The following is a 288,358-nucleotide window of genomic DNA, read 5'->3' as shown; positions in this document are numbered from 1 at the left end:
TTTTCCTCAAACTAGTAAAATTCAACTCCCTCAACAAAGAAAGAATGATGGTCGGGATGAACAGGATAAATATTATGCTTCTTAAAATACAAAAACTTTCTTTGAATAGATTCCAACGCTGAAATGTATTTATTGTGATATGGATTCCACACCACACTACAGTATTCAAGCTTGCCACCCACTAAGCAGAAATACACTGATTTGATATCTCTAAAATTTGAGAATTCCCTGCAGTTGCGCAATAGAAAACCCAAAGACTTATTGGCACCACAAATGATATTTTCGATATGAGGACTGAATGACAGCTTGCGAAGAACAAGACGTCCAAGTCTCTAGTTTCAACAACCCTTTTCAAAGTTTTACCCTCAATTGTATAGCCGAACTCAATAGGTGAGAGTTTTCTGGAGTAACTCATTACTTTACATTTCTCTATATTTAAGGGTAATTGATGATGAACACCATTCAGACAAGCGCCACAATCAGCTTTGTCGAAAATATCGACAAAATCATGGACATCGAGTCCTGCTTCAATTTCTCAAGAGCTTAAGAGTGCTCAATAAACCGTTCGGAGCACTATTTGCATAATTCTGGTCCCAAGAAGATGCTAGATGTAGGGGTAACACACGAGTTAACGCAAAAAACCCATGTACCGAATTTCCGCTGCGAATCTCTGCTGAATCGCAACAAAATCGCCTCATTTTTGAAATACTTTGTGACTGGTGATGAGAAGTGGATCACATACGACAACGTCAAGCAAAAACAGTCGTGGACGAAACGCGGTGAGCCATCGGAAACGGCCAGGAATATTTTGCTGTGTGTTTAGTGGGATTGGCAGGGAATCATCTACGAAGAGCTGCTCCCCTAAGGCACAACTGTTAACTGTAGTTATCGAACAAAACAGTGCATATTTGACCTAAATTGGATCATTCTAACTATGGTAATTGAAGCCTTGTTCTTCATGAAAAATAATATATTTCTTTTTACTACACCTTCATCAAAGTAGGCTTATCAAACCTTTATGTTGTACCTATAGGTACCAACTATCATCTGAATAGTTTCCGTAGAAAAGTTTTGGACGGCGGACGAACATATATTTTTTTCGTCCAAAGCGTGAGCTGTAAAAATTAGATTTTTTCATTCGAAAAATGTTTAAGGTTTATTATTCACAATAATATACTTGGATAATAATTGATTTATATGATGGAAATTCTCATAAGGCGTTGGCCGCTATTTCTCCGTTGAAGAAGGCTTGATGAAGAAGGTGATTGGAGAAGAAGAGGAAGTGTGTGAACTTAGATGACTCGTAATACAGTTGATTTCAAATAGTTCCATATATTTCGATAGGAAAATTTAAAATCGCTGTCATTACTAGTTTATCTGGATCATCTTTTGACTATTACCGACCTCTTGATGTGAAAGATGAAGATATTTGTCCTAATCTCGATTCTGTAAATATTTTTAACTGTATTATTCAATAATATGTAAAATATTTACTGAATCAAGAACAAGGTCAGTAAAACTACCACCTTTTTGTGTTTTTGATGTATTTGTTTCTATTTTATTTTTCACATGTGATAGCATATAAGATTTTTTATATACATACTAGCAAGTTAGCTATATAAATATTATTATTATTATTATTATTATTAACTGAGAGCATTCGGAGAACTATGAAAATTGAAAGATTTCCAAAAACTATAGTTTTATGAAATCCCAAAAAGTAGATCATATTGGTTTTATTCGACCGTTTTTGGAAATTACAGTTGCTCTTGGTATATCTGTTTAGTTTTATTAAATGGGATACCCTATATTTTTTCACTCACGTATTTTTTCAGCCACATAATCATTAAACATCGTCACCAGTTTTACGAGAATGAAATCTGTTTCGAAGTTATGAAGTTTTTCGACCTCATTCTAGAAATGGGATACCTTATATTATTAAACGAGGTGATCTGTACCTACATTAAATTTAAGCACAATACATTCATCTCATAAAATGTAACACAATTTTTCAGATTCGAGGTAAAGTTTTTTGTAGCCTTGATATGATAATTCAGAGTAATACACAAATGAATTTCAGTATGAAGTATTTTCCGACTAAGACATATTCTTCAATTATAATTAAATATCTCAAAAAATGGAAAATAAAAAAGTGTTTCATTAGTTCATAATGTTCAATTTAAAAGTCTACATTCTGTATAAATAGTTTTCATTTATTTCCAGATATAATTCATTCTGTGCCAAATAATAGTAATTTTTCAATATAGGAAATAATACAGGGTGTCCCATAAGTGGCACGTCACAGTGACACCGGAGGTAGGTCAGCTAAAGAGGGACCTAACCAGCCTAACATGACCCCAGTAAAAGTTGCATGGTTTTCGAGTTATTACCAAATTACGTTTTTTAGTGAATTTTCATTTTCAACCCCGCTATCAGGTAATTTTGCCGCTTGCTATGACATTACATTTGATACCGGGCTTTGTTATTATTTGTTAAAGTCACAATAGGGAAAAAGATGGATTAGGGGATGCTCAATACCTAGATATATGAGTTTCTTTAGGCGGAGAGTATGCCAGCCATCTCATAAACAGAACAGTGTAAGACCTAAGTATTTTTTAGCTATTGTAGGGTTATTTGACTGATAAACTATTTTTTCGCAATTTATAAATATTTTTGGAGGATAAAATAATTTTGGTCATTGTTCAAATTGTTTCCAGTTAATTCCAAAACTACATATTCGATCGGGTTGAAAATTTGCATTTGAAATTAAAATTACAATTTCAAGCCGCGTGTAACAAAAATATCGAGAAAAAAATCACCCAAAATTTTCATGGGAATGAAACCGATGAATTTGATTGAGCTTTTCCGTGCTGAATCAATCAACAGAAAAGAACTAATGATTCTGAACAATTTAAAATTTGAAAAAAATTCATGGACAATAATATTCAGTATTGTGGACTACAATACAACGAATAGTGAGTCGATTAACTGAATAATATAATCCATGAATTCTTCTTAAATTTTTCTCAGTATTCAAATGTGAGCACTGATTTCGATAACACAATTCAACTATTTCCTAATGTTGTTGAAGCGTGTACCTTTCCATATTTAAATGCAGGCAAAAATTCAGGTTGTGGAGCAGGGCCCTTAGATGTACCTAATGTGAACGAAAATTTCAATATTTATAGCTTTTTCAATTATCCATAAGATGGACTAAATATCATCTTTGGCCGCTCATTCGAAAAACATGAAAATCACGAATATCTCTTCGGCCGGCATGAAATTCTTCAATTCCATCCTGAAATTGATCTCTAGATGTAGCCTATGTAAACGAAAAATTACTACTCGCTAGATCTTTCATTTCTCCATAATATGAACCTAATTTTATTACATTCACGCATCTACAAATTAAATCAAAATATCGAAAATGACGAAAGTGTGTTTGACCGTGGTGGAATGAATGGTTCCCGTGGAGCTGGCCGGCCGAGAGCTAACCTTACCGGCGTCAAATTTCCGAGATCCATCCTCCTAAATTTCTCTCAGTATTCACAAAAGAGCACTGGTTCTTATAAAATAATTGAACAATTTTTAAACGTTGTTAAAGCGTGGACCTTTCCATAACTAAATAACATAACCCACTGAACTGCACCCAAATGACATAAGAAATGTAAAAAAAAAAAATAAACAATATTGCCATTATAACCGTTTTCAATTGTATCATTCCTATATTGGTAAATTTTTTATATATGCGATACTTAGGGTTTATACAGAATAAAAACATATTTCATCACTATTTTCAGGTCGAAATCGAGTAAATTCTTGAATTCTACAAAAATAGCTGTCCCTTCTTCCTTAACAAGTTCTTCTCATCATGTTGGACAGATAATATACGTTTACTCGATGTGAAATCTGCTCAACATGAGGAGAAGCACTTGACTGGCTTCACGGCACTTTGGATAATGCCCCACCAAGTAGAACTGTTGGCTTTCATGGATGCAACAAAAATGTCAACATAACGTGAAAGAAAAATATAATATGATAAATAGCGCGAAAATGAAGTTAACCGATAACGTAAGTATCTCTTTCAAATTATCAAAATTAAAATGACCCAATACAAATTTATTCAAATACGTTACTTTTGTTAGCTATTGGTTCTGCATCAATGGTAATATTTTGGCTTTTTCTTACTTGGCAATTTTTGCGTTCTATTTGTTATTTAATACTGGATAAATGGACACGAAGATAAATAAATAAATTTTTGATTAACGTTTTTCTTTATTGTTTTTACTATATCTATAGATAAATATTTTCAGTTGGTGGTCAATATTATAAAAGTGAAAAACAAATGAAGTTTATGAATTCTAAAATGCTGACTTGTCATGAAGGAGATATATCGGTTGAGAAGCACAAAAAACCCAGGATCCTATGTTAGGAATATTTGTAAGATTGCTGGGATACTCGATTTCTATATAAGGTTTCTTTAGTGATAGAATATCCCAGCCATCCATATAGACGTAAGTATTTTTGGTTAGTGTAAGGTTATTTGGTTTTCCACCTTTTTTCTTGTTTTTATTGAATTTCTCGTTGTATAAAATAATTTTCGTCATAGTTCAAACTGTCTCCTGTTAATTTCAAAACTGCATATTCCATCGAAATGAAACTTTACATTTGAAATTAAAATGATAATTTCAAGTCTCGTGCAAAATTTTATGTTAATCGAGTTACAATTAACATCGAGAATTCTACGATATCGCGAATAAATTGCATCAATGTTCGTGACCACATAAGCGACGAAGTTGATTTAGATTTTCCGATCCGAATTTTAAGATGATCACAGCATCAGAAACATGAGCAAATCCAAACCGGAGATATATTTAAAAAAAACCTAATAATATGAGAGAAATTTGAAAAAAACTCATGCACGACATTATTCGACTAATCGAATCAGCCTACAAGATAATATAATAACAATACAAAGTACTGAATCGTCCTTGGTATCACTATCAATTTTGTCTACATACGACGAATAGTGAGTCGATTAACTGAATAGGTAATATAATCCATGAATTCTTCTTAAATTACTCTCAGTATTCAAAAGTGAGCACTGATTTCGATAACACAATTCAACTATTTCCTAATGTTGTTGAAGCCTGCACCTTTCCATAATGAAATGACATTACCTACTGAACAGAAGCCAAATGACATAAGAAATATCAAAAAATTTATAAACAATGTTGCCATCATAACCGTTCTTCAAATTTTCGTGATCCATTCCTCCTAAATTTCTCTCAGTATTCACAAATGAGGACTGGTTTTTATAAAATAATTCAAAAATTTCTAAACGTTGTTGAAGCGTGGACCTTTCTACATAACACAATGAACTGAACCCAAATGACATAAGAAATTTAATAAAAAAATAAACAATGTTGCTATACAGGGTGTTTCCTAAACATGCGGCAAAAATTCAGGGGGTTGTTCCTTGGACTATTCTAAGAATATTTTGTCCTTTGATGATTTTTGAAAAACCTATTTGTTTCGAAGATATAGGGGAAACAAAATTTCAGATAATAACATTTTATTATGAAAAATTACATGAAAATTCAACTCAACCTACAAAAACTGTTGAAAATGACCACCTCTAGCCAGCATACAAGCATCCAATCAATTCATAATAGTCAAAGATAAAATGTTAATTGCTAATACATCACAAAACGAATTCAAATGAAAACCGTGTTTAATCTGTATTCCTTTACCATCTGCACTTATCAATTTTTAGTCAAAAAACTGGCCGTTTTTAGTAATTGGAATGTTGTTAAACAAATTTAAAAATAAATTGTACCTACTTAGTAAACACAGTGCGGAACGCATTTTTATTTAAACTATTATTAATTTTAAAAATATGAAAAATGTTGTTCGCCCTGTATCTTCGAAACAAAGAGGTTTTTCAAAAATCATCCAAGGACAAAACATGCTTAAAATAGTCCAAGGAACAACCCCCTGAGTTTTTGCCGCATGTTTAGGAAACACCCTGTATAAACGTTTTCAATTGTATCATTCCCATATTGCTAATTTTTTAATATATTCGATAGTTAGAATTGATACAGAATAAAAACATATTTCATCACTCTTTTTGGGTCGCACTTGAGAAAATTCTAGTATTCGGCATGGATAGCTGTCCCTTCTTCCCTTAACAAGATCTTTCCATCATGTTGGACATAAATTATACGTTTACTTGATATGTTTGTGCCCAACATGAAAAGAAGCTCTTGTTACTGGATATAAATTGACTGGCTTCACCTTCACGGCACTTTGGATAGAGCCCCACCCAGAAGAACACTTGGTTTTCATAGAAGCAACAAAAATGTCAAGTTAACGTAAAAGGAAATATCATACATTTTTCTTGTACGTTAAATTGACATTTTTGTGAGCTTAACTAGAATGAAAAATATATGATAAACAACGCGAAGATAAAAGCAACCGACAACGTAAGTATCTCTTTCGAATTATTAAAATTAAAATAACATAGGTAATACAAATTTGTGAAATTGCGTTACCTTTGTTAGCTATTTATTCTGCATAAAATATAATATTTTGGCTATTTCCTACTAGATAATTGTAACGTTCTTTTGTTATTTGATGCTGCATAAATGGATGCGAAGGAAAATAAATGAATTTTTGATTTAGGTTTTTCCATATTGTATTTACTATTTCTATGGCCAAATATTTTCAGTTCGTATTCAATGTGATGAAAATGATGAACCAAATGAGGCTGATGAATTTTAAAATGCGACTTGTCAAAAAAGGACAACTGGTAACCTTTTTATATATGCGATAGTTAGGGTTTATTCAGAATAAAAACATATTTCATCACTCTTTTTGGGTCGCACTTGAGGAAATTCTAGTATTCGGCATGGATAGCTGTCCCTTCTTTCCTTAACAAGATCTTTCCATCATGTTGGACATAAATTATACGTTTACTTGATATCTTTGTGCCCAACATGAAGAGGAAGCTCTTGTTACTGGATATAAATTGACTGGCTTCACCTTCACGGCACTTTGGATAGAACCCCACCCAGAAGAACACTTGGTTTTCATAGAAGCAACAGAAATGTCAAGTTAACGTGAAAAGAAAATATATATTTTTCTTGAACGTTTAATTGACATTTTTGTCAGCTTAACTTGAATGAAAAATATATGATTAACAACGCAATGATAAAAGCAACCGACAACGTAAGTATCTCTTTGGAATTATTAAAATTAAAATAACATAGGTAATACAAATTTGTGAAATTGCGTTATCTTGGTTAACTATTTATTCTGCCTAAAATATAATATTTTGCCTATTTCCTACTTGATAATTGTAACGTTCTTTTGTTATTTGATGCTGCATAAATGGATGCGAAGAAAAATAAATGAATTTTTGATTTATGTTTTTCCATATTGTATTTACTATTTCTATAGCCAAATATTTTCAGTTGGTGTTCAATGTGATGAAAATGATGAACCAAATGAGGCTGATGAATTCTAAAATGCCACTTGTCAAAAAAGGACAACTGGTAAACTTTTTATATACGATAGTCAGGGTTTATACAAAATAAAAACATATTTCATCACTATTTTCAGGTCGAAATCGAGTAAATTCTTGAATTCTGCAAAAATTGCTGTCCCTTCTTCCTAAACAAGTTCTTCTCATCATGTTGGATAGATAATATACGTTTACTTGACGTGATATCTGCTCAATATGAGGAGAAGCACTTGTTACTGGATATTAATTGACTGGCTTCACGGCACTTTCGACAACGCCTCACCAAGAAGAACACTTGGCTTTCATGGAGGCAACAAAAATGTCAACATAACGTGAAAGAAGAATATAATATGATAAATAGCGCAAAAATGAAGTTAACCGACAACGTAAGTATCTTTTTCGAATTATCAAAATTAAAATGACACTATACAAATTAATGCTAATACGTTACTTTTGTTAGCTATTGGTTCTGCATGAATGGAAATATTTTGGCTTTCTCTTACTTGATAATTTTCACGTTCTATTAGTTATTTTATACTGCATAAATGGACACGAAGATAAATAAATAAATTTTTGATCAACATTTTTTCTTTTTGTTTCTACTATCTCTATAGATAAATGTTTTCAGTTGGTGTTCAATGTTATGAAAGTGAGAACCAAATAAGGTTGGAAAATTCTAGAATGCTGACAAGAAAGGATAGATATATTGGATGAGAGTCACAAAAAACCCAGAACCCGATGCTAGGAATGTTTGTGAGATTACTGGGATACTCTATACCTATATAAGGTTTCTTTAGGGATAGAATATCCCAGCCATCAACAATAGACGTAAGTATTTTGTAGTTAGTATAAGGTTATTTGGCTCTTTAGCTATTTTCTTGTATTTTGTAATTTTTTGTTTTGTGTTATATGATAATTTTTGTCATTCAAACCGTTTCATGATAATTTTAAAACTGCATAGTCTATCGGAATGAAATAATAATAATAATCCAATTTTGCATTTGGAATTAAAATGACAATTTCGAGCCTCGTGCTAAAATTGGTTATAATCGTGTTTCAATAAACATCAGATTTTCAAGGACATTGAAAATAAATTACCCAAATTTTCGTGACTACAAAACAAACAAAGTTGATCAAGATTTTTCAATCTGAATTCCAAGCTGAACACATCATCAGGAACACGAGAAAATTCAAATCGAATATAATCAAAAAAACCTAATAGTTCGCAGAGGAATTTGGGGAGAACTCATGGACGATATTATTCGACTTATCGAAGAATCATTTTACACGATTCAATAGTATCAGTACCAAGTACCGAAACGTACTTGATACCACTAGCAAATTTGTCTACAAAATGACGAATAGTGAGTCGATTTATTGAATAATATCCTCCATAAATTCTTCTTAAATTTCTTTCAGAATTCACGAATGAGCACTAATTCTGATAAAACAATTCAACAATATTTAAACCTCTTTGCAACGTGTACCTTTCCATAATTAAATGAAATAACCTACTGAACTGATCCCAAATGACAAGAAATGAAAAAAAAAATAAAAAACCGTTTAGCCATTATAAACGTTTTCAATTGTATCATTCCTGTATTGGTAAACTTTTTATAAGAGTATTCAATAGTTAGGGTTTATACAGAATAAAAACATATTTCATCACTCTTTTCAGGTCGAAATTGAATTCTTGAATTCTGCAAAAATAGCCGTCACTTCTTCCCTGAACAAGTTCTTCTCACCGTGTTGGACAGAACATACACGTTTAATTTACTTGACGTTTGAACTGCCCAACACGGAGAGAAGCACTTGATGTTACTGAATATAAGTTGACTGACTTCACGGCACTTTGATTAGAGCCCCAGCCAGAAGAACACTTGGCTCTTGGCTTTCATAGACGCTAGGAAAATGTCAACTTAACTTGAATGAAAAATATATGATAAATAACGCAAAGGTGGATACAAGCGACAATGTGAGTATCTCTTTCGAATTATTTTTGAAATCAGTATGTAGGTACGAATCTGTGGGTAATCTGAAATGGAAATTTCACCTTTATTTTACTTCGGGATTATCACTCAAAAATTTTGCCTGAAATTCCGAGTTAAGTATATCTCAGAATTTTGAAATTGCGAATTATATATCGGTAATTTGTTCCAAAATTTTGGGCATCTCTAAAATATCTGTAGAAAACACATAACAACATTTCAAATCTTACGTGCAGATGTAAAGGCTGTTTTTTAGAGCTATAGAACTTTGAATTGCAATAAAACAACGATGGATTATTCGATTTACATGAATTTCATTTATCCGCAAGATAATCTTGTGGCATTACATTTTAAATATGATTTCTGGCATATGACCGCCACGGCTGGCTCGGATGTAGTCCAATCTGGACGTCCAATTTTCGATGACTTTTTCCAACATTTGTGGCCGTATATCGACAATAACACGGCGAATGTTGTCTTCCAAATGGTCAAGGGTTTGTGGCTTATCCACATAGACCAATGACTCTACATAGCCCCACAGAAAGTAGTCTAGCGGTGTTAAATCACAAGATCTTGAAGGCCAATTCACAGGTTCAAAACGTGAAATTAGGCGGTCACCAAACGTGTCTTTCAATAAATCGATTGTGGCACGAGCTGTGTGACATGTTGCGCCGTCTTGTTGGAACCACAGCTCCTCGATATCATGGTTGTTCAATTCAGGAATGAAAAAGTTAGTAATCATGGCTCTATTCCGATCACCATTGATTGTAACGTTCTGGCCATCATCGTTTTCGAAAAAGTACGGACCAATGATTCCACCAGTCCATAAAGCGCACCAAACAGACAGTTTTTCTGGATGTAACGGTGTTTCGACATACACTTGAGGATTAGCTTCACTCCAAATGCGGCAGTTTTGTTTGTTGAAGTAGCCATTCAACCAGAATTGCGCTCCATCGCTAAACAAAATTCGCTTATGAAAATCGGGAACAACGGCAATCTCATTTTGGGCCCATTCGACGAATCTACGCCTTACTTGATGATCGTTTGGCTTCAATTCTTGCACGAGTTGGATTTTGTAAGAACGCAAACCAAGATCCTTCCGCAAAATCTTCCATAAAGTGGATGGACACAGATCCAATTCCTGTGCTCGATGGCGGATAGACTCATTCGGGTCTTCCTCAATGCTACGCTCTACAGCAGCAATAGCTTCTTCTGTACGGCGTCTCTGGGGATGCGAGTTATCAATAAGAGTAAACGTGGTGCGAAAACGTTCCATGGTTAATCGAATTAACTGCTCTGATGGACGATTGTGTCGACGATGAAATGGACGTAGTGCGCGATACGTATTCCGCACAGAACCATTATTTTCTAAATAAAATTGCACTATTTGCAAGCGTTGTTCAGGCGTGAGTCTATTGCCAAACTAAACTGAGAATAAATTACTTGACAGCTGTTGAATCGGTCGCCATCTTGAACAGTAATGCCAACTTAAAGTTATATACCTCGAAAAAAAACACCCTTTATAATAACATTTTTAGCTTCTTAAAAAATTTCATATTTATCGCTTAACTCAGAACCTTAAAGATATATATAAAATATCGAAAAAAACTCATATTTATTTTTGGATTTTGTAATTTCTAATCTTTTTTAGTTAGATTACTATGACTATATGAAATCTTATTTTCAGGAAGCTAATGAGCTTCCTGGCGTACGTACTCCATAAATTCATGAAATATGCCAATCGATTTATCGAATTAATATTGTTATTTCCACTATTTTCCAAAACAAAAGAATCTGTCAAAGGTAACCGGTCATACTTTGTTGTGAATCTTTGTTCAACGATATCTACTTTTGTCTCATCTACTCAATAGACTTTTTCTCGTACAATGATGAAATGTTCCGTCTCTGATACCCCTACCAAGTAGAGACAGAAGAATTTATCTTTGAACCACGGGATTTTCTGCTGCTGCCACGATAGGTTCTTCTGTTCTGCCTCAACTTGATTGAACTCTTTTTGTCCAACGAGTACTTCTGTTGCTGTCTCTGCTAAATACATATTTGCTTCTTCATCGACATGATCTTCTGCTGCTGTCTTTGCTTGATGAACCTCTACTGAGAACCAGGACGAAAGACAGGTCGAAATGCAGGTACAAGGATATGTGCTTACAGTTCCACTAGAAGAGATTTAAGGTCATGAATAGATTGAAAAGAACCTTCAAGACCAGTACCTAACAGGTGGAAATTTGGGTTCCTATTAGGCCAATTGAAAAGTCCCCGGTCTGATGCACAGATGGCGGTGCTACTATATGATTTTTGGTTAGTACCAACCTTCAAACGATACGTGGCAACATTCGACAGCAGTCCGACCATTAGTTTGTGAGATATTGCAATGAGTTACTTTTGTAATTCGAAAATAGATGGAAAAAATAGAATTTCGTGTGCTGATAAAATATTGCTTCTTGAATGGGAAAATACAGTTAAAGCAAAATCTTGGCTTGATGAAGAGTTTCCGGGGTCTGCACCAGGAAAATCAACCATCATTGATTGGTATGCTAAGTTTAAACGTGGTGAAATGAGCACCAAAGACAGCGAACGAAAAAATCAAAAAAGTTATAAAATAATTTTGAATGACGGTAAAGTGAAGTTGATTGAGATAGCAGACATTGTGAATATATCATCTGAACATGTACAGGGTGGGCAAATTTCGATGTTCAGCACTACAACTTTTAAACCAGAGGAGATAGACAAAATCTAATACCCCATTCTCGATCTCTTTTTCTGAGGAACTAACAAGGGTAGTATTCATTTTTGGCCACCTTCTTTTGTTTTCGAGTTATAAGCGAAAATTGGAAAAATGGCGATATCGAAAAATTTTATATCTCCGCTAATACTGATGATAGAGCTCTGAAATTAAAACATTTTTCAGGCACTTTTTTACGTAGAATCCAGTGGCGTGCTCGTCTTTCCAAAATGGTTCTTAATTACGAAGCTATGACCCAAAGTAATGTTTTTTCAAATAGGAACACTAGATTTCTGTGCCATTTTTTGAAAGCTTAATTTTTCCTGATTTCAAAAATATATAATCTTTTTGAACAAAGAGGGATTCACCAAGTAGGGGGTAGCAGCAGAAGAACTTCTCGTTGCATCGGGTGTCCCAAATTAGTTGTCTAGTGAGGGGATATCTCTCTCAGAACCCCTTTGAACTAGAAAAAAATGAATGGCACATTTTCGAGTTCGATTTTTAAAACAATTATTCTGGTAAAAACCGCAACCTCATAAATTCAACTGTTTTCAAGCTATAAGATAAAACTGGAAAACGACGTGAATTGAAAAGTTCTTATAACTTCTTTATTATTGGTGCTATTAACATGAAAACTAAAACATGCTACAGGCAATTTTTTCAGTAGAATCCATTGGTGTGAAAATTAATTTTTTTTTGGCATCAATTTTGAAGTTATAATTATACCTGTGTATTTTCAAATTTAAACCATTACAATTTCTATAACAAATGAAATCGCTTAGTGTTTCCCTTTTCAAAAATATATTACATGATATATAAATTTCTTCAAACTATAAAAATCATCAAAAGTTTCAGTTTCGCACGGCAAATCAACCAAGTGCCTATCTATAATAATCTGCGAACTCCAGATAATCAAAATATTCGGTGGCCGCCAAGGTCTCCGCATTTAACATCGTTTGATTTTTTCTTTGGTCACATTTAAATAACAAAATTCATCAATTCGAAAATGTTGAAAAATCTAACGGTGATGAATCCGGAGACCTTGGTGGCTATCGAATATGTTAATCATCTGAAACTCACAGATTATTTAAGATGGGCACTTGGTTGATTTGTAGTGTGAAATTGAAACTTTTTAAGATTTTTATTGTTCGATAAGAAATTCATTTATCTTGTTATTATATTCTTGAATAGGGAAAAATTAAGCGATTTTATTTGTCATGAAAATTGTTATGTTACTTATAAAAAACACAATTCTGTATTACAACTTCAAAACTAATGGCAATTATAAATAAATCATTACACCAATAGATTTTATTTAAAAAAGTGGCTGTAGGACGATTTTTTTCATGTTAGTAGCACCAATAATAAAGAAGTTATGAGAACTTTTCATTTCACGCCATTTTATAATTGTCTCTTCTACCTTGAAAACAGTTGAAATTATGAAGTTGCGGTTTTCATCACATTAATTCTCTCAAAATCGAGCCCGAAAATGTGCCATTCATTTTTTTCCAGCTCAAAGGGGTTCTGAGATCCCCTCACTAAACAAATAGTTTGGGACACCCAATACAAGAAGAGTCCAATAAGTTCAGATTAGTACGCAGGTTTCCAGAGGTGGCATAGCTCATTACGAATTATTTGCGAGAGACAGTGGAAACTCTCGCTGAACAAATTCTTTTGTTTTAAAAACTTATACTTTCGTACAAACAGTTGTGTTTATTTTAAAAACAAAATTGATTGGCAGTAGAAAAACAAATTAGATTATTTTTCCCTTATTTAGTCTATAGAGTGGTGTTAATGTTATGGTATCTCTGTTATAAGAGGAACGGTCAAATTTTGTCAAATCCCAAAGTTTCTCCGTTCCCCAATAAAAGAGATACTGGTGTCAGCTTTGAACCCGTTCCTGACCCAGGTGGCTAGATATAGTGCCAGCAGCTTAGCCCTGAACGAAATTATGACAGAGCTGTAGACGTTAGGAAGATCTCTTGGCGCTTTTTCCATGCACGCTCCCCTGCGTAGAAAAAAAGGGCACAGATTAGCTACATAAGCACTTGAATATTTGAGAGAAGACAGAGAAAAGGTGAAGCGGAACAGACAAAACAGCGTTTCACTCAGTAGTATAGAGTGTGAAGCCGACGAATCTATGGTGTTCAACTTTGATTCCGCCTTTTTGCAATAGATGGCTGTAGCGGTAAGTGGTAGTCAAAATAAATAGATTGTAGATGTCATACAATAAGTTCAGGAATTTTTAAATATAACGCCATCGAAATATTAGTCGATTAAACATGTCAGATTAACAGCCAAATTCTCGTCATTTGCGGGAGGTTTCGATTTTCTGATTCAAGATGAAGTAATCTGCGGCTGAGACTCATCGAATGCTCTCAAATACCTATGTCCGCTATCAGTGAAAGAACATGCCGAGAGTAGTTTCAACGCTTCAAGAACGGTGATTTTGACGTCGAAGACCAGCATGGTGGAAGAGAGAAGGTTTTCAAAGATGCTAAATTGGAGGCATTGCTTGATCAAGACTCGTGTCAACGAATATTCATTTTGTCTCTACTTGATAGAAGCAGTAGAAGCAAGTTTAGGCTGAAGAATGTATCGTTGAACGAGAAGATATCTTTTATTAAGTACCTAGAGACAGAAGAAGAACTCCTGGCACAAGTTGTCTTATTTTCATAACTACTTTTTTGTACAAACAGTTGTATTTGTGTAAATACAAAATTGATTGGCAGTAAAGAAACATAATAAGATTATTTTTTCATTATTTCTTCACTTTCTGAAGTTACTCTGAATTAGTACTTTTCACCACTATTTTCAGGTCGAACTCGAGGAAATTCTTGTATAATGCATGAATCTCAGCACTTGTTTGGGGAGAAGTGATACTTATCATGCATGGATAGGTAGCATCTTTTCAAAACAAGTGCTCAGAGCTCTTCTCACCATGCTGAACAGAAAATTCGTTAGTCAAATAATTTGCATAATGTTGACTTTGCTGGTATGGTCTACTATCACAAGGGCAATATTATCGAAAATTATTTGACTGGCTTCACAGCACTTTGGATAAAACCACACCTTAAGGAACACTTGCCTTTCATAGATGACTATAATATATCAAGTTAATTTGAAAGGAAAATACATGAAAAATAACGCAACGATGAAGACAAATATCTTGAATTATTCTTGTTTGACAAGAAGAGTTCTACCAAATTGAGGCAGTAAAACCCATTTTGGCAGCAGCAGAAAAGCTAGCCGTTCAACGAAAATTTCTTCTATCTCAGCTTGAAGCAGTAGAGGCAAGTTTAGGCAGAAGAATGTATCGTTGAACGAGAAAATTTCTATTGAGTAGAGATAGAAGAAGAACTCGTTGAACAAGTTGTCTTATTTTCATAACATCTATTTTTCGTACAAACTGTTGTATTTTTGTAAAAACTATATTGATAGGCAGTAGAGAGACATAATTAGATTATTTTTCCATTATTTCTTCACTTTCTGAAGTTACTATGAATGAGTAAATTTTTCGTTTAGTACCATGATACTATTTACAAATATATTGGTTTTCTTTTAGTTTTGTTTGTTAGTGAGATGGAATACCTAAATATTTTATTTTTGAGGTGAGAGATCTTTCGGGGACCAGACACCAAATGTGACACCAGTCTATGGACTGGTGTCTAGAGTATATTATCTCTTTTATGGGAGGGAACGGTAAAACATTGGGACATATAGCGAAGATATATCTAACGTTTCCCCATAAAAGAAATGCAGGTATCATCTTTGAACCCGTTCCTAACCCACGTGGCTAGATATAGTACCAGCAGTCTATCCTATAATATTATTATATTATTATTAAAAATTATTATTATAAATATTGATTTTGGAAACATGGTCTGCTACTCAATATTATGTGAAATTTTTTGACTGGCTTCACGGCACATTGAATAGAGCCCCTCCAAGGAGAACAATTGGCTTTTATGGATGAAAATAAAATATTGCAAGTTGATCTGAAAGAAAAGTACATGGTAAATAACACAACGATGAAGACAACTCTTTTGAATGAACAAAAAAAGTTTTACCAAATAAAGGCAGAACAACCTCGTCCGACGAAAAGTTCTTTTGTCTCTTCTTGGAAACAGTAAAGCTAAGAGCGGACAAAAGAATTAATCGTTGAACGACAAGAAGTCTATTATTGAATACCTAGAGACAGAAGAAGATATCATTGAACAAAGAGGGATTCGCCAAACAGTGGTAGCAACAGAAGAATTTCTCGTTGAACAAGTTGAACTTCTATATTTGTAGTTCGTATTTGTATTATAAAGGTATTGATTCGCAGTAAAAAGCCAAAATTACATTATTTTTCTCTCAATTCATCAATTTCTGAAGTTACACTGAATTAGTTCTTTTTTGTTTGCTAACATGGTGCTATTTACAAACGTATTGGTTCCTTTCACAGTTTTGTGTGCTAGCGAAATAGATTATTATATTTTATTTTTGAGGTGCGAGACTTTTCGGAGACCAAATACCAATTGCGATAACAGTCTATAAACTGGTGTCTATAATATGGTATCTCTTTTATTAGAGGACCAAAAACAGATACCGGTGTCAGCTTTGAACCCGTTCCTGACCGGGTGGATGGATATAGTACCAGCAGTCTATCCTTGAAAGAAATTATCTTGGTTATAACAGCTTCTAATTGTATGATTCCTATATTGGAAAACTTTTTATATATTCGATAGTTAGAGTTTATACAGAACCTTCTCACATGAAAACACTTTTCACCACACTTTTCAGGTCAAACTCGAGGAAATTCTTGTGTAATGCATGGATCTCTGAGCACTCTTTCGGGAAGAAGTGATACGTATAAGTAACTTCTTTTCAAAACAAGTGCTCAGAGCTCTTCTCACCATGTTGAACTGAAAATTCGTTCGTCAAGTAATTTTTATAATATAGATTTTGGAAACATGATCTACTGTTGCATACTCAATATTATGTGAAATTATTTGACTGGCTTCACGGCACTTTGAATAGAGCCCCTCCAAGAAGAACAATTGGCTTTTATGGATGAAAATAAAATATTTCAAGTTGATCTGAAAGAAAAGTACATGGTAAATAACACAACGATGAAGACAACTCTTTTGAATGAACAAGAAAAGTTTTACCAAATTAAGGCAGAACAACCTCGTCCGACGAAAAGTTCTTTTGTCTCTTCTTGGAAACAGTAAAGCTAAGAGCGGACAAAAGAATTAATCGTTGAACGACAAGAAGTCTATTATTGAATACCTAGAGACAGAAGAAGATATCATTGAACAAAGAGGGATTCACCAAACAGTGGTAGCAACAGAAGAATTTCTCGTTGAACCAGTTGAACTTCTATATTTGTAGTTCGTATTTGTGTTATAAAGGTATTGATTCGCAGTAAAAAGCCAAATTTACATTATTTTTTTCTTATTTCATCAATTTCTGAAGTTACTCTGAATTAGTTCTTTTTTTGTTTGCTAACATGGTGCTATTTACAAACGTATTGGTTTCTTTCAAAGATTTTTGTGCTAGCGAAATAGATTATATATTTTATTGTTTAGGTGCGAGACTCTTCGGAGACCAAATACCAATTGCGATAACAGTCTATAGACTGGTGTCTATAATATGGTACATCTTTTATTAGAGGACCAAAAACAGATACCGGTGTCAGCTTTGAACCCGTTTCTGACCGGGTGGCTGGATATAGTACCAGCAGTCTATCCTTGAAAGAAATTATCTTGGTTATAACTGCTTCTAATTGTATGATTCCTATATTGGAAAACTTTTTATATATTCGAAAGTAAGAGTTTGTACAGAACCTTCTCACATGAAAACACTTTTCACCACACTTTTCAGGTCAAACTCGAGGAAATTCTTGTGTAATGCATGGATCTCTGAGCACTCTTTCGGGAAGAAGTGATACGTAACTTCTTTTCAAAACAAGTGCTCAGAGCTCTTCTCACCATGTTGAACTGAAAATTCGTTCGTCAAGTAATTTTTATAATATTGATTTTGGAAACATGGTCTACTGTTCCATACTCAATATTATGTGAAATTATTTGACTGGCTTCACGGCACTTTGAATAGAGCCCCTCCAAGAAGAACAATTGGCTTTTATGGATGAAAATAAAATATTTCAAATTGATCTTAAAGAGAAATACATGGTAAATAACGATGAAGACAACTCTTTTGAATGATTCTTGTTTGACAAGAAAGAAAAGTTTTACCAAATGAAGGCAGAACAACCTCGTCCGACGAAAAGTTTTTTTCTCTCTTCTTAGAAACAGTAAAGCTAAGATTGGAGAAAAAAACTAATCGTTGAACGACAAGAAGTCTATTATTGAATACCTAGAGACAGAAGAAGATATCATTGAACAAAGAGGGATTCGCCAAACAGTGGTAGCAACAGAAGAATTTCTCGTTGAACAAGTTGAACTTCTATATTTGTAGTTCGTATTTGTGTTATAAAGGTATTGATTTGCAGTAAAAAGCCAAACTTACATTATTTTTTTCTTATTTCATCAATTTCTGAAGTTACTCTGAATTAGTTCTTTTTTTGTTTGCTAACATGGTGCTATTTACAAACGTATTGGTTCCTTTCACAGTTTTGTGTGCTAGCGAAATAGATTATTATATTTTATTTTTGAGGTGCGAGACCTTTCGGAGACCAAATACCAATTGCGATAACAGTCTATAATATGGTATCTCTTTTATTAGAGGACCAAAAACAGATACCGGTGTCAGCTTTGAACCCGTTCCTGACCGGGTGGCTGGATATAGTACCAGCAGTCTATCCTTGAAAGAAATTATCCTGGTTATAACAGCTTCTAATTGTATGATTCCTATATTGGAAAACATTTTATATATTCGATAGTTAGAGTTTATACAGAACCTTCTCACATGTAAACACTTTTCACCACACTTTTCATGTCAAACTCGAGGAAATTCTTGTATAATGCATGGATCTCTGAGCACTCTTTCTGGAAGAAGTGATACGTATCATGCATGGATAAGTAACTTCTTTTCAAAACTAGTGCTCAGAGCTCTTCTCGCCATGTTGAACGGAAAATTCGTTCGTCAAGTAATTTTTATAATATAGATTTTGGAAACATGATCTACTGTTGCATACTCAATATTATGTGAAATTATTTGACTGGCTTCACGGCACTTTGAATAGAGCCCCTCCAAGAAGAACAATTGGCTTTTATGGATGAAAATAAAATATTGCAAGTTGATCTGAAAGAAAAGTACATGGTAAATAACACAACGATGAAGACAACTCTTTTGAATGAACAAAAAAAGTTTTACCAAATTAAGGCAGAACAACCTCGTCTGACGAAAAGTTCTTTTGTCTCTTCTTGGAAACAGTAAAGCTAAGAGCGGACAAAAGAATTAATCGTTGAACGACAAGAAGTCTATTATTGAATACCTAGAGACAGAAGAAGATATCATTTTACAAAGAGGGATTCGCCAAACAGTGGTAGCAACAGAAGAATTTCTCGTTGAACAAGTTGAACTTCTATATTTGTAGTTCGTATTTGTGTTATAAAGGTATTGATTTGCAGTAAAAAGCCAAAATTACATTATTTTTCTCTCAATTCATCAATTTCTGAAGTTACAATGAATTAGTTCTTTTTTTGTTTGCTAACATGGTGCTATTTACAAACGTATTGGTTCCTTTCACAGTTTTGTGTGCTAGCGAAATAGATTATTATATTTTATTTTTGAGGTGCGAGACCTTTCGGAGACCAAATACCAATTGCGATAACAGTCTATAAACTGGTGTCTATAATATGATATCTCTTTTATTAGAGGACCAAAAACAGATACCGGTGTCAGCTTTGAACCCGTTCCTGACCGGGTGGCTGGATATAGTACCAGCAGTCTATCCTTGAAAGAAATTATCTTGGTTATAACAGCTTCTAATTGTATGATTCCTATATTGGAAAACTTTTTATATATTCGATAGTTAGAGTTTATACAGAACCTTCTCACATGAAAACACTTTTCACCACACTTTTCAGGTCAAACTCGAGGAAATTCTTGTGTAATGCATGGATCTCTGAGCACTCTTTCGGGAAGAAGTGATACGTATAAGTAACTTCTTTTCAAAACAAGTGCTCAGAGCTCTTCTCACCATGTTGAACTGAAAATTCGTTCGTCAAGTAATTTTTATAATATAGATTTTGGAAACATGATCTACTGTTGCATACTCAATATTATGTGAAATTATTTGACTGGCTTCACGGCACTTTGAATAGAGCCCCTCCAAGAAGAACAATTGGCTTTTATGGATGAAAATAAAATATTTCAAGTTGATCTGAAAGAAAAGTTCATGGTAAATAACACAACGATAAAGACAACTCTTTTGAATGAACATGAAAAGTTTTACCAAATTAAGGCAGAACAACCTCGTTCAACGAAAAGTTCTTTCGTCCCTTCTTGGAAACAGTAAAGCTAAGTTTGGACAAAAGAATTAATCGTTGAACGACAAGAAGTCTATTATTGAATACCTAGAGACAGAAGAAGATATCATTGAACAAAGAGGGATTCACCAAACAGTGGTAGCAACAGAAGAATTTCTCGTTGAACAAGTTGAACTTCTATATTTGTAGTTCGTATTTGTATTATAAAGGTATTGATTCGCAGTAAAAAGCCAAAATTACATTATTTTTCTCTCAATTCATCAATTTCTGAAGTTACACTGAATTAGTTCTTTTTTTGTTTGCTAACATGGTGCTATTTACAAACATATTGGTTTCTTTCAGAGATTTGTGTGCTAGCGAAATAAATTATATATTTTATTTTTGAGGTGCGAGACCTTTCGGAGACCAAATACCAATTGCGATAACAGTCTATAGACTGGCGTCTATGATATGGTATATCTTTTACGAGAGGAACGGTCAAATTTTAAGATATCGCAAAGTTTCGCTGTTCCCTCATAAAAGAGATACCGGTGTCGACTTTGAACCAGTTCCTGACCCAGATGGCCAGAAATAGTGCTAGCCTTGAACGAAATTATACAGACGTTAGGAAGATCTTTTAGAGCTCCCCCCATACACGCTTCCCTGAGCAGAAAAAAACAGTGATGCTCAAGATTGGCTACATCGGCACAGAGAAAAACTGAAGCAGCATACAAAAGAGCGTATCGCTCAGTAGGATGCAGTCTAAAGCAGAAGAATTGGTTTGGTATGGAAAAACGTGAAATACATATAGGAGTACAGTTCGGCTTCTTGGACCAGAGAAACTAGTTTCTGTAAGACACCGTGTTAATAGGTCTTTTGTGCACATTCATTGGATGAAGCCAATTTACAAAATGGCTTCAACAAAGTGAAAGCCAAAAAGGAAGCGAACATAACTCGGAAAGTGCCTCTTTAAAAATACGTCTCGACTCCACCAATAATAACTATAGGGGATCTAGCTTTCTAGTTGACACTATAGTTGCTACCATTGCTACCCAACTGGCACTCCCCATAATTGGCTGAGAGTAGAGAAGGAAAAGAGAAAGTATATTCTTCAGGAAGAAAAAAAAAATAAATGCAAAAACTACACCAATGGGTTTCGGCATGCTATGGTTTATCTCCAGTTTGTGATTCCTGAAATGTTATGCTACTACCGTCCACCAAAACAGCTGTAAAGATTCTCAGTGATATTACAGAATAATTTGGAATTCCATGTTAAAATCAGGCACTCTTCCAGGGATGTTCAACTCTTAAAGCCAAACTGTTGGAAGATAATAAGTATAATGATTTTCATGGACATCACGTCTCAGTGAGTCTCAAATCAACTAATTTTCAGAAGAAAATGTTTCAAATGAGGAAGGCACGATGAAGATTTCGAATGATGCTACGTTGAAACAGAATCTGAAGAAAGCATTGCTTAGTAAGATACTTCGAGATGATTTCGTTACAGCTATTATATCTTTATATTTCGAAAGAGTTTCTACTATTATAGAGTGATATCTTATTATGAAATGCTTTCTTTATCATGACCAGTGACGGCTCGTCAGGGTCGGCAGGGTCGGCCGGGCCGACCCAAAAATTATCAGGAAATAGAAAATAGTTCTAGATATTCAATTCATTCAAACTCAATCGGAGTTATCGATTTCGATATCCAAATTCCCTCGGTAATGAATATTTCCACTCAGAACAGGAAAATATAACTTATACCGGCCAATATTTTCTTTCGGACCCACCTAATATTCGATTTCCAAAGCATCCAGCGTTGTTATTCCCTTTCATAAATTGTAACAAACCACAATCGTAAATGGTTACTTTTCGTAACATCACCCCAAACAAGTTATTCCAGAATTGTACGTAACACCGTAACATTAGGTCTGAAATGTAACACAAATGTTACAATTATACAATTGCAACTCCTGGAATATCACTGAAAGCATCTCATCACGTTAGGTCGGCCGAGAGCCGATGGCGGAACCAGCGCTACCGAGAGCGCTACGTAAAGGAAAAGATACTACGACATACGCCCAGAATACGACCACTCAGTAGAACGGCACAACAACTCGATGTAAGGTCGCTTCCCAATACACAGGGTCGGCTGGCCGGTTATCCTATTGCAGAGCGTCAAGCAGCAACTTTTTACAGTTTATTTCAAATATTTGATAATTAAATGAATGGTTAATTATGAGACATTATGTCCTAATCAGAAAAGAACTTATTTATGCCGTTCGATAGTAGCTATTGATTTTCAGATCATGAAAATATAATAAATATATTCAAATGAATGGTTGATTATGGGATATAACGTCTTAATCAGAAAAAAACTTATTTATGCCGTTCGATAGTAGTTAGGTATTGATTTTCTGATCATGTACTGGGACAATGCTATCTTCGGCAATTCAAATATGCTGAATGGTATTACGGAATTCATTTTCTCAAATAATATTGTTTCCGATGTTCCTGAATTATATAAGTTATTTTGTATGATTTTGTCCCTGCCACCAACATCAGTAGAAAGAAGTTTTTCAGCGCTCAAAAGAATAAAATCTTTCAGTAGGAACATGATGTCTCAAGACCGTTTAAATAACCTGGCACTGATATCAATCGAAAGAGGTTTAGTTAAAGAACTAGCCAGAAGAAACATTTTTTTCGAGAAAATAATTGATGACTTCGCGACAAAGAAAGATCGTCGAATTGATTTGATCTATAAAAATGAATAAAGGGTAAGCAAGCTCATACATTTTCGACCAGAATACATGCGGTCATTTCCACAATATTTTTTGTGGTCTTTATAAGATTTTTTTATATTTTATACATTTATTTATATGTTTTCGTGAGAGGTTTTCTCTATGTTTATTCAAATATATATTTTATGTTGATAATTGAATATTTTATTATTTCTGTTTTTTCAAGAGTTTCATTTTATTTCAGTTTTCATTGATTTGAGAACTACATTTTCATATTGGGTTATAATAGGGCTATTCTAGGTGAGGTTTCCCATTAAAAACAAAAAACCAACCCGTCCTCTTGGGTGACGTGGAAATCTATTTGTTTATATATATTTATTTATATAGTTATAAGTATGATAAGGGGTGTGGAAAAATTTATATATATTTATATATATATATATATATATATATATATATATATATATATATATATATATATATATATAACCACGCTAGTGTGAATTAAAAAAAAAATATATATATATATATATATATATGTGTGTGTGTGGCCGACCCACATCTCGAGGGCACGAGCCGTCACTGATCATGACCTTGATAAATTAATAGATTTTTTAATTGCTTCGACACGAAATCAAGTTTCTTTCATTTTTTGAGCTCTCGTTCCCCGAACACCATGTCTATATTTTGATCCACGTATTTTCAGTAGAAAATGATACAAAATAAGCACCAAATCAGGACTCTATCCCGATTACAACATGGAGGTGAGAGCGTTAAATGAATACGAATTCGTAGAATGTACAGTGCATCCCATTTTGGGTGAGACAGCCAGGTTTCTCGCTTGTTATTTAAGATAGAGCCTTGCGGTTTTCACGTTCCTGTCCTACTTTTTCGTGAAACTCAAGTTGGTCTAATCAGATTATGCATAACTGTTTCCGTTCGAAAGATACAGGGTGATTTTGGAAATTGATACTTTTCGAACCCCTCCTTTATCTCCGAAATTATTAGAAATAATGCTGAGCTGAAAACTACGTCTGAATCAGAATTCTGCGCAGAATCCAGTGGCGTACTCAATATTTTTTTTCGGGGTATGGTTTTGAAGATTCAACACAAACCTATATTTTTTTAATGGAACACCCTATATATCATTACTTCATTGAATTCGTTATTTTTTTCCTTCAAAATGATATATGATACTATGTAGGTAGGATGTTCAGAAATGTTAAAAAAAACACTAAAACGTCAAATAATGATGATTTTTTGTAAATGGGCCATGAATTTTCTATGTTTCAATAAGAGGATTATTACTTTCGATTTTTAAAAGTAGTAGGTCATTGATGACACAAACATCCTTGTTGTTATTATGGCTACTATGCATTTGGGAGCATTGTTTTATCAAGTAGGCATTGGAAGGAAAAAACCAATCTGATCTAGCTGTCATCGCTATAAATTATTGTTATCATTATTGATTCTTCTTTTCTATTGGAAATCCATTGCCCATTAACAAAAAATCATCATTATTTGATGTTTTAGTGTTTTTTTAACATTTCTGAACATCCTACCTACATAGTGTCATATATCATTTTGAAGGGAAAAAAATAACGAATTCAATGAAGTAATGATACACATGGTGTTCCATTAAAAAAAAAACATAAGTTAGTGTTGAATCTTCAAAACCATACCCCGAAAAAAATATTGAGTACGCCACTGGATTCTACGCAGAATTCTGATTCAGACGTAGTTTTTACCTCAGCATTATTTCTAATAACTTCGGAGATAAAGAAGGAGTCCGAAAAGTATCAATTTCCAAAATCACCCTGTATCTTTCGAACGGAAACAGTTATGAACAATCTGATTAGACCAACTTTAATTTCACAAAAAAGTAGGACAGGAACGTGAAAACCGCAAGGCTCTATCTTAAATAACAAGCGAGAAACCTGGCTGTCTCACCCAAAATGGGATGCACTGTACACAAGACACTCGAATTCATTGGAGAATTGATTGCGAAGGCCCTCATGGACCACCTGATATTCGACTTGGTACTGTGGCAGACCGTGTTCAAGTGGTTGGTGCAAGAAGAATATAAACTGTGCCTCAACGACTTGAAACATGTCGATTTGTCTACTTGTTGTGAATGATTTTTAGCAATTTGTAGTACTTACTCAATTGGTAAAAATAATTCAAAGCAAGTAAAACGCTACGGAAATTTCGAAGGATCCTACGTTGAAACAGAATCTGAAGAAAGCATAACATAACAATAATCTTAATTTCCAATTTTTACTAACAACTGTTTTACCTTTGATTTGAATTGTCTGACATTATCTATGATCTTAATTTCATTTTGTAAATGATTGAAAACTCTAATACAATTGTAAGGTGGATGTTTCTCACTTAATGTCAACCTGTGAATAGGATAATTAATATTCAAAGTTCTTGTATCATGCCTATAATTAATATTATTTTTCATAAATTTTTCTTCATTTTTATATAGAAACATTAGGCACTGAAATAAAGACCATATACTGTAAATACAGGGTGTCCCATAAGTGGCACGTCACAGTGACACCGGAGGTAGGTCAGCTAAAGAGGGACCTAACCAGCCTAACATGACCCCAGTAAAAGTTGCATGGTTTTCGAGTTATTACCAAATTACGTTTTTTGGTGAATTTTCACCTTTTTTAACATTGTCAGGGTCAGAATTCTGCTGGAAAGCTCTCGAAGCTTATTTTTTTTGTTGTAATGGAATCTTAAATAGTTATTCAAGATGACATGAGTATGCTTCTGTCAAAAAGTTATGTGGATTTCCGTAAATTAATGGATAAATCTTGATTTCAATTGCTAGCAAAACGAGAACTTCGACTTTGGACACCTGCTGTGAAAAAAAATCCTTGAAACAAAACGAGCAAGTAACATCAAAAAATTGGGCATTTTAGACAGATTTAGAAATGGTACAATACACGAATCTTATGCCCATAAAACTAGGTATTTTCATCATTTTACCGATGCCCTACTTAACTAAGTTGAAACTAGGAACCCCGCTATCAGGTAATTTTGCCGCTTGCTATGACATTACATTTGATACCGGGCTTTGTTATTATTTGTTGAAGTCACAATAGGGAAAAAGATGGATTAGGGGAAGCGAAAAAGGAATATTATTGAAAAAAAGGTAAATTAATTAAAAGCAGACTTAACTTTCGATTATTTATTTAATTCTTAAATCTAACTTACAGTAAATGTTCAAACTGTTTCCCTCGGACTCTAATGCATAAATGACACCGTTTTATAAAATTACGATTCAATTTTCTTAAACTAATTTCCGATATGGTCCGGGCTGCGTCGAATACGCGTTCCAATTACCAATAAGAAGCGAGGAAGAATTGCGTGAACGCGTATTCGACGCAGCCCGGACCATATCGGAAATTAGTTTAAGAAAATTGAATCGTAATTTTATAAAACGGTGTCATTTATGCATTAGAGTCCGAGGGAAACAGTTTGAACATTTACTGTAAGTTAGATTTAAGAATTAAATAAATAATCGAAAGTTAAGTCTGTTTTTGATTAATTTACCTTTTTTTTCAATAATATTCCTTTTTCGCTTTCCCTAATCCATCTTTTTCCCTATTGTGACTTTAACAAATAATAACAAAGCCCGGTATCAAATGTAATGTCATAGCAAGCGGCAAAATTACCTGATAGCGGGGTTCCTAGTTTCAACTTAGTTAAGTAGGGCATCGGTAAAATGATGAAAATACCTAGTTTTATGGGCATAAGATTCGTGTATTGTACCATTTCTAAATCTGTCTAAAATGCCCAATTTTTTGATGTTACTTGCTCGTTTTGTTTCAAGGATTTTTTTTTCACAGCAGGTGTCCAAAGTCGAAGTTCTCGTTTTGCTAGCAATTGAAATCAAGATTTATCCATTAATTTACGGAAATCCACATAACTTTTTGACAGAATCATACTCATGTCATCTTGAATAACTATTTAAGATTCCATTACAACAAAAAAAATAAGCTTCGAGAGCTTTCCAGCAGAATTCTGACCCTGACAATGTTAAAAAAGATGAAAATTCACTAAAAAACGTAATTTGGTAATAACTCGAAAACCATGCAACTTTTACTGGGGTCATGTTAGGCTGGTTAGGTCCCTCTTTAGCTGACCTACCTCCGGTGTCACTGTGACGTGACACCCTGTATATTGTTCTGCCTAAATAATTTCTACAAGATTCTCTATATTTCATTTTGAAAATTACCCTACATATTCTTTTCTGAATTGGAAACATTTTTCCTGAATTTGGTGGGGTGCCCCAAAAAATTATTTCATATCTTAATAGTGCTTCGAAATTTGCATTGCATAATATTCTAATTGACTTCATGTTCAGGTATTTTATATCTTATAGCAAAACTTACTTTGTTCACTTTCTGACTGAGATATTCAATGTGCTTTCAGAAATTTAAAAAGGAATTCAGAAAAAACCCTGTGACAGATGCACTCATCAGCCTTGACGACGTTCGCTTTGCTAAACGTTGCCGAATTTTATTGCTTATTTCGGGCGGCTTCTGGATTATTTTTCTTTTCAATTCTCAGAATGTTGATTCCTCAGAATAGAATGCAAAATAGACGGGAAATGATTCCATTTCACCATTTCCAACTTTTCAGATTTGCCTTTGGATTTAAGGACTTGAAATTAGGTTGAAGAAGGTATTAAACTCTATAGTGTTTTATTTTTCATTCATTCTTCTGCACTGCAAATACCGTTTTGAGCGTCGGACATCGAATAATGAAATAGACGATTTACAAAAATTAATTTTTCAAATTTTCCCTTTAATGATGAATGAAAGTACAAAAATTGACGTAGTGTATTATAACGCTTTAATTAACGATGGCATTCAATTGAACATTTCAGAAAGAATATTCGTCAGACACTCAAACAATAAAAAGTTCTTGTGTAATAAAGTTTCAGTATTTTGTATTATGTTAAGATTTATTTTTTATATAATTTCACTTCTTTCATTTCATATTGTTAAAGTTTATTAATTATTTGTTTTTAGTATTTCAAATATACCAAACAAATGTATGAAAGTGTTTTGAAATCAATAAATAATTCATTCATTGATTTGGATCATTTCTCCCAGAAAAATAAGCAAAAACCAATTATTTTTTGGAATGGTTTTGATATATTGAAAATATTAAGTATTCTGTAATATCATTCAAAATGCCTACAGAGAAACGATTGAAACTTGTACACAGGGCCCCCGCAACAGCGCGTGTAACGCGTGCACGAAGCGCAACTCTAAATGGGCGCTAAAACCTGTTATAGACCGCATGAAGAACCGAAGGACGAAAGGTTTTTGAAAAAGATTATTTAAAATTTTTTCAACAATTTTTTTTTTAAACTTCTTTTTCGCAATTTATGCAAGTTTCCGAACGTCGCAATCGGTATGAAATAGCCAGATTGCTATTTGAAATTCTTTACGAGTAAATAAATCATATAGATAATAATTATCCTTCGTCGGCAAGAGATTTCTTTATGGGCACCCGATACCATTTAGTGGTGAACTAAATTTCAGCGAGATTAATTCACTTTATAACATTGCAGGTTATACAGGGTGGCCACTTTTTCAATGGGATTGTATTGGTAACTTCCAAACCATAAGAGTTAGAAGGTCGGTCAAATGAAGAAAAATTTGCATGCATAGAAGCATTATCAAGCAGTTCAAACAAATCGAGATTATCAGGGCCGGTTATTGAGATATCATAAAAAAAGTAAATTTTGTCATTTTGATTTTTCTTTTTTTTCCACTTTATTTCAAATATTATCAAAATGTGTTACAGGAATTTTTTATTCGACAGTAAATTTGACGTAATCAGATTTCGTATCCAACGTTTCGTGCTCTCTGGGCCACCCTCAACCTCATTTTTTTCAATACGGACCTGTATATTTTATGACACTTTTCGAAATAACTTTTAACGCTGAATTCAACGATATATCATACAATGTCATTCAAAGATGTTTATGCAAATTTTTGTTAAAACCATGTTTTTGGGAGATTAAAAGTAATTATTTTATTCAAATATTAGAAATAGCAGAAAATGATACTTTTAACATAGAAACTAGACATAAAGCAAGTTCTCTTTTATTAAATATTCGATCTTTTAAATTTATTTGTAGTATAATAATTTGGTATGATCTTTCATTCCAGATTAATATTGTAAGCAAAATGATGCAGAGTGTAGCGATTGACATTAAAGTGTGCCAAAACTATTTGAAGAATTTAGTTGATCATTTCAAAAATTATAGAGATGATAATGTTTTCGAGGAAAAACTTGCTGAAGCTGGAAAACTGGCGGCTGCTCTTGAGATAGAGCAAGGTTTTTCTCCATTATACATCTATACTGTAAGACGAAAGTATAAACCAAAATTGTTCGATTATGAACACACGGATGAGGCACCTCAAGATCCAAAAATCGCTTTCATAATAAATTTCTTTTTGAAAATAATTGATCAAACACTAAGTTCTTTAAATAGTAGGTTCGAAATGATATCTGATTACGATAACGTTTTTTGTTTTATTTGTATTCTTGTATTGTATTGTATTCTTAAATTAAATGACGAAGATCTATTAAAATGCTCTCATGCTCTTCAACAAGAGCTAACTGATAAGGAAAACAAGAGGCTGACGTGAAAGAACATGATTTTTTCAATGAGATAAAAGCTCTAAGATTATTTTCATTACCGGAAGCGTCAAATCCTCTTGAAATTATGCAATATATTTTTGAAAATAATTTAACTTCTTCTCTACCGAATCTTAGTATTGCCTTAAGAATCCTTCTCCCTTTACCTCTGTGTCTGTTGCTTCTGATGAGAGATCATTCACTTAATTAATAATAATTAAAAACTATTTGAGGTCAACTATGTCACAAGAAAGGTTTTCTGATGGTTTGGCAATCTTAGCTATAGAGCAGGAGATACTCGATAAAATTGATTGATTGATAATATTATAAAAGAATTTGCAGCAGCCAAATCTAGAAAAACATACATTTAATTCCTGGATTGATCCTAATTAAGTTTCATTACAAAATTAAAATAAAATGGTCTTTTAGTCGAATGCTTAAATAAAATAATGAAAAATTAAAAAAAATTATTATGTAACAAATGACAGCATAAAGTTCTTAAGGCAATGGAGGTTGCTGACAGATTTTCAACCATTCCATTCTACACTAAATTCTTAACAAAACCTAAAAAAATTTTTGCCGATTATCCAGCAGCGCTTTTCTCCCCCTCCCCCTTTGAGGGGCGCCAAAATATGTTCGGCACGAGGGCGTTGATGACCCTTTTGCGGGGGCCCTATGCTTGTACAGCATACGTAGATATTGACCTATTAACATGATGGAAAGATATTTCATTCAAGAACAATAAACGCCTTTTGCACTGAATTACCAGAATATGGCACTTTTAAACTTCGTGAAATACTTAACTCCAAACTTCGCTTTTCAACTAAATGCATTCTATTTTATATTATGATCACGTAGAATAGGCATCTAAAAATAAGAATGCAGCGCCAAGGTGAGCAGACGTAGAACTATAAATGTTGACATTGGAGTGTTTTGTTGTATTAGTTGTGCGTGTATTTGCGTTATTAAAATTCGATTTTACAATAAATATAAAAACTTTTCAGACTTCTATAGTGAACAAGTGTATTACTGTGTATATAATATTTTCATTTTAGGTAAAGGCGGTTGATATCATCATTTGTTTCAGTTCAATCTAGTGATATTGAAAGTTATGTAAGGATGGAAGACTTCGAAAAATGACGAATAACAATCGTGTGCATATAATATGTGAACGGTTCATTCAACATTATTATACTACAGGATTCTAATAGTACCTTTTTTAGGTCCAAATGGCAAGACTGAGTTTAGTAGAATACTTGGGGTATCTTAAAGGCACAAACACTTCTAGAAGTGTTTATGAAGGTGAAGAAGTTTTAAATGCTGGTCACATAACAAAATGTTACATGTTATTTGCATGACTAATAAACTTTAGTTGAAAGGTTTTTTTACTTATCCGAATTGATCATTTCACATTACCCTTCAATTATACAATCCCAACAAAATATTACAAATGCTATTATTGATTTTTTTTAGGAATACTACAAAAAGTAGCATATCCATTTTTATTTATTTATTAAGAGATAACTCAATTTACATGTTTCGGGGTAAATAACCCAATAATAATCTAACGTAAAACGAGAGTTGGACATCAACATCGCAAGAGGCTGGATGAACAGAAGATGACAAGACATGGTCTTATGAATAAGGAAGAAGAAGAAAAATATTAGAGGTTATGAAGAGTTATAGTTTAAGCGGCAAATAATTCGTCTATTTTGAGTGATTAGTTTGTTCTGGTACAGTTAATTCAATGAAAGGTTTAACCTCAGAGTACTCTATGGGTTTAATAAGTAATCTTAAATTACACTCTTCGATGCGCACAGCTATATGCTTAGATTATTCTATGTTCTAAGGCCGTATGAGTATATTCTGTGCTCGCTGACTTTGACCTTTATATTATTCTATGATCGTGAGTTCAATCGAAAAAAACATTATGCTGAATATTATATTATTATGTGATAATTATTAATTACCGCGAACGTGTGATGTATTCATCCAAATCTCTCGGGATACGATAACGATATTAATTTGGGGAACAGTCTTCACTCAAATTCTGAGAAAGGTAGAACAATAAATCCAATCATTTATTGGTATCATTTACTCTGGAATGGTAAAATAACTTTTTTTTTTATAATTGTTAGATATAACCAAGATGGGTAAGTATTCCAGCGATTCAGATACAGAAAAGTACAGCAGTAAAAGTAAACATAGGCACAGGTAAGACGGGTCATCATTCTATATGATGCAAATGAGTATTTGGTACTAGACTCTAAACATTGTCTAAAAATTTTTGTAGTATAAGTTCGGTATTTTTTTCATCCTAATTTGTAACAACTCCAGTATTAACATGGACATGTTTAGAAGGAGTTATCAAACTCTCAAATAATTATTGAAAAGAAATTGTTTGATGTTTATCAATATTTTCCTCCAGATCGTCATCTAGTTCGGAGGATTCAAGGAGTAGAAGAAAGAAAGATAAAAAAGTAAATAAACATAAGACCAGAAGTCGAAGTCGGGATAGAAGTACAAAATTCTCGTGAGTAATCCCATCATAATTGAACCATTCTTTCAAAATATACAACAAATTTTATTTGATTAAATTTTTTTAGATCTTATAAGTCCCACAAATCTAGTTCAAGGAGATCACCTTCTAGTGAGAGATCTATTTCTAAAAGACGACATTCTCATTCAAGGGATCGTAAAAGATCAACATCTAGAGATAGAAGGAGGTCCCGTTCAAAAGATTTCAGTAATTCAGTCTCTAGAGACAGAAAAAGATCATCATCTAGAGGAAAAGACAGATATAGAAGGTCTAGATCTAAAGATTCTTATAAATCTAGAAGATCTCGGTCTAAATCTTTCATTCGTGAATATGCAAGTAAACCAAAGAGAAAATCATCATCCAGTTCCTCTGAAAGTTCACAGCCAGCTAAAAAGTCCATGAAACTGAAAGAATCTGTCAAATCGGCATCTAAAGATAGGGAGTCTTCCCTTAAAAAACAAATTGGATCAGAAAAAATTAACATGCCCATCAATAGTGCAGTTTTGGACGAATTGAATAGTGACAATTTTATTCAAAAACAATTTAATTCCAGTATGAATAAAAAAATGGATAACATAGTTATAGATCTCCAAAAGCAAACTATTAAAGTACCTGAAGTAGAACCGGTAGAACCTGACAGCATTTTTAATAGCAATGTAGGTTTTGTTTATTTCATATTATGATATATATATATATATATGAACTTTGTGTGTTCCGGATTGGACCGCGTCTAACATTTTGTCGTGTTTGACGTTTCGGCTCCGATTTTGGAGCCATTCTCAAGAACCGTTGACTTTACGCCATGGTCTCAATCTGCCTACTCCCCAGGTATCATCAACAAGAGTATTCTCGTAGGTGTGGTTATCTTCCGTCCTTCGAGGCAACAATCCGGAACACACAAAGTTCAAATATTTCCTACCGCGGAAACCTATCAGAACATATATATTATGAAAATGAGTTTCATAATTTATTCTATTACAGCTATTTATGAATGAAGAAACAAGAATGGAAAAATGGGTAAAAGAGCTTTATTCTTATAGACAGAAAGCTTTACAACAAGGATTAAAAAATTAAATGTTTCTCACAATGGCATTCAAACTTTATCCAGCCCTCGGCTGTTTATTAGCCATCATCATATATGTTATTTCAATGTTCAAACATCCCCTGATCCAAAAGTGTGAAGTTGATAAATGCCCACTTTGCTATGGAACCAATATGTGTGATAGCATGAATAACTCTGAAATAAAACTAGATTTTTCTTCATTTGAACGAGTATTTAACAATTTATTCAGTGTAAAAAATGTATTTTATGGTAAATTCAAAGACTCTGAAGTGGTGTTGAAGAAGTTGGGACAAGATGAAGAATTAGTGAAAGTGTTGACAATGGTTAAAACGTTAAGTGCACGCAAATATAGAGCCTTTTTAGTGAACAGTATTCTAGAGACATTTTATAAAAAGGACAATATAAACATTAAGGACTTTCATGTGTGCAATTTAGAAACAGCTGAGTATTTCTTGGAATATCTTTACCAGAAAGGATTCACCCTGGAACAAATTTGGACGATCAAACAGGTTAATGTGGAGCCACTTTTACTCAAGGTGTTTGAGTACAAAAAAGGGTGGCCTGTGCCAAAATATTATGGAGCTTGTGGCCGAATGATCGTACAAAGTTATTGTGGTGTGAATTTGAACTATTTTGAAATACATCCTTGGATTGATAGAGCTACAATTGCTGTTGGTATTCTAAATGCAGCAGAAGATTTCACTACTGCACATCAAACATTCAGTCTGTACTTGACTGATGTTTCCCCTGATAATATTGTTGTTGATCGTAATTTAAATGTTTATTTCATAGACTTGGAGAATGCTATCATTCAGATGAGAAATCAAAGTAAGTTGTACGATTCTCCCCAACATTTTCAATTGGCATTTATATGTTTCTTTTTTCTCGATTGAGAAACAACTGTTTATGCAAATTTTTGTTAAAACCATGTTTTTGGGAGATTAAAAGTAATTCTTTTTTTATTTCAATATCTCAGAATCTATCTGTCACGTATCACTAAAATGAATTATACAAAATTTTAGGTCTCTAGCCTTTGTGTGGAAAAAATAATCAAGTTTTCCTAATCTGATAATACCTAAACCGAAGAATATCCATCGGAAAGCAGATTTATTCGTTTGCAGTTTTTTCTGTTACTTGCTGACAGAATTGATTATAAAAAAATCTGACTGACATTGCGTTAATGCTTTTTTTGTTTTATGAATTTATATTTTTTTTAGCAAACCTAAATATTTTTGAATTCCTTCATTTTTTCATTCTTTTCAGGTATTGAAAAATTTAATATTAAAAACAACCATAAAAGTAGAAACTTTGAAGATGAACCTTATGCTTTCTCTACTGATGACATATGTTCATATCCACTGAGTGATCATAATATTTATAGTGTTTGTAAAGTATGTATTTTAATTACTTTACGTTATAGAATTATATACGAGCTGTTCTTTTTCAGCTTCTACTCTCCTCAAAAGCTCCTTGGCCAATGATGAAAGGAGGATTATTACATTCTCCTCCCAAATCAATCAAAGGTCATGATTTGTTTAAGTATATCGAATTGTGTGTGGAGGCTGATAATAAAATTAATAGGTTCTCTCTAATGAAAGTCATTGTATATATTCTAAGGGAACTTATAAATACAAGTCATAAATAATTTATGTTTAACACAGTCATTTCAATAACAGGAGCCATGAAAAATTTGTAACCAATGTAAAAACATCTATAACAATAAAAGTATAACTTTCAATGTTTAAGGCACTCTTCGTTGATTACTTGAATAATACTGCTGAATATTCTACATCGTTGTCATAGACCTAATATAATAATATGGATATTAGGTCTATGATTGTTGTTAATACTTCAGAAATCCCATGGCTTCCCGTTTTCTACCATTTTTGTCTACTGAGCAAGCTTTTTTAGAATTTTTTGGTGAAATTACAAACATTAGTAATCTGTGATAGAACTTTAGGTTATTCACTCGTATTTAAGAACTTTTGTATCTAGATCTAGGAATATCAGCTGATTTTCATAATTTTTCCAGCCTAGTGTCAAAGATGACTGAAAATCTATTTACCTTACATTTTATGGGATATAATCTACATGGCCAGAATAAACATGTAGAATAAGCAAAAAACAATAGTAGAGATGATGAAATATTTGTTATTTAATTTTATATTCTGTCATCAAATATTCCTTTCTATGTAGTCTTACCAATCCTAGATATTTGACCTTAACTGTAAAAAATATTGTATATTAGATTGAGTTATTACCATTTTCGAGAAGGGGTTTCAGATCTGAACTAGTTTGGTTTCACCAAGTAAAATAAATTATGGTATTTGGTATATTTATTCGGCTACTCATGTCAGGAATTGTATATTTTAAGGTATTGGTAACACGGGTTCTATGGTTGAATCACAGATTGTCAAAGTGGTCTGTGATTAAATAATACTTTATTGATCACTTCACAAAGTAAACAAGTTTTTGATTTCCTGAACAAATTATTTGTCACGATGACTATACTAATAACACCTTTTAGTAAAAAAGGAGATAAACTTGTTGTGCCATTGGTTAGTGCTGATCAATTAGCCAAAACCACTGAGGTAAGACGCCCACCATTTCATGATATGTTCTGAATTGTCAGTGTGGAAAGATGAAAGAAATGCAATATGCATAATTTATGCATTTTCTCTCTATATGTTTATTGCTATATCATCCCATTATTTATTTAATTACGAAGTATAAAGTTTGAAAAATCGGATATAATCTTATCTGTCTGTTGTCTAGAGAAATAGAAATTGCTTTGAATTTATGCATCTATTGCATTCTAGAAACTATTTGACAATAAACTTATCGAGAATTTTAAAAATATATTTAGGCTTCTGGTATTATAACAGTTAGAGAATATATTTTTTGTTTTGATATCTTATTGAATGTAATTTACTTAGACATGCGTAATTGATCAGGCAATGACAATTTCACACATTTTAAATAAGATTATGTTGAGATGTGCTTCCTATAATATTTCTATTCAATTTTTTTTCTGAGCAGGCGGCTCAAAAAGATGCAGAAGCTCAGAATGGCAACATCGTTTATTTCAATACCAGAGCTCGTCGAGTTTCAAACTCAACAATATTTGGCTTGCTCTTCGCTGCTTTGCTTATTGTAAGCATTGGTATTATTAGCGGATTTTACCTCCAACAACAGTACCTTCAACTACCTAGATTCAAAAGCAAAGTTAGAATCAGCGCTCAAGGGTAAGTTACACACCAACCTAATTTGAACATTGATATTAGTTTTACATAAAATAGAGGAAACTATTATACATATCATGCAATCTCTTTCTCTTTAGGAAACGGAAATAACTCGATGATATATAAATAATATATTGGATCCCCAGTTTAGTTCGTTAATGGTCATAATCAGACTAGGGGTTTCGTAAATATGGCCTTTCGAAATTTTGTTTTCCTGACAGTTTCAATTTCAAAAGTATTCATTTGATAGAAATTAAATTTTGCATTCAGATGTGAAAGAACAATTTCATGCTCCATACAAAATATTATTTCGATCGCGTCATCAGAACCTATTAAAATTTAAAGATAATATGAATAATAATTACCTAATATTCCCTGACCACAAAACCGACGTAGTTTTGAGGTTTCAGATATAAAATGATAATTTCACGCTTGTAGAAAACTCAAGCAGAATACTGAAAAAAAATTAAGAGGAAAACACTGACGTGAAACCTGAAGCATTCATGTGTTCCAGAAAAAATACCACCCTGCAGATTTGCATTCAAAATTAGCATTACATGATGATAATTTAAGTTATATCTCTCGTGGAGGCAAGGTGCTATGAGAAAAAAATTGAAGAAAAATTAAACTATAACATCCTGTATCTCGAAAACAAAGCGTTTGCCCATGTTATAGATTTTTTTCCTTAAAATGATCCAAGGAATCGCTCATTTTTCATTGTACCTCCAATTTAGGAACACCTGTATATCTAATAATTGAGGAGGTTGAGTATGTAGTTATAATATAGGCTTGCAACTTTACCAGCGCTTTTAGTTGATTATAAACTACTTCAAGAGATTAACTCACCCCAATACAATTAGGGAATGAAAAATGTTCTCGAAAAACAAACTGTACATACATTTTAGGAGATATGAAGATCTGAAATTCCACCAAAATGAAATATTCAATAAGTGGTACGTCGATTTCTTGGAGCAGTAGGTAATAGTGTTTGGAAAGGAAAAAATTAGGGGAGATTTTTTTTTCAAAGTGTAATGATAATTCAGAAAATTTTTTTCTCTCTTATCTAAATACAAAAAAAAAATTTGAATGAAAAAGTATAAGGGTTTGTCAATTTGCACCCCAGAGAAATGCTGAATTGGTTGAAAAGTAGGAATTAGTTTGCATCTTTGAGGGGCTGTAACTTTTAAAGGGAGGCAAATTAGAAAATAATTTATAGGAACAACAGACCCTAATTTCAATTACATATGCTTACAGAACACTCTTTATGTCAGACTTGTCTCCATTATTTTTTTTTATTATATTTTTTTATTTCTCACATTAAATATACAAATCAACTAATAAGTTGCATTATCGAATGAAGTTTATAGTTACTACCATTATTTTCAGTTTACACATCTCAGATTCTCTCTACGAGCGTACTTCCAACGATGAACTACAAGAAGCCCTTGAGATTGACCTGGTCAACAAAATCGAAAAGATCGACGTGCCAGACTTCAGCGATGGTCGGAACGGACGTTTCATCCACGATTTCAACACCAACACAACAGGAATCATCGATACCTCTGCTCGGAGATGCTTCGTGATGCCCTTGAACAGGGTCAACGTACTACCACCGAAATCGTTTTTCGATCTGATGAATAAAATGTGGGATGGATACTACAAAGTCGATACTCAGGTTGTGAAAGAGACCATGCATGTAGTCTTGCCCCCCATCAAAGATACCCAAAGCATTGGAAACTACATCACAAAGGAATGTGAAGATATGCCGATCTATAAATTGGAGAAATCGGTTGGAAGAGGTAAGTTGAAATTGTATGTTGTTGGAATAATTCAACTCTGCTCTTAACGATTTTAGTTTATCATTTCCAACGATAAACATACAGAATAAGCCCATGCAGGGTGTTCATAAATTGAACGTACAAACGAAAATGACAGATTCCTAGAATTATTTTACGAAAAAAAGTCTAATAAATATGGACCCGCAAAAGCTTGGTTTTAAAGTTTGTTTTTTTTTTTTTTCTCATAGCACCTTCCCTTCACAAGATATTTAACTTACATTTGACATAGAAATTCCAATTTAAAGTTAAAGCTTCTTTCCTCCAGAACTTTTTTTAGTGGACCACTGGTAGAAAAATGTGAAAAGAAATCCAGTTCTAAACTTTTTGGTTCCTTGTAGTTTTGTCGTATCTACTACCGATTTGAGAATAGTTATTTATAATACAAGTGCAGAAGGTATTGATATTCTTCCACGAGTTCAAAATTCAAAAACAAGCCATGAAGTGGCGAGTTTTTGAATGAACGAGTGGTAGAATGAGCCTTCTGTACGAGTATTATACATTATTTTCTGTAATTCATTGCATTTTTATTGAAATTAATGAAATATTCCCATGAATATTATTTAGTGATTTTTGCATTGAAAAATGTTGGTTGGCAGAACTGATTTCTTCAAGGCAAATTGATGAATTGACAGATAAAGCCGTGACGGAAAGTTCGGAGTACCAACATATAAAAATAAAATATAACCATGAAAACTGTGCGTTCTTGATATATTCTCGCACGATTTTGTTCTACAAGATATGGAAGAATGAACGGAATAACCACAGAATTAGAGAAAAAAATTTCAAACAATTCTTTAGTAATCCTCAGGAAGATCCATATTATTATAAAAATCCAGCTAGTAAGCTGTAACGAAGAAATTAATTATAAGTTTTGATACTTATTTTCTCTAATTCTGTGGTTATTCCGTTCATTCTTCCACATCTTGTAGAACAAAATCGTGCGAGAATATATCAGAAACGCACAGTTTTCATGGTTATATTTTATTATTCTATGTTGGCACTCCGAACTTTCCGCCACGGCTTTATCTGTCAATTCATCAATTTGCCTTAAAGAAATCAGTTCTGCCAACCAACATTTTTCAATGCAAAAATCACTAAATGATATTTATGGAAATATTTCATTAATTTCAACGAAAATGCAATAAATTAGAGAAAATAATGTATAATACTCGTACAGAAGGCTCATTCTACCACTCGTTCATTCCAAAACTCGCCACTTCGTGGCTCGTTTTTGAATTTTGAACTCGTGGAAGAATATCAATGCCTTCTGCACTTGTATTATAAATAACTATACCCAATCTGTTTCGAAGATTAAAAAATTCAATGAACTAGTATAATCATCACAAAAAAAGTAGGTCTACAAGAAACACCCTGTATCTTGAATACAAAGCGTTTGCATACCCATGTTTATAGGACCTTTTTTCCTTAAAATTATCGAAGAAATCTATCATTTTCCTTTGTACCTCCAATTTAGGTGCTTATTGAAAAATATTGTACTATAATATACAATTTCATTGGATATTCAAAAAAGTTCTAAAAAGGCGAATATTTCATGCCTTTTATTACTTGATAAGATACTAACTGGATTCATAGACTTATTATCCTAATCCTGATACGTCTATGACTGGATTGGACGAACTTATGATGACGTCAATCTTCTGTATTAAACACGTGTGTTATTTGTATGTTCGTTCGTTTGCTTTTAGTTTTCGGCATTTTCTACAATAGAAAAAAGCCAGTTGTTCGGAAAGACTGAACAGATTAATTTCCCCTATAGAAAGGTAATTGAGAACATAGGGCAACTACATTGAATTCCAACCTCAAACATTACTATTAGGCAATCCAGAGACCTGTCAATAGTAAAATTCAATATGACGGCGGTTGGCATGTTGTTATTTGTCATAAAAGTACATAGTGGTATTATTGTTTGTGTTTTTCCTCTGTCAATTTGAGTTTTTCTGATACGCGCATCGTTCAATCTTCAGAAATTGAGGTAGTTGTCACGTTTCAAAGATGACAGCTGCCCAGATAGCGGGTAAGATGTCTAAAACCATGGTGTGTGCACTCCTCAAATTTTGAATGCAATGACATTCGACCAAATTGAAAATATTAGTTTTAAATAAAATAAAACGAAGTAATTTCCACTATGTTATTTAATTGTTAGTCAAAATTACTTTCAATTTAATGAAACCATTTATAAGTCTGATGAAGGTTTGATTATGGGTAACCCTTTAAGTCCAATCCTAGCAGAAATATTCATGAATAATTTAGAAAACAAAATTCACTCTAACAATAACACAAAATATTTCCTTTATTGGTTTAGATATGTAGACGATATTATATGTTGCTTCAAAGGTACAAATAGACAACTTTCTTTGTTCACAGAATTTATCAATAACATTCACCCAAGTATCAAATTCACTTCTGAAATTGAACATAACAATTCTCTCAACTTTCTTGATTTAACAATTACCAGAAATAATAACTATCATAGTTTCAGTATTTTTAGAAAACCTACACATACTGATACTACCATCCATGCTACTTCTAACCACCCGTTAAACCAAAAAATGGCTGCATACAATTGTATGATCCATAGATTAATCAATATACCTATGAATCATGCTAATTTTTGTAAAGAATTAAATTTAATTAAACAAATAGCTGTGAATAACTGTTACAGTCCACATGTTATTGATCAAATTTTGAGGAATAAACAAAGAAAGCAAGCTTTGAGTCTAACATACCCTAAGGTAAATTATGGTATTGATACTAAATTTTTTTCGTTAACTTATGTTAATAATATTTCTGAAAAGATTGCTAAATACTTGAAAACAAAATTCAATTACACAATATCCTTCAAAACAAGTAACAACTTAGAGATGTTCATTAAAAACAATAAAGACAAAACAGATAAAGAAACTAAATCCGGTGTCTACAAGTTAACCTGTAATGATTGCCCTATGGTTTATATTGGACAAACAGGAAGATCGTTCAATAAAAGGATAAAGGAACACCAAAAGAGTTATACATCTGATAGTTCGTTTTCAACCTACGCGAATCACTTAAAAGAATGGGACCATACCTTCAATAATAACTTTAAAATTCTTCATTTAGAAAACAAGAGCTTAAGACTAACACTCTTAGAATCCCTGGAAATAAACAGGTATAATACCCAAAATATTCTGTTGAACGAACAAACGGATGTAAACTCATCCCCTTTATTGAATTTCTTCCGATAGTTTGGAAATCCCAGGCTGTAAATGGTCCAATATAACTTTGTAATTTATACCCTTTCGAATATTTTTGTGTCAATTTTGTTCCTATATAAGATTCCGAAAACCTTTGTACTCTTATCAGTTCAGAAATGTAGCCTGATGAAGCCACAGTGTGGCGAAACAATTGTTGCTAACAATTAAATAACATAGTGGAAATTACTTCGTTTTATTTTATTTATAATGAATTTCCGCCAAGTAAGGACCGAATCCATTAAATATATATTAGTTTTAGTTCGTGGCGGCGCCGCAATGTCATATTTGTCATTTCGATCTTTTTCCGTTGATTTTGATTGGATACATTAATTAAAACCCGATACTGACCAATCAAAAGCGATGTGTAACCGAGTATGATCGTGCAAAGTCGTGAAACGAATCACGAAACGTTTACTGGAATGAATTCAAATATTTGAAATAGAGAGAGAGTTTATTGGTATTTCAATTACAAGAATTGCTTCCATAGATCATAACTATAATGAAAGATATACATATATAGGTACAAAACTCATAAATAATAAATAACAAGAATCTTAATTTGTTGATAGCGCTACCTACAGTTGACATAACGAAGCTTAACTAATATTCTCAAAATTGGCAAAACAAAAGCTAATCAGTTCATACACCTGGTGTTTAGACATCTTAATAGCGGGCTATTCACAATGAAATGTCATATTGGAAAACTCTTCACTTGAAAGTGACGTCATTGAGGCCACGTTGTGTAAAATTGCATTTTGACGGCCTATTTTCATTTTAAAAAGAATCATTTCATGTTTTGGGATGCATCAAATAAAAAACAATATATCTGAAAAAGCACTCAAATTGAAAATACAGGGAAATAATAGACTACTGAATTGTGTACTGCATTTACTTGGAGAACATAATATAACATTGTCATTTTATTTTTTCAGTGGTAAAGAGATCAGCTGAATTGAATGCAGAAGCCAAATTTGCCCAGTTCTCTGGCAACGGAATCACAGAAATTGACATTATCAATTTCAGTGATGTCGAAAATTATGAAAAAAATTTACATTAATTTAAACCGGTAGATTTTACTCATAGATATGTTGTTCCTAGATACATATCATGGAATTATGAATAAATGTTTGACTAATTTCAATAATCATCAGTAGTTTGTATTATAGGAACAGTATGGTTATTGTACAAAATATTGAACTATATATTCTTGCATGTGATTTCGAATTTTAAACTATGAAATTGGATATTATTCTTTTAGTATCACAGGATAGCATACAATCGACCTGTTATTGTTACAAAGGGGTATGGTTCTTCAATCTACTTGGTTAGTAACGAAGGTATATGCCAATTCCGAAAAAAATCATTACCTAACCTAACTTTTTCCTGAAACTTCAGTGAATTATCTGTTAACAGAACAGTCATACCAACTGACATTTCTAATTTTGGTTTGATTGGTTTTTCATGCCAAATTTGACGATTGGTAGTCGTAAATGTTTTGAACGGGATATTATAAAGTATCCGTCCAAGGATATTTTTGGAATATTTAATGGATTCGGAAATTTATTATAGATAAAATAATGAAACAAAGTTAGATTAGTGGAAATTACCTTGTTTTATATAATTTTGGAGAAATACAGCTTTAAAGAAAATACGTGATAAAATTATTTTTTTAAATTTTTATTTATGTTGATAAATAACGCGATACTGCTTTTATCTTTATGATTCATTAACATCAAGTTCCAGACAGGTTGCTTGAAATATTGAAAGCCTCTTTAAAATTTTGGGCTTTAACCAGACCGTACCCTCAAATTATAAAAACAGGAGAGGCTACACCTTTGAAGATAAAAATTCACACACTTGCTAACAAATTGAATATTCATGTCTAAATTATTGTTAACAGATCTTTTAAAGATGGTTCTCTCTTATCCCGTCACATTGTGTAGTAAATTTCTAGATATGACCATCATTTACATTATTTCTTATTATAAATGGGTGCTTTGATATAATTAAATATTTGAATTATTGAAGGTAATTATGTATTGTGTAATAACTTCATTAAAAAAATTCTCATATAACATGTTTGTTTTTTCACCTCTAAATAATGCAGTGTAGGTATGTTAATCATCTTATAATGTAACACATTTTATACTTTGTTTTATTATTATTCATTCTTAGTTCTGAGATAAATAATTTTCTTCATCCAAATTTATGGATTGAAAACTTTTTTGGTAAGAATCAATGTCTTATTTGGAATATGTCAATATTGGACGATGTTGTAACCACTTGAATAACAAAAAAAAAAATATGTTCAAATTCCATCGGTCGATTTTTTCGAAGAACCAAGACCTTGAATAAATTTCGAGAAAAGAATTTTTAGGAAAATTCGACCCTGCCGAATAAAAATCTGCAATCAGTTTGCTTACGAAATTATCAAGGTTTGATTGGAGAATATTTTAATTGATGAACTTTAATCCTTATGATCTAGAGAAATTAAATTATAAAATGAATAGGTGTAGGTATGCTCGAATTATATCTGTTTTTTGGAAAAAAAATCTAAAATTTAAGTCAGTAGGGATTAAAGTGACCCATTACGTATTAGGGAATACAGTGGTGACATGAGTGGCCTCGTTTTTAATTGGCTGAGCCTAAATATGGCGGCTTTTTGTTTACATTCTCCGTGTACCTGATTTTTGGGAGTTATTCAAAATTCAAGGCACATTTTATTAAGTCACTGTAGTATTCTTCAGTTGAATACATTTGTTTTATATACAATCAAATACTATCAGGCCCAATAAATTTAATTTTAACAAAGTGTCAGTTCAGTCAATTTTTTCTTATGTTCTACGTTAAAGCTAAATGGTTCGCCATTTTTAGGCTCAATTTGAACGAATAGTTTTATTGGGTCTAGTCTCTACTTTGATAATAGAAGGAATAGTTTCTATAATTTTCAATAATAGAATATATAACTTTCATAAATGCAATTTAGAAACATCGAGAAAGCTAATTTTCTACCCTCTAGTCAATGCTTTTCTCAATTTTTTGTGTTTGATGTTATTCTCTGCACTAGCATTCTGTGTAGGTTTTGTTACTGTGTCCTCACGCCCCTCAACCTAAAATTTCTTCCTTATATATCGCGTACAGGTTCTTACCTCTGCGATCAATGTTTAAGAAACTATTATTAGTATTCGAACAATTCAATTTCCTTGGTCACAGGCAGACGATTTTTTTCTTTTTAAAAATTTATTCGGAAATTCAAATATTTACATTGCTTCACAGTGCAAACAAATTGACACTACAGTGTCAATCCAAGTATTAAAATTTAGGATTTATAAATCCTTGATTGAGTATTATTCATTATAAATGTATATCACAGAATATAATTTTTTTTTACAGTATTTAAGGTTGATAAAGTTTTAACTTTTAAATAAGAATTTGAGATACACAGGCAGAAGCTTCAAATCGTCACTACATAATGAATGTTGCCTTGTGGCTGAAAAACTGCAACTCTTTGATAACACCCAAAACAGGAAATTGCCCCAAATTACAAATTCACTAAATTTCTGCTTCGTTCATACAAATTATCTTTCTTTATTGTTGATGTGAATCTGTTCAAAGGCTTTTTTGGGAAATCTCTTAATATCTAATATCTCTTATAAGTGAGATTGGACCATTAAACTTAATGAGATACTCTCCGAGGGATTGTTTGCATATATTTAATGTTATTAGGCTAAATTCGTTTGATATTTGAAGTAGAGATCTTCAATGTAGTTAATTGCTTTTTTTTTTTCTCCATTTAGGAAAAAGGGTGAATAACACTTTAAAAATATATTTAGTGCAATAATTATTGAAAATGTTAAATCAAAGATGGATTTGTACAAAAAATGAACTACATAAATAAATTTGATTCGCTACAGAATATTAAAATCTGATTAATACAACTACTTTGGTGGAATGTGGAATTATAAAGGCTTAAGATAAAATTAATAACTATAACTAGTAACTACCATTCAATATAAAGTTGATAAACAAATACTCTATATTACATCAAAAAAATGTTCATATAAGACTAGCTGAAATTCTGAAGAAATTATTTGACGCATCAGATAAAAAAAAATAAAATCTAGCACTTAAAATATTCAAAGCAATTATTATCACAATTTCAATAAATTAATCGTTAACATAAGTATTATATATATATAAAAACATTAAGGCCTTCAATTGAAACTCATTGAATATGTATAAAATTTGTGTTTCAAATTTGAAATTTTCATAGATCAAATCATTTCAATACATAATTAAATGGAGAATAATGATAATTCAGCAAATAAATTAAGCCAATTGTTCAGTTTTCTTTTTACATGATAAATAAATTCGTGATGTTTTACATAACTGATATAAATGAAAGAAATGCTATTTGGAAAAATGATGTAAAACACTCAAATACATGTGACAATTCAGTCTAAGGACGGTCGTACACGGATTGCTTCAAGCAGTTAGAGACCGACTGCTTGAAGCCGCGACCGCACAGTGAAGCATAGTCATTCATTCGCTGCCCTACACACGACTGCTTGAGCAGTTGCGACCACTTCCATAGTTCACGAAGCAAGCGGTTGCGGCTTCAAGCAGTCAGTCTCGACTGCTTGAAGCAATCCGTGTACGGCGGCACTTAATCCTAAGTCAAAATTGAGAATATTCAGCAATAAATTCGAAAAACAAATATACAAAAACTAAACTTTTTTCCCTTAGATATTGGACTTCCGCTGCTCATGAGTATGTTTGCAAATTTTCAACTAATTCAAATAAAAGGAACATGAATCAATGAGAAAACAAATTTTTCCCTACATACTTTTTCATTGAAAAAACTTATTGAATTACACTTGATAGCATATTCGACTGGCTGCACCAGTGCTAATTAATTCGAGCTAATTATGTCATTTAGCTCTACAAAAATTCAAATTAATTCGAACTGGTGCAGCCAGTCGAATACGCCCAAACTAGCACTGCCACATAGAATTAAATCACCACTAATCTAAAGGACTCAAATCCTTTTCCAACTCACCCTCATTTAATAATTGTACTAATAGTTCATGGACTGGCCTGAAGGCTTTACGACATCCCGAATTCGTGAGTAATAAATAATCATACATATCATGATGACTAATTGAACCATCAGGTAAAACAAAACCACTGTCGATTTTTATGAACTCTATCTTTGGTTTGCACACTAGTTTTTCACCTAACAAATCGTTAACTTTGCTTAATTTGTCTCTTATTAGGTTGGGATATTGCCCTCTGGGGAGAAGAGTCTGCAAAAGTTCATCAAAATAATGAAATTGAATATAAACCATTCAATAATATATTTCTTTTCAATGATCAACTACTTACTGGGATAACTACATAAACCTCTGGCAATTTCTCTCTTATTATATCTATTAATTCTAAAATGCCATCACATATTTCTTCTGGTGTGTTGCGGTGATTGTTCGTCCCGACATGTAATACAACCACCTAAAATATCAGAGTAGGTTTACGTCAGAGTGTAATATTGAATTATTTTCAGTACCTTTGGTTGTATATGGTCTAATTCTCCATTTTTTAACCGCCATAAAACATTTTCGATTTTATCCCTATGTATCGCAAAATTCAAGCAATGCAAGGGGGCGAATAGTTCGTTCCAAGCTTCACAGTGCTGCAAAGCCTGTATTACCGAATCGCCTATAAATACAACATCTGCATCCTTCTCTCGTGTTTCAGAAAGGAAGCGATTGTGCTGTGAAATTCAGAAATTTAGATTTTGACGATATAACCAAAGATTTACTGACAATACTTATCCATCTGTTGTCGCCTTCTTTATCTTCAACAGCAGTAGGTATTTTACAAGGATTCATTTTCGAAATGTTTGAAACGAAACTCCAAAAATTTATTAATTGAGTTGATATCTTACGAAATTCAATAATGTAAAGAACTCAAAGTTGTAGGATGAATGCCGGGAAGTATCGGGCATTTTATTAATCGCCCGATTGTTCCCGATGGATTTGCGATATCAAATCAGGAAATTGCAAATCTATTTTTTTAACAAACCATAGAAAGAACAGAACAGAGACTGCTCTATGGTATTATCATTACAAGAAAACAACTTTCATCTTAATTATTGGTGTATTTTATTTGAACTCAGCTGACTTAAGTATTCAAAGTTGAAGAGAATATTTAGCGGTGAAATGTAGATAAGAGAGTAAATTGATCTGGCTTCTTTATATTTCGTTGAAGGATAAACACTATTCTATGGTTTCAATACTGTGATGACGCCAACTTGACAGATGTCCGTCCATGTTAAGGTGGCCCGATGATGATGCAATCCAACGATCTTTTCAACAAGTACGCAGTACGCACACACATAGAAACGATATAAAAATTATTATTAAAGTAGATAAAGTTGGCTCATGTGTTTTATTTACATAAATAAATAACTAGCTAGTATTAAGAATTATAAAACTAATTTCTAAAGTGGTGGAGTCGCCGAGGCACGTGTACGGTAGAAGACAGGTGAACATTTCAAAATAATTATAAAGGAAAACCGGTGTGAAATGTAAGTACGATATCAGTCAAGTAAGGCCTATAATATTGCATGCTCAAAGTTGATTCCATTGAGTGTATTAATTAAGAAGGAAAGTTGCTAAAGTAGCTAAAGGAGATTAAGGGAGTTGAATCATATAGTTTAAAGATAAAAAAAAAGGGGCAGAATAAACCTGCTGCTAAAATTAAGTCGATAGGAATAAATCTATTGACTAAGAAAAACTAAGTAAGTAGAAAGAAGTTAAAGGAGCAAAAATAAATTATTGATAGTAAAAAACAGTTCATTCAAGAATGAATCTAAAAATATAAATAAATAGTTTTGAAGAATCGGAATAAAGTAGTTTAAAGTTGAAAGTATTAACTCAATGGTACAAAGGTGAACATATATTTGTAGTAAAGAATATAAGTGGATATAGAGAAAAATTATGTAGGATATAAGTTGCAAGTAATCAAGAAAGAATAATTATAAAATAGAAAGTCTTTAAAGTAGATTAAAGTTGAAAAATAATAATAAAGGAAATAATATTTCAGAAAATGGACGCTGAAAATACAAATGTTAAACAAGAGATGGAAAAACTACAATTACAAATTAAAGAACTTAAAGAAGCGATAAACATGAAATCAGCACCTAAAGTAGCAGGAAATCCACCGTTCATACTAGACAAAGATACACCGTTTAATGTATGGAAAACGGTGGTGAATAATGAATTTAAATCATTTGGATATGAGTATCTCTTAGACAATGAGATACCAAAACCTCCATTGTCTGAGGATGAGAATGCCAAAAGGACAGGATTTGCCATATCATACCTGTTGAGCAGATTAGATGATAATTATAGGAAAGTAGTGTGTCAATTGAAAACTCCTGTTGAAATACTAAATAAAATAGAAAACATAAAAAATCCAACAATGTCCTCGTCAAAATTCGCTACAAAAAGAACATGGAACTCTGCTAACTTTGACAAGAACCATGAAAATGCTGTTGATTTTATTATACGATTTGACGATCTCAAAACAAAAGTAGAAGCATTCGGGGAGCCTCTTGCTGAGAGAGAAGTTGTTGAAAACTTTCTCATGGCCATAGATAATAGCTACCCCGAACTTATCAGAAAATATGATGCATCTGGTGAAAAATTGTCTCTGGAAGAGTTAAAATCTCTCCTAATAAATGAAGAAGGAAGAGAAAAAGAAACCCTAGAAAGAGCTAATGAAGGTCAAGCTCTGAATACAGATGTCAAGAAAAAGAAAGTAGAGTCAAGTTCAAGAAACAAAAATATAGTTTGCTACAAGTGTGGCAAACCAAATCATTTTAGCAAAGAGTGTAAAAACTCTAAACAGATTTGCTATAACTGTCGAGAATTGACAGATGATCATGATGCAGCTACGTGTCCGAAACCAGCATACCGAGGTAGAAATAAAGTAGGCTACCGAGGAGGTAGAGGAAGAGCTGCATACATGAGAGGACAAAGAGGTGCATTCAGAGGAGTTAACAAAATAAGAGGCAGAGGAATCCTCAAACCAAGAGTTCGTGGAGGAGCTCGAGGTTATTTTAAGGAAAGAAGTGATACAATGTATCAGAAAATGAAAATGACTGATCCTCAAGGAAAAGAAATAAGCGTCTTCATGGCAGTAGATGCAGATGAAACAACGCATGGGGAAGCTAACTATGTACACGAAGAGGACACTCAGAATACAGGTGAGTCTTACATAAAATTTATAGCAGACACTGGGGCTACAGAACATATGGTAAATCAGTTAGACATACTGTCAAATGTTTGTAAAATAAGTAATGGTGGAATTATAAAAAGTGCTAATAGTAAAGCAGATTTGAAAGTAGAATATAAGGGGACCATTATAGCTAAAGGGAATAATGGTAAAATAATTAAACTTAATAATGTTTTGTATTCCAAAAATTTATCTAAGAATTTGTTTTCAATTAGGAAGCTTATTGATAAAGGTGTTTTGATAAACATAAATAAAAATGAAATTAAATTGAAGAATGAAAATACAGGAAATGTCATAAAAACAGGTAATTATGATGGTAAATTTTGGTGGTTAAAGTTTGAACTTGTAAATCCAAAAATTATTAATGTAGGCAAAAATAGAATAGAAAGTTTCTATCAAAACGTAGAAAATGTAAAGGTTATGGAGAACGAAGGGAGTGATAAAAGTATCGAAAGTCCTAAAATAAATAAAGACAAGGAAAATTTGGTTGAAAATGAAATAGAATATGAAGAAATAGAATCTGATAATGAAGTTGAAAATGAAATAACATATGAAGAAATAAATGATGAAGATACTTTACAAAAGTATTTAGAGACTGTTAGTGAAATGGAATTAGATGACATTCAACAACTAAATAATAGAAAAGTAGAAAGTTTGAAAAATGACATTGGTCTGTTATGGCACTACAGATTAGGGCATGTGTCTAAAAGCTATCTAGAGAAGGCAGCCAAGCTAATCCCAGAATTAAAGAATGTTAAATTCACTAAAGCAATAACTGACTGTGAAGTATGTGCCAGAGCAAAAATAACTAGACAACCTTGCAATACCAAAAGGTATCAATACAATGAACCTTTAAAACTCATTCATACAGATGTGATGGGACCCATATCCCCATGCACATATAAATATGGAGCAAGGTATATAATCACTTTCATAGATGATTATACCCGATATGCATGGGCATATCCAATGGCAGATAAAAAGGGAGTGCATATTGCTCTTAGCAAAATGATGGAAAATGCTAAAATATTGAAGGGCGAAAATGCAAAAATAACATTCTTAAGGTTAGACAATGGTACAGAATACTGTACTGAAAACATGAAGAAATTGATTGAGAAAGAAAGAATTACTTTGGAACATACTCCACCTTACACTCCAAATCTTAATGGCACTGCGGAAAGATTTAATCGAGAATTACAAGAGAAAATAAGGAGTGTAATTCTGGATTCTGGCTTTCCACAGCAGTTGTGGGCTTATGCTCTACAGTTTATACTAAGCATATACAACAAAACACCAAAGAGTAGAATCGATTTCAAAATACCGTTTGAAATGATTACAGGAAAGAAATGTACAATAAGGTATTTCAGAAGATTTGGAAGTGTGGGATTTGCCTTAGATCCAATGATAAAGGGAAAATTCTCAGAGAAAGGAAAACGAGCTTTTCTGATAGCATGTGGGGACACATATTATACTCTTATTGAACCAGAAAGTGGAAAGTTTATAAAAAGCAAAGATGTTAGATTCATTGAATCTAAAACATATGGAAATTACTTCAATAAAGACAATAGACAGAATGTAATTTATGACCAACAAGTAGAGAAAAATGAAACAGGATCAGAATTCTTCACAGAAGATTTGAATCCAAAAAGAATTACAGAGCAAAGTAATGTAAATGATATTAGAGAAAAATTTACTGCTCTAATAGGTGATAGAAAAGAAAATATAAGTAGTGATGACTTTAATGATGAGGAACCAGAAAACTATGTTCAGGCTATTGGCAGTAATGAAAGAAAGAAATGGCTGGAAGCAATAGAATCTGAATATAACTCGCATAAGAAAAATGAAACATGGTCATTGATTGAACGAAATCGTGTTCCTAAGAGTCAGTCTATAATGAGTACCAGGTGGTTATTCAAAAGAAAAGAAGAATCCAATAATGAGATAAGGTACAAAGCTCGACTCGTAATAAGAGGCTATGCTGATACAAACAATTATGACATCGGAGAAGTTTATGCTCCTGTAGCTAGACTATCAGATGTTAGATTTCTGTTGATAATAGCCAATAAGTATGACTTAGAATTACACCAGCTGGATGTGAAAACAGCCTTTTTGAATGGTGTGCTAGAAAAGGAAGTGTTCATGGAAATTCCTGAGGGATATGAAGGAGGAGATGAACTAAGACAAAATTATGTCTGTAAATTGAAAAAGGCTTTATATGGACTAAAGGTAAGCCCAAAAAGATGGTATGAAAGGTTCCAACTGACAATGAGCAGTTTAGGCTTGGAAAAATATCCCCTGCAATCATGTATGTTTATATGGAGGAAAAATGGAAAATTTGTTATATTACTATTATATGTAGATGATATTTTGATTGCTAGCAATTGTAAAAGTAAGTTGAATCAAATTAGGAATGATCTACAAAAGGAATTTGAAATGACTTATTTGGGTTGTCCTGAAAAATTCTTAGGAATAGAAATAAAAAGAGATCGAAATAACAGAACAATATACATTCATCAGAGAAAATTTATCATAAAAATGTTGCAAAAATTCAAAATGCTTGATTGTAAACCAGTCAGCACCCCAATGGTGACAAGAGAGACAGAAAGGAAGGGAGAAATAGAGTGTGAACGTCCTTCTCGAAAGGTATTTCCTTTCAGAGAGGCAATAGGAAGTTTACTATATCTCTCAAGTGGAACAAGGCCTGATATTACATACGCTGTAAATATGTTAAGTAGAAAACAAAATAATTATAGCATGGAAGATTGTATGAAAGTTAAAAGAATATTCAGGTACTTGAAAGGAACGGTAAACTTAGGTCTTAAATACAAAGGTATAGGAAATAATTTGGAATGCTATGTTGATGCATCTTTGGGGACTGGTGATCTGAATGGAAGATCAACAAGTGGAATTTTGATTAAGTTGTTTGATGATGTAATTTTCTGGCGAACTAAGAAACAAACTCATGTTGCTCTGTCATCTGCAGAGGCAGAATATATTGCAATGTCTCTAGGGTGTAAAGAAGTAGTTAGCATTAGAGAAATGTGCAAACGTTTCATTCAGGTCAATATCATTCCTATAATGTATGAAGACAATAAGGCAGCAATCAATATTGCAAAGTCTGAGGATTCTCAAACATTAAAACATATAGTGAAATTATGTTTTCATTATATTAGGTTTGAGATATCAAAAAGAAACATAATAATTAAGTGGGTCAGTACTAAAAATCAATTAGCAGATGCTTTAACGAAGCCTTTAGGGAGTCTTAAATTCAATGAATTCAAAAATTTAGTACTAAATGAAATTAATACTGAATAATTTGTTGCAGGAAATGAAGATATTTTTGAATGAACAAGGAACTGGAAAGTGGAAGTTCATAAGGAGGCAATATTTATTTTTATTATGTAATACAAAGAAGTTAATGTTGATAAAGTAGTTAATGTGTTGAAAATCACTCAAATTTTTTATTGATATCTAGGAAGATAAAGAGGTTTAAGTTGTTTATTATGTTGATAAAGTAGAATAACTATTTAAGAAGGTAATGCAGATAATGTATTATATTGAATAAAACAGTTTATGTTGATTAAAGAAGTTAATGTTTGTTTTATTTAAAAAATAATAATGAAAGGTAGTTATCAGAGGTATAAAAGGATTTCAGGAAGCGTAATGTGTTCCTGTAGATAGAAAGTTTTTTTTTAACAGGTTAGTTAGATCCGAAGAAGCATCAAAATGAATGGAATCGTCAGCAATATTTGAAGCAGAGGTTCAAACATCACCGACGAGAAGGGAGCGTTGAAGGATAAACACTATTCTATGGTTTCAATACTGTGATGACGCCAACTTGACAGATGTCCGTCCATGTTAAGGTGGCCCGATGATGATGCAATCCAACGATCTTTTCAACAAGTACGCAGTACGCACACACATAGAAACGATATAAAAATTATTATTAAAGTAGATAAAGTTGGCTCATGTGTTTTATTTACATAAATAAATAACTAGCTAGTATTAAGAATTATAAAACTAATTTCTAAAGTATTTCATTTTAGCAGAGACTTCCTAAATAACAAATGAATGAAACCTTTTGTGTTGTGAACAATAAAGCGCTAGTATAAGAAAGCATGAGCAACTCGTATCATTTTCATTTATAAATATTATTAACAAACTTTTAGGTTAACAGTAAACTACCAAAATGACCAAAATTGTAAATTATCTATGGTGCAACCATAGACTAATGTAATTTAATGTTATGTCTGCGAGTACGACAAATATTCAAAATTCATGTTGATCCACAATTTCAGCTCTGGAGATTTAAATAAATCAGTGTCATGTCTGCATATTACTGTAGATTATGTTTCATGCATTGCATTCCGGAGAAGGCCCTTCTGTTCTCCAATCATATTACTCAAATGATACAATATTGTATTCCTGAAGTGGTAAATCCGTTATATTGATTCATATTATCCCGCATTGATGAAGTTATATTTTCAGGATATTAAACTGGTGAATAATCCTATATTATGTCCAGAATGTAACGATAAATTGGAAGAGATTCTAAAATTCAAGAAAAAATGTTTAGAGGTTCAAGAAAACATGAAACGAATTTTAACGAATGGTGGAGTATGTGAAGGAATGGAGATTAGTGAATCGAATATTACCCCCAAATCTGAGAATTTATCAACATCTTTCGAGGAAAGTACTCAACAAACCTGTGAAACTGTATCTATCTTACAAGAAAATGGAGATGGAGGACTCACATCTCCAGTAACAGTGCCTAATTCAAATATAAGTGATGTGTCCTCTGTTGTTTCAGAAGAATCATTTAAAATCGGATCTTACACAAGTCTTGTTCATAATGGTAGTACTTCCTTCAAGCATAAATCTTCACGAAAATTGAAGAACATACAAAATGTATTAGATGTTAAATTCATCAAGAAAAATTGCAATACTTGTGGACTCTGTTTTAGTACTTTAAATGAACTTATTCACCATATATATTCTGAGCATCATAAGAGTGAAGAATTATTTTCATGTTTACTTTGTAGATATAAGTCCAAAAATTTATCACTGTTAATGAGGCATTTTCTTCATTTTCATCCAAATTGTGAGGACCTCAATGCTTCGTGTTTTTTTTGTTTTACTGATAAGAAAAATTTTGAAGAATTATTCACTCATATGATTGAAGAACATAAAAAAGTTTGCAAATGGACTAAATATCATTGTAATTCTTGTGATTTTGTCTCAAAAAGTTATATAAATTTTAGGAAACACTATTTTCAGAGTCATGACCTTATTTGTAATTATTGTTTAAGAAACTGTGATAACGTATCTATGTTGAACAGACATTTAAGGAAACATTACGCCACATCAATAAGACACCTTTCTATAGATTCCAATGAGTGATCTGAAAAATATCAGGTTTTGATTATTATCAAATGCACGCTATTAAATATTTATTGGTTTGAAATTTAGTTTATAGTTGTATTTTCGCATTCATCATGAAATGTTTATAAAAACTATTCTATACTTTTTTTTACTGGATATTGTGAAACAAAGGTTTTTTGAATTTTTCATTGAATATTTCAATAAAAATTTTTTATCAATATTTAAACTTTTCAATTTATTAAATATTTCAGATTTAAAAAACTGATGGAAATCAGTCCTAGTTATACAATGATCAATTTTACATAAGAATTGTAAATTACTTTTTTTGGCAAATAAATGAATATTATACATTTCCAACAAGATAGTTTTAGTGGCTCCACACTCTAAATACATAATAACAATCTTTCTTTTGAATATTTGCAAAGGTTTAGTATTGAAAAAAAAGGTTTAAGACAAAATTACATTAATTTGAAAGTAAAACATGGAATTACCAATACTATACAACCAAATTTGCACATCTAATTACTTACACAATATTATATATGTATTTCTAACAATATTTCAAAATTATACTCTAAAAACAGATGGTTTCAAAAAGCGGGTAGCCCAAAAAGCTCTGGTTTAAATTCTTCAAGAGATTTGAGAACCATTGTAGCCTCTTTTGTCATCTCTTTGTCCAGGTTCGGATCAGGTACCATCACTGTTTGCATACCTGCTGCATTTGCCCCCTGTATTCCGTTTGGAGAATCTTCAAACACCAAACAGTCTTCCGGTTTTGGCTTGTTTGGGAAACGGGAGGCACAAACAAGGAAGATATCTGGAGCAGGTTTTCCCTTTTTTACTTCTGGATCAGAGCTTCCTAGAACGATATGATCGAACAGTTTGAAGAACTCCTTGTGGTCTTTTGTTTTCAGGTCAAAACTCTGTTGACCGGATGAAGTTGCCACGGCTATGGGGATTTTCTGCTTGTGTAGATGTTCTACCAGTTTTTGAGCTCCTGAAAAACCATTTAATTATTTATTTTCTTTCCACTGTGCTGGATTGGGTTGGAAATGATTTTCATCCCTAAGGGTTGGTATGTATGTTGAAAAAATTAATTAGCTTCGTAATTTTAGCCTTCTAGAAAATAAGGGATTCACATATATTCAAATTAATTTGAATAACGTATGTGTACTGTAGTGCAGTACTCAGTGTAAAGACAAAATCATACAGAAGACTGTTGTTTTCGAGTCTACCGAATTGAATGAGCAAAGAAGAAAATAGGAAAAAAAGCCTCAAAAGTAAAAACGAAGGTTCTCCAAAAAATAAAACGAAATACGAACTATTCCCATTTTACACTAAACCTACTGTGGTAGCTCGAGAGATGGTGCCGCACGCTGCGAAATATTCGCAGAAATGGCAACGCTTGGGCTTGGTAGATGAATCCAACCGTTCTACGGCACAGTCCACAGTCACCACATTCCGCTATGAAGCCTAATGCCCGCCACTCACGAGGCATTTTCTCGACATCTGGAAGCCAGGCACCCAAGAGATTCCAGTCGGGCAGTCAAGTTCATTCTCTGATTTACAGTTTTGCGGCCGTGTCCAGAGCTGCCCGACTGTAAAATGATCCGAACGCTCGAGCATGGGTGCCTCGTGAGTGGCCGCCTTAAGGTGTATATGGCAGGGATCACTGAGTCACCATATATTATTATAAATTAAAACATTTAACTTGAAACTGAAATATCGTTTGATATCAAAAATACCTTAAACATGATGAATAAAATGCTACATCTTCAGATTTGAAGGAGTGCTTCTATAATACCTGGCATTTTTTGGTTCTTGCTCAAGAGTACATTCAGCTCTTTATCTTTGATTTCTTGAAATTTGACGGCATTAACAGGAAGTTTGAATGTGGTTATGAATTTCTCGTTGACTTGATCCGTATTGAGACCCATTATTTCGGACTTGAAATCTGTTGGCATTTTAACATTGAAGTCTCTTTGTAAAATGTTTTCGTAAGCCTTGGTGTATAGAATTTCAGTGTCTAAAAGCATAACCTCTCTTTTATAATTGATGTTTGCTCTATTAAAAAGAGCTAATACAGATAAAATATTCATAACTAAGAAAGTAAGGTTGTATTTGCCGGGGTAGAATTCGTAATAAAAATTATTTTTGTAAAATTTTGAAATCAATTTTTGTTCGAATTTTGATTTGCTGTTCAAAACTCAGCAAGTATATGCTTTGGTGATACAGGGGGAGGCAGAATACAGTCCCTAAGTTACCAAAAATCAGTTAGACATATTAGTTTTCAGTAGTCGCCATACAGTGGTAAATTTAGGACCTTATTAACTTCTACAATTCTAATCCGATTTGATGGAATTTGATATCATCTTGGGTGGTAGATGGGCCGTTACGACTTTCAGCTTTTCCAGATTATATGGTGCGCGTAAAGCATGCGCAAACTTGAAATTACAGGAATCTTCATGTCTGATGTGTTCAATTGGTAGGACTTTGTTGAAACGTTGAATGTTGGTCTGGATATTCGGCCACAGCCATTGGTAGAGTATGGCACCTTCAAATAAGGGACTGCATTCTACCCAATTTGTAATACTATTTTCTTTCTACAATATAAAGCTGTGATACCACAAATAATTGGCGTATAGTGTTGAGGATTTCCATTATCTTTTAAAAATGTACATTGCAACCACTTACCAAGGAGGGTACCATCCATATCAAAAATTATTGTTGTGACATTTTTTAGTTTGGGTTTGTGTTTTGTACAAGATTGCGAGCAAGGCATTATAAATTTATATTAATTGGAGAAAAATGTAGGTTTTTTGTGCTGACAAATAATTTTCATTCATAAGAGGTTACAAGAACATAGAAAATAATTGTGACACTTAATTTTTCGCGAACATTTTGTGATGTTCTAGAGAAGAAGAACCTAATGAATTTTTATGTTACATTTGCGTAAATTTCATTTAAATTTCCGTACCGAATTGGATTTATATCGCCTTTATCTTATGCTAATACCTTATCATTCTCAATGTATTATATGCTCAATGACTGTAAAACTTCTTCAAGATACCAAGTAGAATGTTAATAAATTGTAGAGATATTGACCTGGTAAAAAATCGACATTGTGCATTCTGCTGTAGGATAATTTCACAAATAGACTTCTAAATTGCTCAACACCCAGTGGCAAATTCATTTCTTTTATAGCTATCTTGCAAGTCTCTGTCTGAGGCGTTCCTATAACTTTGTTCATTACCTTAGGTGTGTAGACCTTACCAAAGGACATGGCAATTTCGTTAATCGCCCTTTTATAAAAAATTTCTGTATCTGAAAAAAAAACAAATAATGTTAATACCTGGCATCACGCTGCAATGCTGAGAAAGTCTATCCATTTCCGCATCTTTTTGAGACTGGAACTCTTCGTGAGTACAAGGTAATCCTAGATGGTCCACAAAGTATTTGGAGATTGTATCTCCATCGCAACCGAGAATTTTCAATTGATATTCCTTGCGAAATGTCATATCATAACGTTTCATTATATTTTCGAATGCCTTCTCGTAGTGAATTTCTGTATCTAAAAATAAAAACCATTTCAAAAGACTGATGCAATAATAAGAAAATTTTGTAATTTTGAAGTGAAATATAATTCATTCAAAATATCTTTTCGAATTGAAGAAAGATTATGTTACATCCACAAACATATTATATTTATTTCAATCAAAGTGTTCCAATCACAAGAGACGCCACTGGAAATGAGGCACAGCCATAGACCTAATATCATAGTAATGTCTGTTGTTACAGCAAAATAAAGCTATTCTGTGGTCGAATGTCATATTGACATTAAATTAATTAGGACTTCATTTAATATAAATCCATGGTGATGTGATTGAGAAAGATTTGCCATTTTTTATGGAACTTACCCAAAAGAAGTCCATCCATATCGAAAATAACGTTTGTAATACATTTTAACGGTTTGCTTCTCATAGACATGTCGACAATCGGCTGAACCCCTAGGTTTTTTCACCGACTGCTCGACGCTTGACGAACTTATATATATGTTGTTGTTGTTTTTTGAAATTTTTAATTGGTTTGAAGAAAGTAGTAATGACCCAAAGTAATTATATTAAAAAATGGATGTGATAAGGTTGGTTGTGGAAGGCCACGTATTGTTCAAGATAACAGTTTACTGGACTCTCATCTCATTAGACTTTATGCAATCGGTATTCAGTGTAGGTAGGCTACACAAATAACATATCAATGTTATAATTGTTACCTAGCTTCAAGGGTTAATAAATGAAAATTGGGTTTATTATTTCAAAAATTAAACATTTCCCATTCTTCAACCTTTGCGGAGATCTCTACGGTATGAGATAATGAAATCTTTTGAAATAAAATAAAAAAAACTGCCTGTCTCTTTGGCATGGTTGGTAATAACATTTATTCACATATAGAGTTAAGCTCTGAAATTTTCGGATGTTTTTTTGACACAGTATCATTAGGTTCCATTAGAGCTACATTTCTAAATTGTTTGTAAATAATCAGAGTGTACCAAAAATGTGTAAAAGGCCTAATAATTTTTCCCCTATGGAACACCATGTTTTTTTATTGAAAAAACGCTCCATATAATTAATTTTCACATTTGATAGAGAATTTTTCGAAGATAAAAATATGGCACCAAATAAAATACAGGGTGTACCATTTGTCTCATTTTGAGCACCTAGAAGAGTTCTCAATGATTATCAAAAAAAGTCAGTACTTACCTCCGTTATTTCTAGTATTCACTTACAAAATTTCAATCAATTTTAGAATGTAGCTATAATGATACTATGTCGGAAAAAAAATACGAAAATTTCAGCTCTTAACCGTAATAGAGCGTCGCATCAATGGTGAAACAACCTGTACATGCTACCAGCACTTTAACCGGATCGGTTCTGTAATCATGGAATTAACACTAACTTACTAGTAAAACACATTTTTCTTGAAAAATCGATTTTATTCATCTACAAGAATGATACATGTACTCTAACGCTCCTCTTATATTTCAATTCAATACCTTTTCTGTAGAAACATTAGTCTTTGTTTTCGAAATAGGCTTCAACCTCAACAATCACTTCTTCATTAGAACCTAATTTCTTTCCTTGGAGAACTTTTTAACCATTGCTTGCTGTCGATGGAGCAGATCCTGAGTAGAACTTAAGAAGTCTTTGGTATTCTAACTGCGATAGCGCAGTATTTTTTCCCATAAAAAACAGTGTTTCATCTATACACGAAACTCTTTTCCATCCATTTTTCAAATAGCAACAAAAGTAGCGCCACTTAAACTTCAATATCTCGCTCCAGGCACTACCTTTTGCACTAGGTTCTTCAGTGCAGATTGATTTTGATTCTGTGCGGAAATCACTTGATCGATTCTTTCAATTTCAATCAAGAAACCTTCGAATGCATCCTTTGAACAATTGAATTGATACCTCGGAGAATTGAGTCAGCGAATAGAATTGCGCTTTTATGTTATCCTGGGGAAGATTTTCGATGCTTCAGTTTCAGATATGAAACTAGGAATGGCTGTTGCAAAATGGCGAAGGCACTTACCTTCCCTTGAACATAATTATACCATAGTATAAAGAATCTTTATACTAATAGCGTATTCGACTGGCTGCGCCAGTGCGCATTATTTCATCAATAGCTCGATAAATATTAAAATTAATTAGCACTGGTGCAGCCAGTCGAATACGCTTCAAGATTATAAATAGAATATTTTGAATAGAATGGACTAGTTTTCATTTTTTTGCTAAGGATTAATTCTAAAAATTTAAGTAAAATGAAACAAAAATGTGGAAGAATCATTGAAATATCTCTAGAAATGAAAAAGTTATGAGACTTTGAAGTTGCGCTTGAAAGAATAATTTCATAGTACGTGTAAGTGTCGTGACGTCACACACTAGACGACTGGTATTCGCAGAGTGCTTACGAATTCATTGGTGTACAATCACTTGTGCCGTTCGTGTCGTGTTTTGTTCGTTACACGATGGCTGAAATAACTTACTATATACATACATATAAATTACTTTTTTCTCTTTTTACTTTTTACTCCTCACATAAATATGTTTTGCCATTGATAGACTTCAACAACCAGTACTCAACTACAAACTGTTTATGAAACGTTTTTTAAATAAATCATCGTTATAAGTTGAACCATGATGTAGCAAACTCAAAAGTAGATACTTACTTGAAAAGTTTAACTCCTTTTATTTCTGCACTGACATAAGATGGATTTGAAGAAAAAATCTCCATTACTGCGAATATATCTATTTTAGGCAAATTGTCACTTTGTCCTTTCAGGAAGCCTTCTTCCATTATGGTGTCATAAAAACAAAACTCGAGTTAAAACTACACTGTACAACTACAAACGGCGCGAGAGCCTTGGCGCGGCTAAGTATTTAAACGTAATATATGGTGTAGCGATCACAGGTAAGAGCCGTGACGTCACAGACCAAAGACGTTCCGCGCTAAAATACGTAAATTTAAATAATCTATTTCTCAGTCATTTATTGATGGATTTTCAAAATATTTTCACTGATTTATGAGTTTTGCTCTATATTTTAATTCTATCGTGTCAAATATAGTATTATCAACATCACTAAACTAGTCAATTGCATCATTTCCTTCTTCACGGATATCAACGAACTAAGGAGCAGTTGGTTAGGTATGATCTGGCAATATTATATTGTAAGTATTTTATTCTTTTAAATGAGATTATTCTCTAATTATGTGAAATCTTTTGTGCTCTTGGTCATATTCGAGTCTCCAATTTACGTGTCTAAAGAATATACTCCTTAAGAATTCATGTACAAAATCATATAATCTGGCTTGATGAAAAACAAAAAAAGCATATTTTGATATAATTTGACAATTTCGAATAGCCTCAATTTGATCGGACAGGATTTATCGAGATTCGGGTATAAATGTTGATCTGATTTCTTCACTATATTATTAGAGGAAATAGTGAAGTTAAGAAGCACCTTTCAATAATAATACGTGCGAAAATTTGTGTACACTAGCTAATGTATAAATTAGGTGTTGCTAGCGTCTTCAAAACCATAGTAGGATAACGGATATAAAAAACGCTCCTGAGTTTTTGAGATCTCGTCATTGATGCGCCAATTGCACTCTTGGATCTCCTGACTTGACGTCAGTGCTTTTCTCACTTTTGTGGTACATACTTATCCCTGTAAAATTGCAAACATCTTATCAGTATAGTTCTAGTTGTATTACCTTTATTTTAAGAAAAAAAACAGTTACAAAAATTTGAACTATTTATACAATTTGAGATTCCTCAGTGACTTCATATTGTGCTATAAACTTGAATGACATTCCTTACCGGTAAATTTCGAATCAATGCTGCATCTACTTGTTTTGAAATTCTTAGAAAATAAGCAATAGGTAGGTATACTACATAACAATAACAATAACAATAATATTTATTAATCTCAAAAATTATTCGCAACATCAAACTCAATGCAAACGAATAAAATAGAGAAAAGTCATAAAAGAGCTTATTTTCTACAAAATGAAATAAACTCATCAACTGAATAAGGTTCACAATCCAAAATAAAATTACAAATGCGCCTTCTAAACAAGGTTATATCTTCAACAACCTGTAATTGCTTAGGAAGCAAATTAAATAAACGCATGGCCATATAAAGTGGTCCCCTTTCAAACCTAGTAGCACTGTGAATAGAAAGAAGGAAAGGATAAACTTGACGAGTATTATTTTTATTGACATATGGCAAAAAACAGTTTTTCCGTAACTTAAGGAAGATAAATAGGCGATAAATGTAAAGACCAAAGACGGTTTGGATTCCATTGGATCTGAAAACTTCGCGACAGGACTCACGTAAGCCCAACCTATTCATTATTCTCATCACTCTTTTCTGGATGAGAAAAATTTCATCGGCACCAGACGAACTGCCCCAAAAAATAATTCCATATGCCAGCACAGACTGGAAACTAGCAAAGTAGAGAGCTCTCACCACAGCACTCTCCAACTTGTCCCTGATCATGAAAATCAAGTACGCCGAAGAGTTGAGAGACTTTCCCAACTTAGACACCTGATGATCCCACCGCAGGTGTTTATCTAGAGCAAGTCCCAGAAAATTTACAGAATCCTCCAATTTAATTTGACCTTTACTATGACACAGAAAAGGAGGATAGTTCTTCACCGACTGGCTGCCATAAAAGAAAATACCCTGAGTCTTGCCATGATTTAGAATAATACCACTTTCATTACACCATCTATCAACAGACAAAACCGCATCCATTCCAGCCCTGCTACAGGACTCGACATCACCTGATATAATCAAAAAATTGCTGTCATCAGCATAAAGAATCGACTTACAATTAGCAGAGGTCTTAATATAACAAAGGGAATTCACAAAAACAATAAAAAGCAAAGGGCCCAGTACACTTCCCTGAGGAACGCCCCTAGTAAGAGATCGTTCCCCAGAGAAGTGGACTGCACCATCTAGAGCGAGGGCAACCCTCTGACGTCGATTGCTTAGGTAGCTCTCAACAAATTTCAAAGAGATATCCCTAATACCACATAACTCCAGTCTAGCCAATAAGGTTCTATGCTCGATGGAATCAAAGGCCTTGATCAAATCGAACATCAAAGCCAATGGAACTTCATCAGTCTCAAGCGCCAAAAGAACAGAATTTAGCAACTCAAATAAAGCAGTCTCGGTACCTCTATCTTTCGTGAAACAGTTCTGACTATCAGCAAGAACATTAAATTTTCGAAAAAACTGAGTCTGACGGCAAAAACCTTCTCAAATACCTTAGAAAAACTAGATAAAATACTAATAGGTCGATAGCTACTGAGCTCACAGGTATTTCCCTTCTTGAAGAGTGGTTTGACCAGAGCAATCTTCAGCTCGTCAGGAAAACAACCCTCTCGGAAAGCGCAGTTAATAAGATGAGCAATAATAATATTATTTATTTATATAGGATATTGAATAGGTACGGTATCGTAATCAGAGAGTCGGCTTAAAATTCGAAAATAATAGAGTGATCTGTTCATGGACGATGCCTGAAAAAAGCTATGTATTGAGAATGAAATTTAATGAAGGTAAATTTCAAATTAGTAATTAAATTTGCATCCATGAGTGTTGTTCCTTTATGAAATAAAAGTATTTTCGAATTGAAATTACATGAATTGAAATTACATGAATTGAAGAAAACAAAAAAGCATTGATATATTTTAGCCCCATAATAATCATCCATAATGAGTTGAACCTTAAAATATAGATAGATATAGATATTATTAATGTTCTAAGAGTTGAACAATCACATTCTTCTGTGTCAACTTAAGAATCACAACACTGTAATGTGTGTTGCCTGACTGAAATTAACTCAGGAGACGTGAAGAAGAAACCTTACGAATTATTAAACTGTGATCAAAACTCAATTATGATTAAGTAATAATAATATATAATAAATACCGCCGACTACTTTTTTTAATTCCAAACTATTCAAGTTGGTGAGGAAATATCATCATTATAAATATTGATTTCCCCTTTTTTTTTCTCTCCGTTTAGAGGCGGTTGACAAGAATTCCTCTTTTATAACAGAATAAAAGTAAAAGTTTATTACCCAGCACCTGTATGTACAGTCCCTTACCGCAATTTTTCCGCTCCTCAAATTTGAACCTGTGAACGAAAGGGCTCAGAAGGTAGGGGACGCACGCATCCTGCTTACTCTCTTCGAATTCTTTCGAATTTTTCGTATCCGATCATTTGGTTCGCGCATGCTCCATCGCCGCACGAGCTTCGAAATTTACTGAATCGCCTCCAAACTTCATTGACCGTCGAACCGGCTTGAACTGTGTGAGAGATCCTGTAATCCGGTGCAAGTTCTCGATACGTGAACGTAATGTGAGAAAATCTGTGGACGGGTCGAGTTCGGTGGCATAGAAGTGCCTTTTTGAGTCATAGAAGTAATGAGTATTAGTGAATGAAACTATAGAGATTCAGTATTAGATACGTGTGCAGATATTTTCCCTCGTAATTAGTAATTATGGCTGTGATCTTCGGAACAAAATCGGTTAAACGTCAAATGCAGGGTATTATTTTGTTTTGGGTGCTATTCGGAGTTGAATTCGCGAATTCCAACCCGGCGGGATGCGATAAGGTGGCTAAGGAATTGGAACAGAGAGGATTATTTACAGGATCTGCACCTAGACCTGAAACAGGTGATTTTTTTGGTTCATAGAATATTGTTGATTCTTCTTATCTTTTTTTTTTTTTACTGTAAACATGTCTAGTCGGTGCATGTCAGTTTTGATTCGTTTTTCATTCAAACATTTTTTTATGAATGAAGAGTTCTGAAATTAAATGTTTTGCTACTTATTTATATCATTAGTTGTTTATTGTTCAACTTAAATTTGATAATCATTCAGGGGTTTCGTGATCAATAATTCTGTATTGTTTCGAATGAAGAAAAAACGTTTTCCGCATCTATAAATGTATCTTATTCTATATTGAACTGACTCTTTTTTTGCAATAAAAATCAAATATTTACTAGGTACACAACTCCAAACAGAACACTACTTAGATTTAGTAGGTAATTCACTTGATAATTCAATAAAATAGCTTTCCATTAAGACGCTCTATCGATTTACATATTAAAGCAATAGTTTTTGGTTTCACAGACGTATGTTGAGACCTCGGTTGAGACAGACAAGGAAATTTGTCAATCATTCATATATTATGTCGTAGGTAATAAGTATCCCAACTGGAAGTTTCTTGTTATTCATCATATTCATAGAAAATTGAAGAATTGCGAAGAAGTATTTTTCTACAAACAAAATTCTTTTGACCTTATAGCAATCTATTAATTTTTTTAATGATATAGTCAACAGTATCTTAACTATGTATATAAATGAATTCCTAAAAACCAGGTTATTCCAAAACAATTTACTACCTAAACTTTATTTTCGTCCTTGAAAAGAGGTAATAGGTTTTCCAATAGTGATGAACCTATTTAAAAATGAAAAAACATGAATTGTTCCGTGAGACAGTTTATTTTTTATTTGAAAAGGTTACATTATTCCATTATGTATGGAAAATAACATCATTCAAGACTTTTTCGTATGTACTGCATTCTGGCAACTCAATCTCTTTTTCACATAAATTTGTCAGTATTTCATCAATAGTAGGTATGTTCAATTTGGATTTTAATTGCTCAGTTATTGTTGGATTATCAAAATAAACTTGGGACTTAACATATCCCGGAAGAAAAGAATCACAAGGTGTTAAATCACACTATCTGGGAGGATAATGTATTGAACCATTTCTTGAGATAATTTCACCTAAATTTGTTTTAATGAAAGGATTGTTAAGGAAGCAGTGTGACAGGTGGCACCGTCTTGTAGAAACTACTTTTCCTCCAGATTATTCTTAACAACAGCAGGAAACAAAAACCATTCGAATCAAAGCGCTGAGGGTATTACAGCAATAAATAATTTTCAGAAAATATATAACAGCGGAGTATTGTTTACATCAGTTTGGCCATTGAGCAATATTCTCATTTTATGATGTTTGTTAATTTCTTGGGATTCTTAGGCACGTAAGGGCATTATTTTTATTTTCGATATGTACCCAAAATTTCAAAATCGTGGTTAAAATTATGTCATTGTTCTAATGTATGATTGGAATGAGTAGAATTTTTCTTGTTGTTTAATTCATTCTTAAAACGATCTTCTTGTTTGTCCTAACACTGGATATTCCTAAATTAGAGTTATAAAGGGAAACGAAAAATTTTTTGGGTAATTTTAGGAAATGAAGTCCTATAAACATGGGCCGCAAAAGCTTTGTTTTTGAGATACAGGGTGTTTCTTGTAGTCCTATTTTTTTGATGACCGAGTTGATGACTATACCAGTTTATCGATTTTTTTTTAATCTTCGCTATAAATTGTGTAAATAAGTTCCAACACTTCTAATTAATTTATTCATCATATCAGCTGGATCTTTACTAAATTTGGATTTTCCTGAGGATTATTAAAGAATTGTTTGAAATTTTTTTTTTGAAATGGTTACAGATACGACAAAACTACAACAAACTAAAAAGGGTAGTACACTTGACCAAAGCCTTTTTTTTTCATTTTTCGTGTTTTGGAGGAAAGGAGTGGGCACTGTTCCAGAAAAAATGTAACCCCGTAGATTCGCATTAAAAATTAGCATTTCACGAAATATTTAAATTGGAATATCTATGCCAAATTTTGAGTTGAATATAATATCTTATGAACGGAAGGTGCTATGAGAAAAAATCAAAAACAAAGCCTTTGCGGGCCCATGTTTTTACAAAAACCCGAGGGAAAATCCTTTTGGCAATGACAACTTGACTGCTGGTTTATCATCTTTTTTCCTAATGTCTTTATTAATTTTTATTGAATTCACTGGTGTTTGAATTGGTATTAAAAGAGGTTCTCAAATCGTATTTTTTTTAAGATATGTGGCAATTTTTTCAGAAATATCTTTTGTGTGATTTATTGAAATGTATACATTCCAAACAGCTACTGCATATTAACATAACAAATGAGTGGAAATAACAATAACTCAAAGTATTTAATATCGGGAATAACAGCTTTATATCTTATATGCAGTACAAAAAAAAGTTAGACAAATTCTAATTAATTTGAGATGGATATCTTTAAAACTACGACGTGCAGCGTGTTCACAAAAAAGCGTTACACACGCAGACATACACCTGTCAATTTTTTTTATACAGATCTGAATTTACGTCTTCTGAAACGGATTTCTGATTTTTTTTCGAATCGAAATTTGTTTAATCCTGTGGGATCGCTTATAACCAATCAACCATCACCAAAATGTCCGCGTCAGACTCAAAACCGATAACTTGGAAAAACCCCAAGCCAAAATTGACTCATTACCATAAGAATGCGCCTTTTTAACGAGATCCCATAAATTTAGAGCGGACACACCAGCGCGGACCTGCCGCAAAAGGTAGTCAGCCGGCAAGCCTGGCGCCTAGACCGATTTATCGAAAATTTCACACTGTTTCGCATCGGAAAATAGGTGGTCTCGACTGGCCCCCCTTGTCCCAAACACACAATTCTATCGTTCTTTTCACGTCGGTGTTAAGTTTCCGAGTTATACCCCCCTGGCGCACTCCTTAAGGCGTCCATTCATGACGTTATTTATAGGTGTCGGAGGTACGGCCGTGGGTACCATTCTTTAAACGTGGGTTTAATAATTGTGGATTTGGGTTTTTTGTTTGGGTCCACTTGGGAATTTGGTGGATATGTGCTGGAGTTAGGGGTGTTTTTGTGAGATCATTCTGAAAATTTTAACATAGGTATAGAATAAAGTGAAGGATTTTATTTCAGTATCGTAATGAGCTCATTACAATACTAAAAACAGTGCCGTAAAGAACCCATTTTAGCATTGTTTTTAGTTATCTGTCAATTTTCGGAAAAGTCACACCAACTGCCAAGATACAATATAAAAGTCACTAGGATATATGATCTGAATTTTTCATTGAATTTCTTCAATATTTCACAAAACTTGTTGCAGAAGGCAATACCAACACTCATATGTTCGAATGTCTCATTCGTGTTGGAATAGGAGCCCATTCTGCAACTTGTTTTAGAATATACTAACGAGCGTTCATTAAAATTCGTAGTCAAGAGTGCTATGAAGAAATTTGAGTTTATTTTCTGTGATTACAAGAAGGGCTTAGCTTGTACCATATTCTTTCCAGACTCGAAGTATGTAAACAAATGTTAGTGATATGGAACAAGCTAAGCGCTACTCGCTGGTTTCTCTACAAAGAACACACATAATATGTCCCATAATGAATCAAAGTTTCATATCGACTCAAATATATGAGATAAATACCTCAATATATCAGTAATTCAGAAAACAAACTTCAAGCTTGTATTTCAGCAGGTAGATATACTTACTTCTTTTTTTTAATTCAACAATCGGTTACAATATCCTATTTCAAAAATTTAATCGGGAATCTCTCAAATAAATATATTTCATTCAATATAATATAAATTCATAATAATATAGTAAAATTGTGAATTTTAAAAATATATCACAAACGGAGATGTCGTATATGCATGTTGAAGATTCCTAAAAACTGTAACTCCCTTTATCTACGTTTATTTCTTTATGGTTGACACCGTGTTTTCAATGTATCTTGTTTGGACTGTTCCAGTTATCATAAAGTTCAATATGACATTAATTCATTTAATCTGTGATCAATCACAGATCAAGAAACTGTCATAGACAATCGAGAACTGTCGATACTCTTATTGAATCTATAAGAATGAGTCGTTAATGAAAACCCAGTGCTTATGTGAAGTGGCTTTGAGTGTTGAGTCATAACCGCCCTCCGTGAAAATCATCAGCGTTGAATCTAACGCCCGGCTTGATTTTATTCAATGGTGAATAATCAATTATCCTCTCAGAGCCTCCCTTGATGAATGAGGGTGTGAAGTGACACGTACATCTGCCGGAGGTTTATTTTTGAAGATCCGGACGTGGGGTTGCTAGATAATAGCGGACAACGCCCTAATATTATGGCAAAATTTCGGTAGGTACACATTTAGCGTCGTTCTTTGGCCGGCGATTTCCTGTAATGCAAACTGTTGCAAACATTTTGGAAACTTGGATGTCTTTCTGTGATCGTTGGGTGGGCGGGCCTTGACATAAGGATTTACCTGTCATTGTGATCCGTCAACAATTTGTCCTAAAATAGCACCTCAACAATTCTCTGGATTATTACTGTTTCTGTATGAGGATTATTGCCACAAGAGTCATATTATGAACAGTGGGTAATATTCATTATGAGATATAATCGTGTTGATATCAATAATAAGCTATTAACACTTCAACATAAGGCTTAAATACGGGGTGTTTCTAAATTAGAGGTACAAACGTAATTTAGAGATATCTTGGGTAATTTTAAGAAGTCCTGTAATTATTGGCCCGCAAACGTTTTGTTTTCGAAATACAGGGTTTGGTGTTTAATTCTATTCATTTTTGACACTTCTATAGATTTAAAACCGGTTGTTAGATAAAAAATCTTCAAGGACCACCGATTCCTTTTTTCAAAATAATAAGATATCACAGCGCAGATCATAGATATCTCGATTCGTTTTCGAGTTTATGAGAAATGAGCGTTTCAAATATTTCGCTAAATCTTTTATGGTTCATATGATACTCATAACGGATCATAAATATAGCGAAATATTCGAAAGTCATTTTTCAAGAAACGCTCTGTAACTCGAGAACAAATCAATATATCTATAACATGCTCCTGATATCTAATTATTTCGTAAAAAGAGATTGGGCTCTTTGAAGATTTTTTCTCTTATAGTTTTCGAAATGCTCTCAGTGAGCATCGAATTTGAGACACCCTAAACAATGTCTTTTATTGTACCTACAATGACAAAATAACAATAAGTAAACGCCAATGCGTCACTTACCGTTACTCTGTAAGAAATTATCATTGTATACAACTTTTGTTATAACAGACGCCTCCCATAATATACATATACAGAGTGATTCACCGGGATGGCCGTTAGACATTTATGGAAAACTAATCATAATTTTGAGCTGAAAATTTGCATATTGGGGTTTGAGACAATGATTTTTCTCTCTATAATATTTTCGAATCTCTACAACATCCGGTTATACCGGAAACAGACTACTAGTTCCCCATTTCAAATGGCACACCCAGTATATTATTGCTTCATTAGATAGCCTTTTTGACGATAATTTCGGCAATATGCCATACCTTGGGTAAAAACTCAACGGTTCATTAGTTTACGGGATTCTTATAAAAAAAAGGTGGCGATGAGAACTCACATTTTTTAGAATTTTTCGGAAGAAAAAGCAATATTTGTCGCGAAAAAATCATTCTTTTAAAAATATTTTCTCACAAGAAATTTTACTTTAAAGAAATGCTCTATTCCAACTTTGACATCCTGTATTTTGAAAACTAGTCATATTATTGAGTTGGACCCAAAGACTTGTTCAGGAGGTCATATTCTACAAAATCTACAAAATTGTCTTCAATAAGACAAATAGTGAGTCGATAAACTGAATAATTCACAAATGAGCACTAATCTTGATAAAACCATCCAAAATTTTCTAAACGTTGTTGAAACGTGTATCATTCCATGATTGAATGGCATAACCTACTGAACACAAATGACAAAACAAATATCAAAAATTGAAACAAAGCGTTTTTTAAATTGTATCATTGTTGTATACAAATTGGACACAACCAAACTCAAAATGGTCTATCATGCTTTAGTAAGTTCACGATTAAACTATGGTATCATAGGGTGGGGTGGAGCAATGAACACACACCTCAAAAAAATTAGTATAATACAAAAAAAAATCTTGAAAATAATCTTAAGAAAACCTCTTACCTACCCGACAGATATTCTCTACACAGAAGCGAAAATCTTCGACATAAAGCAGTCGTTTTATCGTTCCATTGTGGTATATCAATTCAAAAATAAATCAAGTCTACAATCTCTGACACATCAATATGACACGAGGAACCATGGCACTTGCTACAAAACTCCATTTTCAGCTAAAACAGTTGGCCAACGCAGTTTTGCTTATTTGGCACCGAGAATGTATCAGATTCTACCCAAAAGTCTAAGAGAACTTCATAATCTACGCCTCTTCAAGAAAAAATTGAATGAATTTATTGCAAAGTACCCGAGAAATGAACTCGTCAAAATAATAGACATGAGAAAATAAACATTTGTGACACTGTATTATGTTGGTACTTCTTATATCTTGCGTTTTATATTGTAGATATATATGCCTTCATTAGTGCACATTTGATCTATACCATTTTATCTGTGCACGCTTTGTAGGTGTGCAATGTTTTGTTTGTACATTTTATTTATATAAGTATTATACATTTTTATCTACATTGTATCTGTTCCTTGTCTACATTTTGTTTATACACATTTTTTAAAATAGAATTAGTATTAGTATAGCAGCCAACATCTTAAATCCTGACAACTCACGCACAGGCAATCTGCCTTAGTGAGTTTTTTGCGGTTTATTGAAACAATATTTCAAATGTTATCGATTTTTTATACAAATTGTACTTTTTCAATAAACTATATATTATTATTATTATTATTATATTATTATTATTGTTACATATAATAAGTTTTTTTGACTAATTCTCGGCATGCTTTGAACGTAGTGGTAGGTATATTCATTGCCGCACAACCTTTTTTTTTATGCAGCGAAATTCAATAAGGGATTCATGCTGAGAGGCATTTCCCCAATAATTGATTAAACACAATTGAATAAAATCAATTCATTGAATAGCGGCCCTCCAGAACAGCTTCTATTCATTGTAACCTCGATTGTAACTGTTATCAAATGAGACCATTGAAGTGCTTTACACCCTTTTCCGCTTCTTTTTTCTTCACAATTTTGATTCCATTCATCGTGGTGCATTCACGAATTCAATCGCGTTATCGTATTCTTTCAGCTGAAAATGTTTGCAGAAGGGAACTGTTCATTTAAGGTATTAAGACTGGAAATTTCAGTGGTTCAGTGCAGTATTTTCGATGAGGAAATACTCGTATAACATTTGTGGTCTGGAGGGTCCAAGAATTGCTAAGTTCACGATGAAACTGTAATTCAGCTCTGCTTTTGTGAATAGTTCCACAATTCTGAAAACCACAGAAATTATCACGTACATGATCTAACTGACAGTAGGTAGTTGTAGTTCTAGATGCAATGATAGGTTATGGGACTTTGACAATCGGCGTCAAGTATGACAGCCTGTCAATCATAGAGCGGAGCCATTCAAAATACTGTGAAATCGTAATTTTTATATAAGGTGTGTGAATAAGTCTTTTCCGTTTTTTTTCAAATTTTGAGCCTTTATTGTGAAAAAATGGTTACAAATGAATTATTGAAAGTATTGGCCATCGCTAGCTACAACTTTTCCCCATCTTTCTGGCAACATACGAATCCCGTTGCGAAAAAATTCGACCGGTTTGGCCTCTATCCAGTCATCCACCCATTTTTTGGCTTCCTCGTAGGAATGGAAGTGCTGGTCAGCCAGGCCATGCGTCATCGATCTGAAGAGATGGTAATCAGACGGAGCAATGTCTGGACTATACGGCGGGTGGGGTAGGACTTCCCATTTGAGCGTTTCTAAGTATGTTTTCACCGGCTGTACAACATGTGGGCGAGCATTGTCATGTTGCAAAATAACTTTGTCGTGCCTGTCGGAGTATTGTGGCCGTTTTTCTCGCAGTGCGCGGCTCAAACGCATCAATTGTCGTCGATAGACCTTGCCTGTGATCCTTTCATTCGGTTTCAGAAGCTCATAGTAAACCACACCTAGCTGGTCCCACCATATACAGAGCATGAGCTTGGCGCCATGAATATTTGGCTTGGCCGTCGATGATGATGCATGGCCGGGTAGTCCCCATGATTTTCTTCGCTTCTGATTATCGTAACGGATCCACTTTTCATCGCCAGTCACGATACGATGCAGAAAACCATTTCTTTTATGTCGCTGAAGCAGCTGTTCGCAAGTGAAAAAACGCCGTTCGACGTCTCTCAGCTTCAGTTCGTACGGCACCCAATTTCCTTGCTTTTGGATCATTCCCATGGCTTTCAAACGCTTGGAAATGGTTGTTCGGTCAACTTCCAATGCTTCAGCAAGTTCTTCTTGCGTTTGACACGAATCTTCATCAAGCAAAGTCGCCAATTCTTGATCTTCAAAGATTTGCGGCCGCCCGGAACGCTCCTTGTCTTCCACGTCGAAATCGCCACTTTTGAAGCGTCGAAACCATCCGCGAACACTTGAATCATCGACACAACCTTCTCCATAAGCTTCCTGAAGCAACCGATGCGCCTCGGCAGCAGCAGATTTCTTCAAATTGAACCAATAAAGTGAAACTTCCCGCAAATGACGTCGACTCGGCTCAAATTTCGACATTTTCACGATTTCAAAAATTTATGATGCGAAAAAATTTCAACTAATGTGTTAGTGTGGAATTGTTGACAGATGAATAAGCATTGATTATGACATATGTAACCATTGAATACTCGCACAGTATTGGTGGCGCCATCTCTTACAAAAAACGGGAAAGACTTATTCACACACCTTATATTAAATTAAGCGTTTTATAACTTACCGAGTAACTTACCAATTAAATCTTCAAATTAATTTAAATGAGTTATGATTGCTTCCAACCAATTGCAGAAACAATTTCTCTTCATACACTTCCGTGCAAAGGTATATACATTTTTTAATGAAAACAGCGATATAGTGTTGTCATCGAATACGGTTGTAGAAAATTAAATTTTTCACAGATAACAAGCCATCTCATCTTCTTCTGATGACAAAGACGAATAAAGTTCCTGGAAAAAATTATTAAAATTTCGTTCAAAGAGATGAGTGTCACCTTGAAGAGGATGTTGTTACCGACCCTTCTTAATTTTTTCAGGAGCGCCAATTTTCCGGGGCTCAAACGAATTGAGTTAGAAGAGGGAACTGGGTTCCTTTGAGGTGCTTTTAATGAACAAGTTCAGTGTAGGAAATGACGGATTAGAATCAAAGGACCAATTCGACGGCGACATCTAAAAAGGTCGTTTGAGGACAGATAAATGAAGACTGGATCTTTCCTTGGAGTTATTAACACTCCTCTGACATTCGTTTATGTTGTTTTTGGGATCTTGCAGATTTATTTCTTGATGATGAATGAATATTCTATACAGGGCGTAGAAATAAGGGGGTACTGAAAGTACTTAACCTCCCAAGAATTGCTTAATTTAAAATTTCAGAATTCTCGCACAGACGAAGAATGAATTTTTTTTTCATGCAATGAATAAATGATCATTTTACTTTTCTTCAAAATCGACACTGCAGTAAAATTTTTTTTTTACGGTTTAGTGTTCATATAGTTTTCAAGATGATTACTTTTATTGAAAACGAGCACGGCTATATCCGAGGTTTATTATTTTCCTTTATCTACCATTCTCTCCGCTTTGTCGGTGTCGACCCTTGTTTTGCCAATTGTGATTTTCAGTATACACTTACCTGTTGTTTTCGGTTTTTTATTTTATTCTTGTAAAAAAATTTCAATATTTCAGTTTTCAGAGATCTTAACTGAGTTATTCGCAACGCAAAATTCAATTGGTTTCATTCAAATTGCAGTTTATTTGTGAAGTTTTTAATTGATTATACAGGTTGTTCCGAAATTGGAGGTACAAACGAAAATGACAGATTCTTCGGAGCATTTCAAAAGATAAAGTCCTATAACATGGGCACGCAAACGCTTTGTGTTGAAGTGGGATTTTTTCCATTTTTTTTCTCATAGCACCTTCCTTTCACAAGATATTTAAATCAAATTTGGTATAGATATTCAAATTCAAAGTTTTCATTATGTGACATGCTAATCTACAGGGTGATATTTTTTCTGGAAGAGTGCCCGCTTCTTTCCTCCAGATTTTTTTTTTTTGGTGAACCATTGGTATTTTAGAAAAATGTGGAAAGGAACTCTGGTCCAGAACTATACTTTTCAGTTCTGTAGTTTTGTCGTATCTGCTATCAATTTCGAGAAAAAAAAATTCAAACAGCTCTCTTGTAATTCTCAGGAAAATCTAATTTATTATCCAGATCCAGTTAGTAAGCTGTGATGAATGAATTGATTGTAAGTTTTGGTACTTATTTACTCGATCTGTATCGAAAATTAATAAAAATTCGATAAACTGATCTAAGCCTTACAAAAAAAAATGACTACAAGGAACGCCCTTTATATCGAAAACAAAGAAAACCCAAGAAAAAAAGATCTATGCCCTTGATTCGAATATTTTAGCATACATGTTCATTATGATTGTTGTTGATACCGTCCTTGGTCAAACAAGTCTCTTCAAATCACATGAAAAGCGAAATAAATAATTTTGTCCATTTAATGTAATTTGGATAGTGAAATGATTTGCAACATTATTCGCAATATCTCTTAATTTTGGTGGTGTTAAATCGATTTGGTCAGAAATAAATCACGAATTTAATGCTTATTTATAAATTATTTAAAAATTCTCACTTACGATTCAAATTCAAATTTTCGTAACAGTCACACCAACTGCCAAAATACAATAGAAAAGTCACTAGGATGTATTATCTGAATTTTTCATTGAATTTCGACGATATTTCAAAAAACTTGACTGAAATAGAGAAAACATCGTCTAATACCCGTTGCAGAAGGCAATTCCAACACTCATGCGCACTTATTTCGCATTCTTGTTGGAATAGGAGCCCATTCTGCAACTTGTTTTAGAATATACTATTTATTGAGCATCTTGTTGAAGTAACCAACGAAAAATTCTATTTGTCATATAAACTGGTATTTTCTCTAGTCGGCCTGCTCTCAATTCAAATGAAAAAAAATTCATGCAAAATCTTGTAATTTCTAAACTAAAACGTATCGGACTTATGAGCATAGGAATAAATATTCAGAATGAGCACAATATCCACTGCGATATTTTTCTTGGATGTTCTCTAGTTTTGGCAATAAGATGAACATGAAATTTTGTATAAAGGTTAAAATTATCGTTCTACATCTACAGGGTGAGTCTTTGACTTGTACATATATTTTAACCGAAGATTCTTGAGGTCAAAAGAAACACTTTCTTCATTTACCATTTTTTCCGATTCGGCCCTGTTAAAAAGATATAGCCATTTTAAATTTTCAAAATGAGCTAATTCACCCCTGAAAACCGGAACACTGAAGTTTTCTCAAACATAAGATATACCTTTTGAACCTTGGAAATAAGCTACTAAATTAGAATCTGGACTTTTCAAAAAGAATGTTGATTTTAGTGAAGTATCTTCTTATTATCAGAGCTGTGCCAAAGCTCAGTAATTTGTAATCAAATCGAGGAGTTGAGGTGAGCTTATTCAAATAACTTCATTTTCAAACTAAGTTGGCTATTACTTCAATTCTAAAATCTGAGACATGACATCATAGTAAATATTTATTTCTGTGTTTTTTTTTTCCACAACAGAACAGAGTTGCATTCAGCCAAAGTACCCAATTTTTTGAATTTCACAGATAATTTTTTTTTTAAGATTAAGTTATTCGAAAACGGCGCTTTGTACGAGAAAATATGAGGAATACTTTTATTTTTCAAATTAGCCAAATATTCTTCAATGAACGTTCAAATTACCTCTAAGAGTTGGTTTCTTCGAATTTCTGGTATTTTTATGGGATGTAATGTTCATAATAAAGAAACAGAAGAATGTGTATGGAATCTTGTGTTCGGAGAAGATGTATCACATCAAAAAAAAGCTTTATTTCAAAAATCATTTCCTTCGATAGAACCCTTTACGAGATATAGCAGAAAATCACATTTTTTTAACGATTTTCAACAGCCTGTATCTTTTTAACCGGGCCGAATCGGAAAAAATGGTAAAGGCAAAAAGTGTTTCTTTTGACCTCAGGAATCTTCGGTTAAAATATATGTACAAGTCAAAGACTCACCCTGTATATGCAGAATTTCATTTCAATCGCAGGCTTTAAATTATGAGGAATACAACATTTACAGCCATAATTACAGAAGCCTTGTAGGACTTTGTTCATTAACAAACTCAACCGCGGCATTAGAGATCGAACATAACCCGAAAATTTCGAGTTCTTAAGTCTTCCTTAAATAATCGAATTGGAAAATTCGTCATCAACGAGTTGAGTTGAGACCATTTCTGACTCAAAATACAAACATAAAAAAAATAATTATGCCAGTATAGAGGATCTAAAAACTTCAACTGGGCCGCCACTGCCGAGCTTGCTCGAATATTTGAACCGCTTATTAAAGAGAGTCTTATTCAAAAAGAAGATTATACCGCATTGAAAAGAAGATAATACCATAATGAAATTTATTCGCGTTTTCGTTTTACTAACGCTATTCGTTTGCCTCAATAGAAAATTCTTCCCACAACATAAGGGTTGCCCAACGGACAAAAGGCTATCTTGTCTATAAATTCTCATTTCCTGTCTGCCCAGAGGGTGGAACCAGTAATTCAATCAAGAGATATTGTTGGTTAAATTCAATATTCCCGTCTTTCATTTGAAATAAGGCTCACACAGAGACAGAGAGACTCATCTGCCATGTGTTGGAACACAATTTAGGTGCTGCGCCAGCATCAAATGAGGATGCTGTGGATTTTCATTGAATTATTCTGACAGCTTCAATATAAATGTCATGATCTATTGTTTATAATTAACTTTCTTGTAACCATAACTCATTAGGGTGAATTGAAGATAATAGGTCTGTTTCAGTTTGAATTTTCGGTGATGAACATCGTATGAGTTTTAATTTCGAGTTAATGAAGAATTCCAGATCTGCACCGACAGTAAAAGTCGAATAAATTTTACTGGTTAGATTGGAGAATACCAAAACCTTGTAGGATACTCAATAAACGTAGTCAGTGTATTTTTCAATTATTTTGTGTTTCAATGCATTTATGTGCAAGATGAATTGAAACTGCTTCAAATATATGCTTCTATGAAAAAATATTTTTACCAATTTTGATTTGTACAGGGCGGGCAAATAAGCGAGATAAGCGGCTATATGTCAGGATCCACTCATCGTAGAGACTTGCGGTAATAGTATATTATTCAACGAGCGGTAATGTAGGTCATAACTCACGCAGATGATGTTTGCAGCACGAGCCGCAGGCGAGTGCTGTAATTCATCAAGTGAGTTATGACCATTACCGCAAGTTGAATACTATACTTTATCTACGACTATATCAATAAATACTAAGAAAAAAATACAGACTTAGAATATAGACAGAAGGAACGGGAAATAAACATATGTGCTCGATCCCGTACAAGAGAGATGGAAACTTAGCGCCACCAATCACAATCGAACAAGCTTCGGCTAGCTCGAATCCAGTAATGAGTACAGACATAGAACTTCATTGAAAAACCGAAATAGTTGCCTATAAAAATGAATTAAAATATACCAAAAAATATTCCCTGTAAACGATGACTTAATGATCTTACTGCTACACCAATCTTGAAAATTTTTTCAAAAATTGTTACCACTAAAGTGTACAAGAAAACACAATGGAAATTGTTTTGAAGTTCATACCCCTACCGCTAGGGGGCGTAATAGCTATCGTCGAGTAGAAAAATGAATTTTATTCGAAAATGTTCCATATCAAGGTGATGGAAAAATATCATCATTGTAATTCTTGGAAAATTCTTTATGTTTCCGAATTATCAGTTTTGATTTCACGACATCTTATAAGGGTGGGTGAAAGGGAGAAATCTAACTTCAGTTTGGCTCAACATTTTTGAGCAACTGAAAATGTTGCATAATTTGAAGAAAAGATTAGATTTGTTCATAGAAAATCTTGGAGTTCGAGCTCAGAGTAATAAACATAGATAGAGGGAGAATATGTTGTTTTCAGTAAGCTAATTTTGTACCCAACATGAACTTCAAATTTGACATAAGGTGCGCGGAAATGAAATCATATCAGTGATACGATATTTCACTCAATTCGCGAGTTTCTCCAAAAAGAACATACTTCTTATGTCCCATATTGAATCTACGTTTCATATTATCTCAAAATATATTGAAATGAAGACTTAAATATATCAGAAATTCAGAAAATAAACTTCAAGCGCGCTATACGACGTGAAACAACCGATGACACTAAGATCGCAAAATTTGCCTAACCTTGGATTTCAGAAGGTAGATACAGAAAATAATAAATATTATAAATTCGACAATTAGGAAAAATATCGGATTACAAATATTCAAATTTGCATATTTATTCGGGAATCATTGGGGAAATGTAAAAATTGCGTATACTCCCTCTATCTATGTTTATTACTCTATGATACCTACCTACTTTTATTTTATAAATTCCCTACAACTAATTTTTTGACATAGAATTTCAGCGGAAAGCGTCACATAAATTTTGAAATATCCATTTTTTCCATATTTTCGAAAGGTTACTTTAATGTAGCGAAAAAATAAATTCTAGTGATCAATCGACAATTTATCAATAGATAAAAGACTCCTTTCAACTCCATTATAGAATCCGCAAATTCGTCCCCAATTCCGAGAAAGAATGTGCGATGGCCATTTTGAATAACAAGTTTTTTTCTACATCCCATCGGGTTCTTAGAAACAGCAAGGCGCTGTTGAAAGTAGCTTATTATTGCGTCGTTTCTCAGATTGGCTGTCAACAAACCACGAAGTGAAGTTGTATCCTTTTTGCTCGGTTCGAATATGGTTATGTTTTAATTGGTGTTTATAAAATAATGTCATTTAGAAATACGGTCTCAGATAAGGAAGACGCTCGTTCTGGATTTGACCTCGATTTTTTTTTTTGAGTTGATGCGTCGCAATGTGCAGAGCTTAAGTAGTTGAAGAGCTGAGATAAATCCGGATTTGACAGTTGTTGATGCGAATCGAATATGCGCTCGTTTAATAACACAAGCTATCAGGCATTTTGATGTACACCATTTTTCTGGATTTCTGGATAATTTTTGGGTTCAGAATGTATAATAGCCCTCAGACTTTGTCTATTATATTTTTTCAAGATATACTACATCTAGCATTTTTTATTTTCTACTTGTGTACATATTTCAAGTTATAGCTATTGCTATTGCCAGTTTAGAAAAATACATAGATTTAAGTATTAATTACAAAATTTCCGTACAGTCACATACATAGATAGAGGGAGTATACGCAATTTTTACATGACCCCAACATGGTTAGATTACGTTGTCGGATTGTGATATATTTTCAAATCCACAATTTTACTATATCGTTATGAATGTATGTACAGGGCCGGCGTTAGGGGTGAAACAGAGAAGCAACCTTTTCAGGCACCTCTATTTGGGGTGCTTGATTCTTGAAAACAACATAAGATTGTTCCGCTCCGCTGCGTTTGTCCACATTCTCCGCAATAAAAATCTCCAAGCCGCCTTTACTAAAACCCTCATTGAAAGAGGATTAAAATCATAATGTATTTCACAAGAAAAAAAACAGCACTACCTTCGCTTTGAAATTTTTTGTAGCCGATGTTTAGACATTTAACATATGGAAAATTCCTACAATTTTGCATTCGAAATTAGTTAGTGTTAAATGTCAAATGTTTTCAGCAGGAAACATGTTTGTAATCCCAATTAGTTTTCGAAGCTTTGCATGCCTTACCGCCCTTTGTATCTTGTGGTGTGATAGGTAGGAAATCGAAATTACTCGCGCCGGCGTTGTGAATGTATATTATATTGAATTATATACAGGGTGGCCATTTGAAAACGAAACAGACGAGATTACAGACGAAATAAAGTTTTTCGATAGAAATGCTCGGACAGGTCGATTTCTGTTTCGAGGGGGACAACTTAAGATGTAGGTTACGGACGCATAGCGCTTCAACACTTGCTGCTACAACCCCCACCCCCAATTTTTGAATAGGGAAGATGGGGTGAGTGATACCTCAATTTAAAGGTATTTTTATACTGATTTCAGCACAGTAATTGTTTTTTCATTTTATGCATTAGTTCTCGAAATATTCATGCGTTAGTTAGTTAGGAAGGAAGCCACAGTCATGATTATTTTGAAGCTCAAAATGTCGATTGTTCACAAAACACTACAAGTGCCATGAAAACACCACTTCATTTTCAAATACTTAGTTAAGAATATTTCGAGAACTAATGCATAAAATGAAAAAACAATTACTGTGCTGAAATCAGTATAAAAATACCTTTCAAATGAGGTATCACTCACCCCATCTTCCCTATTCAAAATTTGGGGGTGAGGGTTGTAGTAGCAAGGGTTGAAGCGCTATGCGTCCGTAACCTACATCTTAAGTTGTCCCCCTCGAAACAGAAATCGACCTGTCCGAGCATTTCTATCGAAAAACTTTATTTCGTCTGTAATCTGTTTCTGAATTTCTGATATATTTAGGTAGGTATCTACTTCAATATATTTTGAGTTAATATGAAACGTTGATTCACTATGAGACATAGGAAGTACATTCTTTGTGGAGAAACTCTCGAATTGAGTGAAATATCGTATCACTGATATGTTTTCATTTCTGCACGCTTCATGTCAAATTTGATAGTTCATGTTGGGGGCAAAATTTGCTTATTGAAAATAACATATGCTCCCTCTATCCATGTTTATTACTCTGAGGGGTAACCAAAAAATCCATAATGTAGAATTCCCCGAAAAATAGATCTGAGGGCTATTACAGGTTCTGCACCCAAAAATAACCAGAAACAGTAGTTAAATCGTGGGCACCAAAATATCTGTTGACCTGTGTCATTAATAAACGAATACAGGTGCGTTATCGAGTTGTCAAAACCAACTTGCCATTATCCAATTTCATTGTCTATTGTTCATTTTCTCCGGCTTCCAACCAGGCCACGGTTTGTTTCGGTTTCCGTCATTTACATATCTCAATATTGTCGGCTCATTTCAGAGCAACTTGTACCAACCATATTGTTCCGGCGTTTTGAAGAATGATGTTATAAATTTGACGTACGACGTCGTTTCGGCCTAATGCTTCTATTGTTTCACGATTTTTCTTCTTCTTTTGATTAATGGCCCGTTCTAATGGAAACAGTTTAATCAGAGGCAGGTGGGTATCAAATATCGTTTTGAATTGACGGGCATTTGCATCGAATGGCTGCTTTAGGAAGGCTGGTTCATTAGGTCTCTTAATTGACGTTTGAGAATGATATTATTAATAATTGGCCGTTCATTTCAGGGATAGTAGACAACCGGGTTCAAAATCAGTGCTTATGTGTTCTAATAAACATTAAAAATATCAGAAAAATCTATATAAACCTTTGAATTATTATACAGGGTGTTCCTTAATTGGAGGTGCAAACGAAAATGAAAATTTCCTTGGATAATTTCGAGAAAATAATCCTATAAATAAGAGCCCTCGAACGCTCTGTTTTAGAGATATTGGGTGTTACTTGTAATCCTACTCTTTTATGGTGATTATACAACATTATCGAATCATTATTAATCATTGCTAGTTGCTACTGATCGGGAAAATAAATGCAAAACCTAATAATTAATTTATTCTCCACAGCTTTTAATTGGATTTTTATATGATAATTTGAATTTTCCTGGGGATTTCGAGATATATGTTTGAATTTTTTTTTAATCCGTAGCAGATACGACAAAACTATAAAAAGCTAAGAATTTCAATACTAGATCAAAGAATCCTTTCACATTTTTTCAATGTTCCAGAAAAAATATCATCATGTAGATTGCAATCGAAATTCGCATATCACGTGATGTAAACTTCAAATTGGAATGCATGTGCCAAATTTCAGTTGAATATCTCGTGGAGTGCAAAAGCTATGAGATAAAAAACCAAATTTTAACATGCTGTATCTCGAAAACAAAGAATTTGCGACCCAAGTATCAAAGGACTTTTTTTTTATATTATCCGAGGAATCTTCAAATTTCGCTTATACCTCCAATTTAGGAACGTCTATATATTTCTTATGGGATGATTCAAAAGTCTAGGCATATCTTTCTGAAATGCTAGTTTTAGTCAAAAAAAAAGAAGTCCTTTCAAGTAAAATTATTTTCTATCTCGTATTCCTTCGGAAATACAGGCTGTAGAACTCAATTTTTTTCTTCATTAATTTTTGTGAATTCCGTATGATTAGGAATAATAAGCGTTTGAATTTTTCGAGTATATTGTATTCAGATGATTTCCAATATTTTCATGTTTTTGTTGAGTCCCTACAACGCAATAGTGGTGTAGTTTTCACTCATAACCTCTACACCAATGAGGATAGGGAGTATTTATATTCATTTCTTGATTTTCTCGACTTTTCTCCACAAAAAACTCCCTAAAAGCAGCCTGGACTTACCATTTTCGAGAAAAACTATTCTCTATCTCAACTCTTAACCGGAAACCAATTAACCTACGAATTTGGGACACTCTGTACACTCCATAGGTGAATCAGCTTTCTTTTGTCATTTACTAGTTTGGTATGATATATATGCTGTTATAACGGATAATTTTCCTTCTTAATCCTTTGTATTATTCAGCTTTACTTTCAATTCTTTCTCGGTGCCTTTGTAAGGTCTTCATGGCCGTATGTGTGATGTATGATCCTTTTATCATTCCTCCTCATGTTAAAACCGATAGATTTGTTTAATGGAACCAATAACGGTATAGAAAATAGTTTCACACGGTCACTACTGACGTATTTTAAAAACACTCTTCTAGATGTCTCTTTCGGTTGTCCTGTAGATTCCAGCTTAGGAGATAATCTCTTTGTGGTTTTTTGAAAGTCCCTAAACAGCTACGTTTTTATTCTCATCTTGTATCTTGTTTCGAACCAGTCCATTCATAGAAATTAACAATGACGTCTTTACAATGGCCAAGTTGCATAGATATGCAACTGTTGAAGGATGCGATATTTTCTGAGAGTATTCCTAAACAATGAATTGAAGATGATGGGGCTTGAATTGCATGCTAAAAATATTCTAAGGTTGAAGTGAGAAATCTGCTCGATTCATCATTATTTATGATTATGAAAAATTGAGTTGCTATCGATTCACTATACAATGATTCCAAATTAGAAGTGCCGCGTTTGAAGTAGATCAGAAAGTTGGCATATGCTTAAGGAGCACTGGAGTAGTTGAAAAAAAACCAATTGCTCTATCAATTTGTTTCAATATTTGTATTTCAGCCTTCCAATTGAAAACTGATTAGATACTTAGCTTGCTAGGTGGTTCTTAAAATTTGAAACTCTGTGGTGCTCAGAATAAGAAAGATAGGCCAAACATATGTTATATATTCGAAATCAGGGAAAAAAGAGCTACTCAAATATAGAAAGATATACAGGGTGTTCCATTTGAAAAAATCGAGTTGCTATCAATATGTTGCCCACTCTGTATATATTTCGTTTTGTGAAATCATTTTAAAAAACACTAGTCAAATTCGTGAAACTTTTGTTGAAAAATATTTTTTGCACCTCTCTTCTAGTAACAAAGTTAAAGGGGGAGTTAAATTATGATGAAAAACCCGGTACCTCCAATTTTGGAACACCCTGTACAGATTATCAGTAATAATTCATAAAAAAATTTCTGCTTCCGATTGGTTCATTGGCTAGTTTGGCAGCTGTAACTTCTCACCATCGTCCTACGCCGACGAGAACCTTGGTGCACCTTCTTCAGCATAAAAATTAGGGTATAAAACCATTTAAAACATCGTAACTTCGTAAATAGCCTTCTGACATCGACAAGGTGCACCACCGTTTATTTTTTACGGCCGGATCAACACACATTAACCTGAAATGGAACAAGGGTGGGTTCATAACGTGCACGTGCTTCTTTCAACTTCCGTTTCTAAAATTAAGCTGGCATATGTTTCCTCATTTTGGGATTGGATTACCTACATATTTTTCCATTCGTTCCTTACTTGGAATTTTGCGCTCTTGTTCCAGAGAATTTTTGTTATTAATTGTAAGGTTTTTTTTTGGTTTTTTTTCTCGTTGATTTGACAAGGGGAATCGATTCTTAGATTTTGGGAATTAGGCATTCCACAAACTATATTATACCGTATTTTGCATAATAGTATTTTGTGCAACAAGTGAGGAAAGTCCAACTTTTCTCGCGAGTGTGGAAATCGCAAACACACGAGCGAATTTTTGTTATTAATTATAAGGTTTTTTTCTTGTTTTTTTTTCTCGTTGACTTGAAAAGGGGAATCAATTCTTCGATTTTGGGAATTAGGCATTCCACAAACTATATTTTACCGTATTTTGCATAATAGTATTTTGTGCAATAAGTGGGGAAAGTCCAACTTTTCTCGCGAGTGTGGAAGTCGCAAACACACGAGCGAGAAAAGGACTTTCTCCACCTCCGAGGAGATGCGGGGAGATCCGGAGGAGATCCGGGGAGCTCCGAGGAAATCGCGAGGAGATCCTGAGGGGAGGCAATCTTTCGCCACAAAAAAATGTTCAGTGTTTACTCCCTCGGTTGAGACCATAGAACTACATATTTGTTAATTCTTATTCTATATGAGCTGGCCTCAACCATGTATCGAAAATTGGAATATAATTCGAATGAATAACCTCAAACACCAATGCTCCACAATTGTTTCAAGATGGAATTCGTGATGTTATCGAAGACATACAGCCGCAAATGTTCGAATGAGCCATGGAAAATTTTATGAAAAGGATATGATGTTGTAACCGTAGTTTTGACGGCCATTTAGTTGACACCGTCAATGGCATACCTTCCTTTTTACAATGAAATAATAGTATATTCTAAAACAAGTTGCAGAATGGGCTCCTATTCCAACACGAATGAGTGTTGGAATTGCCTTCTGCAACGAGTATTAGACGATATTTTCTCTATTTCAGTCATGTTTTGTGAAATATTTTCGAAATTTAGTGAAAAATTCAGATTATATATCCTAGTGACTTTTGTATTGTTTCTTGGCAGTTGGTGTGACTGTTACGAAAATTGACAGACTATGGAATTTGAATATGAATCGTACGTTTCGGATTTTGAAATAACTTACAATTATACGCATTAAATTCGTGAATTATGTCTGACGAAATCGATTTAACACCACCAGAATTAAGAGAAATTGCCAATAATGTTGCAAATCATTTCACTAAAGCCAAAAAAAGTTTGTTGAAATTTGATAGGATTGGAAGTCAGTATAGACAACTACAAAAAGAAAAATATAACTGAAAACGATGCTGTAATGAGTTATTTACAGCACTGTTTTTAGAACTGTAATGAACAGATTACTATACTGGAATAGAGAAACGTTCATTATTCCTCTTATTGGAATACCCTAAATGAACTTTGCACACGCAAAAGAAAGACATGTTTTTTTTCTATGAGCTATGCGGCGTTTTCACCGCATCAAAGTATCGATACTCGTTCAATTGAAAAGGGCGTAAGTTTCGAACAAAACCGATAAAACAACATTCGAACAATATCCTTACTCCTCTCGAGGTAGGTACTCAATTGTTTCACGCTTTACTCTCTACCAATCCACTGTTGGTGGAAACACGAAACTCCCAATCAACGAACACGGCAGAACATCGAAGAATCCAAGCAATCCAATGATTATAGATTACATCCGAGGCATCCACGAACACGGCAATTTTACACTTGACGGTAGATCCAGCAGATTAATTTTACGAACCATTGTTATCACGGCATGTCAATTCTCTATAGGAACTTAATAAAATCGAAGGACTTACCGACGTAATGTCATTCGTTTTTTCATTGAAGAACAATGTTCGTGAAGGGGTTTCCAATAGGAATTTAGGATGGTTATAACGGCAACACTGTATTATCTTTGACATTTCTTATGTCATCTGTGTTCAGAATAGGTTATACCCATAGAGTAATAAACATAGATAGGGGGAGTGAACGAGTTTTTACATGTCCCCAACATAGTTTGATTACGTTGTGGGATTGTGATATATTTTCAAATCCACAATTTTACCATATTATTATGAATGAAATATACTTATATGAGTGACTCCTGATTGAATATGCAAATTTGAATATTTGGAATTTCGATTTTCCCTAGTTGTCGAATTTATAGTGAGCAGAATATTCATTATTTTCTGTATCTACAATCTGTAATCCAAGGTTTGGCAACTTTTGCTCTCTTTGTGTTATCGGTTGTTTCACGTTGTTTGGAACGCTTGAAGTTCGTTTTCTGAATTTTGATATATTTAGTTATTTATTTCAATGTATTTTGAGTTAATATGAAACGTTGATTCACTTTGGGACATAAGAAGTGCATTTTTTGTGGAGAAACTCGCGAATTGAGTGGAATATCGTATCACTGATATGTTTTCATTTCCGCGCGCTCCATGTCAAATTTGATAGTTCATGTTAGGAACAATATTTGCTTACTGAAAATGATACATGCTCCCTCTTTCTTTGTTTATTACTTTGAGGTTATACTATTCCAGTGTTGAATCCGGAGATTGACCGATACCATCCGTAGATTATCACTATCTCTCAAAATCAAAACGAATTTTTGACCGAATACAGAATTATGGTACAGAATAAAGATTATTATGGTTATAACTCTGGAACCATACAACCGATTTTCCCAAATAATGTGCTTGACCAAGATATTAGCTTTATATTCTCTTATCCGGTATCTCGTAGAGCTGAAATTCGAAGCCCCTGTACATCAATATCGGTGCAGGTAAATTCCTGTTATAAAATAAACTATAAACTCTGAGTCGATGTCGATTTTAATGACTTCTGTGCTTACGCTACCGTGTTTAAGGGTTGTATACCGTACAATGGTTAGTCAAGGCGTTTTTTCATCAAGTAATGCATTCCAACTTCGAGAACTTTATGGTCGAAACATGTTCCAAGCAGAGATTTGCTGCTTATCGTATGACATTTTCTACACGGTTCATTGTTTCCAGAAGTGTACGCGACGTTTATTGAAATGACTGTACGCTTCAAAGCTCATACATGGTGAGGTTTTGTGTTCGGTTTGGGATCGATAGCTGTCAAACTCAATTGGAATGTTAATCAGTTAGAGGATTATTTTATGTTGTAGCGCACAAATTCAATAAAATTTTTTAAGTTATTCAAGAATTCAACACGATTTGTTGATTTATTGATAAATCACAACGCATATTATACAATGTTAGCAAGTCGGTATCACAAGATGTATCGGGTGTCCCAAATTTGTTGTCTAACCCTTTAAGGAAAGAAGAAAGAATGCCACATTTTCGGTCTCGATTTTCGAGAGAATTAGTTTGGTGAAAACCGCAAACGCATGAATTCGACTGTTTTCAAGGTATTAGAGAAAATTGGAAAATGGCGTGAAATGGAAAGTTCTCATAACTTCTTTATTACTTTTTTTCAGTAGAATCCATTCGTGTAATAATTTATTTTTATTGCAAGTAGTTTTGAAGTTATAATTTAACTTGTATTTTTCAAATGCGAATCATAAAACTTTCTATCACAAATAAAATCTCTTGATTTCCTTTTTCAAGAATATATAACGTGTTACATAAATTCCTCCTGTCAACCTATTTTGAAAAATATGAGAGCCAATTGAACGATTGTTGTAGACACCGCAAACATTTATCGAGAATCTAACTTGGGAATTTTTTTGAATTAAGGATCTTGGATTGTCCTGATCCTATAAGTGTAAATAACAGGAATTATTGATTCCATCTCCATCTCTTTTAAATTGCGAACAGCAAAATTCGAAATAATTCTACCGATACGTAGATTTATTGGACTATGAACTTTTATTCATAATTGATCACCCTGTATGACGGTGCCCGAGATTTTGAATTTTTATTATGAATTACTTCTCAAATGAAATCGATAAAAGAAAAATTTTAGAATTTTTCTATTATATTATTATTCTAATTTGTTCGATATCAGAAATATTGAAGGGAGCCGATAGTAAAGGTTGACTAGACTTCAAAGTTTGAAATTATTCGTTCGATTAGTTAAAGAGTTATTGAACTGAGGAAATTTTGAAGTCATCAGATGTTTATTGCTTCGGAAACCTTTTCGACCTTCCAACCTTATTTTATTTATATGCATTATTGCATATTTTTCATGACAACAATTACAGCATCCGTCAGTAACTTCGTCGGCTTTAGGAAGTTTTTTGTAGGATCTCTTCAACCCTGATATTTGATACAAAGAAATAACAATATTTCTTCGTGTCATGTAGTTCAACTACTGAACTAATACCTGGTGGAAAAATTCGAATTTTATTGTTATCTCCGAGAAGCAACCCCCAAGAAATTATTTCCATATTTTTGTTGTTGATCGATGCAATAAATGATGCTGGGTTATAAATAATAAACGAAAATCCATTAGAGACATTATGGTCTTTCCATTGACAAACTTTCTCTGAATTGTTGGTATTTTTGGCTGCAGCCCAAATTCAAAAAGAATACCAAAATAAAAAAAGAATAGAGGACTAACTGACTGAGTCAAGTCAGGAGCCTTTTTCCGTCAGCTCTCTCCGTGACATTATCCATAAAAGTATCATTTCAACGATGTTGCCTGCTTCATACAACGATTTCAAAGCGGCACCGAAATGGATACAAAATCAACCATCCGCTAAGCAAACTCGGCAAGTCAAAAAGCACCAACCGACAAAAAAAAAACCGTCATCGCGAGATGTTTGCCGCGAGCAAATCCATCTTGTACACACATCCATCTATCTTCCATAATTTAAACGTTGTAGATCTTAATAGGCCGCTGCAGCGCAAAGACCGAAATCAACACCATAATTTCCTTTTTTGGACTTTAATCTCTGCCGCGGCAGGTCCAAATTACCATTTACAGCTACTAAATTACCGATTACTCATTTGATGCAGCCTCTACGATTCTTTGTAGAGAGATTATATCACTGCCAACGTCATGAATCTCGGAGCTTTCGGATTAACAAAAGCACACAAGGCAGGCGTCTAAAATGAAATTTGTTCACCGACCCAGGAAGACCGGTAAACATACGCCTTTATCTTTATTCTATTGGTATCTACCTCAAATATTTGAGCGTAGACAACGATAAGTAGCAGATCGGTTGTGCGTTATTGATAGTTGAAATGCAACAGTTAAACCAGTAATCCAATTCGTCGTACGTGCCGAGATAAATTCTTTTTTTATCTGTTTTGAATTTAGCTTCAATATTTATTTTCTTTCTGTACTCTGCCAATATATTTGATTTGTTCCTAAGAATGCAGCATCTTACAGGATGTGCGGACACACATGCCCACAGACAGACGATCGATGGTTTGAATTCCGTTTTGCATAGAATAGTATATTCTAAAACAAGTTGCAGAATGGGCTTCCATTCCAACACGAATGCGAAATTCGAAAACGGGCGACGAAGCAGCGAATTGCAGTTACGGGCTATAGCAGCAATATTTTCAGTTGTTTTTGAGAGACGCACACGGTATCGATTCGTCTAATCCCTAAATGGTCCCAACAGCTCAAAATTTTCCACCAGCTTCACCATTGCCGGCCAAGAAGGTGCTTCATGACGACCCAAATGTGCTAAAGTTTTGCAAATTTCCACCTATTTGTAGCGAATTTTAACAATTTCAGTACGTTGTTGAAGTGTGTATCGTTTCATTCTTAGTAATGGCATAGTTTTTACTTAACAAATGTCAAAAAAAGACAGCTTCAAAGGTGACAGTTGCCGAGATAGCGAGATATTCAAAATGAAATCTCTTATTGGAAAACCCTTTATTGAAGAGATAAGATTTTATCGAGATGTTGGACTCCATTAAGAAGTATCTGAATTTATTAAATCCATGGAATTGAGCGTCCAGGGGTTACACGAACAGCCAAAGTTTTCAAATCCCATTCCCAAATGGAAATCCAATTTCCCTCGAAACTTCCTTCTATAGTAACCAAACTTTTCTCTCCAATCGTCAGCCATGGTCTGTAAAAAGTATCATCGTAGTGTTCAACTACTCCTATTACAACACGAATGCGAAATTCGAAAACGAGCAACGAAGCAGCGAGTTTTCGAACACATGAGTGTTGGAATTGACTTCTGCAACGAGTATTAAACGATATTTTCTTTATTTCAGTCAAGTTTTGTGAAATATTATCGAAATTCAATGAAAAATTCAGATTATACATCCTAGTGACTTTTGTATTGTATTTTGGCAGTTGGTGTGACTGTTACGAAAATTGACAGATTACGGAATATGAATTTGAATCGTACGTTTCGAATTTTGAAATATTTTATAATTACGCATTGAATTCGTGAATTGTTTCTGCCGAAATCGATTTAACACCAACAGAATTGAGAAAAATTGCGAATAATGTCGCAAATTATTTCAATTGATCCAAATTATATCATATTGACAATGGTCTAGTTTTCATTTTTTTGTTAAGGATTCATTCTTAAAATTTAAGTAAAATGAAACAAAAATGTGGAAGAATCATTGAAATATCTCTAGAAATGAAAAAGTTATGGGACTTTGAAGTTGCGCTTGGAAGAATAATTTCATAGTACGTGTAAGTGGCATGACGTCACACACTAGACGACTGGTATTCGCAGAGTGCTTACGAATTCATTGGTGTACAATCACTTGTGCCATTCGTGTCGTGTTTTGTTCGTTACACGATGGCTGAAATAACTTACTATATACCGAGCTATATACATACATATAAATTACTTTTTTCCCTTTTTACTTTTTACTCCTCACATAAAAATGTTTTGCCATTGATAGACTTCAACAACCAGTACTCAACTACAAACTGTTTATGAAACGTTTTTTAAATAAATCATCGTTATAAGTTGAATCATGATAAAGCAAACTCAAAAGTAGATACTTACTTGAAAAGTTTAACTCCTTTTATTTCAGCACTGACATAAGATGGATTTGAAGAAAAAAACTCCATCACTGCAAATATATCTATTTAGGGAAATTGTCTCTTTGTTCTTTCGCGAAGCCTTCTTCCATTATGGTGACATAAAAACAAAACTCGAGTTAAAACTACACTGTACAACTACAAACGGCGCGAGAGCCTTGGCGCGGCTAATTTATGGTGTAGCGATCTCAGGCAAGTGGCGTGACGTCACAGACGAGTCGGAGACCAAAGACGTTCCGCGCTAAAATAAGTAAATTTAAATCATCTATTTCTCAGTCATTTATTGATGGATTTTCAAAATTTTTTCACTGATTTATCAGTTTTGCTCTATATTTTAATTCTATCGTGTTAAATATTAATTATCAACATCACTAAACTAGTCCATTACGCATTGAATTCGTGAATTATTTCTGCCGAAATCGATTTAACACCAACAGAACTAAGACAAATTGCGAATAATGTCGCAAATTATTTAACTTGATCCAAATTATATCATATTGACAATTGATATGTGTTGAATTTTGACAGGATTGGAAGTCTGCGTAGACAACCACAAAACAAAAAATATATCATAACTGAAAACAATGCTGTAATAAGTTCATTACAGCACTGTTTTTAGAACTGTAATGAACTCATTACGATACTGAAATAGAGAAATAATTATATGTGATTATAAGCGAAATTTTTTTAGAGACGTAATGGTCTTTCTATTGACAAACTTTCTCTCACAGATGAAGTACGTTTCAATAAGCAACTTGCAAACTTGGAAATGTAAAACCGGTAATCGGGTAATAGGTATTTATGTGAGGGGGTAGATTCTGAGTAAATGTGACGAAAGAATGTGTATTGAGATTAAGTTTGTTCAAATCAAAACCAAACAAATAGGTATTACTTCGTTATTACTTAATTCTACTATTAAATTCAAAATTTTGAATTTTTGGTATCCTAGGGGGGCTGGGTCCTCAAAGCCCACCCCAGTTACACGAACAGCCAAAGTTTTCAAATCCCATTCCCAAATGGAAATCCAATTTCCCTCGAAACTTCCTTCTATAGTAACCAAACTTCTTTCCAGACCGTCAGCCAGGTCTTTCTCCAATACACGTGCTCTTCTACAACGTCGAACTTCTATTCTCTTTGTTTATTCTTCGAGCGGCTCTCGATCTCTATTTTCGTTTCGAACTAATTAACATATTTTCCACCTAGTTCGTCCTCCGATATTTCTCGTAAATATTTATGCCTCAGGTTCGTTGATTCCATAAGTTCAACCGTGGGAGAGTTCTCTCGTTGTAGTTAATTTTCTGGAAGGAAAACAAACGAAAGACGAAAGGCCGACTGACTTGTGGTTTCTTCAACCTTTAGCTCGGCGGGATTGGGAGAAGTTTTCGCGAAGTTCCTGATGGAAGAATTGATTTCGACTTGCTTGGATTGTTTGTTGAGGCTCGTATTGCCTTGTCGTATCGTGTGTGTTTGACTTTAGAATCTTGATTTTACTTCGTGTTAATTGTTGGGTTGTTGTTTTGTCTTACTGTATTGATGATTGGGATACTGTCGCATTAGCGCAACTCTTGGGGGGGGGGGAGTGGAGTTGGATTTGAAGGCTGCAACACCCTTCCCCCTCAAGGATACCAACAATTCGAAATTTTGATTTGAATAGTAGAATTGAGTAAAAACGAGTAGGGTAAATGCACTGGTTCTCGACCAGTTAACAGAAACATCGATTTCGAGCACGATTTTTTCACACATAAACTTATCAAATTTTAATGGTGTTGGTGTTCATCGATTCTTTGGCGAGTTTTAAATGATTTGTCATATAATTTGAAGCGTTCTTTCCGCATTTAACCTTTGAAATGGGAAAACATATAGAAAATCTCAATAACCTTCGGTTCTCGACCACGCCGCAGAGTTCTCGACCATTTTTGTGTTAGTTTTCGACCACTAATAATAGTGGCCGCTCCACTTGAAAATTTTATAACAAACTTTAGAGCGAGATGAGTGATTAGTACTTACTTTCGTACCGTACCATCGACATCACTACCTATCACTCAGATGAGTTTTAGATGAGGTAATCAAGTAAGAAACACTCGGAACGTAAAAAAAAATTATTTTGCAAAAGTTTCCACTTTCTATAAATATTCCAAAATAGCAACTCATACATCATTATTTGGTTATTTTGCTCGTAATATCTATTTAGAAACTAATGAGTAAATAAAATATAAAACACCGACCACCAGTGGTCGAGAATTAAGTACAATCAAATTGGTTCTCGACCGCGAATAAATAAAAGGTAGAAATAAGTGTTTCAACGTTAATTCGGTGGTCGCAAACTGATATTCAGAAAGTAGATATATGAATGAATCAGGGTATCGAAAAAAAACGAAAATGATCGAACAGAAATATATCGGTTGAAATAAACAATTATTGAAGTAACATATTGGTTCTCGACCACTTTGGTCGAGAAATAAAAGATACAAATTTTCCAATACCAGTTCGCGATCGCCGAATATTGAACAAAAAAAATATACATTTATTTGCTTCTTGATTGAAATACACTCAAAAATATATCTTATAGTTGATATGGAACAAAATATACACACATAATTCATTTAAAATAAGAAATATATTTTCTGGTCATATATCACAAAGCTCTTTTCTAAGAGAGGACGAGAAAGAACCCTTTTCTATGATAGACGATTATAAACTAATTTTTAGAGCGAAAACTTTGACCTATACCACTACTATGCAAACTATCTTGGAAGGGTAGAATGGTCGAGAACACGTACCGCGAAAATATTTTGCACTACATGATATATTTTTATTATTATTTTATCTGAAATCACGGAATGGTCGAGAACCAGTGCCGGTCGGCTAACCAGTGCATTTACCCTATTACTTATTAGTTTGGTGTTGAACAAACTCAATCAATACACATTCATTTCTCATATTTACTCAGAATTCACCCCCTGACATAAATATAGATTAGACTATTTACATTTTCAAGTTTGCAACTTGTCTATTGAAAACGTGCTTCATTTTGGAGAGAAAGTTTGTCAATGGATATACGATAACGTCTTAGGGAGTGACTCGTTTTTGAATGAATGAGTGTTACAACGAGCCTTCTCCATGAATATTATACATTATTTTCTCTAACTCACTGAATTTTTATTGATAATAATGGAATATTTCCATAAATATCGTTAAGTCATTTTTTGCATTGAGGAATTTTGGTTGTCAGAATGTTTTCAGTATTAAATTTGTGACAATAGAGTTCATACTAACATATGCTAATGAAATATAACCATGAAATCAGTATAAATTTGAGATATTCTTGCCCGATTTTGTTCCATAAAGTATGGCAGAAGTAACGGATTTGTCACAGATATGGAGTTTCTGTTGATATAATTGTTTATATTATGCAGTTTTATTTTTTCATTTATATTTTTGTATCAGTCTGTTGTTCGCTTGTTCAACACTCTATATATAATTATTATTTCCAAAATCTTGTACTTTCATATGAATACCGTTTATGATCGAAAAAAGAACCAAATTTTTCTAATTTTTATATTTTTTTTTCAGGTAAGATTCCATCACGCTAGGATTCGTAAATATCATGTAGCGAGTGAGTACTGAGTAAACCTGTATCACAATGTTCTGAAATCTCGTTTCCGATTGCAGTACCTTCAATAATTCAAGAATCAATGATTTCGATAGATAATTAGGATTTCGCAGTAAATTTTTCCAACGTAGCAACATATGATATTCTGAAATAATTCTAGAATGACTTGTTTTCTTCATCGTCCTATTCTAGAACTATAGTATAGGATCAATGCTCTATAGCAATTCATTCTTGTGCCAAATAGGCCTTACGGTTTCTGAAAGAAAATCTTGGCGTTGGATGGACATTTTTTTGTAATTCTATTTTGGATTATACAGTGTATTTCACCATTGACGTGACGCTTTTTTTTACACTTGAGCGCTGATATTTTAAAATTTTTGACACACTGTTATTAGGCTCCATTGGAGCTACATTCTCAAATTGTTTGGAGGAAATACATAGGGTGTACCAAAAAAGTGTAAATGACCAAACTTACACAAATGAACCAAGGTTTGTTTGAAGTTTCATACCTATGCTTGAAAGTTACCGTTTTCGAGATATTCCGATTTTTCATAAATCGAAGGGACTTTGGAAAAACCTGTTTACTTCTAAATGAATGAATTCATTTGAATGAGATTATGAAAGTGGAATACTGGAACAACGGAGGTAAGTACTCACTTTTTGATAATTGTTGAGAACTTTTCTGGGTGTTCAAAATGGGATGATTTATTGAATATTATACGACTTATTCGAACGTTTATATTATGCGTTTTACAGAAACGGTACATCCTATATTTCATTATCTCCTTCGGTAGAAAATTCTTCGAAGATAATACAATTTGCTGAAATGAAAATAAAATGTAGGGTATTCCATTTGGAATAAGCACGATATTAACGTTCGAATGAATCATCAATGAATTGTTTTATTTGGAACACCCATTAGAGCTCTCAATGATTATCAAAAAGTTTGTACTTACCTCCGTTCTTCTAGTATTCACTTTAAAATTCTCATTCAAATAAGTTCATTCTTATCGAAGTTATTAGGTTCTACCAATTTCAATTAATGAAAAATTGAAATATCTCGAAAACGGTCGATTTTAAGCATATAAAACTTCGAACAAACTTTTATTATTATTTATTTCATGCAATCTGAAAATTCAATAAAAACAGGGTTTCATTAGGGGTCATTTAAATATGGATCCTATGTAGTATTTCCAAATAATTTGAGAATTTACCTCCAATAAAGCCTAATGATATTGCGCCGAAACAAAAATAAAAAACGGTAATAAAGCGTCGCGTATACATTTCCGAATGTAAACTACGAAAATTTCAGGACAGGATTGAAATTTTTTCTGGAGTGATTCCAAGGGTTTTCTATTGAAAATAATAAATCGAAAACTTAAAATTCTCGAAAGAGAACGAACCTTTTCACCGCAATAAGATAATCGTTGACTATCCGCATTGCACGAAGTCACAAAGGCTGCTTCCAAGGGATCGATAACACAAACGGAATAAATTACTTACAGTTAGCTAGTTTTCCGATTGTTAAAATGTTTATATAACGTACGGAGAAGTCTGCAGTATGTATAAATAAAATACAACTTCAAATACAACATCGGGCGTTCGACGTCGTTCCAAACTTCGGAAGTAATATTTTCCAAGACTCTAATTATGTCGGAGTTCGAGGAAAAGTTCCCCAGACGAGAAAATTGATGCATATTGAATTTTTGCAGTTCAGTCGCCGATAAATTTCGATGTAATGAGGCGTCGTATTTTCATCACGTTCGTATGGGGTTAGCTTACATCAAATGTGCTTGCCAGGGACGTATACGTGGTGATAAAAATTTTCTGGAATTATTGGAGGTTGGGGAGATTGCATTTTTTTTTTTGAATTATTGGATTAGATCGGTTTCGAAGTGTTTTTCACGAATTTCACATATGTATGTCGAAGAAATACAGGGTGGTTCAACGGAATGGTTTATTAAGCGTTTATGGGTTTATAGGTTTCTAATTAGAAAATATTGAGTTTTGATGAATTTGAGTTGTCCAAGTTGATGATGTTCCTATACATTTTTTGTCCAAACCGCAAACAGTCTTATAATAGGTAGATACTAGGTATTTGCAGAATCGAAAAAAAAAATATTTTCTAAAAAAATTTTTTCTGCCGAAAATTTCGAAAAATTTAAGTTCTCATCGCCACCATTTTTTTCATAAGAATCTCATTAACCCATGAACTGTTGAGTTTTTACCCAAGGTATGGCATATTGCCGAAATTGTCGTCAAAAAGCTCCTTAATGATGCAATAATATACTGGGTTTGAAATGAGGAAGTAGTAATCTGTTTCCGATTCAACCGGAAGTTGTAGAAATCTGAAAATATTTCAGGAAGAAAGATTATTGTCTCAAACCCCAATATGCAAATTTTCAGCTCAAAATTGTAATATGCCATCTTGGTGAATCACCCTGAATATTGAGGATTGCTCATTGGAACATACGTGTCGTCCAGCTGTGAGCGTATTAAAATTTACTTTTTTGTACGCTTATGGCTGGTTCAGAAGTTGACATCTGTGAAATCCGTCTACTACATTCTAAATTAACCTCGAAATTAACGATAATAACATTGGCAGATGCGCTAATTCAGCTTTACAATTTTTTTGGCAAAATTCGAATTTATTATTCACCATAGTTGCCTTCGAGGACGATACAGCGCTAATAGCGATCTTCCAACTTTTCGATACCATTTTTGTAGTACGATTTGTCTTTCGCTTCAAAATAAGCCTCAGTTTCGGCGATTACTTCTTCATTGGCGCTAAATTTCTTTCCAGCGAGCATTCTTTTGAGATCTGAGAATAGGAAAAAGTCGCTAGGCGTCAGATCTGGCGACTACGGTGGATGCAGAAGCAATTCGCAGCCCAATTCATGCAACTTTGCCATTGCTTTCATTGATTTGTGACACGGCGCATTGTCTTGATGAAACAGAAATTTTTCTTCAAATGGGGCCGTTTTTTAACGATTTCATCCTTTAAACGATCCAATAACGTTATATAATAATGGCTGTTGATTATCTGGCCCTTTTGGAGGTAATCAATGAATATTAAACCTTGCGCATTCCATATTACTGATGCTATAACCTTGCCAGCTGACTGTTGTGTTTTTCCTCGCTTCGGATTCGGTTTCATCGTTGATGAAGGGTGTTTCTTTCCATTTTTAGTAATGGCTTAGTTTTTACTTGTTTTATTGTCAAAAAATGACAGCTGCAAAAGTGACATGTGCCCATATAGCGGACTATTCAAAATGAAACCTCTCATTGAAAAACCCCTCATTACCTGAATAGTCAGTCATTACGTAACGAAAATTCGATGTATATCGTGACAAAAAAAGAAACAATTACTATTTCCGCCCAATAACGTAAAATATCCGCATTTCAGATCTCTACCAGATTAATTTTCCCACACAACACGCGGAATTCCAGAAATAGTATATATTTAATTGCGTCCCATAACTTATAACGTCCGTCCGTCAGTTCAACAAAATGCGCTTCTACAAGAAACCGAAGGCAAGTGTTCGTCTCCAGCCTAACGACCTGCTAAAGAAACAACAACTGTGAGATAAAAAGAGGTTCATGGTAGCCGGGGACGCATATTTCAAACGGTGACAATATAATCGAATGGCAAATCTGAAAATTTAGGTAGGCATGTTTATTTGCCCATTCAGGGATTCCTTGGAAGAGCTCTTTGATGTGCGACTGAGGTCAAGAATGCACGGCCTGCTCGCCTTCCGGGGATTAGTACTGGTTAACAAGCGCTTGAGCAGTTTGTTTTTCTGAATTTTAAATGCTAATCTGCTTTAATAATTATTAATGATTACCTTAGAACGGAAATCGCCTTGTAACTGATGCATTTGTTTTGATGCCAACATTCGTCACTCCTTGTCTGACGGGACACTATAGCAGTAGCGTAACATAAGCAATTCATGCTCAAAAATAGTTACAATGTGATTTATTCATAAAAATTCTTTCGTGTTTCAAAAGGGGAAATGTTTTTCTCAGTTTAATGATTAAGCTATTGTGAAGTTATGAAAAAAGGATTTCTGCTAATGCATCCAACAATCAAAACAGAATTCTCCACGCCTATGGCTCGCACTCACAATCGGCTAGCTCGATTGTGATTGGTGACACTAAACTTCCATCTCTCTTGTATTCGGGATCGAACACAAATGTTTACTTTCTTTTCCTTCTATCTAGATTCTAAGTACTTTACGAAACAAATTCAGTGGACGTAGATTCAGAATCTGTAAAAAAATTATGTGTATGTCTCTGTGTTTGTAACGCTTTCGTAAAATCACGCTAAAGATCTCAATTTTGACTATACGGAGCTCAAATTTCGTTCAAATTTCACCGTTCCCAGAAGTCATACGAAATTGGTAGGAATCGGATTAACAATTTCAAAGTTTTCCTCAATTTTTGGAAATTTTTTGGCTTTTTGGTTGTGAACACCTTCAGGTCTCAATTTTTGAATAATCGATGTGAAATTCGCTAGGTAGGTGCTCTTCCGATGTCTCACGGAGTCTTCAGATATTTACCAGAATCGTACGGATTTTTGGAGTTATTTCCCGAAATGTTGAGTTCTGATTTCGAATATTTTTTGAGCTTTCGGTTCTAGAAAACTTTCCGGCCAACTTTGGTTCAACTCAAGAAATAAAAATCCCTCTCATAAGAAAATTTCGACGTTGCTACATCTATCATAATTGTAGAAAAATCAGGAATTTTGAGAATGTCTAGGAATTTATCCAACTTTTTTTCAATTTAACATCTTGTTAGTTCTCAAGATTGTAGCCAATGCTCCTTAAGGATATACCGACTCTCTGATCTATGTACTTCAAATGGGGCGCTTCTGGTTTAAAATCATTGGCTAAAAAAATCGATAGCAACTCAACTTTTAATAATCATATACAATGATGATTCGAGCAGGTATTTCACTTCAACCTCAGATGAGATCACAGAATCTTTTTCGGATACAGTTCAAGCCCCGTCATTCTCAAGTCATTGTTTAGGAATACTCGCAGAAAACATCGCATCCTTCAACAGTTGCATAGATGGCCATTGTGAAGACGTCATTGTTAATCTCTATGAATGGACTGGTTCGAAACAAGATACAAGATGAGAATAAAAACGTAGCTGTTTAGGGACTTTTAAAAAACCACAAAGAGATTATCTCCTAAGCTGGAATCTACAGGACGGCCGAAGGAGACATCTAGAAGAGTGTTTTTAAATTACGTCAGTGGTGACCGTGTGAAACTATTTTTTATACCGTTATTGGTTCCATTGAACAAATCTATCGGTTTCAAGATGAGGAGGAATGATAAAAGGATCATACATCACCTATATGCGGTCTGATATGAAGGCCTCACAAAGCCACCGAGGAAGAGCTGGAAGTAAATTTGAATAGTTATGTTATAACAAATCAATAGATGACATAAGGGATTTTGTCTACCTGGAGTATACAGGGTGTCCCAAATTCCTAGGTTTTACCAGGTTTCCCGGTTAAAAGAAGATACTCAGCGACGAGGTTTTCGCGACACAGTGATACCACAAACAGATTGCTCTAGAGGTTGTAGTATATGTATGTGCTACACGGTGGTTTTAAAATATTGCCATTTCCAGATATCTACTAGTTATATCTAGGTGTATTGAAATAGTTGAACTGGATATTTATAGATATTTTTAGGTAAAATCTAGTTGCGTAATTCTCCTTTTCTAGGTGTCATATATATCTCAAAAACCGCGACACCCGCAAAAAAAAACAGTACGCCATTGGACTCTACGTAAAACTTCTATAAACACCTGTTTCAATTTCTCTGCACATCTGCTATGAGAAATTTTTCAGCCAGCTTTGATTCAACTTATTGAGAAACATAGTCGTTCTCACATAAAAATTGATACATTGCCAAGCTTAAGGAAATTGGAGAAAAATAAGGAATTTTGAGAATTTCTTGGAATTTATCTTATCCTTTCAAAAGCTTAATGTATAAAAGGCTGGTCAGCAGCGCTTCTTGTGTATACAGGAGGATGTGACTCAGGTGTGATCCCCGTTGAGCGTGGTCGAAAAAGGTTAATGGTTTGGAGCCGAAGAATTTCTACATCTACCCCCCTATTAGTAATAATGCCATTATGGCATCGACCTTTGGGTCATTCCCATGCCGTATGTTCGTTCTGGCTTCGAGCTTCTTGGCCGGACTGGTTTTAATAACGCTACATCTGTTGTGAGACGACGATTGGTGTTTGAAGATGGCCGGAATTTCTCACAGACAAAAATTGGTGATTTTTCCCGAGAAAATAGTTATTTACACTGAAAAAAAAAAAGAAACATGTAGGTTATTTCTAAAATAATATACTTTTCAAATAATTTCTTGATAGCACTTTCAGAAATCGTTTCTGTCAAACTGGTGCTAATTTAATTTTTATATAACACTTTATTCATCAGCATAGTCACCTCAAAGAGTGATACATGTACTAAGGCACTTCTAACTTTTCATTACCCTTTTTCGTCTATTCGTTTGAGATAGGCTTCAACCTAGGCAATCACTTCTTCAGTAGAGCCAAATTTCTTTACCTTGGGGCACATTTTAACTATTGTTGTCGATGGAGAAGATTCTGAATAACACTTATCAAACTAATACTTTGCACAATAGTTTTCCATAAAAAAACAGTGTTTTATTAATACACGAAACTCGTTTTTATTCATTTCTCAAACAACAATAAATATAGCGTAACCTAACTTTCATATTTCAATCCGGACTTTCCGAAATTTTGACACGCATCTTTTGAAGCTTGAAAGTGGTATGAGTGACGTGTTGAACAAAAAGGTCGCCTGAAGTCATATTATGGGAATATGGAGGTTTTTTTTTGGGGGGAAAAATTATCCTTTATTATTAGAAATAAAAAATCCAAAATTTATACAGGGTGTTTCCAAATTAGATGTGAACCTTGGAGGACGTGTTAGTATGACTCATTTGCTGTCGTTTAGGTCATATGTAGTGATAACTTAAACGAAATAACGAGATATTTGAGTTCTTGTAATTTAAAAAAAAATTCTCACTCTACTTTCGTCAATTTTTTCTACCTTCTACCAAATTTTTTTATAATTATGGATTATTTAAGTAGCCAGCTAGAAGTCCGGATCTAACACAGTTAGAATAGACGAAGAAACGAGAAGATTGATAGTAAATTTCAGGCGGAAAGTAACAGCTGATGAAATAAAATGGAGCACGTGCTTGTATAAGAAATGGTGAAGGTCATTTCAAACATAATATATGAATATGTTTTCTACTGAAATATTGAGATTAATTGGAATAAAGAATATTCAATTCATTACTTTCCTTTCTTTGCATCTTTCCGTTTTTGAATCAAAATCTACTGAAAAAAAAAACTAGTGCCTGCATTCTAAAGAAAACTTTTTTAGGAAATAAAGAAGGAATTCGGCTAGTTTTCAAAATCATTTTTTCATTAAAAATTGTGGAATTCGAAAGTTGCAGGCAAATTCATATTAGAAATTTACTTATCTTTTTTTCATATATAATAATAATAATAATAAAGGTCTTTATTCAATTAATTACAACTTTCAAACCATATTAATTCTTATCCAACATCTAATACAACATAGTTTTGCTTTTTTCATACATAGCATATTCTTTTCTGAAGAAAATAATAGAAAATTCAAATCAAACTTGGTCAACGCAGAAAAAATTGACGAAAAATTAAGTGACGTGACAAATTTTTTAAAAACACAAGAACTCAAATATCTCGTTAACTGTTGTTTTTTGGTTATCACCAAATATAAGTCAAACGACAGCAAATGAGTCATACTAACACGTTCTTCACATCTAATTTGGAAACACCCTGTATAGTGCTGCACAGTTTCAGTAGGGTAAGTAGTTGACATTTGACAACCCAATAATTTGAGGATTCCGTTTATACAAATTAGTTTTGGGACTTCGTTGCATAATATGAAACTATGCATTGTATTCCTGTTAGTTCTCTATTGCGAATAAGTTGTCTACAAGTACGGAAATCTTTGTTTCTATTCAACACTGCAGTTTTCAAGGTTATTAACAGTCTATACAAACGACGGCTTTCAGTTATCTTTTCTTGTCGAAACGAAGGAGCTTTCAATAGTGAAACGTTCTTTTTAGTGTTGATTGATGGAGACAAGTCCATATTCCATTGTTAAATTGAAAGGAAAAAGTCGACGGTCCTCGTCCTACCAAGAGCATAAGGAAGTTTGCAAACTCGCCCCTTATACACATTTCTCGCAAATGCATTCTTGCAACCAAATTGGGCGCTGTGTTTCCTTTGTTACGAACATTGTTGTCGAACATTCGTGTCTTGTGAATTGTTTATTATTCCTAACATGCCCGGTAAAATGTCATTTTACCTGTTTTACTGGTGATACCCGTGGTGTAAGATCCATAAAGATAATTTCTCACTTTTATGGCTGTAGACGTTTCGTGGAAGAAATCTTAATTTCTACAAAACGGTCAACTTTGACGTTTGTGGGCGAAGAGGAGATTAGTGTTGGATCACGTTCCTGTATGAACTTGTTGGATACGGTTTTCTGGATTTAACAGATTAAATGATTGTAGGTGAGCCAATCGTTTATGTCATCTTTGCTCCCAAGTTATTTCGAGGTCATTTTCTACGAGAATTTTATATCGTTGAATTCCTTCATCCTACATATTATGCGACATATTCGTTTCGTGGCTTCTGATTAGGGCGAAGAAAATTAATTATTGAAAAATAAATATGACTTCAATCATTTGAATAATCTCATAAAATCCCATTTTGAAATGTTTTATAGACTTTTCCTTCAACTTTAATAATTTGAATGTAATCATAATAATAATAAATATAAGCAGTAAACATAATATAATAATGAATATAGACGGAGTATACACAATTTTTACATGTCCCCAACATGGTTAGATCACGTTGTCGAATTGTGATATATTTTCAAATCCACAATTTAACTATATGAATGTATATTATATTGAATGAAATACATTTATTTCAGTGATTCCCGATTAAATATGCAAATTTGAATATTTGGAATCCGATATTTTTCCTAATTGTCGAATTTATAATAAGCAGAATATTTATTATTTTCTGTATCTACCTGTTGAAATACAAGGTTTGATAACTTTTGCTCTCCAAGTGTCATCGGTTGTTTCACGTTGTTTGGCGCGCTTGAAGTTTGTTAGAAAACAAACTAGGTATTCATCTCAATATATTTAGATATGAAACGTTAATTCACTATGGCACATAAGAAATGCGTCCTTCGTGGAGAAACTCGCGAATTGAGTGAAATATCGTATCACTGATATGTTTTCATTTCCTCGCGCTTCATGTCAAATTTAATAGTTCATGTTGGGGACAAAATTTGCTTACTGAAAATGACATATGCTCCCTCTATCTATATTTAATACTCTGAAGGTCTAAATGATGAGAAAACTACATGTTCCGTTCAATATTTCATTTCAAGAGAATGTCCCACAATAATTAATCGACAACAGCAGATAACAATTTCATAATAAAATCGGTATGTCAGCAAGAGGGTCAGCATATTAATAGCTTTTGTGTGCTCGTTCAGTAATATTGCAATAAATTTGATCTATTGAGTTGTAGAACACAATCTCAATTGTAAGGTTTTCAGAAAAAGTAGTTAATTTAGATGGCGAACTCACATCTGATCGGAATATGCCTTCAATAAATATTAATATGAAAACCTACCAAAATATCAGAACGAACATTTTTTCATTTCTTGGACACTAATTCGATAATTTAATTTTTTTTCCATGTTGAAATGAAGTTGCAGTGAAAAATGGGAAATAATTTTTGAAATAACAAACTTCGTGATAAAACGAACGAAAAATTTTCTCGAATTTTCAAGTGATACAATTCTTAGTTTTTTTTTAATAATCCCTTGTGTTCTTACTTCACGACTCCTAAGTTTCAATTCAATCATATTTGCACTTGAAATTAGGAAATTTTAAACACTGTGTCCAGGTTCTGAACAGGCAGGCAATAAATTAACAATTAAAATGTAATCAAACTGTAGGGATTGACTTATATCAATATTTTCTTGCATTCTCCCAATTCTTTGGTATATTCAGTCTTTGAGTTTTGAAAAGAAACTTCCTTTTTAATCGGCAGATTCACCATCTTGGACCTTCATCTTGGGTTCATTCAGGATCTTATTTCAAACAAAATAGACTGTAGTCATGCGAATGTTCAAATGGTTCAAAATCACTATATGATGTTGTACACAACTTCGTATGAAGGTTTCATTAGACACGTAAATTCTTTCTAAAGGAATTCAAAAATTCGTATCCGACTAAGAGCGCAAAAAGTTCACCGACTTCACTTTAGAGAATGATTTCATGACAAAAAAAAAAAACAATAATAAACAATTCTCTGGATGATACTGCCAGACTCCTTTCTTTGTTTCATGTCCTCAAAGAAGGAAATTATGCAATTTCAATCAAAACATAAAACATTGTTTATATGTACTAGAGAAGGTTAGTGCTTTCAGCATTTTGCAACCATCATTCCTATTTTTCATAACATCATAACTTTTCATATCTTGAACTGAAACTTCGAATAGTTTTCCCAGGAAAACGCAAAAGAGCGATTCTATCCGCGAACTCAATTCACTGAGGTATCGACTAGGCAAACAGCAACGCTCTCTTTGAATGACTCCCTCATCATTGTCCTGGTTTCTGTTTCATATCGACCATGAAACTTCAATAGTCGAACTTCGAAGGATGCATAGTTGAGAGATTCAAAGATTTGGGAGAGAAAAGTGATAAAACATATTTCAGTCTTCCATTTGTAATTTTTTTTGAGAAAGTGTAACAATTTCCTGAGTGATATCGATAATTGGAACTAAACTTCAAAATTCTTCCATTCTGAGTATTTCTTCAAAAATTTGTCATTTTTCACTTTATGAACTAGCCGCTAGCGTATTTAAAATAATGGAAGGATCTAATAAGGAGAGGCCTGAAATCAACAGGAACTATGCTCTGTTACATGAAAAAATTATGAAATTTTTCATTCAGGAAGGAGACCTTTTTTTCAGTGAAGCTCTGTTGATTTTAGAAACGAAATAATTTTCTCGAAAAAAGCCAGTGGTGTGGGTTTTCAATAGGAAAAGGATCATCGCACCCCTATATCTACGCCACTGGATAATTTGGCAAGAGGCACTTACCTAATTCGAAACATTACATTATCAAGGCCTAAAAATTGATAGTATATTATTCAACGAGCGGTAATGTAGGTCTTAACTCATGCAGATGAAGTTTGCAGCACGAGCCGCAGGCGAGTGATGTAATTCATCAAGTGAGTTATGACTATTATAGCAAGTTGAATACTATACTTTATCTACGACTATTACAATAAACACCAAAATACAAGAACAGAGAAAGAACTTTATTGACAAACCCCAAAACTCGCCTATAAACGTCATGATTATCAAAGTGACATTTCTCCCCTCAATAACAATAATGGAATGTTCCCTTTTGGCCAATCGAATGGAAGCACAGAAGTATAGAAGCACAGATCCATCTTTTCCGATTTATTATAGTGAGTTATTATAACTGACGCTGTTTGTTAATAGATACTATTAATTTCTCAATAGGAGTTGAATAATGAATATATAGTTCAATAGGAGTAGATAAAACAATGAATGTACTAATAGATACCAGAGTTATAAGTAAAGACTGATTTTTTTTTCAAGTTTTAACACCCTGTATCTCGAAAACAGAGCTTGTTAGGTATGCTTATATAAACTTTTTTCATGGAAAGAGTTGTTCTATCCAACGCCAACGTTATTGTTCTAAAATATAGACCACCCCGTATTTCCAAGAACTAGGTATCTCATAAATAATACATAATTTATTGAAGAAATGGAAAATACGCTTCATGATGTTTGTTTTTTTGCATATAAAGTGTTCCACATACGAGGCATGCGAGATTTATGTCACAAATCGAACGAAGAATCGAAAAATGATTCTCAGCTTGAAATATCTCAGTGGCGTTTCATTTTTCCTTGAAAAAAAAACATTACCCGTATGCGCGCCAATCATGAACATAAAATCCTCAATTCCATTTCAATTAATGCGCAATAACTACCTATTGGAACCAACCGATGTTGATTTGAATATCTCTACAGGTTTGAGAGCAATAAATGAAAAGCCAGTTTTTAAGAAAAACTTCAACACCCGCATCTCAGAATACGAAACATTTGCGAACAAAAGTTATCTAGCAAACTGTAATTATTTTTTTGAGTAGAATCACACCCTGAAGTCACACTTATTCATATTTTTCAACAACCAAACAAGTACATAATTGGCGCAATAAACCGTCAACGTAATGTCTTGAGGAATCCCAGCACGTTGAGAAGATCTTGAAGAGAACACTCCAAACTGGCTGTACACACATGAATATATGCAAAGAAGATGCAAGAACAGGTCAGGTGGCAATCTGCTGATGATACTAATATCAAAGCAGGCTCGTTTGAATGTGATATTTAACCAAGAAGGAGGTCGTTAACGCGATGTCTAATCGATTTCAATATTTTATGCGAATAATGTCTGATATGCGTGTCGCCATACCATGCATAATAAATTATCAGGTCTGGGAGATAACAGACTAATGTGTTGTTGGTTCTTTGTGAACGGCTCTGGATCGCTGAGAATGTCGAATAAAAATTGTTCTCAGGATTTTTTTTTCCGAAAATTAGAAAAGAATTTCGAGAGTAGATGTAATTTTTAAACGGAATTCATTTTATAACCAAGAATGAGATTTCTCTAATTCTGTGGTTATTCCGTTCATTCTTCTACATCTTGTAGAACAAAATCGTGCGAAAATATATCAGAAACGCACAGTTTTCATGGTTATATTTTATTATTCTATGTTGGTACTCCGAACTTTCCGCCACGGCTTTATCTGTCAATTCATCAATTTGTCTTAAAGAAATCAGTTCTGCCAACCAACATTTTTCAATGCAAAAATCACTAAATTATATTTATGGAAATATTTCACTAATTTCAATGAAAATGCAATGAATTAGAGAAAATAATGTACAGAAGTACTCGTACAGAAGGCTCATTCTACCACTCGTTCATTCCAAAACTCGCCACTTCGTGGCTCGTTTTTGAATTTTGAACTCGTGGAAGAATATCAATGCCTTCTGCACTTGTATTATAAATAACTATTCTGCCTTATCGTATACCTACAATAATTATTCAATCAATCTAAAATGTGACATGCCATGAAAAAATAGAGTTACCATATAAGTACGAGAGTTTTTAGTGGGTCTTTCATGTAAAACAAACTTTTAGGCTTTTTCTTTAAATGTAACATGCTTCAAATATTGAGAAAAATACATGTAACAGGCCAATTGAAAAGTCTCTGGTTTATCATAGTAAAACACAATTATTTCGCACAATTCGATTTTATTATTCAACATAGTTGCCTTCGAGAGCGATACAGCGATTATAGCGATCTTCCAACTTTTCGATACCATTTTTGTAGTATGATTTGTCTCTCTCTTCAAAATAGGCCTCAGTTTAGGCGATTACTTCTTCACTGGCGCTAAATTTCTTTCCAGCGAGCATTCTTTTGAGGTCTCAGAACAGGGAAAAGTCGGTGGGGGCCAGATCTGGCGAGTACGGAGGATGCAGAAGCAATTCGAAGCCCAATTCATGCAATTTTGCCATTGTTTTCATTGATTTGTGTGACACTGCGCATTCTCTTGATGAAACAGCGCCATTTTTTAACGATTTCATCCTTTAAACGATCCAATAACGTTATATAATAATCGCTGTTGATGGTCTGGCCCTTTTGGAGGTAATCAATGAATATTACACCTTGCGCATCCCAGAATAATGATGCCATAACCTTGCCAACTGACTGTTGTGTTTTTTCTCGCCTTGGATTCGATTCATCGTGGGCAGTCAACTTAGCTGACTGTCGATTGGACTCCGGAGTGAAATGATGGAGCCATGTTTCATCCATTGTCACATATCGACGCTAAAATTCAGGTTTATTGCACTTAAACAGCATCAAACACTGCTCAGATTCATTAAGACGTTGTTGCTTTTGATCGATTGAGAGCTCTCGCTGAGTACAATGTCTGCTATCTCGATCAACTTCACTGCACGGTTATGCAAAATTATTTCGATTTTTTTTTTATTTTTTCGTCGGTGACAGCCTCTTTTGGGCGTCCACTACGTTCGCCGTCTTCGGTGCTTATTTCACCACGTTTAAACTTGGCATACCAATCAATGATGGTTGATTTTCCTTGTGCAGAACTTCATGATTCTGCTTCAACTGTATTTGTTTTCCTTCAAAAAGCAATATTTTATCAGTACACGTATCGTTTGGAGGTTGGTACTAACTAAAAATCACATGGATTTAATACTAGCACCGTCATCTGAGCTTCAGACTTGGGACTTCAATTTTGCCAAAAAAACGTGTTATACTATGGTAGACCGGGGACTTTTCAATTGCCCTGTTATGTTGTTCATCGACTATGTTGATAGAGTTGAATCCATCAATGTTATTGGATCAATTGAGTGCAGAAATTGAGGAAAACATACTCAATTGCAAAAGAAGCACTTCTCTTTCACGACGTCAGTGCCTCTTGTCACAAATCAATGAGAACCATTGTCAAATTGCAAAAATTGCACTTCTAAGTGCTTGATCACCCAGCTCATTCTCCAGATTTGGCCCCAAATTGTTACAGGCTTTTTGTAGACCTCAAAAGAATGCTCCAAGCAAAAAATGGCAATCGAAATCAAAGACGAATGTTTCTATAAAAAAGGAATTATTGTAAAGTTCGAGGAGCCTTGGATTACATGTGTTACTCTTGAAGACTTCGATGTGGACGAATCAGTCGAATTATCAAAAAAAAAAACAGTGTGTTTACTGGTTAGGCTCAGACTCATTGCATGAAGTGTTAATTTACCCAGCTCCTACAATCTATCTCGACCTAATCAATCCGAGCTACATCTTAAGCTCTTATCGATTGATACATTCTCTAAAAGGATAAATATATATAATTATTATTTAATTATAAGTAAATATTCAATCCATTATTTCTTTCGGATTTCCAACACACATTTCCAAGCCAAAACCTCTACTTCGCCCCTGTCGCTGAACTCGGAATTTAAATTGGAGAGGGGTGCGAAAAATGACAAAAACTCCTCGACGATTCCGATCTCTAGAGCGTTCACCTCGTAATCTGTCATCTGCGAACTCGAGTTGGGAGGGGGACATTAATCAGAGGGGTGTAGAAGGTGTCTCGGTATCAGATGATCTGTCCCTTTTTCTCGCAGGAATGCGGCTACTTTCGCCGCTGCACTCTTCGTCCTCGAACTGAACCGTGACGGATTCCACTGGATATCTAAATCTTCTTAATCCGATGGAAACAACTCGACTAATTACTGAGGCTCAACTCGTTTGGACAGATGAATCTCCTCTCATAAACATCCGATACGCTGGAATTCGTTAGCGGAGTTATTTTTACTGGATGCTGTGAGTTTAGGTGTTTTTTGTACTTCCTTGTGATTGATACTTCCGCGTATCACTAATTTGAAGGTGGATAATGAGTGGTTTTCTTTGATTATTTTTGTTGTCGACGTGTAGTCCTGTTTTAAACCTTTTGGATTTGGTGTTGTTCCGAAGTATCCGTGAAGTTTGAACCCACTTTTTCGAAAATGAAGAATTTTTTTTTGCATTCGTTAGTAACTATCTGTAAACCCAAAGTCCATCGTTAGTAACTGTTTGTAACATAAACATTCCCATTTATGAACTAACCTGTAATGTGAAAATGACATCCCTAAAATGCGAAGTAACCACCAACATCTACTCAAATTATCCCTTTTTTGCTCCAAAGTTTTTCGTTTTTAAATATGTGTAACACAACAACTCCGTTCGTAACAAAATCTGTAAAAGAAAAACACCCACCTTATATGGGAATTTAGCACCCATATCTCTAACAGTTCTCGTTTTTTCTTTTGTTTCGAGAGTAACTATTTGTAATAAAAATATTTTCATTTCGTAGAAGAAACCTAATGCCGTTATCGGAATTATTTTAAGTATAGAATTTTATACATATTTACAAAAGCAGTTAGTTCAATTTGAAATATTAATTATTTTCGACAATATTTGTATAACTCAATTTAATTATTTTATAAAATATATAATTCAATTTATATATTATTTTAATTAATCATTTCATTGTCAGTGGAAGAATTAGTAGATACACGAAAGAAAAAATTGTTACTAATGAAGTACTATCGGAAGTAAAAAAATAGAAGTTTTGAAAATATGGTGTAAATTCCGCAGTTCAGGGGTGTTATTTTTCTATTATAGTTTAGGTTACAAAAGATATTTTTTCTGTTACGAATAGTTTCTAACGAAGTACTATAGGAATAATAATATAGAATTTTTGAAAATGTGGTTGTCAACATCGCAGTTAAGGGGTGGCATTTTTCCATTATAGGTGAGCGTCAATTTTATTAATAAATCGACTGGATTAATTTTTTTTTTTACAAGCCATGATAGGTATGAGTTATATGTTATTTGTCTAGATGTAGCTAAGCTCAGTGTAAACAGAAATTTTATAATGATTTCCCAGTTCAGGAATGGCAGATTACCCAACTATTATGAAATCCACTCTATAAGGAAATCGTTTAGCAATAATTGAGTATGATTTCACCCAATGACGTATAGTCGAGTATTGGCAGAGCTATTCATATTTGAAGGCAAAACTTCAGCCTTATGGCTATAACCTAAAGCAAACTTATCACTGAATTGCCAACTTTTTCTCTTTTGCAACTACAAAACTAGTTACGACAAAAAAGTAGTTCAACATTCATTCTATATCTTTTTTTTATCGTTTGAAAGCTGTTTGTGGAAAATACCATGCTTCATTCAGATATAGCACATTTTTTTCGAATGGAATTGTCAAACATTCAGTTTTGCTACAAAAGGCACACTCCTTATGAATCAATATACAGGGTTTTTATGACATCGCACTGACTTTTGAAATGTTTCACCATTTTTCCTTCAACAGACAACTATTCTACAGAGTGTACCTAATTTGGAGGTACAAAGAAAAATGAGAGATTGTTTGGATATTTCCAAACCAAAAAGTGTAGTACTAGACCAAAGTTTCTTTTTATATTTTTCTTATTTATCGATGGTTCACCTGAAAATCACCAAAAAAAAGTTCTGGAGGAAGTAAATGGACTTTGTTCCAGAAAAATATCATCCTGTAGATTTGCATTCAAAATAACCATTTCACATGATGGAAACTTCAAATTGGAATATCTATGCCAAATTTGAGTTGAATATCTTGTGAAGGGAAGCTGGGAAGGTGCTATAGAAGAAAAAACTTGAAAAAAATCAAACTTTAACATCCTGTATCTCGAAAACAAAACTATTGCGGTCCCATCTTTACAAGACTTTCGTTTTCCTAAAATGATCCTAGAAATCTGTCATTTTTTATTGTACCTCCTTTATTATATACGAAAATGAAAAAATTTCGAAATTCCCAATCGTAAATGGTATATCATCAATTCTCATTCAAATTGCTGCATCCAAACCTGCAATAAGTAAAGAAAACAAATTTCAAGGTTCATTTCGATGATATAATTATTTATACCTCTGTTAAAACTACAGGTGTTATATAAAAATGACTGGTACATTTTCGAGCTAATGGTTTTTCTGCAAAATTCAGTTCATCACAGGTATTTACGTTATAATAAAAATTTATGTTTTTTTTCACTGGGAACCTTTTATTTCAGTTTTTTGTTATAAATTAAAAACTGATGAGAATCTGATTTTTCCAACAAAACTACAGATTCTTCGGAAAGTTTCACTACGATAATATTTTGTCTCATAGCCCATAACACCAAGAATTTTGAAGTTACGATGGTTTGATGAAAATGGAATTTTTCTAATTTCCGTTAATATCACGAAACATGCTGCTGCTCTTTCATTTTGATCTTCTTATTCTATAATGACAATAGATTACGGGCCCATGCTCAAATGGAAAATTCCAAAACTCAACCTTCAACATTCCGTCGAGCCGAAACTGTTTTCGTCCTTCTTATTCGCCAATTACATTACATTACGGGCCCATGCAGAAAATTCCCGTCCCGTGTTGTGTCGCAATCCTGCATCGAGACGGAGAGCGAGAGGTGTAAAGGCATGAAAAAGTACCTACCACGAAAAACGGGTCGATCTTTAAACCCGTCGGGTTCTCAGGGCAGGACTCTTAGCCGCGGGCGGCGGTTTAGAGGGTTTTCTACGTTGCTTTGTGGTCCTTCACACGGTGGCGCCACCGAAGCGGCTATTCAATTGACGAGAAACCGACGGAGTTATTTGTCCGCTTTTTTTTTATAGTTGCAAAGGGATCGCTTTGAACGCTTTCGATTCAAAGGTTTCCTCGTGAAAGATGTACTAGTCGGTTAATTGTGGTTGTTGTGTAAGCGTTTTTTAAAGGGAGTGTTTTTCATGAGGACGAACGCGATTTTTAGTTGAATGTAGGGCAAAAAAAATTTTTCCGCAGACGTCAAAAATGTCGACTCGATTGACGAGATTTTGATCTCACATATGTTTCCTACTTCCGTGTTAGGCTGTTAGCTTGTAAAACTGTAGTTTTTGTAGACCAACGAACGGACAGAACGTCAACATTAGAACTTTATCAACGTAATTGTAAATTTACAATTATATTATTATTATAACTTTCTTGATTTATTCATTATTTCAATAGGATTTTTTGCACAGTTAAAATTTTCATTGATTCCTCACTTCTTTATTTCCGACACATCAACTGCCTTCTTGAAAGCTGCATCGAGGTTTAGTGACAAGAATTTGACCTCAATTTTTTTTGCAGTGTTTTTGTCTCTTAGAAAATACAGGTGGTTCTTAAATGAGAGATTTCTTCGATAATTTTAAGGAAAATGGTCCTATAAACATGTTCCGCAAATGCTTTGTTTTCGAGATACAGGCTTTAGAAGCTTGTTTTATTTTAAAGTTTTTTTTTCATAGTTTCTGCACTTCAGAAGATATTTAACTCAATTTAGGGATCGTGATGTGCCATTTTCGATTGCAAAGCTATAGGGTGATTTTTTTTTTTTTTGGAGCAGTAAGTACCTGCTTCTTCTCTCCAGAACTTCTTTTGGTGGTTCAAAACATGTATGAAGAAACATTGTTCAAATACTGAATTTTTATTTTCTTGTAGGTTCGTCGTATCTGCTACCGATTTCGAGAAAAAATTTCAAAAAATCCTTTAGAAATCCTCTGTAAAATCGTGATTTAATTATCATAAAAATTCAGTTAGTAAGCTGTGACGAATAAATTAATTATTAGTTTTGGTGCTAATTTTCCCGAGCTGTACCAATACTTTATGAGGATTCCATAAACTTGTATAATCACCACAAAAAAAATAGAACTACAAGAAACACCCTGTATCTCTAAAATGAATAATTTGCGAGCCCATGGTTCTAGCACTTTTGTCCAAGGAATTTCTAATTTTTTTTGTTCATCCAACTTAGAAATACTCTGTATATTTGACAGCCTGCATTCAATAAAGCTCAAAATGTGCCAATTGCCTGCCTATGACATTTGTAATAATTAAAATACTGAATTATCACTAAATGATTTCTGTGTTCAGGATTCATCTTGGTTTGATTTTTAAGCTACTTGATTTTTAGTAGTTTTATTGTGTAGTGTCACATCAATAAAAAAATGATGAAATGAAAAAGAACCTTGCAAAAGACACTTTTGTTTTTTAAACTTATTCTATGAAAGAATAGAAAATATCAACTTTTTTGAAATAGAAACATAAATTAAATCACTATAAATCTCAACAAAATAAAAAATACTATAAAATAAAGTTTCTTGATATTGATTAACCTCCAGGCTTTGTTTGATTTAATAATTTTCCATCCAGGATCTAAGACACATGAGGCATCTTATAGATTTGTCGCCTAACCTATTGCGGGTTTTCATAACTGTAAGAGCAGCTCTGGAAAATTGTCTTTCAACAGGAGCTGAGAATGCTGGCGTTGATAAAAAATCCTTGACCATTTTGGAAAGATATTACTGAAACTACCAAAATCTACCAATAGATTTCATAGAAATGTGAGAAATTACTAATAAAGTCACACTGGCGAATGCTTTTGTCTCTCGGCTCTCGAGGAATCCCCTCATTTAGTATAAGCGCGCACGAGATTGCAGAAGTATATGCCGTGCGACGCGTGCATATCAGGCTCAAGTAATATCAAGTAGCTTGATATCAAGTCAAGCAATAAATATCCAAAATCAAGTCAAGCTCAAGTTTGTAATTTTTCACGAGCTTGATTTTCAAGTCAAGTAGTTGGTCAATATGTCAAGTTACTTGGCTTGATGAATCCCTAGTGTTCATGCTATAAATAAAAACAACATAATAATATAAAACGTGGCATACTGAAATCGACTAAAAAAATATTTGGCGAAAAACAAATCATGAGATTTGAATACGGCAAATAATTAAATTGTCCGAAAAAGGTTAAACTTTTGCAGCAGTACAACTGTTAAAAAAGTTCTTTCCACTAAAAATCGTTTTAAATCTCTTGATCGGGTTACCAGCGTTTGATATCAAACGCAGCATAATTTTGAAAGTAAAAACCCCCGAAAATTTTTGGCGAATCACAAGACAATTAAATCATTTGAAATAGGTTGAAAATTTGCAGCAGTACACCTGTCATAAAATTTCTTTCCACCTCAAAACGTTTTACAACTCTTAATTTGGTCAAAGTTGTCAGATTTATCGATCAACCCCGGTATAAAATTTCCAGTTTCAATCGGAGTTCAATGGTATCCGGTAGAGGAATTCGTGGCCAGTCCTACTGCGTTCTTGGAGAAGCAATTTCAGTCAAAGAAACCACAACTCGATTCGAGATAAAACAGGGCGTAGGTGGCCATGCCCAGTCTTCAGTCTGGCCCAACGCGACACCGTCTATGATACTAATTACTCGATTCGATGACCGTGCGAACGGCGCAGGTTATTTCGGTGACTAACCATGTGATTGGTGTCCTTCAGAGGTCGGTTCTAGGCCACATTTATTTATATGTCCTTAGTGTGGTTAATTTGAAATGAGTGAGCGATGTAGTACCTGAAAGAAAAAAATGACAGCAAATTTTGAAGTGTATCCCTAATTTGAACATCTCGTATTGAACACTAAATGGTCTGAATTGGGAGGTGTAGGAATTCTAACCATCATGCGATTATTTGGTGACTAATCTTGTGATTGATGTTCTTCAGGGGCCGGTTCTAGGCCACATTTTATTCGGCTTAATACGTCCTTAGTGCGATTAATTTTATTGGCAACGTTTTTATGGCCTGTTAGGTGGGTGGAACCACTAAATTTCAAATGAGTGAGCAATCTAGTACCTAAAAGAAAAAATCACAGCAAATTTTGGAGTGTATCTCGATTCAACACCTCGTATTGATCAGTACATGGTCTAAATCGAAGAGGTGTAGAATGTAATTTTAATCATCATGGGACTATTTGGTGACTAATCATGTGATTGATATCCTTCAGGGGCCGGTTCGAGGCCACATTTTATTCGTCCTTAGTGTGATTAATTTTATTGGCAACATTTTTATGGCCTGTTGGGTGGGTAGAACCACCAACTTTCAAATGAGTGTGCAATCTTGTACTTGAAATAAAAAATCACAGCAAATTTTGGAGTGTATCTCGATTGAACACCTCGTATTGATCACTAAATGGTCTAAATCGAGGAGGTGTAGGAATTCTAATCATCATGCGATTATTTGGTGACTAATCATGTGATTGATGTTCTTCAGAGGCCTGCTCTAGGCCACATTTTATTCAGCTTAATACGTCCTCAGTGTGATTAATTTAATTGGCAACGTGTTTATGGCCTATCAAATCGAATCTTAATGAATGTGCTATAAAAAAAAATTCCAGCCAATTTTGAAGAGTATCTCGCATTTGAACTGTCTTAATGGAGGAGATGAAGTAATTCTAATCATTATACTACTAGCTTATTGTAACCGAGATGAGTGTGTGAGAAAGTACTGTAAAAATTGCAAAAATTTCAAATCCAGCCCTGTATTCGTTTCACATCGAATTCAGCAAAAAATGATCATCTTCTACTTTCTGCCAGTAGATAAATATCGAAATAAAGTGATTAAAGAAGCAGAAGTAGATTTATCGGCTGACGTATTCGATCATACTTTCTCTCTGAAAACGTGAAGTATGTTGTCCCATGACACTTTGGGATAAGTCGTGATCAACAAATAAGCTTGGAGGAAAAGTCGTGACTTGGACACGAGTAGGAAGAAATTTGTTCTATACTTCCTTTCGACTTGTTCCATATTGTTATATTTGTTTTCATGGATGCTCTGAACGGACAAGCTGTTTCATTATTTGGTGAAATTCGCGTAGTAAATTCATGATGATGATTTCTAACTAGAAAGTTGTAACAAAATCGGTCATAATTGTACTTTCAATGAAATGTCATCTGTGTTCAATGGTTATGTCATTCAATCATGGAAAACTACATACTTCAACAACGTTTAGACTAGGGATTCATCAAGCCAAGAAATATCTTTCCAAACTAAGCCATAATGGCCAAGGATTTTTATCAACTCCACTTCAGATCCCGTTGAAAGACAATTTTCCAGAGCTGCTCTTACAGCTACAAAACCCGCAATTGGTTAGGCGACGAATCTATAAGATGCCTCATGTGTCTTAGATCCTAGATGGAAAATTATGAAATCAAACAAAGCCTGTAGGTTTCTCAATATTAAGAAACTTTTTTTTTATTTTGTTATAATTTATATTGATCTAATTTATGTTTCTTTTTCAAAAAAGTTGATATTTAAGGTTCTTTTAAACAGAAAGTTCAATGAATAATAGTGTTTTTTGCAAGATTCCTTCTCATTTCATCATTTTTTTATTGATGTGACACTACAAATTAAAACTGCTAAAAATCAAGTAGCTTGATATGATTCAAGTACTTGATAAATAAATATTTGATTTGACTTGAGATTGAAAAACTACTACTCGACTTGAGCTTGACTTGAAACAAGTCAAGCTTTAGCCAAGTAGTTTGAAAATCAAGCTAAGCCGTGAATCCCTAATTTGAACATTGTTAAATTTTTTTATAAGAACCAGTGCTCATTTGTGAATACTGGGAGGCGTTATATTTGCAGAACTACATTTCACAGACCTCTCAAATAAACAGCCTGGTGAAAATTATAGACAAAATTATAAAATTTCAAATTTTACGCTAAAATTATTGACTGTTCTCACAACTGATATCATTTTCGTAATCCACTCTTCAATTCTCGTGGAAGTTTCAAATTTGGAAAATTGAAGACCGTAGATTCTAATATGTATAAGAGTATAATATTATCTAATAATGCCCCTTTGAACAAAGAAATTTAATACGAAGACTTGTTACATAAATAACAGTATTATAATCGCATTGCGGTATCATCAATGGTTGTTGAAAGACATATTCATCACTGAAATCTCTTCAGAGGGCAATAAAATGATACACTTTCTTCTCTTTTAATGAGTTGACATAAACAACCAGCTGGAATCTAATGTAAAACATATATGTATGTATAGCAAACAGATAACAAACGAGGTTTATTTATAGCTTTGTATTTTGACAATTTCACAAGTTGAATAGACTCCGTAAGATTGAAATGCTCAATGCTTATCGATTATTACATTTGCGGACTCTCTTTTTCAGGCAAACTTTCTATTTATTTTTCTTACAAGAAATCAAGATCACATCTTTTGAATACCTTCAATGAAATATAATTACATAGATATGTAATTACATAGATATGTAATTATATTAGGTGTATATCTTTGCTTCAGGGAATCAAAATAAGTAGATCGTAGATATCATACAATAAGCTTAGGTATTTGTGAACATAACGCCATCGAAATATCAGTCGGTTTGTGTCTGTATCATAAAAGTTATTCTCAATTAAACATGTCAGTTTACGAGCCAAGTTCTCCTCATTTGCGGGTGGTTTCAATTTTCTGCTTTAATATGAAGAAATCTGTGGTCGAGGCTCATTGAATGCACCAAATATCTATGGTGAGGTCGCTATTAGTGAAAGACCGTGCCGAGAGTGGTTTCAATGCTTCAAGAACGGTGGTTTTGACGTCGAAGACCAGCTGAAAGAGAGAAGGTTTTCGAAGATGCAGAATTGGAGGCATTACTTGATCAAGACTTGTGTCAAACGCAACAAGAATTGGCAGGATCATTGGGAGTGAGGCAACAAGCCATTTCGAAACGCCTAAAAGTCATGGGAATGATTCAGAAACAAGGAAATTGGGTGCCGTACGAGTTGAAGCCGAGAGATGTTGAACGGCGTTTGTATGCTTCTAAAAAGCTACATGCAAGGCAAAAATGGAAGTGATTTCTGCATCGAATTGTGACTGGAGACGAAAAAAGGGTTCATTACGATAATGTCGAGCGCAGAAAATCATAGGGATATCCCGGCCATGTTTCCACGTCGACGGCCAAACCGAATATTCACGGTTTCAAGGTTATGCCCAGTATTTGGTGAGATCAGCTCGGCGTAATGTTAAAACCGACTGAAACAATCACAGGCGATCTTTATCAAACGCAATTAATGCGTTTGAGCCGTGCACTGAACGAAAATCGGCCGCAATACAACGAGGGACATGATAAAGTGATTTTACAGCATGACAATGCTCGACTTCATGTTGCGAAAGTGGTCAAGACATACTTGGAAACGTTGAAAGTCCTACCCCACCCGCCATATTTTCCAGATGTTGCTCTCTCGGGCTATAAATTGTTTCGATTAATGGCACTCGGCCTGGCTGACCAGCACTTCCGGTCTTATGAATAAGTGAATTATTGGATCGATCCGTGTCCAGCGATAGACAATACTTTGAATCATAAATGTTTAACCAGTTTTTCACAATAAAGCCTCGATTTTTGGAAAAAAAACAACGGCGGAAGAAAAGTTGTACGCCTATGTACAAGAAGACAATAATATTATCAAAACAACGATTCAGTAAAAAGTACATTTTAATTACCAACTAGAAAATCTTTCACTAAGATTGTACTTGTACAGACGTCGAGGGTATATTGAAGAGAAAGACTGAAAGCAATATATTAATGTAAAAAGATGATTATGGACGATATGGCACCATATCAAGAATATTTTTGTATTTGTTTTCAGCGGGATTAGGTCAAGAAGATGACTAATATATAGGACATCAAGATCCCTATACAAGCTACCCACCTAATCACTAACAAGAAATAGAAAGGCTTGGCTAATATGAGAGATGTAATGATATTTTATAATGGAATATTTATGAAGAAAATACAAAAAGAAGTACGATTTCGAAGTGTGTAATATCATACGATATTAATTATTATCTATCTGGTTAATGTCTCAACAAAAATGCCATCAACATTACCATTGTCAAACAGAAGATTTCCACGCTATTTCATAGGAATCATAATCGAAAGTAAACCAAGGAGAATGCATGTCATCAAGGGAGAGTAGCGAAATACCGGTTTCACCCTTATTAGGGATCATCAGTACCGCATAACTCAACCCAAGATGACGAACAAACGAAATAGCAGGCATCTTATTGAATATTTATTTATCTACTAACTAATCTTCTATCTCATATTATATCGTCTTGAAAATGCACATAGAATGACTTCCCATGGCATATTTTTCTGTAACCAAATCCGCTTCCTGAAATGTTGTCTCCCATTGTCTATCCGAATGAAATGAAATCGATTTGAAAGAATTCGATTAGCTTGCTTTCTGAGATACCTAAGTCGTCCAAGGATCGTGCCATTCAGATAAGGCAGGAAATTAACACCATTTTATCAGTCAGTTGATCGTTTCAGAAGTGATCGCAACTTTGTATCGTTTACGACACTGGATGTGGTGTCGGATTTCATCCTACATTACATTGGTTCATTGCCTCTGTTGTCGTGGAGTTTGATACCTCAACATCGATCTTTTTATCCTTGCGTATTCTGTTTATATGAAACATAGACGTACAACGTTGCTTCCGCCGTTTCTTCCGAAATTCGAGGCTTTATTGCGAAAAAATGGTTATACATTTATGATTCAAAGTATTTTCCATCTCTGACACTATTTCTACGCTAGGATGTATAAAGAAGGGACCACTAAGCACTAAGCGCTATCTCCCTATCAATTTGTAATACCTACGCTGAGATACCCTGTATTTGAATTTGCACAGTTAAAAATATTTGACATAGGCGTACAACATTTCTTCCGCCATTTTTTTTTTCGAAATTCAAGACTCAAATGTAAAAATCTGGTTATACATCTATGATTCAAAGTATTATCCATCGCTGGCCACTACTTTCTCCCATCTTTCAGGCAGAGTACGAATCCCACGTTGAAAAAACTGGTCATCTTTTAAAGCGATCCACGAATCGATCCCGTTTTTTACTTCTCCATAAGACCGGAAGTGCTGGTCAGCCAGCTCGTGTGCCAATAATCGAAACAAGTGATAGTCCGAAGAAGCAACGTCTGGAGAATACAGCGGGTCAGGTAGGACTTCCCATTTCAACGTTTCCAAGTATGTCTTGACCACTTTCGCAATATGGGGTCGAGCATTGTCATGGTGTAAAATCACTTTATCATGTCTCTCGTTAAATTGCGGCCGTTTGTTTCTCAATGCTCGGTTCAAACGCATTGATCGCGTTCGCTAATGATCACCTGTTAATGTTTCAGTCGGTTTTAATAACTCATAATACACTACGCCGAGCTGGTCTCATCAAATAATGAGCATAACCTTGGAACTGAAAATATTCGGTTTGGCCGTCGACATGGACGCATGGTTGGGATATGCTCATGGTTTTCTGCACTTGGGATTATCGTAATGAGCCCATTTTCTGCCTTCAGTCACAATGCGATGCAGAAATCCCTTCCATTTTTGCCTTGCAAATAGCTTTTCACAAGCATACAAACGCCGTTCAACATCTCTCGGCTTCAACTCGTACGGCACCCAATTTCCTAGTTTTTGAATCATTCCCATGACTTTCAGGCGTTTTGAAATTACTTGTTGTGTCACTCCCAATGATCCTGGCAATTCTTGTTGCGTTTGACACGAGTCTTGATCAAGTAATGCTTCCAATTCTGCATCTTCGAAAACATTCTCTGTTCAACGTCTTCGACGTCAAAATCAGCGTTTTAGAAGCGTTGAAACCACTCTCGGCACGTTCTTTCACTAATAGCGGCCTCATCATAGGTATTTGAGAGCATTCGATGAGCCTCAGCCGCAAATTTCTTCATAACAAAGCAGAAAATTGAAACCTTCCGCAAATGACGAGAATTTGGCTCGTACGCTGACATGTTTAATCGAGACAAACTTTTTGTTGCAGATACAAGTCGTCTAATATTTCAATGGGTTTATGTTCACAAATATCTAAGCTTATTGTATGACATCTACATCTATTTATTTCTATTACCACTTACCACTACAACCATCTATTGCAAAACGGCGGAAGCAAAGTTATACACCTTATATTGATGTAGAAGTAAAAAAATTCTGATTATCTCATATTTGTTGTCATTCAAATGAGGTAGGTGGAAATTTTCATCAGTTTTCAATATGGAAATGCACTTAATGAAGGAATATACATGCAACTCTTGTACCATGTTGAACAAGGGACCAATCAACAACCTCGGTGAATAAATGCAAATCCTTGCGCTGAATTTCGTTAAAATCCTTGACCCCTGATTGTTTTGGACACCGGAAATTCGCTTACTGAATTCACGTCCCTTCATTTGAATCAGAATGAGAAATTCTGCGGTTTTTACATAATGATTTATTGTTTTTTCTTGTCTCACAGTACCTCCAAATTGCTTTTGAAACCGATCCATGAGTTCCGAAGGCTAAATATCAAGGAATAATATCAAAAGAATCATTTTTTGAACACATTTATATCTCAAGAACTGCTAGATCGATTTTTATGTTTTTTGATGTGATAGATTTTTTGATAACACAATAACTATTTGAAGGTAAAAAGGATATTTCAGAATGCAAGTTTGGGAGATAACAGGCCAATTGAAAAGTCCACGTTCTACCATAGTTAAACACATTTTTCTGGCAAAATTCATTTTTATTATTCAACATAGTAGCCTTCGATACAGCTATTATAGCGATCTTCCAACTTTTCGATACCATTTTTGTAGTACGATTTGTCTTTTGCTTCAAAATAGGCCTCAGTTTCGGCGATTACTTCTTCATTGGCGCTAAATTTGTTTCCAGTCAGCATTCTTTTGAGGTCTAAGAACAAGAAAATACGATGGATGCAGAAGCAATTCGAAGCCCAATTTTGCCATTGTTTTCATTGATTTGTGACACGGCGCATTGTCTTGATGAAACAGCACCTTTTTCACTTCAAATGGGGCCGTTTTTTAACGATTTCATCCTTTAAATGATCCAATAACAGCTTCAAACACTGCTCAGAATCATTAACACGTTGTTCCTTTTGCACACAGCTTTCTCATGTACAAATATTCATGAATGTTATGATGTACACGTTCAAATGATATCTACACAATGTCTGCTATCTCGATCAACTTCACTTTACGGTCATTCAAAATTATTTTGTGAACTTTTGGCGTCCACTGCGTTCGCCGTCTTCGGTGCTCATTTCACCACGTTAAAACTTACCATACCAATCAATGATGGTTGATTTTCCTGGTGCAAACTCCGGAAACTCTTCATCAAGCCGAGATTTTGCTTCAACTGTATTTTTTCCCTTCAAAAAACAATATTTTATCTGCACACGAAATTCTTTTTTTTTCCATCTTTTTTCAAATAATAAAAGTAGCTACACTCACAACGCATTATCTCAGAAACTGATGGTCGGACAGCTGTCAAATTTTGACACATATCGTTTGGAGGTTGCTACTAACTAAAAATCATATGGATTTAATACTAGCACCGCCATCTGTGCATCAGACCGGGGACTTTTCAATTGGCCTAATAATTGAGGTTAAATACATATCAGGGAAATTTGTTTGAAGGTGATTGAAATTGAATTTGTTTGAAAGTAGTGTTTGTTTGAAATCATTTTCTGTAACGATTTCATACGAAATAATAAACCAAAATTGAAGTAGCAGACCGGTGTTTCTAGGAAAGGCATCCACGCCTCGCCAGTCTGTACAGACCCAATAAATATTTGCTTATATCGAGCAACTCCTCCGTGTCGAGTGAGTTATCAACCCGTAGCAGATGGCGAACAAAGTTCGAACAAAGAATTTTGCTTCACAAGCCCGTAAAGATGTCGACTAAAAGACTCTCGCATGTTGTTCTACTTGTTATATCCTTTTTCACGATCCTCCACGCCATTCTGTGGCAATTGAGATCTTGCTGAGTGTTTTAGGCTCTCCCAACGTCATCGAAAACGTTTGCAACTTCTGGATGTCTAACTCACAAAATCTAATATCAAAAATATCATTTTCAACTTTAATTGTAATATTTTTAATTCTGAACTTTGTTTTACAATCTGTCATCCTGACTATTAGGTATTGTCAGTCAAATCATATGTCCATATCCGGAAGGACGTTGTCAGTGTTGGATTATTTCGCATTTTATTTGGCAAAATCCGATTTTATTATTCAACATAGTTGCCTTCGAGGACGATACAGCGATTATAGCGATCTTCCAACTTTTCGATTTCATTTTTGTAGTCCGATCAACGTCTTTCGCTTCAAAATAGGCCTCATTTTCGGTGATTACTTCTTCATTGGCACTAAATTTCTTTCCAGCGAGCATTCTTTTGAGGTCTGAGAACAGGAAAAAGTCGCTGGGGGCTAGATTTGGCGAATACGGTGGATGCAGAAGCAATTCGAAGTCCAATTCATGCAATTTTGCCATTGTTTTCATTGATTTGTGACACGGCGCATTGTTTTGAGGAAACAGCAGCTTTTTTTTTCTTTTTAACGATTTCATCTTTTAAACGATCCAATAACGCTATACATACAGGGTGGCCACTTTTTCAATGGGATTGTATTGGTAACTTTTAAACCATAAGAGTTAGAAGGTCGGTCAAATGGAGAAAAAGTTGCATGCATAGAAGCATTATCAAGCAGTTCAAACAAATCGAGATTATCAGGGCCGGTTATTGAGATATCATAAGAAAAGTAAATTCTGTCATTTTGATTTTTCTTGTTTTCCCACTTTATCTCAAATATTATCAAAAAATGTTACAAAACAAAATGCATTTTGTTTTGGCGAAAAAATAGTGTTGAAAGCAAGGCTTGGCTAGATAATTCATCATTCGGATTCTCCACCAGAAAAACCAACCCTTCACCCTTGAGAAGTAGTTCACCAAGCTCAAACGAGTATCAGTGAACGCAACAAAGAGGCTTTTGAAAGGATAAAATAGCGTAAAAATTGTTCTATTTAAAGAAGAAGAATGTGCGATCTCTTCCAGACAATGCATCGTGTCACAAATCACTGAAAACGATAGCAAAATTGCATGAATTGGGCTTCGAATTGCTTGTGCGTCCACCGTATTCTCCAGATATGGCCCCCAGCGACTTTTTCGCCGTAGATGAGGCTAAAGACAAATCTTTCTATAGAAATGGTATCTAAAAATTGTATGGCCGCTTTAATTGTTTTATCGACCCCGAAAGCAACTATATTGAAAAATAAAGGAAATTTTGAAGAGAACGATGTTTTTCCAGCCCACTTAATGACTTAGAGTAAAATTATGTGTTTGAAGATTGGACACAGAGCAGATCCACAGATCGCAACGAATATATCAAATCAACTAACGAACCATCAATTCTACAAGAATAAACAAGGAGGCATGGCTCCGTTGAATAATTGTAGGCTTGTTTACGTTTTCCTCCGTTGAAAAATTAATCGAAAACACTCTCGGCAGACATTGTGGAACCGAAATCCCCTGAAAATCTGACTCCTGTACGTCCTGTACAAACAAGTCAGCGAACTGACAAATATTGGTTACGTCTGGTAGTTTCCTTATGTTGTTCGTTTGTTATCACTGTCATCCATTTGTTGTGCTCCTACCTCGTGATCTCCCCTCTGTGAAATAGGGGGATCTCACTTGCCTTTTGTGCTCTGTCTACTCTACGCCCAGCTATTTTCTGTCGCCCTTTATATAGCAACTGTATGCGTGTGATGACATTTTCGAAAAGGTTATTGGCGTAGTTGATTGATGTTTCTCGAACATATGTTACGGGAGAAACAGATTTGTTTGAAATTTAAATCAAATTTTTTTTAGGCGATGAAATTTATAATGTTTTCTTTTTTTTTCAGGTAAGACCAATGGTAGAGATCCACAGAAATCGTAACAGGTTGCAGTGAACTTGAAGTACTGTAAGTCGACACAAATTTCGGAAGAACTGTTAACATAAGATGTAATATGGACGTAAAGCATTTTCAAGATCCTTTATCGAAAAAGAAATCACAAAATTCCAATGAGCAATTTGAAAATTTTCAATTCACTTAAATATTTTTCGGGAAAAAAAATTCCAGCTGAGATATATTTTAGGAAAATTTCTTGGAAGTACTTATAAATAAGCAATTTTCATATACGAAATCGTTTGTTTTCATTGTAATTCAACTGTTTCATTTTGTGAATATCATTTTGAAGTGAATGAATTATTATGGTTTAATGGTATTTTATCGTAGATAACCTTACTATTATTAGTAAGAATGTAAGAATTCAATGAAATGTTGTCACTGTCTACCTTCGGTAGCACAGTGGTTTCGGAGACGGCTGTGATGCCGAAGGTACCGGGTTCGAATCCCGGCTAGGTCATGGATGTTGTACATGTCTGGTGGTGGACAATGCATTACTATATACTACGTGATTATGTGTACATAGCATGACTGCTGAGCACAAATAAAATAGAAAGAAGAAAAAAAAAAAAAATGTTGTCACTAGTGTTCATTTGCCATTCTATAGCGATAATGAATCTGTTCAGATACAAATGTTTTTCCATATGACAGATTGAAAAAAAACCATCAAGGCCCAAATTTCACATGTAGAAAATTATACAATAAAGTGCCCAATGACTTTGAAATATTGAATGAACAAAGTTTCAATGAAAAAGAGAAGGAATTATTACTGAATAACACAATAAACATTCTAGACGAATTTTAAAATGTTTGCGTAAATAATTTGTTATTAAATTTGTTTGAACTTTTTTGATCAATCGTGAAGATTCCATTATGAATATAATATGTATATACCCATACAGTAATAAACCATAACTTCTTTTTTAGTGGGGATATAAACTTGAAACAAAACATTCTACAGGTACTTTTTTCAGTAGTATCCATTGGGGTAATTATAGAGTAATAAACATAGATAGTATAGTAGGGAGGATACGCAATTTTTACATGTTCCCAACATGGTTACATTACGTTATCGGAATGGGATATATTTTCAAATCCACAATTTTACTATATCATCATGAATGTATATTATATAATGAAATATATTCATTTGAGTGATTCCCGATTAAATGTGCAAATTTGAATATTTGGAATTCGAAATTTTTCCTAATTGACGAATTTATAATAAGCAAAATATTTATTATTTTCTATATCTACCCGCTGAAATCCAAAGTTTGGCAACTATTGCTCTCCTATTACCTATTGTCATCGGTTGTTTCATGTCATTTGCCGCGCTTGAAGTTTGTTCTATGAATTTTTGATATATCTAGGTATTTATTTCAATATATTTTGAGTTAATATGAAATGTTGTTTCACTATGGAACATAAGAAGTGTGCGAATTTAGTGAAATATCGTATCACTGATATGTTTTCATTTCCGCGCGCTTCATGTCAAATTTGATCATGTTGGGGACAAAATTTGCTCACTGAAATGACATATGCTCCCTCTGTCTATGTTTATTACTCTGAGGTGAAATGTAATATCAAAATTAGTGAACATAGATCAGCATAAAACATAAATCAAGTGACAATTTGACATCTGACATCTGAAGGAGTGGAAAAACTTCATAATCGAAACATAGAGTTTTCTGGAAACCCTATAATTCATAAGATTATCGTATACTCCAACTCAATGAGTACAATTTATCGAATGTATTAGTATTAGCGAACGACCCCGGGAAAGCTTCTGACCCTTTTTCCACAGTTTTCGCCGCCGTATCTGATTACAGCGTCCTTCCATTTCCTGCAAGGATTCCTTTCTTTGACGTCCGAGATCGACGAGTCGTGAAACTAGGGGCGATCCATCAAAGCCGCATTAAAGCGAAGTAAAACACATTATTTTTAATCAAAACGACTCACGCAACATATTCGCCACCCCATTCCGCCCGCGTGGATCTTGATAACTTGCATGCCATTTGAAAAATGGCGATTTCGGTACGTAATTAATTTCGTTCATAAGAAATAATCCGCTCGACACTGCTCTGCATCGCAATCGGCACGAGATCTGCCATGAAAGTCGGGAATGTGGAGGAAAAAGAAGATTCACGAGTGATTTTTGTTCTATGGGGAAGTAACTAAAGTTGTTTTACCTCGTTTGGATCTTCCTGTGTACTCATTTACAATTCTGATCGGACTGTTGTAGTTGATAACATCGGTTTCTTTTTATCTGTCGTTTTTAACACTGTGAAAACGCCTAGATGGCAGTGTATTGGGTGTACCAAATTCATTGTCTAGTAAGAGCATCTCAAAATCCCTTAAGCATACAAAAACATGAATGGCACATTCTCGTGCCTTATTTTGGATATAATTGATTTGGTGAAAACTGCAACCTTGTGAATTCAACTGTTTTTAAGCTAGAAGAGAAAATTGAAAATATTCATTAAATATGAAACAAAAAAATTCTACGGGCACTTTCTTCAGAAAAATCCATTCTTTTTTTTAAATTGTGATTAGTTTTGAACTTATGACCCAAACGTATGTCTTTTTAAGATGTCAACCATACAAATTTCTATAAAAAATAAAATCTCTTTTCAAAAAAATATAATATAAATTTTATATTAAACTTCAAATAGCTTCAGTTACATAACTTTTCCTGGTTTACATTTAGAGAAATTCAAGTTTGTTATTTTATATTATAACTTCAAAACTTTTCACAATAAAGAAAAATTGATTACACCAATGGATACTACTGAAAAATGTGCCTTTAGAATATTTTTTTTAAGTTTATAGCACCAGTAAAGGAGAAGTTATGATAACTTTCCATTTAACATCATTTTCCAATTTTCTCTTATAGCTTGAAACAGTTGAACTTATAAGGTTTCGGTTTCCACCAAATCAATGGACTAGTTTAGTGATGTTGATAATACTATATTTGACACGATAGAATTAAAATATAGAGCAAAACTGATAAATCAGTGAAAAAATTTCGAAAATCCATCAATAAATGACTGAGAAATAGATTATTTAATTTTACGTATTTTAGCGCGGAACGTCTTTGGTCTGTGACGTCACGGCTCTTGCCCGTGATCGCTACACCATAAATTACGTTTAAATACTTAGCCGCGCCAAGGCTCTCGCGCCGTTTGTAGTTGTACAGTGTAATTTTAACTCGAGTTTTGTTTTTATGTCACCATAGTGGAAGAAGGCTTCATGAAAGGATAAAGTGACAATTTGCCTAAAATAGATATATTCGCAGTGATGGATTTTTTTTTCTTCAAATCCATCTTATGTCAGTGCAGAAATAAAAGGAGTTAAACTTTTCAAGTAAGTATCTACTTTTGAGTTTGCTTCATCATGGTTCAACTTATAAAGATGATTTATTTAAAAAACGTTTCATAAACAGTTTGTAGTTAAGTACTGGTTGTTGAAGTCTATCAATGGCAAAACATATTTATGTGAGGAGTTTAAAGTAAAAAGAGAAAAAAGTAATTTATATGTATGTATATAGTAAGTTATTTCAGCCATCGTGTAACGAACAAAACACGACACGAACGACACAAGTGATTGTACACCAATGAATTCGTAAGCACTCTGCCAATACCAGTCGTCTAGTGTGTGACGTCACGACACTTACACGTACTATGAAATTATTCTTCCAAGCGCAACTTCAAAGTCCCATAACTTTTTCATTTCTAGAGATATTTCAATGATTCTTCCACATTTTTGTTTCATTTTACTTAAATTTTCAGAATTAGTCCTTAACAAAAAAACGAAAACTAGTCCATTTTCTCAAAAATCGAGCCTGAAAATGTGCCATTCATTTGTTTCTATCTCAAAGGAATTCTGAGACCCCTCACTAGGTAACGAATTTGGGACACGCAATACTTTTGGAAAACTATAGAGAATATTACGATTTTAGGTTTTGCATTGATGTTTTTATCATTGATGTGTATTATGCACGAAAATCGACAAAGGTAAAAGTGGCGTCTCTTGAATCACAGAAATAAAAAAATGAACTATTCAAATGAAAAACTGTTCAAGTCATCTTTCGATTTTTCCAAAAAAATAATATAATGACAATATTCCATTAAGCTATAAAAAAATTCGTTGCCTACAAGCAAAAGTGTTGATATCCTTATTTCAGAGACTTTCATTAAAGTACTCAATTAAAAATTAAGGATATTTTGGGCCAAATGTTTAATTGAATAATTAAAAAAGAACAACTTTCATGTGATAAAACACTCCCAGTTCAATCTTGACCTTGGCAATGTGTTATATTAGGCGGGTTAATCACCTATTTCCTTCATTTGTTAATTGAGTTATTGCCCATCAAATTGTCGGAATCTTTGTTGACATAACACGCATTTCTTGAATGATTAGATCAATCGTGAGCGAACCAGCAATTGAGATAAATAAATTAGTCGAATGATAAATTGGAAGAAATTGAATTAAGATTAAGAATCTGAATTTTCGAACGGCGGATTAGCTATTTATAAACCAATCAACGGTTTTTTAACCTCTTGCCATGTTTTTGTTAGTCATCAATAGATATGTCAAATGATTGTTTTCACTTTGCTAAATTATTCATTAATCTATTTCTAACATAATGAACCATAATTAAGACATATTTCTAACGTCTATTTCCCTCATCTTAATTTCCACCAATCACAAACGCTCAATTTTGAATTACAAATTATTTCTAGATGGGAAAACTGTATGACAACATCTATCGGCAGTTTTTTCAAGTCTACCCGCGGGAAAACTTGACAGCTGTTGTCATGAAAAATTACAAACCTTTGATAAAAATTAAGTAATTATGGTCTCATGAAATAGTCTTGTCAAATACGATATTTCACTCAATTTGCGATTTTCTCCACAAAGAACGTACTTCTTATATCTCATAGTGAGCGAACCAGCAATTGAGATAAATAAATTAGTCGAATGATAAATTGGAAGAAATTGAATTAAGATTAGGAATCTGAATTTTCGAACAGTGGATTAGCTATTTATAAACCAATCAACGGTTTTTTAACCTCTTGCCACGTTTTTGTTAATCACCACCAGATATGTCAACTGATTGTTTTCACTTTGCTAAATTATTCATTAATCTATTTCTAACATAATGAACCATAATTAAGACATATTTCAAACGACTATTTCCCTCATCTTAATTTCCACCAATCACAAACGCTCAATTTTGAATTACAAATGATTTCTAGATGGGAAAACTGTATGACAACATCTATCGGTAGTTTTTCAAGTCTACACCGCGGCAAAACTTGACAGCTGTTGCCATGAAAAATTGCAAACCTTTCATAAAAATTAAGTAATTATGGTCTCATGAAATAGTCTTGTCAAATACGATTCGGGCATTTGATTGATTTTTTCAAACTTTCAGAACAATTTGACCAAACACTAAACGCAAAAAAAACTAAAATGCAAATAATACACGTGTAAACTTCGAATTGACGTCATCGTTATTTTGCCATTTCAGTATCTTATTTAGTGATGAAAGTTTTGGGTTATTCAAGTTTTAGAAGCTTTTTTTCGAATTAAGGAATGTCGATCTCGAAATCCTAGGAGAACGTCAATAAATAGGACAATATATTTTATAAAAAACTCACAGTAATGAACATTGATAGAGGGAGCATATGTCATTTTCAGTAAGCAGATTTTGTCCCCAACATGAACTATCAAATTTGACATGAAGCGTGCGGAAATGGAAAGATATCACTGATACGATATTTCACTCAATTCGCGAGTTTCTCGCCAGAGAATGCACTTCTCATATCCCATAGTGGATCAACGTTTCATATTAACTCAAATATTGAAATAAATACCTAAATATATGAGAAATTCAAAACAAACTTCAAGCGCGCCAAACGACATGAAACAACCGATGACACTAGGAGAGCTAAAGTTGCCAAACCTTGGATTTCAGCAGGTAGATACAGAAAATGATAAACATTCTGCTTATTATAAATTCGACAATTAGGAAAAATATCGGATTCCAAATATTCAAATTAGCATATTTAATCGGGAATTACTCTAATAAATAAATTTCATTCAATATTATATACATTCATAACGATATTGTAAAATTGTGGATTTGAAAATATATCACAATCTGACAACGTAATCTAACCATGTTGGTTATTACTCTATGATACAGACAAATGGTTCATTATATTAAGTTTAAGTTTCTTCAATCACCTTTTGCGAGATTTCAACAAATGACACCATGCATGGACAATTAACCCAAAAACTACAAACAAACCATGAATTCAATCTCTCAAAATTTCGATTGTGTGGATTATTCCGTCGATTAAATGTACAATTCTCATAATTGAATAATTATTCATAATCAACGGGAAATTATTCTCCCAATCCTGATAATTGGATTTCGACCACAATTGTTCCCACTTCAATGCATGGCCAGTGAACGTTCATCCACTCTGGAAATTTATGATAGGAATTGTGTCGAATTCGTCACTAATTGTGGGAATTCATCGACCAAATCACGCCCTCGAAATGCCAGAGTAATCCTCTCTATTGTCTCGTATTAATTCGATTTTATATTCGTCGGAAATTGAATTATTATTTGATGGAATTAAATATATGTGGAATTACAGTAATATAGCAGTACCACAGGTGTTCATTTTATCATTCGGTAACAGATTGATCATAACTTCTCACTTTACCAATTGAATTTCAACTTATTCTATATCAATTGTCGGAAATATTGGTAATTTTTTATACAGGTTGTTTCATAAACTTTGTGAACAAATTCGGGATATTGTTCTCTTAGTTATTTGGGATCGGAAAGGTCCTTTCGGCCTTCATCCGGAAATGCTTCATTTCCGAAATACTCAATGTATTCCGAATAAATCAATTTTCTCTAATTCTGTGGTTATTCTGTTCATTCTTCTACATCTTGTAGAACAAAATCGTGCGAGAATATATCAGAAACGCACAGTTTTCATGGTTATATTTTATAATTATATGTTGGTACTTGGAACTTGCCGCCTCTCTGTCAATTCATCAATTTGCCTTAAAGAAATCAGTTCTGCCAACCAACATTTTTCAAAGCAAAAATCACTAAATGATATTTATGGAAATATTTCATCAATTTCAATAAAAATGCAATGAATTAGAGCAAATAATGTATAATACTCGTACAGAAGGCTCATTCTACCACTTATTCATTCAAAAACTCGTGGAAGAATATCAATGCCTTCTGCACTTGTATTATAAATAACTATTTCGGTATTTTTGAATTTTGAAACTGCTTGAGATATTTGAACGATATTCGCTAAAAATGGTTTGTGTCATAAAGTATTAAACAGAGATAGAGAGAGCATACGTCAATTTCAGTAAGCAAATTTTGTCCCCAATATGAACTATCAATTTGACATGAGGTGCGCGGAAATAAAAACATATCAGTGATACGATATTTCACTCAATTCGCGAATTTCTCCACAAAGAACGCACTTTTTATGTCCCATAATGAATCAACGTTTGATATTAAATCAAAATATATTGAAATAAATACCTAAATCTATCAGAAATTCAGAAAACAAACTTCAAGCGCGCCAAACGACATGAAACAACCGATGACACTAGGACAGCAAAAGTTGCCAAACCTTGGATTTCAGCAGGTAGGTACAGAGAATAATAAATGTTCTGCTTATTATAAATTCGGCAATTAATTAGAAAAAATATCGGTTTTCAAATATTCAAATTTGCATATTTAATCGGGAATCACTCAGATAAATATATTTCATTCAATATAATATACATAACGATTTAGTGAAATTGTGGATTTGGAAATAAATCACAATCCGACAACCTAACCTAACCATGTTGGAGACATGTAAAAATTGCGTATACTCCCCCTTTCTATGTATATTGCTCTATGGTAATGACGTAGTTTTCACTTGTCAAACGTCAAAATATGACAATTGCCGTAATAGCGCTTCTAATTATCAAACGCTGTATATGCAAACGCACAAATTTTTTCTACAAAATCCAGAACGTTTTGAACAAAACATTTCACAATGAAACCTCTCAAATAAATACCATCATATAACGTCTTAAATAACACATAATAACAGTTTTTCTATCCATCCACCACACCGGCACACGACCGTATAATTTCCAAAGGCTTTCGAGAACGGAAAATAGTTTTCTGGTGGGAGACGGACAACTGAGCCTATCTCCAACATTATGAAACGGCGACAATAACATATAATCTGATAAAACGGCGGCGCTGTAATGGTGCTATTGTGGGGGTTGGGCATACGCCTTCTTGGTCACTCCTGATCCGTCATTAGAGCCAGGTCCGAACCCGATATTTAATTTGCCCCACATGCACACAATGTAATCATTCCGAGATGGACCTCCGGGTCTATCAGCCGAGAAGAAAATCCAATTTCATGGCAGTTAGATGCATTCGCTATATAAACGGTCGTTTCATATCGTCGTTGCAGGAGAATCGCTCAAGATTTCATACAAAGAATGATTTTCGTGGTGATCATGCAAAATGAGGTGGGTAGTCATGGTTCAACATGTGATGAAAGAAAAATGAACCAATTTTCCGTTAAAATATGAGTGGTGTGATTGCTTGATTAAAACAAAGGAATATTGTTCTTAACACTTCAGTCAATATTACTAGAACTGCCAGGTTAAAGTGACGTGAACGTCACTTTCATTCATAAAGTAATAAACATGGATAGGGGGAGTATACGCGATTTTTACATTTCCCAAACATTGTTAGATTACGTTGTCGGATGGTGATATATTTTCAAATACACAATTTTACTATATCTTTATGAATGCATATTATATTGAATGAAATTTATTTATTTGAGTGATTGCCGATTAAATATGCTAATTTGAATTTTTGGAATCCGATATTTTTCCTAATTGTTGAATTTATAATAAGCAGAATATTTATTATTTCCTGTATCTATACCTGCTGAAATCCAAGGTTTGGCAACTTTTGCTCTTCTAGTGTCATCGGTTGTTTCACGTCGTTTGACGCGCTCGAAGTTTGTTTTCTGAATTTCTTATATATTTAGGTATTTATTTCAATATATTTTGAGTTAAAATGAAACATTGATTCTTTATGGGACATAAGAAGTGCGTTCTTTGAGGAGACGCTCGCGAATTGAGTGAAATATCGTATCACTGATATATTTTCATTTCCGCGCGCTTCATGTCAAATTTGATAGTTCATGTTGGGGACAAAATTTGCTCACTGAAAATGACATATGCTCCCTCTATATATGTTTATTACTCTGAGGTCATTACTAAAAATGAAATACGCTTTGAAATTGTTGAAATTCACCACAAACTTACTGAAAATTTTGCAGCCACAGTTCGCAAAACTAAACTACTTTTGGGTCATCGTAAAGCATCTTTTCGGCCGGCAATAGCGAAACTGGTGGAAAATTTTGAGCTGTTGGGATATGTAACTGATTGGAAAAATCGAAACTATGAGAAAGAACCTTAAACCTAAAAGACCTAGTCATAAGGCTTTTAAAGTTCAGTAAATACAAGAGCTCAAGCTGGTCAATGTCTTATCTTCGCTGATTGAATCCTTGAAATCAATAGGATATTCTTCGAAAAATTACCTTCACTGCCAAAGCCAATTTTCACCTCGGTAGCTACGTTGATAAGCCGAATTGTCGCAATTGAGGCTCGGAAAATCCAAGAATGATTGTTGGAAAGCCTCTCCATCCTCAACATGTCACTGTCTGGTGCGGTTTTTGGGCTGGTGGTGTGAATGGATCTTACTCATTAGAAAATGAGGCTAGTGCAACTGTTACTGTTGGATTGCGCTACTGAGCTATGACTAATGATTGTTAATTCCGAAATTGGAAGATATTGATGTGGACGACGTTTATTTTCAACAAGACAGCGCTACATGTCACAAAAGCAACGAAACAATGGACTAGTTTTCATTTTTTTGTTAAGGATTAATTCTAAAAATTCAAGTAAAATGAAACAAAAATGTGGAAGAATCATTGAAATATCTCTAGAAATGAAAAAGTTATGGGACTTTGAAGTTGCGCTTGGAAGAATAATTTCATAGTCTAGTGTGTGACGTCACGCCACTTAACGAGGCGACTGGTATTCGCAGAGTGCTTACGAATTCATTGGTGTACAATCACTTGTGCCGTTCGTGTCGTGTTTTGTTCGTTACACGATGGCTGAAATTAAAAAAAAAATCCTACAAATATTGTATTGTGCCTATGTGTGCAAGCACGACAATCAAAAACCCCAATAAATTGTTTTTTCATGTACCAAATGACATGAATCAAAGGAAGGAGTGGTGCAAATTAATGAGGCGTGACTTAATTGGACCTAAAACTACTTTATATGTGTGTGAAGATCATTTTGATGTAAGTACCTATCAGTACTAGCTGTCTATTTCTGATAATAAAAATACTAAGGTGTAAGTTGGTTTGAAATGAGTTATTGAGTAAAAATAACTTTGTCCTTTCACGAAGCCTTCTTCCATTATGGTGACATAAAAACAAAACTCGAGTTAAAACTACACTGTACAACTACAAACGGCGCGAGAGCCTTGGGGCGGCTAAATATTTAAACGTAATTTATGGTCTAGCGATCACAGGCAAGTGGCGTGACGTCACAGACGGGTCAGAGACCAAAGACGTTCCGCGCTAAAATACGTAAATTTAAATAATCTATTTCTCAGTCATTTATTGATGGATTTTCAAAATTTTTTCACTGATTTATCAGTTTTGCTCTATATTTTAATTCTATCGTGTCAAATATAGTATTATCAACATCACTAAACTAGTCCATTGCAATTTTTCCAGAAAAGTTCCCTAGACTTGTTATTTCTCGAAGAAGTGATCATAATTGTCCACCGAAATCTTATGATTTCACACCTTCAGATCTTTTTCTTTGGGGACACGTGAAATGTTAAGTCTATGCCAATGCTTCACAATAGATTCATGAAATCAAAAATTGAATTCGTGAAGTAATCGAAGACATGGATACAGCCGCAAATGTTCGAATTAGTCATGGAAAATTTCATGAAAAGGATATAGTGCTGCAACTGTAGTTGTGGTGACCATTTGGCTGATATAATTGGTTGTCATATCTTCCCCATCAAAATGGAATAAATTACAGGAAATTACAAGTTTCTTGTATTTTCCGTTCAAGAATTATAGTTTACAAGGCGGACGGACCGAATTTATATTGACCTCGAATCCTTCAACACTGATTCGAACCCAATCTTTCAAGTCCATTCTACACTCAAACTTTAAAATGATAGCTCGCAAAAACACGCTGTAATAACGATATCGTTCGAATATTTACAAAACTCATTTAACAAACAAACATGTATCAATTTCACGTGACAAATTTCCGTCTCTCACGATGTCACAAGGTTGGGGGTAGAGAAATATGAGCCCTGTTAGAATTGAAAAATGCCCGCACGTTTGAAAAAAAACACATATGTCAAACGAGATCCCAGACTTATGGGATCATATTTCTGAGTTTCTGATAGTAGTCATCGGAGAACGGAATTCATATTTATTCCTCTAATTTTTTTAAGTTTAGAATTGTTGGTCGTTTATCAATATAATTACGTTGTCTGTCTCCAATTCTGGATAATAATAATTTTATATATAGTTGGGATTATTGTTATTGCATGTGATCTGCTATCTTATAAAGTGCATTTTTGTCGTTTAATATGAAATAACAATTTGTTTTAGATAATTTTAAATAAGTGCAACATATCGTAGATAATGATATGAAACTGATAATTTCCTTGTTAGTTGTTGAAGGATTTTAACTGACTGAACGTTAGATGCCGACAAAAACAAACTCTTATTTAGATTTTTGCCTCGATTCCAATGAACTTGACTGCTATTGAACTTTTTTAGTGATTACTAATTATTCGCTGATCATGGTTAAAACAGATTTTATACTTTCAAATTTTTTACAACCTAAATATAAAATAAATATCAATTTGGAAATTACATTTTCTGACCGTGCAGTTTCGAACTTAAAGGGTGTTTTTTTTTAGAGCTATAGAACTTTAAATTGCAATAAAACAACGATGGATTATTCGATTGACATGAATTTTATTTATCCGCAAGATAATCTTGTGGCATTACATTTTAAATATGATTTCTGGCATATGACCGCCACGGCTGGCTCGGATGTAGTCCAATCTGGACGTCCAAATTTTCAATGACTTTTTCCAACATCACCGGTGTGAATTTGGCAGACCGTTTCCAGCAGACTGTTTGACGGAAACACCCGAAGGCGGTGACCAGTGGCGTGCGGCAAAAAGACGATTTATTATGCAACTATTCACTAGATCGGATAGAAATTCAGGAAGTGGGTTCTGTATAGTATTCAGAGTATCCGTTGGAGGAAATATTGATTTTCTATAGATCTCCGGATATTTTAGCAACGTTTTTATTCAAAATATCATCAGACTAACTTGAAAAATTCATATCTACGGAAGTACGCGTCGGAGCACAACCATATTTGGAACGTAGATTACTATTAACGATGTAAATAAACTGTGAAAAAATTATTGACTTCCCTAGGGATCCAGGGGTAGTTTTTTCAACCCTTATATTTCGAAAATTCGTAACTTCGGAAATACGCGTCGGAGCACAACCATATTTGGAATGTAGATTACTATTGGCGATGTAAGCAAACTGTAAAAAGATGATTGACTTCCTTAGGGATCCAGGGGTAGTTTTTCCAACCCTTATATTTCGAAAATTCGTAACTTCGTAAATACGCGTCGGAGCATAACCATATTTGGAATTTATATTACTATTAACGATGTGAATAAACTGTGAAGAGATGATTGACTTCCCTTGGGATCCAGGGGTAGTTTTTCCAACCCTTATATTTCGAAAATTCGTATCTCCGAAAGTACGCGTCGGAGCAGAACCATATTTGGAACGTAGATTGCTATTAACGATGTGAATAAACTGTGAAAAAATTATTGACTTCTCTAGGGATCCAGGGGTAGTTTTTTCAACCCTTATATTTCGAAAATTCGTAACTTCGGAAATACGCGTCGGAGCACAACCATATTTGGAATGTAGATTACTATTAACGATGTGAATAAACTGTGAAAAGATGATCGACTTCCCTTGGGATCCAGGGGTAGTTTTTCCAACCCTTATATTTCGAAAATTCGTAACTCTGAAAGTACGCTTCGGAGCATAACCATATTTGGAATGTGAATTACTATTAACGATGTGAATAAACTGTGAAAAAATTATTGACTTCCCTAGGGATCCAGGGGTAGTTTTTCCAACCCTTATATTTCGAAAATTCGTAACTTCGGAAATACGCGTCGGAGCACAACCATATTTGGAATGTGAATTACTATTGGCGATGTGAATAAACTGTGAAAAGATGATTGACTTCCCTTGGGATCCAGGGGTAGTTTTTCCAACCCTTATATTTCGAAAATTCGTAACTCTGAAAGTAAGCTTCGGAGCATAACCATATTTGGAATGTAGATTACTATTAACGATGTGAACAAACTGTGAAAAGATGATTGACTTCCCTAGGGATCCAGGGGTAGTTTTTCCAACCCTTATATTTCGAAAATTCTTAACTTCGGAAATACGCGTCGGAGCACAACCATATTTGGAATGTAGATTACTATTGGCGATGTAAGCAAACTGTGAAAAGATGATTGACTTCCCTAGGGATCCAGGGGTAGTTTTTCCAACCCTTATATTTCGAAAATTCTTAACTTCGGAAATACGCGTCGGAGCACAACCATATTTGGAATGTAGATTACTATTGGCGATGTAAGCAAACTGTGAAAAGATGATTGACTTCCCAAGGGATCCAGGGGTAGTTTTTCCAACCCTTATATTTCGAAAATTCGTAACTCTGAAAGTACGCTTCGGAGCATAACCATATTTGGAATGTGAATTACTATTAACGATGTGAATAAACTGTGGAAAGATGATTGACTTCCCTTGGGATCCAGGGGTAGTTTTTCCAACCCTTATATTTCGAAAATTCGTAACTCTGAAAGTACGCGTCGGAGCATAACCATATTTGGAATGTATATTACTATTAACGATGTGAATAAACTGTGAAAAAATGATTGACTTCCCTTGGGATCGAGTGGTAGTTTTTCCAACCCTTATATTTCGAAAATTCGTAACTCTGAAAGTACGCTTCGGAGCATAACTATATTTGGATTGTGAATTACTATTGGCGATGTAAATAAACTGTGAAAAGATGATTGACTTCCCTTGGGATCCAGGGGTAGTTTTTCCAACCCTTATATTTCGAATATTCGTAACTCTGAAAGTAAGCTTCGGAGCATAACCATATTTGGAATGTGAATTACTTTTGGCGATGTGAATAAACTGTGAAAAGATGATTGACTTCCCTTGGGATCCAGGGGTAGTTTTTCCAACCCTTATATTTCGAAAATTCGTAACTTCGGAAATACGCGTCGGAGCACAACCATATTTGGAATGTGAATTACTATTGGCGATGTGAATAAACTGTGAAAAGATGATTGACTTCCCTTGGGATCCAGGGGTAGTTTTTCCAACCCTTATATTTCGAAAATTCGTAACTCTGAAAGTAAGCTTCGGAGCATAACCATATTTGGAATGTAGATTACTATTAACGATGTGAACAAACTGTGAAAAGATGATTGACTTCCCTAGGGATCCAGGGGTAGTTTTTCCAACCCCTATATTTCGAAAATTCGTAACTTCGGAAATACGCGTCGGAGCACAACCATATTTGGAATGTAGATTACTATTGGCGATGTAAGCAAACTGTGAAAATATGGTTCTGCTCCGACGCGTATTTCCGAAGTTACGAATTTTCGAAATATAAGGGTTGGAAAAACTACCCCTGCATCCCTAGGGAAGTCAATAATTTCTTCACAGTTTATTCACATCGCCAATAGTAATTCACATTCCAAATATGGTTATGCTCCGAAGCGTACTTTCAGAGTAACGAATTTTCGAAATATAAGGGTTGGAAAAACTACCCCTGGATCCCAAGGGAAGTCAATCATCTTTTCGCAGTTTATTCACATCGTTAATAGTAATCTACATTTCAAATATGGTTATGCTCCAAAGCGTACTTTGAGAGTTACGAATTTTCGAAATATAAGGGTTCGAAAAACTACCCCTGGATCCCTAGGGAAGTCAATAATTTTTTCACAGTTTATTCACATCGCCAATAGTAATTCACATTCCAAATATGGTTATGCTCCGAAGCGTACTTTCAGAGTTACGAATTTTCGAAATATAAGGGTTGGAAAAACTACCCCTGGATCCCAAGGGAAGTCAATCATTTTTTAACAGTTTATTCACATCGTTAATAGTAATTCACATTCCAAATATGGTTATGCTCCGAAGCGTACTTTCAGAGTTACGAATTTTCGAAATATAAGGGTTGGAAAAACTACCCCTGGATCCCAAGGGAAGTCAATCATCTTTCCACAGTTTATTTACATCGCCAATAGTAATTCACAATCCAAATATAGTTATGCTCCGAAGCGTATTTCCGAAGTTACGAATTTTCGAAATATAAGGGTTGGAAAAACTACCCCTGGATCCCAAGGGAAGTCAATCATTTTTTCACAGTTTGCTTACATCGCCAATAGTAATCTACATTCCAAATATGGTTGTGCTCCGACGCGTATTTCCGAAGTTACGAATTTTCGAAATATAAAGGTTGGAAAAACTACCCCTGGATCCCAAGGGAAGTCAATCATCCTTTCACAGTTTATTCACATCGTTAATAGTAATCTACATTCCAAATATGGTTATGCTCCAAAGCGTACTTTCAGAGTTACGAATTTTCGAAATATTAGGGTTGGAAAAACTACCCCTGGATCCCTAGGGAAGTCAATCATCTTTTCACAGTTCATTTATATGGTTAATAGTAATATACATTCCAAATATGGTTATGCTCCGACGCGTATTTACGAAGTTACCAATTTTCGAAATATAAGGGTTGGAAAAACTACCCCTGGATCCCTAGGGAAGTCAATAATTTTTTCACAGTTTATTCACATCGCCAATAGTAATACACATTCCAAATATGGTTGTGCTCCGACGCGTATTTCCGAAGTTACGAATTTTCGAAATATAAGGGTTGAAAAAACTACCCCTGGATCCCTAGGGAAGTCAATAATTTTTTCACAGTTTATTCACATCGTTAATAGTAATCTACGTTCCAAATATGGTTCTGCTCCGACGCGTACTTTCGGAGATACGAATTTTCGAAATATAAGGGTTGGAAAAACTACCCCTGGATCCCTAGGGAAGTCAATAATTTTTTCACAGTTTATTCACATCGTTAATAGTAATCTACGTTCCAAATATGGTTCTGCTCCGACGCGTACTTTCGGAGATACGAATTTTCGAAATATAAGGGTTGGAAAAACTACCCCTGGATCCCTAGGGAAGTCAATCATCTTTTCACAGTTTATTCACATCGTTAATAGTAATCTACATTCCAAATATGGTTATGCTCCGACGCGTACTTTCGGAGATACGAATTTTCGAAATATAAGGGTTGGAAAAACTACCCCTGGATCCCTAGGGAAGTCAATCATCTTTTCACAGTTTGCTTACATCGCCAATAGTAATCTACATTCCAAATATGGTTATGCTCCGACGCGTACTTCCGTAGATATGAATTTTTCAAGTTAGTCTGATGATATTTTGAATAAAAACGTTGCTAAAATATCCCGAGATCTATAGAAAATCAATATTTCCTCCAACGGATACTCTGAATACTATACAGAACCCACTTCCTGAATTTCTATCCGATCTAGTGAATAGTTCCATAATAAATCGTCTTTTTGCCGCACGCCACTGGTCACCGCCTTCGGGTGTTTCCGTCAAACAGTCTGCTGGAAACGGTCTGCCAAATTCACACCGGTTCCAACATCAACATATAATGGTTTCTCCACGAAGAACGGACTTCTTATGTCCTATAATGAATCAATATTAACTCAAAATATATTGAAAAAAATACCTAAATATATCAGAAAATCAGGAAACAAACTTCAAGCGCGCCAAACGACGTGATGAATAGTTGTCAAACCTTGGATTTCAGCAGGTAAATACATAAAATAATAAATATTCTGCATACTATCAATTCGAAAATTAGGAAAAATATCGGATTCCAAATATTCAAATTTGCATATCTAATCGGGAATCACTCAAATCAATATATTGTATTCAATATAATATACATTTATAACGATATAGTAAATTTGTGGATTTGAAAATAAATCGGACAACGTAATCTAACCATGTTAGGGACATGTAACAATTGCGTACAATCCCTCTATCTCTGTTTATTAGTCTATGTGTTTCACATAATGAGACAGTAAATAATAGAATGTAATATCAAATACCATCAAATACTAAATACTGTATTATTGCAAAGTAAATTGCAATTACAATTTTTACTACAAGGCTCTGCTGTCACTTTGTGCAGCTGTAACGTAGCCATTTAACGAATTTTTGAAAACTGAATTTAATTAGTTTCTTCTGGGACGAAACTCATAATGATTAAGTTAAAATGTACAGGGTGGGCAAATAAGCGAGGTAAGCGGCTATATCTCAGGATCCACCCATCGTAGAGACTTGCGGTAAAAAATTTTACCACTAAAGTAAACAAAAGAAAACACTGGAAATTGTTTTGAAGTTCATACCTCCACCGCTAGGGGGCGTAATAGCTATCGTCGAGTAGAAAAATGCATTTTACTCGAAAAATTTTCATATTAAGTTGGAAAAAAAATATCATCACTGTAAACCTTGGAAAATTCTCTATCTGTTTGAATTGTCACTTTCGATTTTGCGACATCAAATAAGGGTGGGGGAAAGATAGAAATCTGACTGATTGAAATGTCTGTAACTTCAGTTTGGCTCAACATTTTTGAGCAAATTAGATCTTATTTGAGAGACAACATCTTGTTGATTAAGGAAAAAATATACTCATGATGAATTTGATTCAGCTGCTTCCGATAGGGAGCGCTAAGTCAGAAGTTCATTGTTTTGTTCATTTTTCTCTGAAATTTCAAATGTAATGATAGGATTTTCTTAACAGAAACAAAAATTTCATTGAATTTGCATGAAAAAACCTGAAGGTCGCAAAGCGATAATTTCAGGCGTTCTGAAGTTATGGCCCAAAGAAGATATTCTTCAACTGATGCACTGCGAAAAACCAAATTGAGTCTTCAAGTTCTAACAGAAACAGAAATCCCATCAAATTTGTATGAAAAAACCAAAAGGTCGCAAAGCGATAGCTTCAGGCGTTCTGGAGTTATGGCCGAAAGAAGACACAATTTAGTTTTTCAGTGCATCAGTTGAAGAATATCTTTTTTCGTCCATAACTCCAGAACCCCTGAAGCTATCGCTTTACGACCTTTTGGTTTTTTCATACAAATTTGATGGGATTTCTGTTTCTGTTAGAATTTGAAGACTCAATTTGGTTTTTCGCAGTGCATCAGTTGAAGAATATCTTCTTTCGGCCATAACTTCAGAACGCCTGAAATTATCGCTTTGCGACCTTAAGGTTTTTTCATGCAAATTCAATGAAATTTTTGTTTCTGTTAAGAAAATCCTATCATTACATTTGAAATTTCAGAGAAAAATGAAGAAAACAATGAACTTCTTACTAAGCGCTCCCTATCGGAAGCAGCTGAATCAAATTCATCATGAGTATATTTTTTCCTTAATCAACAAGATGTTGTCTCTCAAATAAGATCTAATTTGCTCAAAAATGTTGAGCCAAACTGAAGTTACAGACATTTCAATCAGTCAGATTTCTATCTATCCCCCACCCTTATTCGATGTCGCAAAATCGAAAGTGACAATTCAAACAGATAGAGAATCTTCCAAGGATTACAGTGATGATATTTTTTTTCCAACTTGATATGAAAATTTTTCGAGTAAAATGCATTTTTCTACTCGACGATAGCTATTACGCCCCCTAGCGGTAGAGGTATGAAGTCCAAAATAATTTCCAGTGTTTTCTTTTGTTTACTTTAGTCGTAAAATTTTTTACCGCAAGTCTCTACGGTGAGTGGTTCCTGAGATATAGCCGCTTACCTCGCTTATTTGCCCACCCTGTACATTTGCAGTAATAACTCAATTTAAGGAGAATTCTCTGTTGAACCTATAGCTTCACAGCTTTCTTCTCTGTTTTTCAAATCTCAACAATCTAACTGAAACCCCAAAACCGCAAAATTCGCATCAATCGTTCTGGTCCAACAAAATGGTCCATCGAGCCGGATCCTGCAACGTGCCTTATCTCAGGTGTTAACGAGTTCGATCAATCTCTTTCATCTTACAACAACCGTTAAGCACCAAAAGCGTCCCATCACTAAAAATCACCGACTACTCTATTAGCCATTATCGCGTACAACAGTCTTACAAGAGATGCGTCCCAAGAAGCGCCTGCAGCATCTGTTTTTCGAGTACCCCGCCGATTATCGCCAAACCTCCCCCCACCACCTCTTAACGGGCCCCGGTATCGATTGATAAATATAAGTAATTAGGTGGCGTTGAAACATTCGCATTCCTCGGATGTTTGACTGGGCGCATTCTCTCCCACGATGTGCGGTCAACCACTCCGGTCCAGACAAGGACAGCATCCCGGGTATACAGGGACGGTTCAGGAGGGGGGTTGGGCCGCAAACAGGTCCTATAGGTGCGAGTTAGTTTGATGGGTTTATGATTCATTACTCTCCGTCTCTGATATGGGTAGGTTTTGGGTGTCTTATTAATTCTTTGTTAACGCGATGGGAGTTTGGTGGGATTCTTGCGTTTGGTAGTTGCCGACACATTTTTGAGCTCTTCTTTTGAGAAACGAAAGAAAGCTTTCGTTTTCGAGATATGAATGAATTTTCCATTTCAGCATGGGCCCGTAATGTATTGTAATTCTATCTTACCTCCAAATTAAGGTGACGTAAACCTTTCTTTCAATCTAATGAAAGTGACAAAGAAAATTGGCGTTCGGAATGGAATTCTTGTGGAGTCAAATCGTTGATTCTCCAGAGAAAGTTCCAGGTTTCAATCTTCCTAGAAAATTTTGGTTTACTTCAAATTGACTTAGGACTGGTCATGGTCGTTTCAAAAATATGCTATTCAAACGGCATTCTTATGAAAGCCCACTATGTGAGTGTGGCGTAGATGAAACCATTGACCACTTGATGAATAGTTGTTCAATTTATAAATTTTATTTCATAGTGCTATCATCAATAATATAGGAGTTATGATGGTTTTATCAAAATGGAAAATATCAACATACAGTTTTCAAAAATGTCATTCTCTTTGTAATTCAAATTTGATGTTCTATTTGGTTCGGTAACTGGTAACATTTTGTAATACCGTGCAAATTCCATAGGTATTAGAAATCGTAAACAAATTTCATAAATTCAAGCCTGACAACCAAGTGTTGATTTTGATGATAACTTGGAAAAAATCACAGTCTGGCAACGATACTGGAGAGCGTTTTATGACGTCATTTCATTGCTAAGCTACCTTAAAACTATAATAAATAACTAACTATTCTATCGAATTAATGAACAAAAAATCCAAATCCAATGAGTTTCCAACAAAAAACGATTTCTAACAGAATGAAAACTGCTTTCAACCTCTTCGGTTCTAACATCAATTTGTGAATCCAGCTCGAAGGACCAACAATTAAAGCGGAATTGTCCATGAAATCGAGATAGAAGGTACACCCTGAGAAACACAATGAAATTATAACGTTTACCGTCAATAAATTTCGGTCTGGCCGTAAAAGAATCACTTAGGATTTTACGATCCATCTCGCATCTCTTGGTGACTACCTGTCCTTTGCGTTTTAAAGGAGGATCGATGCCAGATTTGAGGATTTTTCCCTAAAATTTGGGAGAAGTCAATTTTATTTCAAGACTGAAAATGAACTTTTGGAAAACAAGTGAAATCAGAAATGAGTCGAGCAGAGTCTTCCAGATTATTTCAGACAGTATACTGAAGGTTTTTTCAATAACAGGTTTTCTTGATATTAAAAAAATCAGTATATTTTAAGACGAATCGATCGATGGATGTTCATTTTATTGTGAAGAGGAAAGTATATTAACGATGGAAAACGATATCAGGCAAAAACCTGTATAAATAACAATTTTTTCGCTACACAGTAGCTTATACAGTTTTTAAAAATATAAAATCTGAAGAACCTTCTGCGCAACAAAGCAATTGTTATTCATAGAATTGAAACTTAGAAATATGATAACTATCATTTAATTTAATTGTACCTCTTATAGGTGAGGGCACATTTGTAAAAAAATTAAATATACCATGTGTTATTCTTATTTTCACGACTTTTTCATTCGTCAGCAGTTTTTTCGAGTTTAGAAGCGACAAAAATTACAATACCTTTGAAAACAAGTAATTATGGTCTCAATTGTCTTGTTGAACACCATTCGTAGATCTAATTCTTCCTGTGAAAAGATTGAAAAAATGCGAAGTAATATTTTTTTCAACAAAGGGCATTCGTGCAGGTGGAAAAATCCTGTTCTTCGACTCGGATTTTTGTTGCCATCAGAACTCATGCTTCTTATTGTTGAAATATTACTTAACATCGTGTTTTTTGGATTTCTTTCGTAAAAATTAGATGATATTACTTACGAACTCAGAGTAATTAATATAGATAGAGGAAGCATATGTCATTTTCAGTAAGCAAAATTTTCCCCTACATGAACTATCAAATTTGACATGAAGCGCGCGGGAATGAAAACATATCAGTGATACGATATTTCACTTAATTCGTGAGTTTCTCCACAATGAAGGCACTTCTTATGTCCCATAGTGAATCAACGTTTCATATTAACTCAAAATATATTGAAATAAACACCTCATATATCATAAAACAAACTTCAAGCTCGCGAAACGACGTGAAACAACCGATGACACCAGAAGAGCAAAAGTTGCCAAACCTTGGATTTCAGCAGGTAGATACAGAAAATAATAAATATTTTGTTTATTATAAATTCGACAATTAGGAAAAATATATGATTCCAAATGATCAAATTTGCATATTTAATCGGGAATCAGTCAAATAAATACAGGGTGGCCATTTGAAAACAAAACAGACGAGATTACAGACGAAATAAAGTTTTTCGATAGAAATGCTCGGACAGGTCGATTTCTGTTTCGAGGGGGACAACTTAAGATGTAGGTTACGGACGCATAACGCTTCAACCCTTGCTACTACAACCCTCACCCCCAAATTTTGAATAGGGAAGATGGGGTGAGTGATACCTCATTTGAAAGGTATTTTTATACTGATTTCAGCACAGTAATTGTTTTTTCATTTTATGCATTAGTTCTCGAAATATTCTTAACTAAGTATATGAAAATGAAGTGGTGTTTTCATGGCACTTGTAGTGTTTTGTGAAAAATCGACATTTTGAGCTTCAAAACAACCATGACTTTTGCTTCCTTCCTAACTAACTAACGCATGAATATTTCGAGAACTAATGCATAAAATGAAAAAACAATTACTGCGCTGAAATCATTATAAAAATACCTTTAAATTGAGGTATCACTCACCCCATCTTCCCTATTCAAAAATTGGGGGTGGGGGTTGTAGCAGCAAGGGTTGAAGCGCTATGCGTCCGTAACCTACATCTTAAGTTGTCCTCCTCGGAACAGAAATCGACCTGTCCGAGCATTTCTATCGAAAAACTTTATTTCGTCTGTAATCTCGTCTGTTTCGTTTTCAAATGGCGACCCTGTATATTTCATTCAATATAAAATACATTAATAACGATATAGTAACATTGTGGATTTGAAAATATATCACAATCCGACAACGTATTCTAACCATGTTGGGGACATGTAAAAATTACGTATACTGCCTCTATCTATGTCTGAGGCCTCGGCAACGTGTTTTTTCAATTTCTTTCGGAAAAATTAGCTAATATTACAAAAATATAATAACGAAATCTGCAAACTTCTATTCAAAACCGGCAACATCCGAAACCCATTCTGATAGGGAAAATAATTCTTCAGACCTGGCAACGTTGGGCGAGGACTTTCTGGCCCACATAGGGTACGAGATACCCTGCAGGGTCGGGGAACCGAGGGGGGAGATAGCTTAATTAACGGTTTTTCGAATTCCTCGCCCCGAAAATGGTAAATCCAGCGACGGTAATGCATGCGTCGAGTAAGAACGGAACGGGTATGGGGACTGGTTTTGCGCGGTCCATTGCACGCAATCTGGATGCTGCGCTCCGGCATGTGACGGGAATAGCGCGAAATCTTTTGGCCGTTTAATGAAGCGAATTCTGCGATACGATCCAGAAGTAGAGAGAATTTGCCGTGAACCGGAGGATCAATTGGGCAAATCGGGCTTGTTGCTCGAAAAATTGTCGCTTCGTTGACGTCACTTGGAGATAAAGGGGGTTTCCAATGAGATTTTGCCACCTTGTAATGGACTAGTTTTCATTTTTTTGTTAAGGATTAATTCTAAAAATTTAAGTGAAATGAAACAAAAATGTGGAAGAATCATTGAAATATCTCTAGAAATGAAAAAGTTATGGGACTTGGAAGAATAATTTCATAGTACGTGTAAGTGTCGTGACGTCACACACTAGACGACTGGTATTCGCAGAGTGCTTACGAATTCATTGGTGTACAATCACTTGTGCCGTTCGTGTCGTGTTTTGTTCTTTACACGATGGCTGAAATAACTTACTATATACATACATATAAATTACTTTTTTCTCTTTTTACTTTTTACTCCTCACATAAATATGTTTTGCCATTGATAGATTTCAAAAAACAGTACTCAACTACAAACTGTTTATGAAACGTTTTTTAAATAAATCATCGTTATAAGTTGAACCATGATGAAGCAAACTCAAAAGTAGATACTTGAAAAGTTTAACTCCTTTCATTTCTGCACTGACATAAGATGGATTTGAAGAAAAAAACTCCATCACTGCGAATATATCTATTTTAGGCAAATTGTCACTTTGTCCGTTCACGAAGCCTTCTTCCATTATGGTGACATAAAAACAAAACTCGAGTTAAAACTACACTGTACAACTACAAACGGCGCGAGAGCCTTGGCGCGGCTAAGTATTTGAACGTAATTTATGGTGTAGCGATCACAGGCCAGTGCCGTGACGTCACAGACCAAAGTCGTTCCGCGCTAAAATACGTAAATTTAAATAATCTATTTCTCATTTATTGATGGATTTTCAAAATATTTTCACTGATTTATCAGTTTTGCTCTATATTTTAATTTTATCGTGTCAAATATAGTATTATCAACATCACTAAACTAGTCCATTGGCTGAATCATAGAGTAATAGTCATAGATAGAGAGAGTATACGCAATTTTTACATCTCCCCAACATGGTTAGGTTACGTTGTCGGATTGTGACATATTTTCAAATCCACAATTTTACTATATCATTATGAATGTATATTATATTGAATAAAATATATTTATTTGAGCGATTCCCGATTAAATATGCAAATTTGAATATTAGGAATCAGATATTTTTCCTAATTGTTGAATTGATAATAAGCAGAATATTTATTATTTTTTGTATCTTCCTGCTGAAATCCAAGGTTTGGCAACTTTTGCTCTCCTAGTGTCATCGGTTGTTTCACGTCGTTCGGCGCGCTTGAAGTTTGTTTTCTGAATTTCTGATATATTTAGGTATTCGTCTCAATATATTTCGAGTTGATATGAAACGTGGATTCATTGTGGGACATAAAAAGTGCGTTCTTTGTGAGAACTCGCGAATTGAGTGAAATATCGTATCACTGATATGTTTTCATTTCCGCGCGTTTCGTCTCAAATTTGCTAGTTCATATTGGGGACAAAATTTGCTTACTATGCTCCCTTTATCTATGTTTTTTTACTCTGAGGGCCGAAAGATAATCTATTCTGGCTAATGGGTATAGTTGTATCTCCAATTGGAGATTGAGGGTAATATTGAAATCACCGCAAATTCTGAGACTACCATTCGTTTTCAAAATTGAAACAATCGACGTTGTCTCAACTGGAACAAGAACTCCATTTTTCACCAAACATGCAATTTCTTGTTCTATTTTAGGTTTGAGGGCAAATGGTACTGGTTACTTATTCAAAATTGAGGCTGTTGCAACTGTTAGGGTGAATGGATTGAGATAATGAACCATGATTAATGACTCTTTATATCTGAAATTGGAAGATATTGATGTGGACGACTTTAGTTTTCTACAAAACGGCGCTACGTGCCACACAAGAAACGAAACAATCGCAATTTTGCAAGAAAAGTTTCTTGGCCGTGTTCTTTTTCGGAGAAGTGTTTACAATTGTACACCAAGATCTTGTGACTTAACACCTTAAGACTTAGGTCTATACTATGCCAATACAAGGCCTTAAAGATGAGATTCGTGAAGTGATCGAGGACATATAGCCAAGAATATGCGAATTGGTTATCTAAAATTTCATGAAAAGTATATGGTGCTGCAAATCTTTGACTGATATCGTTTTTTATCGTTAATGGCACCCCTTCCTCTTTACTATGAAATAAACATACATTGATTACTCTTAAAATAAACTCGTTTTTTCTTTAATACCAAAATGAAACCTTTCATTGGAAAACCCTACATCGAATAATATATATTCAGCTTGAATTTACCTATTATACTCTTAAAACAACTAGGGATTCATTTTGACGATCTAGGCCGGAAAAGTAACTGTTCCAGGCCGAAAATAGTCCAGGAAGGTTGGTTGCATAGCGAAAGACCAGAATACTGGATTAGCGTATTTGCAGTCTCAATTTTCTCCGAGGAAATAGGCATTCTTGAACGATTTCAGAAAAAAATATTATGTTAAGAGCCTGGCGTATCCACCATTTTGCTAACAACTATATAAACTGATGATGGCTACTAAGAAAATCCATTTAGACTTCATTATGCAGCTAAAGAAGTCGTGCATAGAACAGCACCATGCAATTCGGCAATCATCGGTCGTTAATGAAAATGAGCACGAAAATTCGTAATAGTTTTCTTCAAATCTAGAGTTGATCGTACGGGAGAATGTTCCAACGAAAAAAAAAAGCAATAAAAGCAGTAGAAAATTAATCGTCATACGGTAACAAGAGAACGGGATACCTCATTATCATGATTCAAATCCCTTAATAACATTCGATAATTCCGGGTCATGGCTCGAAAATAACACTACTAGTGCCAAACCATTTTAATTTCTTAAGCACCAAGCTTCAAATCTCTAAAATCCCAGGCACCAAAAAATTTTTGTGTTCCTCTGTGCTATTTTGGCAGAGTTAAAACTGTTAACGCTATTGCATCGATTGAATGCAGAAATCAAGGAAAAATCTCTTCAATAAAAAAAATTCAAAAAATTCTCTTTCGCTAAGACATTGTTCCTTATTGTCAAGGGGTTTGACCAACCAGCTTATTCTCTAGATCCTGATGCTAACACCTTCTTGGCCGATTTCTGGACTCGAACTCGTTTCTGAGCGAATGAACCTAGCTCACACCAATATTTAGCCTCTTGTTTTGATTCAGGAGAAGCCTAGGGTTTCTACCAAATCTTTTTCATTCACTCGAAGATTTTCCAATACGATATCCTGTATTATGTCGTCCAGGTATGTACTACCACGTTTAAATTCAGCAACCCAACTTTCTACTATACTAATTGAAGTCGAAGAGTCCTTGTACACTTTCAATATTCGTTCATAAACTTCCTTTGCTTTTAAACCTTACAAAAATAAAAATTCAATCATATTTCCGAAATCCATAGATCCACCAAAACGAAAGTCGAATTTCTGACGGGACAGCTTTTCCACCAGAAAATTCCTTTCGAAAGAGCTCTAAATAGAACAATCTCCTCTTTCGCGCCGCTCTTCCATTCAAAACAACGCGGTTTCTATCGCTTTCGTAGTTTTTCACTTGTCCTACATTCCTAAGGATGGACTACAAAAGCAACAATCTCGCAACCGCAGCACGTCGGCAAATCGAATCAATTACCTACGATTTTTGCCCAAAAGCCCCGATTACGAAGCTTCAGTGCAAGAGATGAAAAAGTTTCTCAGTCATCTCGTTTACCGTTCTGTATCGAATTCTTCGAATTTCTGCGTCTCATTCCTTTTTGTGGTTATGGTTGAAAGAGGCGTCCGGTGTTATTGCAGCTACCTGATTGATTTGTCGTACGATATAATAGAGGTATTATAGGTTGTCCGAACAAGATTTATGGATAATATTGTGAATTGACGCGGCACCGATGTCTCAACTGTTTTGAACCACCGATACGTGTGGTCTCAGAATTTTTTTTTGAGTGCTGGTTTAAAAAAGAAAACGCTCTATCATTTCGTCACGATGGCTGTAATTTTCGAATTTTGAGTCTAATATGGTCGATACAACGAACTGATGACGAAGTAGTCCTCAAAATTAACAACACATCATCGATTCCGAAATCTTTATGGAGATCTTGAAACAGAATAGACAGCTCGATGCGTCGATGAGAAATGGATGACACATGTACTCAACACTACTTTCCTGAGTGAAAGAGAGCGTCAGCTGAGTGGAAATCAGTCTGTAAAAGCCATCCAAAGCGACTAAAATCTCAAACACCAACTGGCAAAATTAGGTCATCCTAGCTGATTTTCCATATTTGGCCACCAGTGATTGCTGATTTTTTGCACACCTCAAAAGAAATAAAGGAAATAAATTTGGCTCTAATGGACAAGTGACAGGTTGAAGCTTATTTCGAAAGCAAGGATGAATCTTTCTACAGAAAAGGTATTGAAAAATCAATGGAAGATTGTAGTATTAGGTACAACTTTGCTTCCGTCGTTTTGCAATAGATGGATGTAGCGGTAAGTAGATGTCATACAATAATCTTAGATATTTGTAAACGAAACGCAATCGAAATATTAGTCCCTTTGTGTCTGCATCATAAAGTTATCCTCGATTAAACATGTCAGCTTAAGAGACAAATTTTCATCATTTGCGGGAGGTCTTAATTTTCTGCTTTAATATAAAAAAATCTGCGGCTGAGGGTCATCGAATACTCACAGATATCTATAGTGAGGCCGCTATTAGTGAAAGAACGTGCGGAGAGTGGTTTCAACGCTTCAAAAACTGTGATTTTGACGCCGAAGACAAGAATGGCGGTGGAAGAGAGAAGGTTTTCGAAGAATTGGAGACATTACTTGATCAAGACTCGTGTCAAACACAACAAGAATTGGTAGATCATTGGGAGTGACGCAACAAGCCATTTCAAAACGTCTGACAGTCATGGGAATGATTCAGAAACAGGAAATTGGGTGCCGTACGAGTTGAGGCCGAAAGGTGTTGAACGGCGTTTGTTTGCTTGTGAACAGCTGCTAGGCAAATATGTGAGAGATTTCTGCATCGCATTGTGACTGGAGAAGAAAAAAATGGGTTCATTACGCTAATCACAAGCGCAGAAAATCATGGGGATATCTCGGTCATGCTTCCACGTCTACGGCCAAACCGAACATCCACAGTTCAAAGGTCATGCTCAGTGGGATCATCTCGATGTAGTGTATTATGAGTTGTTAGAACCTACTGAAACCATCACAGGCGTCAAGATATATCTGGAAACGTTGAAATTGGTCCTACCAACCCGCCGTATTCCACAGACGTTGCTCCCTCGGACTATCACTTGTTTCGATCAATGGCACAAGGCCTAGCTGACCAGCACTTCCGGTCTCATGAAGAATAAAAAAATTGGATGGATTCGTGGATCGCTTCAAAAGATGACCAGGTTTTTCAACGCGGAATTCGTACGCTGCTCCTAAGGTGGGAGAAAGTAGTGGCCAGCGATGGACAATACTTTGAATCATAAATGTATAACCAGTTTTTTAGAATAAAGCATCGAATTCCGGAAAAAAAACGGCGAAAGCAAAGTTGTACGTCTATGTACATAGATATACATATCACTCTTGAAGGTGACCATATTTTGACGAATAAAGTCGAATTTTTCTGACAAAATATCAATGTTTTTACTGGTAAGGCCTGGGATTTTTGAGTGAAACACCAAAGCAAGAACCCATTATTCACTTCAGGATGGTCAGGGTTACGAGCGTCATTCTACAAATCAATTTAAGAGAACATAACCGTAAATGTTGAACTGTCAAACCAACCATCGAAGAAAGTTGTGGAAAGCAATCGCAAACCCCAAACATTTCGATGACTCGTAAATTCCCAAATACCCCTATCGATATAACATTCCAGTTCGATTGGCACAGACGACAGGCTACAGACTGGCCTGTCCGAATGCAAATTCCTATCCGGTATTCATTGTCCTTCCAGCCTGGAGCACGAGTAACTGCCCAATCGTAGGATGACAACACTGTTTATTTATAAGGTGGGCGAGTTTACAACGAATCCGGTATTTTCAGACCACTGCTTTATTTAGGGAACCGATACCAGCGAACGATTCCTTTCTCTCCTTCGGGGACTGACAAAGACGTCCAGACGCTTTTTATTTCGGGCGATTAATCACGTCTGCTGAGACGAGAACACGGTCCAAGAATAAACGTAGAGACCGACGAAAGACTCTTTGATTTCACGCTTATTTACGATGGTTTTGAAAGGTTTTTCTGTTTGATTGCAATTCGTTATCGTTACTTATGATTTTATTTATTCATTTCCAATATAATATTGGAAATGAAGGGGTTTCCGAATTTGAAATGGTCATACGTAATGGCAACAATGTTTTTTTTGACATTTCTAATGTCATTTGTGTAGTAGGTTTTAGTCATTTAGAACGATGTGCACCATAGAGTAATAAACATAAATAGAGGGAGTAGGTATACGTAATATTTACATGTCCCCCAATATGGTTAGATTACGATGTCGGATTGTGTTATATTTTCAAATCCACAATTTTACTATATCGTTATGAATGTATATTATATTGAATTGAATATATTTATTTGAGTGATTCTCAATTAAATATGCAAATTTGAATATTTGGAATCCAAAATTTTCCTTATTGTCGAATTTATACTATGCAGAATATTTATTATTTTCTATATCTTCCTGCTGAAATCCAAGGTTTGGCAACTATTGCTCTCCTAGTGTCATCCGTTGTTTTACTTCATTTGGCGCGCTTGAAGTTTGTTTTCTCAATTTCTGATATATTGAGGTATTCATCTCAATATATTTTGAGTTTATATGAAACGATGATTCACTATGGGACATGAGAAGTGCGTTCTTTGTGGAGAAATTCGTGAATTGAGTAAAATATCGTATCACTGATATGTTTTCATTTCCGCGCGCTTCATGTCTAATTTGATAGTTCATGTTGGAGACAAAATTTGCTTACTGAAAATGACATAATATGCTCCCTATTGTTTATTACTCTTCAGGAAAATCCTGTCAAAATCTTTGATAATATACTGGGTTATCCATTTCCACAGCCCTGTTGCATTGACATATGTCAAACAAAACTGTCATCTGAAGCGTCATTTGTTCAGTTGAAGATTAGCCATTCACTAGTATGGATCGTTTGCCTAATGCTGAACGTGTGAAAACGGGCAGTTTATGGTCGATATAATCTTCCATCTCAGCATACAATTGGTAAGACAGTGAAAAGTTCTGAAGAGACTGGATCTGTTACTGATGTCTTAAGGCTCATAAATCACCGAAATGTAGTCTAGACCGAAAATATTGCTGCTCTAAGTGAAATTGTTGAAGAATATCCAATTTTATCCATTCCTTGGCGCGCACAACATTTGGGCCTCTCTCACGGCACGCTTTGGCGTAATTGGCATCCTTAGAAGGTTGAATTGACACAAGAACTGAAGTCAGCTAACCATGGAATGCTTACGACATATGCCGGATTAGTGTGTATAGTGTGCAATTTGGTCTGGTGTAGAAATTGCCCCATACTTGTTTGTAAATGAAGAAGATGTCACTCTCACTGTCAATTCTCATGGTTATAGCAAATTGATTACCTATTTTTGGCCAGAAATTAATGATCTGGAATTAGAAGAGATGTGATTCTAGCAAGATGGTGTAGCAAGCCACTCAAAACGATCCGTTTTGGCTTAATTGCAAGAAAACTTCCCACAACTCGTAATTACCCGTTTCGGCGATGTGAATTGGCCACCAAAGTCTTGTGATTTATCACATGTGGATTTTTTTGTGGGGTTATGCGAAGGATTGTATTTATGCCGATAATCCTCAGAGCTTTGACGATCTGAAAAACCTACAAGTTATTGATGAGATATTGCCCGAAATGTGCCGGCGAGTCATCGAAAATAGCCTCACAAGGATCGAGTCCTGTAAAAGATCAAGCGGAAGACATTTAAATGATATTGTATTCCACACATAATGACTAAGTCCAAGCATTATATTGAATTAAAAATTTGATCAACCTTATGAATGAAAGTGTGTTTTATTTACGTTTACTTCCGGAACCACGAAATTGATGATCCTTTATAACAAAAAAAAAAAAAATTAAATCACAGTTGAACATCGTAACAAGTAAAATAAACATAACTTCAATTTCGCTTCTAACGACTGGGAAGCATATTAACATACGGTTTGTGTAAATCAAGCACTCGGATTGCTTCCGGAAAACAAATTTCCGCTAGATCATACATCGCCAGTTCATTATTGCTTGTTTACGAGGATAATTCGACAAGCGTGTTGCCAGTGCGTGAAATGTTACATTTCTATCGTAATTATAGACTCCTGGAAATGAAAACAAACACATTGAAACAGATCCGATTTGTAGCATGGCCCTGATACGTAACATATTATACTGCCCGTACTTGTAAAGAGGTAGGTACATCATGTGTCATGTCGTTTTCATTCATTGTTGGGTTCTATGGAACAGTAATAAACAGAGATAGAGGGAGCATGTGTCATTTTAAGTAAGCAAATTTTGTCCCCAACATGAACTATCAAATTTGACATGAAGCGCGCGGAAATGAAAACATATCAGTAATACGATAGTTCACTTAATTCGCGAGTTTCTTCACAAAGAACGCACTTTTCATGTCCCATAGTGAATCGACGTTTCATGTTAACTCAAAATATATTGAAATAAATACTTAAATATATCGGAAGTTCAGGAAACAAACTTCAAGCGCACCAAACGACGTGAAACAACCAATGACCCTAGGATACCAAAAGTTGCCAAACCTTGGATTTCAGTAGGTAGATACTGAAAATAATCAATATTATGCTTATTAAAAATTCGACAATTAGGAAAAATATCGGATTAAAAATATCCAAATTTGAATATTTAATCGAGAATCACTCAAATAAATATATTTCATTCTATATAATATACATTCATAACGATATGGTAAAATTGTGAATTTGAAAATATAGCACAATCCGACAACGTTATCTAAGCATGTTGGGGACATGTAAAAATTGCGTATACTCCCTCTATCTATGTTAATTACTCTCTGGGTTCTATGGAATAGTAATAGTTATTTATAATACAAGTGCAGAAGGTATTGATATTCTTCCACGAGTTCAAAATTCAAAAACGAGCCACGAAGTGGCGAGTTTTGGAATGAACGAGTAGTAGAATGAGCCTTCTGTACGAGTATTATACATTTTTTTCTCTTATTCATTGCATTTTCGTTGAAATTAATGAAATATTTCCATAAATATATTTTAGTGATTTTTGCATTGAAAAATGTTGGTTGGCAGAACTGATTTATTTAAGGAAAATTGATGAATTGATAGATAAAGCCGTGGCGGAAAGTTCGGAGTACCAACATAGAATAATAAAATATAACCATGAAAACTGTGCGTTTCTGATATATTCTCGCACGATTTTGTTCTACAAGATGTGGGAGAATGAACTGAATAACCACAGAATTAGAGGAAAAATTATTCAATATTTTCTCTATTCCATCGAGAGGAAATGTTGTATTTCAATATGAAAAAACAATTTTCAGCTTCGTGTTCGTACTTGGATGTAATCAAAATGACACATTTTTATGTGATTATCGAAACAACCTCCATCTGGTTGTTAATTCTATAAGGTTGAATAAGTATAAGTTGTGTGGGATCTAATTGGCTGCGGTTTTTATGGTACTACTGGAAACACCTCCTTTTTCTAACCTCCCTAATCTAATTTTGATCTGAAATAAATTGCACATCACCTGTCCCAAACCGACCCCACTCCACTGCAAATAATAACATTCGTACACCGACCTTCCGAAAATCCACTAACGAAATATTTGTCGGACGGTCCCCGTACTTGCGACCTTTACGAGTTTATCAAAAACGATAGCCGTGTCAACCTGAGAATCCCATTAAAAGACAACAAAAGAGGCTCGATAGGGACAATATTTTAAAATGTTGTCATATATTGGGCACATTGTTTGATGTGCGCGACAGAAAACACACAGGGTATCGTCAAAGGACTGTCGATCCATTGTGACTTATCACACGATCGTCATCAGTAAAGAACGATAAACCTGATTTTTATGACTCTGTGAATCGTCGGGAGAAGTACAGTCGACCAACAAAGTCGACAACTGGATTCAAGGGGAATTGAATCAATTAAATCAACTTTTAATTTTTTTAATAATACTAATATAATTAATTTGTATATCTCGTTCTTCTTGACGGAACGTAATCTTGAAATTCAAATAAAAACAATATTTATTTACTACATACATATTTATGAAACAATTTACTATCGTGAATACGATATCTCCCTAACAGAAACATCTAGAAACTTAAAATTTTCGGGGTAGGTTCGAATCTTGAATGGGTGAAATCCGACAAAGGGTTCCGTAAATATTGCCTTTCGATGTTTTGTTTTCCTGTTAATTCTAGACCTGCGGATTCGATCGAGATGAAATTTTGCATTTTGATATAGAATAGTTATTTATAATACAAGTGCAGAAGGCATTGATATTCTTCCACGAGTTCAAAATTCAAAAACGAGCCACGAAGTGGCGAGTTTTGGAATGAACGAGTGGTAGAATGAGCCTTCTGTACGAGTATTATACATTATTTTCTCTAATTCATTGCATTTTCATTGAAATTAATGAAATATTTCCATAAATATATTTTAGTGATTTTTGCATTGAAAAATGTTGGTTGGCAGAACTGATTTCTTTAAGGCAAATTGATGAATTGACAGATAAAGCCGTGGCGGAAAGTTCAGAGTACCAACATAGAATAATAAAATATAACCATGAAAACTGTGCGTTTCTGATATATTCTCGCACGATTTTGTTCTACAAGATGTGGAAGAATGAACGGAATAACCACAGAATTAGAGAAAGTAATTTTCAAGCTTCGTGTAAAACTTCATGTGGATCGTGTAACGAGAATCATAGAAATTTCAAGAAAAATATCGAAAGAGAAATGACTCCTGTATTTTCCTGAAAACGAAACCGACGAAGCTGAAATTTCAGGTCTTCATATCGAATTACAATTTAAAACTCTTTGCGGAAATTCAAGCTAATTACATCATCAGAATTACATCTCCAAGATTACAATTGACTTATGAAGAAATGGTTAAAATTCAAACCTATTCACGACAGTTTTCAATTTCACCATTACTAAATTCAATATTATCGAATAATAAAATTTTTCATCATAAACCTCAGATTGATAATCTCTTCTTGGTCGTATTCTTTTCAATATTCATTTGTACGATTGTCGTAGGGAACTCTCACTCTAATCACGAACACCTACGATAAACAAATAAAGTTATCAAACTGACGCAACAAAAATGTTCTTCTATTTACCAGCTCCTACTTCGATGTTGATGTGAGAAGAAACTTGAACTTATATTTTTATCAGTTGAGACTGGAGCATCCGATAAGGTTATTAAATGAAGTATTTATTTATAGGTGGGAATCTCTATAAACAAACTACACAGTAATACATATTATGAATACCTGTATCTAGTATCTTTTATCAGTGGAATAATACATAATTGATTTTTTTTTTGAGTTATTTGAATGGATGATTACATTTCGCATTTCAATCTTTAATTCACGGAATTTTGTTAAATTTTTATGAGTATTATTTTATGTTTTATATCAAATTTTGAAGAGTCCTGCGAAATCTAATGTTTTGCTTATAAATTCTTTTTAGTTCAATAACTTAATAAATTTTTGTTTTATCATGATAATTTTTAAAACATCATCGTACTTTCTCTAGATTCTACTTAGGTGTTATTATACAGAATGGCTCACATAAAAGAAACACCGAGACAGGTCATTTTTTATTGATTGTAGATTCGTTTTTCGGGAAAACTCATGGTTGAAAAATATTCAGCTGAACTGTTATGTGGGCCATCTGTATAAATATTATACCTGCCTCAATATGTCAACCCTCTATTTTAATAATTCTATATTGTAAACAGTAAAATTTCCTGGAAATTGATAGGTAATCTTTGATTTATTATTTTCATTTCAACAACAATAACATAATTTATTCAAGTATATTGCTTGAAATAGATAATAATAATTAGTTACTACACTTTTATTTTCACGAGACTTATAATTTTTTCAAATTTATTTATTCAGCAATCAGACACAGTAAAAAGAAGATACAAGCTAAAGTGGTGACAAAAATTAAAAGGTAACATATACAAACAAGACATATAATTTTCGGGTGTCCCTGGTAGATAAGCAATTAATTGGTGTTAATTCCATTGGTCTCTAAGTGTAGTTGCTTTTATGGCTCTATTTATGGGCGTCTTACTCATTTAGGGATTCTGCGAAGTTTTTGGACTCTTGATCCCAGCCTAGAAGACATCGATGACTCATCTCTGGCGTGAAATTGTGATTCATGACCCTATTTTGATGATACATCCGCAAAAACAGTCAGCAGGAAATGTGGCGCCTTATTAGTATTTTATTCTGAAGAGGAAACCGCTAATTGTTCATTGGAATATCGATGTAAGAAGATTCAGCATTTGTGAACACAGAGAAATTTGAGAATGTAATATACAAAATAAATTTGTCTACAATGTGACGAATAGTGAGTCAATTAACTGAATAATGTCGTCCATAAATTCTTCTCAAACCAACCAACAATAATTCTTTTTAAAAATCAGTCCAAAATTATAACCTTATAGATAAGCAATATTAGTCGCTCAAAAGTGTTTCATTCAAGATGTTTTCCTACGAGAAATGTTACTTTAAAAAAATGCCATTTTCCAACTTCGTCTCCGAAACTAGTATTAGGATTGAGTTGTTGGACCCTCAGAGTAAAAAACATAGATAGAGGGAGCATATGTCATTTTCAGTAAGCAAATTTTGTCCCCACATAAACTATCAGATTTGACATGGAGCGCGCGTAAATGAAAAATTATCAATGATACGATAATTCACTCAATTCGCGAGTTTCTCCACAAAGAATTCACCTCTTATGTTCCATAATGAATCAACGTTTCATATCAACTCAAAATATATTGTGATGAATACCTTAATATATCAGAAATTCAGAAAACAAACTTCAAGCGCGCCAAACAACCTGAAACAACAGATGACTCTAGGAGAGCAATAGTTGTCAAACCTTGGATTTCAGCAGATAGCTACAGAAAATGATAAATATTCTGCATACACTTTAAATACGACGAAATATCGGATTCCAAATATTCATATTTGCATATTCAATTGAGAATCACTCAAATAAATATATTTCATTCAATATAATATACATTCATAATGATAGATATAGTAAAATTGTGGATTTGAAAATATATCACAATCCAACAACGTAATCTAACCATGTTGGGGGCATGTAAAAATTGCGTATATTCCCTCTATCTATGTTTATTACTCTATGGTTGGACCCATAGACTTTCTTGTTCAGGAGGTCATATTCTACAAAATACGAAAAATTCAGAAAAATTGACCGGTGAAAATTTTTCTATGAAACTGCTGCCTGGTCCTTTCTAATAGTATCCCAAATGGGGACTAATTTCGATCAAACAATTTAAAAATTTCTGAACGTTGTTGAAGCGTGTATCTTTTTATGATTGAATGACACAACCAACTGAATCGAATGACATTAGAAATGACAAAAAATAATACAGTATTACCATTATACATACAGGGTGGCCACTTTTTCAATAGGATTGTATTGGTAACTTTTAAACCATAAGAGTTAGAAGGTCGGTCAAATGGAGAAAAAGTTGCATGCATAGAAGCATTGTCAAGCAGTTCAAACAAATCGAGATTATCAGGGCCGGTTATTGAGATATCATAAAAAAAGTAAATTCTGTCATTTTGATTTTTCTTTTTTTTTTCCCACTTTATTTCAAATACTATCAAAAAATGTTACAGGAATTTTTTATTCGACAGTAAATTGTTCTCAATTTGACGTAATCAGATTCCGTATCCAACGTTTCGTGCTCTCTGGGCCATCCTCAACCTCATTTTTTTCAATACGGACCTGTATATTTTATTACACTTTTCGAAATAACTTTTAACGCTGAAATCAACGATATATCATACAATGTCATTCAAAGTTGATTTTCAGGTGTTTTTGACCCTTATCCAAATTTCTTTGGGTCGGATCTGTATTACATTTCGGTACCATAGTTTAATTAACAACAAGCAATACATTTCGATGAGAAAATCATCTTACTCATCTTGAACTAAATGGAACATATCAGAATCAAATCAAGAAACAAGTAATAATTATTTACATATTTCAATTCATAATAATTAATCGAATTATCATTTAATGAAAGACAAATCGAATGATTATTCGAAAGTAAATGAAAATGAATAGGAGTTAGTGTTCGAAATGTCCACCATTTTGTAAAATGCACTTAACGGTTCTGGAACCCATACTTCTTATACATTTGCTTATTTCGTCTTCTTGAATACCTTAAAATACATTCTCAATCTTCTCGCGAGAAATCACTATTGTTGGATTTGTCATTTGTTCCAGAATCGAACTTTATTTTTATATCATTACGATATAAGTTTTGAAGGCTTGGTATTCAAATTTAAAATCATTGTATTCGCGTCTCTTGACTATTTTATTAAAAGCAGTTTTTGATAAATTGCATTCACTAAAGATCCGACCCAAAGAAATTTTGATAAGGGTCAAAATCACCTGAAAATCAACTTTGAATGACATTGTATGATATATCGTTGAATTCAGCGTTAAAAGTTATTTAGGAAAGTGTCATAAAATATACAGGTCCGTATTGAAAAAAATGAAGTTGAGAGTGGCCCAGAGAGCACGAAACGTTGGATACGAAATCTGATCACGTCAAATTGAGAACAATTTACTGTCGAATAAAAAATTCCTGTAACATTTTTTGATAATATTTGAAAAAAAGTGGGAAAAAAAGAAAAATCAAAATGACAGAATTTACTTTTTTTATGATATCTCAATAACCGGCCTTGATAATCTCAATTTGTTTGAACTGCTTGATAATGTTTCTATGCATGCAACTTTTTCTCCATTTGACCGACCTTCTAACTCTTATGGTTTAAAAGTTACCGATACAATCCCATTGAAAAAGTGGCCAGCCTGTATACATTCAATTTGAAATGTATATGTATAATGGTTATACTGTATTTTTTTTGTCATTTCTAATATCATTCGATTTTAGCATTTTAGCATTCCTCAATAGGAATGCTACAATTTGAAATGTATATGTATAATGGTAATACTGTATTATTTTTTTCCAATGGAACCCCTAAATCATTCTGGTATGTTTCATGTGGGCCACCCTGTATGAATAATGAGCATTAGTCGAAGCTTGATCGTTTGTCCTCAGCTTTAATCGATTTTAAGTGTTTTCAGTCAGTCCTTGTATCAATTATTCACGATGTTTTCTATGTGCCCATTAGGCAACATACATAGTTCATGAAATTCTTCGGAAGGTAGCTTATCATCCTTCCTTCCACATGAATATTTCAAAGAAAAACGTATTAACAATGAACGTAGCTACGTAGCGTGTGGTCCAACAAAAATGTCGCCGAGGTAACACCTGCCATCCTGTATAAAATACGGGTTTGGGATCGAACTCCATTCCAGCTTGCTTCTATTCGGATAAATCAAATTCCTGAACTCTCTTTCGACTGTGTTTAATATAAACGGAGACTCTGCTTCAGTTCGAACTTTTGTTGGCAGATAATTTATGGATAACCTACCAAAATGAAGATTATCCTATGATATATTGATGTTTAACCGGTGCAAGAATTCCATGTTCTTAATAATAATTGTCTAGAAACATCTGTGTATGTCGCATTCAATTACATCGAACAAGTTTTAATATTGGTTTATTATTTCCTATTTTAACGGAAAATGACACAGGATGAAGAGAAAACATAAAAATGTAGTGCGTAATTAATGAGAAATTAAAGTTTATCCGATCTCAAAGAACTATCGAGTGCTTTTTGGCTAGATAAATTCACGAAGCCACATAATAGTTATTTATAATACAAGTGCAGAAGACATTGATATTCTTCCACGAGTTCAAAATTCAAAAACGAGCCACGAAGTGGCGAGTTTTTGAATGAACGAGTGGTAGAATGAGCCTTCTGTACGAGTATTTTACATTATTTTCTCTAATTCATTGCATTTTTATTGAAATTAATGAAATTTATCAATAAATATGATTTAGTGATTTTTGCATTGAGAATTGATGGTTGGCAGAACTGATTTCTTTAAGGCAAATTGATGAATTGACAGATAAAGCCGTGGCGGAAAGTTCGGAGTACCAACATATAATAATAAAATGTAACCATGAAAACTGTGCGTTTCTGATATATTCTCGCACGATTTTGTTCTACAAGATGTGAAAGAATGAACGGAATAACCACAGAATTAGAGAAAGATCATTTCTCAATTAGTCCAGTCAATTTTTGCCGACTTGAGCCCTCACGAGAAAGTTTTAGGGTAGTTTCTTCGGGTTTATATGTTTTTAGGTGCTTAGTCCGAATCTGCGGTGAAAAAAAGGTGAAAAAATTCATTTTTGACGTTTTTTGCTTGTAACTCCGATAATATCATTTTTTTGTGAACGACCTTCCTAAACAAATTATGTATGTAATATTTCCTACAAACTACCCCAAAAAGGGTTTTTTTTTTGCAGAAACAGACAAAATACGCCAATATTCAACTATCGTTTGAGCCAGATCAATTTAACTTGATAAAAGAAATTTGTAGGAAATACTATATACTTTGTTCTTGTATAAGGAGGTCATTCACAAAAAATTGATAGCTTCCGAGCACCGACAAAAAAATGAATTTTTTTACCTTTTGTTGTATTTTTTTCAATGTCACGAAATTTTGGTGGCAAACCTCAGATTCGGATTGAACACCCAATAAAACATATAAAATCGAAGAAATAAAAACAACCCCAAAACATTCCTGTGAAAAACACATATCGACTGGACTAAATAATGTAAGTCCAAATTCAATTTCAATACCTCTACCTATATTATGTGGAAGAAAACGTGAACTTCAACAGTTTCATAAATCAAATGTGCAACGAGCCAAGCTTTAAAATAAGTATTAAATAATAATAAATAATAAAAATAAATACAAGTTACACTTAGGTACTACTCATAAGTTTTTACCAAATAATTATGAAACACCTTGTATAACAGTACAAATAACCTGTCATCATCATCATTGAAGTTGATTCTACCCAATATAAGCTTCTCCAAGTTTCCTTATACTTTCGACTGGTTCAACACGAAAGAAGAAATAAAATCATCTTGTCTGCAACATTCATAAAGATATCCCAGAGAGATCTTCTAATTAACTCATTCTAATGGCGATCCGCGGGTATCTCAACCCATCTCCCCCCCCCCCTCTGTACCCCCCTGAACCTGCCACAGTCGACTGCAAAGGGTCATCTCCAACGTAGGTGTACTTGTGTGGTCCATATTTGAAAAATCAATAAGCGCTCTTTATTTACCGTGGCCATTATATTTTACCACGCATAATTTTGGTTTAATGACTTCATGCCGAACGGCAGACCACGACAAAAGATCGAACTGAGGAGCCGTACCCACTTCCATTCAGATTTCAAGTGGAAAATGAGCTTAATTCGATCGGCACGGTTCGAAGTGGATGATGTCATTTCGGGTGTTATTCCATTTGATTATATCGTACTGTAAATAATTCGTGATTGGAATTGGCGGAATTGCAAGAAGTGCAATATAGAAAAACATAAGAACTCTTCGCAGTTTTATTTTGGAATGGAAGAAATTGCAGAAACGGTCAAATAACTGGTTAATAGACAAAAGATCTTCGGTTCTTGGTAAAATCTAGTTTCCAACAATCTAAACTCAGGAAATTAAACCGTTGGATCCGTATGTTACACCTGAATTTAACTGGCAGAGTGAACTTAGCCTTTCCAGAAGTATATTGAACAAGCAGCCCCTTACAGCCGGTTCACTTCGACAGTTGAATTCATTCAAACAGACGTGGACAGAATGGAACTTCTTATACTACAACTTTCAAGATCTCCCTCTAAAAAATTAAGGCATAATCAGTTTTGAAAACCAATAAGAACAATAACAGATTTACGAGTATATACATACATAGACTAACATCTTTGCTTCCGCCGTTTTTTTCATAATTTTAAGTTTTATTGTAAAAAACTGGTTATACATTTATGATCCAAAGTATTGTCCATCGCTGGCCACTACTTTCACCCATCTTTCGGGCACCGTTCGCATCCCGCGTTGAAAAAACCAATTTTTACTTCTTCCTAAGACCGGAAGTGCTGGTTAGCCAGGACGTGTGCCATTAATCGAAACAAGTGAGATAGTCCGAGTGAGCAGAGTCTGGAGAAAACGGTAGGTGGGGTAGGACTTCCCATTTCAACGTTCCCAAGTATGTCTTGACCACTTTCGTAACATGGGTTCGAGCATTGCCAACCTGTAAAATCACTCATCATGTATCTCCTTGTATTGCGGCGTTTGTCTTTCAATGCTAGGCTCAAACGCATCAATTGCATTCGATAACAATCGCCTGTAATTGTTTCAGTCGATTTTAACAACTCACAATACACTACGCCTAGCTGGTCCCTCCAAATACTGAGCATAACCTTGGAACCGTGAATATTCGGTTTGACCGTCGATGTGGAAGCATGACTGAGATATCCCAATGATTTTCTGCGCTTGGGATAATCGTAATGAACCTATTTTTCGTCTCCAGCTACAATGCGATGCAGAAATCCCTTCCGTCTTTGCCTTGCCAGAAGCTGTTCAGAAGCCAACAAACTCCGTTCAACATCTCTCGTCTTCAACTCGTACGGCACCCAATTTCCTTATTCCTTGTTTCTGAATCATTCCCAAGACTTTTCTGCATTGTAAAATGGCTTGTTGCGTCACTCCCAATGATCCTGCCAATTCTTGTTGCGTTTGACACAAGTCTTGATCAAGTAATGCCTCCAATTCTGCATTTTCGAAAACCTTTTCTCTTCCACCGCCATGCTTTTCTTTGACGTCAAAATCACCGTTCTTGAAGAGTTGAAACCACTCTCGGCCGGTTCTTTCACTAAAAGTGGCCTCACAATGGTAATTGAAAGCATTCGATGAGCCCCAGCCGCAGATTTCTTCATATTAAAGCAGAAAATCAAAACCCCCCGCAAATGACGAGAATTTGGCTCGTAAGGTGACATATTTAATCGGGAATAACTTTATGAGGCAGACACAAATCGACTAATATTTCAATGGCGTTGTGTTTGCAAATACCTTACCTTATTGTATGACATCTACGATCTATTAATTTCGACTACCACTTACCTCTACAACTATCTATTGCAAAACGTCGCGGAATCAAAGTTGTACACCTAATATTTTCAAAATTTGTAGAAACATGATTATAAATAAATCAAATATATATGTTTCGATATGGTATTTATTCATTTTAGCCTCCAACATTGAAGTATCCTCTTCCAAATGAAGATCTGGAATCTTCTTAATGATATTCCGTTTATGATTATTAGATTGTGGCTGTGAGATCAAAAAAGGAAAGGTTTATAGATATAAATTAAAATATTTAATTTAATTTTGACTACACGAAAAGAAAATACCGTTTCACGCGCTATTATCTAAATTAATCATCTCTTCATTCCCATAATAAACACGTTGATAGTTAATGATTTTATCTCGGTCTTTTAAAAAGGCCGCTCTGGAATCATTCATTCATTCGGTTCTCTGAAGCATTCACAATAATGGCCAAGCAGGGATATACTACATAAGGGGACTTGTTTGAATTATTAAAAGTGCTTTTAGTAAGCCTTTTGTAACAGGTGCGAAAGAAATTTGTTTCGGACTTGTGAAATTTTACGCGGTAGATGTTGATTGAATTTTCTGATTTGTATAATTTTCGAGTCAATACTCAACTATTCCCTTGAATTCAATTTCAAGCGTGGAATAATTGTGAACCTTCAATCTACAAGGCGATAAAACAAAAAATATCGGGAATTCTATTCAGTTATTCCATTTCGAGTAGAGAATATAAATTAACGGAAGGGCTGTATAATGTATTCGAACAACGTATGTGTTGTAAAATCTCAATAAAATTATAATTTATGGTTAAGACAAAGAATTTTTTCCTCATAAATAATATTGAGCTCGGTTTTCACTGTGAGGGATGTTATTTTCCTAGCTGTAACAGAAGTAATTTGCACAGTTCAAAAACTAAACATTAATAATAATAATAAAGTTTATTTGCTTTCAACACAACCTAATATAATATTCTAATAAATATTGCAAATAAACACGATGAACAGAGGCTCACTAGAGGTTTGCCTGTTAGTTCTGAAAAAAAAAATACAAAATTCTCTTCCTTGAACGTCGTGACAACAGTATACAAAAAAAAACTAAACATTGCTTCCATAATCAATGTTCAGTATTAACCGATGTTTTTAATTTCTACCGAATGCACCGTTTGCTAATTACCGATGTTTAGCTAAACAGGAGATAAATAATAATAATGTTTATTCAAAATGAACATAGAGATGTTTGGCAATATTGTAAAATTTCGACAGTAATCATAGAGAAATCAAGAATTTCCGTTTTTTAGGATATAACGAGCGTTCATTAAAATTCGTGGTCAAGAGTGCTGTGGAGAAATTAGAATTGATTTTCTGTGATTACAAGTAGCGCTTAGCTTGTTTCCAAATTCGAAGTATATTTAAACAAATATTAGCGATATGGTACAAGATAAGCCCTAATTTCTCCACAGCACTCTTGACCACTAATTTGAATAACCATAATGTTCTGTGCTTTTGTTTTCGGTATACTTCATTAATTTTCTCTACAGATTGTGTAATCAATTTCTAACTGGATCTTTATATAATTTAGATTCTCTTGATATTTCTTCCCGAAATCCGTAACAGATACGAAAAAACTACAAGAAACCAAAAAATGTAGTACTGGACCAAAGTTACTTTTTACTTTTTTCAAACTACATTGATCCACCAAAAAAATTTTCTGAAGGAAAAATCGGGCACTGTTCCAGAACAATATCACCCTGTAACTTTGCATTCAAAATTAGCATATCACATGATGACAACTTTGAATTAGAATATCAATGTGAATTTGAGATGATTTTTTTGTGAAGGAAAGGTGCAATTAGAAAAAATCAAAATTCAATCTCGAAAACAAAGCTTGTGCGGGTTCATTGGACTTTTTTTATGATCCGAGGAATCTGTTATTTCGGCTTGACTGGCTCGCATTCATATCAAAAACATTCTTTGATGTTTTATTGATATCGAAAGTGGACATTTCCTTACGTTTTTAACGTTAGTTATGTCCATTTCTTATTTGCGCATAGAAACAATTCATTCAAAAAGTCATCTAAGCAAAGTGACATGTATACATTCCAAATTCTATGGTATTGTCACATTCTTCTTCTTCTTCTTCTGTTAAATAACTATAAGATATGACAAAATTTAAACTACGTAGGTGGACAAACGAAAATTTAATGGCGATAAACATGTATTGTGCAATATTCACTTATTCACGAATTTCATTCGAACAATGGTGTCTGATTGATCCACATAACAATGACGGAAATAATCAATAAAAACCTCGAATTACAATGCCATGCATCGCAAATTGCATTATTTCTCATTTCTCTATGCTCCTGTCGGCTTCAATGTCATACACCGGGATAAAATCAATTTCTCCTGTTGCATGAAACGCCCCTAACTAAGAGGCAAACAACGTCACAGTTTATTGGATACAGCCTAAAGCTTTTAAGACTACCCTTCTTTTTGATACCCAAGCATCATTTATTTCACTATCCCACAGTCCGAATTTTGAACATTACACGTTCCGCTATTTTTTGGATTACCCTGTCTGGATGGCGAAGAGGCTGTTGTTAGGGGTACCCTCATCTACGTCTGAGGACTTCCCCACCGAAATATATCGCAGGGGTGGAGGTCCAAGCTAGTGCAGCTCCCTTGACAAATAGGGTGATATTTTAGGCCTTATCGATTATGTTTCTGTTCCTTTTGGGTTGTATTCTTTTTCGATGTTTCAGCACAGTTAAATACATTCGGAAAAATAAAAAAGCTCTGACTAGAAGTCGCTTGTCCAAATTTGTATTCATTAATTCTTTTGATACTTTCAATACAATATTTTTTATAACTTGTTCTCGACAAATTTCTCAAAGAAACGAAAGAGCATATGAAAATAATAAATGCATAATTGCATTTATATTCAGGGAGGGTCTTGAAGTTGAACATCAACTTTATATTCCTTTCATAAAAAAATACTCTTTTTCTTTGTCATTTGTCCAGATTGAAGGTTAAAAATTATAAGCATTTAATGGTTTCACAGTGGATTAAAACACTCATGTCCTTTCGATGCTTAGGTACACCACCAAATGTATAAAATGGAGAACCAACTCATAACATGTAGATTCAGAATTAACTGATAAGGATGTTAAAACTTTTAGCATGTTTACACTCCTCCAAATATCTCCTATGAAAGCTATCATCGTATTATCTACCTGTTAGTGCAGGTGTTAATTCGAGTCACTAAAATCCCAAACCTTAACTTCCAAGCACGTATTCCTGTATGCTGTGAATGAGGATTATCGATAAAGCAACATGGGGTAAATTTAATGGCCCTAAAATAAAGATGTCAGCGGTTTCATCTCAGAAGAGTTGACAACTTTCGATTGTTAAGCTTCCCGAACATCCAATGAAAGACGTACCATTTTATTTTTCCTTAAACACAGATTAGTGAGGATGAAATGACCTGAGAGACTATTCAGTTTTAAATAAACAAGAAATGTTAATTTTTTATTCAGGATCATCACAGTAGGTAAATACACATTTTTTTAATTTTATTCAAAATTCACAGGCATTTTACTGAGCTAGAAGAATAAATGTGTTATAGCAATCGATGATTTGTAATTTCTAGGAATAGATCTAGAAGATTGACGTATAGATTTTTCTTAGATTTTTGCAGACTATACTAACATTCCGAAAAGTAATAATTTAATCAATTTCTGCATGAACTGCATGAATTTGATCCATCGAAACATTAATTTCAAATTAAAGAAAGAAACAAATAACCACATATCATTCTTAGACCTTTCAATATCACACTTTAACCAAAAAATTGTATTAAACGTGTTTAAAAAACTTACATCCACTGAAAGATGCATTCCACTAGATTCAAATCATCCATATTCTTTTTAAATTTCAGCATAACTACAAATGATAAATGATTCACAGAGCTTTCACCTTACCATTATCCAAAGTTAACCGCGAAACTGAAGTAGAAATTATAAAAACAATACAAACATACAAATATAAAGAATTTAATAAATCAAAAAATATCACGAAAACCAAAAAAACAAAAAATTCATTACTCACTTTTACTACAGCGATGTAAGTGAAAAAGTAACTAATAGTATTTTCAAATTGAACCTCAGTATTGCCTTCAAACCAATGAATTGAATATCATCGTTGGTATTCAATACAAAAGATTCAACCCCAAACACAAGTAGATAAGGAGTTAACATATTCCCACAATTGAAAACACTAAATTTATACATATGGGCTCAAAAGACGAGAGACTCAACTATTTGGAATAAACTAGTGTACAGAAATAGTTTCGAAATTATGAATGAAAAAACAGAACTGTGTTATTTCTAAATATACAACGCGATACCTGAAATCCTAGACTCAAAAATGAAAATGAAATAATAAGAAAACTTCGACTATAACCAGAGGTCCCAGCAATCCAATCTTACAATAGAATCAGGCTGTTAAAACACCAAATTTCAGTACAAAGTGGACAAAAAAGAATAACCATTCATTCAACTTTGGTCCAACTCTTTTCTATTTCCCCACAATAAAGATGATATCAGTTTACAGGACGACTAGTATATAGAAATATTTCTGCTGAAACATCCCAAGCATGCCTGCCAATCTCTAAACAAACGTATCGCCAGATCAAAGGATCCATCTCGATATTCGCAACTTGTGAATTTCAACAATGAAAAAAAACATCTGTATCCACCTTCAGATCAATCGATTAGTCTCGAAGTTTACGAACCAAACCGTCTCAAAGAACGTTATCGAAAATAGCCAACAAAGGCGTACGTAATCCCTTTCATCGTTTTTATCGACAAATGTGTAACATATCCGGAGGCTTTGGGCCCATTGATCATTCAAAGTGATCACAGCCCACTTAACTTCATTCTGGTCGGGATTCTAATTGAAAATGGCGTACCATTGTTGACTTGTTCACGAGCGACCAAGTTGGCTTTGTACGGGACGGCAGACGGTGAGACATTATTCGCTCAGTCAAACACAAAAGGTTGAAAAGTTCCCCCAGGTAGTAAATTCCACATCTTCAGGACGCGGTGTACAAATACCTGAGATGCCAAATTAGTGGAACGTTACACACACGTCATGGAAGGGGGAGTTATTTGTTGGTATTAGCGAGTTCGAGTGTTGTACTACCTCTTTTTGTTGACCCAAACAATTTCTGTATTGAAATAACTGTCAGTTATAGCACCAGACCATAGTCGGAAGTTTTAATCGACGATAGCAACTTGTTGTGTCTCGTCTAAACACGTATTTTCGGCGTTATTCGTAATAACGATAATATTGAGGGGCCACGACGTTACCCATGGGGAAATCCCTCAATTTAGATCTTGTTACGAATATCATTTTCAAAATTAGATCATTATTTGTAATGATTACTGGACACAACAAAAGCTGTTCTGCCAATAATTCGACTTACATTTAAGAATGGCAATTGATTTTGAAAATGTGAAGATCATTAAATTACAAATTTTATTCGATTGGAATTCCATAATTACATGCACATTTGAAAATAAATGTATATGTATGATATTTGTGTTCATGTTTATTGAAATCTCATTCTTTCGAATTTTGACAAACGCGTTGTATTCAAACTCTCAATTGCATGTTGATAAATGAGCAATAACTACCTTTTGAAGCCCACCAAATTTCATTTGAATATCTTGACCGGCTTCAGAGCAATAAATAAATGAATAGTGTGTTTTAAAGAAAAACTTAAACTTATCTCGGAATGAGAAGTATTGGCCAACGAAAATTATTTAGAAAACAGAATCACCTCCTGCAGTTAGTCGCATTTATTCATTAACATTCTGTATATTCCTCTTACCGCGTAGATATTTCTAATGTAAAAAAAATATTGTTTATGATATGTGAGTAAAGGTCTTATTTTCTACTCATGGAATTACGACAATAGTAATTTACGTAACAACTCCGGAAAATAGGGTTTTTTTGGACGAATAGACAAAATTCCAGGACGAGCGTAAGCAAGTCCTGGAAATCTGTGAGTCCAAAAAAACAATTTTCGGGCGTGTTGCGTACAATATTTTTTCAGCAACCATGTAAAATAACACTATCGCTGCTGCTTTCCATATTTTATTGCGATTGCGATAAAAAAACATGCAAATTTTTGACAACTAATTTCATATGAACTGTCAGCCGTTATCTCGGTTGCTATGGATTCTATGATTCTTTTCCGGCCTAGTCCGAGAAGGACGTACTTTCCGGACTAGGCCGGGAAATGCTACTTTCTCAGAGAAAAAGCGTCCGGGAAGTGAGTACTTCCCGGACGGTTGCCGAAAAACATTATTTTTGTGAAAAAAAGGCTCGCTTTACGCAATAAGTAACTATTTTGCATTCTTTTATACATTTTCTAAATGTGTTACGTAAGTAATCTTAGAAACAATAAATACTATGTTATATTTAACAGTATCCTACTGCCTTTATTCAAACTCAAATTCGTAAAGCACTCATTAAAGCACCTTCCAAAATTAATTGTTACCAACTTGGAGCCGCACATTCCTCAAGTCATCAGAGCCGTTCTGGATTGATGCGAAAAATTCATCTTGTCCAGTTGAAAGCCTTATCGGAGCCACTTGAGGTTGCAAGCACGTGAAGAACGGATGTTAGGTTAGGGAGATAATTTATTCTGCAAAGGGGAAAAACGAACCAAGGCAGATGTATTGATTTTTCCTAGAGATTGATGGTGATGTCACGAAATAGATTCAATGACCGAACTGCAATAAGATAGACGGAATGACACATGTATTCACTGGAAAACGGTATAATAAAATTGGCGTGAACTCCTTCGAGGTTAACCGCCAAACGTGTCGCAGAGGTAAATTTGGTAATAAAATTTCGGATAGAAATTCAGCAGTAACCATAGAATTACATATTATACTCGTATGCCGGATATGCATCAAATATTTCTGCTAATTGAGAATGATGAAGTATTGCACTTTACCCTTGATAAATCAATAAAATAATGGAATCAATGATTTTGATTTTGTATTAATTTATTCACATAACGATATCGTACCATTTGATGTTTTGTAAGTCTTTTTTTTTCTAGAAAACGGCATAATAAAATCAAAGCGAACTCAACAGTTATAATGTAAGATGCATAGATAGAGGGGGCATATGCCAACATAAACTATCAAATTTGACATGACGCGCACGGAAAGGAAAACATATCAGTGATACGATATTTTACAAAATTCGCGAGTTTCTCCACAAAGAAAGCACTTCTCATGTTCCGTAGTGAATCAACGTTTTATATTAACTCAAAATATATTGAAATAAATACCTAAATATATCAAAAATTCGGAAAACAAGCTTGAAGCGCGCCAAACGACGTGAAACAACCGATGACACTAGGAGAGCAATAGTTGTAAAACCTTGGATTTCAGCAGATAGATACAGAAAATAATTAATATTCTGCTTATTATAAATTCGACAATTAGTATTCCAAATATTCAAATTTACATAATTCATCGGGAATCGCTCAAATAAATATATGTCATTCAAAAAAATATACATTCATAATTATATAGTAAAATTGTGGATTTGAAAAAATATCACAGACAAAACGGTAGATTTTTCAGATTTATACCTTCTTGATTTCGAGAGATCGCCTAAGTTTCAGATGGCGCATACAGCGTTTATATTTGACATTTCTCTCGATTCTCGGCTCTCGTGACCTTTGAGTATAGAATAATAATATTTTATATTCTATGCTCGTGACAATCTTCTATACTCTGTCATTATATTCCATTCATTTCATTAAAAATTTGGTAGAAACTGAATTGTAATTTATTTTGCAACTTTGCAGTGTCTAAAATCAGTATTTCATTTTTAAACGGCGCCAGACAAATAGCGGGAATTCGAACTTTTCTGAAGAGCGCCACCTTACAGTACTCTGGTTAAGCAAAACACCAAATCAAGGGGTGGTCTGAAACAAAATCGAATCAGTGCACACACCAAGTTTCCAGTGATATGTCAAACGTATCACATCATTCAAATTGAATTCTATGACAGCATTTCGCACAGAATTTCGATACAAACCACAAAATTAAAAGTGTCAGACGCACATAACCTAAACATCAAAAACCATCGAACCATATTTCAGATTGATCGCTCGATTTAATTGGTTGGATGTAATTCTATTAGGATGACAGAACGCCAGTCTGGTATCGGCGACAACTGACATTTGACTGACGCATTCCGCAGTGTCGGTACTGGTTGAAACAGACCGGTTGAAATGCATCCCGACGGTGTCGTCCTTTTCGAGATAAATCACCGTTCGAACGGTGAGCGTGTCCTCACAAGAATCTACAGGATCGGGCCTATTTATTCAAAGGCCATAAGAGAGTCTGGCACGAACCTCCTGGTCAGAGGCAGGCTCGAAATTCTTGAATGAATCATCGGCATCTCGATACCACGGTTTCCTCTAATTTATAAGGACCAGTGTTGACCGCTCACCAAAGTCGCCAGCCACGGTGAAATAAGATACTATTAATAGGCACCTGTACCTTGAATATTAAATTCTTTCGATGGGCAAATTTGAATTTTATACTGATTGACAAGCTGGGCTACTTGAAGAATTTAAATTGGCGGAGTCGTTTCGATTGGTGCATCGGTGTTCATCGAGTATTTTCGGAACACAGCCTTTTAAAATTCTATGGACGGTTTCGTCACAGAGTGAGCAATTCGTGTCTGTGATTTCTTGGGAAATATCAATGATCTAATAATATGTAGATAGAAGATACCATGAACAAAGAGAAAGGGATTGACTGCAACATAAACGAGTGAGAGGCACGATGTTTCATGTTTCCATCAACTAACCGGAGTTACAACATAGTTTGATGGGCACTACATATGGAAGCCATCAATAACATTCTATGATTGGCTGGAGTTGAAATACAGATTTCTTCATCCTCTCCTTCGTAGTCACATGATCGAAGTCTCATCCTTTATTTCTTCAATGTTAGGGTCATTTCACGATCGCCCAAAGGCGCAACTGTCAAAAAAACGATTTTTTAATTGCAATAATTATAATACGAGTATCTCTATGATATTTACTGACATGTCAAGTGAAATTAAAAGTTTTTTGGGACCTTCTTCTTCTTCAACAGTGGCTTTTATGGGTTCGCTCAAGCATGTAACCAGATTTGCTGTTAACTCTGTGTATCCTGTATATAGGTACAATCATTTTACAGCGTCTGCCGTCGCCTTACAATACCCAACTTCCATTTTTTTTTATCTAGACTGTTTCCGATAGACCTTACACTCATGAACTTCTTTTGGACCTTTCTTTTCTTCTTCTTCACCAGGCTGACCAACCTAGCGTCTGCATTCATTCTGCATACATGCCCACATATCATATAAGCTATTTTTACTATATTTCTTTTATTATGATATTTACCGACACTTCAGTGAAATTAAAAGTTTTTGGGCTTCCCTACATCATATTGTAAAAATGTCTGAATTTTTCATCTATCCGTCAGATGTTGAAATTGATATGTAATTTTATATTTTTGTCATGACGTAGCTACGTCATGCCACAAAGTCTTAATTTATGTTTAGACTGAATTGTATTATAATATGATAGTTATTTATTTATGACACAAGTGCAGGAGGTATTGATATTCTTCCACAAGATCAAAATCCTAACGAGTTTTGTAATGAACGAGTGTTAGAAGAAGCTTTCTGTATGAGTATTGATTTTCTCTAAGTCACAGAATATTAATTGAAATTAATGGATTATTTCCATGAATACCGTTTAGGGATTTTTGCCTTGAAAAATGTTGGCAGAATTGTTTTCTTTATCACAAACTTGACACATAACTAAGATGCATTGAATCCAAACTGAGATATTCCTGCACGATTTTTTTTTCTAAAAAATTTGTCACAGGATTAAAGGATATATATTTCATATGTCGGGATTGGAATGAAGATAAATGAGCAATGGAAAGAGCCATAGGTACTAAAACTCCTAAACGTTAAATCGTTAACTTTATGTTGCTTTCTAACCATCAATTCTAGGTATGATGCAATTATTGATATGTTAATGTTATGATTATAACGCCTGCGTAACTCCTAAAGCGGATGTTGAACCTGGCGAATGTTAAAAAACCAGAACTCAAGGTTTCTTCAAAAAGGCAAGGTTCAATAGTCTGCCATTACCAATACAAGTTCTCATAATTATAATTCATCGAAATGTTTATTCTGAAAATGGATAATTTATGATTTGAACAGTTTGTTTTAACATTTCTTTTTCTCTTACAGGTCCAATATGCGGCGCAGACTCTTGCTGCGGGGAAGCGGTTGAGAACAATCTGAAGCAATACAATCGGTTGTATCTTGATAAATATTTGAGGGGATCGATCAATAAAGTGTCATCTTTGATAGAGACGAGAGCTAAGAAGTTTGATGGTGAGTGTATTTGTCGATCTATCGGACTTTAAACATGTCTAAGATAAGGAAATGATAAATCTTATGGTATAAAATCACAAAATTCAGAGGAAACACATTGATTAGAATTTATTTTGATGAAACTTCCTCTAACCACAGCATCTTTATAAACGTTTCCGAAACTAAATGTTACTGTAACTTTTAGTTTCTGAAGATGACAATAACGTTTCCGAAATGATTCGTTAAACATTTGGATTAGGCGTTTTTCAACGACTACATACCACAAAGGATGGCTCAATTCAACGATTTTGTCTGTCTTACTCCACCGCTTGGAGCCTGCCATAAGAACCTATGAAACCTAACAGAAACACTAAAGAAAATGACGGAATAATGTTTCAAACACGAAGGATGAATTACTCTGAAAAGTATAAAATATACTGGCTCTTATGGCTGACTAACTGATGTGAAGGCAGGTGGAAATATTTGGCCAATGTACGGAGATATGAAATGGTCCATCCTTTCTAGTCTATAGTCATTGAACGTTCTCAGTCCCTCTCAGAGGATTGCGGTGTTTCCAGGGAAAGTACCGGCAATGAGGGAATTAGGGATCAGACAACATGATCCTCTTTGACCAATTACATACCATCATCGGATCTTCCCAGTGGCGAGATGATAAATAAAACTATCATCGAGTAAACCTTCATGATTCAATAAAGTATATTATATATTATTATTATATTATATTATTCACTGCGATGCTAAGTGGAAAAGAAGATTGGGAAAGGTAGTCCACAATTACAGCTCTCGAAAATGGTTCTAAAACCACGATGAGGACTGACGCTTGAGTATTCGGGGCTGGCATCAAATACTATCGTTAGGCCGCTGTCCAAGTGTCTTTCAGGCAGAGATATTTGCAATCGAAAGATATGTGGAAATGAACCTAGTAAAATGTGAATATAGCGATACACTCTGACAGTGAGGCTACAATCAAAACATTCAGCTCACATATCATCGATTCTAAGATGGTATTGGAGTTCCGAAGAAAACTGCTAAAAAAGGAGAACAAACTCCTTTCATTGGCCCAGAACTTTTGTATGGTAGAGGTAAATGTACCTAAAAGAAAGAGTACCAGGAAAAGCAAAAAACCCGAGAGAGGTTTGGATAATTCCAAAAAGTTTCTTCGAAACTTTTATACTTCCAGATCTGAGAAGTATCTGGATATTAGCAAAAACATCTCCTCACTGGATTCCTCACAGGACATTGCCACCTCAGGAAGCACCTCATGAGAATGAATATCGCAGAAAATGACGAGTGTAGATATCGGCAGAGGTGTAAGAAACACCAGATCACCTGGTGACGGAATGCCTCGCCATCGCAAACAAATATTTTGAGCACAAGACTTGTGAGGAAATACCCCTCTTGAAGCCATCCCAGATACAAGAGTTTATTAGAACTCTGTAACTGAAAAGTGGTACACCCGCTATCTCTCTGGTTAGCAAAGAACCACCACAAACGTTCATGAAGATTCTATGTATAGATTAGGGTGTGTTTTTCTGCATACTAATCAGTGTTAAATTTGCAATATTTTCTAAATGTACCTATAAATATCCTTCATTCAGATTTTCTTTTCCCTCCAGAATTTTTCAAGGAAATGATGACCAACTCAAAGAGGGAGTTCCACGACATGTTCGAGCGCACCTACGGCAAGATCTACCTTCAGAACGCGGACGTGTTCAGCGACTTCTTCAGCGAGCTGGAGACCTACTACAAGAAAGGCACGGTCCGGCTGTCGGAGACGATGGACAACTTCTTCGTGATCCTCTACCAGCGCATGTTCACCGTGATCAACAGCCAGTACGATCTGGACGACAAGTACCTTGAGTGCGTCTCAGAGCACATGGTGGAGATGAAGCCCTTCGGTGACATACCACACAAACTAGGGGTGCAGTTAAGGAGGTCGTTTGTGGCTACTAGGACCTTCTACAAGTCGCTGGTGCAGGGCGCAGTCATAGCGGAGAATCTCAGGGAGATTGCGTTGGACGACGAGTGCGCCACTGAGCTCACCAAGATGCAGCACTGCGGTGTTTGCAACTCGCTGAGTGTGAATCCTTGCGCGGAGTATTGCACCAGCACATTGGAGAACTGCCTGAGGTACCATACCAGCTTTAGCAAAGACTGGGACAAGTACATAGGTAATTGTTGTTGTTTTTATTTTCTGATTAATTGAAACGGTAATGTATTTTTGAACTAACACTTTCATGGGAGACATGACAAAATTTATATACTGGGTGTCCCGTAAAGACCACGTCAAACCGAGGGAGAATGTAGATCAAAGGATAACCCACCTGCTATGACAAAATTCCTATCATAAAAGTCTTACCGTTTTCGAGATATTTTTTTTTGAAAATAATGAATTTTTGCCCCTTTCAATAGTTTTGCCCTTACGGTTGGTACAATTTTACATCTTTCTGGTTAATTTTTTCAGTAAAATATTGCTGAAGAATGATTTTAACGTTGACATTAAAAACATCCTCCGAAAATTTTAAAGGGGGGCTAGGAGAAATATTTTTATTGGAAATTTTGTTAGTGGATTATTTTGTTCATGAAGTTTAGCTCATCGTAGTGGAAAAAAAATGTACCGAGCTACTGCTGCACATTACACCAATAAATTGTCCATTTTATAGTGATTTCAAAGAGGTATCACACAAGTCATTTGTTATTCAAAAAAAAGATATGGCTGTTTTTATCCAAATGGGTATGTTTCTGACAAAATCAAGTTTGTCAATTCTGTTAAGAAATCTTCGATGTTGCATTTCTTAGTGAACAATGGCAATTGTTTACGTGCGAAAATATTACTCTTTCCTTATACTATGGTATTACTGATAGTTTTCATTTCCGCGCGCTTCACGTCAAATTTGATGGTTCATGTTGGGGACAAAATTTGCTTACTGAAAATAACATATGCTCCATCTATCTATGTTTATTACTGTGAGAGCGTCATCTACGAAATAAAAGGGGAGTTCTTGCTGTCATAGAATATTTATAATTTTATTCTTTGTCTAGATAGCCATAGAAGTCTAGTTAGCCATAGATTGTCATTATATACCTATAAAAGGAGGTTTTTCTCAAATGATCTCAGGGTGGGTTTATCCACCATTCCTAAGAACTAAGACTAAACCTAAGAACTAAGAATTGAATCAATTGAAACAAATCAATGAGGGCGCGTTTATGCACTTTACCTAAAAATCATGAACTAACACTAGCACTAGAAAGTTGACCAACTTTTAACTAAGAACTAAGGTAAAATATAGAAGTGCGCGTGCGCCGCATAGAATTTCAATAATAACGAGTACCAGTTTCTATCATTTTGTGTTCCGTTATTCGTGTTTATCGATGAAAAATATTAGGTGTATTTGAAAAAATTAAATTTAATTTTTTCGCAATGAATATCGATCTCAAACATCAAAGTATAGAACAATAGAAAGTAGTTCGAGCATGTGCGCATTCCATAACTAAGAACTAACAAGAGAGTGCATAAACGCCACTGAATTCTTAGGTTTAGTTCGTAGTTCTTAGAAATGGTGCATAAACCATCAATGATTCTTGGTTACGCTATCTGTCAGAAGAAAAAACGTTTCCACGGAAAACCATGACGACACGACGATAACCACAGAACAGAAATTGGGTTAATCGAAAAAGTTAAGCAATCAACAGCGACACCGAAAGCAAACACTGTCAAGCTTTTTAAATCGAAAAAGTTCGGATTCTAAACTCCCAGTGGAAGGCGCCTGGACTGATGGGAAATGCGAAAATCGCCAATGCTTTCGAAGCGACGTTCTTCCCGACGAGTGTGGGTTTTAATTACCATGAAACGGACATTATTCATCACGTGTAGGAAGGATTCGGTGAAAAAATGCGTTCGGCAATTTTAATTACAACGGACGAGATTTGAAATGGATAAATTCCTGGTTTTAATTACCCAACTTCGATAACATCCCGGGGTCAAGGTGTTGGAATTAATTGATATTAGCGCGACAGTTGTAGTCACTGAATTTTTTTTAAGCGCTCGTTCCCCGAACATAACTGGCCAATTGAAAAGTCCCCGGTCTGCCATAGTAAAACACATTTTTTTGGCAAAATTCGATTTTATTATTTAACATAGTTGTCTTCGAGGGCGATACAGCGATTATAGCGATCTTCCAACTTTTCGATACCATTTTTGTAGTATGATTTGTCTTTCGCTCCAAAATAGGCCTCAGTTTCGGCGAATACTTCTACATTGGCGCTAAATTTCTTTCCAGCGAGTATTCTTTTGAGGTCTGAGAACAGGAGAAAGTCGCTGGGGACCAGATTTGGCGAATACGGTGGATGCAGAAGCAATTCGAAGCCCAATTCATGCAATTTTGCCATTGTTTTCATTGATTTGTGTCTAGATGGAACAGCACCTTTTTTTTTCTTCAAATGGGGCCGTTTTTTAACGATTTCATCCTTCAAACGATCCAATAACCTTATATAATAATCGCTATTGATGGTCTGCCCCTTTTGGAGGCAATCAATGAATATTATACCTTGCGCATCCCAGAATACTGATGCCATAACCTTGCCAGCTGACTATAGTGTTTTTCCTTGCTTTGAATTCGGTTCATTGTGTGCAGTCCACTCAGCTGACTGTCGATTGGACTCCGGAGCAAAATGATATAGCCATGTTTCATCCATTATAACATATCGACGCAAAAATTTAGGTTTATTGCACTTAAACAGCTTCAAACACTGCTCAGAATCATCAACACGTTGTTGCTTCTGATCGATCATGAGTTCGCGCGGCACCTATTTTGCACACAGCTTTCTCATGTACAAATATTCGTGAATGATATGATGTACACGTTCAGATGATATCTTCACAATGTCTGCTATCTCAATCAACTTCACTTTACCGTCATTCAAAATTATTTTGGGAACTTTTTGGATTTTTTCGTCGGTGACAGCCTCTTTTGGGCGTCCACTACGTTCGCTGTCTTTGGTGCTCATTTCACCACGTTTAAACTTAGCATACCAACATCAACAATGATGGTTGATTTTCCTGGTGCAGACCTCGGAAACCCTTCATCGAGCCAAGATTTTGCTTCAACTGTATTTTTTTCCTCCAAAAAGCAATATTTTATCAGCATTCGAAATTATTTTTTTCCATATTGTTTCAAATAACAAAAGTAGCTACACTCACAACGCAATATCTCACAAACGAATGGTCGGACTGCTATCAAATTTTGACACGTATCGTTTGAAGGTTGGAACTAACTAAAAATCATATGGATTTAATACTAGCACCGTTATCTGTGCATCAGACAGGAGACTTTTCAATTGGCCTAATAGCGCTTTGTCGTTTTGTATATAATTTCTCTTTAATCATCATCAAAATGCATTCTCGTCAAGTAGAGACTAAAACAACTAAATATTTTTTCTTTTGCAGACGGGCTTGACAAGGTAGCCGAACGGCTTTTGGGACCCTTCAACATAGAAGGAGTCGTGGAGCCCCTCAACATCAAGATCTCCGAGGCCATCATGAACTTCCAGGAGAGTGGCGCCGACGTGTCCAAAAAACTCTTCGCGCTCTGTGGGACACCGGTCCTGGAAAGGAGGAAGAGGAAAGCGGATACAGCTGATACGCCACTGGTCGAAAATCCAAACTTCGAGCTGAACTACGGCCCGATGAAGAGCCCGACTGGCGGCAAGAGGAAACACAAGAAGACGGAGAAGATGGACAACACGCCGTCTTTGAAGAAACTTATCATGGATATCAAGACGGTAAGTAACAATATAAATGACAATAAGAAGAAAACTCAGAGAAATAAACATAGATAGAGGGAGCATATGCCATTTTCAGTAAGCAAATTTTGTCCCCAACATGAACTGTCAAATTTTACATGAAGCGCGCGGAAATTAAAACATATCAGTGATATATTTCATTCAAAATTTGAGAAAGTTCAGGGCCGTTGAGACTGTTTCAAAAGTTTTCATTTTTTCAGCAATTTTTTGAATATGATAGATCTAAATGTTTACTCATCCATCTAAATGATTTTTTGCCGATTCCTTTATGAGTTTCACTGTTTCAGTTGAAAATTTATTATACAGGGTGGCCATTTGAAAACGAAACAGACGAGATTACAGACGAAATAAAGTTTTTCGATAGAAATGCTCGGACAGGTCGATTTCTGTTTCGAGGGGGACAACTTAAGATGTAGGTTACGGACGCATAGCGCTTCAACCCTTGCTACTACAACCCTCACCCCCAAATTTTGAATAGGGAAGATGGGGTGAGTGATACCTCATTTGAAAGGTATTTTTATACTGATTTCAGCACAGTAATTGTTTTTTCATTTTATGCATTAGTTCTCGAAATATTCTTAACTAAGTATTTGAAAATGAAGTGGTGTTTTCATGGCACTTGTAGTGTTTTGTGAAAAATCGACATTTTGAGCTTCAAAACAACCATGACTGTGGCTTCCTTCCTAACTAACTAACGCATGAATATTTTGAGAACTAATGCATAAAATGAAAAAACAATTACTGTGCTTAAATCAGTATAAAAATACCTTTAAATTGAGGTATCACTCACCCCATCTTCCCTATTCAAAAATTGGGGGTGGGGGTTGTAGCAGCAAGGGTTGAAGCGCTATGCGTCCGTAACCTACATCTTAAGTTGTCTCCCTCGAAACAGAAATCGACCTGTCTGAGCATTTCTATCGAAAAACTTTATTTCGTCTGTAATCTCGTCTGTTTCGTTTTCAAATGGCCACCCTGTATGTAGTACAAAATCAGCGCATTCAAAAAATTTAAAAATTGAGTTAAGTAAAAGGTATGCCTTCTCGATAATCAACCACAGCTTGACAACCCGTTTGCATACTTTCGACTGTTGAAGTTGCCTTGATCAATTTCTCTCCAGAGTTGTCGTATAAAAGCCTTCTGAGTTCTTGATGCGTATTAGGTGATTAGTGGGAATCTAAAGAAAGTTTTTTTGTAGCTGATCCCAAGCGCGTTCAATGGAATTGAGGTCTGGCGACAGAGAGGGCAAGGCCTAATGTGGAATATCGTGGAATTCTAGAGCTTCATCGACATTTCTCGCGCGATGGGATGACGCATTATGTACCAAAAACAATAAATTTAGCCTATAATAGCAACATGAAACAATGGAACCATGTTTTCATCAACTTGGTCTTTGTAAATATGTAAATTTGCTCATTCATGGTAGCATCAACCACCAACAATTCTGTACGTCCATTCAATCAAATGTCTCCCCTAACAGTAACTGTACCACCCCTGGACGGATGATTTTCCTGAACCGATATGCGATTTCTGGGCACTCATGGATGGTCCATACCCGAACACGCCAACTATCCAAAAACCGACCATATCTCGACTCATCTGTGAACAATGCAGACCTCCATTGATTGTTCCAATTTACGTGCTCATTGGTCCATTCCAATCGCAATCGCATATGATTCTGAGTAAAAGAAATCCTGTTCAAAATCGACGTGAATGTAGATTTTCTTCGACGAGCTGTTTCAATCGAAACCAAAACACCAGAAGCGCTCAACAGCCGATGTTGCATGATTCGACAAGTTCTCAATGGCTCTCTAAGTGTAGACACAGTTAGAAACTGATCTTGTGCATAAATGGTGGATCTTAGGCGTCCACTTCTTGGTCTTTCGGACACGTTTCTCGATATCGAGAAATGACATAAGAAATGTCGAAAAATAATACAGTGTTGCAATTCCTACTGAAAACTCCTCGTCAATGGGAAAATTATAAAACCTTTATGCAACATCAAATAACACTTAAATGTCTTCAACTAAAAAAATAGCCAAAATTTTACAATTTATACACACCAAATAGAAAATACGTATAAACATAAGTCAGCTTTAACCGAGATACTTGAACTCTGAACTTATCCTAAAAATCTGAAATCTCACATTCCGTTTGAAACTTACAGTATAAGAGTGGAACAAATTCGATTTCGTATAATGGGATCACTGGAATTGAAGCAGTAAGAGAAAAATGGAAGGTACATTTTCAACATGCGGTTTGCAGTTTCTTCTCTAACTGCTATATTTCCGGAGATCTCATCATGGAATTTAAACCACCTTGTACAGTGCATCCCATTTTGGGTGAGACAGCCAGGTTTCTCGCTTCTTATTTAAGATAAAGCCTTGCGGTTTTCACGTTCCTGTCCTACTTTTTCGTGAAACTCAAGTTTAGACTTGAGTTTCACAATCTAATCAGATTGTGTATAACTGTTTCCGTTCAAAAGATACAGGGTGATTTTGGAAATTGATACTTTTCGGACCCCTTCTTTATCTCCGAAGTTATTAGAAATAATGCTGAGGTAAAAACTACGTCTGAATCAGAATTCTGCGTAGAATCCAGTGGCGTACTCAATATTTTTTTCGGGGTGTGGTTTTGAAGATTCAACACAAACTTATGTTTTTTTTAATGGAACACCATGTGTATCATTACTTCGTTGAATTCGTTATTTTTTTCTCTTCAAAATGATATATGGCACTATGTATAGGTAGGAAGGATGTTCAGAAATGTTAAAAAAACACTAAAACATCAAATAATGATGATTTTTTGTTAATGGGCAATGGATTTCCTATAGAAAAGAAGAATCAATAATGGTAACAATAATTTATAGCGATGACAGCTAGATCAGATTGGTTTTTTCCCTCCAATGCCTACTTGATAAGACAATGCTCCCACATGCATAGTAGCCATAATAACAACAAGGATGTTTGTGTCATCAATGACCTACTACTTTTAAAAATCGAAAATAATAATCCTCTTATTGAAACATAGAAAATTTATGGCCCATTTACAAAAAATCATCATTATTTGACGTTTTAGTGTTTTTTTTACATTTCTGAACATCCTACCTACATAGTGTCATATATCATTTTGAAGGGAAAAAAATAACGAATTCAACGAAGTAATGATACACATGGTGTTCCATTAAAAAAAACATAAGTTTGTGTTGAATCTTCAAAACCATACCCCGAAAAAAAATATTGAGTACGCCACTGGATTCTACGCAGAATTCTGATTCAGACGTAGTCTTTACCTCAGCATTATTTCCAATAATTTCGGAGATAAAGGAGGGGTCCGAAAAGTATCAATTTCCAAAATCACCCTGTATCTTTTGAACGGAAACAGTTATGCAGAATCTGATTAGACCAACTTGAGTTTCACGAAAAAGTAGGACAGGAACGTGAAAACCGCAAGGCTCTATCTTAAATAACAAGCGAGAAACCTGGCTGTCTCACCCAAAATGGGATGCACTGTACACGGCGGCCGGACAGAATTGATTTTGACCTCAAATTTGACAAAATCTTAAAAGCATGCCTAAATTTGCATGTTTTGTTTCAGAAAATAAGGGAAACCAGGCAGTTCTGGATGCATCTACCCTACCAGTACTGCAACAACGAGTCCATAGCTTCACCACCCAGTGCCAACGGACAATGCTGGAATGGAACAGCCATAGGAAACTACGAAAAGTCGCCACCCAAGGCTAGTCAATTCCAGTCGCCCATAATAAACGAGCAGAATTTCACTCTTCAAGTGTTCTTCGACAAGCTTAGGAAGGCACATCAAGGCGAAGAAGTGGAACTGATAGACGATTCTGAGGAACCCTTAGCAGGCAGTGGTTCCGGTTCAGGTGATCACATCGACGAAGAAGAAGAAGAAGAAATAACGCCACAAGTGAAAGTTGACGAGAACACCAGCAACGAAGACGTGGTACCACATGAAGGTGGTGGTTCTTCGGCAGGCGTACCACCCACGACGACGTCTAAAAAACCGGAAGTGGTTCGAACCAAGGATGGTTCTTCAGACGGTAGTTCTAACACCATGTCTCTTACGAGAGCCTTACTTCAGTACTTTATACCGATCATTCTTGTTTGGTTCGGCGGTACCCTTACAGATTTGCTGTGATATCTTAGTGTGTGCTACGGACCCAAATTATAAATTGACTCGAATTGATTTCAGTTGGAGAACAAACCAAAAATAGACTGAAGAATGTGCGTGGGGCATTTAGGATGTTTAGCTGTTCGATTTGGTAATTTGTACCAAATTGGTTTTGGAATTGGCTACGTTTAGGTGATCGGTTAACATTCGTAAATTAAAAGCCTGGTTACGATTACTGAAAATCTTTTTCTTGGCTGTGCTGTCGCTATTGGAGTTTGTTGATTCAAACTCAAGGATAGATTCCGATTTGAAAAGGCGTTTAAACAAACACGAGACAATGATATTGCTTAAAATTTGAAAAATATTAATTTTCTCATAATCCCGCCATCGATTCTGATGAACACAGCTAATTCCGAAACTATAGGAGAATAATTCTGGAAAATTCCTAGTCATTTTATACGTAACCTATCAAGTAGAGCAGTGAAGTGTTCGAAATTTCCCATCAACATTTAGACGCATTTATTTTTACTAGCGGATAAAATAATTTATAAGCTTTTCGAAAGATCTGTTTTCGATGTTGAGAGCTACAGATGAAGTAAGTGCCATATATTTTTGTAGAGAAATCGAGCTTCTGAAATTTATTATAGGGAAATATCGAGGTAAAATAGTAGAATATGAAGGCTTGAGAGTGAAAATAGGAAATTTAAAGACTATAGAGTTTGAAAATTTCGGGTTTTCTAATTGTATTTAACCGTTTTTTTTAACATTTCATCTAGAAGCATCTTCAAAGATTTCACAGTGGAAGATTACTTCTCGATATATATTTCTCCAAACTGGATGGGCTCATCCTGTACTTTCCCCAATTGGTGGAGTGGTTCACCCACTCCACTTCGGCTGGTTTAGTTGGAACGAAAATCCTCTTGAGATGCTTACTACAGTTTGAGGCGAACATTTAGACCTCGGCAAGAAATCCCGAAGTTTTCCAACTTTGTTGATATTGAGGACTATATTTTATACAAGAGCATTTTTCTTCACTGCCTTCATTCTTGTACATTCCACAGTAAGGCATTTTGGTACTTCAGGACAGATATGATCATATCTATCCATCTTTTACTGTGAAAAAAAAATGTATCGTTATTATTGTTTTTGGGAAAAATTAGTAGTTAGAAAAAACTCATGACTTCACTTTGAGGCTGCTCGATGCTATAAGAATCTCATAGTTTGGACTTATTTTCTAAATAGTTAAAAAGCAGAATTTGACATAAACGTAAAGATATAATCGGGATGTGACTTCAAACGAATGTTTTCCTGAAGGGAAATATTTGACTTTACAAATAAATTTGAAATACATTTATGAATTCGAGTGATTCCAACGAATACGGATTCGCATGTGTAATATCAGTTATACGATTACTATAAGACATTAAATTTATTAAAAATATGTTTGATAGAATTAGCTAAACTTTTGCTTATTTTATTTGGGATAGTGATGTTATTATACTTATACAGTGTTTATATTTATTTATGCATAAGTTTATTTGTGATAAATTTGAATGTTTAATTATAGTTTTATGGTGCTTTGTATCTAGACATAAATTCATTATCGGTGTTGAGAGCTTTGTTTATATCTAATTATCATTTAATATTAAACCTAAGCATCTTGCTTAATATTCTACGAAGCTCTCACACTGTAATTGAAGAGATTCAAAAACATAAATTTAGCATATTCGATTATAAAATTTCCAAAATTTGTGTGAATTTGTTATTGTATATATTGTAATTAATTTTTTTTTGCTACACAATTTCTTCTTCAGTTTAATGGAAGAGTGCAGCCGATTACATAAGACTATATTCCATATAATTTATTCTTTGGAATGAATTGTTTTCAGAGGTGGGATTGATATAATTCATGATTATCAAAGCTGTATATTTTGTAAATATCATAACGTACTGACTTATAAACCATCAATGTAAAATAAAACATAAGAAATAAAAACTTTTATCTATTTTCCCTACTCAGATGATGAATGAAGATTTATCATAAATTTCTGATTCATTTCTTTGTGCTACAATGCTGTATCTTTGATAGAAAATTTTGCTTATAGGAAGAATTATTCCATATTTCTTTAAATATATAATGTCTATCTAACTCTTGATAGTTTGAAAAAATTACCTGGATGTGATTGAAAATTCTTGAAGAAAAAACAATACTTGTCAAAAATATATTTTAAATTTGTGATATGAATATAACATGAGAACAGCAAAAATTGTAATAACAAAAAAATTTACCATTGTTTCATCTCATACATTATTTTGTACTATTCACAATGTGTTGTAAATAGGTCTTTCAAATACTACTGGCATAAATCGGTCTGGTCTTAACATAGACATAGGCTATAATGAGAATGAAAACTCCCACCAATGTTGGAATTACGATTGTTTTGAGTTGTTTCTGAGCATCCTGAAATTCTTTCCGCCTAAGTTTTTTCTCCCGTGCTGTTTCCTTAGGTTTTCCTGCTTTTTGTTTCATTTCCCCAAAATCAAACCTAAGAATGAAGAAACTTTTTATTACAACGACTTTCTAGTGATTATGGCTTACCTGTACTATATATTTATTAAAACATATGATAGACCATATATGGTATTCCTATACCTTTTTAACACGTTTACAAATGTGTTGATATATGTATACTTGTTGTTATCAACAGAATCAACAGGTAGCTGTCAATTGACATTATGCCACGTAAATAAAATACTTTATCTACTTTGTTTTGTCAATTCATGTAGATCAGATGTAGTTCATCTGATCCAGTAGTTCAGATAAACTACACGGATCATAGAAATTTTTGACATCGATTTGTTGACAATTTTTGTTAAGATGCGGCTTCAATAAGAAAAACTTGTTTGAATATAAACTATTGGAGGAATATTATTTTTATGAATTTTTCTACTAATATTCCATATTATTTAGAATGTCATGGAATCTTATTGCAGATTATGTGGAGAATTATCGTTAGAACTCCTCTCTATTTTGGAGGATTTAGAGCTTCCAGACAAAATATTCCAATTGTTTAATGTGAAAATCAATTTAGAGGATCAATTACCGACTTTAGCTTGTCAAAAATGTTGGGATATGGTTCAAAATACATGGATAGATTATTTAAGAGTTCAGAAAGCTCAGGAACATTTGAATGTACTTTTGGAATCGTTGGCTGCTATAGATCCTATTTGTCAGGATGATGATAACAATATTGACTTTTCTAATGTAGAATCTTCGAAACTAATCGATTGTGTTATTGATAGTGATCCGTTATCACTAGTTAAAACTGATACAGACATTCAGAAAAATGTTAAATCAATTAAGGTTAGAGTATATAACTAATATCGAAACTATGTCGAAAAATATTATTTTAATTAATTTGCAGACAAAAAGAACTTCACAAAAGAAAAAGGATACATCTGAACCTGAAGAACTATCAGAATTGAGTATTATTGAGTTTAGAGAAGATGGTAGTTGTATTCCTAAAGAAGATTTATTTGGATGGAAGTCTTACCCCTGGATTTGTTGCGACTGTCAACAAAATTTTAGATCTCCTGAAGAGTTGAAAAATCATTTTTCATCTAATCATAATCAGGTTCCGAGATATTCATGTGTAGATTGCCAAAAAATTTATAGTAAATATAATGTTTTTCTGGGTCATGTAAAAATACATCATATAACTCTTAGGTATTGCTGTGATGTTTGTCATAAATGGTATCCTACAATTAACTCTGTTGAAAAACATCGTGCTGAACACAAAGAAGAATCACAATATGGTTGTTTGAATTGTGGTAAAAAGTTTAGAATGCAGTCTGCTCTTGTGCTTCATTCTAGGTCTCATCTTCCAGCTGAAATAAAAAATAGATACCAGTGTGATGAATGCCCTAAACGATTTGGAACTAAACCAAATCTTATGGCTCATAAAAGAATTCATTCGGGAGTGAAAGATTATACATGTGACCAATGTGGTAAAAGTTTTTTTCAAAAAGGAAATTTAGATAATCATGTCTTGACGCATACTGTTGCCAGACCTTTCAACTGTAGTACGTGCAACAAGTCTTTTAAAACATTAGTTCGACTCAGAAAACATTCTTCAGTACATTCAGGCTTAAAACCTCATAAATGTGATATTTGTGGAAGACAGTTTAGAGAACGAGGAACTTTGAAGGAACACCATAGAATACATACAGGAGCTATGCCCTTTACATGTGAATTTTGCGGAAAAAATTTCAGGTTCAAAGGGGTTTTAACTACTCACAGAAGGCAGCATACTGGAGAACGCCCATATTCTTGCCATGAATGCCAGCATCATTTTACAAATTGGCCAAACTATAACAAACATATGAAAAGGAGGCATGGAATAAATACAAGTGTTACAGTTAGAAAACCACAAGCCATTCCTCCTACTGGTATGCCTAACAGAAACCCACCAGGAACAGTTTTGGCACAACCTATAAGTGTACCTGAGGTACAGGAAGGAACGTTTGTTGAGCAACACCAAGCCACTTTTTTTCCAGTCTTAGGATTGTATAATATAGCAGAAGATATATTGCATCAACAAAGAGTCCAGTGAATATTGGCATCATAAAAATGCAGTGTCATATCAATGATGAAAATGATCCACTCATGAATAGGAGAGTTTGAGAATGTTTTATGGAGTTAAAAAGCATAATCAGTTGGTATTCAATTCTTTCTCAGAGTAATATGTTCATTTCTCCCTTTTTATTGAGCTTGAAAAATCTATGAAACTAATCTGATAAGAAATGTATTAATTGAATTGTCTACTCTTTAAATTTGATGCAAAGATAAAAAAATTATTTCTGAAGAAATTGACTCTTACTCAGTACTGCCTATGAAAATTATTGGCTGTTAACTAATTATTTATATAATTTTATTTTCTTTTTATTCAGTTTTATGAATTGTGATAAAGTAGTTAGCTTGTTTTGTTTAAATGTGTATTTTGAAAAAGTATCTACCTACAGGATACAGCAATCTAATATTTATTAAATCGATTCGATAGGGAATTGTAAATTGGATAATCCAACTATCTAAATAACTAATGAATGTTTTAGTTATATTATTTTTCTCTATAATACATTGATGTGTTCTGAAAAACATTTCACAAATATAAATTTTTAATAAAAATACTTTCATTTAAATGCTGGTATATACGTATATTCAATATCATGCATCACTTGAAATAAATAACAACCAGGAAAACAATTAAGACTGTTATCCCCATTCCTGCAAGCAATACAAACTTATCCTCAGAAGTTCTTTTCTCAATCAGTCTTATTGTGTGGTTACTCAATCCAAGTGTACTTGCCATATCTAATAATCTGGTACGAGCTCCTTTGAGGGTCAGCCTCTGTGATCGTAAAGATTCCAGAGCATTCACTCCAGTACTTATCATTTCATCTACCCCTCTATTGGAGTTCTGCAGAGAGCCTTGATGTTGGATAGAATAGTCCATGTTAATGGTTGTCACCTCTGGATTTGGTTCAAATTTTCTATGAAACAGGTGCTCTCGTTCATTCGCTGCAGCTTCTCGTCTAGCTCGTTTCTGCTTAGCAACAGCCAAAGCAGCTTGCAAATGTCTACTATCATATTTCAGTTGATCACAACGCATTTTAGCATTTTGCCTCTGGTCTATGGGTATCTTGAAGAGGTAAACATCTAGCTTCTCACAATTACTGTGAATTTTAATTAATTGATGTGATATCAAGATAATGTAAGATTATCAACTCACCTCACCTATTTATCGAATTAATTTTTTCCTGTATATCGTCTTCTATTGGAATAGCATTGGAAAAATCAGTTTCCAAGGAACGGAATGTTTGTTGTGTTTGCAAGATCAACAAATTGGTTTGATTATATAAATTTTCCATTGTTCAATACTAATTTAAGAAAAACATTGGAACCTAAAGTATCTTACACCGATTTCCAGATCGGTTGATTATATGGATCATAGAATATGAGATGTTGGTGACAAAGCAAGGTAATCATTGAAAAAAGTTGCCAAATGGACAAATTTTCAGCTGATTTGATCTAAAATAACTTTCATAACTGATATCTGTGACTTAGTTCTAATTGCATTCATCAAAATTTCAGTGTCGATTATTCTATGCGCACTAGTGGACTGTGAATAAAAAACATTAGTTCTAAGGGATTTATTATAATACCTAATTTGTTTTGATTCACCTTTATAAAGAATACAGAATGATATTGGTTGATTATGGCACAATTCCTTAGTTTCTTAAAGAAATTAATATCTATTAATAGAAACATCTCTGTTGATATCAAATTTGACATTTAAAATTTATAGCATATATAACATATACAGATATACACATATTCCTAATTCCTATTCTCTTTTAAAAATTCGATTCCTACTGCCTACATTTACAAAATGAATCGACCGCCTCCAAACTATGTAACTGGAACGAATTGTGTGGGTATGTGAACTATAGATCTTAGTATATCGAATTCTTCATTTAATCATTTACAGTCGATGAGGATCATCAGTACACTGTTCCAATAAAAATGATCAAAACCCAAATTGACATGCCACTATGGGAAAAATCTGAAGCATACTTGGTAATGATATCTTTCCCTTTTTGAAACTAACCCTTGTACATAATGTTCCTTTTACAGGAATATCTTGGTTTTGTCCTCGCAATAAATCAAGCCATTGAAGGAAAAAGTAATGATGAAGGAAGTAAAAATTCTTCAGAACAAGTTAATAATATTGATATAATGCTCAATAGCATAAGTAAGATTATTGATGAAACTCCTGCTATTGATCAGCCCCAGAGATTTGGAAACCAGGCTTTTAGAACATTTTATCAGAAACTTAAGGATGTTAGTATTATTGGATAATATTAGGTAGAGCTGGTTTTCACAAAACTTTATCATCTTATTCTGTAAACCAATCACTACCTATATGGGGAGATAGAGTTTTTGGTGAGATTTTTATCTGTGCTCTTGATGCCCCATTTACATTTCTCTACGTATACTGAGATTTTATCTACACATGCTTTATTGCTTGAAGTTAATAATTTTTGTATTGCTCTATCTCAAAAGAATATAGGTAATCTTGCTGAATCTACAAGTGGATTTGTGTACATAGAATGGGCATCTATATAGATACAGTTTATCCTTAAATTTCACTGCTTTTTGAATATCCATTGATATCCGTCTGATAGTATCCCCGAATTTAGGCTGCAGGTCATTGGTTTATTAAAGGTTTCACAAATGTTAGAGTTTTTAAGTTATTTTTTTTTTCTCGCAACCATTTTATGCCTCCCAAGAAAGTCGCAAAATAAAAATTATGTTGAATTATTTCCCCTCCTCGAATTTTTCATCACTGAAGATTTACACCGGATCCACAATTAGGCTTGAACTAAAAAGAGTTTGTATTGTATCGTCCATTTTGAAGGATAGGATAAAGTACAATTTCAGAATATAAACCAAGTTAATTATCATGTTAATATTCACTATACCAAAATCCTTTGGTATAGCAGTCATATGCAAATGCAATATATTAACAAAGACTAGTAATCTGTAATATTAAGGTAAGGTTATTACCATAAGGTCAATCTGTCAGATTGTAATAACTGTCGGTTGCGAGAAATTGACTTTCTGTTCTGATTAATTTTCTGAACTGAAAACATAGCTACGAATTGGACGTAATGCTCGATGATCTCTCAAGGTCACGTGTAGATTCGAAAAGATTACGAAAATATATATATATATTTATTACGGTGGATAAAAAAAGGAACTGAAGCTTTGAATGAATTGATTGTGAGAATCATCTCAAAAGAGTTTTGTGAAATGAAAAATTATGTTAGATAATCTTAATTTTTTAGGATCTATTCAACCTTCTTCAAACAGCACTTCCCGAAAGGTTATATAGATCTATACCAGAAATAATGATATATTTGTTGGAAGGATTTGGGAATTCAACAAGAATTGATTACGGCACTGGTCATGAAATTTCATTTGTTATGTTTCTCTGCTGTCTTTTCAAAATAGGATTCTTTACTGACACTGATAAACCAGCCACAGGATGTAAAATTTTTTCAAAGTGAGAAATTTAAAAAAAAAAACCCTGTTTCACCTACACAACAGTCAATTTGTTGTTGCAGATATCTTGACATATGCAGAAAGTTACAGCAGACATATAGAATGGAACCAGCAGGTAGCCACGGTGTTTGGAGTTTAGACGACTATCAATTTGTACCATTCATTTGGGGTAGTTCGCAATTGATTGGTAAGTTTTCCTTAGGTCTTAAAACTAATTATTGATATTTCTCTGGTTTTAGGACATCCTAAAATTGAGCCCTCCTCTTTTTTGAAGAAGAATATAGTAGATCAATATGCTCTCCAATATATGTTTTTATCGTGTATACGATATATAAACCAGGTAAAGACTGGGCCGTTCTCCGAGCATTCGAATCAGCTGTGGAATGTGAGTGGGGTTCCTTCCTGGAATAGAGTGAATGGGGGACTAGTGAAAATGTACAAAGCAGAGGTAATGCCATCAATTTATAGTTGTCAATATCTTGTATGAGTGAGGAAATTTTGTTTTCTTGATAATCAAAAAAAGTATCCAGCTTATCTGACTGATATTTAAAAATCAGTTGCCAAATAGTGAAACGAATTTTCAATTGAAAGTTCATGTAAGTCACATAATTAGGATATTGAAAAAAATGCTGTGAATTTTCAATATCCTATAATCTGTCAGATTTCATTGAAATTTTGTGTGTATGTATATGGAGTTCATGGATGAATTTAGTTATCTGAAAATTCAACTATGTGGCTTTTACATAAGAAAAAATAATCAAGCTTTTCTGATCCAGTAACTGCCTTAACTACAGAATGTTTTTTGGAAAACAGACTGAATTTCTTTTGTCCAATAAGTCAGTACATTTCTCTTTTTATTTTTATTATTGAAAATTACTTTTTCATTAAAAAAAATCCTGTATTCAAATTACAATTTTTTGTTTGAAACATGGCAGTAATTTTTAGGTTCTGGCCAAATTCCCAGTGGTCCAGCACATTGTATTTGGAACACTCCTTCCGTTGACAATGGCAGACCCAAACTCAGCAGTCAGAAAGATGAAGAGCACTCTAGCAGTAGCTCCCAAAGAGATTGAACCACTGGTCTTCCAACCTCCAAAGACTCCCAGTGGAGATCAAGCATCACAGGAAGAGGAAGAAGAAGAGTCTGAAAGTAGTAAATCGGATGAAGTTCAAAGTACACCAACACCTAGAGTGAAGTTAGCATCATCTGCAAGCGCAATGTCCAAGGCATCGACAACTCCGAAAGAAGCCAGAAAGGGTATACATTTCAAAGAATCTTGATTCTATTTATTTTATTCCATTCATACCTTGAAATTTAATTTATATTGATTTTGTTCAATAAAATATTGGTGTTTCAATGGCGTGTTTTATTCTAATTTTCACGAAAAATATATAAGAGGTAGATAATAATAATAATATAATTTATTTCACCAAATTCAACAATACAAGATCATGGTAATATGTTCTCTATGCGAGCTCAAGAAAGTTCATTTAAGCGCTCATGTTTGAGCTTGCCCAAAGAATCAACAAAAATTAAATAAAAGTATTCTTTTCCCGTGATAATCAACATACATATCATCCAACACTAAATTACAAGTACTAAGCTGGGTGAGCGAGCGCAAATCAACATCTAAAAATTCAAAACAATCCATGAATTCTGAAAATATCGAGCAACCAGGTATTTGCGTGCTTTTTAAGATAATGAAAGTTCTGCGGTGACTTGAGATGTTTGGTATTATATTATAAATTTGGGACAGCCTGTAGAGAAGCGACGATCTTGTTTCTTCTCTAGCAACCCTGAGACCCCTGACTACCCCATTTTCTGCCGGCCGCGTTCATTATACAATAAGATAGGGAGAATCAATAAGATAATATAAACATACAAGTACATTTGCTTCTTGTATTCTTGTTACCAGTAGATTTGTACTGGTTGAGGTCAGAAATGAAGGGAATTATTATTTAGCAACCAAAATGAATTTAAAATTGGTTTTCGTTCGAGGTATTTTGCGATTACGGCGATATGGTGGTGAATTTCTGAAGCTGATATGGCTAGTAATTTAAATATCCCCAAGAAAATTACATTAGGTCATTAGCTACAAAGAAAGAAAAGCCAAATCTAATTAGAAAATGTAGGCATAACAGAGTATCCAACTATTTTAGTGATTTGGATTTAAAGTAGTTAGTGCTTCAGTTGATTTCCGCATGGTTTTCTATGTCGCTAACTTCGTATTGCGTGTTCTGTGTATTGCATTATCGTTTCCTTGATAATATGGCGATTGCATTAAATAACGCCTCCTAGATAGTAACGAAGTAACGGCAATATCGACTTAGGGTCGCCTGTTTTTTGTTTGTTCCTAGTTCATGACAGATTTGAGGAAAGAAATATCAAGGTACATATTCCTTAAAAATTTTTGAAGAAGATCTATGGTTATAGTAGGTGTAGATATTTGTGTTCTGTGGTGTAGATCCTTTGTACGTTGGAAAGATTTGGTTTTCCCGCACTTCTTACTTTACTGGAAATTGAAATCGTAAATGGTGGAATATTACGCGCACCGCGGCTCTTTAAAGGTTGTTAGGCTCCAATTAAAATTGTTTTAAACAGTGAATTTTGTGGTTACTTTAATGAAAACTGGTGAAGTGTAGTGGCATTAAAAAAAATACATTGACAGTGGCTTTCTAGAAACATCAGGATATATCGAATAAGGAGGTACTTTAATTGTTGTTGCATGCGTTATTCAAAAATTGGAGACTCTGACTTATTTTAGATCATATTGACTAATTCACATTAGGTGACGGCATATATAATATGTTCAAATCACGTTACGTAGCTGGTTCATGGGTTGTATATAAACTCTATTTTATTTATTGAGGTAAATATAAATGAATTCAGAAAATTCTGTTTATTTGTACGTCATATGAAATAAAGTTCAATCGCTATGTATGGTAATGAATGATCACAACGCCAATATAATAGGTATTGCATATCAGAAAATACAATTATTTAATACCATTCATTTTGCTATAGGCTGATGAAATGATGTTTTAAATTGTGATACAATGAGGCCATATTTTAAATGAACCTCTCTATAATTTTCAGTTCCAACCGAATTTTCCTTTATTTGTAGTTACGAAGGATTTGTGATGAGATATAAAAATAAAAGTCACAAATTCTGAAATTCTGCAACTAAATACAACTAGAAAGTTTATTTGCCAGATGGCAAAAGGGAATTCCTAGGTTCGTCTGTTTGTTTATTACTGCAATTCCATGAGAATAGAAAATATTATCCTATATTCTACTCCTGAAAGCAATTCTACCCGTATTGGTGTATATTAAGAGGTTGTAAAAGTAAAAAGGATACTCATGAATTGTGGACAGCAATAAAGATGTCTAATATTCTTTTTTGCATAAGTAAACATATGGTGTAGGTATACAATCTTTGTTGTATACCTTCCTATAGTTTGGAATTCTCTTGTTGTTTTTCTTATCTTCAACAGTACCTATAGGACCTTTATATATTACTTCCAGTATTAGTTAAAACTTACAACCAGTGTAGTGAATAAATTTGTTTTATTCAGGATTGTGGGAAGTGTAGTTTTTATATAATATTAATTTCATTGAAGTGAAAACTTCAAGCTTAAACAATAATAATTGACATATCCAATTTGGCAATTATAGTTAGTGATTCGAACAGTTACGCCGGTAAGTCTATATGTAATTCTATAACATGATCATAACTATTTTGCTACCTATTTATTCTAATACACTTTCATCATCTCAGGAAAATCATAGTATACAGAGTGTTCCTAAATTGGAGGTAGGTACAAAGGAAAATGAGAGATAATTTTAAGGAAAAAAGTCCTCTGAACGCAAACGATTTGTTTTTGAGATACAGGGTGTTCTTGTAGTCCTACATTTTTATGATGATTATACCTACCAGTTTATGGAATCTTTATTAATCTTCGCTACAGAATGGGTAAATAAGTACCGAAACTTATTATTAATTTATTCATCACAGCAACTGGATCTTTATAATGATTTGAATTACTATAAAAAATTGTTTGAATTTTTTTTCCAGAAATCGGTAGCAGATACTTCAAAACTACTAGAAACCACAAAGTGTAGTATCGACCAAAGCTTTTCTTTTTAACATTTCTTTAAACTACTAGTAGTCCTCCGAAATAAGTGTTTTGGAGAAAACAAGCGAGCTCCAGAAAAAATATCACCCCTGTAGATTTACATTCAAAATTATCACAGCATGGATAATCTATGCCAAATTTGAGTTGAAGCGAAGATGTCATGAGAAAAAAAAAACTAAGAAAAAAATCAAATTTTAACTTATTAACCCTTATTTATTTCGAAAACAAAGTGTTTGCGAGCCCATGTTCATAGGACTTTTTTTTAATGTACCTTCAATTTGGGAACACCTTGTAGTGTCGTATAATCAAACAATCACAGGTTGATTATCGATTCTTCTAAGATTTCACCTTGTACTTGTTAGTTGAATTGACATATTTAGAAGATACCTGGAATGATAAATCACTATACATTTGTGAAATTTGAAGTGGTTTCAACATAATTACAACACTGAATTACTTAAGAAATTCATTTAATATATTACGTATTTTTTAAACTGGGATACAAGAGCTTGGGGCGATATTATCGCAAAAATATTTACATAAATAAAAATAAATTATAGGAACTTCACATAAGATAAAAGATAACATCACTCATCTGTAATCAATATAGGTGATAAATTGAACCTAAACATTTTTTCTTCGACTGGAATCTGATGTGTTGGTTGTTCTTGGTTGTACCATAGAAGAATTTATCCTCACATGATTAGTGTTTGAGATAACGATGTTGGTACCTCCATTACACCCACAATGGCCATATTGGCTCCACTTTTTTCTGTTTTTTTCATCACTAGGTTGTTGCTTATTTGGATTATCACGATTTTCCCTCGGCGATTCAACATATACGTTGTTTCCGTTATACCGGAACTTTCTCTCAGTTTTAGCTTCACCAAAGTTGAATTTTCCATTGTTTCCAGTATAGTTTATACTTCCGGAACCGCTGTGAACGTCCACTTTGCAATTATCACCAACTATGTCGATATTTCCCTCGTTTTTCTTGATTTTCACACGTATGTTGTTACCCACGAATGTTAAGGGATCACTATTTTCGCCTAGGTCGATTTTCAAGTTGTTTCCGACGTAGTTTTTCATTATACTGCCGTCTATTACTACCACCATATTTTTATGGTCACTTCGAGTCGGATTCGCGCGGTACACTGAATAAAAATGATATCTCAGCCCATCGCGGTGATTCCTTCGATAATACGGTTCTTCACAAATAGAGATTGTGTTTTCGGAAATGGAAAAGGGGGGGGATAATGAATGAATTGTTGATTGAGATTTGCCCGGTCGGCGGTCTTACCAAAGGGGAACCACCAAGTTCTGGTTGTCCACCGCATTAGTCAGCAATGGTATCAGATATCTGGATTGATGACCTCGAAACCATCCTCAGTTCTTGCTCAAACGCAATCGTGATATTGTAGGTACTTTTTATGCTTTGGTTTGAAGGGAATTTTCGAATTTTAATGCGAGAATTGATATACGGAACGGAAGGTGTGATTTTATTGAAACTTCGTTTTTTAAAATTTTTTTAGTAGGAATTTTAGGGCTTGAAATCAAGAATGAATGATTTTCATATTCCAATATTCATTGAATATTATTCAAATAATTGCGGATTGCATTATTCAAATATTCATGAATATTCACTGAATAGTTTAATCAATGAATAATTTTCTATTCATGTTATTCAATAAATATGTAGTTGAATATTCAACGAATAGTTGGATATTTATGAATATTTGTTACTATTCATAAATATTCATTTATTTAGGCCTGGTGATGAGTACATAGCTAGTTGTGTAATTCATCATTCGTAAAGTTACGAATGAAAGTTTGAATGATCATTTAACTCACTATGCAGGAATAATTGAAATGGTTTTTTGTAATTTACTATGTAAAATCCTTTCATTTATATTGAAATAAGGGAAAATTACATAGTTTGAAATTGATGTGATACAATTTGAAAGCCAAATTATTAATTCTGTCAATCTCTTCAATAGGGGTACCCCGGGTACCGGGGTTTTCCCCATAATTTGACCCCCCTTTGTTACTAAAAGAGATACAAAAAAATGTTTTCTACAAAAGTTTCACGAAATCGACTAGTGTTTTCTAAAATGATTTCACAAAATGGAATGTATACAGAGTGTCCAACATATTGATTGCAACTCCATTTTTTCAAATGGAACACCCTGTATATTTTTCTATTTGTCTAGCTTTTTTTTCCCTGATTACGAATATATAACATTTGTTTGGTCTATCTCTCTTATTCTGAGTACACCAGAGTTTCAAATTTTTAGAACCACCTGGCATGCTCAGTAATCAGTTTTTAAGTGGTAGGCTGCGATAACTCAAAATGCCCTTTTATCTCGTTGGCAACGATATAACATACGTTTTTCACTATAAATTGGAATTGGATGCAACTCCATATATTCACTCCTTGTAGCGTTCTTATTTTTATTGTTCTTCACATAAAGTGAAAGTATTTCGAATTTTTCCTCTTCTGTGTAGTGCATATTCGATGAACAGTTTCATTCAATGACAAACATATGTTATATATAGTTACCAACGAGATAACTCAAAAAAGAGCATTTTGAATTATCGCAGCCTTCCACTTGAAAACTGATTACTTAGCTTGCCAGGTGGTTCTTGAAATTTGAAACTGTGTGGTTCTCACAATAAAAGAGTTAGACCAAACATATGTTATATATTCGTAATCAGGGGAAAAAGAGCTAGCCAAATATAGAAAAATATACTGGGTGTTCCATTTGAAAAAATGAAGTTGTAAGTTGTAATCAATATGTTGACCACTCTGTAATTATATTTCGTTTTGTGAAATCATTTTAGAAAACACTATTCGATTATGTGAAACTTTTGTAGGAAACATTTTTTTGTACCCCTTTTTACAAAGTTAAAGGAGGGGTCAAATTATGGTGAAAAACCCGGTACCCCTATTGAAGAGATTGACAGAATGAATAATTTGGCTTTCAAATTGTATCACATCAATTTCAAACTATGTAGTTATACATTTTATTTCCTTCAGTAGTTGAAACTGGTATCTATCTAAAGAAATATTAATAGAATGGGGATGTTTTCAATGAAATAAATATAAAAATTGAATATAATATTCTACTTTCGAATTGTATCAACATGTGATGAATGAATAATAGTCAAAATTTATATCCACACACAATACTTACTTCATCAAACAAAATAATTTATGAGGGTATTCCAATATTCCAAGAATAATGAACGTTTTTATATTAATTTATGTGTCGGATAACAGTAAACTGAGTTCAGTATTACCTGTTCGTTACATAGATCTGTCAAATATTTATGTATATTTATTGCAGAGGTAAACGAAGATCCAGTCCTGTCATGAATAGCCAGGTTTTTTTTGTGTGGAATATTCGAATAAATAATAACTCAATATTCAGTGAATATTAGTTGAATATTCACGATTTCTCATAACAATAATAATGAACCATGAATATTTGTTTGAATGAATTATTCGAATACATTTAAGTATGAATATATTCGAATACAAAATTTCGATAACAAAAGAAAGAAAGCCAAAATGAACTAAAAAATATTGTTGCACAAAACCCAGAGATGTTTACGATTTAATGTTATACCCAATACAATTTTTTTGTTTTGAAAGTTGCATTGCTCCTTTGTCATTTTTTATTATTTCAATCGTTTCTAATGCGTACTAAAATAGTGGAGGAAGAGTTATCGAAGAAGAACCTTTAGGTATAGGGTTTGATTAAGTAACCCCCTCTATTTTTGTACGTAGAATCGATTGAAATAATAAAAAATATAGGTTCTAATTTGAAAATCTTCTCATCGCCACCATTTTTTTCATAAGAATCCCATTAACTCATGAACCGTTGAGTTTTTATCCAAGGTATGACATATTGCCGAAATTTTCGTCAAAAAAGCTATCTAATGATGCAATAATATATTGGGTGTGCCATTTTAAATAAGGAAGTAGTAGTCTGTTTCCGTTTTCCGTGATTAGTTTTTCATACATTTAATAGGCCATCCCGGTACTTAATATTCATGGGTACTTAATATTTATTGCCTGCCATTTGAAGGGTTAGATGATTTCGTAGTTATACCCATATAAAATTTTGTACTGAAAAAATTCCCATTTCGTTGAACCAAAATTTAGAAATCTCTCTCTGAATAGGCATTTGAGTTCAAACAAAATTTTGTGAGGAGGTAAAATAAAATAGATATGGCTCACTCTGGTTTTTTTTCGGAAAAACCAAACAGGGTTGTAAATATCCAATTCCTATCCTTTGTTGTAAAGCTCAAACAATATTTATTTCATTTCCGTTTATGACCTCACTTTGTTCAAATATTATGGTTCCGACCTTTTTAAATATTCCTTAGAATTTCATGCAATAAAATCACTTGGGAATATTTTGAATTGTATGCAGGTATGAATTCAGTCTGATTTTCTTGGAATTTAGAATTGTTAAAATTTATTTATGAAGGAGGATGAGATATTTGAGAAATTTGTTTATGACTATATACTGCCGCATTTATATCTAATGATTCCATGGATTCAATAATCGTCAAGAATTAATCTTTTAGTAGACTCATCAGGCGACATCTATACATATCAAACATAAAGTAAAACCAGTCAAATATTCTGTGTTGAACAGATGTACCGATAGATAGCGCCACCTACCGTATATTACTGAAAAGAGTAGTTCTGAATCGGCGAAAAGCACGTTAAAAGCTGCACAATGCATACTTACCTGGCGTAGGGGTTACCGTGATCAACAAGGCGGTTCCCCCGGAGTGAGGCCCTTTCATTGCACTACGATCGGGCTGACCTCTGCGATTATCCCTAATGCGGATAACTCGGGCGCGTAATTTTTGGTAGTCGGGACTGCGTACGCGCTGTCCCGGATCGAACAAAAAATATAAGTCTTACTAGAGTTAAGCGATACCATCAAACGTGATCGTTACTTTGCGTGCTGTGTTATTAATATTTGTATGAAATACCAAAATATTAGCTCGGTTATCGCTGCTGCTCGAAATGGTGACATTTTCTGTTAATTTCTTTCCTAGCAGGGGTAAATAAGTTATCCAAATAGCCTATTCTTCAGAACTAACAGATTTGAGAAATCCTTATATCAATCATTTTCGACATCGAATAAAAATAATACATATTAGAAATACCTTCCTTGATGAACAAATATACTAGAATAAACTAGATATAGTATACACTCGAATTACTCTCAATCTTCTTGAAAAATTTATCTGGGTATCTAGTTCAAATACTTTTATTCCCGCTAGATATAATAGCAATCGTTGGAAGCTCTGTTAATGTTTTAATATTCGTAAATTATAATTGGTGGATATTTTTTCTCTCCATATTTCGCAATCTAAAACCGTTAAATTACTTGATCTCGAAAATCACAAAAATTTATCATTGAAATTTTATTTGAAACATTTTATAATGTATTATTTTATAATTATAATATAATAATTACATCGAAATATCTCTAGGGTTTTGCCTGAGTAGTTTTGTTATTTTCGAGATCAAGTCATTTGATGGTTTTAGTTTGCGAAATATGGAGAAAAAAAAATATCGACAAATTATAATATACGAATGTTAAAACATTAACAAAGCTTCCAACGATTGCTACTACATCTAGCGGGAATGTTAGTATTAGAACAAGATAACTGAAGAAATCTATAAACGAATCTATTAAAATTCAATTGATACAAGGTACTTCGAATAGATGGAACCCATATCGTTATAATACTCGGAAAAGAGGCTCTCTTTTCTGTAAGTAGCGTCTGAAATTTGTAATCGGTATCGCTTCTCGGCCCTATGGCTAAGATCAAAGTGTAGTATCTGTTCTTATCAGCTTAATATCTGATACGCCCCGCATGCGGGGCCAGTATATTAAACTGATTTTTGGAAATTGACGGCGGTTAGGGGCTTGCTCCACCGCCGTCGCGGGTTGGCCCGGTATTGCAGTACCTCCGGGATCGGCCCACTTTAATAAATCAATACAATTTTTCAATTGAGCGTTAAGAACCTAGTTCCATCTAGATAATTTCTCTAATATTAATTAATCGACCATCTAACCCTGTTAATCAAATAATTTTTTTCATCTGGAATTATGTGATGAAAGTTGAACATGCGTTATGAAATTCACATTGTTCTGAAATTAATATTAACTAAAAAAAATAGCAATACTATACCTTCTTCTTAATTGTTCATGATGGTTAGAAAACAAGAATATTCAATAGTCTAGTAAGTCATGAATTGGAACTGTGGGTGGAATAAAACTTGAGAATAGTAGTACATATTATGAAAATACCACTAAAGACAATTATAATTTAAGTTTGCAACCTATGCTGGAACCAGATTAAACTGAAATTTATCTCGAAAATGCTTTCATGAAAATCCTTACAATCAGTTTCTCCGAATGAGTTCTTATTTAATAACATTGAGTCTCGTGCTGGAATCAATTCCAAATCGGAGCCAAATATTTTTGTTTTATTTATCATTATATTATTTTCGTGCCATTTTGTTTCTATAAAATGAATGTTCGAGTGACCTCGGGTAACATCTATACAATTAATAATTTAGAATAGTTTATTTACATGTTTTCCATGTAATGTATTTTTTTACAATAGTTTTCAGTTAATTATATACAATTAATAGTTCCTGCAATTAATTCATGCTTTACTACAGTTTTCATAAAAATAGGAGCTATAAAAATGTAGAGCCTCCATAAAAAGAATGTTTGTCTCCATCCAATTTATTATTCGGTTACACATTGTCACCTCGAATATTTCTGAAAATGATGACACCAAGCTAATTGGCCGATAACTTGTTAGTTGCCTTTCAATTTTCATCACATTTCTTGAAAATTGGTTTCACTGAGGCCATTTTAATTTTATGTCCAATCGTAGTTTTACCATAGATTTCTGTGAATGAAAATCGGCAGATTTTCTTAAGGCAGAATATGCTTTTCGTTGAAATTTTTGTTATTGTGTCGGATTCTGGTAATTTTCCTCGTAGTATCGCTCACATAATTCAGTTTTTCGTAAAATGTCGATGATATTTTATATCCATACTCTCTTATGGTAGGAATTTGTGTCAATTCGTGGAGTTCGGTGATACGTGTGTATCTGTTTTTATCAAGTATCAATCTAAGTATTTTATTTTGAAATAATTCAAGCTTTAAGGGTGTCGGTTTTAGGTGACACCATGCAGGAGCGGCGTATGTTATGATGGGTCTTATTATTGACGTGTATATGAATTTTTTGTATTCTGTGTTTAGTATATTTCTTCTACACGTTGAAGGGTAGAATTTTCTTGAAAATTGGTTTCGCTAAGGCCATTTTTATGTCCAACTCGAAGTAGAACTATAGATTTCCATAGTCAAATATTCAGTGTTGAACAGGTGTTCCGATAGATAGCGCCACCTACCGTATATTACTGAAAAGAGTAGTTCTGAATCGGGGAAAAGCACGTTAAAAGCTGCACAATTCATACTTACCTGGCGTAGGGGTTACCGTGATCAACAAGGCGGTTCCCCCGGAGTGAGGCCCTTTCATTGCACTACGATCGGGCTGACCTCTGCGATTATCCCTAATGCGGATAACTCGGGCGCGTAATTTTTGGTAGTCGGGACTGCGTACGCGCTGTCCCGGATTTATCATTTAATACAAGTTCTTTTTTCTTTGTGTATTACTAGCTCGCAAAGCAAATATTCATATTCACTCACTCATAATTTGTGCATATGCGAATAATGAATATATCATTTATATTGTGTGTATTTCGGTACCTTAGAACATCTGTTTCTCTAAAAATTGAATTAAAACATGTTATACAGGGTGTTCCACAAGCTCTATGACAAACTTTGGCAGATGATAGCTGCCCTCATTCTGCTATGAATATATAGGTACGATTCGTTTACGTTGAGAATTCACAAGAGATAACAATTATTTAATTATGGTTGAATTCAGAAATATGTTCAATCTTCAAACATTTGATCAACAATAAAAATGATGTTGAATGGAAATAGAAGATCGTATTATTGTTAGTCGGCTTATTATTGATTCAAACATGAAAATAAATTTTGAATGGATTAGTGTAAAATACTTTGATTTATTATCTTATTTATTTCTAATTCTCCTAACTTCTAAATGAAAACAAGTAGGAACTATGCTTTTCGAAAAAAATGTTCAGAATGAACAAAACAAAACAATCATCTGTCAAAATTTGTCAGAGCTTGTTGAAGACCCTGTGTACTCATTCTATGCGATACAGTACGCAAGATTCATCATTTAACAACGTCATATTTTGACTGATAAGATCATCGAAAAGTTCTACTTTTCCTTCGCCGGAGGGAAAAGTGTTGGAATGTCAACGATGAAGTACTTTTCCGTCAGCCGAAGAGAAAAGTGTTGCCTAGCAATGGTAACTAATAACTATGAACTATAGTGGATTTTCCCTACGTCGAATCACAAAGGGGCCAAGATTTCTCTTCGAGTTACGTTTAGTTGGACTTTTTTTTTTTAATTCTTCCATGGAAGTCATTTTTATTCCTTACTGTAAATATGTTATTTGAAAAAAAAATTGTAAACTATGCTACCAATTTTTTACACCATAAAAAAGGTGAATTGCTCTGTCTATTTAAATATGAAAAAAAGTAGGGGTAGCCATTTGGAGAAAAACTGAATGGAAAAAATATTAATTTGAAAACGAATAACTACTTGTTTCTTATTGTATATTTAGAACAAAAATAACGAATAGGTATAAGCAAATAAATGGTCTACTCCACTTTATATTTAATTTAAGCTCTATGCATTTCGGCAAGGTAACTTGCCATCATCAGTTGCTCGAGGCAGTTGTTAAGACGTCAACGATGTAACATGAAACAATATAACGAAATTTGAAAAGAACCTATACTCTCTTTAAAAAAAAAAATTCGTAACAGTCACACCAAACTGCCAAGATATAATACTTAAGTCACTACAATGTAGAATCTAATTTTTTTCATTGATTTTCGACAATATTGAATGAAATAGAGAAAATATCGTCTAATACTCTTTGCAGAAGGCAATTCCAACACTCGATCCTTTGTCGTTCGTATTCGTGTTGGAATAGGAGCCTATTATGATAAATATGGTTTATTTTTGTCTTGGAATAAAATTCCAATTCTAAAAACGAGAAAATTAATAACCAACCGAAAGAAAATTTAAAATAACCGAATATATCATAAAGATATATTATTGTGAAGAAACAGACACAAAGTTGTCAATTTTTTTATATCTATATTGAATTTCTAGAGATGAGCGATACTGTGATTTCTAGATCACGCTGTGAAACGTGAACGTTACTTTATGATATCAGTGAAATTAAAGCGTGTCGTGATTACTGTTTAGGTATCGGATTCAGGTAGGGTCCATGCTTGTTATTATTATTTATATGAATCACCCAAACCTTAGCTTGTTATCTCTGCACCTCGAATTGGTCACTGTTATGTTAATTCCTAATAGGGATAAACGAGCTAGCTAAAGATGTTTAATCTTTAGAGGTAACAGATTTGTGGAATATGGATATGAATAATTTGGACATCGAGAAATAAATGATATATATACAATAATTCACATGTGAATATATATTGAAAATATTGAGTGGCTAATACTGCATTAAAAAAAAAAGAGAAAAACAGAAAAAGTAACAATCAGAAATGTACAAAAATATAGTAAAACCAGTCATTGAATAATTCAATTTCCTAAATATATTTGATATTTTCTATTAATTTCTGAGCTCATCAAAGAATTGAGAAATCTTTAAATGGATAGGTATGATTTTTTGGACATAGAATAATAAATATTTAATGGATTCGGTCCTTACTTGGCGGAAATTCATTATAAATAAAATAAAACGAAGTAATTTCCACTATGTTATTTAATTGTTGCTAACAATTAAATAACATAGTGGAAATTACTTCGTTTTATTTTATTTAGAATAATAAATAATAAGCCATATGCATATATTCAGACGTAAATCTATATATTAAAATAATTAAGGGGCTAATACTTTAACAAAAAAATTTGAGAAAAATGAAAAATTTTACAACAAAATACTCAGAAATGGGAAGTGAAATAAGTCATTCAATAATTGAATTTCCCAACTATATTTGACATAATTTTCGGGAAAAATACATTTATTCCCATCCATTCTGCTTTAGTTTGGAACCTAATAGAAGGATGTCTATTTTTCAAATATTTCCTCAAATTTAAAGTGATGGTTTTGAAAGATAATTTCAACTTTCATAAATTACAAGTAGCATAATTCACATCAACTTCTGTGAAGAAAGCTCAAAGATCGCTGGTCTTCCGCCTATTCATTTTTTAGAAAAACTTGTTCTCAAAAATCGCACACACCAACTCTCTCTAATGGTGAAAATTCACAACTAATGAACAATAACGTTAACTTTGATTATCAACAGAGAATACTGGGAAATCAATATCAGTATCAATATCAATTCTAACACTTCTTATATTCAGCTCAAATAGGCAATTGTAAAATGAACAGTGAAATATCATCAAATCCACTAGCAGCTAGGAGAGGGGGCTTTGGGGCGGCAGCCCCCCTCAAAGATACCAACGATTCGGAGAAGTTTGTCAATAGAAAAACCATTATGCCTCTAACGTGTTTTCGTTTATTTTTTATAATACAGTACCATTTTTTGCTCAGGTCGGAACTTCAATATACAACGAATTTCTTCGGGGCTTCATTATCAAAGATAAGCATAAAATTGGAATTTTTTGCCACCACCAATTATGCAGTAATTCAGTAGTTATTATTTTTTTGTAGCAAGTTCTACTGTTCAATAAGTCCTACAAATATACTTCCTAAAGCCTGTGAAGTTGCCGACGGATTCTGGGATTGTCATAAAAATATGCAATTAGGTATGTTAGTCGAAAAAGGTTCCGAAGCAATAAAAACATCAGGCTGTCTTCATAATTTACGATTGCAACGGACGATGATATGCCCTGAAAAGATAATTGAAATGTTCAAACTGTGATCCCGTCACGCTCTGTATTCGTTTTGCGGAATCGTGACTACCTGTGACATTCTGATATCAGTGATTGAATCACAGTTCGTGAAATATCGCTCATCTATAAATATCCTTCATCGATTAGACTCTATATACACGTTAAAAAATATATTATGTTGGTTTGCTTGGGCCGATCCCGATGGTCAACCCAAATTCCAAAAATTGCGAGTCCCCACTGACACCGCGTCCGATGCCAGTGGGTCACACTGATTATAATGATCACGAGTATTTGAAGCTACTAGAAGATGCAAGTTCTTATTTTCCGAGTATTATACTTTCTTGAATTCCATCTATCCGAAATACCTGTTATCCATGAAATTTCAATTCACTTATTCACAGATTTCTCTTGACGTATTATAAAAAAAACCTGACGTTTCCGCTAGATGTAGCGTTATCGTGGCTTGCTTCATTATTTATCGATTTATTACTGGTACACATAAACATAATTTTGTCTGACCGAATTACTTTTCTAAATATTCAGTTCAGTTTTCTCATCTTCATATAATTGTGGAATCGACACATGAGAAAGAATGCTACAAAGCTAGCAACTGCAACGATGCACGTTTTTAAGACCCACAGTCTGCCTCGAAGTGAAGTGCATCGAGTTCTTGCATTTTCTTTCCATGTGAAGACCTAAGTTAGTTATAAGAGAGACTTGTTACTGAAATGTCATAATCTTTAACTCGATTTTTTGTACAATTCTCAATCTCCAAAAGTATTAGTCCTATAGCTCCATAGTTGTATGATATATTGAAAATTGATATATGTATTATAATACATATATAAATATATAATATATTATATATTATAATATATTGTATTTTAAAAGTTGAAAATAGAATTTCTCTAATTCTGTGGTTATTCCGTTCATTCTTCCACATCTTGTAGAACAAAATCGTGCGAGAATATATCAGAAACGCACAGTTTTCATGGTTATATTTTATTATTCTATGTTGGTACTCCGAACTTTCCGCCACGGCTTTATCTGTCAATTCATCAATTTGCCTTAAGGAAATCAGTTCTGCCAACCAACATTTTTCAATGCAAAAATCACTAAATTATATTTATGGAAATATTTCATTAATTTCAATGAAAATGCAATGAATTAGAGAAAATAATGTATAATACTCGTACAGAAGGCTCATTCTACCACTCGTTCATTCCAAAACTCGCCACTTCGTGGCTCGTTTTTGAATTTTGAACTCGTGAAAGAATATCAATGCCTTCTGCACTTGTATTATAAATAACTATTCTCTAATTCTGTGGTTATTCCGTTCATTCTTCCACATCTTGTAGAACAAAATCGTGCGAGAATATATCAGAAACGCACAGTTTTCATGGTTATATTTGATTATTATATGTTGGTACTCCGAACTTTCCGCCACGGTTTTATCCTTAGAATATAGATAGATGTTATTAATGTTCTAAGGTTTTATCTGTCAATTCATCAATTTGCCTTAAATAAATCAGTTATGCCAACCAACATTTTTCAATGCAAAAATCACTAAATGATATTAATGGAAATATTTCATTAAAAATGCAATGAATTAGAGAAAATAATGTATAATACTCGTACAGAAGGCTCATTCTACCACTCGTTCATTCAAAAACTCGCCACTTCGTGGCTCGTTTTTGAATTTTGAACTCGTGGAAGAATATCAATGCCTTCTGCACTTATATTAAAAATAACTATATTATATGTTGGTTTGATACTGGGAACTCTTCTGCCAATCTGCCACGGATTTATCTATCATCTGTTAAATTCTCTCTGTACCAACTACCAACCCACAGTGTTCATCAAAAGCCACTAAATGATAATTATGAAATTATTCCATTATTTCAATAAAAATTCAGCGATTTAGAGATAATTATGTATAATACTCATAATGATAAATAAAAATTGAAAAATTGTCTCCAGGTTTTTGTTTTAGTACTTTTGTAATTACCGAGTTCGAGTCAATTGAAGGTTACATTTAGCGAAATATGTAATTGTAATAAACGAATATTAAAATACCATAGACTTATAATATTGTTATTATAGGTCTATAATATTGTTATTATAGGTCTATTTAAAATACTTAGTTTTCAACGATGGATGCTACATCTAGCGGGAACGTTACTAGTTGGACAAAACGCCGGTGAAATCTGTAATTGGTTCAATTGAAATTTAATTGATACAAGGTATTTCGAATAGATGGAACCCATATCGTTATAATACTCGGAAAAAAGGCTCTTTTTTCTGTAAGTAGCGTCTAAAATTTGTAAACGGTATCGCTTCTCGGCCCTATGGCTAAGATCAAACAACAACTTCGTCATTTTGGCCTATGCGGACGATCTAGTGCTGGTATCCGACACGCCCGAAGATCTGCAGATCGTCCTTGACTGCGTTGGAGAGACAGCAGCTGCCTGTGGCCTCACCTTTAAACCCGGAAAGTGCGCGTCCCTCACCTTGGACTGCCGGCGCAGACATACCTGCCGTGAGCTCAGTTACTCGATACAGGGTAAACAGTTCCCAGCCCTGGAGGAAGGTCAGGCCTACGAGCACCTGGGAATTCCGACGGGCTACCACGTCGACCAATCTCCCGAGGACACCATCGACAGGATGACCAGAGATCTACAAAAGCTTGACGAATCTCTGTTGGCGCCGTGGCAGAAAATCGATGCCCTCAGCACTTTCATCCTGCCAAGAGTCTCCTTTGTCCTGAGGGGTTGTCATGTCCAGAAGAGCCGACTTGGGGTGCTTGACAAGCGGGTGAAAAGAGCCCTGAAATCCTGGATGAACCTCCCACAGAGAGCCAGCCCGGAGATATTATACGTGCCGATGAAGAGGGGCGGCGCTGGAATTCTGCCAATGACGGACCTGGTCGAGGTCGCATCTATTGTTCAGGCCTTCAAGATGCTGACCTGTCCCGAGGCCCTCGTCCGCGACACCGCCAACAGTCAACTCCGGGAGGTGGTCCAGCGCCGGATAGGCCGTGTCCCATCGGTCGACGACCTGGCCCGTTATCTGTCGGGAGACCTTGAGGGAGAGTTCGGCAGAGATGGTGGCGACATCTCGTCGCTATGGTCAAGAGCGAGAAACGCGACGAGAAGACTCTCGAAAAGACTGGAGATGGGATGGACTACCACCGATTCATTCCTGTCCATCCAGATTGGGGGGAACAATGCACCGGATGGCCAGACGATAACTCGTCAGAATCTTGAGTGGAGACTCAAGGACGCGGTGAGAAATATGTATGCGTCATCCCTGTGTCGAAAACCGGACCAGGGTAAAACATTCAAGTGCTTCTCGAGGAGTGCCGCCAGCAATCACTTCACGAGGAGCGGATTCGCCACCAGATTTTGTGACTGGCGCTTCATCCATAGAGCCAGACTGGACTGCGTCCCCCTCAATGCCACTCGAAGGTTCGGGAGTGGAGACAGGCGATGTCGGAGGTGTCAAGACCAACCAGAAACTCTGCCACACGTGTTGAATCACTGTAGAATTCACTCAGCGGCGTGGCAGAAAAGACACAACGCCGTTCAGGATAGACTGGTCAAGTCTATCCCGGACAGGATGGGGACTGTACATGTGAACAGGCAGGTCCCCCTGGTTGCCTCCAACTTGAGGCCCGACATCGTCATCGTCAACGAAATGGAGTCCAGAGTCGCCATCATTGATGTAACGATTCCATTTGAGAACGAGCCTCAAGCCCTCATCAGAGCAAGGGAGCTTAAATTGGAGAAATACGCTGGCCTTGCCGAGGACTTGAGAGCTCGGGGTTTTGAGACGACGGTGGATGCACTGATTGTTGGAGCATTGGGTACGTGGGACCAGGAGAATGAGGCCGTCCTGAGAAGATGTGGTACGTCCCTTAAATACGCCACCTTGATGCGTCGATTGATGTGTAGTGACGTCATCAGATGGTCCCGGGATATATACATCGAGCACGTCACTGGGGTGAGACAGTATACCTGAATTTACTTGCGTAGAGTGTTTCATTTCTAGTTCCTATTCCTATACCTGTATTTGAGATTCAACTGTGATATATAAGCCTGTGATAGGATATGTTATTGTTTGGCAAGTTTTTTTAATCTGTAACATAATTTTTTTTTTCCTTCTTTCAATTTATTCATATACAAATATGCCAGAGGCGATGTGTGATATTTAATTGTCTGTGATATGGTCTGTTGATGTTGATTAGTTTTTTATGAGATTTTATCTAGTCTAATGTGAGATTATACCATTTTTTATGTTTGATATGAAATTCTTAAACTTTGACTGTTTATTGACGTAAATTATTTTGAATTATATACTGATTATACCAGGTTAGTAATCCCTGTTGGAAAAACAAATTTTATAACTTGTAAGAAACTGTAGAACTTGTAAGATTATTTATTAATAAAAGTATCAATCTGTTCTTATCAGCTTAATATCTGATACGCCCCGCATGCGGGGCCAGTATATTAAACTGATTTTTGGAAATTGACGGCGGTTAGGGGCTTGCTCCACCGCCGTCGCGGGTTGGCCCGGTATTGCAGTACCTCCGGGATCGGCCCACTTTATCTAATTAATATCAATATGAGTTAAGTTCTCATGAAATCATAAACTTTGTTGAGACTGATTCCATCCTAATGCATTTTCGGTGGTTGTACAAACACTTACTCATTTAACTACAGTGGCGACCCGCGTGGTCATCTTTTTAATTGGCTCAGCCTAAATATGGCGGCATTTTGTTTACATTCTGCGTTTACCTGATATTTGGGATTTATTCTTAATATAAAGCCCACTTTATTGAGGCACTGTAGCAAATTTGTTCAAGGCCGTTGCTAGAAAAAAATTTCGGAATGGGGTCCGTTGACTTGAGCTCTAGAAAATATTGTGTAGTTTGCAACCAATAATGTACAATCATATAATTCAGTCACCGGAAGATTTTTAGGTTCAATCAGTCAAAAATCTCGAAAAGATGCATCTTACGGAAAAATATTGCGAATGAAAGGTTGATGGTTTTTAGGGGAAGTCCACTTATTTTATTTTATTTATTTTTTATTTAATAATTACACCAGTTCACAGCCCAGGCCAATTACAGAATGGGAAAACAAATATACAAGAAATGAAACTTAAAAGTTATATACTGAAAATAAAAAACATAATAAAACCCAAAACAAATCAAATGGAGCCTGGCTTGAGCGAAAAAAAAAACCCATTGAGAAAAAAAGCTCATGCCTAACTACCCATAGTGAAGCAGTGATCCCAGAACAGCCTTCCTTATATCAGATTGGTTACAATGAAAAATATCAACAATATGCTGGATGGTCATGTAGTCATGACATATACAGAGGCGAAAAAAGAAGGACGTTAGAGCGTGGAAAAGGTAGATAAAATGTAGTTGGGCTGCGTACAGACAGTCTAGGAACATGAAGATCAACTAGTGATAGCAAATAGGGACAGTCGATTAATGAATTTCTAATAAAGAGTATACCCAAGTAGGTACGACGCCGCTCTAAAGAATCAACTTGGAATCTACTCAACAACTGATCATGTGGTACACCACGGCTTGGATAAACACCATCGAGCCTAAAACTAACGTACTTCAAGTACCGCCTCTGTATATTTTCCAAACCTTTGATGTGTACATTATACCCAGGGCTCCAGACTACGCATCCATACTCAAACTTTGACCTCACAAGCGCATTGAATAAAACAAAATATGTAACCGCATCCCGGAACCATCCTGAATTTCTCATGATGAAACCCAGAGCCTTGAAGCCACTCGAAACAATAGTACGCACATGGGACGTAAAACAAAGTCTCTGATCAGCGTTGCCGTTCGTACGATAATTATCGTTTTGTATGATAATTTGCTGCTCAGTACTATGTACGATACCGCATGTACGATAATATTGTTTTGTACGATAATTTCAGTGTACCTATCATTTGAGCTAAAGTGTCCATAAATACTAAAAATATAATGAAACTCAGTATGGCCAGATTTAGTAGAAATCTACTTTTTCAGTAGATTTTTCGCATATTCATGAAGTTTTTAGTAGGAAGAAATCATTTGGTAGATTTAAGTAGTTTTAAAAATCTAACCGAGACGGTTGGGAATGTCTAGATTCTAGAATGTTCCGATGAATCAATTCATCGTTCATTGGGGTTCTACGTTCTACGTGAATCTAGAAGAACAAACCTACTCAAACATAATAAAATCTTAAAACTTCTTTGGTGGCTGTCGGCTGAAAATAAATACAAATAATCAAGGAATATCCGAAGGGTAGGTGCCTCATTAAAAACAGATGGAGTTCAAACTTCAGTTGAAAATACCATTATCTCATATTTGGTGTTCCATTTAGTGAAATAAAATTGTTGTAACAGGAATTTCATTGACATATTTGAATGGCTGAATATTTCAGATTTGAATATATTCATTTCACACAACAAAATCGTTTTTTTGATGACCTTTACTTTATTGAGAATTTTTACGAGGATATTTCTTCGTATTTCCAATCAATTCAATTATTAAGATTCATATTATTTTATAATATGTGGCTATGGGAGCAAATGTTCAAAGTTGAAAGCACATAACAAAGACCATCAAAAATATACTGCCATTTCAATTAAAAAGGGAGTATCTGCAAAAAAGCACACTATAGATATATTGAATTAATATGAAAAAGAAATTCATGACAATACATGTTAATTAAATTCATTAATTTTAATTCAGAAAGACTATTGAAGTCAAATATAATTATCAAAATAAATTTGTTACTTGAAATCGTACTTACTTGAATGGAAGAGGTTTTGGCATAAATGAACTTCCCTCTCATATACACCTTTATTTGCAACATTTTTCCGTCAGATGTTTCCTTTCCAAGATTTTTGACTGATTCAACATAAAAAATTACTCGGTATATACTTAATTCACAAAATAGATCTGATTTTTCATACATTGCGCTCGAGGAATACACAATTTTTTTTAGGCCTTTGTCAGTTATTTTTTCAGAGAAATGGCAAATAACTCGAGAACTACTCAAGATAGCTCGGGAAATGATCGTATGAATTATTGAGAAATACTTCTGAATATGCAATGAAATAAAATATTCAATTTGGAAAAGCTGAGAGTATTTTTGGTGAAATTAGAATCCTGTATTTCTGAAGAAAATTTGCCTTGGTTCTATATACAATCAAAATCAGGCCGAATAATTTTAATTTTGACAGAGTATTAGTTCAGTTCAGTCAATTGTATTCTTATCTTTGATGAAGCTTTTTAGGCACAATTTGAAGGAATTGTCGCCACTGTGTTTTATTAGGTCACTGTAGTTGTAGTTACAAAAAGAGGAATCAAGATGGTTCGGGTGTCAGAGTAATAAACATGGATAGAGGGAGCATATGTCATTTTCAGTGAGAAAATTTTGTTCCCAACATGAACTATCAAATTTGACGTGAAGCGCGCGGAAATGAAAACATATCAGTGATACGTGATATTTCACTCAATTCGCGAGTTTCTCCATAAAGAACGTACTTCTTATGTCCCATAGTGAATCAACGTTCCATATTACCTCAAAATATATTGAAATAAATACCTTAATATATCAGAAATTCAGAAAACAAATTTCAAGCGCGCCAAACGATGTGAAACAACGGATGACACTAGGAGAGCAAAAGTGCCAAATCTTGGATTTCAGTAGGTAGATATAGAAAATAATAAATATTCTTCTTATTGTAAATTCGACAAATAGAAAAAATATCGGATTCCAAATATTCAAATTTGCATATTTAATCGAGAATCACTCAAATAACTATATTTCATTCAATACATCGAGATAGAATAGAGAGGAGACGACATCGCGTGACTTAAAACGGAACCACTTCGCCATTTTGGATGTAGATCTCTTTTGACCAATAACATTTCATAACAGAACAGATCCGTATTCACAATTTTTGCATATCTGCATATCCATCTTCACCATACACTAAATATATTATAATTTATATGGCAGGATATGTTGTATATTATTCGAAAAAAAAATGTGAACAGGGTGTCCGGGAAAATGTGAGAAATCTGTCGGATTCAGATAAAACATAAAAAAATAAGATGACGAGTTCCCATCATTTTTTTTCCTAGCGGTCCTCCCTACGGAGATACGGACCAGATTGTACATTTGTACATGGAGTAGAAAAAAACAAATTTGGATAGCTAATTTAAATTCAAGGGCAGTATTTTTAGAGGTCCTACTACTGTTTGTCACATCAAATATTCTTTTAATTATATTAAGTAGTTTGAAATTTATTCCAGTAAAATGGATTTCCAGTGACGTCATTTAGGAGGCCATATGTCTGTAGGGAGGGCCGCTAACCTAACCTAACCTATTGTATATTAGTGAAAAGAGTAGTTCTGAATAGGGAAAAAGCACACACAAATAGGACATCAAGTCTATAAAAAATTTTGTACAAGGATTACGTAATTCGGTTTTAAATGTGTTCAGTTATATACAGGAAAATAAAAATAAAAAACCTGCTCGAGAAAATTTGAAGAAACTATATACAAAATGTACACAATTCATATAGACTGCATGAAAATCGGCAGATTTTCGTAAGGCAGAATATGCTTATCGTTGAAATTTTTGTTATTGTGTCGGATTCTGGAAATTTTCCTCGTAATATTGCTCACATAATTTAGTTTTTCGTAAAATGTGATGATATTTTATCAACATACTCTCTTATGGTAGGAATTTGTGCCAATTCGTGGAGTTCGGTGATACGTGTGTATCTGTGGTCATTGACGTGTATATGAGTTTTTTGTATCCTCTGTTTAATTTATTTTTTCTACGCGTTAAAGAGTAGAATTTTCTTGAAAATTGGTTTCGCTAAGGCCATTTTTATGTCCAACTCCAAGTAGAACTATAGATTTCTATAGTCAAATATTCAGTGTTGAACAGGTGTTCCAATAGATAGCGCCACCTACCGTATATTACTGAAAAGAGTAGTTCTGAATCGGGGAAAAGCACGTTAAAAGCTGCACAATTCATACTTACCTGGCGTAGGGGTTACCGTGATCAACAAGGCGGTTCCCCCGTAGTGAGGCCCTTTCATTGCACTACGATCGGGCTGACCTCTGCGATTATCCCTAATGCGGATAACTCGGGCGCGTAATTTTTGGTAGTCGGGACTGCGTACGCGCTGTCCCGGATATATTATTCAATACAAGTTCTTTTTTCTTTGTGTATTACTAGCTCACAAAGCAAAGATTCATATTCCCTCACTCATATTTTGTGCATTTCGGTACCTTAGAACATCAGTTTCTCTAAAAATTGAACTAAAACATGTTAAACAGCGTGTTCCACAAGCTCTATGACAAACTTTGGCAGATGATAGCTGCTATGAACATATAGGTACGATTCGTTTACGTTGATAATTCACAAGAATGGGATAACAATTATTTAATTATGGTTGAATTCAGAAATATGTTCAATCTTCAAACATTTCATCAACAATAAAAATGATGTTGAATGGAAATAAAAGATCGTATTATTGTTGATCGGCTTATTATTAATTCAAACATGCAAATAAATTTTAAATGGATTAGTGGAAATTACTTTAATTTATTATCCTATTTATTTCTTATAAACAAGTCCTACAAACTCGACACTTATTATGATAGTTATTATAACTATTACTATTTCGTGAATTACAAGCGGCATAATTCACATCAACTTCTGTGAAGAAAGCTCAAAGATCGCTGGTTTTCCGCCTATTCATTTTTCAGAACAACTCGTTCTCACAAATCGCACACACCAAAATACAAAAACAATAGTGAAAATTCACGACTAACGAACAATAACGTTAACGAATACTAACTTTGATTATCAACAGAGAATACTGTGAAATCAGTATCAGTACCAATTTTAACACTTCTTATATTCAGCTCAAATAGGCAATTGTAAAATGAACAGGGAAATATCATCAAATCCAGTAGCAGCTAGGAGAGGGGGCTTTGGGGCGGCAGCCCCCCTCGAAGATACCAAAGATTCGGAGAAGTTTGTCAATAGAAAAACCATTATGGCTCTAACGTGTTTTTGTTTATTTTTTATAATACAGTACCTACCATTTCTTGCTCAGGTCGGCAACTTCAATATAGAACGAATTTCTTCGGGGTTTCATTATCAAAGATGAGCATAAAATTAGAATTTTATTGCCACCACCAATTATGCTGTAATTCAGTAATTATTATTTCTTTGTAGCAAGTATTATTGTTTAGAGCAAGTCCTACAAATGTACTTCCTGAAGCCTGCGAAGTTGCCGACGGATTCTGGGATTGTCATAAAAATATGCATTTATGTTAGTCGAAAAAGGTTCCGAAGCAATAAAAGCATCAGTGTGCCTTCATAATTTACGATTGCAACGGACGGTGTTATGCCCTGAAAAGATCTGTGAAATTTTCAAACTGTGATCCCGTCACGCTCTGTATTCGTTTTTCGGAACCGTGACTACCTGTGACATTCTGATATCAGTGATTAAATCACAGTTCGTGAAATATCGCTCATCTATAAATACCCTTCATCGAATAGACTCTATATACACCTTATAAATATATTATGTTGGTTTGCTTGGGCCGATCCCGATGGTCAACCCAAATTCCAAAAATTGCGAGTCCCCACTGACACCGCATCCGATGCCAGTGGGCCTAACTGAAGATAATGATCACGAGTATTTGAAGCTACTAGAAGATGCAAGTTCTTATTTTCCGAGTATTATACTTTCTTGATTTCCATCTATCCGTAATACCTATTATGAATGAAATTTTAATTCACTTATTTGCAGATTTCTCTTGACATATTATAAAAAAAAACCTGACGTTTCCGCTAGATGTAGCGCTATCGTGGCTTGCTTCATTATTTATCGATTTATTACTGGTACACATAAACATAATTTTGTCTGACCGAATAACTTTTCCAAATATTCAGTTCAGTTTTCTCATCTTCATATAATTGTGGAATCGACACATGAGAAAGAATGCTACAAAGCTAGCAACTGCAACGATGCATGTTTTTAAGACCCACAGTCTGCCTCGAAGTGAAGTGCATCGAGTGCAAGTTCTTGCATTTTCTTTCTCGATCTATGTGAAGTCCTAAGTTGGTTATAAGAGAGACTTGTTACTGAAATGTCATAATCTTTAACTCGATTTTTTGTACAATTCTAATACTTCTTATATTCAGCTCAAATAGGCAATTGTAAAATGAACAGTGAAATATCATCAAATCCACTAGCAGCTAGGAGAGGGGGCTTTGGGGCGGCAGCCCCCCTCAAAGATACCAACGATTCGGAGAAAGTTTGACAATAAAAAAACCATTAAGCCTCTAACGTGTTTTCGTTTATTTTTTCTAATACAGTACCATTTCTTGCTCAGGTCGGCAACTTCAATATACAACGAATTTCTTCGGGGCTTCATTATCAAAGATAAGCATAAAATTGGAATTTTATTGCCACCACCAATTATGCAGTAATTCAGTAGTTATTATTTCTTTGTAGCAAGTATTATTGTTTAACATGTCCTACAAATATACTTCCTGAAGCCTGCGAAGTTGCCGACGGATTCTGGGATTGTCATAAAAATATGCAATTATGTTAGTCGAAAAAGGTTCCGAAGCAATAAAAGCATCAGTGTGCCTTCATAATTTACGATTGCAACGGACGGTGTTATGCCCTGAAAAGATCTGTGAAATTTTCAAACTGTGATCCCGTCACGCTCTGTATTCGTTTTTCGGAACCGTGACTACCTGTGACATTCTGATATCAGTGATTAAATCACAGTTCGTGAAATATCGCTCATCTATAAATATCCTGCATCAAGTAGACTATATACACCTTTAGAATAATATATTATGTGTCGGTTTTGAGATGCATAGAAAACCTGGTGTGTCTACTTATACCTGTGAAACTTTCAGACAAAACGGGAGATTTTTCAGATTTATACCTACTTGCTTTCGAGGGATCGCGGTCTGTTTCAGATGGCGCATACATCGTTTATATTTGACATTTCTCTCAATTCTCGACTCTTGTGAACCAAGGACGTAGATCTCTTTTTTCTTGGGGGGGATAATCGGAAAAAAAATTCTTGACGACAACTTTTACTCATATCTGTAATGTTAAAAAATAAAGTTTGAACCAAATTACTCGAAATAATTTTTTTATTGCTTATTAGGTTGTTCTTACTTTATACTGGGTGTTCTCAAATTAGAGTTACGAAGGAAAATGAGAAATTACTCGGATAATTTTGAGAAAAAAAAGTTTCATGACTATGAGCACACAAACGCTTTGCTTTCAATATACAGGTTGTTTCTAGTGTGTCGTACTTTTTGTGATGCTTATATCAGTTTATCAAATATTTATTAATCTTCGCTACAGATTAGGTAAATAAATACCAAAACTTATAATTAATGCATTCATTAGAGCTTACTAGCTGGATCTTTATAATAATTTGGATTTTTCTGAGGATTACTAGAGATTTTTTCTCGAAATCGATAGCAGATACGACAAAACTATAACAAACCAAAAAGTGTAGTACTGGAACTGGACCAGAGTTTTTTTCTACATTTTTCTGAACTAACAGCCATTCACCAAAATATAGTTTTGGAGGAAGGAAGCAGGCATCCTTCCAGAAAAAATATCACCCTGTAGATGCATTCAAAATTAGGATATCACCTGGTGAAAACTTCAAACTGGAATATCTATGGCCAATTCAAATTAAATATCTTGTGAAGGGAAGGTTATAAGAGAAAAAAACTTAAACTTTAACACATGTATCTCAAAACAAAATGTTTGGGGACTCATATTATAGGACTTTTTTTCTTAAAATAATCCGGAATTCTGTAATTTTCATTTGTATCTCCAATTTAGGAACACCCCTAATTACCCCCAGTATCCCCCCATTTCTACGCTCTTGTCGTGAACTTTGAGTATAGAACAATACTATTTTATATTCTATGGTCTGTCATTATATTCCATTCATTTGAGTAAAAATTCGATATGAACTGAATTGCAATTTATTGTGAATGTTTGCAGTGTCTGAAATCAGTATTTCCTTTTTAAACGTCACCTGGCAGATAGCGGGAATACGAAAATTTTTGAAGAACGCCCCCTTACAGAACTCTGGTGAAGCAGAACACCAAAGCAACAGGTGGGTCTCTCAAAAAGTCTGAAACAAAATCGAATCAGTAAACACACCAGGTATTCTATGCATCTTAGTTGGTTTGCTTGGGCCGATCCAGAAGGTCAACCCAAATTCCAAAAATTGCAAGTCCCCACTGACACCGCATCCGATGCCAGTGGGCCTAACCGATGATCATAATTAAGATGCATAGAATACCTGGTGTGTTTACTGATTCGATTTTGTTTCAGACTTTTCGAGAGACCCACCTGTTGCTTTGGTGGTGTGCTTCACCAGAGTGCTGTAAGGTGGCGCTCTTTAAAATTTTTCGAATTCCCGCATCTGCCTGGTGCCGTTTAAAAAGGAAATACTGATTTTAGACACTGCAAACATTCACAATAAATTACAATTCAGTTCATATCGAATTTGTACTCAAATGAATGGAATATAATGACAGACCATCATAGAATATAAAATATTATTGTTCTATACTCAAAGTTCACGACAAGAGCGTAGAAATAGGGGGATACTGGGGGTAATTACACGGTGCTCCTAAATTGGGGATACAAATGAAAATGACAGATTTCCGGATCATTTTAAGAAAAAAAGTCCTATAACATGAGTCCCCATACATTTTGTTTTGAGATACATGTGTTGAAGTTCAAGTTATTTTCTCGTATAACCTTCCCTTCACAAGATATTTAATATGAATTGGCCATAGATATTCCAGTTTAAAGTTTCCACTATGTGATATGCTAATTTTGAATGCAAATCTACAGGGTGATATATTTTCTGGAAGGATGCCTGCTTCCTTCCTCCAAATCTATATTTTGGTGAATGGCTGTTAGTTTAGAAAAATATAGAAAAAAAACTCTGGTCCTGTACTACACTTTTTGGTTTGTTATAGTTTTGTCGTATCTGCTATCGATTTCGAGAAAAATCTCTAGTAATCCTCAGGAAAATCCAAATTATTTTTAAGATCCAGCTAGTAAGCTCTAATAATGAATGCATTAATTATAAGTTTTGGTATTTATTTACCTAATCTGTAGCGAAGATTAATAAGTATTTGATAAACTGTACGACACACTAGAAACAACCTGTATATTGAAAGCAAAGCCTTTGTGGGCTCATATTCATGAAACTTTTTTTTCTCAAAATTATCCAAGTAATTTCTCATTTTCCTTCGTAACTCTTATTTGAGAACAAGGTAAGAACAACCGAATTAGTAACAACAAAAATTATTTCGAGTGATTTGGTTCAAACTTCATTATCAAACTTCTTTTTTTAACATTACAGATATGAATAAAAGTTGTCGTCAAAAATTTTTTTTTCGATTATCCCTCCCCAAGAAAAAAAGATCTACGCCCTTGGTTCACAAGAGTCGAGAATTGAGAGAAATGTCAAATGTAAACGATGTATGCGCCATCTGAAAAGCCCGCGATCCCTCGAAATCAAGTAGGTAAAAATCTCCCGTTTTGTCTGAAAGTTTTACAGGTATAAGTAGACACACCAGGTATTCTATGCATCTTAATCACAATCACGAGTATTTGAAGCTACTTGAAGATGCAAGTTCTTATTTTCCGAGTATTATACTTTCTTGATTTCCATCTATCCGTAATACCTGTTATGAATGAAATTTTAATTAACTTATTTACAGATTTCTCTTGACATATTATAAAAAAAGCCTGACGTTTCCGCTAGATGTAGCGCTATCGTGGCTTGCTTCATTATTTATCGATTTATTACTGGTACACATAAACATAATTTTGTCTGACCGAATAACTTTTCCAAATATTCAGTTCAGTTTTCTCATCTTCATATAATTGTGGAATCGACACATGAGAAAGAATGCTACTAAGCTAGCAACTGCAACGATGCATGTTTTTAAGACCCACAGTCTGCCTCGAAGTGAAGTACATCGAGTGCAAGTTCTTGCATTTTCTTTCTCGATCTATGTGAAGACCTAAGTTAGTTATAAGATAGACTTGTTACCGAAATGTCATAATCTTTTTCTCGATTTTCTGTACAATTCTCAATCAATAATAGTATATTATTTCATAAGGAGAGAAGTGTCACTTTTCATGGCGAGCTTGTGTTTACCCGCCGAACGGAGTGAGGCGGATAATTTAAACGAGCCATGAAAAGTCCCTTCAACTCCGAATGAAATATGCTATTTTTTTTTCAAACGTTTTGTAATTCATACAATCAAATTCTGAACAAAATCGTACGAGAATATATCAGATTTGCACAGCTTTCATGGTTATATTTTATTATTATATGTTGGTACTTCGAACTCTCTCGTCAGCCGACACGGATTTATCTGTCACTTCATCGTTTATTTTCATTTCGTTCGAAGTACCAACAAAAAATAATAAAATGTAACCATGAAAGCTGTGCAAATCTGATACATTCTAGTACGATTTTGTTCAGAATTTGATTGTATGAATTACAAAACGTTTGAAAAAAAAAATAGCATATTTCATTCGGAGTTGAAGTGACTTTTCATGGCTCGCTTAAATTCCCCGCCTCACTCCGTTCGGCGGGGAAACATAAGCTTGCCATCACAGAATACTAATAATAAGAAATGCAATCTCCCTACTAATCTGTGGAAACAAAATAGCCGCCATCTTGATTAGGTCCGCACTAGCGACACCAACGGGCAAAGTGAGAAATAGGCTTTCTTCAGGGCGGGAAAATTTGAAATTACCGCAAGAAAGTTTGAAATGTAAGCGGCCTTTAATTCTACTAGTAAAAAAAACAAAAATTGATTTCACTCTATATTATTTGACTTCTATCTAATATTTCAATGGACACACTACATGGAACAAACAGAAATACAGTACATAATTTATAATATTGTTGGTTGATAATGACTGTACGATTGAATGAAATTAGCAGGTAAAGGTCAAAAATTAATCATGGAAATCACATTTATTAGTTGCCGACCAGTTTCGTTATACCTTTAGGGCTCTGAAAGAAGGAATACAATATTAAATATAAACTTAAGTCTATGAAAGTGTAAAAAAATTATCTATTTTGATGTTCTCTGGTTTCAGAGCAATTGCAACCCCTTCGTATTTTGAAAAATGACGAGCTTTTTGTGAGAGGTCTGCGATATATGGGATTTTAAAGTATGTTGGCTTCACGTCGGCAACTAATAAATGGGTTTTCCATGATTAATTATTGACCTTTACCGGTCAAATTCATTCAATCATTTATAATTCTGTTGAAAATTGATGATATAGTAATCAAACAGCCATTTTAGGATGTACATAACAAATGGAGTCGTCCATCGAAGATTTGAGGCACTCATTTCAATCCTTAGACTAGACCAAAAGTTGTGCAGACCTGTAAACAGATATTAGAATGTCAACGAATTCATTCAACAATTTTATGATCAATAATAAGTTTTTTTTTTTTATAGGTGAAAAATCTTGCACAAAACAAACACAATAAAGCTTTGTACAGCTGCCTGAGAGGATCCTTCCTCACAGGGGACACTGCAAGGGTCCGCACTCAAACAGTAGTGTCAGATTCTTACTGACTAAAAAACACCATCGGTAAAAAAACAAATCTCTAATAAATATATCACAAATAATAATTTTGGAATTGAAATGAGTTTTTTTAAATACCAAATTATGTTTGGTTTTTCAAACTAAAAACAAATAACATAATATAAGATCAAAAGATTTAAAAATTTTTTTTATTGAACAAATTGATTTTTTTTTAATACTCACAAAGATAAATAATAAAAATGTTGGTTTTTCAAACAAAAAATAAATTAACATAATATCTAATATCAGTCTTAACGGATAAAATTTTTTTTTTCAACGAATGTTGAATATTTTTCAATACTACTATCCGAAAATGTTTGGTTATAACTGCAACTGTCGAATGTCAATTTGGATTTTGGAACATTATCCTTCTTGTCATGAGCGACAGAGATAACCATACATCTTCTATCTCTTTCATTCTCTGTTAGGTAGGCGCATAGAATATTTGTTTCCAATTTAGTACTACGAGTTTCACCCCCCTGCTTGCCATGAAAAGTGACACTTCTCCTCCTTATGATATAATATACTATTGAATTAGAATTATTCACTTTTCCCTGCGCCGGAGGGAAAAGTAGAACTTTTCGATGATCCTGTCAGTCGAGAAAAGACGTTGTTATTGTACGTTTGAAAAAAAAAGTATTAGTCCTATAGCTCCATAGTTGTATGATATATTGAAAATTGATATATTATAATACATATATCAATATATAATATATTATATATTATAATATATTGTATTTTAAAAATTGAAAATAGAATTTCTCTAATTCTGTGGTTAATCCGTTTATTCTGCTACATCTTTTAGAACAAAATCTCACGAGAATATTTCAGATTCCCACAGATTTAATGGTTATATTTTATTATTATATGTTGGTTTGATACTGGGAACTCTTCTCCACTAGCAGCTTGGAGAGGGGGCTTTGGGGCGGCAGCCCCCCTCAAAGATACCAACGATTCGGAGAAAGTTTGTCAATAGAAAAAACATTATGTCTCTAACGTGTTTTCGTTTATTTTTTATAATACAGTACCATTTATTGCTTCGGTCGGCAACTTCAATATAGAACGAATTTTTTGGGGTTGTTTATCAAAGATAAGCATGAAATTAGAATTTTATTGCCACCACCAATTATGCAGTAATTCAGTAGTTATTATTTTTTTGTAGCAAGTTTCATTGTTTAACAATCCTACAAATATACTTCCTGAAGCCTGCGAAGTTGCCGACCGATTCTGGGATTGTCATACAAATATGCAATTATGTTAGTCGAAAAAGGTTCCGAAGCAATAAAAACATCAGGCTGGCTTCATAATTTACGATTGCAACGGACGATGATATGCCCTGAAAAGATAATTTCTCTAATTCTGTGGTTATTCCGTTCATTCTTCCACATCTTGTAGAACAAAATCGTGCGAGAATATATCAGAAACGCACAGTTTTCATGGTTATATTTCATTATTATATGTTGGTACTCCAAACTTTCCGCCACGGCTTTATCTGTCAATTCATCAATTGGCCTTAAATAAATCAGTTCTGCCAACCAACATTTTTCAATGCAAAAATTACTAAATTATATTTATGGAGATAATTCATTAATTCCAATAAATATGCAACGAATTAGAGAAAATAATGTATAATACTCGTACAGAAGGCTCATTCTTACACTCGTTCATTCGAAAACTCGCCACTTCGTGGCTCGTTTTCGAATTTTGAACTCGTGGAAGAATATCAATGCCTTCTGCACTTTGTGACGTGTCGACCTTGAGTAAGCCGGTCACAAGGCTAAAATTCGGCTCGCGACTACACTCAGTGAAGATGGGAGTGAGTTCTTCAAAATTAGATGGAAGGTAATAATGGGCGCCAGGTAGAGATATGCCTGTCTTAAGAATAAATTGCGTACTCCTCTACCAGAGTAGCAGTAAAACAAATCACTCAAGTCAAACGTTTAATAAAATTAAAATTTATGCAGTGGTTGATAATAAAAAAATAAAAAAAAAGGAATTCTCAAAGTTACCAAGAGCCAGAAGGGCTTCCCAAAAACTTTACCTAACACTAACAAATGCCAGAAGGGCTTCCTATAAACTATAATCAACAACAAATGCCAGAAGGGCTTCCTACAACCTAAAATGCCTAAACTAATCCTCAAAATAGAATACTTATATCAGCCACACTTGGCTTAGGCTAAACCTTAAATATCAGTACCGAAACTAACGTAAACGGAGTTCGACAAACTCCAACTAAACCAGATAATAAACCATACAAATTAACCAAGTTGAACAAGAAGATTGACCTAAACCACAGATCCAGAAGGAATATACAAATACAGTGGTTGTAATAACTGGCTGGTATAAAATAGCAGGTTGAATAAAGTGATAATAAATTCCAGTTACAAATCCTGAAGGGATACACAAGTATTATAGTTGTTAAAATCAATGGCCAGTTAGTGAAGTGCACCTCACCGCAAACTGTTTACAATTGCAACAGTGTATAATATGCATTAAACAACCTTTATTCAATATATTTTACTATAACTATCAATGGATAGAAAATTAATAATAAAAATCGTTAACTTCTATTCAAATGACTGATATACTATCAGTACACAAAATCGTTACTTCTAAAGTTAAATTTCAACACAATACTCATTAAAGCCAGTGCAAGCACCGGTTACCTGATACAAAGTCAATATTGAAGGTTGACAGCAAATCTAACGGTGAGATCTCTATACGTAGAATGTACCATCTACTCGAGGTACACCATATGCCAGAAATATACTATGTACCACCATATACCAGAAAATAATACCATAAACTCCAACCGTACTATACACCAGACTCCAGAACTCTTGAACGTAATCAGTCACTAGGACTCTTCAAATCCAACCAGACTCTTACCAGGTACTAGGATTATTCAATTCAACCAGGCACTAGGATTGTCAAAAATATCCAGGCACTAGGATTCCAAACAGTTACCAGGCACTAGGATTATTTAATTCAACCAGGCACTAGGACCCTAATAAAAGACAATAAGATATTGTTCACAAAATGAAACGGAATTTATACCTCTCAGTTGTTGTTCGAGGGAAAAGGATCTTCTTGATATTCTTCGTGTAAGTTCAACAGGTGTTCGAACTTATCGGCGGGAAGCGAATCCTAATAAAATAGAAATCTCAGATAATGACACAAGATATAGGAATTATATCATACCTCTCAGATCTTCAGAGTAAAATTCAATACCAGAGATGGGCCTTGTGGAAGAAAATTTTATAATCACGTATAAAACGTATTTCCCAGATATATTCACAATACCATACAGGGAATTACTCAAATTGAAGAAATAATCGCCTATAATAAGGATGATTCGAGATCATATATTCTCCAATTCAAGTCCAATTTTCTTCCAAAAAAAACTCTCTTTCAAAAAACTATCTCAAATCGCCGATAACCTCCATTTTGACAATCCATAACCACAGAATCTACCAGTTGTCAAACAAAACTTCCGACACAGAAGAAAACAAACAAGAAATCCAGAAACTATAAACTATTTCCCAACGGTAATGATATTCGACCTCACTTATCCGGAAATAACTGTTCCATAATAAATTTAAATTAATACGGAATATTCCGAGTTGAATCAACAATCAAACTCCAGAGGGCGCAGTAACAACCGAAATCTCAAATGGTGTAAAATATAACCGTTACAACTTGTATTATAAATAACTATGAAATGTTCAAACTGTGATCCCGTCACGCTCTGTATTCGTTTTGCGGAACCGTGACTACCTGTGACATTCTGATATCAGTGATTAAATCACAGTTCGTGAAATATCGCTCATCTATATATATCCTTCATCGAATAGACTCTATATACACCTAAAAAATATATTATGTTGGTTTGCTTGGGCCGATCCCGATGGTCAACCCAAATTCCAAAAATTGCGAGTCCCCACTGACACCGCGTCCGATGCCAGTGGGTCACACTGATTATAATGATCACGAGTATTTGAAGCTACTAGAAGATGCAAGTTCTTATTTTCCGAGTATTATACTTTCTTGAATTCCATCTATCCGAAATACCTGTTATCCATGAAATTTTAATTCACTTATTTACAGATTTTTCTTGACGTATTATAAAAAAAACCTGACGTTTCCGCTAGATGTAGCGCTATCGTGGCTTGCTTCATTATTTATCGATTTATTACTAGTATAGTCTATCCAAAGTCACTTGGAGGAAGACAGAATATTTCGATTCGTGAAGGGTTGTCCAAGTTTCCAGAAATTCCTTTGGGGCCAGTGAATTTATTGCTTAACAATATTTTCAAATAAACCCTGGTATTTAGCGGATCGCGGTATTCACTTCAAAGGAACAGCTATGGCCAAGCGTTTTTATGGACTAGTTCAAGTGACTTTGGATATACTATACACATAAACATAATTTTGTCTGACCGAATAACTTTTCTAAATATTCAGTTCAGTTTTCTCATCTTCATATAATTGTGGAATCGACACATGAGAAAGAATGCTATAGCTAGCAACAGCAACGATGCATGTTTTTAAGACCCACAGTCTGCCTCGCATCTGCTTCTTGCATTTTCTTTCTCGATCTATGTGAAGACCTAAGTTAGTTATAAGAGAGAAGAGACTTGTTACTGAAATGTCATAATCTTCAACTCGATTTTTTGTACAATTCTCAATCTCTAAAAGTATTAGTCCTATAGCTCCATAGTTGTATGATATATTGAAAATTGATATATTATAATACATATATCAATATATAATATATTATAATATATTGTATTTTAAAAGTTAAAAATAGAATTTCTCTGATTCTGTGGTTAATCCCTTTATTCTACCACATCTTGTAGAACAAAATCGTGCGAGAATATTTCAGATTCCCACAGATTTAATGGTTATATTTTATGATTATATGTTGGTTTGATACTGGAAACTCTTCTGCCACGGATTTATCTATTATCTGTCAAATTCTCTCTGTACCAACCCACAGTGTTCATCAAAAACCATTGAATGATAATTATGGAATTATTCCATTATTTCAATAAAAATTCAGGGATTTAGAGATAATTATTTATAATACTCATAATGATAAATAAAAATTGAAAAATTGTCTCTAGGTTTTTGTTTTAGTACTTTTGTAATTACCGAGTTTGAGTCAATTGAAGGTTACATTTAGCGAAATATGTAATTGTAATAAACGAATATTGAAATACCATAGACCTATAATATTGTTATTATAGGTCTATAATATTGTTATTACAGGTCTATTTAAAATACTAACAGTTTTCCATAGACCTATAATAATTACTATTAATTATTAATTAAGTTATTATAGGTCTATGCAGTTTTCAACGATGGCTGCTACATCTAGCGGGAACGTTACTAATTGGACAAAATGTCCGGAGAAATCTGTAATTGGTTCAATTGAAATTTTATTGATACAAGCTATTCGGAATAGATGGAACACATATCGTTATAATACTCGGAAAAGAGGCTCTCTTTTCTGTAAGTAGCGTCTGAAATTTGTAAACGGTATCGCTTCTCGGCCCTATGGCTAAGATCAAAGTGTAGTATCTGTTCTTATCAGCTTAATATCTGATACGCCCCGCATGCGGGGCCAGTATATTAAACTGATTTTTGGAAATTGACGGCGGTTAGGGGCTTGCTCCACCGCCGTCGCGGGTTGGCCCGGTATTGCAGTACCTCCGGGATCGGCCCACTTTATCTAATTAATATCAATATGAGTTAAGTTCTCATGAAATCATAAACTTTGTTGAGACTGATTCCATCCTAATGCATTTTCGGTGGTTGTACAAACACTTACAGTCCATTCAGGAATTATTGACATCCCGGGTGGCTTTGGAAAATCGAAATTAAGTTGGTACTGGCTCATTCAGTAACATTTTGAATTGCAGATTTCGGGTTGGCATTTGAAATGTCATTGACAGGAGGTTAGATTTCAGTTTGTTTGTGTTATTGGTTTTGATCACAGATTACGGATAACCGTAATCTGATATCCGTAATCTGTGGTTTTGATCGAAGAAATTTTGAAACTTAAAAGTTGTATCAATTTCAAACACACATTGATTAGTTTATTTGAGTATTTCTCACAGTACTGTTTGAAAAAAGATGAAGACAAGTCATTACAGCCTGAATTATAAGTGGAAGAAAATCTGTGCAATAGGATTTCACCTTCAAAGAATCATTGAATAATTTGATTGTTACCAAAAGCAACCAATATATCAGTCTGGATAAAATTTGACCAAAAAATAATCTGGATTTTAATCAATCAACGTCAACATTACATAAACTTAATTGGTAACAAATTCAAAACAGTTAATAAGAGGAAAATTCTTATTGATAAACAGAAAAATATAATAAGTTGAGTACGATTTTATGGTGAATACAGAGAATATTTGCAACAAAATGTGAAATTCATTTATCTGGAGGAAACTTGGTGATTTGAAAATGCCAGCCTTATTCAACAGTGGACTCTAGAAAGAAAACAAAATGTTTTTCAAGTATATTCAAGGGTGAAAATAGAAGGAGCACTATTTTGAATGCTGGATATTTGGATTTTTTACCTGGATGTTTTGTTTTGACAGTGGTGATCATGATTATATAAATCTATGAAGAGAGAATTATTTTATGATTGGATTACTAAACAAAGTCTTGGCATTGCATCTATAGTTTATTTATATTCTATATTGAAATTAAGTATTGTTATATCTGTTTTTTGTTCTTCAATGAGTAATCCAAAAATCTAATCAATTCCAATTGCTCTATAGAATTTTTACTGAGTATTTAATTGAAAAAATATTCAGAAGAGTAACTTCAAGAATTTCTTACCCCCTTGAAGATAATAATAGAATGCAATAAAATTTTAAAATTCACAAATTAAAAATAATTTCATGCAAAAATATTTTAAGTGAGTGAGTTAAAGCTGTTATGGGCAAAATAATTTATGAAATTTAATAGAAACTAGTTTAAAATAATTTCAATAAAAAACAGAAAACTCGAGTACAGATAGTACCTATATTTTTCCTACAAGTTTAATCAATCATTCATGTCATGAACAGTTTCAATAAATAGTGACTTTAGAAAGTAATTTACACATCGGCTGATAAATTGGTTCCAATTTTGAAAGTTACAGTACAACTGTGATGTCAAAATTTTTCATATACTAAATGGATTCTTTGAATTTTATTTCTGTCTTATTATGATATGGCTCTTCCATTCACTAAGCTACACTATTTAAATTTATCAACCAGTTTTTTCTGTTTTCTTCACCAGTTGAGACACCACAGTTAAAATGATCCATAAGAGTTATTTGATAAGAATTTTGCAAGCAGGTTGGTATCCAGTGTCCATCAGTAATGCAACAATTTTTGAAGAGCCTTTGGTGAAAAGGAATATGCATATTTTAATGATCTTCAATGGGATCTTTCATGGGCGACTCTTAAATGAATAGATATCTCTTCATTGGATTTCCTTGAAATGATATAGCATTTCACTATATTTTTACTTTATATAATCTGAATTTCAATTTATGGAATCATGACTGTATGCGTCCCTTCGTAATAATCGTAATTTCGAAAATTCAGGATCTTTCGGATACAAAAATTATGAAAATAATTTAAACTGGTTATTTCTATGATGAACCATAGCAATTTTTAGTGATATTTTTGTAACCAGAAATAAAGCCGCGACTAGACGTTCATGGCCTACTTCGATGTCAATAATTCCTGAATGGACTGTACTCATTTAACTACAGTGGCGACCCGCGTGGTCATCTTATTGATTGGCTCAGCCTAAATATTGCGACTTTTTGCGTTTACATTCTGCGTTTACCTGATTTTTGGGATTTCTTCTTAATATAAAGCCCATTTTATTAAGTCACTGTAGCATTCTTCAGTTTAATAAATTTGTTCTATACATGGCCGTTGCTAGAAAAAAATTTCGGAGTGGGGTCCGTTGACTTGAGCTCTAGAAAAATATTATGTAGTTTGCAACCAATAATGTACAATCATATAATTCATTCACCGGAAAATTTTTAAGTTCAATCCTCTGAGGTTCAATCAGTCAAAAATCTCGAAAAGATGCATCTTACCGAAAAATATTGCGAATGAAAGGTTGATGGTTTTTAGGGGAAGTCCACTTATGCCAAACCCTCTTTTCCCCCCTTAAGCGGGGAGCTATGTGGGTAAGTTTCAGAATAGAAACCCTTGATTTTAATAACTGATTTGTGTTATACGGAAAAAAATACAAAAGTTTTGTACGAATAATTTTTCACGAATCGTCACAGTTGGTTCTTATTCTTGTTTGAATTTTCCGTCTGAACGACCTTAACGTACTATTCCATTATTTATTCACATGAAATTCGGACATTTCTGCTGAACTGTTGGTTTATAGATGGACAATTTACGATTTAAATTTCACATGAATGATTAATGGAACAGATGGACATTAAGGTATTTTAGACAGAAAATTCAAACTCGATTACAAAGCCATCTGTGACGATTCGAAAAAAATTGTTCCTACCAAAACTTTCGTATTTTTTTCCGTAAAATACGAATCACCACGAAAATCAGTGGTTCCTATTTGAAATTCAAAAGTTCCCCCACAAGGGGGAATTGAATGGAAGAGGTTTTGGCATAAATGAACTTCCCTCTCATATAGCAAGTTGACTGAGTTTGAACATATCAGTGAGTTTGAAATGATAACCACTATCAAAGGCATCGAGAGCAAAGACACTACAGATATAAATGGAATGAACAGCAAATTTATCAAAGCGTTATGCAATGAAATAGCTCAACCACTCACAATGATTTTCAATAAATGTCTGGCTAAAGGTGTCTTTCCGTATGAACTAAAAAAAGCAAAAATCATACCAATACATAAGAGAGGAGAAGAATGTGACCCATCAAACTATCGACCTATATCCATTTTACCTGTCATATCAAAAATTTTTGAAGATATTATAAAAACGAGACTTCTTAAACACTTTGAAAGCAATGAAATTTTGAGCAACCAACAGCATGGATTCAGAAATGCCAAATCGACTTCGACAATGCTCCTTGAGCTGATGCACCTAATTATCGAAGCTATGGATGAAAAATCGATCTCACAAATACTTTCCAAAGACCTAACAAAAGCTTTTGATACGGTAAATCAAGGCATTCTGATCAGTAAGATGCGGTACTATGGTATGGATGGTACAGCTTCGAAGTTGATTTGCTCTTTCCTATCAAACAGAAAACAGCAAGTACAATGGAATGATCTCCTCTCGGAGGTAAAGAGCATATCAGCGGGGGTTCCTCAGGGATCAATTCTTGGACCTCTGCTCTTTATTATTTACATGAATGATCTCAACCTTAGTATGGAAACATCCAAAAGAACATTAAGAACCCTTTTCTTTGCTGACGACACCTCCTTTTTTATGAGGGATACTAGTGTTGAGCAGCTACAGCTGTTGGAGAGATATGTGCACTCGACTTCAGGCAAATGGTTCCACTCCAACTGTCTATCCATCAACGAATCCAAGACTCAACAATTACAGATAAGAAGTAAGAAGGAGAACACTATCAAACTTCTCGGAATAACTGTGGACGGAGTTTTGTCATGGGAGCCACATATTGAGGAAATGAAGAAGAAGCTGTCCGTATCTATATATTCAATATCAACAGTGAATAAAATATCTTCCAGGCAAGCAGCTCTGATAACATATTTTGCCAACTTCCATTCTGTGGCAACATATGGAATACTCCTATGGGGTACCTCACCACTAGTCCATGACCTCCTGATTCTCCAAAAAAAAGCTATAAGGATAATCATGAATCTCAAACAGACAGACAGCTGCAGGGCTCCTTTCCAAAAGTTGGGGATTCTAACCATACCAGCAGTATACCTATATATTCTTGAATGCGCTACATATTTTTATAAAAATCTGGACCATTTTCCATCCAATGGCCTATATCATCTTTTCAATACTAGAGGAAGAGATAAGCTCAGCATTCCATACCACAGACGGAAATTTTCCCAACAGGGTGTTGACTTCTGGGGTCCAAAAATCTACAATAAGCTGCCTGAATCAATAAAGCAATTATCAGAGAAGAAGTTTAAGAATAATCTGAAGCAGATCCTCTTAGAGAATACAGTATATTCTTTGGAAGAATTCTTCAAAAACTGAAATGTGTTTTTTTTGACCTGGCATGTAATTCTTTGATGCTGTTGTTTATTATATTATTATTATTATTATTATACAACTTCATTTGAAACATTTTTCCGTCAGATGTTTCCTTTCCAAGATTTTTGACTGATTCAACATAAAAAATTACTCGGTATATACTTAATCCACAAAATAGATCTGATTTCATACATTGCGCTCGAGGAATACACAATTTTTTTTAGACCTTTGTCAGTTATTTTTTCAGAGAAATGGCAAATAACTCGAAAACTACTCAAGATAGCTCGGGAAATGATCGTATGAATTATTGAGAAATACTTCCGAATATGCAATGAAATAAAAGATTCAATTTGGAAAGCTGAGAGTATTTTTGGTGAAATTAGAATCCTGTATTTCTGAAAAAAAATTGAGGGAGGGTCCGGACCCACTGTCGGTTTGGGACAAGGATTGAAAATATCGGATAAAATTGAGTGGGGACTTGTGTGTCTCATTGTTGTCTCTGGACTTAATTTCATTTAAGATGTCTAAAAATATGGTGTATGCACCATTCAAAAAATAAAGGCTGTTTACCTAATCAATGTTTAGTACTAATCGATGATTATAATTTCAACCGATTGCACCGTTTGATAATAATCGATGTTTAGCTAAATATGATATAATATTTGTTATTTTGTTTTTCGAAAACGGTTCATTTTATCGGCGATAAATAAGTGAACCTTTTCTTTAGCTTAATGTTCAAGCTATCCAAATTTGTTTTTTCTACTCCTTATCAGAAAATGTAGAATGTAGAAAATGAAATCATTAAAATGTGCAACCTAGTCCGCCTCTGGTAATGATTGGTTGATATTTTATCAACATACTCTCTTATGGTAGGAATTTGTGCCAATTCGTGGAGTTCGGTGATACGTGTGTATCTGCTTTTATTAAGTATCAATCTAAGTATTTTATTTTGGAATAATTCAAGTGGCTTTAGCCCCGGTGCACACATACGACTTTTGCAGTCACGACACCGTTGCTGTGTCGTACTTGCGACCTGTGGTACAAAGAATCAAATGGGAGCATGCACACTACCCGCCGTGCCGTTGCGACGTCGTAACTGCCAGCCTACGGTCGTTTTTTGGTAGCATGTCCAGTGTGACCAGATTTAGTAGAAATCTACTTTTTTAGTAGATTTTTCGCATTTTCATGGAGTTTTTAGTAGGAAGAAATCCTTTGGTAGATTTTAGTAGATTTTGGTACTTTTAAAAAATATAACCGAGATAGTTGGGAATATGGAAATTCGGATGTCTAGATTGTTCCTATGAATCAATTCATTGTTCATTCTCATTGAGGTCCTACGTTCAACGTATTTCTTGAAGAACGTACCTACTTAAACATAATAAAATCATAAAAGATCTTTGGTGGCTGTCGGCTGAGAATAAATACGAAGAATTATGGAATATCCGAAGGGTGTCTCATTAAAAACAGATGGTGTGTAAACTTCCGTTGAAAATATACCATTATCTCACATTTGGTATTCTATTTAGTGCAAAAAATATGTCTTAACTGGAATTTCATTGACAAATTTGGGTGGCTGCATATTTCAGATTTCGAATGCCAAATGCAAGAGAATATTTTCGGCTATTAACCGCATCAAAACAAAAAATTGAAACAGATTTCTAAATGAGAAGATAGCATTATTATAACATGCTAAAGAAGGACTTAAAGAGATAGGCGATTGTTGTCGTTTTCAACCTACAAAAAATATGCTTGAATCGATGGATAGTGAGAATTTATATATGGATGTTAAAGACGATGATTTGACTGCAAATTGATACTGATTTTTCAATTATTTTTTTATGTTCAACTGTAGTATTTCATTTCTTTATTTAATGTTATTTTTATCCCAAAGATTTTAGTTTTTATTTCTATTTATATCCTTTTGTTTATTTAAATATATAAATTTGTTCGTTTTTATTTGCTATTTTGATCCTATATGTTTTTGTTCGGTTTTTTCTACTTTTTTTTGTCGTTTAAATTTTGAAATGAAATCTTGTTTTGTTTTCGAATCTGTACGCATCTGTACTGTTTATCCTATTCATGAAGTAAAATTTAACCATAAGAGAAATTAGATAAAGTGTATTTTGAATAATGTTGAAATCTAATGCAGCGTCATCTGTGAAATTTTGTCAAAAAATATGTTAGTAGATTTTTAGTAGATTTCTGAACGGTGTTGGTAGATTTTTAGTAGATTTCTGCGGCAAGTTTAGTAGATTCACCATATTTCAATCTGGTCACGCTGAGCATGTCCCTCTAGGCCGCAACTGTGCCGCAGTCGTACATGCGATCTCTCAGTACTCTTTTCTATATTGGCCTGTGCACACATACGACTTTTGTCGTGAGTTCGCACAATGGCAGAGAGGGAATTGGATATCGATTTCTTCATTGAAGAAACTAAAATGAGATGATGTCAGAAAAATTTATCGGGTAGTAGTATGTTGTTCTCATCAATTCTTCGAACAACAGGATTTTCAACAATTCATCTCTATTTCTCATGATCGGTGAGTCCGCTGGTAGCCTATATATTTTCTTCCGAACGATTTTATCATTGTCTATAGTTATTGCGAAAGTAATAAAGTGTCTTATTCAAACTCTTATAAAAATTTAAATTCAATTTTTGAAACAGCTAGAGATTTCAAGATCATATGAGTGACTTTTTCGTAGAAATCATGAAAAACTGAAAAAGTTTTAAATTTTTATGATCCAACAAATACAATGCGCACTAGTTTCCCATTCAGCATCGTGAATGTAATACTTTCTGGACTTATTTGATTATAATCAAATAAGTCCAGAAAGATTACATTCACGATGCTGAATGGGAAACTAGTGCGCATTGAATTGATCCGGCTCCGCAACCACGCCGGTGTAGTATGTAGTGTGCATTGAATAGGTACGACACCGCAACGGGTGTCGTAACTGCAAAAGTCGGATGTGTGCACCGGGCCTAAAGGATGTCGGTTTTAGGTGACACCATGCAGGAGCGGCGTATGTTATGATGGGTCTTATTATTGACGTGTATATGAGTTTTTTGTATCCTCTGTTTAATTTATTTTTTCTACACGTTAAAGGGTAGAATTTTCTTGAAAATTGGTTTCGCTAAGGCCATTTTTATGTCCAACTCGAAGGAGAACTATAGATTTCTTTAGTCAAATATTCAGTGTTGAACAGGTGTTCCAATAGATAGCGCCACCTACCGTATATTACTGAAAAGAGTAGTTCTGAATCGGGGAAAAGCACGTCAAAAGCTGCACAATTCATACTTACCTGGCGTAGGGGTTACCGTGATCAACAAGGCGGTTCCCCCGGAGTGAGGCCCTTTCATTGCACTTCGATCGGGCTGACCTCTGCGATTATACCTAATGCGTATAACTCGGGCGCGTAATTTTTGGTAGTCGGGACTGCGTACGCGCTGTCCCGGATCATATAATTAATATGTTTCGTTTTGATTTAGAGCTGTGTCGATCACGGGCTTTTCGAGATCGGGTTCGATCGTGAGCTGTCGGCCAGATGATCCGGTCAAAAGGTTCGATCATTACGATCATTTGATCATTGATATCAGTTACGCTTCTTCGACTTATTTATCTTGCTTGTTGAATTAAGATTAACAATAAGCGGTCAGGGATGGTAGTATAAAATGAAAAAATGTTTTATCCTGAGTAATAGCATTATTTAATTGTTTATACAATGGTAATAAATAAAAAATATACAAAATTCCGAAACATACGTCTGTGTTTATGTTAATTTAGTTATTCAATTTGTTAATCGTTTGCTCAAATTGTACAGTTTTAGTTATTTTGAATTTTTTTTTGGTTGGTTTTGAATTTTGTCATTTTTAGAATTAGAATTGAATTCCAAGACAAAAATTAACCAAATATATCATAAAAATACATTATTATGAAGAGAATGGACAAAAAGTTGCCAATTTTTTGATACATTTTTTGATTGTAGTAAAGTAGGAATAAAAAATAAAACAGTCGCTGGACTATCAAAGTATGAAATTTCGAGGGATTTCTTAAGAAATAAATAATAATGTTCCGCTAAAATCAACTATATCAAATTTCGAATACACGAAACGCAGACGATCAGTTCGCAGGTTACGGTCATACGGTGCAACTGATCCATATGAAATTCGATCTCAATTCTCGCTCTCGAATCTCGATCTCCATCGCCAATCACTACGGACCCGATCATTTCATTCTATCTATTCAGCTCCATATGAAATTCGATCTCAAAGCTCGCTCTCGAATCTCGATCTCCATCGACCAATCACGACCGACCCGATCATTTCATTCTATCTATTCAGCATGAGCTATTCGGACTTTCGGAGAAGCACTGGGTCATTTTGACTGATATGAGTGCCATCTATCAGATAAATACCACAACTTTCGGTGGGTTTCTGAAACTATAGAAATCTACCATAAATCTCGAAGAATATTCGAATATGATCGAGTCGGTCGGATGATTGAATCATTTTGAGATCCGTGACCCGATCGTTCTTGTATAGGTTATAATCGAATCAAAGTGATTCGATCGATCGTGATCGACACAGCCCTAGTTTTGATTGATGCAAGATGCATTTGATGATTAGATTGGTGTCAAGTGGAAATATGAAAGTGGAAATATTTTCAGTTAATATTTTGCGCATGCGTATTATCTATCCCATATTAAATTTTATATCGGAAAAATTAGACGATATTTAATCAAAATGTAAGAAATCTGAAGGATCGTATAGCGAAACAATTGCTATTTAACTCGGGCGCGTAATTTTTGGTAGTCGGGACTACGTACGCGCTGTCCCGGATCATGAATGATGAATCTACCGAAACCAGTAAAGCTATGAAAGGAGTCTACGAAAAAACTGATTGGGAACCACTGGATTAGAATATAAGTCTATTCATAATAGAGTTTGAAGTTTAGCGTAGGACACTCTGCAATTTATTTACCTTACATCCATAAGATGGCAACACTTGATGCAGTAAAAAGTATTTATCAATTAATTTTTCAAATGCTGTGATGATATTATTGCACAAAATTGAGCTTCCTATTTCCCATTGAAAATCTTATATTTAAACTTTTCCGATCAATCTTGAATACTCGTATTTTATAAAATTGGCGTTATATATAACTCAAAAATACGGAACACGTCAGCGTATAGCAGCGCCTAAACAACCTAACAATCACTCTGATCTCTCCTCAGTTGCGAATAAATCTTTCGCCTTTTACTAAAGATTTCCGTGGGGAGGGATAACTCTAATGAGTCTATAACCAATTTTTGGCGGCTATATCTTATGATATAGCATTTAATTTAACTAAAAATAATTTTATTATATAACCTGTTAATCTTTGCGCAATGATAGAAGTAGAGATGTGTAACATGGAAGCCTCTGAGTATCCGATACCTGAAGTATCATGTATGGTATACATTGATCAGCGTTGCCGTTCGTACGATAATTATCGTTTTGTACGATAATTTCAGTGTACCTATCATTTGAGCTGAAGTGTCCATAGATACTAAAAATAAAATGAAATTCAGTATGGCCAGTTTTTAGTAGGAAGAAATCATTTGGTAGATTTTAGTAGTTTTAAAAAATCTAACCGAGACGGTTGGGAATGTCTAGATTCTAAAATGTTCCGATGAATCAATTCATCGTTCATTGGGGTTCTACGTTCTACGTGGATCTAGAAGAACAAACCTACTCAAACATAATAAAATCATAAAACTTCTTTGGTGGCTGTCGGCTGAAAATAAATACAAATAATCAAGGAATATCCGAAGGGTAGGTGCCTCATTAAAAACAGATGGAGTTCAAACTTCAGTTGAAAATACCATTATCTCATATTTGGTGTTCCATTTAGTGAAATAAAATTGTTGTAACAGGAATTTCATTGACATATTTGAATGGCTGAATATTTCAGATTTGAATATATTCATTTCACACAACAAAATCGTTTTTTTGATTACCTTTACTTTATTGAGAATTTTTTCGAGGATATTTCTTCGTATTTCCAATCAATTCAATTATTAAGATTCATATTATTTTATAAAATGTGGCTATGGGAGCAAATGTTCAAAGTTGAAAGCACATAACAAAGACCATCAAAAATATACTGCCATTTCAATTAAAAAGGGCGTATCTGCAAAAAAGCACACTAGAGATATATAATTGAATTAATATGAAAAAGAAATTCATGACGATACATGTTAATTATATTCATTAATTTTAATTCAGAAAGACTATTGAAGTCAAATATAATTATCAAAATAAATTTGTTACTTGAAATCGTACTTACAAACTTCAACCCTAAGTATACATATGTATAGGTATCATTAAATAATAGGATCCTTGAATTATTTCCGAAAAACGTATTTTTATTAGTATTTCAGATTCAATTTCGAAACGTATCTAGTACCGCGAACACTCATATTCAAAGAATTTTGTATTTTGGTATTTTTTATTCGGTTTTTTTTACATCTTTGTCGACGATTGCATGTTTTTTGCAATATTCTAAGTTATTTGGAAGAATAATTTTTATGGAAATGATTTCTGAAAAAAAGAAAAAAATAACAAACAATTTTCACGATGTCATAAGTAAAATTCGATCCATTCTTTCACGATTTTCTTAAAAAATTTCTTGTTTTATTTTCGAATCTGTACGCATTTCTACTATCTATCCTATTCATGAAGAATAAGGTGTATTCTGAATAAAGTGAAAATATCGACAATCTGTTAATACGATAATACAAGTTCTCTGATCTTGTCTGATAATTAATTAATTATTCATTAACCGTTTCGTCTAAATAAAAAATATATTACTTATTCGATACATTGCTTGTTTTTTCATCCTTGTTCACAAATTATCATATTCTCGCAAAAATTTCTTTTATTTCGAATGTGTACGATAAAAATCAGTGGGATACGATAATATGTACGATAATTTTAAACACGCGGTACGATATTTTAGGCTTGTCGACCTGGCAACGCTGTTGAAACTACACCACTCGCATGAGGCTCGTGTTGACCAATGCTAGGGGGGGGTCATGTGCGGCGGGCGAAAATATAGTTTTGAAAAACCATTGTATTGAAATGATTTCTGTAATCAGTGTGAAAAAGAGAATTTTAGAAATAAATGATGAATTTCGAATATATAAAAGGTGTCTAGATATTCATAGTTTTTAGAATGGAGTATCCGATACTCCAATTTCAGTAGAATATCTGACACTCTTCCTAGGATTTATACTTTTTGCACATCTCTACTCAGTTGAAACCTACGTAAATAATGATCCAAATTACAATACTAGGAATATCTGAACAAGTCTGAAAAAAAGTCGAATCAGTGCACGCATCATGGTTTCTAGGAATCTTAATTGCGACCTATCGGCGTCCTTGACAGCAAGCAGAACAGAACGAGTGCTCACTACTCGAGAACAAAAAATTCCCAAATGCAGTTATTGTGAAGAGATAAAGATAATTGTCCAAAAATGGAAATGGATGATATGGAAAGTAGATGGAATGTTGTTAGAACAAAAAAAATTTGTTTTGTTTGTTTCGAGAGAAATAATAAAAAAAATGTAGAAATTAGAAAATCTGTGGGAAGAATAGATGCAGATTTCTGAAAATTCTAATAAAACTTGATGAGTATCAACAACACAATAGTCCGATAAAATTGGGCTATTAAATTTTGATGCCATATCTGGTGAATAGTGGGTGATCTTAATAGTGTTGTATTATAAAAAAATGTAAATAAATATTATCAAGATAATGTTATATGACTGAGACAACGAATAAGATATATTACGTGAATTCGACAAGGTGCAAGCACAATGTCTCTAAAATGGCTTTCGAAATGACGTATGACCCCAAATCGAGCTGCACAATGCATACTTACCTGGCGTAGGGGTTACCGTGATCAACAAGGCGGTTCCCCCGGAGTGAGGCCCTTTCATTGCACTGCGATCGGGCTGACCTCTGCGATTATACCTAATGCGTATAACTCGGGCGCGTAATTTTTGGTAGTCGGGACTGCGTACGCGCTGTCCCGGATCATTTAATTAATGTGTTTCGTTTTGATTGATGCAAGATGCATTTGATGATTAGATTAGCGTCAAGTGGAAATATGAAAGAAAAAGGCTTCTTCAGTGAATATTTTGCGCATGCACATTATCCCATATTAAATTTTATATCGGAAAAATTAGACGATATTTATTCAAAATGTAAGCAATCTGAAGGCTCTATCGTATAGCGAAACAATTGCTATTTATGTACATGTTAAAAAAGTGGAGAATAAATTGCATTTGATATTACGAAAGATTGTAAACAGATTGATATTTAATTCTAATTGAACAAAAATCTGAAGGAACAACAAAGCTGTCTGGTGTAGGAATGGTTTACTTAGAAGTCCGCACTCAAATATCACTTAACAATTTCCGATCTGTAGGATGATTCATACACGAATATCTACTCAGTTTGAAGAGCTAGATATATCACATACATTTTAATAATTAGATAATTTCTAGTTTCAAATTCAGGTGGAATTGCCATCTGAAGTCGTTTTTATTTCCAAACGTTAACCGTTCACGATTAGAATTTTTATGCTAAACATATACCTAGTAATGCGTGTTAAAAGTATAATTTGTGTTGGCTTTCTGTCAAACACCTAAATACCGGAGTCATAAAATTCGGAAACTAGACATTTCAGCACTATATTACCTTTTATTATCACTAGAGGGCATTAACTACTCTTACCTGCATTATATTACTCAGAAGTACATAACATTGTTCAATGACTAGGTGCAAAAACTTGTAAACCGTATCGCTTCTCGGCCCTATGGCTAAGATCAAAGTGTAGTATCTGTTCTTATCAGCTTAATATCTGAAACGCCCCGCATGCGGGGCCAGTATATTAAACTGATTTTTGGAAATTGATGGCGGTTAGGGGCTTGCTCCACCGCCGTCGCGGGTTGGCCCGGTATTGCAGTACCTCCGGGATCGGCCCAATTTACTCAATTAATATTATTATTCACCTTTTTCAGACCCTCAGAATTTCATTCTATTACATATTGTAACACTTGCAACTATCAGTTTTCATCCCCATATCATCATAAACACGAAATTCTTCTGATAATTCTAGAAATGTAGACGAGGTTTGTTTATAACAAGATACCGAGTGACTCATAGTCCATACGTTGGTTGTAGTTGAGAGACGTCTTCAATGGACTAGTTTTCATTTTTTTGTTAAGGATTAATTCTAAAAATTTAAGTAAAATGAAACAAAAATATGGAAGAATCATTGAAATATCTCTAGAAATGAAAAAGTTATGGGACTTTGAAGTTGCGCTTGGAAGAATAATTTCATAGTACGCAGCGTCTAGTGTGTGACGTCACGCCACTTACACGAGGCGACTGCTATTCGCAGAGTGCTTACGAATTCATTGGTGTACAATCACTTGTGCCGTTCGTGTCGCGTAAAATCGCGTTGTCTCAGGAAAGACACCTATTTAGATCATTCAGAACCCTTACCGACAATATTGAAATCTTTAAATTCACACACAAAAAACAACATACTACACCACTGACATTGCGAACTATCTCCCTCATGTTTTAAAACATAAACAAGACGATATGACGCCCGTCAATATCAAGTCCACTTAGATAAAATTGATTCATACCGGATTTTATACGGGCAGTAAACATTTTTTCTCTTTTTACTCCTCACATAAATATGTTTTGCCATTGATAATGGATAGACTTCAACAACCAGCACTCAACTACAAACTGTTTATGGAACGTTTTTCAAATAAATCATCGTTATAAGCTGAACCATGATGAAGCAAACTCAAAAGTAGATACTTACTTGAAAAGTTTAACTCCTTTTATTTCAGCACTGACATAAGATGGATTTGAAGAAAAAAACTCCATCACTGCGAATATATCTATTTTAGGCAAATTTTCACTTTGTCCTTTCACGAAGCCTTCTTCCATTATGGTGACATATAAACAAAACTCGAGTTAAAACTACACTGTACAACTACACACGGCGCGAGAGCCTTGGCGCGGCTAAGTATTTAAACGTAATTTATGGTGTAGCGATCACAGGCAAGTGGCGTGACGTCAAAGACGAGTCGGAGACCAAAGACGTTCCGCGCTAAAATACGTAAATTTAAATAATCTATTTCTCAGTCATTTATTGATGGATTTTCAAAATTTTTTCACTGATTTATCAGTTTTGCTCTATATTTTAATTCTATCGTGTCAAATATAGTATTATCAACATCACTAAACTAGTCAATGCTTTTTGAGAATAATGAGCACCGAATTTGACGTTCAAGCGTTAACCGTTCACAATTAGAATTTTTATGCCAAACATGTACTGATGCGTATTAAAAGTATAATTTGGGTTGCCTTCCTACGAACACTAAACTACCTGAGTCATAAAATTCGGAAAGTAAACATTTCAGCACTGAATTACCTTTTATTATCACTAGAGGGCATTTACTACTCTTACCTGCACTATATTACTCAGAAGTACATACCATTGTTCAATGACTAGGTGCAAAAACTTGTAAACCGTATCGCTTCTCGGCCCTATGGCTAAGATCAAAGTGTAGTATCTGTTCTTATCAGCTTAATATCTGATACGCCCCGCATGCGGGGCCAGTATATTAAACTGATTTTTGGAAATTGATGGCGGTTAGGGGCTTGCTCCACCGCCGTCGCGGGTTGGCCCGGTATTGCAGTACCTCCGGGATCGGCCCACTTTATTAAATTAATATATGTAGTATCCAATACTTTCAAACTCATAGCCCAAACGTTGATTATAGTTGAAACAGCTCTACACTTACAGGATGACAACTTTTCTTTACAACATTTCACAAACACCAAATTCTTCTAAAAACTTTATTGATATAGTCGATGTCGGACACCTAACTCTTTTCCACAATATTCAATATCACTTACGGATAGAGGTGTAGATATGATGGCGTATGTTCATAAAGAAATGACCTGTAGACCTCTTAAGAAAAATTAATTCTTTCAACTCTAGCTAAAATTTAGTTCTTTCAACTCTAGCTGAAAATTAGTTCTTTCAACTCTAGCTATGCCTGGTTATTATGTCTTGGTTTCTGATGTTTTTTATCTTATTTAACAGATTTGTATTTAGTCATTTTTAACAGTATTCCTGATGATATATTCATTCGGACTCATAGGCCAATTTTTTTTTCCGAAGAAATTTTCCCTAAAGATGGCGCTACCATCTTTATATGTCTCTAAAATGCCTTTCGAAATGGCGTATAACCCCAAATCAAGCTGCACAATTCATACTTACCTGGCATAGGGGTTACCGTGATCATCAAGTTCCAAATTGACTCCACATTAACGTTCTTCATTTTCAAACCATCAGAAAATACCCCCGATATTCAGTAAGGCTTTACACCTTATAACTCAAGTTGAAACTCTTAAAAGTTCTTCACATTCCATGAGAAGTAATCTTGAAAGAAAGATTAATAACATAAAGCAGGTTTTTTTGTTTTATTTTCCTGCCAACATCAATAATAATTATTTTAAAAATTAAGACCTACTGATAAGTTAAACTCAATACATATATTAATTTTTGCAAGACTGTATGTCAAAAATATTATAAAAATAGGTTAACATTCATTTGTAGGAACTATTCATTGTACATTATAATAAAAAACTGTATTGTAAATAATCATTCTGTAAATATGTTAATAAAGATTCTTTGTATTGTATTGTATTGTATCAACAAGTTAGTGATTGTGGCACTGTGAAAGATTGTAAAGAGTGAGAGTACACTTGGTTTAAGCTAAGTTAGTGATTTTGACACTTTGAGTATAGTGAAAAAAATTGGTGTTAACATTAGAGAACAAATATTCCTCTAAAATGGGGACGCCCGAGTCTCCATCGGATTCTAAAAGAAAGAAAATAAGACTTATGGACATGAAAAATCCGAAGTTTACCCATCCAGGTTCTTCGAAGAGAACAATCGAAAACCTAGAAATGGATACGGACCTACCAAGTATCACACTTAAAAATAGATACAACGCTTTACCAGAGGAACAGCCAGTGGTTCCAGCCAACAAAACCAAGATACCACCTATAGTGGTTCATGGTACATTCGAATCCCATAATAATAATAATAAAAAGGATTCTGGAAGACTCGAAGTTCCACATCAAATATGGAAGAACAACATCCAACGTGTTTGTTGAAACCCAAGAAGATTTCAATAAACTGAAAACATATTTTGACCTGGAAGGCCTTGACTTCCATAGTTACACGAAAAAAAACGAGAAAACCCATGCCTTCGTCATACGAGGACTCAATGCAGATATAGACATTGAGGATCTTAAATCAGAATTAATAGAAGAATACGATATAAATGTAAAAAACATTTACAGAATGAAAGGAACGAAAAATCCTTCATACCTAACGATAACTGGCAACAACTCTAAAAAGCCTGAAGAAGAAAGTCAGAATCCTCAATTTTACGATAATTTCCTGGGAAAGGCATTATTCCACAAGGAAAATGATACAATGCCGAAGATGCCAAAGATGGGGACACGCCACGTCAAACTGCTACGCGGCAAAAAAATGTCTTAAATGTGCTGGCGATCATCTGTCGATGGATTGCACTATGGCAAAGACGGAACCACCGAAATGTGCCAACTGCGAAGGAGCCCATCCGGCAAACAGTACCGAATGCGTAGAATACACTAGAATACTAGAAAGAAAAAAAACCAGGCAGAACCAAGATGTAAGAAAACCATTGGAGCAGCCTAAAAAATATACTGCGGCCCCGATTCCTGAAAAAAATCCCTGGGAGGAGAGGAAGAAGGCACAAGAAGCAAAAAATGCCCAAAGAAAACGAGAAAGTCCTGACCACCCAACAGACGGCTTCAGTGTGTTCAGTGACATTAGAAGCGAATTCGATAAACTTAATAAGCATATCGATATCAACTCTTTCTTCGAAAAATTAAAAAAATTAAATCAAATGATGGAATCGTGCAAAAACGGCGGTGAAAAATTTACCGCCTTTTATAATTTTATCAAAGAACTTTGATGGCCAACAACAACTTAACAAGACTTAATCTAGCTACCTGGAACGCTGACGGTGTTCGAAATAAAAAACAAGAGATTTCCTATTTTCTAAAAAAGCATTGTATTCAAAATTTCCTCATTAATGAAACTAAATTAAAACCTTCCGATAACTTCCAAATTAAAGGCTTCCACGTAGTTAGAAAGGATCGTTTATATAACAAAGGCGGGGGAGTAGCAATACTGGTGAGTCATACAATTCCCTTCAAAACCCTACCTGACATCCAAAGCTCCATTGAAAATATTGGAATAGAAATTGCAAACGGTCCAAAAATTATGTCGGTACATTTTTTCCCACTACGATGGGCTAAACTTCATAAACAAAATAATCCACTACCAAAATTTCCAATAAAAATATTTCTCATAGCCCCCCTTTAAAAAAATGTTCGGAGGATGTTTTTAATGTAAACGTTAAAATAATTCTTCAGCAATATTTTACTGAGAAAATCAACCAAAAAGATGTAAAATTGTACCAACCGTAAGGACAAAACTATTGAAAGGGGCAAAAATTCATTATTTTCAACAAAAAAAAAATATCTCGAAAACGGTAAGACTTTATTAATGAGAATTTTTTCATAGCAGGTGGGTTATCCTTTGATCTACATTCTCCCTCGGTTTGACGTGGTCTTTACGGGACACCCTGTATATCATTTATATTGTGTATATAAGCAATATAAGATTTCTCTTCTAGTTGTACGTAATTATATGATGCCTAGAAACCTTGGTGTGTCTAGAGATGAGCGAGATACAGTGATTTCAAATCACGATGTGAAACGTGATCGTTACTTTATGATATCACTAAATTTCGGAAAAAAAGTTGTACGCTTATGTATTTGTTGTATTATTACATATTTATTTACTTATCAGGGTTCCAACCATTCAGATAGAAATTTTAAAAATGAAATAGTACATCGATTGTTTAATATGAATGGAAATGGAAACAATTGGCAACTACAACACAAAATCTAATTTGGTCTTCGAAACCTTTGATGAAAACCTTGTTATCACAGTGTCTTCGTCGCCATAAATGTCCCAGTGAATGTTCAGGAGGACTAAACTGAATCCGATGCAAATCTCGGAAAAGCCAGATAGAAAAAATTCCCAGAAATATTTGCACAAACAACAAAGGGTAATATAACATCATCAAACATTCAAACGAGCCGATAGTTACAGCCGACAGCCGTAATTACTTCTGCAATTTCAGTTTTGAAACACGAAACATACAGGGTGGCCACTTTTTCAATGGGATTGTATTGGTAACTTTTAAACCATAAATAAGAGTTAGAAGGTCGGTCAAATGGAGAAAAAGTTGCATGCATAGAAGCATTATCAAGCAGTTCAAACAAATCGAGATTATCAGGGCCGGTTATTGAGATATCATAAGAAAAGTAAATTCTGTCTTTTTGATTTTTCTTTTTTTCCCACTTCATTTAAAATATTATCAAAAAATGTTACAGGAATTTTTTATTCGACAGTAAATTGTTCTCAATTTGACGTAATCAGATTTCGTATTCAACGTTTCGTGCTCTCTGGGCCACCCTCAACCCCTTTTTTTTCAATACGGACCTGTATATTTTAAGACACTTATCGAAATAACTTTTAACGCGATATATCATACAATGTCATTCAAAGTCCATTTTCAGGTGATTTTGACCCTTATCCAATTTTCTTTGGGTCGGATCTGTAGTGAATGCAATTTATCAAAAACTGCTGTTAATAAAATAGTCAAGAGACGCGAATACAATGATTTTAAATTTGAATACCAAGCCTTGCAAAACTTATATCATAATGATATCAAAATAAAGTTCGATTCTGTAATTTGTTTCAACGGAACAAATGACAAATCCAACAATAGTGATTTCTCGCGAGATTGAGAATGTATTGGAAAGTATTCAAGAAGACAAAATTAGCAAATGTATAAGAAGTATGGGTTCCAGAACCGTTAAGTGCATTTTACAAAATGGTGGACATTTCGAACACTTACTCCATTCATATTCATTTACTTTCGAATAATCATTCGATTTTTCTTTCATTAAATGATAATTCGTTTAATTATTATGAATTGAAATATGTAAATAATTATTACTTGTGTCTTGATTTGATTCTGATATGTTCCATTTAGTTCAAGATGAGTAAGATGATTTTCTAATCGAAATGTATTGCATGTTGTTAATTAAACTAAAGGTACCTAAATGTAATACAGATCCGACCCTAAGAAATTTGGATAAGGGTCAAAATCACCTGAAAATCAACTTTGAATGACATTGATGATAAAAGTTATTTCGAAAAGTGTCATAAAATATACAGGTCCGTATTGAAAAAAATGAGGTTGAGGGTGGCCCAGAGAGCACGAAACATTGGATACGAAATCTGATTACGTCAAATTGAGAACAATTTACTGTCGAACAAAAAATTCCTGTAACATTTTTTGATAATATTTGAAATAAAGTAAAAAAAAAGAAAAATCAAAATGACACAATTTACTTTTCTTATGATATCTCAATAACCGGCCCTGATAATCTCGATTTGTTTGAACTGCTTGATAATGCTTCTATGCATGCAACTTTTTCTCCATTTGACCGACCTTCTAACTCTTATTAACTATTATTATGGTTTAAAAGTTACCAATACAATCCCATTGAAAAAGTGGCCACCCTGTATACTTGTTCTTTTTCCGATTCAAATCTCGGAAAAAACTTCAGATGAAAAAAATTCCAGAAGAATTTGTCCTTTCTGGTCTACAAATAACAGCCACAACAATGGTAAAAAAATCATCAAACATTCAAACGTGTTGACAGTAACAGTTACAAGTACAGCCGAAATTATATCAGCAATTTCAGTTGAAACAAGTTCTTTAGGAATGAGGATTGTAAACCTATTGCTACGAGCTATTCATTCATTTTTATGTTACCCGTATTTGTATTCTTATCTTTTTCGAAGATTGGAACTTGTTCAGATATTAATTCTTCGAAAAAATTTGTTCATGACGTTGCACGTTTGTGTAGCAATTAGGCAATTTCTGTAGACTTCGACGGAAAAAATGTGAATTTTGTAATTTACAGCTAATATTGTTATAAATTCCATTTCGTAACTTCTCTGCTTGGAATGCATATTGAGTGTTAGGTGGTTTCATTTTGAAGGGGGTCATGACCCCCTTGACGCCCCTCCCCTGGGACCGCGCATGATAACTGTATTCTGTTTTTTATTGAATGCATTGATGGTGTCGGTTATGATTCTTGCTGATTGGTGGTTTGAACTGTGCTTTTCTTTGAATCGAAACGGAAATTGGTCTCGCATTTCAAACCTCTAAAGCGTTTTTAGATATTAAAAAAACTTTTTCTGTAAGTTTATCCAACATCGGCAACAAACTGATAGGCCTCTAGCTAAAGGGCGAGTGTTTGTCTTTACCTGTTTTATAAATAGGTATCACCAGAGAGGTTTTCCATATTTTGTGCCAATATATCACTTTATAGTCACTATATAGGTCAATTATAACAAAGCTTTTTTACAATTTTTGTTTTTATTTATTTTTTGTTGGCGATGTCATCGAGTCCTGAGGATTCATTGGGTGGGAGGATTTTGATTATTTCTTGTAGATTTGAGGGATTTGTTAGGTATTTTCTGGATTCGGTTGTAACGTTACAATTGCCGATGAGGCTCTAAAATTGATTTCTAGTGGTGGCTTGGCTTATTAGGCAACAAAACTCCTACCCTGGTTTTCACAAATTTAATGAGAAAAAATATACAAAGATCGATCCTTTTCACTCTAAACAAATGATATTGAAATAAAAACTTGACTTAAATCAGTTTTTAATGAATTACTACCGGTGTGAAGTTATCCACATCCACAAGTCACTCCGAGCCAAAAGTAGGGTCCAAGCAAAAAATGGTATATTTATGATTTTCAATATGAAAGTGGATAGTAATTTATTATTTGACTCAAGCAATACAAACTTTTCATATTTTTTTCTATTATTGAACATTTTTTAGCAATTCAGAGGGTTGTTAATGTTGTTATAGGGGCCGTTTCTAGTTAAAAATTCATAACTTTTTTGTTTGAAATAGTACCGTGTTCTGCTTTTAGTATGTGGTGAACAGAGGAAAACTGAATCCAATGGCATTCTCCATATAGTTTGTCAGGCCTCGGGAGGGGGGGGGGAGCTGCGATTTTGGGGGTAATTTTCCACTAAGAAATTCATAACTTTTTTGTTTGAAATAGTTCTGCTTTTAGTATGTGGTCCCTTTCTGAGTATTATTAGGGCTCTTGGACTTACTGACTCATCACAGTATATCGTCTGATATTCTTTGTTTGGTAGGCCTCTTACTTGGCCTCTATTGATCCCCAGGGCTCTTGAACCAGCCCTATATCAACATGCCTTCTAAATGTTCTTCAGCATAAGGCTCTAGAAGCTGCCTTCGAGTGCTGGAGGTTTATCTGAAGGCATGTCAGACATCTGCCCCTTATGAGGTTGGATGTCCGCTAGGCTTTTCGAAAGGGACCGCAGGTTTTTCTCCGTCGGACCCCTCCTTATTACGCCTGGAGGCTTCACCTTGTTTACCTCCTCAGTCTGTGAAGTATGATCTTCAGAATGGTTTTGACACCGAATTCGGTGCAAGTGTGCCCAACTGAAGATGGGAGATTACGAGTATTTGAAGCTACTTGAAGAAGCAAGTTATTATTTTCCGAGTATTATATTTTCACGAGTTCCATCTATCCGAAATACCGAATAACATTTTAATCCACTTATTTATAGATTTCTCTTGACATATAAAAAAAAACCGACGTTTCCGCTAGATGTAGCGCTATCGTGGCATGCTTCATTATTTATCGATTTATAACTGGTTCACATAAACATAATTTCGAATGACTTTTCCAAATATTCAGTTCAGTTTTCTCATCTTCATATAATCTTCATATAATTATGGAATCGGCACATAAGAAAGAATGCGTAACCTAGCAACTGCAAGGGTATATTATGTTTTTAAGTCCCACCGTCTCGCCTCGAAGTAAAGTGCATCGAGTGCAAGTTCCTTCATTTTCTTTCTCGATATGTGGAAAAACCTAAGTTAGTTATAAGAGAGACTTTTCACTGAAATGTCATAATCTATAACTCTATTTTCTGTACAAATATCAATCTATAAAAGTATTAGTTCTTTAGCTCTATAGTTGTAACCAATAACTTCGAATTGAATAAAGATTCTTTTGAGAAAAATACCTTGAGAATAGGAGAATGATATATTATTATTACATATTATATTTTATCATAAACATCTGTATCTATTGATCGTTATTGTTCGCTCCCTAAGTTGAAAATAGAATTTCTCTAATTCTTTGGCTAATCCGTTCATTCTACCACATCTTGTAGGACAAAATCGAGCGAGATTACCTATTTCAGATTGACATTAATTTAATGGTTATATTTTATTATTATATGTCGGTTAGATACTGGGAACAGTGGGAACTCTTCTTCCACGGATTTATCTATTATCTGTCAAATTTGTGATACATAAAACTTTCCTGCCAACCCACACCCACATTATTCATCAAGAATCACTAAATGATAATTACGGAAGTGTTGCATTATTTTAATAAAAATTCAGTGATTTAGAGAAATATCTATTCCAGTTATTCCTCATCTGCGAAATTTCTTGGATAATAATGAATAAATGTTGAAATGTCTCTAGGTTTTTGCTTTAATAGTTTTGTTATTTCCGAGTTCAAGTATCAAGTCATTTGAAGGTTACATTTAGCGAAATATGTTATTGTAATGAATCAATATTGAAGATTAAGTTTTCAACGATGGCTGCTACATCTAGCGGTAATGCTAGTATTTGGACAAAATGTACGGAGAAATCTTCAATTGAAATTTCATTGATACAAGGTACTTCGAATAGATGGAACCCATATCGTTATAATACTCGGAAAAGAGGCTTTCTTTTCTGTAAGTAGCGTCTGAAATTTGTAAACGGTATCGCTTCTCGGCCCTATGGCTAAGATCAAAGTGTAGTATCTGTTCTTATCAGCTTAATATCTGATACGCCCCGCATGCGGGGCCAGTATATTAAACTGATTTTTGGAAATTGACGGCGGTTAGGGGCTTGCTCCACCGCCGTCGCGGGTTGGCCCGGTATTGCAGTACTTCCGGGATCGGCCCACTTTATATAATCAATGTCAATTAGTGATTTATGACGAGTTAATTATTAACACAGTCAAGGCTAAGGTTGTTACTTGTCGTTATGCAAACACTCATTTTATCTCGTAAAAATTAAAAGAATAATATTATGGTAAATTGCGTGTATTGAATAGAATTTCGAAACGAAATGAGCGCAAGTTTTTCCAACACATTTTTCACTGTAATTGTATAGCTTTCGAGCAAGAAAAATTTTATTTTCATTTTCCCGGTCGTGACTTTCCCCATTCTGGAAAGGGTCATAAATTGATCATACATATCAAATTAGTCCACAATGGTCATAAATTAGAATAACAAACAAAAAACTTAATAAAAAACAACTGCTGAAAACTACACTTCGATTTTGGTTGAAAATCGGTTAATGCCGAGTTCATAAAATTTGTCCTTGTTTGAATTGATGAAATGGAAACTTGAGTTTTTCAATTGACGCGAATCGTTAATACTTAAATCTTAAATATACAGGCTGTGACATTTAACTTGCGTCGTGAATTATCTCAAAAACTATGTACTTGATGTACTTAATGTTTCAAATTAGCATTCTTTTATAACCTTGACTTTGATTTATTTCAAGGTCAACTTGACTTTTTTGAATGAAAGGTTATATTTTTGGCGCAGATTCTTATTCCTCATAAGAAAAGAGTATTTTTATATTTATAATAACTATATTTCATTTAAACAGTTGGGAAGAAATTAAAAATAATTTTGATGATCATCATTTTTTTTTATTAATTTCATATATTTTCAGTAACTGTTTGAAATGATGACCTTGGACTTCGATCCATTTATCAATTCTTCTAATAAATGATACATCGATGATATATCGATTCAAAGTTTCTGCATCGATATTCCTTCCTTCACTTAGGAACATTTTACGATGTATTAATGAATTATTCTGGGTTACCCCTTTTTTCAGAGTTTCATCTTTTGAAATTACTAATTCGGAAGATTTTCATTATTGTTGGTTCAGATATAGAATTTGGAATTATTAGTGCTGTAGTATAGAGGAGAATAATATATTTGACACTTTTTATACGATAAAAATTTACAGATAATTCATTTCGATTACTACATTATACTGTTATAGTCTAAGGGTATAACCTACCCCAGTTTTTGTTATAGAAAATAGCAGATCGATTACGAAATAGTTCAATTCGCATTTGTTGCCTAGCAACCAGTGCAAAATGTAGTTCATTATTATGATGTCGTAGAAAAAACTCTTTTACCGTCATCTTTACAATTTATGTCGAAATCGAAGTAGAACCATAGATTTCTGTGGTTAGTTAAATATTCAGTGTTGAACAGGTGCACCGATAGATAGCGCCACCTACTGTATGTTACTGAAAAGAGTAGTTCTGAATCGGGGAAAAGCACGTTAAAAGCTGCACAATTCATACTTACCTGGCGTAGGGGTTACCGTGATCAACAAGGCCCTCAAGACAAATTAGATTCGGATATTTTAAATGCAAAAATCAAAAGAGAAATGAAAATTTTCAAAAATCAAAAATGGGACAACAATTTAAAAAAGCTGAAACCAACTGATGGTTCTTTGTGGAAAATGTCAAAACTTCTGAGAAAAACACCTAATGAAATTCCTACCCTTACACATAATTCAACTGACTACGTTACCGACGAACAAAAATCTGAATTACTGGCCACGACCTTTGAAGAAATTCATGACATAGGTCACGTGGATAGTGATTCAGATCGCGCAATCATATCGACTGTCTCTGAATTCCTAACCCTAACACCTGATAGAAGTGAAATTAATAAATACTTGACTAACCCCACAGAAATAAACAACATTATCAGAACTCTCCGCCCTAACAAAGCCCCGGGACTAGACGACATCGACAACAAAATGATCAAAAATTTAACAAAAAAATCCATTGTACAGTTAACATATATCATAAACTCCATGATCAGGCTTAATCATTGGCCTAATAAATGGAAAACTGCACTTATAATACCAATTGGTAAAAACGGAAAGGAAAAACACCGTCCAACCAACTATAGACCGATCAGTTTATTGTCGACCGTGAGCAAATTAACCGAGAAGGTAATATTGAGAATCCTTACCCAAACTCTAAGAAAATCAGAATTACATGACCCGTTTCAATTTGGATTCAAAACAAAACATAATTCTACCCACCAACTTACTAGAATAATTACTGACACCATTAAAGCTTTCAATAAAAATCAAACAACTGCAATGCTTTTGCTAGATATTGAAAAAGCGTTCGACAGAGTTTGGGTTCACGGCTTACTTTACAAAATGATCAAATTAAAACTACCAATTTTTATAATCAAATTAATTAGCTCATATCTAACGAATAGAACATTTAAGGTCAAACTCGATAATTCCTTCTCCAAAGAAAAATCGATTAAAGCGGGCGTACCACAAGGTTCGGTGCTTGGACCTAAACTTTTCAATATTTTTATACACGATCTACCAGATTTCCCCAATACCAAAAAGGCACTGTTTGCGGACGACACCGCGATATACGCTCATTCTTTTAGCGCCATCGCAGCAACCCGACTAATTCAATACCACCTAAACATTCTCATGAATTACTATGAAACCTGGAAAATTCGTGTAAACGAAAAGAAAACAGAAATGATTATCTTTAGTCGAAAAACAAATGATACGAAACTAGTGGTTCCTCTCAAGATAAACAAACAACCAGTAACTCAAAAGCACACAGTAAAGTACCTAGGAATGGAGCTAGATTCTAGGCTCAACTTCAAAAAATATATTGAGAAAATTATGGGAAAAGCATATGGCGCAAAGAAATCTCTCTATCCCTTGCTACGCAAAAACAGTAAATTAAATTTCCAAAATAAAAAACTTATATACACAACACTAATTCGACCTCTAATGACATACGCCGCACCAGCGTGGTGTCACTTGAAACCACGACCTATGAGCCCTCTACAAAAATTTCAAAACAAAATTCTCAGACTCATTTTAAATAAAAACATTTTCACCAGAATCTCTGAACTGCATGACTCATCAGAAATCGAAATGGTAAAGGACCATATTAACAATATATCGACGAAATTTTACGAAAAAAAACAGTTATGTAAGCGATCCTGTAAATGAAATAACCGCAACACGATTCAATAACAAGAATCAAAATGACAAGCATGTGCTCCCTTACGAACACCTTGCCATATTCAATAAGGTATTTATACCTTATGAACAAAATTGACTCCACATTAACGTTCTACATTTTCAAATCATCAGAATACCCCCGATAATCAATAAGGTTACACCTTATAACTCAAGCTGAACCCATTAAAAGTTCTTCACATTCCATGAGAAGGCAATCTTGAAAGAAAGATTAATAATATAAAGCAGGTTTTTTTGTTTTATTTTCCTGCCAACATCAATAATAATTATTTTAAAATTAAGACCAATTGATAAGTTCAACTCAATATATTTATTTTTGCAAGACTGTATGTCAAAAATATTATAAAAATAGGTTAACATTCATTTGTAGGAACTATTCATTGTACATTATAATAAAAAACTGTATTGTAAATAATCATTCTGTAAATATGTTAATAAAGATTCTTTGTATTGTATTGTATTGTGATCAACAAGTTAGTGATTGTGGCACTCTGAAAGATTGTAAGTAGTGAGAGTACACTTGGTTAAGTTAGTGATTTTGACACTTTGGGTTTAGTGAAAAATTTGGTGTTGTGTACGTAGTAATAAATTGCGGTGGAACTGCTTAAATTCTTTATTGAAAGAAATATGAAAATGTATATCACTGAACATATGCGTTCTATCTTCATACGAGAATTGAATTGATCAAGACGGAAATCTCCCAGACCACACATAACTTGCGCACTAACAACATATGCGCCTAAGAAAACCCCGGGAAATACAAACAATTTAAATACACGATACAACATTCCTCCCTCTGTAGGAGTTAAGTACAATTTTCAATTCCCAATCGTGAGGGTGCTTTACGCAATCGTGTAGATCTCCTTAGGGTACAAGCGTCATCTGGAATTTCTGGTTTTAGTGGTACACCATCTGGTTTAATTTCTTTATTTTGGACAACATTTCCGTCCAAAGTATTTTGCTTTTCAGCAACATAATCATTGTCATTATTTTTCGCTGAAGGCAATATCGTAGGAAGCTCAATAAATGTGTTAGATGGTGTGTTGCTAATTTTCAAAGGTGTGTCCTCACCCATGGAACGCATTTGATCGACATGGCGCTTCCAAACTCGAGAATCATCCAATTCGATTAAATAAATTAAACTTCCCAACTTCTTTCTCACAGTACCAAACTGCCATTTATCGAACCCCAGGTATTCCCTAACCATGACTCTTTCCCCCTCTCTGAAAACTCTAAAATCAGTATTTTTAGAAATATTTAGTCCGTATTTTTTTGGAGGCAAAATTAAATCAAGTCTTGTTCGAATATCCCTACCAAACATAAGATAAGAAGGACTCACTCCGGTAATGGTGTGAGGCATTTTTCGGTAATTAATAAGAAATTTAGACAAATTCAATTCGATGTCTCTCTCATTTTGTCCCAGAGTTTTTAAAACACCCTTGAAAGACTGAACATATCGTTCTGCTAATCCATTTGTAGCAGGATGATATGGAGGTGAGAACTTGTGAAAAATTCCATTCTCTCTCAAAAAATTCTTGAATTCAAAGGACGTAAAAGTGGGTCCATTATCGCTAACTAAGACAGCTGGTAGACCAAAAGTACTGAAAATTTTTCGAAGTAGAGGTATTGTAGTATGAACTGTCATATTTTTGACAACATGTATTTCCGGCCAACGAGTATATGAATCAACTAAAATAAAAAAGTAACGATTCATGAAAGGTCCGGCAAAGTCAATATGTACTCTTTCGAATGGTTTACTTGTCTTTTCCCATGGATGAAATGGAAATTTAGCGGGATTATTTTTAAATTTATTACATTCAGAACAGTTTTTAATTTTATTTTCAATATCGACTGATATTCCAGGCCACCAACAGTAACCTCTAGCCAATTGTTTCGTCTTAATTATACCAGAATGTGTTGAGTGAAGCTCATTCAAAATTTTTGGACGTAAAGATTGTGGTATAACAACTGTTTGTCCACGGAACAAGCAGCCTTGCTGTAAGGAAAACTCAGATTGTTCGACATTGAAGCGATCCTTTTTGGATACTTGTTTACCTAGGCGTAAAGATTTTATTAATTTGGAAAAACTGCGCTCTTTCGAAGACTCAATTCGTAATTCTTCGAAAGTGACAGGTAAATTTTGTATTTGATATATTTCAAATGCATCAGATTCATCGTACATATTAATTTGCTTCGAGTTTGTAGGTAATCTGGACATAGCGTCCGCATTTGAATGTTCTTTTGAATTTTTGTATTTAATATCGTACTGAAATGTTTGCAAAAATAATGCATAATGTTGCATTCTTGTGGTAGACAAAGTTGGAAGATGTTTTGATGGTGAAAAAATTTGGATAAGAGGCTTATGATCTGTATACAGGGTGAAACGTCTACCATAAAGGTAATAAAAGAATTTCTTGACACCAAAAATAATGCTATATGCTTCTTTATCAATTTGTGAATATTTTTGTTGAACTGTCGATAAAACTTGTGAAGCGAATTGAATAGGTCTTTCAGTACCATCTGGATAAACATGTGAAAGTACTGCGCCAACCGCATAGGGACTGGCATCAGTAGCCAAAATTAATGTTAACTGAGGATCGAAATGAGCCAATACTCGATCGGAACTAATTTCTTTCTTGACAGTATCGAATGCTCTTTGGCATTTAATGTCCCATTTGAAATCTACACCTTCTTTTAATAAATTGTATATAGGGTATAATTTTGAACTAAGATTTTCTAAAAATCTTCCGTAATAATTGATTAAACCTGTAAAAGCCCTGACTTCAGTTTTATTAGTAGGTATTTTTGCGTTTTGGATTGCATCCATTTTCTTTTTCGCTTTATGTATGCCCGACCTATCTATAACATAGCCGCAATATTCTATTTTATCTTTCATAAATTCGCATTTTTCGTAATTAATTCTTATATTATGATCTGAAAGTCTGCATAAAACTTTTTCCAGTCTCTCGAAATGTGTATTATCATCAGGGGCTGTTATCTTGATGTCATCTAAAAATACTGAGACACCGGGTATATCTTTCAGCAAATTTTCTATCAGGCGTTGCCAAATAGCAGGCGCACTAGCAACCCCATACATTAATCGAGTACATTGAAAAAGTCCTTTAGGTGTACTTAATGTTAAAAATTTTTGATCATCCGGATGTACTTCTAATTGTAAATAGGCCTGTTGTAAATCTAATTTCGTGAACTTATCTCCCCCAGCCATAGTGGAAAATAAATTTTCGATGGAAGGTAGAGGATACTCATCTATAATGAGGTTTGGATTTAAGGTTATTTTGAAATCACCACAAATGCGAATTTTCCCATTAGCTTTTACAACCGGTACAATGGGTGTAGCCCACTCAGAACGCATGACTTTTACTAAAATTCCTTCCTTTTCTAAATTCAACAATTCTTCTTCCACTTTGGATTGTAAAGCGAATGGAATCTTTCTAGCTCTGATGAAAACAGGTGTTGCATTATTTTTCAATTTAAGACGAGCTTGAATATTAAGAATTTTACCCATTGATTTTTCCAAAACTATTGGGTATTTTTGTAAAATATTTTCAGGTGTATTCATAACGGAAATTTGATTAATATTTTGTAATTTAATGTTCAATTGACGTATCCACTCACGGCCTAAAATAGGTTTTCGATCGGTATTAACAATGTATAAATTCAAAATGTGAGTTTCAGTTTCATAAATGCAACCCACCCTTGAATAGCCCACAACATCTAACACTTTCTTGCAGTAAGTGACTAGTTTTAAATCAGTTTTTTTAATTTGTAAAGTAGGAAAGAAATTTTTGAACATAGAATAACTCATTATACTTACAGCAGCTCCACTGTCTACTTCAAAAATTAAAATTTTACCTTCAATTTTAATTTTGACCATAAATTTTTCCCTGTAATCGATATGTTCGGATTCAATAGAAAATAGTTCTTCAATTTGATTTGTACTTTCTGTATTTTTACTTTTGAAACAAACCATTCCCAGATGACCCTTGACCTTGCATTTGGAGCAAATAGTGGTAATGTGCTTGCATTTATTTGCAAAATGTGTGGGAGATCCGCACCTGTAACAATAATTTTTAAAATTAACATTTTTGGAATTATTTGATGAAGACTTTGCAAAAGCCCTTTTAGATGAAAATCGGTCATTATTGCCTTTTTCACACTTAACACTGTTTACACTTGCACTTGCCACATTGCTTCTGTGTAGTTGTGCCGCATCTCTTGCTGATGTTTCCATACTGATAGCTACTTCTAGAGCCCTCTCTATAGTCAGGTCCTTCATTTCCAACAAACGACTTTGAATATTTTGTGTTCTCAGGCCAAACACGAATTGATTTCTCAATGCTTTCTTAAGATAATCACCAAATTTGCAGGTCGTAGCTAAACGTTGCAAAGTAGTTAAGTATTGTTGAACACTTTCCCCTTCATTCTGTTTCCTTTGTAAGAATCGAAAGTTTTCTGCAATTTCTAATGGTTCAGGATTGTAATGTTGTTTCATTTCCTTAATTAGGTCATTGTATTCCATATTATTTGGATTTTCAGGTGATACTTTGTCGCAGAGAACATCGTAGGCATCAGGTCCCATGTAATGTAATAAGTATGCAGCCTTTTTCTCATTAGGAACCAGGAAAACTTCGAAGGCACTTTCCAAGCGCATTAACCAACGGTCGAATTTCTTTGAAACATCGTATGTTTCGATTGAAAACACTGTATGTATTGAATGTGTAGGAGCAGACATCTTGTTTGAACGTAATTGATGATTCTTATACGTGTCGGTGGTATTCTCTGTATTGTCCGTTGTTATTTACCGTAGATTCGTAGATCCTCGTCGCCAACTGTTGTGTACGTAGTAATAAATTGCGGTGGAACTGCTTAAATTCTTTATTGAAAGAAATATGAAAATGTATATCACTGAACATATGCGTTCTATCTTCATACGAGAATTGAATTGATCAAGACGGAAATCTCCCAGACCACACATAACTTGCGCACTAACAACATATGCGCCTAAGAAAACCCCGGGAAATACAAACAATTTAAATACACGATACAACATTTGGTGTTAACATTAGAGAACAAATATTCCTCTAAAATGGGGACGCCCGAGTCTCCATCGGATTCTAAAAGAAAGAAAATAAGACTCATGGACATGGAAAATCCGAAGTTTACCCATCCAGGTACTTCGAAGAGGACAATCGAAAACCTAGAAATGGATACGGACCTACCAAGCATAACACTAAAAAATAGATACAAGGCTTTACCAGAAGAACAGCCAGTGGTTCAAGCCAACAAAACCAAAATACCACCTATAGTGGTTCATGGAACATTCGAATCCCACACCGGAACGGTGAGGGTAATAAAAAGGATTCTGGAAGACTCGAAGTTCCACATCAAATATGGAAGAACAACATCCAACGTGTTTGTTGAAACCCAAGAAGATTTCAATAAACTGAAAACATATTTTGACCTGGAAGGCCTTGACTTCCATAGTTACACGAAAAAAAAAAGAGAAAACCCATGCCTTCGTCATACGAGGACTCAATGCAGATATAGACATTGATGAGGATCTTAAATCAGAATTAATAGAAGAATACGATATAAATGTAAAAAACTTTTACAGAATGAAAGGAACGAAAAATCCTTCATACCTAACGATAACTGACAACAAGGTTACTCTAAAAAGCCTGAAGAAGAAAGTCAGAATCCTCAATTATACGATAATTTCCTGGGAAAGGCATTATTCCACAAGGAAAATGATACAATGCCGAAGATGCAAAAGATGGGGATACGCCACGTCAAACTGCTACGCGGCAAAAAAATGTCTTAAATGTGCTGGCGATCATCTGTCGATGGAATGCACTAAGGCAACGACGGAACCACCGAAATGTGCCAACTGCGAAGGAGCCCATCCGGCAAACAGTACCGCATGCGAAGAATATATTAGAATATTAGAAAGAAAAAAAACCAGGCAGCACCAAGATGTCAGAAAACCATTGCAGCAGCCTAAAAAATATACTGCGGCCCCGATTCCTGAAAAAAATCCCTGGGAGGAGAGGAAGAAGGCACAAGAAGCAAAAAATGCCCAAAGAAAACAAGAAAGTCCTGACCACCCAACAGACGGCTTCGGTGTGTTCAGTGACATTAGAAGCGAATTCGATAAACTTAATAAGCATATCGATATCAACTCTTTCTTCGAAAAATTAAAAAAATTAAATCAAATGATGGAATCGTGCAAAAACGGCGGTGAAAAATTTACCGCCTTTTATAATTTTATCAACGAACTTTGATGGACAACAACAAATTAACAAGACTTAATCTAGCTACCTGGAACGCTGACGGAGTTCGAAATAAAAAACAAGAGATTTCCTATTTTCTAAAAAAGCATTGTATTCAAATTTTCCTCATTAATGCAACTAAATTAAAACCTTCCGATAACTTCCAAATTAAAGGCTTCCACGTAGTTAGAAAGGATCCTTTATATAACAAAGGCGGGGGAGTAACAATACTGGTGAGTCATACAATTCCCTTTGAAACTCTACCTGAGATTCAAAGCTCCATTGAAAATATTGGAATAGAAATTGCAAACGGTCCAAAAATTATGTCGGTACATTTTTTTTCCACTACGATGGGCTAAACTTCATGAACAAAATAATCCACTACCAAAATTTCCAATAAAAATATTTCTCATAGCCCCCCTTTAAAAAAATGTTCGGAGGATGTTTTTAATGTAAACGTTAAAATAATTCTTCAGCAATATTTTACTGAAAAAATCAACCAAAAAGATGTAAAATTGTACCAACCGTAAGGACAAAACTATTGAAAGGGGCAAAAATTCATTATTTTCAACAAAAAAAAATATCTCGAAAACGGTAAGACTTTTATAATGGGAATTTTGTCATAGCAGGTGGGTTATCCACATTATCTACATTCTCCCTCGGTTTGACGTGGTCTTTACGGGACACTCTGTATATCATTTATATTGTGTATATAAGCAATATAAGATTTCTCTTCTAGTTGTACGTGATTATGATGCCTAGAAATCTTGGTGTGTCTAGAGATGAGCGAGATACAGTGATTTCAAATCACTATGTGAAACGTGATCGTTACTTCATGATATCACTATATATACTATATATATACTATATATATACTATATATATATACTATATACTATAAAGCCTCTAATTTCGGAAAAAAGTTGTACGCTTATGTATTTGTTGTATTATTACATATTTATTTACTTATCAGGGTTCCAACCATTCAGAGGGAAATTTTAAAAATTAAATAGTACATCGATTGTTTAATATGAATGGAAATGGAAACAATTGGCAACTACAACACAAAATCTAATTTGGTCTTCGAAACCTTTGATGAAAACCTTGTTATCACAGTGTCTTCGTCTCCATAAATGTCCCAGTGAATGTTCAGGAGGACTAAACTGAATCCGATGCAAATCTCGGAAAAGCCAGATAGAAAAAATTCCCAGAAATATTTGCACAAACAACAAAGGGTAATATAACATCATCAAACATTCAAACGAGCCGATAGTTACAGCCGACAGCCGTAATTACTTCTGCAATTTCAGTTTTGAAACACGAAACATACAAAGTGGCCACTTTTTCAATGGTATTGTATTGGTAACTTTTAAACCATAAGAGTTAGAAGGTCGGTCAAATGGAGAAAAAGTTTCATGCATAGAAGCATTATCAAGCAGTTCAAACAAATCGAGATTATCAGGGCCGGTTATTGAGATATCATAAGAAAAGTAAATTCTGTCTTTTTGATTTTTCTTTTTTTCCCACTTTATTTAAAATATTATCAGAAAATGTTACACGAATTTTTTATTCGACAGTAAATTGTTCTCAATTTGACGTAATCAGATTTCGTATTCAACGTTTCGTGCTCTCTGGGCCACCCTCAACCCCTTTTTTTTCAATACGGACCTGTATATTTTATGACACTTTTCGAAATAACTTTTAACGCGATATATCATACAATGTCATTCAAAGTTGATTTTCAGGTGATTTTGACCCTTATCCAATTTTCTTTGGGTCGGATCTGTAGTGAATGCAATTTATCAAAAACTGCTGTTAATAAAATAGTCAAGAGACGCGAAAACAATGATTTTAAATTTGAATACCAAGCCTTGCAAAACTTATATCATAATGATATCAAAATAAAGTTCGATTCTGTAATTTGTTTCAACGGAACAAATGACAAATCCAACAATAGTGATTTCTCGCGAGATTGAGAATGTATTGGAAGGTATTCAAGAAGACAAAATTAGCAAATGTATAAGAAGTATGGGTTCCAGAACCGTTAAGTGCATTTTACAAAATGGTGGACATTTCGAACACTTACTCCATTCATATTCATTTACTTTCGAATAATCATTCGATTTTTCTTTCATTAAATGATAATTCGTTTAATTATTATGAATTGAAATATGTAAATAATTATTACTTGTGTCTTGATTTGATTCTGATATGTTCCATTTAGTTCGAGATGAGTAAGATGATTTTCTCATCGAAATGTATTGCATGTTGTTAATTAAACTAAAGGTACCTAAATGTAATACAGATCCGACCCTAAGAAATTTGGATAAGGGTCAAAATCACCTGAAAATCAATTTTGAATGACATTGTATGATATATCGTTGAATTCATCGTTGAAAGTTATTTCGAAAAGTGTCATAAAATATACAGGTCCGTATTGAAAAAAATGAGGTTGAGGGTGGCCCAGAGAGCACGAAACGTTGGATACGAAATCTGATTACGTCAAATTGAGAACAATTTACTGTCGAATAAAAAATTCCTGTAACATTTTTTGATAATATTTGAAAGTCCTTTTTGATATTTTTCAATCCTAAGAAAGTTTCTGTTGAATCCCGACACAATTCTCGCCGATAAATTAAATTCTGAATCTCAAATTTAACTAATAATCGCTGAAATCTAAAATAAGGTACGTATCTTTCCTGTAGTCTCGATAATAATTATTGAAAATCTCCCAGAAAATGCTCTCTGTTTCTTTCTTTAGATACGCGCATCTGTTGGCGCTTGTTCGGCGACCAACGACACACGACAAACCACCGCGTCTTTGACAATTCCAGTAGCGTAACTTGAACTGAAGCGTGCAAAATCGTTGCACGGTGTTACTTTTAGTTGGAATTTCGAAGAAAGTCAGACACGGTGTTTCTTGTGAGACGATCAGTATCACTATCAGAACGGTCTATATTGTGTATTTTTGAAAGTTTTGGCCATCCACTCAGCTTTCTGTTCGTCGGTGACAAAGGAGCTTGAATCGTGATTTAATTGGGGCATGCTAGTATCTTTTTTCTTCAGAGTCTTTGTTACCTTCCATAAGGAACCGCCCGATGGATTGAGTTTCTGAAATTTATTATTCCATTATTGATTTTTATAAATTTGGATTTCTCCTTTTATCAGAAAAGTGATAGAGAATTTATTTTTTTCTAGGGGATCACGAAAACGTTGCCAACGTTTGCGAGTTCTATTCCTAAGTCTAATTGATTCAACAATGGGAAGTGATTCGGCGAATGTATAGAATCTTTTGAATTTTGTCATACGATTCCGTGCGTAAGTGAGACACTCTGAAAATTTCAATAGTTCTTGGTCCAAATATTCATCAGAGTTAATGGCGTTGTTTATGACTATTTTTTTATTGAGAATTCTTCCAGTTTGTAGTTGAACAGACAAAGATGTTTTTGGACGTATTGTTACAGAAGTTTCCGAATATTTCAAATTTTATGATATTATGGTCTCAATTCAACTTGGGTAAAGATTCGATATCGAAACCCTGAAAAAAAGTTACCCAACGTGGTGCACATAAAATATTTCATGCAATAATTTTAAATTGGAAATTTCCCAAATATTGCAAATTATTGGTTTTGAATCGTTACTAACAAACCCCCCCCCCATGAAAAAGACTTATATCCGCCATTGGGTGAAGGATTTTGCTAATGAGATATCTATTGTTGAGGGAGTGGTGTTGTTATACGTAAATAGGTTAGGACTGGGTGAGTAATGTAGATTACAGTCTGGTTTTTTTTTCCTAGATTTTAAAAGGGTTAGGTTAGGTTAGGTTAGAATTTTAAAAGGGTTCTTCCGTTTGTATTATTGTTGAAATTTCCCCAAACACGATGGTATTCTGGTCTCCAATTACAAGAGTTTCTCTGTTATTTAGAAGACTTTCTAAGCAGGTTTCTCTGAATTTATTCGAAGGGCTATTATAAATCCAAATTATTTTAGGACCATTTCTCACTTTTATACCTACATTCTCTATTGAACAATTAGTACTACGTAAAATTTTATATGGAATTGAAGTATGCACGAGAAAGGTAACACCTCCGTTGTGAGTATTATTTGAGCGATCCATTCTAGCCACGTGGAACCCTTTGATTTTAAAATTATCCGACATTGTAACGTTTATAAGAAAAATTTTGATCGGATGTTGTTTTAAGATATACGAAATCTCGTACTCCTTATTACGAACATCATTGGCGTTCAAGGAAGCTAAATTAAGTAGATGTGCTGGTTCAATAGTCATCAAATGCTATCAAGAAAAGAATGGAAAGTTTGAAATTTTTCATAGCCAGATTCGCATCTTGCCAATTTTTCGTTTAAAGTTCTAAAAAAAAAAAGTTTGAGATATTGCTGAATTCATTTTTGAGTTCTGTAAATGCACCTGTGGGTTGTTTTGGAATTGTGTGTTCTTTTTCTCTTGATTTTGACGTTCCTCCCAAGGGTTCTCTTTCGGCAAAGGCATTGGTATATATTTTTTTGGCTGTTTGTGCTTCTTGTTGGAGGTTTTGTGCAATTTCTCCAAAAGGTTTATATTTACTTCACATTTTGTGGAATTTGCTGTGAATGTTTACCACCGCAGTTCACATATTTCGCTGGTGTATCCATTGTTTTTGTACAGTCCTTCGTCAGATGTCCCTTTGCACATTTCAAACATTGATAGGGTCTGAATCTGAAACAGTTTGAGGTAGCATGTCCCCAATTTTAACATCTCCTACACTGCGTCATCTTTCTGTTTGTGTAATGTCGTTCACATTGTACGACGGTTTAGTTAACTACTCTTGACATGTTGTGTCGGGTATCGAAGTGTGTTTTTTTGGTCGGTTATGACTAAGATGTCTAAAAACCTGGTGTATGGACTGATTAGCTTTTGTTTTGCCAATTTTGAGAATATTAGTTAAAGCTTCTGATTGGCAAGGCTAATTGATGTATCCTGTCAAAATCAAAGGAAAAAAGATCGAAATGAAAAGTATGACATTGCGGCGCCGCCACGAAATAAAACTAATATTTTCAATTTGGTCGAATGTCATTCCATTCAAAAATTGACGAGTGCATTCACCATATTTTAAGACATCTTAGTTATGATTAAGTACGCTGGTTCCTTTCATTTTGAAGAAGTCGTATATATTTATGTTGCTCTCCGACAATTCTGCTCTGAGGTCTTCAAGGTTTTGTTCATCATTTAGGCCTCGAACGACGAATGCGTGGGATTTTTGTTCCCTCCTGGTAAATGTGTCCAGGTTATCGGATATGAAATATTTTTTGAGGTTATTGAACGCCTCTTCAGTTTCAACAAAAAAAAAACTAATGATATAATATACTACAGAAATGATTCTGTGAAGTATTATTATTATTATTTGAACTGGGGTCGTTTTGCTTCGGTAAGCCTTCCGGGAACTGCGACCATGCAGATCTTTTGTTCACTACCCTCCTCATTCATAGAAATCCAGGGAGGTCGTCAACGACGTTAATAAAATTGACAACCTCCCTAGGGGCCTTGGTCGTTACCTCTCTGGTATCCAGGACCGGCTTGCCCATGTGAATCGTTCTTAGGCCAGCCAGCTCTGGACACTTGCATATCAAGTGCTCTGCCGTTTCTACTTCCGATCCACAGAGCCTGCAAATCTCGTCTGCTGACTTTCCCATACGGTACAAATGATGTTTGTACCGACAGTGCCCCGTCAGCAGTCCCACCATCACCCGAAGCTCTGCTAGCGACAGCTTCAGGAAAGCTCTGCTAGCGACAGCTTCAGGAACTTTTTGGCGTAGGTAGGTGAAATCTTCACGAATTTCTTTGCCTGAGCAAGTCTAGGAGTGTTAGTCCTACTGTTCAACTCCTATAACTGGACCGCAGCTTTGTATTGGTCTTTTCCTATCCCACAGAAAAGCTCAGGTCCAGCAGGTCTTAACCTTGATGCACTTTTTGCAAGTTCATCCGCTCTTTCATTTCCTTCAACCCCACAGTGCCCTGGTACCCATAGTAGAGTCACCTTATTTCCTCTGGCCAGTTGCTTCATGGTGTTACGGCACTCCCAAGTCAGCAGAGACCCCTGACAGCACGATTCCAGGGATCTCAGCGTGGTTTGGCTGTCCGTGGTGATGTAGATATGCGCCCCCTTGAGGTTCATTTTGAGACACTCCTGGGCGCATACATAAACGGCCATTATCTCGGTATGTAGAATCGAGGGTTCACTTCCCAGGGCTTTAGAGATCCTCAGTCTAGGTCCATATATCCCAATGCCTGTGCCCTTCTCTATTTTTGATCCATCTGCGAACCATATGGATGACTTTTTGTCCAGACGATTTATGAGACTTATTGCACTATGACGGTCATTTATAACCGTTTCAAAGGGCGTTTCAAAATCGTAGGTGGTTGGCATAAGATCTGATGGTTTTGCGAGGAGGTTTGAATCTAGTTGATTCAGTATCCTCATATGTCCAACCCAGTTTCCAGGAAGGAGCTTTCCATTAAGGAAAATTCTTATTGCTTCGAGCATTTCCTCACATGTAGGTGTATGGAATTACTGACTTATCACAGTATATCGTCTGATATTCTTTGCATGGTAGGCCTCTTACTTAGCCTATATTGATCCAGGGCTCTTGTATCAGCCCTATATCAACATGTCTTATAGATGATCTTCAGCATAAGGCACTAGAGGCTGCCTTGGAGTGCTGGAGGATTATCTGAAGACATGTCAGCCCCTTATGAGGTTGGATGTCCGCTAGGGCTTTTCGGAAGGGACCGCAGGTTTTTCTCCGTCGGATCCCTCCTTATTACGCCATTGCGGACCAGCCCTCCCCCTAGAGCTGGTGTTCGGTTTTATAGCCTCTTCATTACCTGGAGGCTTCACCCCCACCTTCTTTACCTCCCCAGTCAGTGAAGTATGATCTTCAGAATGGTTTTGACACCGAATTCGGTGCAAATGTGCCCAACTGAAGATGGGAGATTACGAGTATTTGGAGCTACTTGAAGAAGCAAGTTATTATTTTCCGAGTATTATGTTTTCACGAGTTCCATCTATCCGAAATACCGAATAACATTTTAATCCACTTATTTATAGATTTCTCTTGACATATAAAAAAAAACTGACGTTTCCGCCAGATGTAGCGCTATCGTGGCATGCTTCATTATTTATCGATTTATTACTGGTTCACATAAACATAATTTCGAATAACTTTTCCAAATATTGAGTTCAGTTTTCTCATCTTCATATAATTTTGGAATCGGCACATGAGAAAGAATGCGTAACCTAGCAACTGCAAGGGTATATGTTTTTAAGACCCACCGTCTCGCCTCGAAGTGAAGTGCATCGAGTGCAAGTTCTTTCATTTTCTTTCTCGATATGTGGAAAAACCTAAGTTAGTTATAAGAGAGACTTTTTACTGAAATGTCATAATCTATAACTCTATTTTCTGTACAAATATCAATCTATAAAAGTATTAGTTCTTTAGCTCTATAGTTGTAACAAATACCTTTAAATTGAATAAAGATTCTTTCAAGGCAAATACCTTGAGAATAGGAAAATGATATATTATTATTACATATTATATTTTATCATAAACATCTGTATCTATTGATCGTTATTGTTCGCTCCCTAAGTTGAAAATAGAATAGAATGGCTAATCCGTTCATTCTACCACATCTTGTAGGACGAAATCGAGCGAGATTACCTATTTCAGATTGGCATTGATTTAATGGTTATATTTTATTATTATATGTCCACTGGGAACAGTGGGAACTCTTCTTCCACGGATTTATCTATTATCTGTCAAATTTATGATACATAAAACTTTCCTGCCAACCCACACCCACATTATTCATCAAGAATCACTAAATGATAATTACGGAAGTGTTGCATTATTTTAATAAAAATTCAGTGATTTAGAGAAATATCTATTCCAGTTATTCCTCATCTGCGAAATTTCTTGGATAATAATGAATAAATGTTGAAATGTCTCTAGGTTTTTGCTTTAATAGTTTTGTTATTTCCGAGTTCAAGTCATTTGAAGGTTACATTTAGCGAAATATGTTATTGTAATGAATCAATATTGAAGATTAAGTTTTCAACGATGGCTGCTACATCTAGCGGTAATGTTAGTATTTGGACAAAATGTACGGAGAAATCTTCAATTGGTTCAATTGAAATTTCATTGATACAAGGTACTTCGAATAGATGGAACCCATATCGTTATAATACTCGGAAAAGAGGCTTTCTTTTCTGTAAGTAGCGTTTAAAATTTGTAAACGGTATCGCTTCTCGGCCCTATGGCTAAGATCAAAGTGTAGTATCTGTTCTTATCAGCTTAATATCTGATACGCCCCGCATGCGGGGCCAGTATATTAAACTGATTTTTGGAAATTGACGGCGGTTAGGGGCTTGCTCCACCGCCGTCGCGGGTTGGCCCGGTATTGCAGTACCTCCGGGATCGGCCCACTTTATTTAATTAATATCAATTAGTAATTTATGATTAGTTATTATATTAACACAGACAAGACTACTAAGGTTGTTACTTGTCGTTATGCAAACAATCATCGTATCTCGTAAAGAATAAAATTATGGTAAATTGCGTGTATTGAATAGAATTTCGAAACGAAATGAGCGCTAGTTTTTCCAACACATTTTTCACTATGACTGTATAGCTTTCGAGCAAGAAAAATTTTATTTTCCCGGTCGTGACTTTCCCCATTCTGGAAAGGGTCATGAATTGATCATACATATCAAATTAGTCCACAATGGTCATAACTTAGAATAACAAACAAAAAACTTAATAAAAAACAACTGCTGAAAACTACACTTCGATTTTGGTTGAAAATAGGTTTTTCCGAATTAATGCCGAGTTCATAAAATTTGTCCTTGTTTGAATTGATGAAATGGAAACTTAAGTTTTTCAATTGACGCGAATCATTAATACTTAAATCTTAAATATACAGGCTGTGACATTTAACTTACGTCGTGAATTATCTCAAAAACTATGTACTTAATGTTTCAAATTAGCATTCTTTTATAACCTTGACTTTGATTTATTTCAAGGACAACTTGACTTTTTTGAATGAAAGGTTATATTTTTGGTGCAGATTCTTATTCCTCATAAGAAAAGAGTATTTTTTATATTTATAATAACTATATTTCATTTAAACAGTTGGGAAGAAATTAAAAATAATTTTAATGATCATCATATTTTTATTAATTTCATATATTTTCAGTAACTGTTTGAAATGATGACCTTGGACTTCGATCCATTTATCAATTCTTCTAATAAATGATACATTATATCGATTCAAAGTTTCTGCATCGATATTCCTTCCTTCACTTAGGAACATTTTACGATGTATTAATGAATTATTCTGGGTTACCCCTTTTTTCAGAGTTTCATCTTTTGAAATTACTAATTCGGAAGATTTTCATTATTGTTGGTTCAGATATAGAATTTGGAATTATTAGTGCTGTAGTATAGAGGAGAATAATATATTTGACACTTTTTATACGATAAAAAATTTAGAGATAATTTATTTCAATTACTACATTATACTGTTATAGTCTAAGGGTATAACCTACCCCAGTTTTTGTTATAGAAAATAGCAGATCGATTACGAAATAGTTCAATTCGCATTTGTTGCCTAGCAACCAGTGCAAAATGTAGTTCATTATTATGATGTCGTAGAAAAAACTCTTTTACCGTCATCTTTACAATTTATGTCGAAATCGAAGTAGAACCATAGATTTCTGTGGTTAGTTAAATATTCAGTGTTGAACAGGTGTTCCGATAGATAGCGCCACCTACCGTATATTACTGAAAAGAGTAGTTCTGAATCGGGGAAAAGCACGTTAAAAGCTGCACAATTCATACTTACCTGGCGTAGGGGTTACCGTGATCAACAAGGCGGTTCCCCCGGAGTGAGGCCCTTTCATTGCACTACGATCGGGCTGACCTCTGCGATTATCCCTAATGCGGATAACTCGGGCGCGTAATTTTTGGTAGTCGGGACTGCGTACGCGCTGTCCCGGATTTAATAATAAATATAAGTTCTTACGTTGAATGTAACCATGAAATTTGTGATATTATCGTACGATATTGTCTACAAGATGAGGCAGAATAAACGGATTATTATTAGAAATAGAGAATAGTTATTTATAATACAAGTGCAGAAGGCATTGATATTAGAGATGAGCGATATTTCAAGAACTGTGATTTAATCACTGATATCAGAATGTCACAGGTAGTCACGATTCCGAAAAACGAATACAGAGCGTGACGGGATCACAGTTTGAACATTTCAATCTTTTCAGGGCATAACACCGTCCGTTGGAATCGTAAATTATGAAGGCACCCTGATGCTTTTATTGCTTCGGAACCTTTTTCGACTAATATAATTGCATATTTTTATGACAATCCCAGCATCCGTAGGCAACTTCGCCTGCTTTAGGAAGTATTTTTGTAGGACTAGTAAAACAATAAGGCCCAGTTTCACCAAATGCTTTAGGCCCAGTTTCACCAAATGCTTTAATCTTGACTTAGCTCTTAATTGAGGCCTTAGATCACGATTAATGTAATGTAGCGTTTCACCACACTCCAAAGCGCCATTTAATCGACCAATCGCGATTTAGCACTAATCGGCCATTTTTGGAGGATTATAACCTTTCAAGTTGAGATTAATAATTAATTATTTATCAGTATGGAACTCTTGTCTATGTAATTATTTTTCCGAAAATTTCTAATTTTTGGGTCAATTTTATCAAAATATATGACTATATGTATAGGCTCAATATTTCCCATTTAAAATACACGTAAACTTTGTTTTTGTGTTTTATGAAATTTATTGCAAAGAATAATTTATTGATATGTTTGATTGAAATATTATTCAAGAAGCAGTTAAACTTGTTAATAAAAATAAATAAGTTAATAAAATTACTTATATAGTTTTTTCCAGAATGTGTGGTTTTGTGAAATGGGATAATTTCTTTTTAACTTCTGCAAGTTTCCGACATTTCGAAGCACATCACTCGACATTTTCGGCAAAAATTAACTTTGTTTTTTGTTTACAAGATGACAAATGTTTTGAAATGTTATGAGTTATGAATGAATGACACCTGACACCTAGCGTCAATGGTGGTCATCACTACTAATACGATACAGAACACTTTTTCATTTTCCATTCCATAAATCTTTAATACGTGGTTTCGTAAATTTTCCGCGATTTAGCTGGCAATAATTTTCGTGACGCTATTTGCGCTGCTTCTATCAACTCCAATGGAGTCAGAGAAAACTCGGAATCTGACATTATTTAACTTTATATTATTCAACAAAATAACTACTAAACAATTATTACTAAGTTCGCAATTTTTGAAACAAATCACAAAATTAAATTGACAGATATTTGATTACTTTGAAGTTTCCCTTAGCAACGCAGGTCTATTTGCAGCTTACTAGTTTAAAAATTCAAAATTCATATCGATAATATTCTGACTTTAATTTATTGTAATAATATGTTCTTTCACTATTTAATTGTCGTTTTTCCTGTCACAGAAAAAAATAGTGTATTATACACGGGAAAAATATTAGATTTTAGCTCTCGGTTTTTTGTCTCCCATAACCTCGAGCTAAAATCTAATACTTTTTTCCCTTGTATAATAAATAACTATTTTTGTTTACGAGATGACAAATGTTTTGAAATGTTATGAGTTATGAATGAATGACACCTGACACCTAGCGCCAATGGTGGTCATTACTGCTAATACGATACAGAACACTATATAACTTTTTGTTCACAACGTTGCCAAATGGTTTGACTATTTAAACGCGATTTGGTTAATCGCGATCATCTTCGGACGGGTTGATGCATGGTGAAACAGAAAACACTGTTAAACCTGCTTTAGTAATAAGCGGAGTTTAATCAATCTGGGATCAAGTGCTGTTTGGTGAAACTGGGCCTAAATACTTGCTACAAACAAATAATAACTACTGAATTACTGCATAATTGGTGGTGGCAATAAAATTCTATGCCTATCTTTCATAAATAACCTCAAAGGAATTCTTTCTATATTGAAGTTGCTGACCGAAGCAATAAATGGTACTGTATTAAAAAAATAAACGAAAACACGTCAGAGACATAATAATAATATGCGAAAGAATAAAAACAGGCGAAAGACCAGCAATCTTTGGGCGTTCTTCACAGAAGTTGATGTAAATTATTCTACTTGTAATTTATGCAAGTTGAAATTATCTTTCAAAACCACCTCTTCAAATTTGAGGATACATTTGAAAAATTATTGTATTGAATATTTGAATGAACTCATTTATTATTATTATCGATATCCTTCTGTTATGTTCCTAGCTAAAGTTGAAACAAGGAAAAGAGTTGAAAATTTAAAAAAAGGATGTTTTCATAATAATTTTTCATTAATTTTGCTTTGCCTTGAATGATAATAGTTACCAAGACCAATTCGAGTTGCAAAGATAAACGAACTAAGGTTTGGGTGATTCATACAAATATTAATAACAAGCAACCTAAACAGTGATCACGTCACGCTTTGATTTCACTGATATCATAAAGTAACGTTCACGTTTCACAACGTGATCTAGAAATCGCGGTATCGCTCATCTCTTTGATATTCTTCCACGAGTTCAAAATGAAGAAGAGAATGAACGAGTGGTAGAATGAGCATTCTGTACGAGTATTATACATTATTTTCTCTAATTCATTGCAAACTGACCGTGATAGTAGTACTTTCCACGGTTGCGGTTTCCTTTCTTTCCCAACCACTATTCATCCACACCTGGACATAGGGCTCTTTCAACTCCACGCGTTAGCTTTGGTACCTATAACCCAATTTTTTCCAGCCATCTATGATATCGTCAACGTAGATGTAGATATTAAGTCATATTATCGTAAAATAGTTCTATTAATTCGAAATTTGGACTTATTGGATGGGTATTCGCTGGTTACGTAATCTAAATTACTTGTATCACTTCATCTTACAAATATTTTATTAATTAATTGAATGGCCTTTTTTGAGGCCCCCAAAAATTGCCGTAGTGCACGGTATTTCACGTGCCCATGGCGGGGTATTGGTTTAAGTTTTCAACTAGCAATAATCGCACCTCGGCGGACCTTCATCGGTTACGATATTGCCTCTGCGCAAAGCTGAAGTTTTGAGCTTTCAACGGTGTATTTGAAAGCACAAGAGACGACCTAGTGAGTAATATACAAGCATATCAATATCGTCCACACAGCAAGTTTTCGAGCAAAACCAGCAAATATACTATTTCTAATATTTTGCTGATAATATTATTTAGATCACACTAGTTTATTGTTTACGTAGACTTCTTTAATCCATTAAACTTATGCTTTCGCCGTATTTCGCCATCTCACGGTGCTGCGTGGTACTTTTTAGCGAACTCGTCCGATTGTAGATGTCACTGATTGAGATAATCGATGAACCTAGCTGATATATTCATGTATGAAATAGCTTTTACTTTAAAAGATGAAAAATTCAAACGTTTCGAATATATCCGATCCGAAAAATTAGTTTCTCATTCAAAATGAAAGTTTGGATATAGAAAAAATTATTTTACATTATATCTGTTCCATGGAAATTTCAGTATTTAGAATGTCATAGGTATTGCTTTGTTGAAAGATTCACTGAAAAAGTATAACGTAGGTAATATTCATAGTATTCGAGAATATTCGTTTATTTCTCTTTCGTTTTTCAGGTTCATAAAAATTGCAAGAGAATATTATCTACATTTTTGAAAAATTGTGATTTTAGTAGCTAAGCACTTTTGAACTTCTATTTCATTCAAAATGTCTTCATTTGAAAGATTGCAAACTATTCGAGATGTGAACTGGTCATTTGAATTTTTAAAGATTTTTATGTTCGTACATTACCCGTTAGATGTCGCTGCTTACTTTATTGGATTCAATTTCTGTTCGTCGAATACAATCTTGAATTCATATTGGAATATCAACATTCTATATTTTTTTGTCTGTTTCATTCATAACCAGTTCAACAGCTATATACATGAAGAAGTAAAATACAATAGTACTATCATTGTTTTTTATATGCATTTTTGTTTTTCCTAATGTTGAAAATCCAATATTTAACATGTCATGTTTTCTGAAAAGTTCTTGGAAACTGGAATTGAGCTTTGAATATTTATTAATGCTTTACTCATTCCCTCAGTGTAATTTATCGTGACTCTACTACACGTTGAAAACGTAAACTAGAACGACTAAACCTATACCTTGATTTCTCATTACGATTTATACATTTGAAAGATTTATGAATCATTGATTTAATGTTTTGATCATTTGATCAAATACGAAAATGACGTAGATATAGGAGTTTATAAATTTCAATATTCACAAATGAGTAATAAATAGTTGCAAACATGGAAATAAGTTTGTAGACAATGAATATAATGAAAAGTTTCATCGACTGAGCTGAAATTTTGAAATCCTTTTGGTAATAATGAATTGTGGAGGCTTTGTTAAGTATTTTCCTAATAATATACAACATCCTCGGTAGTATAGTGGTCAGTATCCCCGCCTGTCACGCGGGAGACCGGGGTTCGATTCCCCGCCGGGGAGGATATTTTTTTATGTCTAATTTAGAAATAGAAATCTGCAATCGTTTCTGCCACTGTTGATTATCACGTCCTCGTTTGTATTTTTAATTTATTCATTATTCACATTTGCACATGCAGTTTGCATTATTTGACACAATTTATTTGATTTTTTTTTTTATTTGATATAATGTTCCATACACATGATGAAGAACAATCCTTAAAACTCTTGATAAACAGCAAACTGACTAAATAAGTATTCATTCTGATACCACAGCTTTTTCACATATCATTACACTACTATATAAATCAGCCAACAAATGGATACAAATAAACAGTTATTATAAGTAATACTACATTGAAACAAAGAAATAAATATTAACCTAAGAACTACTATGTATACATATATGTTTAAGAAGCTCATGTTAACATGTTCTGTTAATTTTAGTGCTTCATATATTCTCGCATTCTTTCATTTCTTTATTCATATTCAACATCATTTTTTTACTATTTGTATTTTTAAAAACTTATTATATATTTCCACTCATAGTTTTTTTTTATTACAGAAAAAGGCTACACAAGATGCAGTCTTCCCACTAATGAGATTACTCAAATATAAGTACAAGATATCGACTAATAAAGGAAATTTGACATATCAAGAAAAATAGCACCAAGAAAAGATCCCATTATACTGTCTTCTACATTTTAAGACTATTATGTCGCCGTCATAATGTAGTGACAACTTTTTTGAAATTGTTATTCGACAATCATAATTGTCTTTGATTGAATTGATATATCTATGCAAGATGAACAGAATCTGATTGATGTAAAAAATGTACAATACCATTGAAAAGTATTCAGGAAGCAAATATACATATCGTGAAATTGTTGAATGATGAACACCATCCAGTGAAGATTGAAACCGGAGAAATTACGAAGAAAATAATGAAATTATACACATAATTTGTGAAAATAATTATGGATGGATTAGAAAACCCTTGAAAAATTCAAGTTCATTGAAGGTCATACTCAAATCTCTGAACTTAAAAAAGATACTTCAAAATTATATCTAACACTACGAGTTTTTGAACTAATATGTACTGCATTATGTACTTTGGCTACATTTAAAGGAAACGATCGATACGTTGAACATCTTCAATCGAAATCTCTAATAGTAGTATTGAATTTACCGTCGTTAAAAAACTGTGGATTCTCTACCAATTGATAACCAGAATTTGACTCGACACCTTATCAAAACCCGCACAGTCTGAATATGAACAAGAACTTTGTATTCGCTAAACAGAAAAGATCTGCCGTTAATATGAAGAAGATAATTGGACCCAAGATGGAACCTTGTACCACCTCAAGAGTGATTGAGATCTGATCACATGGGCGCCCGCAGAAATTTTTCTCAGGGGGGGGTAAAATGAACAGTATTGAAAAACGTCCATGATTGTAGTAGGCGACATCAGTATTCCGTTTTTTTTTATTTCTGTATTTATATTCATAAGAGGGGGGAGGGCTGTGCAAAATAAAAAAAAAGATTCAATATCTAGTAATTTTGAATTCTTTGGCAAAAAATTGAACAAAGAAAAAAGCATTACATGTTCTTTCGAGAAACTCGTTTCAAGGGCAGAAATCAAATGATCTAAATAAACGAAGTAATCTTCAGCTGAATCTGCTTCATAATTAGATCTGTACATTTGTCTACCGCAAATTCGTGGTTTTCCAATCTCTATATTGAGACTGAGCAATAGATGATGCTTAGGAAAAATTTCTGTGAAGCATGCATCATCGGAGCGATGTTTTCCACATATTTTAATAATTAAATTTATATGACGGTGAACATCCACAAAATTAATAGAAACACCTTGTAGTGTATTTTGCTATTGGTTCCAATATATTTGAATATTTACTTGCTACCGTCAAACAAACCACAAAAGTGAAAAAGTTTATTGCAGCCCATAACTGAGCAGCTCTTTTTGTTGTTGAGGAATTCATTGAAATTTCTCCAGATTTTATAGCAGAAAGAGTTTTGAATGTAGTTTTCAGAGAAAACTCGCAAAGATTTATATTCAGCTGACCAACGAGTTTCACAAAACAAAGGAATATTTGGAATCAGATTTCTTCTTTAAGTACTCTCTCGAAAAAAGACTATAATGTCCTTAAAGGTGCCAATGCTATTACGAATTTCAGTAATTTTAATGATGTCATTTTTTACTAAATTCAACCTATGGTTGGCACAATGGAAATAAATTACTTTCTTGTATTTATAACCTTGTGCTACAAGTTTGTCCAAATTCAAACCAGATTTTTCTATAAACTCAAGGATTGAAGCAGCTATGCAATCAGCATTCAATTTGTTCAATTGTACGATTCCAAGAAACTCTTCATTCACTGTAAACATTTCATTTTGCTCATGTACAGGGTGGGCAAATAAGCGAGGTAAGCGGCTATATCTCAGGAACCACTCATCGTAGATACTTGCGGTGAAAAATTTTACCACTAAAGTAAACAAAAGAAAACACTGGAAATTGTTTTGAAGTTCATACCTCCACCGCTAGGGGGCGTAATAGCTATCGTCGAGTAGACAAATGCATTTTACTCGAAAAATTTTCATATTAAGTTGGAAAAAAAATATCATCACTGCGAACCTTGGAAAATTCTCTATCTGTTTGAATTGTCACTTTCGATTTTGCGACATCAAATAAGGGTGGGGGAAAGATAGAAATCTGACTGATTGAAATGACTGTAACTTCAGTTTGGCTCAACATTTTTGAGCAAATTAAATTTTATTTGAGAGACAACATCTTGGTGATTAAAGAAAAAATATACTCATGATGAATTTGATTCAGCTGCTTCCGATAGGGAGCGCTAAGTCAGAAGTTCATTGTTTTGTTCATTTTTCTCTGAAATTTCAAATGTAATGATAGGATTTTCTTAACAGAAACAAAAATTTCATTGAATTTGCATGAAAAAACCGGAAGATCGCAAAGCGATAATTTCAGGCGTTCTGAAGTTATGGCCGAAAGAAGATATTCTTCAACTGATGCACTGCGAAAAACCAAATTGAGTCTTCAAGTTCTAACAGAAACAGAAATCCCATCAAATTTGTATGAAAAAACCAAAAGGTCGCAAAGCGATAGCTTCAGGGGTTCTGTAGTTATGGACGAAAAAAAATATTCTTCAACTGATGCACTGCAAAACTAAATTGTGTCTTCTTTCGGCCATAACTCCAGAACGCCTGAAGCTATCGCTTTGCAACCTTTTGGTTTTTTCATACAAATT

At 34.2% G+C, this 288,358-nt stretch overlaps 13 protein-coding genes, 5 long non-coding RNA genes, 15 other non-coding genes and 2 pseudogenes across 35 annotated transcripts; 24 read left to right on the top strand and 11 right to left on the bottom strand.

The window, feature by feature from the left end:
• The first annotated feature begins 6,775 nt into the window (after positions 1 to 6,775).
• Positions 6,776 to 9,823, top strand: LOC123678238. Its single transcript, XR_006747205.1, has 5 exons — positions 6,776 to 7,230; positions 7,476 to 7,556; positions 7,624 to 7,911; positions 8,154 to 8,353; positions 9,204 to 9,823. It is a non-coding gene; the product is annotated as an uncharacterized LOC123678238 (long non-coding RNA).
• Positions 9,824 to 31,970: 22,147 nt separating this feature from the next.
• LOC123678814 (serine/Arginine-related protein 53-like) lies at positions 31,971 to 33,888 on the top strand. The gene is made up of 5 exons (XM_045616045.1): positions 31,971 to 32,145; positions 32,225 to 32,300; positions 32,515 to 32,619; positions 32,693 to 33,281; positions 33,607 to 33,888. Exons 2-5 carry the CDS (start codon positions 32,236 to 32,238, stop codon positions 33,697 to 33,699), a joined length of 852 nt encoding a protein of 283 aa, XP_045472001.1. The 5' UTR covers positions 31,971 to 32,145; positions 32,225 to 32,235; the 3' UTR covers positions 33,700 to 33,888.
• On the top strand, positions 33,700 to 35,437 carry LOC123678816 (divergent protein kinase domain 2A). The gene is made up of 3 exons (XM_045616047.1): positions 33,700 to 34,516; positions 34,952 to 35,079; positions 35,136 to 35,437. Exons 1-3 carry the CDS (start codon positions 33,700 to 33,702, stop codon positions 35,331 to 35,333), a joined length of 1,143 nt encoding a protein of 380 aa, XP_045472003.1. The 3' UTR covers positions 35,334 to 35,437.
• LOC123678817 lies at positions 35,318 to 36,072 on the bottom strand. Of its 2 annotated transcripts, none has more exons than XR_006747304.1 (2): positions 35,754 to 36,072; positions 35,318 to 35,631 (listed from the first exon to the last, which is right to left on the bottom strand). It is a non-coding gene; the product is annotated as an uncharacterized LOC123678817 (long non-coding RNA). The 2 variants fall into 2 exon arrangements; XR_006747303.1 differs by having other exon boundaries at positions 35,759 to 36,070.
• A 26-nt stretch (positions 36,073 to 36,098) lies between these two features.
• Positions 36,099 to 43,166, top strand: LOC123678815 (integral membrane protein 2C). Its single transcript, XM_045616046.1, has 4 exons — positions 36,099 to 36,279; positions 36,728 to 36,933; positions 38,317 to 38,729; positions 42,952 to 43,166. Exons 1-4 carry the CDS (start codon positions 36,190 to 36,192, stop codon positions 43,074 to 43,076), a joined length of 834 nt encoding a protein of 277 aa, XP_045472002.1. The 5' UTR covers positions 36,099 to 36,189; the 3' UTR covers positions 43,077 to 43,166.
• A 2,068-nt stretch (positions 43,167 to 45,234) lies between these two features.
• LOC123678812 (platelet-activating factor acetylhydrolase IB subunit beta homolog) lies at positions 45,235 to 48,087 on the bottom strand. The gene is made up of 4 exons (XM_045616044.1): positions 47,842 to 48,087; positions 47,583 to 47,789; positions 47,405 to 47,527; positions 45,235 to 47,325 (listed from the first exon to the last, which is right to left on the bottom strand). Exons 1-4 carry the CDS (start codon positions 47,905 to 47,907, stop codon positions 47,044 to 47,046), a joined length of 678 nt encoding a protein of 225 aa, XP_045472000.1. The 5' UTR covers positions 47,908 to 48,087; the 3' UTR covers positions 45,235 to 47,043.
• A 6,294-nt stretch (positions 48,088 to 54,381) lies between these two features.
• Positions 54,382 to 56,056, top strand: LOC123678810 (zinc finger protein 569-like). The gene is made up of 2 exons (XM_045616040.1): positions 54,382 to 54,750; positions 54,806 to 56,056. The coding sequence occupies exons 1-2, from the start codon at positions 54,643 to 54,645 to the stop codon at positions 55,715 to 55,717; spliced, it is 1,020 nt and encodes a 339-aa protein (XP_045471996.1). The 5' UTR covers positions 54,382 to 54,642; the 3' UTR covers positions 55,718 to 56,056.
• LOC123678811 (probable pseudouridine-5'-phosphatase) lies at positions 55,722 to 59,908 on the bottom strand. 2 transcript variants are annotated; one of them, XM_045616041.1, is made up of 4 exons: positions 59,617 to 59,908; positions 58,805 to 59,023; positions 57,504 to 57,725; positions 55,722 to 56,696 (listed from the first exon to the last, which is right to left on the bottom strand). In XM_045616041.1, exons 1-4 carry the CDS (start codon positions 59,684 to 59,686, stop codon positions 56,290 to 56,292), a joined length of 918 nt encoding a protein of 305 aa, XP_045471997.1. In that variant the 5' UTR covers positions 59,687 to 59,908; the 3' UTR covers positions 55,722 to 56,289. The 2 variants fall into 2 exon arrangements, with proteins under 2 accessions (XP_045471997.1, XP_045471998.1); XM_045616042.1 differs by lacking the exons at positions 57,504 to 57,725; positions 58,805 to 59,023 and adding an exon at positions 59,052 to 59,270 and having other exon boundaries at positions 59,617 to 59,906.
• Positions 57,970 to 58,795, bottom strand: LOC123678813. The gene is made up of 2 exons (XR_006747302.1): positions 58,394 to 58,795; positions 57,970 to 58,302 (listed from the first exon to the last, which is right to left on the bottom strand). It is a non-coding gene; the product is annotated as an uncharacterized LOC123678813 (long non-coding RNA).
• Positions 59,909 to 65,541: 5,633 nt separating the features above from the next.
• LOC123678506 (glypican-6) lies at positions 65,542 to 193,453 on the top strand. The gene is made up of 5 exons (XM_045615554.1): positions 65,542 to 65,942; positions 181,378 to 181,524; positions 183,141 to 183,695; positions 186,971 to 187,305; positions 190,921 to 193,453. The coding sequence occupies exons 1-5, from the start codon at positions 65,768 to 65,770 to the stop codon at positions 191,482 to 191,484; spliced, it is 1,776 nt and encodes a 591-aa protein (XP_045471510.1). The 5' UTR covers positions 65,542 to 65,767; the 3' UTR covers positions 191,485 to 193,453.
• Positions 193,454 to 193,665: 212 nt separating this feature from the next.
• On the bottom strand, positions 193,666 to 194,190 carry LOC123678512. The gene is made up of 2 exons (XR_006747263.1): positions 194,057 to 194,190; positions 193,666 to 194,003 (listed from the first exon to the last, which is right to left on the bottom strand). It is a non-coding gene; the product is annotated as an uncharacterized LOC123678512 (long non-coding RNA).
• Positions 194,191 to 194,321: 131 nt separating this feature from the next.
• LOC123678507 (gastrula zinc finger protein XlCGF26.1-like) lies at positions 194,322 to 196,279 on the top strand. The gene is made up of 2 exons (XM_045615555.1): positions 194,322 to 194,821; positions 194,883 to 196,279. The coding sequence occupies exons 1-2, from the start codon at positions 194,435 to 194,437 to the stop codon at positions 196,068 to 196,070; spliced, it is 1,575 nt and encodes a 524-aa protein (XP_045471511.1). The 5' UTR covers positions 194,322 to 194,434; the 3' UTR covers positions 196,071 to 196,279.
• A 278-nt stretch (positions 196,280 to 196,557) lies between these two features.
• Positions 196,558 to 197,488, bottom strand: LOC123678510 (probable Golgi SNAP receptor complex member 2). Its single transcript, XM_045615557.1, has 2 exons — positions 197,252 to 197,488; positions 196,558 to 197,190 (listed from the first exon to the last, which is right to left on the bottom strand). Exons 1-2 carry the CDS (start codon positions 197,383 to 197,385, stop codon positions 196,689 to 196,691), a joined length of 636 nt encoding a protein of 211 aa, XP_045471513.1. The 5' UTR covers positions 197,386 to 197,488; the 3' UTR covers positions 196,558 to 196,688.
• A 108-nt stretch (positions 197,489 to 197,596) lies between these two features.
• On the top strand, positions 197,597 to 200,940 carry LOC123678508 (serine/threonine-protein phosphatase 2A activator-like). Its single transcript, XM_045615556.1, has 7 exons — positions 197,597 to 197,952; positions 198,006 to 198,094; positions 198,152 to 198,358; positions 199,366 to 199,583; positions 199,645 to 199,769; positions 199,822 to 200,030; positions 200,528 to 200,940. The coding sequence occupies exons 1-7, from the start codon at positions 197,907 to 197,909 to the stop codon at positions 200,861 to 200,863; spliced, it is 1,230 nt and encodes a 409-aa protein (XP_045471512.1). The 5' UTR covers positions 197,597 to 197,906; the 3' UTR covers positions 200,864 to 200,940.
• Positions 200,941 to 204,172: 3,232 nt separating this feature from the next.
• On the bottom strand, positions 204,173 to 205,016 carry LOC123678511. The gene has a single exon (XM_045615558.1). The coding sequence runs from the start codon at positions 204,833 to 204,835 to the stop codon at positions 204,344 to 204,346; it is 492 nt and encodes a 163-aa protein (XP_045471514.1). The 5' UTR covers positions 204,836 to 205,016; the 3' UTR covers positions 204,173 to 204,343.
• A 3,458-nt stretch (positions 205,017 to 208,474) lies between these two features.
• Positions 208,475 to 208,636, top strand: LOC123679363. Its single transcript, XR_006747379.1, has one exon. It is a non-coding gene; the product is annotated as a U1 spliceosomal RNA (small nuclear RNA).
• A 915-nt stretch (positions 208,637 to 209,551) lies between these two features.
• LOC123679375 lies at positions 209,552 to 209,742 on the top strand. Its single transcript, XR_006747390.1, has one exon. It is a non-coding gene; the product is annotated as a U2 spliceosomal RNA (small nuclear RNA).
• Positions 209,743 to 211,243: 1,501 nt separating this feature from the next.
• Positions 211,244 to 211,405, top strand: LOC123679362. The gene has a single exon (XR_006747378.1). It is a non-coding gene; the product is annotated as a U1 spliceosomal RNA (small nuclear RNA).
• Positions 211,406 to 214,293: 2,888 nt separating this feature from the next.
• Positions 214,294 to 218,785, top strand: LOC123677926 (uncharacterized protein T26G10.4-like). The gene is made up of 2 exons (XM_045614666.1): positions 214,294 to 214,385; positions 217,123 to 218,785. Exons 1-2 carry the CDS (start codon positions 214,294 to 214,296, stop codon positions 218,783 to 218,785), a joined length of 1,755 nt encoding a protein of 584 aa, XP_045470622.1.
• A 412-nt stretch (positions 218,786 to 219,197) lies between these two features.
• On the top strand, positions 219,198 to 219,373 carry LOC123679379 (annotated as a pseudogene).
• Positions 219,374 to 223,834: 4,461 nt separating this feature from the next.
• LOC123679369 lies at positions 223,835 to 223,996 on the top strand. The gene has a single exon (XR_006747385.1). It is a non-coding gene; the product is annotated as a U1 spliceosomal RNA (small nuclear RNA).
• A 6,722-nt stretch (positions 223,997 to 230,718) lies between these two features.
• Positions 230,719 to 231,987, bottom strand: LOC123678513. Its single transcript, XR_006747264.1, has 2 exons — positions 231,692 to 231,987; positions 230,719 to 231,302 (listed from the first exon to the last, which is right to left on the bottom strand). It is a non-coding gene; the product is annotated as an uncharacterized LOC123678513 (long non-coding RNA).
• Positions 231,988 to 237,051: 5,064 nt separating this feature from the next.
• On the top strand, positions 237,052 to 237,242 carry LOC123679373. The gene has a single exon (XR_006747388.1). It is a non-coding gene; the product is annotated as a U2 spliceosomal RNA (small nuclear RNA).
• Positions 237,243 to 244,998: 7,756 nt separating this feature from the next.
• LOC123679366 lies at positions 244,999 to 245,160 on the top strand. Its single transcript, XR_006747382.1, has one exon. It is a non-coding gene; the product is annotated as a U1 spliceosomal RNA (small nuclear RNA).
• A 1,759-nt stretch (positions 245,161 to 246,919) lies between these two features.
• Positions 246,920 to 247,041, top strand: LOC123679385. The gene has a single exon (XR_006747396.1). It is a non-coding gene; the product is annotated as a U5 spliceosomal RNA (small nuclear RNA).
• A 2,580-nt stretch (positions 247,042 to 249,621) lies between these two features.
• Positions 249,622 to 249,783, top strand: LOC123679367. Its single transcript, XR_006747383.1, has one exon. It is a non-coding gene; the product is annotated as a U1 spliceosomal RNA (small nuclear RNA).
• A 769-nt stretch (positions 249,784 to 250,552) lies between these two features.
• Positions 250,553 to 250,743, top strand: LOC123679378. The gene has a single exon (XR_006747392.1). It is a non-coding gene; the product is annotated as a U2 spliceosomal RNA (small nuclear RNA).
• A 1,568-nt stretch (positions 250,744 to 252,311) lies between these two features.
• LOC123679377 lies at positions 252,312 to 252,502 on the top strand. The gene has a single exon (XR_006747391.1). It is a non-coding gene; the product is annotated as a U2 spliceosomal RNA (small nuclear RNA).
• Positions 252,503 to 260,823: 8,321 nt separating this feature from the next.
• Positions 260,824 to 261,014, top strand: LOC123679374. The gene has a single exon (XR_006747389.1). It is a non-coding gene; the product is annotated as a U2 spliceosomal RNA (small nuclear RNA).
• A 3,964-nt stretch (positions 261,015 to 264,978) lies between these two features.
• Positions 264,979 to 268,845, bottom strand: LOC123677922 (uncharacterized protein K02A2.6-like). The gene is made up of 2 exons (XM_045614661.1): positions 266,549 to 268,845; positions 264,979 to 265,774 (listed from the first exon to the last, which is right to left on the bottom strand). The coding sequence occupies exons 1-2, from the start codon at positions 268,843 to 268,845 to the stop codon at positions 264,979 to 264,981; spliced, it is 3,093 nt and encodes a 1,030-aa protein (XP_045470617.1).
• A 6,936-nt stretch (positions 268,846 to 275,781) lies between these two features.
• Positions 275,782 to 275,856, bottom strand: LOC123679383 (annotated as a pseudogene).
• A 2,899-nt stretch (positions 275,857 to 278,755) lies between these two features.
• LOC123679372 lies at positions 278,756 to 278,946 on the top strand. The gene has a single exon (XR_006747387.1). It is a non-coding gene; the product is annotated as a U2 spliceosomal RNA (small nuclear RNA).
• Positions 278,947 to 280,350: 1,404 nt separating this feature from the next.
• Positions 280,351 to 280,512, top strand: LOC123679361. The gene has a single exon (XR_006747377.1). It is a non-coding gene; the product is annotated as a U1 spliceosomal RNA (small nuclear RNA).
• A 2,998-nt stretch (positions 280,513 to 283,510) lies between these two features.
• Positions 283,511 to 283,651, bottom strand: LOC123679384. Its single transcript, XR_006747395.1, has one exon. It is a non-coding gene; the product is annotated as a U4 spliceosomal RNA (small nuclear RNA).
• A 1,372-nt stretch (positions 283,652 to 285,023) lies between these two features.
• On the top strand, positions 285,024 to 285,095 carry Trnad-guc. The gene has a single exon. It is a non-coding gene; the product is annotated as a tRNA-Asp (tRNA).
• The last annotated feature ends 3,263 nt before the right edge of the window (positions 285,096 to 288,358 follow it).

Source organism: Harmonia axyridis, chromosome 4, assembly GCF_914767665.1.
Source record: "Harmonia axyridis chromosome 4, icHarAxyr1.1, whole genome shotgun sequence".
In the NCBI taxonomy this organism is placed as follows: domain Eukaryota; kingdom Metazoa; phylum Arthropoda; class Insecta; order Coleoptera; family Coccinellidae; genus Harmonia; species Harmonia axyridis.
This window is presented reverse-complemented; position numbering and strand designations above follow the sequence as displayed.

What these genes read in the sequence shown, in the direction of transcription:
- LOC123678814 (XM_045616045.1), top strand. Translation starts at nt 32,236, where the DNA reads ATGGGTAAGTATTCCAGCGATTCAGATACAGAAAAGTACAGCAGTAAA. An exon ending in GATAGAAGTACAAAATTCTC is followed by an intron (nt 32,620 to 32,692) that starts GTGAGTAATCCC and finishes AAATTTTTTTAG; the next exon opens with ATCTTATAAGTCCCACAAAT. An exon ending in ACAGCATTTTTAATAGCAAT is followed by an intron (nt 33,282 to 33,606) that starts GTAGGTTTTGTT and finishes ATTCTATTACAG; the next exon opens with CTATTTATGAATGAAGAAAC.
- LOC123678816 (XM_045616047.1), top strand. Translation starts at nt 33,700, where the DNA reads ATGTTTCTCACAATGGCATTCAAACTTTATCCAGCCCTCGGCTGTTTA. An exon ending in CATTCAGATGAGAAATCAAA is followed by an intron (nt 34,517 to 34,951) that starts GTAAGTTGTACG and finishes CATTCTTTTCAG; the next exon opens with GTATTGAAAAATTTAATATT. An exon ending in ATATTTATAGTGTTTGTAAA is followed by an intron (nt 35,080 to 35,135) that starts GTATGTATTTTA and finishes GTTCTTTTTCAG; the next exon opens with CTTCTACTCTCCTCAAAAGC.
- LOC123678815 (XM_045616046.1), top strand. Translation starts at nt 36,190, where the DNA reads ATGACTATACTAATAACACCTTTTAGTAAAAAAGGAGATAAACTTGTT. An exon ending in GTTAGAATCAGCGCTCAAGG is followed by an intron (nt 36,934 to 38,316) that starts GTAAGTTACACA and finishes CATTATTTTCAG; the next exon opens with TTTACACATCTCAGATTCTC. An exon ending in GGAGAAATCGGTTGGAAGAG is followed by an intron (nt 38,730 to 42,951) that starts GTAAGTTGAAAT and finishes TTATTTTTTCAG; the next exon opens with TGGTAAAGAGATCAGCTGAA.
- LOC123678812 (XM_045616044.1), bottom strand. Translation starts at nt 47,907, where the DNA reads ATGAATCCTTGTAAAATACCTACTGCTGTTGAAGATAAAGAAGGCGAC. An exon ending in TAGACCATATACAACCAAAG is followed by an intron (nt 47,528 to 47,582) that starts GTACTGAAAATA and finishes CTGATATTTTAG; the next exon opens with GTGGTTGTATTACATGTCGG. An exon ending in AGGTTTATGTAGTTATCCCA is followed by an intron (nt 47,326 to 47,404) that starts GTAAGTAGTTGA and finishes GAACTTTTGCAG; the next exon opens with ACTCTTCTCCCCAGAGGGCA.
- LOC123678810 (XM_045616040.1), top strand. Translation starts at nt 54,643, where the DNA reads ATGTCTGCATATTACTGTAGATTATGTTTCATGCATTGCATTCCGGAG. An exon ending in AATATTGTATTCCTGAAGTG is followed by an intron (nt 54,751 to 54,805) that starts GTAAATCCGTTA and finishes TTATATTTTCAG; the next exon opens with GATATTAAACTGGTGAATAA.
- LOC123678811 (XM_045616041.1), bottom strand. Translation starts at nt 59,686, where the DNA reads ATGTCTATGAGAAGCAAACCGTTAAAATGTATTACAAACGTTATTTTC. An exon ending in TATGGATGGACTTCTTTTGG is followed by an intron (nt 59,024 to 59,616) that starts GTAAGTTCCATA and finishes TTTTTTTTTCAG; the next exon opens with ATACAGAAATTTTTTATAAA. An exon ending in CAAGAACCAAAAAATGCCAG is followed by an intron (nt 56,697 to 57,503) that starts GTATTATAGAAG and finishes ATGGTTTTTCAG; the next exon opens with GAGCTCAAAAACTGGTAGAA.
- LOC123678506 (XM_045615554.1), top strand. Translation starts at nt 65,768, where the DNA reads ATGGCTGTGATCTTCGGAACAAAATCGGTTAAACGTCAAATGCAGGGT. An exon ending in GAGAGCTAAGAAGTTTGATG is followed by an intron (nt 181,525 to 183,140) that starts GTGAGTGTATTT and finishes TTTTCCCTCCAG; the next exon opens with AATTTTTCAAGGAAATGATG. An exon ending in AGACTGGGACAAGTACATAG is followed by an intron (nt 183,696 to 186,970) that starts GTAATTGTTGTT and finishes TTTCTTTTGCAG; the next exon opens with ACGGGCTTGACAAGGTAGCC.
- LOC123678507 (XM_045615555.1), top strand. Translation starts at nt 194,435, where the DNA reads ATGGAATCTTATTGCAGATTATGTGGAGAATTATCGTTAGAACTCCTC. An exon ending in AAAATGTTAAATCAATTAAG is followed by an intron (nt 194,822 to 194,882) that starts GTTAGAGTATAT and finishes ATTAATTTGCAG; the next exon opens with ACAAAAAGAACTTCACAAAA.
- LOC123678510 (XM_045615557.1), bottom strand. Translation starts at nt 197,385, where the DNA reads ATGGAAAATTTATATAATCAAACCAATTTGTTGATCTTGCAAACACAA. An exon ending in AAAATTAATTCGATAAATAG is followed by an intron (nt 197,191 to 197,251) that starts GTGAGGTGAGTT and finishes TAAAATTCACAG; the next exon opens with TAATTGTGAGAAGCTAGATG.
- LOC123678508 (XM_045615556.1), top strand. Translation starts at nt 197,907, where the DNA reads ATGAATCGACCGCCTCCAAACTATGTAACTGGAACGAATTGTGTGG. An exon ending in AACTGGAACGAATTGTGTGG is followed by an intron (nt 197,953 to 198,005) that starts GTATGTGAACTA and finishes AATCATTTACAG; the next exon opens with TCGATGAGGATCATCAGTAC. An exon ending in AAAAATCTGAAGCATACTTG is followed by an intron (nt 198,095 to 198,151) that starts GTAATGATATCT and finishes TTCCTTTTACAG; the next exon opens with GAATATCTTGGTTTTGTCCT.
- LOC123678511 (XM_045615558.1), bottom strand. Translation starts at nt 204,835, where the DNA reads ATGGTGGTAGTAATAGACGGCAGTATAATGAAAAACTACGTCGGAAAC.
- LOC123677926 (XM_045614666.1), top strand. Translation starts at nt 214,294, where the DNA reads ATGAACAGTGAAATATCATCAAATCCACTAGCAGCTAGGAGAGGGGGC. An exon ending in GATACCAACGATTCGGAGAA is followed by an intron (nt 214,386 to 217,122) that starts GTTTGTCAATAG and finishes CCTATGGCTAAG; the next exon opens with ATCAAACAACAACTTCGTCA.
- LOC123677922 (XM_045614661.1), bottom strand. Translation starts at nt 268,845, where the DNA reads ATGCGCTTGGAAAGTGCCTTCGAAGTTTTCCTGGTTCCTAATGAGAAA. An exon ending in TATGGTAGACGTTTCACCCT is followed by an intron (nt 265,775 to 266,548) that starts GTATACAGATCA and finishes AAAAATTTTCAG; the next exon opens with TACTTTTGGTCTACCAGCTG.